The sequence below is a fragment of the Bos grunniens genome, chromosome 3 (genome assembly GCF_055505025.1).
Source record: "Bos grunniens cultivar Pamir isolate PY7600 chromosome 3, Bosgru_T2T1.0, whole genome shotgun sequence".
Classification (NCBI taxonomy): Eukaryota; Metazoa; Chordata; class Mammalia; order Artiodactyla; family Bovidae; genus Bos; species Bos grunniens.
The window spans coordinates 118547387-118807936 of record NC_141167.1 but is presented as its reverse complement, the minus strand read 5'-3'; the positions used below and the strand labels follow the sequence as shown (position 1 = coordinate 118807936).

General features: G+C 42.5%; 2 protein-coding genes, 4 long non-coding RNA genes and 1 pseudogene across 9 annotated transcripts; 4 read left to right on the top strand and 3 right to left on the bottom strand.

Annotated features, from left to right (window-relative positions):
• Nucleotides 1–3693: 3693 nt before the first annotated feature.
• MGST3 (microsomal glutathione S-transferase 3) lies at nt 3694–26850 on the bottom strand. Of its 3 annotated transcripts, none has more exons than XM_086393846.1 (6): nt 26808–26850; nt 9231–9354; nt 8032–8105; nt 7163–7220; nt 4714–4786; nt 3694–3932 (listed from the first exon to the last, which is right to left on the bottom strand). In XM_086393846.1, the coding sequence occupies exons 2-6, from the start codon at nt 9345–9347 to the stop codon at nt 3796–3798; spliced, it is 459 nt and encodes a 152-aa protein (XP_086249972.1). In that variant the 5' UTR covers nt 9348–9354; nt 26808–26850; the 3' UTR covers nt 3694–3795. The 3 variants fall into 3 exon arrangements, with proteins under 3 accessions (XP_086249972.1, XP_086249973.1, XP_086249974.1); XM_086393847.1 differs by lacking the exon at nt 26808–26850 and adding an exon at nt 22633–22736; XM_086393848.1 differs by lacking the exon at nt 26808–26850 and adding an exon at nt 12695–13452.
• A 7630-nt stretch (nt 26851–34480) lies between these two features.
• LOC147377081 (uncharacterized) lies at nt 34481–35642 on the top strand. Its single transcript, XR_015161317.1, has 2 exons — nt 34481–34876; nt 35434–35642. It is a non-coding gene; the product is annotated as an uncharacterized LOC147377081 (long non-coding RNA).
• Nucleotides 35643–76631: 40989 nt separating this feature from the next.
• On the top strand, nt 76632–192963 carry LOC147377078 (uncharacterized). Of its 2 annotated transcripts, XR_015161316.1 has the most exons (4): nt 76632–76934; nt 128169–128229; nt 181632–181696; nt 192120–192963. It is a non-coding gene; the product is annotated as an uncharacterized LOC147377078 (long non-coding RNA). The 2 variants fall into 2 exon arrangements; XR_015161315.1 differs by lacking the exon at nt 181632–181696.
• On the bottom strand, nt 134023–157259 carry LRRC52 (leucine rich repeat containing 52). The gene is made up of 2 exons (XM_086393845.1): nt 155399–157259; nt 134023–134525 (listed from the first exon to the last, which is right to left on the bottom strand). Exons 1-2 carry the CDS (start codon nt 156018–156020, stop codon nt 134185–134187), a joined length of 963 nt encoding a protein of 320 aa, XP_086249971.1. The 5' UTR covers nt 156021–157259; the 3' UTR covers nt 134023–134184.
• On the bottom strand, nt 173572–174095 carry LOC147377079 (protein BEX2-like; annotated as a pseudogene).
• Nucleotides 192964–216194: 23231 nt separating the features above from the next.
• Nucleotides 216195–243615, top strand: LOC147377077 (uncharacterized). Its single transcript, XR_015161314.1, has 3 exons — nt 216195–216314; nt 227248–227294; nt 243267–243615. It is a non-coding gene; the product is annotated as an uncharacterized LOC147377077 (long non-coding RNA).
• Nucleotides 243616–245076: 1461 nt separating this feature from the next.
• Nucleotides 245077–260294, top strand: LOC147377076 (uncharacterized). Its single transcript, XR_015161313.1, has 4 exons — nt 245077–246737; nt 252109–252228; nt 252642–252731; nt 260060–260294. It is a non-coding gene; the product is annotated as an uncharacterized LOC147377076 (long non-coding RNA).
• Nucleotides 260295–260550: the final 256 nt, after the last annotated feature.

Sequence of the window (260550 nt, the reverse complement as noted above, 5' to 3'; positions counted from 1 at the left end):
GGACTGGTTTCCTTTAGGATGGACTGGTTGGATCTCCTTACAGTCCAAGGGACTCTCAAGAGTCTTCTTCAACACCACAGTTCAAAAGCATCAATTCTTTGGCACTCAGCTTTCTTTATAGTCCAACTCTCACATCCATACATGACTACTGGAAAAACCATAGCCTTGTCTAGACAGTCCTTTGTTGACAAAGTAATGTCTCTACTTTTTAATATGCTGTTTAGGTTGGTCATAACTTTCCTTCCAAGGAATAAGTGTCTTTTAATTTCATGGCTGCAATCACCATCTGCAGTGATTTTGGAGCCCAGAAAAATAAAGTCAGCCACTGTTTGCACTGTCTCCCCTTCTATTTGCCATGAAGTAATGGGACTGGATGCCATGATCTTAGTTTTCTGAATGCTGAGCTTTAAGCCAAATTTTTACTCTCCTCTTTCATCAAGAGGCTGTTTATTTCTTCTTCACTTTCTGCCATAAGAGTGGTGTCATCTGCATATCTGAGGTTATTGATATTTCTCCCAGCAGTCTTGATCCAGCTTGTGCTTCCTCCAGCCCAGCATTTCTCATGATGTACTCTGCATAGAAGTTAAATAAGCAGGGTGACAATATACAGCCTTGACATACTCCTTTTCCTATTTGGAACCAGTCTGTTGTTCCATGTCCAGTTCTAACTGTTGCTTCCTGACCTGCATACAGATTTCTCAAGAGGCAGGTAAGGTGGTCTGATATTCCCATCTCTTTCAGAATTTTCTACAGTTTATTGTGATCCACACAGTCAAAGGCTTTGGCATAGTCAATGAAGCAGAAATAGATGTCTTTCTGGAACTCTCTTGCTTTTTCCATGATCCAGCAGATATTGGCAATTTGACCTCTGGTTCCTCTGCCTTTTCTAAAACCAGCTTGACCATCTGGAAGTTCATGGTTCACATATTGCTGAAGCCTGGCTTGGAGAATTTTGAGCATTACTTTACTAGCATGTGAGATGAGTGCAATTGTGCGGTAGTTTGAGCATTCTTTGGCATTGCTTTTCTTTGGGATTGGAATAAAAAATGCTGACACATTGAGTGCAGCACTTTCACAGCATCATCATTTAGGATTTGAAATAGCTCAACTGGAATTCCATCACCTCCACTAGCTTTGTTCGTAGTGATGCTTCCTAAGGCCCTTGACTTCACATTCCAGGATATCTGGCTCTGGGTGAGTATGATTAATCACAGCATTGTGATTATCTGAGTTGTGAAGATCTTTTTTTGTATAGTTCTTCTGTGTATTCTTGCCACCTCTTCTTAATATCTTCTGCTTCTCTTAGGTCCAAACCACTTCTGTCCTTTATTGAGCCCATCTTTGCATGAAGTGTTCCCTTGGTATCTCTAATTTTCTTGAAGAGATCTTTAGTCTTTCCTATTCTATTTTTTCCCTCTATTTCTTTGCATTGATCACTGAGGAAGGCTTTCTTATCTCTCCTTGCTGTTCTTTGGAACTCTCATTCAAACGGGTATATCTTTCCTTTTCTCCTTTGTTTTTCACTTCCCTTTTCATAGCTATTTGTAAGGCCTCCTCAGACAGCCATTTTGCTTTTTTGTATTTCTTTTTCTTGGGGATGGTCTTGATCCATCTCCTGTACAATGTCACAGATCTCTGTCCACATTTCACTAGGCACTCTGTCTATCAGATCTAGTCCCTTAAATCTATTTCTCATAAGGGATTTTATTTAGGTCATACCTGAATGGTCTAGTGGTTTTCCCCACTTTATTCAATTTAAGTCTGAATTTGGCAATAAGGAGTTCATGATCTGAGCCACAGTCAGCTCTTGGTCTTGTTTTTGCTGACTGTATAGAGCTTCTCCATCCTTGGTTGCAAAGGATATAATCAATCTGATTTTGGTGTTGACCATCTGGTGATGTCCATGCGTAGAGTCTTCTCTTGTGTTGTTGAAGAGTGTGTTTGCTATGACCAGTGTGTTCTCTTGGCAAAACTCTATTAGCCTTTGCCCTGCTTCATTCTGTACTCCAAGGCCAAATTTGCATGTTACTTCAGGTGTTTCTTGACTTCCTACTTTTGCATTCCAGTCCCCTATAATGAAAAGGACATCTTTTGGGGGTGTTCTAGAAAGTCTTGTAGGTCTTCATAGAACCAATCAAATTCAGCTTCTTCAGCATTACTGGTTGGGGCATGCTGCTTCTGCTGCTGCTAAGTCACTTCAGTTTTGTCCGACTCTGTGCAACCCCACAGATGGCAGCCCACCAGGCTCCCCGTCCCTGAGATTCTCAAGGCAAGAACACTGGAGTGGGTTGCCATCTCCTTCTCCAGTACATGAAAGTGAAAAGTGAAAGTGAAGTTGCTCAGTCGGGTCCAACTCTTAGCGACCCCATGGGTTGGGGCATAGACTTGGATTATTCTGATACTGAATGGTTTGCCTTGGAAACAAACAGAGATCATTCTGTCATTTTTGAGACTGCATCCAAGTACTGCATTTCGGACTCTTGTTGACTATGATGGCTATTCCATTTCTTCTAAGGGATTCCTGCCCGCAGTAGTAGATATCATGGTCATCTGAGTTAGATTCACCCATTCCAGTCCATGTTAGTTCGCTGATTCCTAGAATGTCGACATTCACTCTTGCCGCTTCTGTTTGACCACTTCCAGTTTGCCTTGATTCATGGACCTAACATTCCAGGTTTCTATGCAATATTGCTATTTACATCATCGGACCCTGCTTCTAACGCCAGTCCCATTCACAACTGAGTGTTGTTTTTGCTTTGGCTCCATCCCTTCATTCTTTCTGGAGTTATTGCTCCACTGATCTCCAGTAGCACGTTGGGCACGTCCAAGGTCAGGGGCAGCAGCCAAGAAGAGCTACCCCACCTCCAGGGTCAGGGGAGGCAGCCATGAAGAGATACCCCCCCCCCCCGTCTAAGGTAAGGAGCAGTGGCTGCGCTTTGCTGGAGCAGCCGTGAAGAGATACCCCATGTCCAAGGCAAGAGAAACCCAAGGCAGCAAAGCTGCTTAAGTCTACTGTATTTTTGTTGCTAAGGATGTCCTCCATTTGTACCTATGCAAGCAGATATTAGCATACACATGCAGAAAATTAGATTCATCTTTATTAACTTTCATAATCTTCAATTTAGTCTGTCACTTGGTGGTTCAGACTGTAAAGTGTCTGTCTACAACGTGAGAGACCCGGGTTCAATCCCTTGGTTGGGAAGATCTCCTGGAGAAGGAAATGGCACCCCACTCCAGTACTCTTGCCTGAAAAATCCCATGGATGGAGGAACCTGGTAGGCTACAGTCCATGGGGTCGCTAAGAGTAAGACATAACTGAGAAACTTCACTTTCAGTTTTTAACTATTAGAATCAGTCTTCAGTAGAGATTAAAAAAAAAAAATCCTATTGTCATTCTATATATTAGCAAGTGATAAGAGAATCTCATATCCCAACTAGCACAAAAAGACTTTCCGTCAAGCCTCAGGTGTTTACTGCCATGGCATGATTGTGGGGGGCCTTCTCAGGTGGCTCAGTGGGCATGATTACAAATATTTTCACAATTAGACATTTTCTCAGCTCACACCTTAAGTAAAGATCCTCTGGCAGGGTAGAAGGGGTGCTTAATACCTGTGGCCCCTCACTCATGTAGTAGGAACAGGATACTTATATTTTAGATAAAGACTCAAAAAGAATTAAATGATAGAGTCAGGGTTAGGTATGAGGCTCACGCCAGCTAAGATTTTATTCAAGAAAAAAAATGTAACTGAAAATAAAAGTCACTCGAATGAGAGTTTCAAAAAACCCTATAATTCTTCAATGGCAGCTCTTGCACCCGCTGTTCAAGCCGGTTCTAACCCAACCAAGATGCTGGAAGGCAGAGCACACAGTGGTGCCCATCAGGCCAATGAGGGCGATGAAGCTCAGGGCTCCCCGCTGCCGCTTTCTGGGTTCTAAAAGAAAGAGGAAGGAACAGAAGTTACTGGGGACGCTCCACAATTACAATGCTGTCAACATCCACCAGCCATTCTATCAAGGCACTTGGGGTTGTACGTTAGACCATTTGGTCTTAAGAGGTCAGCCAACTCTTTAGCCTATGCTGGCAATTGTCAGATACTGCATGGGAAGTTGTGTGTCACAATAGTATTGGACTTTAAAGCAAATTATAGGATAATAATTAGAGCACCTTTGCTTTAGGATCTTTGGGAACTTCTTTCCTCTTCCAAAAGGTAAGCACAGCCAGAAGAGTCTCTTCCCCACTTGTCTCTCAGAAACACCATTTATAGTACAGCTGAGGAGCAGATCTGAAGTCTGACTGCCTGGGTTTGAATCCTGGCTTTCTAGTTTACACTTAGTAGCTCTGAGACCTGGAGTCTTAATCTTTCTAAGCCTCAGTTTCCTCATCTATATATTAATACTATCTATGTCATGGAACTGTTATAGGGTTAAACAACATATGCTGAGGTCTTAGAACAGCAATAGACACATTGAAAATGTTCAATAAACATGAGCTTTGTTATTAAATTCTATTCAAAGGTTAACAAAAGGAAAGACGATAACCAATCTTTTACCTTGGTTATCAAGTTACTTTGATAGCTACAACTGGGTTATCAAGTTACAGAAAGACAAAGTAAATTAAGTTACTTTGCTTTTTGAAAAGCCTTGCTAAACAGGAAAGTACAGTAGCAGAAGATTTTAAATTTGTTTCCTTGGCAGACAGCAGCGTGTCCTTACCTCCTGTGTAATAGCCGTAAGCATAAAGGACTCGTCCAACGATCCAGGCCAAGCCCAAGCCAGAAACTATACGCTAAAATAGAAGGGCTCTGTCAGTGTTTTCATTCAAGAAACAGGCAGATGTTTATTAACATCTAGGATTGATGACATACTTTAATAACAAGTTAACAATTTCATAGATATGGTAAAATACTCCCTACCAAATGAGGGTAGAATGAAATTGTTTTCAGTCAGGAAAATCAAAGCACTGTGATCCTTCTATGAACTGCTCGCAGACCTGAGAGGTGATTGCTGGCCTGCCTTCTCCTCGGGAGGTGGGATGGCAGGAACCGCCGGGCTTGCCTTGGAGGGGTCAGGGTGCTAGAGCACAGTGATTCTGCTCTGGGAGAGGCAGGCCTAGGGGTTGCAGAGCAACAGGAGAGGAAACCAATGGAAAGGCAGGACTGGGGGAGGAGCGCTGTGAGCAGTGGCCTGGGCATTCCGTGCTGAGGGCTGCTTCATCAGTGAGGGCCTCCAGAGGGCTCCGAGGGGCTACGCTGCGCCCTATGCCCAAGTGTGGGGCTCTCCCAGAAAAAGCCAGAGGGGGTGCTATGTTGTGAACCCCAGGATATGCAGTCTTGGGAGGGGACAGTCTCCCCGTTTCCAACACCCTTCAGAAGACAGAGGAAAAACTCATGTGAGATGGAAAAATCCTTCCATTTGGCCGCCCTCCTGGGGTGACAACCCCTCTGGTCCAAAGGAGGCCAGGGAGAAAGAGAGAGAAGAGGTGTGAGGACGTGAGTCACGGAGTGCCACTGTCCTCGAGCATCTTTCCAACTCAGCACTGTCATCAGTGGGGTGAGGTTCCTACTTCAGGGTTTTTGTTTGTTTGTTTCCATGATTTTAGGGAGTGTTAAATATCGGTAGGGTATGAAACAACCATAAATAAACACCCAGGCACATATGTCTCTATCTAGGAGGTCTGTAGTCTCATTAGGTTGCTCTGTAAACCCAGGAGCTACGTTAGGTGCTTGTCCTCAGAGCAGTCTTAGGGTATTTTTAAAGAACTAAGCTCAAGGAACGGGATCCCCAGGTGCGGGACAGAAGCAGGGTTTGGGTGCAGAGCAGAGGCTTATGGAAGTCTCAGAGCCCTAAATGTGAGGTACCAGTCCTCTGGTCACAACCCAATGGAGGGGAAATCTGTCCCCTTGAAAGGAAAGTTTCTGTCCAAAGCAAGACCCAAACGGCAACTAACCAGAGAACCTTGCTTTATGTAGGTAAGGTGCAGTGCAGACCAAATCCAGGGCTCACAGGGCCACAGCAGCCTACAAGGTGCCGAGGTGCCCCCTCGGCCCTGCCGTCACCCCCTGCCCACCACTGAAGCCATGCTGCTCACTGCACACCAGGCAGACCAGACAGGCTCCTGCTCCAGGGCCTCCCCTGCCCACCTCCCGCCCTGGGGGTGTCTGGAGGCATGTGCTCCCTACCAACTGCCCAAGTGTCTCCTTCGCAGCAGGGAACGCCTCCTGACTGCGCCCCTCAGCACTGGTCCCCCAGCATTCCCTTTCCATCGTGCCCACTTGTGTTTCCTCTGTGGGGTGCACCACTTTCTAACATACTACATGATGCATGAAGCTGAAACGCCAATACTTTGGCCACCTGATGCGAAGAACTGACTCATTGGAAAAGACCTGATGCTGGCAAAGATTGAAGGCGGGAGGAGAAGGGGATGACAGAGGATGAGATGGTTGGATGGCATCACCGACTCAATGGACATGGGTTTGGGTGGACTCTGGGAGTTGGTGATGGACAGGGAGGCCTGGCGTGCTGCGGTTCATGGAGTCGCAAAGAGTCGGACATGACTGAGCGACTGAATTGAATTGACATAATGTATTGGGTTGGCCAAAAAGTCTGTTAGGGATTTTCTATAAGACGTGGAAAAACACAAATGAACTCTTTGGCCAACCCAATACTTGCATTACTTTTTCATCTGTAACCCCAACTAAGAGTCAGTGCATGAGACCTGGAGTCTGTGCCTGTTTTGGTCACTGCAGTAACCTCAGGTGTCCAGGAAATTTCTGTTGCCTGAATAAATACAGCAAAGGAAAACTCGATAAACATGAGCCTTCTAGGAGCAGACAGTCCTGGGTTCAAATTATGACTTTTTTACTCTAGTTATTTGATCTTGAGAAAGTTATACAATATTCAAGACGTTTTTTATCTGTTAAAAAAAAAAAAAAAAAAAACCAGGAAAAATTCTACCTGCTTTAAGAAACTGTAAGAAGTAACAGAATTTAATTCTTTAAAATATACGGTGCCTAGACATCAAAGATGTTCATTGAATGTTCATTTCCTCTTCCCTCCCCAAAGACTCAGTGAATTAAATCTATTAAATCTAATCAGATGCCTCCCTTCTCCACCCCCCCACCCCCCAAAAAAACCACTTGTGCTGTGCGTGCTCAGTACTTACTGGGTGGTAAACACCTCCGACAGCTAGAAAAAATAAGAAGGGAGGGTACACTTCCAACCTGGAATAGAAAGAAAACAACTTTTTTTTAAGAAAAGCACCCTACTTAAGTATGTCCCTGTAAAACTAAGAACTTTACATTCTTACTTGCCAAGTTAGAAATTTGAGAGTAAAAATAATCATTGAGTAGAGGTGGAAGGCCGGACCACTAAGATCATCCACCTTCTTTTGCTTTGCTTGGGATTAGAGGTAACTCAGAAGACAGTGAGTCCAAGACCTCAAAGCTAACAAAGTGAAGAGGTGAATTAGAGTCAACCTGCTTACAGAGCTCAAAGCCTCTCACCCCTAGGCTGGGACATTCAGCATCACTTTAGAATGGACTTGTTGCAAATACTGCAGAAGAGTACCATAGCATTAAAGACATGTTGGGGGAGGGATGGAGTGGGAGGTTAGGGTTAGCAGATGTCAGCTATTATATGCAGAATGGATAAACAACAAGGTCCTATTATATAGCACAGGGAATTGTATTCAATAGCCTGTAAAAAAACTGTCATGAAAAAGAACATAAAAAAAGAATGTAGGTATAACTGAATCACTTTGCTGAAAGTAACACAGCAGAAATTAACACAAGGTAAATCAACTTCAATTTAAAAAAAGAAATGGAAAGAAAAGGTTATCCAGTCTCTCACCATCCTAACAACTCTTAATTTTGGTTAATATTATTTTAATCTGTTCATAAACACATTTTACAATACTTTTAATGAGTATCCATGATCATCATCCCAATTACTCAGCAAACCAAGGGTTGAGGTGTAGGACAGAAAGCTCCCACTCTGCAGATGTCTCAGGGGCCCAGCAGGGCCAGCACTCACGTGTTCTGGTGAGCTCGCTGAATGCAGTTGAAGATGTGCCCGTTTTCAGGGTCAGTGCTGTACATGGTAGGATACTGTTAAAACAAAGTGCGTGTGATCATATGGTTAAGTGTAGCATTCAATGTTGAGAGTTAAAATCAGCCCTAAAGACAATGTATCCCAAAGCATCTTCTGTCATAACTTTGGTAGATGATCATTCAATTTCTGCTTAAATACATGCAGTGAGAGAGGTCTCATTCTCAGAGGCAGATTCAATCTGGGTCTATTAATATCCAGAACAAGGACGTATGTCTGTGCCATTCAAGGGGTGGAGGCAGCGTGAGCCAAATTCAGCGCTCTTGTTGACATTATGCCGTCACTGGTGGCTTTGATATGCACTACGAGCAGTAATTGGGAAACAGCTCCGTCCCCAAGAGTCAATCAGATACCACAGCCTTTAAGGTTCCCTTACTGGGGGAATGGAAACTGTGTGTGAGAATGTTAATGGATGTGTGCATTGAAAAAAAGAAACTAGACATGAGCACTTTAAAAGGAGTTCTGCTTAGGGAGCCTAATTATAATTATTCAACAGAGTAGACATTTAAAATTGCTCGCCAGGGATAGCTTCAGTAATTATCCCTTCTAGATTAGCTGGAACTAAAGGAAGCACTCAGCAGACCTGCCCCCTACGTCTAATGTCCAAGCACGGGATAACTGTGGCACCACGTGCTTCTTTTCTACTAGGGAGACAGGAAAATCACCAGAAGACATCATTTTAAATGGGCACCCCAGAAAACAACTGCTATTTAACCCCCCCTTTTAAAATTTTATTTATCTTTGGCCACACCTCAAAGGTTGTGGGATCTTAGTTACCTAACCAGGGATTGAACCTGGGCCCTCAGCAGTGAAAGCATGGAGTCCTGACCACTGCTCCACCAGGGTGTTCCCTGTTTAACCTCCTTTAGAAAATAACTCTCTTCCCAGCAAAGAGCTCCAGACAAAAGCACACCTGGTTTTTCTACAGAAGAGACAAAAGAGAAACAAGACTGAAGAGACCCTCTAGCAGGGGCCTGTACTTCTTTCTCTCCTCCCCCCAGACAGGGGCAGAGTTTCTAACAGGAACGTCACTAGCATCACTAGCATCTCACCTCTGCCTCTGTGGCTGAAAACGGGTTCCTGCCCCTGACACGCCTATAAGGGCACCATGTGTTCCCACTCACCTCCACTTTGTACTTCTTGCGGGCCTTAGAAACATTGATGGCTAGATGAGTTACCATCAAGAAGCTGGCAGCACCAGTTAGAATCACGAAACCATATTCCTTAGAGAGGACGGCCATCCTGACTCTGTGGGAGAAAGAACACATTAGGGTGCAGCCCGGCACTATGGGCGCTGTGCCACAGGAGGTCTCAGGAGTGCGATGCTCTGTAACCAGCAAGTGTATCCCTACAGATCAAAAAGAGGTGTGAGTGATCTGATGGTTCTAAGAGGTAGTCAGAGATGTTAACCACCCAACAGAATCTTTAAAAAAATGACTGAAGTCTGCAATATACGCACAGAAAAGTTCACGATCACATTCTCTTCTGTGCTGGAGTTCCTTTGATCAACACTGCATTTATGAGATTTATCTAAACCACTGCAGTGGTCATTGCCATAGGATGGTCTGGCCACTAAAAAACACAATTCAAATAAATATTTCATAAGGCAAAATGCTACAAGATTACCAGAAGGAGATGGACAGACAAAAAGGGAAAAACAGAAAGAGAGAGAGAAGAGGGTATAAACCAGTAAGTGCACAATGACTCCAGGCTTTCGTTTGTCTGGTGGCATGGGGGACACTGAGGGCAGGGACCTCTAGGCCTCGCTTGGACCCTGAGGCACGTGCTAGTGTGGCAGCAGGAACATCACACTGGAAGGGAAGGGATGGTTTTTAGTGCTTCGAAAGCAGAATGGGGCTCTGAGCAGCTCTTGGAGAACCCAAGCTGCTACTGCTGCTAAGTCGCTTCAGTCATGTCCGACTCTGCGACCCCATAGACGGCAGCCCACCAGGCTCCCCTATCCCTGGGATTCTCCAAGCAAGAACCCTGGAGTGGGTTGCTATTTCCTTCTCCATGAGAACCCAAGGTGTTCATCAAATCAATACTTCAAAACTAACCCCATGATGTGTCCTGGTGCCTGCAATGCCACTTACTTTGAAATGCATCAAAAATGATGATATAAGCTAATATAGCAAAATATTAATTCTAGAACCTGTGTTAAATATATATATGATAAATGTACAATTCTTTCAACTTTTCTGCATGTTTCAAAAATTTCTTAATAAAATGTTTGGAGAAAAAAAAAAGCTCATCTCAGCATTTTTCAGTGTTCGGCAGTTTCAGCTCTTTGAGTTCCTGTCCTGCCCCAGGAGGGAAAGAAGGAACGCCAAGGAGAAGAAAACTTGGTGGTTGCGAAGAAGCCCTAATAATCTCAAAGTAGTTAGTGCTGCCTCCAACCTCTCTGAGCTTTATCACCAGATGTCCAAAGAGCACAGCAACATAAAGAGAAATAGCTACAAGGCTTCCCGAGCTCTCAGCTGCTGGCCCGCCACGTGCACGGATGCTGCAGGCCGACAGCTCATGTGTGTTCTGCCTTCAGCTTAGAGCTTCCATCCCTGCTAACGGTCTGGCTACCATCTCTTCCGTAAGCCTGGGAGGGCTACCCTGCTCCAAAATGTTTCCAGTCATCCTCACTAACAACCCTACCAGATAGTATTCTCCCCATCTTCCAAAGAATGCCCAGAGGTTAAGTAATGTTCCAAAGGTCTAAAAGAGAAAGTAGCAGAGTTGGGATTTAAGTTTAGATTCTGATTAGGTTCCGATGTCCCCTTTCAATTCCACTTGACGATTCAGAGCTGACTTGACACTGGAGTCACAGCATCTTTCTCAGTGTGGAATCTGGGGCCTGTAAACAGCTCAGCTCTTTAAAAGTTTAAGTTTCCCTTACATCTGCAAAATAACATTTGAAAACAAAATCCTAAAATCTGCTCACCCCTCACCATGTTTCACAATAATTTCCATCAGTTTCCCTTGCTATAGTCTTTCTTCACCTGGAGCTGCTCACTGAGGGGTACCCACCACACTCTTCTTTGGGACCGAGGACACATTCTGGAAAGGGCCATTCCCATGACTCAGCACCAAAGTCACCACCAGGTCAGCCTCTCCTGGGCCATCACGTGTGGCTCCAGAGAGCAAGGAGTCTCTGGTTCCCCTCCAAGCTCCCCTGCCCTCATTCTCTTCTACAGTTAGTCATTTTCAGAGTTTAGAAAATCGGCTTGGGGAGAAAGCTTTAGTAGTAGATAGCAAAACAAAAATACAGAGTGAATACCAAACACCTCTTTGAAAATTAAATAAACACGACTACCTAATTACCCTGGAGTTCAACACATCTAGGCCAAACAGGCTATTGAAAATGAAGCTGTCTCTGACTTTGCCAAAAGCTGCCTGTTTAAGAATTAAACGGTCAGGCTCAGCTGGTAAAGAATCCACCTGCAATGCGGGAGACCTAAGTTTGATCCCTGGGTTGGAAAGATCTCCTGGAGAAGGGAAAGGCTACCCATTCCAGTAATCTGGTCTATAGAATTGCATGGACTGTATAGTCCATGGGGTCGCAAAGAGCGACTTAATGACTTTTACTTCACTATCTGGTTTAGATCCAAGTTTCCAAGCTGAAAGTCCATTCAGACCTCAGCTTTGGACAGCAGGCTGGGCTCCCTCACAGCCTGGGGTCACCTGGTGACTTTTCAGCATGCTTGTAATCTTCCCCCAAATCCCGTAAGTTCCATTTTACAGAAAAGGAAATAGAGGCACAGGTAGCGAGGTGAAGGCAGAGCTAAGACCAGAACAGTCTATGGAACTTTCCCCCAAATACTCCAACTAGCCCTAGCAAAACATTAGAATTCGTGGCCAAGTCACTGGCCTCTGTTTTTCTGGCCTGTAAGGGTTTGGGTAGAAGAAGGTAGGTGGCAGGACAGAGAAGTGCCTTTTGAGGATATGTTTCTACTGCAGGCAATGAACTTGGAAAGGCAACTGCTCAAAAATCTGCAATTTGGGGCTTCCCTGGTGGTCCACTGGCTAAGACTCCATGCTCCTAGTGCAAGGGACCCAGGTTCGATCCCTGGTCAGGGAACTAGATTTCACATACTGCAACTAAGAGTTCTAATGCTGCAACTAAAGATCCTGTATGCCGCAACTAAGACTCAGTGCAGTCAAATAAATAACTAATACATGAATATTTAAGAAAATCTGCAATTAGAAATTAATGTTTACTATGTGTTCCTCTTCCACAATATAAATGCAGTTTCGGAGGACATGCTCAGGCAGTCACACCCTAATGAAAATGTGTCTCTTCATACGCTGCTGTGGTGATAGGTACTGGGGGAAAAGGAATCGGGGTGGGGACAAGCAGAAGCAGGAGCAAGACCTTTGCAGGGCAGAGAAGTTACATGAAGGGGGACTTAGAGTCCGATGCTAAAGTAGGTGGTTTGCAAAAGATGGTGTAATGGGTCAGGAAACTGTAAATGTGCCAGGGGCAGGAAGAGAGAGGAGGCCTTCCCCGAGGCTCTCCCTGCAGGGGCCATGGACACGCCTGCACAAGTGCAGGAGCCAAGCCTGTTCAGCCCGCCCAGACGCCGCCATGCACTTTTACCCAGTGAGGAGTCCTGCTTCACAGGCACTGCAGCCAGCACTTCCCAGCTGGTGTGATCAGGGCTAGAATAGAGAGAGCGGCCAATTGTATCAGCTACTAAGCTCCCATGAGGGAGGGACCATGTTTGTCCAGCATCCTCCATGCCAAGCACAGAGTGTGTGCTTATAGAAAGCTGTAGAATAAACGAAACAAGCTGTAAGTCCAGGTGGCTTTCAAAATCATCCCTCCTCTTGGCACAGTGCCTGGCATAAAGTATGTGCCTAACCCATGTCAGTTTCCTTTTTATCCCCCTTAAGATATCTACTGAAACAATGGAAGCAATTGGGTGTATGAATTCCTGGAGAAAGAAATCAGAGCACAGAGAAAAGCTCTGTCACTATAGCTGATGAAGACACAAATCCCATGCGGATTGACAATGCTTACAGCTTGTCCTTTAAGAAAAGAATCCGTTTAATTCACTTAGGGGTCAAAAAAAAAATATCTTCATTTGACAAATCCCTATTTTCTGAGGAATCCAGGACAGAGAGCTGGACACTCCCAACCTGTCGTGGGTTTGGGTGTGTGCACTGGGAAAGGGGAGGCACTTCAGCTCACAGCAGCCACACCCAAGGCGGGGCCACCCACAGCTAGTAGATAGGTCCCACCGCACAGGCTTGCGAAGCTGATATGTGGAACATAAACCTCTCTTTGACAGGAGCACTCATTCGGACTGCACACCATGGTTCGTTGATTACATACCTGCTCTGTGTCTCCAGCAACCCGTATATCCACCCAGCAAGATAAGGTTCTTGGGGTGGGAACTCTGCCCTAGACTTTGCCTTCTACATGGTGACAGACACATATCGGTCCTTTTGGAACTGAACTTTCACGACCAGTGTAGATTACTCTGTAACTATCTTGGTTGTATAACAGCACTTGTTAATTTTCATGCAGTTTTCAAGGTTAGTCACACACCAGCTGTAAAGATTAAAATTTATGATCTGTACAAATAAAAATTTATTTAGTTACTTCGCAGTGTTACATGCTTCTGGGGGACATGTAAAACAGAACCATCTGGAGAACAGCCTGAAAGCAAGGTAGTATACTTTATACTGTTCGTATTTTAAAAATGCTCAATAATTCTACTGGGAATCTATCCTAGGGTAGTAATCAGGAAGGCAAACAGATATGGTTCAAAGACTTCAGCACTGCTTATAACAGCAAAAACAGAAATGGTACAGATGTCCAAACAAAGAGGACTACCTAAATAAATAACATGGCCATAAAATAGAATAGAATAGAATCATCAAAAATAGTGAAATATTTCAGATGGTGAAACAGATTTAAAATATAGTGTTAGGTTAAAAAAAGACAACGAAGTGTATATCTTAGTTTTCTCAATAATAGAAAAAATTAAAGAAGAAAATATCAAAATCATAAGCATAGTTATTTTTAGATGGCTGAATTAGATTTTCCTTTGTACCTTCTAGAATGTCTAGCGGACAAGGGAATGGCACCCCACTCCAGTACTCTTGCCTGGAAAATCCCATGGATGGAGGAGCCTGGTAGGCTGCAGTCCATGGGGTTGCTAAGAATCAAACACGACTGAGTGACTTCACTTTCACTTTTCACTTTCATGCATTGGAGAAGGAAATGGCAACACACTCCAGTGTTCTTGCCTGGAGAATCCCAGGGATGGGGGAGCCTGGTGGGCTGCCGTCTATGCGGTTGCACAGAATCGGACACGACTGAAGCGACTTAGCAGCAGCAGCAGAATGTCTAAAGTGAGCAAATATATGCCAAAAAGTTATATGAAAAATGGCCTAACAAAGACCTAAGCAGACATTTCTCCAAAGAAGACATACAGATGGCTAAGAAACACATAGAAAAATGCTCAATATCACTTATCAGAGACATGCAAATCAAAACTAAAATGAGGTTTCACTTCATACCGATCAAAATGGCCATGATCAAAAAATCTACAAACAATAAATGCCAGACAGAATGAGGATAAAAAAGGGAACCCTGTTGTACGGTTCATGGGACTGTAAACTGATAAAGTCACTCACTATGGAGAACAGTATGGAGATTTCTTTAAAAACTAGGAAACTACCATATGACCCAGCAATCCCATTATTGGGCACATAGCCTGAGAAAACCACAATTGTAACAGACACATGTACCCCAGCGTTCACTGCAGCACTGTTTACAATAGCCAGGACACGGAAGCAGCCTAGATGTCCATCGGCAGAGGAATGGATAAGAAAGCTGTGGTACATATACACAATGGAGTATTACTCAGCCATAAGAATGAACAAATCTGAGTCAGTTCTAGTGAGGTAAATGAACCTAGAGCCTGTTATACAGAGTGAGGTAAGTCAGAAAGAGAAAAATATCATGTATTAGTGAATATATATGGAATCTAGAAAAATGGTACTGATGAATCTATATGTAGGGCAGCAACAGAGATGCAGACGTAGAGAATACGCTTGTGGAGTCAGTGCGGGAAGGAGAGGGTGGAATGAACTGAGGAAGTAGCACTAAAACATATACATTGCCATATGTAAAAGGGATAGGCAGCGGGACTCTGCTGGCTGGCGCAGGGAGCTCGACCGGTGCCCTGTGACAACCTAGAGGGGTGGGGTGGGGAGGTTCACGATGGGGGGGACATATGTATACCTATAGCTGATTCATGTTGATGTATAGCAGAAACCAACACAACATTGTAAAGAAATTATCTTCCAGTTAAAAATAAGTAAATTAAAAAAAGAAACCAGCAAAAAAAAACGGCCTGACAATAATTAGTAATTGAGGAGACAGAGGAACAGGCAGTATGTTATAATGGAGCCAAAGAGTCAGACCTGACTTTTAGCTTGAACCCTGTTACTTACCCACTGAGTGCAGTACACAGCCTTGCAGGTAAGGGTGCAGTTCTGAAATCAAATTGGCTGGGTTTGGAACCTGGATCTCATACCCCTAGCTGTGGGTCCTCAAGAAAATTACTCAGTGTTTTTCAGCAGCCTCGACCTCCTCGCCTGTTAACTGGAGATGATCATGGCACCTACCCCACATCATATAATAGTTGTAAAGCTAAATAGGGACACTGTCTCTAAACACCCATCAAGCTACCTGCCACACAGTAAGTACTCAGTGAATGTTATTTATCAGGTCACATTGTGTGTGCTAATGTTAACTGTCTTTACCCTGATTCAGTGATAAAAGGCGATGTTTGAATATATGATGATAGGATACATTTAAGAATTTATAATTTTAAACTACCATTTTAAGAGAGCAAACATAGCTTATAGCTACACACATGCCCCTTTTCCCCAAACTCTTACTAGCCAGCATGTTATAACAGGTCATCTGACAAGCAGGAGTATCCAGAAAGAAGCAGGCTTCTAGTACAGACCATGGAAATCAGCAAACTCTAGTCCTGCAAGCCCTCCCTGTAGCCAGACGCCCTCATACTGCACGGGGCTGAGTGCGTGTTCATTTACTTGTCGGGTATATTGCGTGCCTACTACGGCTGCTCCGTGGGCTGGTGTAAGAGAGAAGATGATAAGCTGGATTTGGCCCGTGCCCTCAGGAAGCTCATGTTCTATTGCAGGAAGTAGGCAAATAAGAAAACAAATAGTCAATTCCAGATTTTTCCTTCATAGCAATGGTCAGAAGCCAAGTACAAAAACTGCCCACCAGGGACGTCCCTGGTGGTCCATTGGTTAAGAATCTACCTCTCAATCAATGGGATGTGGGTTTGATCCCTGGCTGGGGAACTAAGATCCCACATGCCGAGGGGCACCTAAGCCCGCACTACAACAAAAGATGCTATAACTAGGACCTGATGCAGCCAAAACAAATATTTTTAAAAACTCCTCTCAAAAATGAAACTAAACGGGTTGGGGAAAGGCAGAAATACGACAGAAGTGTTTCTATTCTCTCCTCACTTAGTAACTATAGAGGTATTTGTTTCTAGTTAACTACTTCCTGGCACACTTAAGTCAAAACAGTTGAGAGAACATTAAACTGAAGGTTTAAAAAGAATTAGTTTTTCTTTTTATTTACAAAATTCTTGTCTCTTATTTAATCGCAGAAATCCTTTTGGGAATGTTTTTATTCCTAGCAGACTTGAATACCGTTTATGATTTGTCTTCTGCCATGGGAAAATCTAAGGAAGCACAGACAGTGAGAATTCTGGAGATAAACTCATGTTCAGACCCCACCTCTGGGAGCTTGTAAATGTCATTTAATTTCTCTGCCAAATTGGAGAATACTATTTACTTCACAGGATGGTTTGAGGAGTTAAATGAGATAAGCTAGACTAAGCATCTGGTACAAACACTTATTAAATGCTGATCCAAACACAAAGACATATTATACATCCTGGCAAGTACACGTATCTGTCCATCTATGTGAATACCTCCTAAATAAGGAGGATATTGACTTTTCTACAAATCAGTTATGTGCTCTGACTTAGGAATTAATTCTGATAGTTTGGGATAGATTCAAATTCGGCAAAAGGGCGGGTCTATTAGATTCCGGATGTGGACAGCATACTGACAGAAGAACTTAATTTCCTAGTGTGGACAGCATGAGAACATTTAATTCATTTATTCAACCACGATATACAAAGTGTCTACTCTATGCCAGGCACTGCTTAGGTGTGCGAATATAGCAGTGGACAAGATGCAGTCCCTGATCTCAACGCACGGACATTCTAATGTCAGAAGACTGACAAGAAATATGCCAAGTCAATCTGAGCGAGCAATGACTTTGTGTGTGTGTGTGTGCGTGGGGCTGCATCAGGTCAGAGTTGCATCATGCAGGATCCTTCATTGTGGTGCACAGATTCTCTAGTTGCGGCATGCAGGCTTAGCTGCTCCATAGCATGTGGGATCTTAGTTCCCCAACCAGGAATTGAACCTGCATCACCTGCACTGCAAAGCAGATTCTTAACCACTGGACCGCCAGGGAAGTCCTCAGGAATGACGATTATGGAGAACATACAAGGCAGTGGTGAAAGGGGATGGGTAGGGGAGGGGGCTACTACAGCAGGATCGTCTGGGAAAGGTCGCTTTTCTGCAGCCAACATCTGCACTGACAGATGGATGTAGAAGAAACAGCCATGCAACACTGAGGAAAAGAACATTCCAGTCAGAGGCAAAAGCAAGTGCGAAGAAAGGCTCTGGGTGAGGAAAGGCCTGGACTCCAGTGAATGGTGAGAGTGCTGCTTCTCCTGCTTCTCCCTCAAGGGACTAAAATGAGATGAGCAGAAGAAAGGGTATGGAATTGTTAAGTGTTAGCAGAGGAAGCATCACTTTCCAAAGGGAAAGGTGTTTGATTAAGCAAACATGACCATCTTTAACCACGTGAGCCTTGGGGCGGATTCAACTCCAACACATGGAAAGAGTTTTCCAGGTATGAAAATGGAGCAGGAGTAGTACAGACCCTAAAGGTAAGGAAGAAAGAATTCTGAAAAGAAGTGGACCCCTCTGTGAAGAATCATGAACAGAATATGCTCTTGGCTTTGGTGAGGGGGACCCTGTGCAGCCAGGCTTTAGGGGAATAGTAGAAAGTGGAGTCCATGTGTCGAAGGTCAAGAGACAAGTGGGCTGTAAGGGAATACATCTCGGGCAGCGCTCCCTCCTGAATTCACTCCCACTGTCCAATCCCACCAATACGGCCTGTGCGAGTCCTACCCCTTCCCAGGCAGCTGTTCTTCCCCACGGACCCTCACCAGCCTCAGGCTCTACCTTTGGATGTTTGCATATTTTGAGAATACCTTAGAAACCAAATTAATCCTGTAATATACATATTGAAACAGCAGAATTTCTGCTTGTAACTTTTTTATTTATCAAAATGTTTATTACTGGCCAAACACAACTTTCTGAGCACATATCAGGTTGGAGGGAAAAAAACTAGGAAGCGTAGCTAAGCAGGTGGGGCATGGGACCAGACCAGTGGGTTTCTAGGGGGAGATCAGAAAGCACTGGTGCCCTGGTGACTGGTGGGGCCTTGAAGTCTGCGGTGGAAGGAGCAGTACTTGGAGCAACAGGTCTTTGGTACAGCCAGTGAATAGGCAGTGGATTTTTAAAAAGCCACAAGGCACCACTGTCAAGTCTCACTTTAGGAGTGATCAAGCTTGGACTTAAAATGAGGCTGTGTTGTCTCACCCCTAGAAGATATGCTCTTCTGCAGTGCCTGAGTTCATGGGGTTCATTATGCTATCTGGCTAAGGCACTCTCCTCCAGGAATGACTGACTGATTCTCCTAGAAACACCACCACTGAAGTCCTTTACTTCACTTACTATTTCCTCCGATTCCCGCTTCTGCCACCACTCCCCTTATCTCACTGGGGCAGGGGTTCCTTCAGTTACAAAAGGATTAATCAGAGAACTTCCTGAACTACACCCAGCAGAGTACTCCTGGGGTAAAGCTCTCCTTCACTATTCACTGCACTCCCTCTGAGCTGCCAATAGACATTCCCCAGGCACAATCAGCAGTGCACAAAGGGAGCAAAAGGCAAGCTGGAGCACTGGGCAACGGTCTCAAATAATTTATGACTTTTGAGCCATGAAGTTAAAACAACTTATCTTTTACTAAATGTAAATCAAGCAAATATTTCAAGGGAGAGAGGATTTCGACTTTCAACTCTCTCTCTGCCCTCAAACAAATAAATAAAAGCCAGAGTGGGCAATGGTAACCCCTACTTCCATTTGCAAGATTGCTCTTCTCCATCGGTACAGCAATTTCTCCACAGCTTTATTATTATTATTATTATTGTTAATGCATCAGGACTGGGACAAGGCTAGAGCACTGACAGCTGACTTGGCGCCATTCCCCAGTATTTCATTAAAATCCTTATTTGGCTGCCTGTGCTATTAATCCAATCTTCCTTACTTTACATTTTACATGGTATTTTTTCATGAGAATACTACAAAGATGGTAACTTAAAGGGCTTCATCTGACCATATCAAATGGACTTCTATGAGTACCCAGCACTGGGAGGTGGTTCCAAAAACTCGGAAGTTGTGGCAGAGGTCTACTCAGCCTATACCCTTTCAATGAAGTAGTTGTCCAGCCTCGTTTCTGCCTCCAAATATATCTACAAAGGAAAAGGCCTCAAAATTACTTCCAGGCAAGACAGCTGTGCCCATATAAAGCTACATGGAGAAAGTTAAGAGCCTGGAGAGAAGTAGCACAAAAGTAATTCCCTATTTCCATGATGGGAGAGGAAAAAAAGAGAGTTTCTTTGGGCTCATCCTACATTTTCGAAATGCCAGTCTGGTAACTTCTATGCTAAACAGATGGTAAAATCTGTTTGAGAGTCAACATTTCAAATGGCAGCTACATTTTAAAAGGAAGACATGGACAGTTAAGAGAAGGAAAGCAAAACTATTCTCCACAATTGCTTTGCATATTCAGTAGACATTTCTCCAAGGGCTAAAAATGAAAAGTCAGTTGAATAGGCGGGCCATCACATCTCCAGCCTCAATTATTAATTCAAGTGAGGCAAACAGCAGAGGCAGATCACAAAGTGGTTCTCTCCCAGTTTCTCACATTCTTTAATTCCTCATCAACACTGCTAGCAGAACACTCAGAAGGTGGACGTCAGCTGTCAGGGGAATGGAAGAGCTGTCTTTTTAAGACATACATGTCCTACAATCCAAATCTATTCCATTGAAGATTAAGTAGCCAGAGCTTGGAATATAAAATATTCAAGTTCCACATGTCACTAAAAACCAAAATACTTATTTATCTTTTTTAGCTGTGCTGGTCTTCATTGCTCTGCAGGCTTTCCCTAGTTGTGGCAGGCAGGGGGCTACGCTATAGTTGCAGTGTACGGACTTCTCGTTGCAGTGACTTCTCTTGTTGAGGAGCATCAACAGTTACGACATGTGGGCTCAGTAGCTGCAGCTCCTGGGCTCTAGAGCTCAGGCTCAGTAGTTGTGGGGCAGTGGGTTTAGTTGCTCTGCAGTCATGTGGGATCCTCCTGGATCAGGGATCGAACCCATGTTTCCTGCATTGGCAGGCAGATTCTTTACCGCTGGGCCATAAGGAAGCCTCACATATGTCATTTTAATTCCAATGTTTTGGTGAACTGTCAGTGCTGAGGACAAATGGCTATACCACTATATTCGCTGGGAGCAGGAGAGGGGCTGGTGAAGGACCAGCTTGATGCTGACGCCTGAGTGAATGCTTCCTGGTTATGTTGGATGAGCCTGCACTGACAGTCATACTCTGTTAAGGTCAAAGCAAATTACTTGCTCTCTTCTTCTCTGGACTCTGACTTCAGTGTGAAAACACACTGAACACACACGCCGAGTGGAATTGCTCTTGGGAAGAACCGCTAAGTCAGCTCTTCAGGAATCGAAAATACTAGATTGTAAGACTGAACAAATCCTGGGTTCCCTTGTTTGTGCAATGATGAGTTCTCCCAAACAGAGTCTTGACCCAAGAATTCTTGACCCTATAGGTGAGAGTTCCTTGATGCGCTGACCTAGAGGCCTTGAGCCACCATGGACCATCTGGAGCCCAGCCTCCAGGGAGGCGTGATCCCAGGGAGAGGCTGCAGAACACGTCCCATGGTCTAAGGGCACCAACCTCAGAGGACAGGGGGAGAACGGAGAACGCAGAAGAGAATAAAACTCTTGTAACAACGCATTCCCCTGATGCTGGGAGAGGCAAAGAGAGAAGAGGGCGGCAGAGGATGAGATGGTTAGATAGAATCACTGACTCAATGGACATGAACTTGAGAAAACTTCAGGAGATAGTGGAGGACAGGGAGACCTGGTGTGCTGCAGTCCATGGGGTTACAAAGACTGAACAACAACAATTCATTCAAGGGGGCTGATTTGATACAATCTGTTCAGAACAAACCATTTCATCAGATGGAATGCTCACTTTAACGAAGGCCACACCTACCACCTTCCTCAGTATGGCCTCAAGATGAGGCCTTCCCCGTGTTATCCCCTACTGAATGCTGGGTGCCACGTGCAGTGCAGGGTCACAGTGGTCATCGAGACAGAGAAAGGAGGTCCTGACATGCCAGAAAATGGAGTCAAAAGGAGGAAGACAACTTGGGAGGACCATAGAACAGGAGGGGAAGAGACTGAACTAAGGTCTCTGAAGGATGTGATGTGAGATGTGAGAACATAGTAGAGAAAACAGCAAGTACACAGGCACAAAGGAAAGGGCTTCACTTGTATAAGGGAGAAAAAGGAGACCAGTGTTGGCTGGAGGGTAGTGATATAGACTAGATGAAGAGTGGTAGGAAAAATCAACGATTATTAATAACAGTATTAGTAGTACATATATTATTTACTATGTGTCAAACACGGTTCTAAGTGGTTCATCAGTATTAACTCATCTAAATCCTCACAGCATCCCTATGATATATTATTATTCCATTTTGCAGATGAGGAAACTGAACATGAGAAGGTTAAGTCATTTGCCCAGGACACGCAGCTATCACGGAGAAAGCCTGGATTCACACACAGCCAGGCGGTCTGGCTTGAGAGTCGTGCTCTAAACCCTTGACTATATATCCTTTCTCAACAAGGTTGGGGAGCAAGTTTGATCACACTTAACCTCTTCAGAACTTTGCTACTTCCCCAGACCCTCTCCTGAGGATAAACTATATTAACGAGAATAGAAAGCTAATAATTAACTCCAAGCCTGTGACTGATTAAAGCCCAAGAGCTTTCTAATTGGAAGAAGAAAAAAACTTGGAAAAGGTCCAAGTTTGGGGTTTTTTTTTTCCTTTCTTTTTAATGAGTGTTAGCACTGCGGTTGGAGAAGGCAATGGCACCCCACTCTAGTACTCTTGCCTGGAAAATCCCATGGACCGAGGAGCTTGGTAGGCTCCAGTCCATGGGGTCGCTAAGAGTCAGACACGACTGAGTGACTTCATTTTGACTTTTCACTTTCATGCATTGGAGAAGGAAATGGCAACCCACTCCAGTGTTCTTGCTTGGAGAATCCCAGGGACTCGGGAGCCTGGTGGGCTGCCGTCTATGGGGTCGCACAGAGTCGGACACGACTGAAGCAACTTAGCAGCAGCAGCAACTATGTATGACAAGAGGAGATATTACAGAAAACAAAAAACAAAAAAAAACAAACCTCTAATCTTTCAGGTGTACAGGTTTGTAAGGAGCAAAGCAGCACAGAAATTAGCACTTCTTTTTTATATCATGATTCCCATACAACCTGTCCCTTAATTAGCATTATATAGGAATGGAGGGGCAGAATGAAACTAAACTCTGACTTCCTGAAGAGGAAAAAAAAAACCTCTAATGAGTCACACTGACACCACTTGGACTTTCCATCACAAGAAATGTGGGTGGACTGTAGTTAATTCTTAGTAGCTGCTGAGTTCCCGTGAGTCTCCATTCAGAGTGATTCTGAATGGAGGAACCGCACAGGCAGCAGCGCTTGTCTGAAACAAGAGTCTAACTCTTCAGGCCTGTCTGTACTTAGAAGGAAGCTGTGTCACAATCCTTCACATTTCTTAGGCTGGAGAAGTAAAAAAAGCATATAGATAAAAATAAATTTCTTTGGCTGTTAAATAAAACAGATTGAATTAAGGCACCAAAATATTAGAATACAAGTTCCAGTTAATGAGTAGGTGGACTCAAGAAAGAACTCAGAGGGTAACAGAGGATTGATGATTCTAAATGCTGAAATCCTTAAAGGTATTTGCAAATATATTTGGAAGGTAGTATAACTTCCCCATGGAAAATAGGTAGACAACATAAGAGACAGGGCAATACAAAAATTCTATTTTACATAGTAGTAACCTACCTGGTAACTTCTGAATTCTTCTTTTTCAAAAGGATGGTATGCTCATAGGTAGTATTATAAGTATACTCATAAGTAGTATTAATGAAACCAGTTGCAAAAAACCATAGCAGTATATTCTTTTAAACAAATATTGCTTTAAAAAAAGGTAAATGGTTCATGATCAATTGTGCTTGGCCAGGCTGTTCTGAATACAGATTCAGAATATTTAAATAGAAATAAAGGTTCCAAAAAGGACAAGGAGTACGTCAAGGCTGTATATTGTCACTCTGCTTATTTAACTTCTATGCAGAGTACACCATGAGAAACGCTGGGCTGGAAGAAGCACAAGCTGGAATCAAGATTGCCGGAAGAAATATCAATAACCTCAGATATGCAGATGACACCATGCTTATGGCAGAAAGTGAAGAGGAACTAAAAAGCCTCTTGATGAAAGTGGAGAGTGAAAAAGTTGGCTTAAAGCTCAACATTCAGAAAACGAAGATCATGGCATCTGGTCCCATCACTTCATGGGAAATAGACGGGGAAACAGTGTCAGACTTTTTTGGGGGGGGGGCTCCAAAATCACTGCAGATGGTGACTGCAGCCATGAAATTAAAAGACGCTTACTCCTTGGAAGGAAAGTTATGACCAACCTAGATAGCATATTCAAAAGCAGAGATATTCCTTTGCCAACAAAGGTCCATCTAGTCAAGGCTATGGTTTTTCCTGTGGTCATGTATGGATGTGAGAGTTGGACTGTGAAGAAGGCTGAGTGCTGAAGAATTGATGCTTTGAACTGTGGTGTAGGAGAAGACTCTTGAGAGTCCCTTGGACTGCAAGGAGATCCAACCACTCCATTCTAAAGGAGATCAGCCCTGGGTGTTCTTTGGAAGGAATGATGCTAAAGCTGAAACTCCAGTACTTTGGCCACCTCATGTGAAGAGTTGATTCATTGGAAAAGACTCTGATGCTGGGAGGGATTGGGGGCAGGAGGAGAAGGGGACGACAGAGGATGAGATGGCTGGATGGCATCACCGACTCGATGGACATGAGTTTAAGTGAACTGTGGGAGTTGGTGATGGACAGGGAGGCCTGGGGTGCTGTGATTCATGAGGTCGCAAAGAGTCGGACAGGACTGAGTGACTGAACTGAACTGAACTGATAGGGAATATAGATTCCCTGGTGGCTCAGATGGTAAAGTGTCTGCCTGCAAAAGGGGAGACCCGGGTTCGATCCCTGGGTTGGGAAGATCTCCTGGAGAAGGAAATGGCAACCCACTCCAGTATTCCTGCCTGGAGAATCCCAGGGACGGAGGAGCCTGGTAGGCTACAGTCCATGGGGTCGCAAAGAGTCAGACACAACTGAGCGACTTCACTTCACTTCATAGGGAATATATTTAGATATTGCTATCTGTGCAGCTAGCACTAAATGACTTTTTCACAGATTGATTTGTCATTCACTTCATTCCAGATTTCCCCAGGTAGGTTCAGCTCCTTTACTATTCTCCAGCTTAAGAGGTTCTCCTTCACGGACTGCATCTCTGCAGAACCCTAAACTGGCAGGATTAAGTCTAAATAAGGGGTAAGACTGCCCTTCTCCAGTTTTGTTCCTTATGTATGGAAAGTGAAGTGAAGTGAAGTGAAGTTGCTCAGTCGTGTTGGACTCTTTGCGACCCTATGGACTGTAGCCTACCAGGCTCCTCCCTCCATGGGATTCTCCAGGCAAGAGTACTGGAGTGGGTGGGTTGCCATTTCCTTCTCCAGGGGATCTTCCCGACCCAGGGATCGAACCCAGGTCTCCCTCATTTCAGGCAAATGCTTTAACCTCTGAGCCACCAGGGAAGCCCCAAAGGGTGTGTTGCCTCCCCGTCGGGGAATCGAATCCTGGTCTCCCGCGTGACAGGCGGGGATATTCACCACTATACTAACGAGGACGGCGGCTATGTAAGCCCCCGAAATGCGGTTTCTATGATTAGACACAGTACCTCTACCAGTATCTGTTTTATATATAGTAACATCATTTGGGAGTGGGGTGGGGAATGGCTTGACAAAGTTTTCTATTTCTGTAACACTGTGTCAGGAGGGAAGCTTAACAGAATGTCTTCTCTGGCAGAAAGCATTTGTTTGGATTTTAGATATAAACGTATTAAATTCAGTTAAATTTAACTCCTGTGAGAATAAACAATTCCCTGACTCGGGTACTATATGCTCATTACTGAATTGGTTGACTTAAATTAAGCACAGACTGTAATTTTGACCAGTAACCTTGGGTGCTTCCCAGAAACTGTAGACTCCCAATGATCTACAGATTTCCCATGGGGTGCCCTTGCTTCAGCTCCCACGGACAGAGAAATCTAACATCTGCGGCAATTCCACACGACCACGCCCAGGTCTACAGCACCTGCAAAGAGCCACACATCTGCAGGGCAGTTGGGAGTCCTTCCCTGCAGAACCCCTTTTCTCTGTTAGGGGATTAAAGCCACAAGCCCGAGGCTCTTCTCCTACCCACCCTCTTTGTCTCTGCTTTTCTTTCATCTCCTTTCCCACACTCTGGTCCCCGAAGCGGTAAACTTCGTGAGGAAAGTGTTAGCAGAAGCCAGAACATCGGGGAATAAGCTACCAATCAGCCCCCAGCCCCTTCCACCGCCCTGCAGCTGCCCCACCGCTGGGGCCCTAGGGCTCCCTGCATCCACATCAGATGAAGGGCTCCTCTGAAATTCAAGACAGAATCTAAACGAAGATTCCGCCTCCACTCTTGCTTTAAGGCGGCGGTAGGAAGTGACCCACTCGTAGGTTCCAATACAGACATACGGAAAAACGTTTCTATGAGGCCGGAGGAAAATAAACACAATTCCCTTGGAGGCCCTCCCGGAAACTTCCTAGCAACACATGCACATCCGCAGCTGGCGCAGCGCTCTCAGGCCACTTTAAAAACCTGTGTCACCCATCAGGCCTGCACTGCCAGCTGCTCCCGCAGTGCCCTGCGCGCCCATCCTGTGCACCAGAGATGCAGTTGGCAAGGTCGGGTGGGCTCCGGAAGGCAGAAAGAAAGCGCCCGGGGTCCACACAGCTCAGGGAACGGGGGAGAGAAAAGGAAGTAACCGAGGAAGCGTTGACCTTGAGAATCTCCCTGAGTTTTAGATAGCGAGGCTAGTCTGACTTAGACGCTCCAAACTCACTACATCATAGGGAGGATGGAGGGCAAAGGGGATGCAAAGGTAGAAAAAAGAAGGGAGCCAGCGAGCGAGCTTCTATTCAGCCAGGGATGGCAGAGATATGGGCAGTGCCCAGAGCAGAAGCTTAAGTGCCCCCGAGGCCCACCCTCTTCGCTGCCCACAAGGGCCGGGACTCACCTGGATCACCTTCGCTCGCCCGGTGCAGAACGCAGTGCGCAGCGGAAGTGTAGGTGCGGCGTCCTTGGCCTCTATCAGAGTGGGGCGTGGCCCGGGGCAGTCCCGCCCCAACCCCGGGCAGCACGAGGCCACACCCTCAAGGCAGGGCTCTGGGTGCCCGAGAGGGACTTCAGAGTACCACCCCGGGGCCCCAGGTTTTGAGCCAGAGTCTAAATTTTCTTCCTCCTTACTGTTGTCTTCCTCTGTCCATGGAATTTTCCAGGCAAGAATACTGGAATGGACTGCCATTTCATTCTCCAGGGAGATTTAACCCTCCCACCCCCAAATACATTTATCTGTTTCTGCAAATGCCATCGTGGCCGCCTCCCTAAACTCTCCCAGCCAGTTCATATTTCTCGGGTTGCATTTGCTGCATGAAGTGAAGTGAAGTCGCTCAGTTGTGTTCGACTCTTTGCGACTCCATGGAGTGTAGCCTACCGGGCTCCTCTGTCCATGGGATATTCCAGGCAAGAATATTGGAGTGGGTTGCCACTTTCTTTTCCAGGGGAACTTCCCGACCCAGGCTGCACGGTAGGACCTTGATAATTTATCCCCAGCAGAGCCACCGTAGTCCGCTTCTAGGCGCTCTGCGGTGAGGGCGGAACCACAGGTTTGCACGGCGCCTGCGCGAAGTGGGAGGGCACCCAAGCAGAGGTTGCCCGGGAGGGGTACGTGTGTTCTGGCCGCGTTTAGTTTGGTGTAGACGCTCACGGTCCCAGATTGCTGCATTCACCAGATGAAGGGTTTAGGGATGTTCGAGCCTGTGTGTTTCTCTAATATTGTTAGGTTTTCCAAAATCCGGCACCTAGCACTTCGAGCGTGATGGCCGCACCCATTCGCCCCCATCTTCACACACGCTGCCCGCTCGCCCGCTCCAGCTCTCCGGAAACGAGACCGCACTGCCTCAGGGACCCATAGATCCTTGATAGCGAATTTCTGCCCCAGTTAGGCCCTCTAGTCTAGGCATGGTGCGGTGAGATTTTAAGTGAGGGTTGCAGGCTGGGTCAAGCTGGAAAGAATGGAACTTACTTATAAGTGTTGTAAGCTCAGCTCCGGAACAGTCCACTGCAGAAAGCACCAGAGTTTCCAGTTTTCACGTATCTTTTTTTATTATTATTATTATTCTTATCTAGTTTTCACGTATCTTAAGTGGGCCCGTCACCCCTTTACTCTGGACACTCCACATCCTACTAGGGATCACCGCATGTGGGCCAACCCTAGTGTCTCTTATGTAGGGGTACTTCCTCTCTCAATGAGAGCCTGTGCTTCTAGGTCGAGGTGTAGAAAGGTTGGAATCTTGATCTTGGAAAGGCTCTGCTGCTGCTGCTAGGTCACTTCAGTCGTGTCCGACTCTGTGCGACCCCATAGACGGCAGCCCACCAGGCTCCCGAGTCCCTGGGATTCTCCAGGCAAGAACACTGGAGTGGGTTGCCATTTCCTTCTCCAATGCGTGAAAGTGAAAATGAAAGTGAAGTGGCTCAGCGACCCCATGGACTGCAGCCTACCAGGCTCCTCCATCTATGGGATTTTCTGGGCAAGAGTACTGGAGTGGTGTGCCATTGCCTTCTCCGTGGAAAGGCTCTAGGGTGGGTGTTTTAGTAATTTGTCGTATTCACGTACCTGGAAGTATTTTGAGACCCCATGGACTCATGTCCATCGAGTCAGTGATGCCATCCAACCATTCATGAGGGTGGGCCCTGCACAAATGGGATAAATGTCCCTGTAAAAGAGACCCCAGAGCGCTCCCTTGGCCCTTCTGTTGTGTGAGGACACAGCCAAGACAGCCGTCTATGAACCAGGAAGAAGGTTCTCATCAGACACTAAATCTTCTAGCACCTTGATCTTCACCTTCCCAGGCTCCAGAATTTAGAGAAATAAATGTTCACTGTTTAAGTCACGCATACTATGGTATTTTGGTTATTGCAGCAGACCAGCAGTAAGACACTTAGTGACTGTTCTATATGAGAAGGCAGCCTGAGGTGGTAGAAGGAATGACTGAAGAGTCGAGAGTAATTCTGGCCATTCCTTTCCCAGTTATCCCTGTTGGACACAAATACGTACTTAATCATACAGATTGTTGTTGTTCAATTGCTAAGTTGTGTCTGACTCTTAGAGACCCCATGGACTGCAGGACCCCCCAGGCTCCTTTGTCCTCCAGTATCTCCCAGAGTTTGCTCAAATTTATGTCCATTGAATCAGTGATGGTATCTATATATCTCATCCTCTGTTCCCTTCTTATCCTTTTGCCTTCAATCTTTCCCATCATTGGGGTCTTTTTTCCAATGAATTGGCTCTTTGCGTCAGGTGGCCAAAGTATTGTAACTTTAGCAGCAGTCCTTCCAATGAATATTCAGGGTTGATTTCCTTTAGGATTAACTGGTTTGATCTCCTTGCAGTCCAAGGGACTCTCCAGCACCATAATTCAAAGGCATCAATTCTTCCATCCTCAACCTTCTTTATGGTCCAACTCTCACATCCATACATAACTACTGGAAAAACCATAGCTTTGACTAAATGGACCTTTGTTGGCAAAGTAATGTCTCTGTATTTTAATATGCTGTCTTGGTTTGTCATAACTTTTTTTCCAAGGAGCAAGTATCTTTTAATTTCATTGCTGCAGTCACCATCTGCAGTGATTTTGGAGCCCCCCAAAATAAAGTCTATCACTGTTTCCATTGTTTCCCCATCTTTTTGCCATTAAGTGATGGGACCGGATGCCATGATTTTGGTTTTTTTGAATGTTGAGTTCTAAGCCAGCTTTTTCACTCTCCTCTTTGACTTTGATTGAGAGGCTCTTTAGTTCCTCTTTGCTTTCTGTCATAAGGGTGGTGTCATCTGCATATCTGGGGTTATTGAAATTTCTCCCTGCAGTCTTGATTCCAGCTTGTGCTTCATCCAGTATGGCATTTTGGATGATGTATTCTGCATATAAGTTAAATAAGCAAGATGACAATATACAGCCTTGAAATACTCCTTTCTCAATTTGGAACCAGTCCATTGTTTCATGTCCAGTTGCTGTTTCAGCAACAGTTCTAACTGATGCTTATTGACCTGCATACAGATTTCTCATGAGGAAGGTAAGGTGGTCTGCTATTCCCATATCTTTAAGAATTTCCCACAGTTTGTTGTGATTCACACAGTCAAAGGCTTTAGCATAGTCAATGAAGCAGAACTAGATGTTTTTCTGGAATTCGCTTGATTTTTTATATGATCCAGTGGATGTTGGCAATTTGATCTCTGGTTCCTCTGCCTTTTCTAAATCCAGCTTGATCATCTGGAAGTTAGTTCACGTACCGTTGAAGCCTGGCTTGGAGAATTTTGAGCATTACTTTGCTAGTGTGTGAGATGAGTACAATCGTGTGGTAGTTTGAACATTCTTTGGCATTGCATTTCTTTGGGATTGGAATGAAAATTGACCTTTTCCAGTCCTGTGGCCACTGCTGAGTTTTCCCAATTTGCTGGCATATTGAGTGCAGCACTTTAACAGCATTATCTTTGAGGACTTGAAATAGCTCAGCTGGAATTCCATCACCTCCACTAGCGTTGTTCATAGTGATGCTTCCTAAGTCCCATTTGACTTTGAATTCCAGGATGTCTGGCTCTAGGTGAGCAATCACACCATGATGGTTATCTGGGTCATTAAGATCTTTATTGTATAGTTCTTCTGTGTATTCTTGACACCTCTTATTAATATATTCTGCTTCTGTTAGGTCCATAGTGTTTCTGTCCTTTATTTTGCCCATTTTTGCCTGAAATATTCCCTTGGTATCTCTAATTTTCTTGGAGAGATCTGTATTAACAGTATATATAAGCAATATTTGTTTTATAAAAGTAGTATTTGTTTATTGCAGACATTTTGGAAAATGTGGCAGGAAACCATAAGAAGCAAAAATGGAATCATACTCTATATACTTTTTGTTGTCTCTGCTTTTTCTGCTTCATAAATTGTAAACCATTTCCTCTTTTTTTTCTTGAATAGTTCATTCTTCAACATTCATTTGGTACTGACTGCACGTTATTTCACAGCATGGACATACCAATCCCCTCGTGTTGGAACTAGCTTGTTTTCAATTCTTTACTATTACAGCCAGTGTACAACCTTGTAGATAAATCTGTGTGCATGCTTTTGATTATTCCTTTTGGCTAAATTCCTTTAAAGAGGAAGGGTCAGAAAATACATGCGTTTAAGGTCTTTTGCTATCTATTGACAAGATGTACTCCAGGAAAAGGTTTATAATCTCCAACACTGGGTATTCGATATCATTTTCCTCCATCTCCAAGTGAGGATAAGCTCTTTCTCACAAGGTTACTGTGAAGTTCAGTGAAGTGAGGGCAGAAGTCCTACACTCCTTTTGACACAGGATAGTGTAATTTTCAAGTTCCTTTACAGCAGCATGAATTATGGAACACTTTGGTTCAGAGGTTACTTTATCCCCATTTCATTCACTGTTGGTTCTTTTCTCCATTTACAGTGTCTTCTTCCAAGCTTCTCCATAAGGTTGCCTTTGACCTCTCAAGCTCTCTGTCATTGGATTCTCAAACACTGCTCCCTCCAGATGCTTTTCTTCCTGCTTTCCTTTACTGGTTCCTCTTCATCAACTTGTATCTTAAAACTTATCCAGGATTCTCTAAAGCACTGTCCTTTATTTCATTCTCATTCTTCTCTTTGACGAATCTCGTCTTTGACTCTGCCTTATTGATTACATCCACTCCTGTGGTTATTTGGGTGGTTTAGAGTCCAAATCCTCTTCTCTTTGGGGAAAAGCTCTCATTTTCTGTATGTTCTTTGGAGATAGTGCTTATTAAAACATTGGAGTTGAAGGGCAATTCTTCCTCTGCCTCATTTCAGAGGAGCTAAGCTCAACATTCAGAAAACAAAGATCATGGCATGTGGTCCCATCACTTCATGGGAAATAGATGGGAAACAGTGGAAACAGTGTCAGGCTTTATTTTTTGGGGCTCCAAAATCACTGCAGATGGTGACTTTAGCCATGAAATTAAAAGACGCTTACTCCTTGGAAGAAAAGTTATGACCAACCTAGATAGCATATTGAAAAGCAGAGACATTACTTTGCCAACAAAGGTCTGTCTGGTCAAGGCTATGGTTTTTCCAATGGTCATGTATGGACGTGAGAGTTGGACTGTGAAGAAAGCTGAGCACCGAAGAATTGATGCTTTTGAACTGTGGTGTTGGAGAAGACTCCTGAGAGTCCCTTGGACTGCAAGGGGATTCAACCAGTCCATTCTGAAGGAGATCAGCCCTGGGATTTCTTTGGAAGGAATGATGCTAAAGCTGGAACTCCAGTACTTTGGCCACCTCATGTGAAGAGTTGACTCATTGGAAAAGACTCTGATGCTGGGAGGGACTAGGGGCAGGAGGAGAAAGGGACGACAGAGGATGAGATGGCTGGATGGCATCACTGACTCGATGGATGTGAGTCTGAGTGAACTCCGGGAGTTGGTGATGGACAGGGATGCCTGGCGTGCTGTGATTCATGGGGTCGCAAAGAGTTGGACACGACTGAGCGACTGAACTGAACTGAACTGAAGGGGTTGGGCACATGTCTTCATCTCTGCCAGTCAAATATTACTCTAAGACTCTGACACTCAAGAGAATGAGCAGCAACAAGGGGACACTTGGAATTCTCATTCATTCATGTGTCTGTAGCAGTGGATGGACCAGAACTCTTGGAGAGGTTTTTCTGACCACTCCATTGAAAACTGCAACTTCTCTCTCCTCATGGCACTCTTTATCCCCCTTCCTTGTTTTATTTTCTACCATCTGACATATTTTTGGATTTAATCAATTGCTTTATTTATGACCCAAGTCCCTCATTTGAATGAAAATTGCATGAAGGTGAGGATGCTTCTGGAATTTTCGCAGCTGTGTCCCCAGGGCTCTGAGGTGCCTGATACGGGGTACGCACTCAATAACCATCTGTTTCATGAATATATAGATGGCTAGTTCTTGTTGCCTCATTGTCTGGAACTCCCTGGGTTCATGACCTTTTCATGGAGCCTGTGCCTCCAGCCTACCACTGATTCTGTGAGTCCCCATAGCCTTTCAGGAAATATCCTGGTCAGTGAGTTAACAAGAGTCAGCTTCTGTTTCAGGCAGAACAGTTTACTGTATCACAGGCTTCTAAGCTACAGGGTAACCAAAACCATGCTCATTACCTTCCCAGCAAACTTGTATGTATATTAGCAAAGGACATCATCTGAACAATTATCTTGGCTGGATAACTGTCTTCCACTCCTTGTCCTTGGAAATCAGATACTCCTGCAATGGAATTCCAGAATAGTGTTTTATTTAGCAGTGTGATTCTGGGGGGGGGGGGTGGGGGGGGGGAATTGTATAAGTTCTCTGAAGCTTTTTTTTTTTTTTTTTTTTTAATGCAAAGTTAGCATACTAATAACTATTTTGCTTGGCTCCTGTAAAGATAGCATGAAGCCTGAGCCTACTAAGGGCACTTAATTAATGCTATTACTAACTGATTTTTGTTGATGACACCTCAAAGCAGTCACCTTTCTAATCCCTCTGCCCTAGTTTAGGCTTCAAGTCTCCTCTAATCTAGACAATGACTGTAACCTTTTAACTGGATTCTTTTTAAACATTCATCACCCAGAAACCATTATAGTTACCTTTTCAAAGCAGACCTCTCCTTTGGTGACTGATGTATAGCTTTAGAATGAAGTCCAGACTTTCCTACACAATATTCCAAGATTCTTTAATAGTCTAGCCTTAAACTGCTTTTCCAGAATCTTCTCATTTAACATTAGTTTCGTAAGCATTTGTTGAGTATCTACTAGATGCCAGGAAGTAATAGCCAGTAAAAACAAGATAAGTCACAGATTGTGACTGAGATTTTAATCTGAAGCTTTAGGAGGCAGGAACAACTTCTGTTGTCTCTTTTGTGCTTCTGTCATCCACCATGAAAAGAACATTTTTCAGGAAGCATTGCTTCTTCACTCAGAGTCCCAGAATGGGATACATGGCTTGCAGACCCAAACCTGATTTGCAATATGGAGCCAAACTTGGCTGAAAACAAACAAGGTCAGCCAAGCCTAGCACAAGCACAACCAGCTTGCCAACTTCTGCGTGAGACATAAATATTTACTGTATCTCGCTGCAAGTCTGAGTTTGTAAGTTACTTTAGCAAAACTGGAATAATACAGAGATAGAACCAAGAGAGCTTGCTTGTAGGCTGGATGTGTGGATAAGGAAAAGGAAGAAATCAAGGCTTTTGTCTTGCAGCAGAATGGAGAAAGAAATCAATTATCGAGGAATTATCAAGTTGGTAGGGGAAAGAATTTGGGTAAGGGAGTCAAGCTCAGCTTTTGACATCTCTAATAGTCTGGGTAAGCTAATTGCTGTTGAACAAGTTACCTCCAAATAGCAATGGCAGAACACAATAGATTTTTCTTTTCTTGTTGATAAAACAGTTCAATGTGGGTATTCAGTGGGTAATGTTTTGTGTACTGACTCATGAATCTAAGCTCTATCTTGTGACCCTGTCCTGCTCTAGAGCTACATCTGGCTGCACGGGAAGCTAGGAAATGCTTGGCTGGGAGCTCAAGGGACTTCCCTGGTGGTCCAGTGGCTAAGACGCCACGCTCCCAGTGCAGGGGGCCCAGGTTTGTTTCCTCATCAGGGAAGTAGATCCACATGCCACAACTAAAAATCCCACCTGCCACAGCAAAGATGGGAGATCCTACATGCTGCAACTAAGGCCTGGTGCAGCCAATAAATAAACACGTATTAAAAAGGACTTGGTGACCAACCAGCTGATCCCTTCCACTGCATCTTACTTTAAGATACCTCTTAGATATCCAGGAGAAGATAGTTACCATAAGAGTCTGGCTCCCAGTCTGAGCTTGAGGCACACTTTAGAAGTGAAAGACACGTGGATGGTATTTAAAGTCACACATGGATGGAATAGAATGGGGTCAGGATAGAGATCCCTACTGTTGGGCTCCTCAGCATTTGAAGGTTGGTCAAGCAGGAAGAACTGGCATAGGAAAACAAGGAGGTAAGAGTTCATTACCAATGAGGTCAGAGGGAAACCAGGAGAGAATGACATTACCAAGATGAGAGAGAGGAGGAAGGAGTGGTCAGCTGGCAAATATCGCCAAGAGGTCAAGTAAAGTTTGGAAAGAGAAGTGACATGAATAAGGACAGCTTCAGAGGAGAGATGGGGAAGGAAGGAAGTTTGACTGAAGGTAGATTGAAAAGAGAATTGCAGATGAGGAAGCAGAGATAACAGTGTATAGACAACTCTTTGATAATGTTTGGCTGTGAGGGGAAGTAGGAAAATAAAGGGGCACAGGCTCTTCGTTATAAAAAGAAAAATATGTATGTAAATGTATATAATTTATTATAAAAATGAGGAGAAAATCTGATGCTGTAAGAAATGGTATGACTAAAGAAGGCAATCTTTGGCCAGCCAGGGGTAGATGGAAGAAGTGGAGAGACTGTTTAATATACATATATATAAACAAGAAGGGAGATAAAAAATGAAAATGATATCTTTTACTAGGGAAATAGTACTAGGAAAGCACATCTATCTCCATGCTCCTTTCCTTCCAGGTGGAGAGAGCTCGACTACTGCAACTCCTGGCTCCCCTCTTTGCCCCTGCGCGTGCTCTCCCCAGGGAGGTAGAATGACTTAACCTGGTTGGTGACTCTGGGAAGAATAAACTGAACACAGCTGGCTCAACTTCTCTCTTCTTTCTCTTGGGAAAGAGGAAAAATATGTATTTATCAGTCAGGCAAATAAATGTGAGTGACCTCCCATATTTTTATGTGTTTATATATGTAAATATATATTTATATGATCTCTTTGGACTGCTGCAACAAAATACCACAGACTGGTGCCTTACATAAACAACAGAAATTTAGTTCTCACCATTCTGGAGGCTAGATGTCCAAACTCAAGGTGCCAGCATGGTCGGGGAGGGCTCTCTTCTGGGTCTCAGATTTCTCACTTTATTCTTTCTGCCCTCATGACCTAATCACTTCCCAAAGGCCCCATCACCTAATACCATCAACTTGGAGTGAAAATTTCAACCCATGAATTTGAAGTTCAGTTCAGTTGCTCAGTTGTGTCCAACTCTTTGTGACCCCATGAACTGCAGCACGCCAGGCCTCCCTGTCCATCACCAACTCCCAGAGTTCACCCAAACCCATGTCCATCCAGTAGGTGATGCCATCTCATCTTCTGTCGTCCCCTTCTCTTCCTGCCCTCAATCTTTCCCAGCATCAGGGTCTTTTCAAATGAGTCAGCTCTTCGCATCAAGTGGCCAAAGTATTGGAGTTTCAGCTTCAGCATCAGTCCTTCCAATGAAAACCCAGGACTGATCTCCTTTAGGATGGACTGGTTGGATCTCCTTGCAGTCCAAGGGACTTTCAAGAGTCTTCTCCAACACCACAGTTCAAAAGCATCAATTCTTCAGTGCTTAGCTTTCTTTATAGTCCAACTCTCACACCCATACATGACCAGCGGAAAAACCGTAGCCTTGACTATATGGACCTTTGTTGGCAAAGCAATGTTTCTGCTTTTTAACATGGTGCCTAGGCTGGTCATAACTTTCCTTCCAAAGAGTAAGTGTCTTTTAATTTCATGGCTGCAATCACCATCTGCAGTGATTTTGGAGCCCAGAAAAATAAAGTCAGCCACTGTTTCCACTGTTTCCCCATCTGTTTGCCATGAAGTGATGGGACCAGATGCCATGATCTTAGTTTTCTGAATGTTGAGCTTTAAGCCAACATTTTCACTCTCCTCTTTCACTTTCATGAAAAGGCTCTTTAGTTCTTCTTCACTTTCTGCCATAAGTAGAAAGTGTCATAAGTAGTGTCATCTGCCTATCTGAGGTAATTGATATTTCTCCCGGCAATCTTGATTCCAGCTTGTGCTTCCTCCAGCCCAGCATTTCTCATGATGTACTCTGCATATAAGTTAAATAAGCAGGGTGAATTTGAGGAGGGTACCCAAATATTCAGATCATAGTATATGTGTGTATGTATATAAATATATATATACAAATATTTATAACTTTGTCTGCTGAAAGGGTAATGACATCTAAGTAGCAAGGAACACAACTAGGACCCAGATCTTGATTACTTTGATTTCTAAATACCATTCCTGGGCTTTTCTGGTGGTACAGTGGATAAGAATTCACTTGCGAATGCAGGGGACATGGGTTCGATCCCTGATACAGGAAGATTCTGTGCACCATGGAGCAGCTAAGCCCATGCGCCGCAGCTGCTGAACCCCTGATCTAGAGCTGGAGAGCCAGACCTTCTGAGCCCACGCGCTGCATTTAAAGAAGCCCCTGAGCCCTAGAGCCTGCGTTCCACAGCCGCTGAGCCCCTGCACCTAGAGTCTGTGCTCTGCAACTAGAGAAAGCCTCTGCCTAGCAACCAAGACCTGGTGCAGCCAAAAAGAAATTAAATACATAAATGCCATTCCCCACAGGGAGAACCCAGGGATTCTTGGGAAAATGGCTGAAAACCAGGGCCGCCTAGAAAATTTTTGTTGTGCTAAAAAGTAAAGATGTGGTAAGAAATTTTGATTTTTAACATAAATAAAGACAGTAATAAGCTACAGTTCATTAAATAAGACTGTGAGCGATACTGATAATATATAGATAATATGTAATATATACTTATATATGTACATAGGAGGCATATGGGAGTTCTCTGTAATATTCTTAAAACTTTTCTGTAAGTTTGGAATTGTTATAAATTTAAAGTTGGAAAAAATGCAACTACCATTATCCTTACCCTGTTAAAAATATTTTTTAAATATAAAATTTATATATGTACATTCAAATAAGTATAACTCCCATCTTATCCCCGCTAACACTTTTCAACATCTATCACACTCTGTAATTCATATATTCATCATGTCATTTGTTATTGTTTGTCTTCCCTCCCCTACTGTTTCTTTAAGAACGCAAGCTCCACTGCTCACTGACACACACTGGAGGGCCTGGAACATAGTCTGGCGTGCAGTAGGTGCTCAATACATACCTGTTGAATGAATGAAGAGGTTAGGACTCTCTGGGTCTGGTAGGTCATTATGGCTGACTCTCTGTGGGCCTTTCTCCTGGCTTCTCCAGCAGCATCTCTGCTGGCTCTTCTCATGATACAGGTTATGTACATCATTCTCTCAGCCTCTGGTTTTCCTGTGGTGTCTTTGGTCAGCCTTTCAGTAGGCTTCCCACCATCCTTCGAGGAGACCCTTGCTAGTCAGAATTCAGATGGGCTGCAGCTCCCTGTGGTGGCCTCCATGTGGTCCTCAGCAGCGCTCGTTCACCATTTACCCTCATCAGGGAGGCAAGCTGGCTTCCAGTGCAATCTGCTCTTTCATCTATTCAACTTATCGCTCTCCACACCAATAAACACACAGCCCTCCCTCCAGGGAACCTCTAATAAGCTCTTAAAGCAGTGTCCTTAAAGGTGCTCCCACCATGCTTGAGGTACACGGGAAGCACCACTCGCTTATACATACTCCTTGGGGTAGGCTGGAACTTCAGTACAGAAGCCTTTCCCTAAGTCCTTTCTGATCTTCAACCCCTCAAACCCTTTTGTACCTTTGATAGGCATTACTCATTTAATTGGGTTTTGGAAGCCTGCTCACACCTTTCTGCACGATATTCTGTCTCTCTTTTTACTTTGGTATCTCATACATGGTGTCTCAATCAAAACTTCCAGTTTAGCATCTTATTGCACATGTAAATCTATGACCCATCATGGCTTCAAGTTGTGTTGCTACCAAATAAATAACTCATTAGTCAAAAAGCAATTTCAAAATTATTCAGGTTCTTTTTTGCATTTTTCCTGAATACCACAAAGTGGACTTAAGTTTACAGTGTGACTCTGAAAAGCTTCATTTCCAACTGTGTTTATATTCCTTATATGTCACAGATGTTCGCATTCATTCCTCTCTTCCAGATTTCTCCCAAATTCTTCCCCTGACCTTCTTCCCTTCCCCAGGGATCACTAGCTCCTCCTTTTCCATTTCTGCCATATTTTGCATCCCTAAAAATCCCAAAGAATAACCTAGCCAAGCTCATCCTTGGCTAGAACAGGTGTGATCAGGAATGTTTGGTTGTACATAAATGGTAGCTGGCAAAGATTGTCCAGCTCCTTTTAATTTATTTTTATGTATTTTTTGGCCATGCCATGTGGTCTGTGGGATCTTAGTCCCCCGACCATGGATTAAACTCATGCCCTTGACAGTGAAAGCACAGCGTCCTGACTACCGGGCCACCAGGGAATTCCCTGTACTTCATTTCTTAATCTCTCTTGTAGGCAGGTGTGGCCGTGTGAGTAATGCAGTGTAAACAAAAGTCGAGGTCTGCTGTTTCCAGACCTGACCCAGAAGACTACTTGCACTTTCCTTTCTCGCTTCTCCTGAGATAGAATGGCAATGACCAGAGTAGCCTTGGATGGTAGAGCTGCTATCAGCCTCGGGCCCTGCGTGATTCTATGAAGAGAGCTGCTTGCCAACCTGGAATAGCTTTCCCAGGATGTTACATGAGTGAGAAATAATGGTTTATTTTGATTAAGCCATTTCACTTTGGTATTCTATTTTATTGCAGCAGTTCAGACTACTCTAAAAATGTAGAAATTAGAATTAGGAGGAGGTGCTGCTGTAATAAAAGTCAAAAATATGTAGCACTGACTTAGCAGTTTGGGAGCATGCAGTGAGGGAATGGAGAGCTTTAGATCATTGTTATCTGAGGGAAATGCAGTTGGTACAACACTTTCTGATATAACCAGGAAGGCAGTTACAGGTTTCTCCTGAGCCTGTAGTTATGGAAGAAGCAGTTGGACAGAGCCAGAATTTTAGGGTGAGTTGGCTGCCACTTGCTCCTTTTAGCAAAGTGTAGATCTACAAACTTTGGAGCCAGATGTGTTTGAGAATTCAGAATTTTTTGAAGTTTAGAAGTTAGTAGTACATGTATTGTGTAGTATAAAACACCCTAGCAGAGTTGGGGGCAGCACCCCATAATCAAATACATTTCTAGTTCTGCAGTTAGATGTATGATCATTCATGTTAAGCAGGATAAATAAAAACTGTATATAATCTACATCAATTTAGGTCAAGTTTCACCATTATAAAGTTATAGAAATGAGCCATAGAAAACCTTGGTTTTCAGAGTTTTTTTGGTTTCAGAATTGTGAATGAGACATTATGGACTAAATGATAAGAAAGATGGGACTTTGGGATAAGACGGTAGAGCAGGACTTGAGCTCACCTCTGCTCATAAGCTCATCAAAATTACAATTAACTGCTGGATAACCATTGATAAAAAGACTGGAACTTACCAGAAAAGGTATTCTACCCCCAAAGATATATAATGGAGACCACATGAGATGGTAAATAGGGGTGCACTTGTGATATAACCGAATGCCGTACCACCCAGGTGGGCAACCCACAAACTAGAGAATAGTTAAAGTACAGAAGTTCTCCATGGGAGTGAGAGTTCTAAGGACCATGTTAGGCTCTGCAGCCTGGAGGTCCAGCATCAGAAGGAGCCACCAGCACATTTGGTTTTGAAGGTCAGTGGGGCTTGAGCACAGGAGCTCCATAGGACTGGGGGAATAGAGATTCCACTCCTGGAGGGTGCGTATATGGTCTTGTGTGCATCAGGACCTAAGGCAAAAGCAGTGACTTCATAGGAACCTGGATCAGACCTCCTTCTGTTCTTGGAGGGTCTCCTGAGGAGGCAGAGGGTGACTATCATGTACCCTTGGGACATGGGCACTGATGATGGAGATGTTACGAAGTGTTCATCTGCCTAAGCTATCATGGAAGCAGACATCTTGTGGGACATTAGCACCAAGACCTGGCCCCAGCCATCAGCAGACAGTCTACCTAAAGAATTCTGGAGCCCACAGCCACCTATAGACTTGCTCCTTGACACAGCCCTGCCCACCAGAGGGCCAAGACCCAGCTTCACCCACCAATGGGCAGGCACCAACCTATCACACCAGAAAGCCTGCAGAAGCCTCTGGACCAGGGCCAGATACCAGAAGCAAGAGAACTAGGACCTTACAGCCTGAGTAATGAGTCCACAAACACAGGTCTGAACTTACCCAGATCAGCTGGTCCTTGGCCCTTGGGTGATGAGAGGGGAGTGTATTGCTGAGATAGATAGAACATCCCCATACAGAGGGCCACTTCTTCAAGGTTGGGTAATGTAACTAACCTACCACATACATGAAAATATAACTAGAAATTTAAAGAAAATGAGATGGCAAAAGAATATGTTCCAAATGAAGGAACAAGATAAAACCCGGGAATAACAAGAAATCTACCTAAGAAAAAGTTCAGAATAATGATCATAAAGATGAGCCACAATTTTAGGAGAAGAATAGATGCACAGAGCAAAAATTTACAAGAAGTTTTTTAGCAAAGAATTAGAAAATGTAAAGAACAATCAAATAGAGTTGAACAATATAACTGAAATGATAAACACTAGAAGGAATCAATAGCAGAATAAATGAAGCAGCAAAATGGATCAGTGAGCTGGAAGAGTGGTGGAAATCATTGCCATGGAATAGAATAAAGAAAAAAGGAATAAATAGATATAAAGGCAGTTTAAGAGACCTCTGGAACAACATCAAATGGCCCCAAATTCACATTATACACATCTCAGAAAGAGAAGAAAGAAGGGGCCTAGGAAAGTGTTTGATGAGATAATAGCTGGAAACTTCCCCAACATGGGAAAGGAAACAGTCACCCAAGTCTCACACAGGATTAACACAGTGTCCCATACAGAATTAAGCCAAAGAGAAACACACCAAGACACATAGTAATCAAGTTTATAAAAATTAAAGATAGAGAAAACACTAAAAAATAAAAAGAGAAATGCAACGAATAACATACAAGAAAATCCCTATAAAGCTATCAGCTGAGTTTTTCAGTAGAAATTCTGCAGATCAGAAGGCACTGGCATGATATATTTAACGTGATTAAAGGGAAAAACCTTCAATGAAGAAAACTCTAAGAGTAAGGTCTTTCAGATTTGATGGGGAAATAGAAAGTTTTACAGACAAGTAAAAGCAAAAGAATTCAGCATCATCAAATTAACTTTATGACAAATGCTAATGGAAATTTCTAAGCAGAAAAAAAGGCCACAGCTGGAAACAAAAAAAAATTACAAAATGGAAAAGCTCACCAGTAAAGGCAAACCTACATACAGTAAAGGTAGGAAATAAACACTCACAACCTAGTAGAGAGGTTCAGAGGCAAAAGTAGTAGAAACCACCTGTATCCACAGTAAGCAGTAAAGGGACACAAAACAATTAGATGTAAAATATGATATCAGGACCAGTAATCATGTGGGGTTGTTGTTTAGTCACTAAGCCATGTCTGCTGCTGCTGCTGCTGCTGCTGCTGCTAAGTCGCTTCAGTCATGTCCAACTCTGTGTGACCCCATAGACAGCAGCCTACCAGGCTCCCCGTCCCTGGGATTCTCCAGGCAAGAACACTAGAGCAGGTTGCCATTTCCTTCTCCAATGCATGAAAGTGAAAAGTGAAAGTGAAGTCACTCAGTCGTGTCCAACTCTTAGAAACCCCATGGACTGCAGCCTACCCAGGCTCCTTCGTCCACGGGATTTTCCATGCAAGAGTACTTGCATGGAAAAGGAGTGGGTTGCCATTGCCTTCTCCAAGTCATGTCTGACTCTTTGCAAACTCATGGACTACAGCACACCAGGCTTTCCTGTCCTTCACTATCTCCCAGAATTTGCTCAAACTCATGTCGGTTGAGTTGGTGATGCCATCCAAACAACTCATCCTCTGTGGCCCCCTTCTCCTCCTGCCCTCAATCTTTCCCAGCATCAGGGTCTTTTCCAATGAATTGGTTCTTTGCATTAGGTAGGAGGGTACAAATGCAGGATATTTAAAATGCATTTGAAATTTGAAGATCAGCAACTTAAAACAATCATGCATGTGTGTGTGTTTGTGTGTGTACAAATAGATTGCTATAACCAAACCTCATGGTTTTGCAAACCAAAAATTTATAGTAGATACACATATACTCTCTTGAGAGTCTCTTGGACAGTGAAAAGATCAAGTCCTAAAGGAAATCTCTTGAGAGTCTCTTGGACAGTAAAAAGATCAAATCCTAAAGGAAATCAGCCCTGGATATTCGTTGGAAGGACTGATACTGAAGGTGAAGCTCCAGTACATTGCCCACCTGATATGAACAGCTGACTCACTGGAAAAGATCCTGGTGCTAGGAAACATTGAAGGCGGGAGGAGAAGGGGATGACAGAGGATAAGATGTTTGGATGACATCGCTAACTCAATGGACATGAATTTGAGCAAACTCTGGGAGACAGATAAGGACAGGGAAGCCTGGCATGCTGCAGTCCATGGGGTCACAAAGAGTCGGACATGACTGAGTGACTAAACAACAACAACAATAACAACAACAACACACACAAAAGGATTTCAAACACTAAAGATTATCATCAAATCAGAAGAGAAGAGAACAAAAGAGGAAAGCGGGGGCGGGGGGAAAGACCTAAAGAATCCTAAGCAATTAACAAAATGATAATAGAAACATACATATCAATAATTACCTCAAATGTAAATGGATTCAATGGTCCAGTGAAAATACACAGACAGGATGAATGAATACAAAAGCAAGACCTGTATATTTGCTATCTATGAGACCTGCTTTAGATCTAGAGACACACACAGAAAGTAAGGGGACGGGATATGGTACTCCACATAATGGAAAACAAAAGAAAGCAGGAGTAGCAATTCTTATACCAGAAAAAAACAGACTTTAGGGTAAAGACGGCTAAAAGAGATAAGAAAGACACTACAAAATGATCACGAGATTAATCCAAAAAGATGCAAATTGTAACACTGTAACTCATTGTAACTGACTGTAACTCACTGTAACTCATTGTAACACTGTAACTCCTTCACTGAGGCCACCATCACTCTGATACCAAACCAGACAAGGATATCACAAAAAAGAAAATTACAGGCCAATGTCATTGATGAACACAGATACAAAAATCCTCAACAAAATGCTAGGAAACTGAATCCAAAATGCATTAAAAGAATCATATACCATGATCAAGGGTGATATATCCCAGGGATCCAAGGATTTTTCAATATCCACAAATCAATCAGTGTGATTCCCTACATTAACAAATTAAAGAATAAAAACCATATGGTCATCTCAATTGATGCAGAAAAGTCTTTTGATAAAATTCCACATCCATTTATGATAAAAACTCTACAGAAAGTAGGCACAGAGGGAACATACCTCAACATAATAAAAGCCATATAAACCAAACCCAAAGCTAACATCATACTCAACAATGAAAATGTTAAAGCATTTTCTCTGAGATCAGGAACAAGACAAGGGTATTTACTCTCACCACTATTATTCAACATAGTTTTGGAAGTCCTAGCCACAGCAATCAGAGAAGAAAAAGAGATAAGAGGAATTCAGATTGGAAAAGAATAAGTAGATCTCTCGCCATTTTCAGACAACATGATACTATACCTATAAAATCCTAAAGATGCTATAAGAAAACTACTAGAGCTCACCAATGAAATCGGTAAAGTTTCAGGATACAAAATTAATGCACAGAAATTAGTGACATTTCTATACAGTAACAATGAAAGATGAGAAAGAGAAATTAAAGAAACAATCCCATTCACCACCACATCAAAAAGAATAAAATACCTAGGAACAAAACTACCTAAGGAGGCAAGAGACCTACCGTTACTCTGAAAACTATAAGAAACTGATGAAAGAAACTGAAGACGACACAAACAGATGAAAAGATATAACATGTTCCTGGATGAGAAGAATCAATATCTTAAAAATGGCTATTTATCCCAAGGTTCAGTCACTCAGTCATGTCTGTTTTTTTGTGACTCCATGGACTGCAGCGCTCCAGGCTTCCCTGTCCTTCACTATCTCCCAGAGATCACTCAAACGCATGCCCATTGAGTTGATGATGCCATCCAACTAGCTCATCCTCTGTCATTCCCTTCTCCTCCTGCCTTCAATCTTTCCCAGCATCAGGGTTTTGTCCAATGAGTTGGCTCTTTGCACCAGGTGGCCAAAGTATTAGAGCTTCAGCTTCAGCATCAGTCCTTCCAATGAATATTCAAGGTTGATTTTCTTTAGGATTCACTGGTTTGATCTCCTTGCAGACTGAGGGACTCTCAAGAATCTTCTTCAGCACCACAGTTTGAAAGCATCAATTCTTCAGTGCTCAGCTTTCTTTATGGTCCAACTCTCACATTCATACACGACTACTGGAAAAACCATAGCTTTGACTGCTGCTGCTGCTAATTCGCTTCAGTCGTGTCTGACTCTGTGCAACCCCATAGATGGCAGCCCACTGGGCTTCCCTGTCCCTGGGATTCTCCAGGCAAGAACACTGGAGTGGGTTGCCATTTCCTTCTCCAATGCATGAAAGTGAAAAGTGAAAGTGAAGTCACTCAGTCGTGTCCGGTCGTGTCCGACCCTTAGCGACCCCATGGACTGCAGCCTACCAGGTTCTTCTGTCCATGGGAGTTTCCAGGCAAGAGTACTGGAGTGGGGTGCCATTTCCTTCTCTGTAGCTTTGACTGGACAGACCTTTGTCGGCAAAGCTATAGTCATCAAAACAATATGATACTAACATCAAAACAGTTATATAGATCAATGGAACAGGACAGGAAGCACAGAAATAAACCCATGCATTGTGGTCAATTAATCTACGACAAACGAGGCAAAAATATAAATGGAGCAAAGAACATCTCGTCAGTAACTTCTGGGAAAACTGAACAGCTACATATAAAAGAATAAAATTAGAACATTCTCTTACACCATATACAAAAGTAAAACACAAGATGAATTAAAGACCTAAACGTAAGACTGGATACTATAAAACTTTTAGAAGAAAACAGACAGAATGCTCTGACATAAATTAAATTAATACATTTTTTATCTTATCTGCTAGAGTAATGGGAATAAAAGCAAAAATAAACAAATGAAATATAAACTTAAAATTGCATAGCAATTTTGCATAGCAAAGGGAATCATAAATAAAATGAAAAGGCAATCTACAGAATGGAAGGAAATATTTTCAAAGGATGTGACAGACAAGGAATTGATTTCCAAAATATATAAACAACTCTACAGTTCAATATCAAAGCAATAAACAATTCAAGAAATTGTTGAAGATCTCAAGGAATGGGCAGAAGATCTAAATAAACATTTCTCTAAAGAAGACATATAGATGGCCAAGAGATACATGAAAAAAATGCTCAATATCAATAATTATTAGAGAAATGCAAATCAGTACCACAATGAATGATCAATTCACACCAGTCATAATGGCCATTATCAAAAAGTCTACAAATAATAAATGCTGGAGAGGGTATGGAGAAAAGAGAAGCTCCTATGCTGTTGATAGAAATGTGATTTGGTGCAGCCACTATGGAGAACAGTTTCTTAAAAGACTAAAAATATTACCAAACAATCTAATAATATCACTTTTTGGCATACATCCAGAGAAAAATCCATTTAGAAAAGATTATGCACCCTAGTGTTCATAGCAGTACTATTTACAATAGCCAAGACATGGAAGCAACCTGAATGTCCGCCAATAGATGAATGGATAAAGTAGATACAGTCGCACACACAGACAAACACACACACATATATATATATACATATATATGTATACATATGTATAATAGGTTATTGCTCAGTCATCAAAAAGAATGAAATAATGGCATTTGTAGCAATATGGATGGACCTAGAGATTATCATTTTAAGTGATGTAAGTCAGACAAAGGCAAATATATAATATTGCTTATTGCTGGAATCTAAAAAAGGGCACAAATGAACTTATTTACAAAACAGAAATAGATCCATAGATACAGAAAACAAACTTATGGTTACAAAAAGGGAAAGTGGGGCAGGGATAAATTAGGAGTTTGGGATTAACAGATATATACTACTGCATATAGATAACCATCAAAGACCTACTATATAGCACAGGAAATTATACTCAATATTTTGTAATAGCTGATAAGGGAAAAGAATCTGAAAATAAAATATGTATCTATCTGAATCACTGTGCTGTACACCTGAAACTAACATGACATTGTAAATCAAGTATACTCAAAGTAAAAAAAAAACTTTTATAAAACTATTTTATTTTGTAAAAATAAAAACATATATATGTATATAAATATAAATAAATATATATATATATATATATATATTTATTTTTTTTTTGGACTGCACTGCATGGCATGCAGAATCTTAGTTCCCTGACAAGGGACTGAACTTGCACCTCCTGCAGTGGAAGTGCAGAGTCTTAATCACTGGACCACCAGGGAAGTCCCTATATTTTTAAAAATAAAATTACAAGAGAGAGATGAGTCCAAGCAAGAACTGACCTGTTTTCAAGTAGAAAATGACTAGATAGAGTAGATAGAGCCCAGAAGTGGGGGCATTTCTTAAATGTATCTCAGACTGCAAGAGATCAAACTGTTCTTGCTCAGAGACCCCCTGTTGGGCTTTCTCTGTCAAAAAGAAGCTAGCTCTAAGGTCATTATCCGAATAAGGCTATTGCTTTCCTGCTATGCCTTTGTTTCAGAGGGACTTAAAAAAAATCTTTTCATAGCTGCATGTCTATATTCATCTCTCAATATAAATATTTTTGTTTGTACAAGAAGGTTTCTACTAAATTTATGTTATTTGTTTTGCTTTTTTTTTTTTAACATAATACAAAAACGTCAGAAATCTTTTCATATCAGCACTGAGAACACATTTTCTTTAAATTGTGGCATTTTTAATGCAGCAGTTGAATGCACTTATACTTTGTTTAACCAGCCCATTATGGTAGACAATTTCATTGGTTCCATTATTTTTCCTCTATTTTGTGAAAAAGGCTGCAGTGAATATCCTTGAAAAGTTGAAAAGATACTCTGGCATATTTTGCCAGTATATCCTTAGGTTAAGCACCTAGCGGTGGGATTGTAGGGTTAATGAGTCTGTACATTTTAAATATTGAAATCAACTGTCAAAAGTTTTCTCCAGGAGGTGTCGACAAATTTACCCTTCAACAACATTTCAGGACAATGTATGAGAATGACTGTATTTCATGTTCAACAACTCCAGAGGGAGTTATGGGTGTTCACAACCTCCATGGATCCATGAAGCCTTCCTGCCAGTCTCATGGGAGAAATACTGTATTCCATCATCTTGGTTCTCATTTCTTTGCCTTTGTGTAAGGCTGAAGATCCCATCTATACTTTTATTTATTTTTTAACTTCTTGTAAAATCCTTTGTTTATTTATCTGTTTAGCTTTTGTTATTTGAATTTATTTTCTCTACTTGTATAACTTTTTACACAAATTAAGGATATCTGTTGTTTATTTTCCTGTACTTCAAATATCTTTCCCCAATTTGTTAATGAGTTTTAGGATTTATTTATTAATGTATTTATTTATTTATGTATTTATTTATTTATCAAGGAGAAATTTATAAATTTGGTATGGTTAAATTTATCAAACTTTTGCCTTATGTCTCAGTGCCTTGATATCTTTCTTGGAAAGGTCTTTTCCCACTCCAGAACCTATTGTAAATTCATTCATGCTTTATGTAGGAATTGTACAGATTTATTTTATGTAAAATCTTTGATACATCTGTAATCAATTTTGTTATAAACAGTGACATATGAATCCACCTTATTTTTCCTAATATTCTTCAATTCCCCCAATACTATTTTATTTACCCCATTGACTAGATTGCATATAAATTCACTGATCAGAAATGATATCTTTATTATGAACAAAAACACTATGCATATTTAGGTCTCTTTCTGGATTCTCTCTTCTGTTCCACTGATATCTTTTTTTTTTAGTTTAATTTAAAATTTTAACTTTACAATATTGTATTGGTTTTGCCATATATCAACATGAATCTGCCACAAGTATATACGTGTTCCCTATCCTGAACCCTCCTCCCTCCTCCCTCCCTGTACCATCCCTCTGGGTCGTCCCAGTGCACTAGCCCCAAGCATCCAGTATCGTGCATTGAACCTGGACTGGCGACTCATTTCATATATGATATTATACATGTTTCAATGCCATTCTCCCAAATCATCCCACCCTCTCCCTCTCCCACAGAGTCCAAAAGACTGTTCTATACATCTGTGTCTCTTTTGCTGTCTCGTATACAGGGTTATTGTTACCATCTTTCTAAATTCCATATGTATACATTAGTATACTGTATTGGTGTTTTTCTTTCTGGCTTACTTCACTCTGTATAATAGGCTCCAGTTTCATCCACCTCATTAGAACTGATTCATATGTATTCTTTATAATGGCTGAGTAATACTCCATTGTGTATGTGTACCATAGCTTTCTTATCCATTCATCTGCTGATGGACATCTAGGTTGCTTCCATGTCCTGGATGTTATAAACAGTGCTGCAGTGAACACTGGGGTACATTTGTCTCTTTCATTTCTGGTTTCCTCTGTGTGTATGCCCAGCAGTGGGATTGCTGGGTCATAAGGCAGTTTATTTCCAGTTTTTTAAGGAATCTCCACACTGTTCTCCATAGTGGCTGTACTAGTTTGCATTCCCACCAACAGTGTAAAAGGGTTCCCTTTTCTCTATACCCTCTACAGCATTTATAGCTTGTAGACTTTTGGGTCGCAGCCATTCTGACTGGCATGAAATGGTACCTCATAGTGGTTTTGATTTGCATTTCTCTGATAATGAGTGATGCTGAGCATCTTTTCATGTGTTTGTTAGCTATCTGTATGTCTTCTTTGGAGAAATGTCTATTTAGTTGTTTGACCCATTTTTTGATTGGTTTGTTTATTTTTCTGGAATTGAGCTGTAGGAGTTGCTTGTATATTTTTGAGATTAGTTGTTTGTCAGTTGCTTCATTTGTTATTATTTTCTCTCATTCTGAGGGCTGTCTTTTCACCTTGCTTATAGTTTCCTTTGTTGTGCAGAAGCTTTTAAGTTTAATTAGGTTCCATTTGTTTATTTTCGCTTTTATTTCCAGTATTCTTGGAGGTGCGTCATAGAGGATCCTGCTGTGATGTATGTTGGAGAGTGTTTTGCCTATGTTCTTCTCTAGGAGTTTTATAGTTTCTGGTCTTACGTTTAGAACTTTAATCCATTTTGAGTTTATTTTTGTGTATGGTGTTAGAAAGTGTTCTAGTTTCATTCTTTTACAAGTGGTTGACCAGTTTTCCCAGCACCACTTGTTAAAGAGATTGTCTTTAATCCATTGTATACTCTTGCCTCCTTTGTCAAAGATAAGGTGTCCATATGTGCGTGGATTTATCTCTGGGCTTTCTACTTTGTTCCATTGATCTATATTTCTGTCTTTGTGCCAGTACCATACTGTCTTGATGACTGTGGCTTTGTAGTAGAGCCTGAAGTCAGGCAGGTTGATTCCTCCAGTTCCATTCTTTTTCTCAAGATTGCTTTGGCTATTCGAGGTTTTTTGTATTTCCATACAAATTGTGAAATTATTTGTTCTAGCTCTGTGAAGAATACCGTTGGTAGCTTGATAGGGATTGCATTGAATCTATAAATTGCTTTGGGTAGTATACTCATTTTCACTATATTGATTCTTCCAATCCATGAACATGGTATATTTCTCCATCTGTTAGTGTCCTCTTTGATTTCTTTCACCAGTGTTTTATAGTTTTCTGTATATAGGTCTTTAGTTTCTTTAGGTAGATATATTCCTAAGTATTTTATACTTTTCATTGCAATGGTGAATGGAATTGTTTTCTTAATTTCTCTTTCTATTTTCTCATTATTAGTGTATAAGAATGCAAGGGATTTCTGTGTGTTGATTTTATATCCTGCAACTTTACTATATTCATTGATTAGTTCTAGTAATTTTCTGGTGGAGTCTTTAGGGTTTTCTATGTAGAGGATCATGTCATCTACAAACAGTGAGAGTTTTACTTCTTCTTTTCCAATTTGGATTCCTTTTATTTCTTTTTCTGCTCTGATTGCTATGGCCAAAGCTTCCAAAACTATGTTGAATAGTAGTGGTGAAAGTGGGCACCCTTGTCTTGTTCCTGACTTTAGGGGAAACGCTTTCAATTTTTCACCATTGAGGATAATGTTTGTTGTGGGTTTGTCGTATATAGCTTTTAATATGTTGAGGTATGTTCCTTCTATTCCTGCTTTCTGGAGAGTTTTTATCATAAATGGATGTTGAATTTTGTCAAAGGCTTTCTCTGCATATATTGAGATAATCACATGGTTTTTATTTTTCAATTTGTTAATGTGGTGTATTACATTGATTGATTTGCGGATATTGAAGAATCCTTGCATCCCTGGGATAAAGCCCACTTGGTCATGGTGTATGATCTTTTTAATGTGTTGTTGGATTCTGATTGCTAGAATTTTGTTAAGGATTTTTGCATCTATGTTCATCCCACTGATATCTTTTAAACAATTTTAAGCATGGGATCACTACTTAGACTTAAAAAAATTTACCTTTTTGATTGGTGCAATTAATATGATTAATAGAGTTGGGGATGAAGACTTGGCTGCTGAATGGTTGTAGCAATACTAAAGAACTAACCAGCATGGCCAGGATGGCTTAGGCTGAGGATTTTACCTTTGTGGTTGCTGTGTTGGGAGGGACTGGGGCCAAAGGCTCAGCCAGCATGGTTGGGGCTGCCAAGGCCAGGGCCAAGAAGACAGCCCGAATGGTCACAAGATTGCTTACACACTTGGGAACTGACTGAAGAGCAAATGTGTTGGGAATAATGCAATCCAAGTTTCTCATAATCTGAGAAAGACATTACAATTATGGAAAAGCAGAGGTTGGAAAAACTCTGTGGTGTTAGTTTGGAATTGGAAATATTGGTGTGAACTCATTGTTTTGAATATGAACAAGTAGAATGATATAAAAATAGATTTATATGTTATAGATGTATATTCATATATTTCTGGCTCTATTTCCTATAAGGAACTAAAAGCAATAATATTCCAGTAACAATGACTATAATTAGTGCCCAGATCTTGGTTTCTAAATACTTTTTTTTCCACTAAAAGTAATGATCCTTGGATAAATGGTTGATTCTGGATGTGGGGGGAAAAGTATAAGATGAGCCTTGAAGATCATTTTTGTGCCTGACAGTTAAAGTTGCTCAAAGAATAATAAGTGAAATGCCATAGAGACATAAGAATCAGCTTAAAAACATGTTCCTTTGGTTAAATCTGGGACAAATCAAGCATCAAAACATAATAATAATAACAAATGCAGTCCTCCCAATAAAATAGAAATCCATGAGTCCTCACTGTTATAAATAAATGCATAAATAAAGAAAAATAATTGGGGGAGAAAGGAAAACTGTGCTTTAGAGTAAGATGCCAACTTATAAATGTAGAGGGAATGATGACTTGTTAATAGAAACATTTTGCAATCACTGTAGTAATATTGTCACCCTGTTTACTTAACTTCTATGCAGAGTATATTATGCGAAAGGCTGAGTGCTAAAGAATTGATGCTTTTGAATTATGGTGCTGGAGGAGACTCTTGAGAGTCCCTTGGACAGCAAGGAGATCAAACCAATCAGTTGTAAAGGAAATCTACCCTGATATTCATTGAAAGGACTATTGCTAAAGCTGAAGCTCCGATACTATGGACACCTGGTGTGAAGAGTCAACTCACTGGAAAAACCCTGATGCTGGGAAAGATTGGAGGCAAAAGGAGAAGAGTGTGGTAGAGGATAAGATGGTTAGACAGCATCACCTACTAAACAATTTTGAGTGAACTCCGGGAGATAGTGAAGGATAGGGAAGCCTGGTGTGCTGTGGTTCATGGGGTCTCAAAGAGCAGATACGACTTAGCAACTGAACAATAACAACAAGAAAGTAACTGGCTTGCTCTCTTTAGAAATGTCAAGGTCATGAACGTTGGGAAGGTTTGAAGAACTTGAGATCAAAGAGACATGACAATTAAATATTGTATATGATCTTGGATGAGATCCTGAACCTATAATAGGTATTATTGGGATAACTGACAACATTTGAATGTGATCTGTGGATTAGATTCAAATGAGCCCTTTAAAAGGTGAAACACCATCGAGACATTTTCCTGTTAGCCTGGAAGAAGATAAACAGCCATGTGGTGAACTGTTAACGGAGGGGCCAAATGGCTAAAACCCAAGGAAGACTTGGAGTCGAGGGTGACCCCCAGCTGACAGTCAACAACAACCTCAGCCTTACAACAGAAAGGAACTGAATTCTGCCAAAACCGAGATAAACTTGGAAGAGGATCCAAAGCTCCAGATGGGACCATAGCAGGACACCTTGGTTCAGCCTCATGAGACCCAGAACAGAGAACCAAGCTATGTTGTGCCAGACTTCTAACCTACAGGAACTATGAGACTGTAAATGCAAGTTGTTTTAAACTGCTAAATTTGCGGTAATTTGTTATACAGCAATGGAAAACAAATACAGACACTCAGGATGCAATTGAACTGCTGGGAAAGTTTCTTGATGAATGGGAAAACTGTCAACCCTCTGAAACCTGGGAAAAATGCTACTAGATTGCTTGTGTGGTTTGAAGTTTCTGCTGAAGCTAAATTGGAAAGGAACACTTTGCATACAGATAATGTACAACATAGAAAGTTAGCAACTAGTATGTTAGAGCTGTTATCCTGGGGAGGAGGTTTGATTTTTATTAAAAAATAGTAGTTGCCATATAAAACTCCTAGAAAAGAACATAGGCAAAACATTCTCGACATAAATTGTACCAGTGGTTCAGGTCAGTCTCTGAAGGCAATTGAAATAAAAGCAAATAATTTAAATGGGATATAATCAAACTTATAAGCTTTTGTACAACAAGGGAAACCATAAACAAAATGAAAAGACAACTCACAGATTGGGAGAAAATTTTTGCAAATGATGTGACTGACAAGTGCTTAATTTCCAAAATATGGTAACAGCTTATAAAACTGAAAAACGATGACAACAACAACAATAACAACAAACCCAGTTGAAAAAATCAGCAGACCTAAATAGACATTTCTCCAAAGAAAACATACAGATGACCAACAGGCACATGAAAAGATGCTCAACGTTGCTAATTATAAGAGAAATGTAAATCAAACTGCAGTGAGGTACCACCTCACACCGGTCAGAATGGCCATCATGAAAAAGTCTACAAATAAAAATGGTCAGTATTATAAGTTGACCTGTGTGCCCACCCCACACCATCCTCATTTCTATGCTGAAGTTCTAATCTGTAATGTGACTATATTTGGAGATAAGGTATTAAGAGCAATAACTAAGGTTCAAGGAAGTGCTGAGGGTGGAGGTGTGATCCTTAGAAAAAGAGGAAGAGACACCACAGATCTCCCTTTCCCCATGCACTTGTGGTGAAGAGGCCATGTGGAAGCCTGGTGAGAAGGTGACTGTCTATAGAACCAGGAAGAGAGCCCCCACCAGAAACTAACCCTGACAATACCTTGGTCTCAGACTTCTCGCCTCCAGTATTGTGAGAAAATAAATTTCTGTTCTTTAAGTCACTCAGTCCATGATGTTTTCTTAAAAGCAGCCCTCGCCAACTAATACAGTAGCTGGCTCATTAGTCAGTCTTATCTAAATAAAGTGGAATCAAGGTATGAGGATCCAGTTTTCAGCAGCTATATTGATAGTGGCCCAGGTTCTGAATGGAGAAGGAACTGGTTTGATTTTATTACTCACTGAAAAATGAGTCACTACCAATAGCTCAGTTTTCTGAAAAGCTGAATGCCTTTAAGTACTGAAATTTTAATCATTTCTATTTTTTCCTGTGATGGCGATTGCCACATTTCTCAACAATAAACTTATACCATTTTAAAAACTGATCTTTACACCTTGCCATTCTATGATGAGCAAAGTTTTATTTCACCTCCATTAATTACAATTTCTCCACCCTTTGAAAGGGTCCTACCACTAGTCTCAGTTGCTCAAAACATATATTTAAACCTCTGCTTCATTTTCCATAAACAAGAGATAGTATTTAATTTTACACTTTGGATCTTGGTAATTCCACTACTTTTTGCCTCTCTTCACCTCATTTTCACTCCCTTTCTTTTGATAGCTATTGATCTATTTTGACAATATTCAGATTAATAGCATTTGTACTTTGTTCTGAAACTATGGTTAATTTCCCCATAATTTGTCTATTCTATAATTTGAAAGCCAATAGTCAGTGTTAATATTATTATGATGGTATAAATATCATCATAGAATAATAGAATGCTGTATTTATGATAGAATCAAATATTGTGTTGGGCGTCTCTCTTTATTTTGTGTCATGTTCCCTGTACCTCTCAGTGGATAATGATGCTAAAGAGAAATGTGATAAATATAAGTTAATGTTCCTTTGTAACTCTGGATCATAACTGTGAACTCCAAAAAATTTGCTTGCCATATGCTAGTGGTGTCCTTAGGGTTTAATGAGGTATACAAGATGGTTTTCTCCTAATATTATCATTTATTGAATAACCACTAAATGTCATGCATTCTGATGTACAATATTTTTGTTTATCCTATAACAACCCTGTATTACTCATATTTTTGCAGATGAGAAAGAACAAGATATTACCTGGAAAGACTGGATTTGAATAAAAGACTGATACCACATTGGGTTAATTTCCCACATTGAGCATGAATTCTGCATCTTGAGATTTGCCTCTATTTCAGGGAAACTGGGGTTGGTGGTCACCCTATAAATCGACTATTTCCTAGAAATTTAAAAAATTATTAGAAACAACACAATAAGAATAATTATCATTTCCATGGCTTGGAATTCATTGTTGTTCTGCTAGCCAGTTATTTCATTTGCTAGTATGTCATTTAAATTGGGAGCTCTTACCAAAGCCTGGACTGAGGTGAAAACAGTGTACATCTGCAGTGCTGAATGCCGCTTATACTTCAATATATTAAAGGATATTTTTCTCAGTTGGTTTTTATTGGATGGTAATTTTTCTATATGTTGCATGCATCAGGTGCCTTCCTTTGCTGCTTCCCCCTCATATTCTGCCTCTACCGTAGAGCACCCTCAGAACTCAGACCTTGAACCTCTTTTCTCTGTACACTTGTATGGTGATTCATTTACTCCCATGACATTAAATGTTATCCATTTGAGCTCATTACTCCTAAATACATATTGTCAATGCAGATTTTCCCTGGAACTCTCAATGTAGATACTCAATTACCTATTGGATATCTCCTTTTAGATGTGAAATAGCTCAAATTTAAAATGTCTAAAGTGAATTCCTCCAGTTTTCTGGAAAACTTACTTCTCCCACAACCTTCTATATTTATTCCAAAAATGACAACTCTATCTTTCTAGTTGCTCAGGCCAACTTTAGAGCCACCCTTGACTCTTATTTCAATCTCTGACCCTAAATGAAATCAGGCGAATCCTCCAAGACACATCCAGAATCGAACCACCTCTCAGCACCTTCACTCTAACATCATGTCCAAGCCATGTCTTTCTCGGATTATCTCTGTAGCCTCTTAATGGTATCCTCAGTTCTGTTTTTGCCCATCTATAATCTATGCTCAATGGAAATCCAGAGCTATTCTTTTACAAAACCTGTTGTGTCACTCCACTGCTGAAACTCCACAATTTTTTTTTCCATCCCACCCAGAGGATGACTTCACATTATGTGTCACATCATCACCCATCACTGTCCTGCCTTCATCTCTAGTCTCTCTGACCTCCTTGCTTCTTGAAAACTCCAGATATGCTCTTTGTGATTCCTCTTTCCTGCAAAGCTTATCCCCAATTATCTGAAAGTAGGATCCCCCATATAACATGCAGGGCCAATATAATGAAAATCTGGGATTTCTTGTTAAAAACTGTTTTGTTGTTCAGTCGCTCAGTTATGTCTGACTGTTTGCGACCCCATGAACTGCAGCATGCCAGGCTTGCCTGTCCATCATCATCTCCCAGCGTTTGCTCAAACTCATGTCCATTGAGTCAGTGATGTCACTCAATCATCTCACCCTCTGTCATCCCCTTCTCCTCCTGCCTTCAATCTTTCCCAGCATCAAGGTCTTTTCCAATGAGTTGGCTCTTTGCATCAGGTGCCCAAAGTATTGAAGTTTCAGCTTCAACATCAGGCCCTCCAGTAAACATTTAGTGTTGATTTCCTTCAGGATTGACTAATTTGATCTTTTTGTTGTCCAAGGGAATCTAAAGTCTTCTCCAGCACCACAGTTTGAAAGCATCAGTTCTTTGATGCTCAGCCTTCTTTATGGCCCAACTCTCACATCCATACATGACTACTGGGAAAACCATAGCTTTGACTAGATGGACCTTTGTTGGCAAAGTAATGTATCTGCTTTTTAATATGCTGTCTAGATTGGTCATAAACTTTTCTTTCAAGGAGCAAGCATCTTTTAATTTCATGTGTGCAGTCATCATCTGCAATGATTTTGGAGCCCAAGAAAATAAAGTCTGTTACTGTTTCCATTGTTTCCCCATCTGTTTGCCATGAAGTGAAAGGTCTGTCTAGTCAAGGCTATGGTTTTTCCAGTGGTCATGTATGGACGTCAGAGTTGGACTGTGAAGAAAGCTGAATGCTAAAGAATTGATGCTTTTGAACTGTGGTGTTGAAGAAGACTCTTGAAAGTCCCTTGGACTGCAAGGAGATCCAACCAGTCCATCCTAAAGGAGATCAGTCTTAGGTATTCATTGGAAGGACTGATGCTAAAGCTGAAACTCCAATACTTTGGCCACCTCATGCAAAGAGTTGACTCATTGGAAAAGACCCTGATGCTGGGAGGGATTGGGCGCAGGGGGAGAAGGGGACAACAGAGGATGAGATGGCTGGATGGCATCACCGACTCGATGGACATGAGTTTGAGTGAACTCCGGGAGTTGGTGATGGACAGGGAGGCCTGGCATGCTGTGATTCATGGGGTCACAAAGAGTTGGACACGACTGAGCAACTGAACTGAGCTGAACTGAACTGATGGGACCAGATGCCATGATCTTAGTGTTTTGAATGTTGAGTTTTAAGCAGTGTTTTCACTTTCTTTTTATTAAGGGTTTCAAAACCCTTAATAGGTAGCTAGTGTGTCAAAACAAGTATGGGCCCTTCTGAGCATGTGACCCTGTGTGAAAGTCTGAAAATCTGCCCAATCCCACAGTCATCTTCTCATTGAATTCTTCTCTGACCACTGTATTTAAAATGTCAGTACATGACCCCCACCTGAACTCCTTATTTTTTTTTTTAAGGTTATCATCATTTTTATTTTTATTTATTTATTTTTTTATTTCTTTAATTTCAGGTATACACGTGCTCCCCATCCTGAACCCTCCTCCCTCCCCCCTCCCCATACCATCCCCCTGGGCCGTCCCAGCGCACCAGCCCCAAGCATCCAGCATCGTGCACTGAACCTGGACTGGCATCTCGTTTCATACATGACATTTCAAATGTTTCAATGCCATTCTCCCAAATCTTCCCACCCTCTCCCTCTCCCACAGAGTCCATAAGACTGTTCTATACATCAGTGTCTCCTTTGCTGTCTCGTATACAGGGTTATCGTTACCATCTTTCTAAATTCCATATATATGCGTCAGTATAGTGTATTTATGTTTTTCCTTCTGGCTTACTTCACTCTGTATAATAGGCTCCAGTTTCATCCACCTCATCAGAACTGATTCAAATGTATTCTTTTTAATGGCTGAGTAATACTCCATTGTGTATATGTACCACAGCTTTCTTATCCATTCATCTGCTGATGGACATCTAGGTTGCTTCCATGTCCTGGCTATTATAAACAGTGCTGCGATGAACATTGGGGTACACGTGTCTCTTTCCCTTCTGGTTTCCTCAGTGTGTATGCCCAGCAGTGGGATTGCTGGATCATAAGGCAGTTCTATTTCCAGTTTTTTAAGGAATCTCCACACTGTTCTCCATAGTGGCTGTACTAGTTTGCATTCCCACCAACAGTGTAAGAGGGTTCCCTTTTCTCCTTGACTTCAGGCTCTACTACAAAGCCACAGTTATCAAGACAGTATGGTACTGGCACAAAGACAGAAATATAGATCAATGGAACAAAATAGAAAGCCCAGAGATAAATCCACGCACATATGGACACCTTATCTTTGACAAAGGAGGCAAGAATATACAGTGGATTAAAGACAATCTCTTCAACAAGTGGTGCTGGGAAATCTGGTCAACCACTTGTAAAAGAATGAAACTAGAACACTTTCTAACACCATATACAAAAATAAACTCAAAATGGATTAAAGATCTCAACGTAAGACCAGAAACTATAAAACTCCTAGAGGAGAACATAGGCAAAACACTCTCTGACATACATCACAGCAGGATCCTCTATGACCCACCTCCCAGAATATTGGAAATAAAAGCAAAAATAAACAAATGGGACCTAATTAAACTTAAAAGCTTCTGCACATCAAAGGAAACTATTAGCAAGGTGAAAAGACAGCCTTCAGAATGAACTCCTTATTTGTCCTCTACAATTTCCTTTTTCTCTTTAGCACTTCTCACTCTTTGATACTTTATAATTTACTTACTTTTATTTTACATTTTCTGACCTCTCCTTGCTTTAGAATATATGAGTGGGGGTTTTGTTTTGGTCAGTCCTGTATACTTAGCACTTAGAACAGTGCCTGACACATAACAGGCACTCAAATACTTGTTGAAAGAAAGGATGAATAAATACATTGATTTTGTAGCCTCATGGTGGAAATAGTTAAGCTTTTAAATCCATCCTTTAGAGGGAACATTCTGTGAACTTGCAATTGTATAAAAATTGCACAAGTTGCTTTCATTGACTTCATTTTAACCCCAGAGCATGCTTGGAGTTAGAACAGAACCCACAGAATAATTGGGCCATCTTGCATTCCCAGAATTTAGCCTCTCCATGTGTGTTTTTCCTCATGCAATCCTGCCTCCCCTTAAAAGGTTCTAAAAAAATTTTTTTTTCATTCTTTGCTCTTTTCCTTTTTAAAAGAAACTTTATAGATAATAATATGGTTTAGAATTCAAGACACGCAAAAATGGAGAGTTTTGTCTTTTCTTGTCCCATCACCTAGTTCCTTTCCTCAGAAAAAATAGACACTATCTTTCAATTCTTTGTGAACTTTCCCAGAGATATTCTATGCAGAGAACGTACTATTAACAGTAAATGAGTGTGATGTACACATATGCTCCTTTTTTTCCCTCCAAAAATAACTTGATAATAGCTTATGAGAATGAGGCTATGCTATCTCAGTTTTGACTGAGGTTTTAGGACTCTGGGTTTCAAATACTCCCATGTTTTTCAAGGAGAGGCCAGGGGACCTTTGTAGTACTTGGAGAAGTACTGAAAACTGGTGTTGCAAGCCCTGAACCTTCACCACTTAGGGTGTGACTCTTTCCTAGCAAAGGCCGAGGTGGAGTCTGAAGTTGATTCAGAGAGCTGTTGCCTCGAGTTTTGCAAGAGTCACACTGTATTCCCACAGGAAAGCATGCTTCCCCTTCACCTGCAGCCTAGGACTAAAATTGATTCTCAACTGTGGGGATTTTTCTCCACAGGGAATATCGGCAATGTCTGGAGACATTTTGGATGGTCATGACAGGAGGGATGCTGCTGGTATTTGGAGGCCAGAGATTCTGTTGAACATGCTGCAATGCAGAGGATAGTCCCCCACAACACGCAAAAAATGTGTAGCCTCAAATGTCAGTAGTGTCGAGATTGAGGAACACCAGCCTAAGGATAGGGTCTTCTTCAGAACCACTCAAGAACTAGTTAAATGTCTCTTACAATTATGGACACAGGGAACCGATGTCTGGCCCACGTTGAGAGGCTAAGACTGGCTGACTATGCTAATGGTGGAGAGGTGAGCTTGCTGAATGGGGGGCAGCCTGCACTCCCAGAGGATTTGATAAGAGGACGCTTGAGTGATTCTTGTACACTGGAATCATAATTGTGAGAGCGAGAGCAGGAAGCACTACAAGGAGAGAAGAGGTGAGCTCACAGAATGAAGCTGGAGGGATACTGCCAGAAGCTCTGGAATGAAGAAGCACTCATAAGCAATAAACTATGCCAGGGACCTGCAGGGTAGATACCTCCAGTCAGTGGAAGGTATGGTGAGTGAGTTATCACTGAAAAACTTCCCAGAATGCTTCAGGAGAAAATGCATTTGTATCAAACAACTGGAAAACCCAGCGACCTTATGACAGTGGAAACAGTATTAGCTAAGATCTTGGCTGACACTCCAATGGCACAGAAAATAATATCCAGAGCTCACAAGATCCTACTTGATTTGGCCTCTTCTGACTCTCTCACTTCATCTTTTATAATTTTTCTCAAGCCACAGTGGATATCAGACAATTTCTCAAACACACTGATATTGCTCTGACCTCAGAGCCTTTGCTTTCCTCACTACATGGCATGTACTTTCCCAATATCCTTGCCTCACTGTTTTCTTTCTTCACTCGAGTCTCTGCCCAAATTTTACCATCTCAGAAAGGTCTTTCCTGACCAACCCATCTAAAATAGACAAGTTGCTTGCTATATGTCTCTTCAATGAACTTAATACCTATAACTTTTTATTATAACTAGCTATGCTTACTCCTTGGAAGAAAAGTTATGACCAACCTAGATAGCATATTGAAAAGCAAAACATTACTTTGCCAACAAAGGTCCATCTAGTCAAGGCTATGGTTTTTCCAGTGGTCATGTATGGATGTGAGAGATGGACTGTGAAGAAGGCTGAGTGCCGAAGAATTGATGCTTTTGAACTGTGGTGTTGGAGAAGACTCTTGAGAGTCCTCTGGACTGCAAGGAGATCCAACCAGTCCATTCTAAAGGAGATCAGCCCTGGGATTTCTTTGGAAGGAATGATGTTAAAGCTGAAACTCCAATACTTTGGCCACCTCATGTGAAGAGTTGACTCATTGGAAAAGACTCTGATGCTAGGAGGGATTGAGGGCAGGAGGAGAAGGGGACGACAGAAGATGAGATGGCTGGATGGCATCACTGACTCGATGGATGTGAGTCTGAGTGAACTCTGGGAGTTGGTGATGGACAGGGAGGCCTGGTGTGCTGTGATTCATGGGGTCGCAAAGAGCCAGACACGAATGAGCGACTGAATGGAACTGAATGTTTCTCTTCACGGAACTTAATACCTATAATTTTTTATTAGTAATCACATGATTGTTTCTCTCCTCCATTATAATACAATATTCTTGCAGGGAAACTCTTCATATTTATGTTCCCAGGCTCTGGGGTCATTTCAGCATTTGGTAGATGTCCAATAAACATTTGTGTAAGTGAATAAATGTTTGTAGGTAAGTGAATGGATGAATGAGCAATGTGGTTCTGATTTGCTGGGCTGTTAGATTTGGCTTCAGGTTTGTGAGTGACTGAAGGCTTAGCTCTGCCTGAAAGCAGAGTGCCTTCCCCAACTCTGAGCCTGCCATATTTTCTGACACATTCTCACCTATCAAATGGACCTTGAAGCAAAAGACACCCATGCAGATGGTAGTGGGACCAGTTGACCCCCCTCACACAGCCTTTCAGATAAAAAGCTCACTAGAACATTTGCTGAAGTCATCTCTCTCTGTAAATGAAGTGAGTAATGACTCCAGTGTCCTTTTAGTTTTTAAAGTCAAGTATGTCTGTGCTTTATTTGTATTGTCATTTAAGAAAGAGATATATGAATATTTAAAAATTAAAAATAGGAATTTATGGTTGAAATGTTGAGAAATTGAAATAAGGGGCAAAATGGAATAAGATCATCCTTAATTCTATTACTAGGCATTATTAATTTTAACATTTTGTGTACATTCTTATCATCTTTTGCCTATATATATATATAAATATTTTAATATGTGTGCCTTTCCCAGCTTAGTTGTGTCTGACTCTTTGTGACACTATAGACTGTAGCCCACAGGTTTCCACTGTCCGTGGGATTTTCCAAGCAAGAATACAGGAGTGGGTTGCCATTTTCTACTCCAGGGGATATTCTAGGTTCAGGGTTGGACCCGCATCTCCTTATTGGCAGGTGGATTCTTTTCAACTGAGCCACTTGGGAAGCCCACTTCAATATGGCTTCATGTTAAAAAATAAATCAAAATGTCATATACTAAAAAATAATTCTACATATTTTATGGCTGTTTCCATATAAAGTTTCCTATAATTCCCTCCCAAACTCCCCAAATCTATATACATGCATTTTATTTATCATTTATATATCTTAATCATCATTTCTGCATCTATGTAACTATGAGTTAATTTATCTATTATTATATATCTCTATATCATACTTCTGTGTACCTCTCTTCCTGTCTATATGTAATTCTTGTATGTAATCTAGGTATCTATGTATCCATTCACCTAGCAATCTATTGTCTATGATCTATCTATGTACAGCTCTCTCTCTCTCCCTGTGCAATCATCTAGGTATCTATTTAGGTATCTTGGGATCAATGTATCTATCTTTCTTTCTATTTATGCATCTGTCATATGTCTATGTTGTATTTATCTACCAATGATTTATTTCTCAATCTACCATCTTTGTTTTAATCTATATATCTACCTATGTATCTATTCATCTACTTATATATGAGTGTATACACTTAGGCATGCATGCATCCATGTATCTATCATTTATGTATCTTTAACTTTAATTTACACAAAATATGTCTGGTTTTTAAAAATTTGGCACTTTGTTTCTTTCACGTAATATCTCAGAGACCTTCAGTTGAGTTTAGTTCGGTTGCTCAGTCGTGTCAGACTCTTTGTGACTCTTTGTGAATGTTGAGTTTTAAGTCAACTTTTTCACTCTCCTCTTTCACTTTCCTCATAAAGAGGCTCTTTAGTTCTTCTTTGCTTTCTGCCATAAGGGTGGTGTCAACTGCATGTCTGAGGTTATTGATACTTCTCCCTGCAATCTTGATTCCAGCTTGTGCTTGATCCAGCCCAGCGTTTCTCAGGATGTACTCTGCATAGAAGTTAAATAAGCAGGGTGACAATATACAGCCTTGATGTACTCCTTTCCTGATTTGAAACCAGTCTATTGTTCCATGTCCAGTTCTAACTGTTGCTTCCTGACCTGCATACAAATTTCTCAAGAGGCAGGTCAGGTGGTCTGGTATTCCCATCTCTTTCAGAATTCTCCACAGTTTGTTGTGCTCCACAAGTCAAAGGCTTTGGCATAGTCAATAAAGCAGAAGTAGATGTTTTTCTGGAACTCTCTTGCTTTTTCCATGATCCAGTGGATGTTGGCAATTTGGTCTCTGGTTCCTCTGCCTTTTCTAAATCCAGATTGAACATCTGGAAGTTCGCGGTTCAGGTATTGCTAAAGCCTGGCTTGGAGAATTTTGAGCATTACTTTACTAGTGTGTGAGATGAGTGCAATTGTGTGATAGTTTGAGCATTCTTTGGCATTGCCTTTCTTTGAGATTGGAATGAAAACTGACCTTTTCAAGTCCTGTGGCCACTGCTGAATTTTCCCAATTTGCTGGCATATTGAGTGCAGCACTTTAACCCAGCATCATCTTTTAGGGTTTGAAATAGCTCAAGTGGAATTCCATCACTTCCACTAGCTTTGTTTGTAGTGATGCTTTCTAAGGCCAACTTGACTTCACATTCCAGGATGTCTGGCTCTAGGTGAGTGATCACACCATTGTGATTATCTGGGTCCTGAAGATCTTTTTTGTATAGTTCTTCTATGTATTCTTGTCACCTCTTCTTAGTATCTTCTGCTTCTGAACAGCATTAATAAGATGGCAATAAGAACATAGAGACGTTATACAGGAATATTTCAAGAGCTATCTCATGCTGCTAAACTGAAAAAAAAAAATAAACGAGGATAGTTTAAGAGACTTCTGGGACAACAACAAGCACACTAATATTCATATTACAGGGGTCCTGGAAAGATAAGAGAGATAAAGACTTGAGAAAATATTTGAAGAGAAAAATAGCTGAAAACCTCCCTAACTTGGTAAATTAAATAGTAACACAAGTCCAGGAAGTTCAGAGTTCCATACAGGATTAACCCAAAGAGAAATACACGAAGATAATTGTAATCAATATGACAAAAATTAAAGATAAAGAGAGAACAGTAAAATCAGCAAGGGAAAAGCAACAAATAACATACAATGGAATTCCCACAAGGCTATCAGCTGATTTTTCAGCAGAAACTCTGTAAGCCATAAGGGAGTAGCATGATATATATAAAGTGATAAAAAAGGAAAAAGCTACAACCAAGAATATTTTACCTAGTAAGACTCTCATACAGTTTTGATGAAAGAATCAAAAGCTTTATGGACAAGCAAAATCTAAAAGAATTCAGCATTACCAAACCAGCTTTACAAGAAATACTAATAGGAACTTCTCTAGGCTGAAAATAAAAGGCCACAAATAGAAAAAAAAAAAATTAAGAAATGGAAAAGCTCACCAGTAAAGACAAACAAATAGTAAATGTAGGAAAACACACACACACAAACCAATAAGGAGGTTCAAATAAAAAAGTAGCAAAATCATCTGTATACAAAATAAGCAGTTAAGGGATACAAAAAATAGTTATATGTGAAATATATCAAAACCAGTAACTATGAGGAGAGGAGAGTACAAATGCAGGGTATTTAAAATGCATTTGAAATTCAGAGACCAGCAATTTAAAATAATCTTGTATATACTGGGTTGGCCATAAAGTTCATTCAGGTTTTGTGTAAACTGTTAAGGAAAAACCCAAATGAACTTTTTGGCTAACCCAGTATATAGATTGCTATGCTAAAACTTCAAAGTAACTGCAAACCAAAATCTACAATAGATATACACACAAAAAAGAAAGAAAGGAATCCAAACATAACACATCAGAAGAGAACAAAAGAAGGGGAGAAAATGGTCTACAAAAACAAATCCAAAAATAATTAACAAAATGGCAATAAGAACATAGAAGTTGATAATTACCTTACATGTAAACAAACAAATACTCCAACCAAAAGACAGACTAACTGAATGGATTAAAAAAAGAGGCCGATATATTTGCTGCCTATAAGAGACTCATTTCGGATCTATAGACACACACAGACTGAAAGTGAGGGGACAGAAAAAGCTATTCCATGCACATGGGGAAAAAAGCTGAAGTAGCAATACTTATATCAGACAAGATGTGCTTTAACAACTTACTGACTAGAGATATATTAATACATCTTTTGTTACCCAAATGCTATCAACTGGAGACATTTAAATATTTGCTTACATAACAAATCACTGGCCAGAGGCATTAGTTTCTGCAAAAATCCCCTGCTCAATAACATGTTAAAATAAAGACTGTTACAAGATACAAAAAAGATCCTACCTTTTTGATCAAGGGATCAATCCAAGATGATATAAAAATTGTAAATATAAATGCACCTAACATAGGAGCAGCTGAATATATAAGGCAAATATTAATAGACATAGAAGGAGAAATTTACAGTAACACAATACTAGTGGGGCACTTTAAGACCCCACTCACATCAATGGATGTGATCAATGGATCATTCAGACAGAAAATCAATAAGGAAGCACAGACCTTAAATGATACATCAGACCAGATAGACTTAATTGATATTTATAGAGCATTCTCGGAGAAGGCGATGGCACCCCACTCCAGTACTCTTGCCTGGAAAATCCCATGGACGGAGGAGCCTGGTAGGCTGCAGTCCATGAGGTTGCGAAGAGTCGGACTCAACTGAGCGACTTCCCTTTCACTTTTCACTTTCATGCATTGGAGAAGGAAATGGCAACCCACTCCAGTGTTCTTGCCTGGAGAATCCTAGGGACGGGGGAGCCTGGTAGGCTGCCGTCTATGGGGTCACACAGTCAGACACGACTGAAGTGACTTAGCAGCATAGAGCATTCCAGCTGAAAGCAGCAGAATACATATTCTTTTCAAGTGCACATAAAATATTTTGTAGGATAGATCACATGCTAGGCTACAAATCAAGCTTTGGTAAGTTTAAGAAAATTGCAATCATAGCAAACATCTTTTGTGATCACAATGCCATAAGATTGGAAATAAACTACAATAAAAAGCTGCAAAAAACACAAACATATGGAGGCTGGACAATATGCTATTAAACAACCAATAGATCACTGAAGAAATCAAAGAATAAATATATAGTAGTAAAATGGACAATCTAGAAGAAATGGACAAATTCCCAGAAAGGTAAAATTTCCCGAGACTGAACTAGGAATAAATAGAAAGCATAAAGAGAATGATCATAAGTATTGAAATTGAATCCATAATTTGAAAACTCCCAACAGACAAGAGTCTAGGACCAGATGACTTCACAGGCAAATTCCACCAAACATTTAAAGAAGAGTTAATACCTCTCCTTCTGAAACTATTCCAAAAATTGCAGAGGAAAGGACACTTCTAAACTCATTCTATGAAGCTACAATTACCGTGACACCAAAACCAGACTAAAGATACCAAAATACAGGTCACTATCACTAACAAAATTACAGGTCAATATTACTAATAAATGTAGATACAAAGATCCTAAAAGAAATATTAGTGAACCAAATCCAACAATACATTAAAAGGATTATACATTGTGATCAAGTGGGACTTAATCCCACAGATCCAAGGATTTTTCAGTATATGCAAATCAATCCATGTGATATACCACATTAACAAACTGAAGAATAAAAGAATGCAGAAAAAGCTTTTGATAAAATCCAATATCCATTTATGATAAAAATTCTCCAGAAAGTGGGCATAGAGGAAACACCTCAATATAATAAAGGCCACATATGTCAAACCCACATCTAACCTCATACTCCATGGTGAAAAGCTGAAAGCATTTCCTCTAAGATCAGCAACAAGACAAGGATGCCCATTCTCACCACTTCTCTTCAACAGTTTTAGAAGTCCTAGCTATAGAAATCAGAGAAAAAGGAAAAATAAAAGGAATCCAAATTGGAAAAGTGACAGCAAAACTGTCACTATTTGCAGATGACATGATACTATACATAAAACATCTTAAAAGACGCTACCAGAAAACTACTAGACCTTATCAATGAATTCAGTAAAGTTGCAGAACACTAATAACAGAAATGCTATTTACATACACTAACAATGCTTTATTTACGTACACTAACAATGAGAGATCAGAGGGAGAAATTAAAGAAACAATTCCCTTTATCATCACATCAAAACAAAAAACACCTAAGAATAAACCACCCTAATGAGACAAAAGACATACTGCAAAAGCTACAAGGTGCTGATGAATGAAGTCAAAGCTCACACAGGTGGAAAGATACACCATGTTCTTGTATTGGAAGAATCAATATTGTGAAAATGACCATAATACCCAAAGCAATCTACAGATTCAATGCAATCTCCATCAAAGGACCAATGGCATTTTTGGCAGAACTGCAACAAATAATTTAAAAACTTGTGTGAAAACACAATGTGATGTGATGACCCTAAATAGCCAAAGTATCTTGAGAAAGAAGAACAGAGCCAAAGGAATCAGGTTCCCTGACTTCAGACTGTACTACAGATCTACAGTCATCAAAACTGCATGGTACTTGCACAAAAACAAAGATGTAGATCAGTGGAACTGGATAGAAATCCAAGAAATAAACTCATGTACTTATGGGTAATTAATCTATAACAAGGGAAGCAAGACTATACAGTGGAGAAAAGAGTCTCTTCAATAGGTGGAGTTGGGAAAATTAGACAATTACATAGAAAAGAATAAAATTAGAACATTGGATAGCACTGTATACAAAAAACTCCAGGTGAATTACAGATCAAAATGTAAGACTCTTCAACTCCTAGAGAAAATAATAGCCAGAACACCTTTTGACTTAAATAATTGCAATGTTTTTTGGAACCATTTCCTAGAGTAATATGAATAAAAGCAAAAATAAACAAATGGCATCTAATTAAACTTAAAAGCCTTTGCCTATCAAAGGAACCCACAAGCAAAATGAAAAGACAACCTGCATAATGGGAGAAAATATTTGCAGAAGATGTGACCAAAAAGGGATTAATTTCCAAAACATATAAACAGCCCCACAGCTCAATATCAAAAAAAACAAACAACCCAATCAAAAAATAGGCAGAAGATCTAGATAGACATTTCCCTAAAGAAGATGTCCATTTGGCCAACAGCAGCATGAAAAGATGCTCAACATTGCTAATTATTAGAAAAATTCAAATCAAAACTACAATGAGGTATTACCTCACACTGGTTAGAATAGCCATTATCAAGAAGCATACAAATTATAAATGCTGGAGAGGGTATGGAGAAATGGGAACCCTCCTATACTGTTAGTGGGAACGTAAATTTGTGCAACCACTATGCAGAACAGTATGGAGGTTCCTTCACAAACTGAAAACAGAGTTACCATATGATCCAGCAATCCCACTCTTAGGCATATATCTGGAGAAAAGTATAATTCAAAGAGATAAATGCATCTCAATGTTCATTGCAGCTCTATTTACAATAGACAAGACACAGAAGTAACCTAAATGTCCATTGAGAGATGAATAAATAAAGAAGATGTGACCACATACATATGTGTGTGTATATATATGTATAGATGTGACATATATGCATACATACATATATAATGAAATACTACTCAGTCATAAAAAAGAATGGAATAATGTCATTTGCAGCAACATGGATGGACCTAGAGATTATTATTCTAAGTGAAGTGACTCAGGTAGAAAGACAAATACCATATGGTATTACTTATGTGTGGAATCTAAAATATGTTACACACGAGTTTATGTGAAAAATAGAAACGGACTCACAGACATACGTAACAGACTTATGGTTACCACAGGGGAAAAGGGCTTGAGGAGGGATAAAGAGGAAGTTTGTGATTAGCAGATACAAAGTTCTATAGATAAACAACAAGATTCTACTATATAACAAGGAACTATATTCAATACCTTACACAAAACCATCATGGAAAAGAAAGTGTGTGTGTGTGTGTATCTGAAATACATATATCTGAATCACTTTTTGGTATACTTGAAACACATTTTTAAAAGAATTTTATGGATTTACAGCGGTGCTGGGTCTCTGTTGCTGCACGTCTTTTCTCTAGTGGTGGGGAGCAGGGGCTCCTCTCCAGCTGCAGCGTGTGGGCTTCTCCTTGTGGCGGCTTCTCTTGTCGCAGAGCACGGGCTCCAGGGCGCACTGGCTTTGGCAGTTGCAGCTCTCGGGCTTCAGAGTGCAGGCTCAATAGCTGTGGCTCATGGGTTCAGTTTCTCCGTGGCACGTGGGATCTTCCTGGATCAGGGATTGAACCTGTGTCTCCTGCATTGGTAGGCAGATTCTTTATCACTGAGCCACCAGGAAAGCCCAATATTGTATTTTAAATCAATTATACTTCAAAAAAATCTAAAGGAAGCTAGAGTTATCTCATTCTTTTCTTTGATGAGGGTATTGTAATCATCTAAGGATATCCCAATAATAGATTTAGAATTTCATTTGCTCTTATTTTACTGTTGCATATAAAATATATAATATGTACACATGCATGTACACACACTCATATACACACTATTTAGATATGACTCAGGTCAAGAAATAGAGCACTGCTACCACCTAAAGATGCCCAGTGGACTCCTACTCAATTACAGCATTATTTCTATCTATTAGAACTAGAACTCAAACTATCTTGACTTTTGTGATAATTTGTTTGCATTTAAAAAATTTTTACCTTCAGGGATGCATTTCTTAATAGTACAGTTTATTTTTCTGTTTATAAACTGTATTTAGATGGAACCACATTTTATGAATTTTGCTTCTTGCTTCTTTTTTCCTGCATTATATTTATGAGAGTCATCCATATTGTGGCATGTGTCATAAGTCATTCAGTCGTGTTCAACTCTTTGCAACGCCACGGACTGTGGCCTACCAGGCTCCTCTGTCTGTGAATTCTCCAGGAAAGAATACTGGAGTGGATTGCCATGATCTCCTCCAGGCGATCTTCCCAACCCAGGGATGAACCCACATCTCCTGCACTGGCAGGCAGGTTCTTTACCACTAGCGCCACTTAGGAAGCCCTGGTGGCCTGTAGCTGAGTTGATTTATTTTATTACTGAATGATAGTTGTTGTTGTTCAGTTGCTAAGTCATGTGTGACTCTCTGTGACTCCATGAGCTGAAGCATGCCAGGCTTCCCTTGCCTTCACTATCTCCCTGAGTTTGCTCAAACTCATGTCCATTGAGTCAGTGATGCCATCCAACCATCTCAACCTTTGCTGTCCTCTTATCCTCTTTCCCTCAATCTTTCCTAGTATCAGGGTCTTTTCCAGAGTTGGTTCTTTGTATCAGGTGGCCAAAGTATTGGAGCTTCAGCATTAGTCCTTCCAGTGAATATTCAGGGTTGATTTCCTTTAGGATTGACTGGTTTGATCTCCTTGTTATCCAAGGGACTCTCAAGAGTCTTCTTCAGCACCACAGTTTGGAAGCATCAATTCTTCAACACTCAGCCTTCCTTATGGTTCAGCTCTCACATGACTATTGGCAAAACCATTGCTTTGACTATATGGATCTTCGTTGGCAAAGTGACGTCTCTGCTTTTCAATACGCTGTCTAGGTCTGTCATAGTTTTTCTTCCAAGGAGCAAGCATCTTTTAATTTCATGGCTGCAGTCACCGTCTGCAGTTATCTTGGAGCCCAAGAAAATAAAATCTGTCACTGTTTCCACTTTTTCCCCATCTATTTGCCATGATGTGATAGGGCAAGATTCCATGATCTTCATTTTTTGAATGCTGAGTTATTCCATTGTATAACTAAATCTCACTAAAAAAGTCAGTTCTAATATTTATGGATATATGGATTGTTTCCAGTTTGTGCTTATTGTAGAAAATGTTTTTATGAACATATAGATGTATTTTGATTCTCATATGCATCAATTTTTAAAGATTATATTTCTAGGACTGGAATTTCTAGGTCACAGTATCTCAGTTTCACCAGGAAATGCCAAACTGTCTCTATGTAGCACCCATCCCTCCCCACATCCCTGAACAGAAGAAACCATTTCTTGGAAAACTTGCCAACACCTGGTGCTGCCAGACTATTAAATTATAATTTTTTTTTTTACAAATTTCCTGCTGATAATTTATTTGTAGCTCTTTCTCTTTCTCTCCCTCCTTAAAAATTTTTTGCTATTACAAATATTCTAAGGAATCTAATCTCATAGACTATCTTCATAAGATGTTGTAACTATATCTGTAGTATATTTCCTCATTAGTGGAAATGCTAAGTCAAAGTACTGTGAATATTGATAGTTACTCCTCCCTGAGTCCATCGGTTTGTAGACGCACAGCAGTAATCTGAGCCTATATATCTACATTTCAACAACAGTGACTATCATTGAACTTTAAATGTTTGTCAACCCCATAGGTATTTAATTTTTACTTGTATTTATTTAGTAATTAGTAAGTTTTATTATTTATTCATTTGTATTTAATGGATGAAGCTGTTTTATTTGAAAATTGCCAGTTCTCATCTTTTGCCTATTGTCATATTTAATTTGTCAATTTTTTCTTATTAGCTTTACACGCTTTTTATAAATTAAGGAAATTAGACCTTTTTTGCCATGTATGTTGCTGCAATTGGGCTTCCCAGGTGGCGCTGGTGGAAAAGAACCCACCTTCCAATGCAGGAGAATTAATAGACTCACGTTTGATGCCTGGGTTGGGAAGATCCCCTGGAGGAGGGCATGGCAACACACTCCAGTATTCTTTCCTGGAGAATCCTATGGACAGAGGAGCTTGAGGGGCACGGTTCCCCTGGGGGGCAAAGAGTCGGACATGACTGAAGCAACTTAGTATGTATGCATGTTGTAAATATATTAGTTTATATTAAAATAAAATATATTATTTTAATTTGACACTGATCTTTGGACTTTGTTTACACTAGTTTAATTCCATACAGAAAAATTTATTGGTATTGAAATATACCAATTTAAAAATTTTATGAACTCTAGGTTTTAATTCCTTTTTATTTTTTTTTAATTTATTATTATTATTATTATTTACTTTACAATATTGTATTGGTTTTGCCATACATCAACATGCATCTGCCACGGTGTACATGTGTTCCCCATCCTGAACCCCCCTCCCACCTCCCTCACATACAGATGGTTAATTCCTTTTTAGAAAGGCCTTTCCCATGGTCACTCATGCTTTCTCTTTGAAGTTTTATTGCTTACTTTATGTTCAACTCCTGATGCATAAATTGTTGATAATTAGGTTTGAAACCTTTGAGGCACCAAAATATAGGGACGTGGCTTCCCCCTACTAAAGATTTTTTTGTGGGTCTATGATTTTGTGACTTGTTTGAAATGCCAGTGTTACCAAAATATAAAGTGCCATATGTGTTTGGGTCTATTTTTGGATTCTCCATTTTGTTTCACTGGTACCGGTTTTTTCTCCAGCATAAAAAACATTTTTAAATTTTGGTCCATGCCTAGGTTTCAGTAAGCATAACATTTAGAAAGCAAAACATTTTCTTTTTCTTTAACCAAAAAATCAAAGCCATACATAGATATACAAGCACAAAGAATATGGACGCTTGGAGCACACTTGAGCAGGGTTCTGTGGGTGAAGGAAGAAGGATTAATATGTGGCTATCTCGCACAGAGGTTAATGGGCTTAGGTGCCAAGGGTACAAAGGTTTAATGTTTGTGTGGATTTTTGATTGCAGAGAAATGCTCTGTACACACATAAAATTGCAAGCTAGGCAAACAATAGATATTAGGGCCAATATCTGGGGGCAAAGTCTGATTTCATAGCAAATTATAAGGTACCTAGTGACTTGTTGAGTGACTATTCTTTTTCTTTTAATTAAAGTATAGTTGATTTACAATATTGTGTGAATTTCAGGTACACAGCGTGGTGATTTGGTGCCTTTACTGATTGTATTATAGGTTATTAAAAGATAACGAGCATAATTTCCTGTGCTGTACAGTACGTCTTTGCTGTCTATCTATTTTTGTATATAGCAGTTCGTATCTGTTAACCCTGTGCCCCTAATCCCTGCCCACGCTGTGGTAACCATAAGGTCATTTTCTGTATCAGTGGGCTCTGCTTCTGTTTGGTATATGCACTAAATTGTATTATTTTTTTGATTCCACATATAAGTGATATCTAGTTACCCTTTATTTACATACAGTGCAAGCTGCAGGCATCTAGTTTGCAGTGGTTGTAGGGAGGAGGTGGACATGGCCTCCTTCAGATAGAAATGGGAACTGGTGTAAGTAAAACTGGCTATCTTACACCCTCAAGAAATGGCTCCATTTTCTGGAAATACAAAGGCCCCTAAATAACACAATATATTTCATTTTTACTGTTTTGAATGGATAACTCTCTCAAATGCATAACAACTTGCCTCTCTTATTTTTAAAAATTTCACTAATACAGATTATGCACAGTTGCTAAATAAATCAGGTATTATAAAAAAGCAACATTTTCTGGCCCACCCAATCTTGCTATCCTGGAACAACTACTTTTGAACTCTTTTTACATTTGAATTTTTTCTGGGAGTTGCCTCCTTACCTCTATATATTATATATATCAATATATCCATTGTAAACATTGCTTCTTGACTGTATGCTGTTAGAGTTGATTTTCATTGCCCTGTCCTCACTCTGCACATTATATACCTTCCTCTCTGCTTCCACGGTCACCTGCATACTGTTAAATGACCCACTAAGGTCTATTGCTAGATGTAGTATCTTGTGACCTCTCCCACCTCTGACCTTTGCACTTTCACTTTGCCCTCCCCACTGCTTCCATCTTCTACTTCTTTATATCTTTCAGCTGTGCTTTTACTTTGACCTAGTCAAGATGGATAGGGCTTCCCAGGTGGCGCTCGTGGTAATGAACCCATCTGCTAATGCAGGAGACATAAGAGATGCGGGTTTGATCCCTAGGTCAGGAAGATCCCCTGGAGGAGGGGATGGCAACCCACTGCAGTATTCTTGCCTGGAGAATCCCATGGACAGAGGAGCCTGGCAGGCTATAGGACATAGGGTGGCAAAGAGTTGGACACGACTGAAGTGACTTAGCATGCATGCAATCAAGATGGATGACATTCACCTACTGTTCTATGGTTAACTCTCCAGTGACTTGTTAATTGTTTGAGACTAAAGGCTGAAAACCAAATAATCAGTGTTAACATTAGGATGGCTCTGTAGATATTGCTCATCACGTAACAAAGTGTTTGTGTTGTTTTTCCTTTCCCTTATTTTGTGTATTAGTAAATGGCGAACATTGTCAATTACAATGGGATTGACCCCTTCTTAAACACAGCGTAATGAACATGACATGTTTCCTTAGTGTGAAAGAGACTGTAAGTAAGCTATATGTAACTATATACCAAAACTCATTCTTTACTTCTTTTGTTACCCCACATCTTAGTTCAGGCTGCTAAAGCAAAATACCATAGATTGGATGGAGTAAACAATAGACATTTATTTCTCACAGTTCTGGAGGCTAGAAGTCAGAGGTCAAGGTGTCAGCAGATGTAGTTTTTGGTGAAGGTTCTTTTCCTGGCTGCCATCTCATTGTCTTCTCAAGGCAGAGGGATGAGGGGAGTTGGGAGGGAGAGGGAGGAAAGAGAGAGCACACACTCTGTTCTCTTTCTCTTCATATAAAGACTTTAAGTCCCTACAGATCCTAATCCCCATCATGGGTGCTCTACCCTTATGACCTGAAGTACACCTGATTCCAATAGCTCTTCTTCCAAATCCAGTTGCATTGGGGACTATATATTTTGTAGGGACACAAACATTCAGTCTGTAACTCTCCATTAGCCTACATTTCCCATCTTTCCTTGTAGGTGGTGTGTCTTTGTGACTGAGTTACATCGTTGCTGAAAGAGTCCATGCAAGCTTCCCTGCATGTCTTTGGTGTGTGTGCTGGACTGGTCCATATGGTCGGTCAAGGTGACCAGCTCTTTTCATCCCCATTACTGTGATGATCCCTCACACAGGCTCAGAGAACTCTTCCACCCACTCCAATGTGTTAGGATGATATTAGGGCTGAAAACACTTACCCAGATACTCTATTGTCTCACACTCCAAATCTACTGGGATCACACGTGGGAATTCTAGGATGTTATGGTTGCTTGTCAAGCCTTCTGCCAGCCTGAGCATCATGGGCACCAACACTGAAGCTTCAGGATATGCCAGGTAGTAATTCTCCCCCAGGTGCAGGAAGTCTCCCCACCGCGACCCTGCACTGAACATGCAGTTCTCAGCAAGTAGCTCTGTGTCTGCCTCCCACACCCTTGGCTGGGACTTCTTGGACCTTTGCTGTCATGGCATTTCACGAATCCTAGCTTTCCATGACATTCCTCCCAGGGCTTAGCAGTGCTGGTCCTAGAGCATTCCTGGAAATTCAGCTTTGGTCAGCTTGCAGGCCCTCCTGCCTCCTCGATGCTCTGTTGGGTGCTCCACAGCTCTGAGGCCTCCTCTGGCTCCTGCTTCTCTCTCTGCCCTTGCTTCATCAGTGAGCGTCCTTCCACAGCAGCCACTTGCTCAGGCTTTGGACCACAGCTATTCTTCTAACCTCTGTCCCCAAGGCTCTGCACTCGGCCTGAAGATCCATTTTGGACATGTGCAGTTCCTTGCAGTGCTCAGAGCCTGGGTAGTGATCACATCATGCCCCTGAGTGTCAGGTGTGGCAGGGAGCAGAACCCCAGGTGAGCCTGGTGATACTGCACTGGCCATCAATCTCAAGGGAACACCTGTGGAAGGGAGGGAGGTGGATTGTGAGAAAGCAGCCTAACGGGCAGATAACTGATTGAACCTATGGAGTTGCTGCTTCTCAGAGAGTGAATGTGGTGTGAGATACTAAGTTGAAAGAAGAAGGGGCACTGAGAGGCGGGCACAAGGGAGCTCCCAGGGCACATCTCCTTTCTAGGGACCAGCTTGTCCATGATAAGGCATGGTGATTCATTCCCAGGGGCACGGAAGGATCAGAAGAAGGTGGTGCCGTCATAGGGCCAGAGGTGGGCCAACATCACCTCCAAGGGGCTTGCAGGTACGAGACGCTAGCGGCTCTTTCCTAATCTGTGACTCTCCAACTCTCTCTCCAAACTTTTTCATGCCTCAGGAGCCCAGGATTGCAAAATCAGTTTCCAGGAATCTCCTTCCCAGCCCAACTTCAAAATGTGGGAGTGGTTGCTATGCAGCGGGGTGGGGAGAGGGGGAACCTAGTAACATTTACTGCCTCATTTATTGTTAAGAGATTTTTTGATGTTGGCCATTCTAACTGCTGTGAGGTGATACCTCATTGTAGTTTTGATGTGCATTTCTCTAATGAGTGATGCTGAGCATGTTTTCAGGTATTTATTTCATGTATTCATTTCTTTGGAGAAATATCTGTTTAGATCTTCTGCCCATTTTTGGAATGAGTTGTTTATTTTTCAGATATTGAGCTGTATGAGCTGCTTGTATATTTTGGAGATTAATTAACCCTTTGTCAGTTGCTTCATTTGCAATTATTTTCTCTCACTCTGAGAGTTGTCTTTTCATCTTGTTTATAGTTTCCTTTGCTGTGCAAAAGCTTTTAAGTTTTATTAGGTCCCATTTTTATTTATTTTTTATTTCCATTAATCTAGGAGATAGGTCAAAGAGGATCTTGCTGTGATTTATATCAAAGACTTGTATTGCCTATGTTTTCCTCTAAGAGCTTTATGGTTTTTGGCCTTATGTTTAAGTCTTTAATCCATTTTGAGTTTATTTTTGTGTATCGTGTTAGGAAGTGTTCTAATTTCATTCTTTTACATGTAGCTGTTCAGTTTTCCTAGCACCATTTATTGAAGAGGCTGTTTTTTGCCATTGTATATTCTTGCCTTCTTTGGCAAAGAAAAGGTGCCTATACGTGCAGGACATGGAGAAAAGGGAGCGCTCCTGCACCGTTGGTGGGAATGCAAGCTGATATAGCTTATGGAAAATGGTATAGAGATTCCTTAAAAATTGGGACTAAATCTACCGTATGACCCAGCAATCCCACTACTGGGCATACACCCTGATAAAATCACAATTCTAAAAGACACGTGTACCCCACTGTTCATTGCAATGGGGTATTTACTATTTACAATAATTCACTATTTACACTATTTATGATATATTACACTATTTACAATATATTACACTATTTACAATACATTCACTATTTACAGGACATGGTGGCAACTTAGATGTCCATCAACAGATGAATGGATAAGGAATTTGTGGTATATTTATACAATGGAATATTAGTCATAAAAAGGAATGAATTTGAGTCAGTTGTAGTGAGGTGGATGAATCTAGAGCCTTTTATATAGAGTGAAGTAAATCAGAAAGAGAAAAATAAACATCATATGTTAATGAACATATATGGAATCTAGAAAAATGTTATTGATGAACCTAGTAGAGAATGGACGTGTGGGCACAGCAGGGGAAGGTGAGGGTGGGGCGAACTGAGTAAGTAGCATTGACATACACACACTTCATGTGTAAAAAAGTTGGTGGGAAGTTGCTAAACAACACAGGGAGCCCAGCATAGTGCTTTGGGATGGCCTAGAGGGGTGGGACGGAGAAGGTGATGGCACCCCACTCCAGTATTCTTGCCTGGAAAATCCCATGGGTGGAGGAGCCTGGTAGGCTGCAGTCCATGGGGTCGCGAAGAGTCGGACACAACTGAGTGACTTCACTTTCACTTTTCACTTCCACGCATTGGAGAAGGAAATGGCAACCCACTCCAGTGTTCTTGCCTGGAGAATCCCAGGGATGGGGGAGTCTGGTGGGCTGACGTCTATGGGGTCACACAGAGTCGGACACAACTGAAGCGACTTAGCAGCAGCAGCAGGAGAGGGGTCGGATGGGGGAGGTGAGGGGGGTTCAAGAGGGAGAGCACATGTATATATAATTATAACTGGCTCACGTCCTTGTATGGCAGAAACCAACACAACATTGTAAACCAATTTTCCACCACTTAAAAAAAAAAAAAAAAAAAAAAAAACATTTTCTGGGAAGGAAAGTCGTTGGCTGGAGGACAGGAAAAGGAGAGGCTTTACACTCGTGAACTTGAGTTCTACACTTCTATTACTTATCCATAAATAGAAATTTACTTAAAAATATAGCAACAAATTACCAAAAGCATTTTTTCAAATGTCAGTTGGATGGCCTCAAAAGGAGAGGTGGTATTGCATAAGGGAAGAGAGAAAATGAAAGACACAAGAGTCAGAGTTGGGTGCTTTGCATGAATATCAGAAGAAACCGGTTTCTGCAGGCACACACGTGTCCTGGGGTGAAAACCAACCTAATGAGGAAGAAACTCATGCATTTTTCACATGGAAGCTGCGGGTCCACGGGACTCCTCCTCTGAAAGCAGACTTTCAGACTGGAAACGCTTCTCACCCAGTGGCAGCTCCTATAGGAGGCTTCATCACTGAAAACTTTCATACCAATGTAGATGATTATTGGCTATGTTTTAAGATAAATAGTCTGCAGCCATGCAGGTCCACACTGCTCTAACGGCAATCCGGGGGCTTCCCTGATGGTCCAGTGGTTAGAAATCTGCCTGCCGATGCAGGGGACATGGGTTTGATCCCCAGTTGGGGAAGATTTCATGTGCCATGTGGTAACCAAGTCCCTGCCACACAACTACTGAGCCTATGCACCGCAGCTACTGAGGCCCTAGAGCCCATGCCCGCAACGAGAGGAGCCGCTGTGAGGAGGGGCCCGCACACCATGATAGAGAGCAGCCCTGCTCCCTGCAACTGGAGAAAACCTTGTGTGGAGCAATGAAGACCCCTCACAGTCTAAAATCCATTAACAAATACGTATATCTTAAAAAATATAGGCAACAACCCAGGCTCTCTTATCTGCTCTTCTGGTCCTGATCTCAAGTGAGCAATCACATGAGTAATCAATACTACTGAAGGCCAAACCACTGAAAACAGCAGGGGCTGTCTTTTCCAGTCTTTTCTGACCACTTTCTCCCAGTGGGAAACACATTTTTACATTGAAGCCTAGTACAGTGTTCATGCAAATTCATACACACACATGAAACAAATCTTTGTAAAAAAATATTTCAATTACATGGGATGGATTCAATTTTCTATTTTACTCTTTCCTGTTTGGTATTTTTGGTTTTTTTTTGATTAAGCAGTAATAAATCACCCAGTTTAACTTGTAGATACACATTAGTGAATTCAGTTTTTTTCAGGTGGAACTAGCACATGGGGACAATAGCACTCAAAGCATGAAAACCTCCTGAATTGCAATGATTTTGTGAATATCCTCCACAGTGAATATTATTACAACTGTATTTTAACGACATGCAATTTCTTCAGAGTGTGTCATCCAGTGAAATCAGTCCTTAAAAAGTCAGATAAAGGTGCATCCCTTTTGAAATTACAAAGTACTAATAAGTGGAATGATTTGGGGATGGTATTTGGCCATGGAAATATGATAATACTTTTTTTTTATTATAAGCTACAGTTTTAAACTAGTAGTGGAAACAATGAGTGGTTTGAAAATGAATATGCTTTAGAAATACATAAAGTAACTTCACAAAATAAATGTTAACAATTAATAAGAATTTTTGTAGCACCCATTACCAGATAATGATGTGAAGAGGATTGTGATAAAAATAAGTCATTGGTTCACTTCATAAAAATGCAATACCACAAATAATGCAGGATACACTTCAGCTGTTATTTTCGAAATGGAAAATGATTTAATCTTTAGTTGGTCACATTTTTTTTTTTTCTGGTATACACCTTTTTGCTCCAAACCATGTCTATTTATCTTTGCATCCTCACCTTGGAATGCACCTTGATTGCTAAACAAAAAAGCACTAAATTAATATCCATTATATCTAGGTGAAGTGTCTCAGATATTCAAAATATTTTCTAAGATTTAGCTTTAAACCATTCAATTCCTTTTTCTTTTCCCAACATTTTTATTTTAGGATTAGTTCAACCCTTATATACCTCTAAGTTAGCACTTAAAAATTTGGTACTCACAACCCACTCCAGTGTTCTTGCCTGGAGAATCCCAGGGACGGAGGAGCCTGGTGGGCTGCCATCTATGGGGTCGCACAGAGTTGGACATGACTGAAGCGACTTAGCAGCAGCAGCAGCAGCAGCATCTATTATAATGCTTCTTAATCCTATAATTTTGTAGGATAGGTTCTACTTTTAGCTGAAATAACTGAAAGAAAATGAGCAATTATGGATGAAGTCCATAATTTAAACTGATAGAGTAAAAATAAATAATAGATAAGCCAATCAAACAATCAATAATCAATCTCATGTATTTATTTGGGTGTCTCTCATACATCTACTCTAACTTAGTGCACTGATTCTTTCATTCAACACATAACTAAGTGCCTATGCTCTAGCGTATATTTTGTCATACAAATTTAGGGGTGTGGAGTGGAGTGTGTTTATATGTGTTTGTGAAATGGTCTGTCCCCATCCACACAGATGTGGGGAAGACACCCAAGGTAGATCCTGTGGGATGCGATGTTGGGAAAAAGGGAAGACTGTCCAGGTTGCCTCCTCTCAGAGGACATTGGTACTGAAGGCCTTGGAGAGAAGGCCATGCCCTGTAGGTCAGATTAATAGCATGCACGCCCCATGGTTGATTGATTACTACCCCTCTTCTAAAATAATCAACTTTATTGATGTATAACTTACATACATTAAAATGCCCCCATTCAAAGCATGTATCTCCATGAGTTTTGACAAATTCATGCTCTTGTGTAGCCATCACCCAGTGATGGTATAGAACTTTTCTATCATTCAAAAAATTTCTTTGTGCTCCTTTGCAGAGATGGGCCCACCCCCACCACACTGCTGGCCCTGGGCAACCAGTGATCTGCTTCTGCTTTCCTTTTGTTATCTCTGGGAAATGTGAGACTTAATCCCCAACATATCAACAGAGAGCTGTTGGGTCAGGGTGGAAAAGGAGAGCTGTGTGTTGATGCGGCTGGTGTGTGGGAGGCAGTACTGACTTGTGAGAGATGACCAGGAAGAGTGGATCCGGAGGGGTTGCAGTGGACGGGTCTAGCTGGGCCTTCTTAGGTGGAGACATGCCTTCCTTTGGAAGCTTTGGAGAATTGGTTCAAATTGCTAAAATCTTTGGTCTTTTCAGGTTATGGACATTTGGGTGAAGGTAGGAGGACTGACCCTGATGGAGTGGATAGATATTTTGGAGGTACTCCTTTGGGAAAGCCTAGTTTGGGATAGGTAAAGGATTAGTGTTAGAAATTTGACTAGAAATTCTGAATCCTGCTGAGGCCCCGGTGGGCCTCAGGCCTGAGCTTTTTAAAGTTCTTCTTTAAGACTTAAGTTCTTCTTTAAGAATTAAGTTCTTCTTTAAGACTGTATTGGAACTTACACCATGTTAATGAACCAAATCTAGGTCAGGGTCAACAGTTGGAGTTCAAGAAAGGGTATAGAGCTGCAATGAGCAAACAATCATGCAAGAAGGACTGGGAAGGTACAGACTGCCAGAGTATTTAAGACAGTGGCTGGTAAAGGCTGGACAGGAACATGGAAGCCAATGGAACATGGAAGAATGGGCACAGTAGTGTTTAATCAAGTCACCTTAACAGGAAATGGGGGGAGTTAGGAGTCATGCTAATCAGTCAAAACAAATTTGTAGTAGTGTGGGGGGAGGAAACAATACTCCCTTCTTACAACAAATGTGTGGTCAATATAGCAGATGCTGTAGGTGGCCACTCATATCCTTCTCAGCATTTATTTTCATGAACTAAGATTTGCAATTGCCAGCAGTAATTACTCTCTGCCTGAGTGCAGTCCCTGGTTGGTGAAGCGTAGTCTACATGGACATGATGTACACTTGATGTTAGCCACAAGGTGGAGAAGCAGTGAGTATGCTACAGATACTGGAGAATTACCTGATGTTTCCTTCTGACACTACTCCCCTCGCAGCCTTGTATCTTCCAGTGGATAGGTAACTATATTTCCTACCCAACATGTTCTTCTTACAGTGTGAATTTGACATTCCTCCCATTGAGGAGTGAGGTCTAAGTCCTCTTCCCTTGAAATTGGACAGGCTTTTGGGATTATTTCAACCAATAGAGCATGGCAGAAGTGATGCTGTATAACATCTGAGGCTAGGTCAACAGGCAGAGAAGTTTATACCTTGCTTACTGGACTACTGTCCTTTGCCCTCTTCCAGCTACGAGGTAAGCAGTCTGACTGCTTCAGGGACACCATGTTCTGAGGATGCCCAAACTAGCCCATGGCAAATGATCAGTGGAGAGCCATGAGACTATGGAGAGACCGAGATGCTGGCCCATCCCCTAGCTGACTTGGTTCCCCTTGCTGTTCCATCTCTAGCCACCATTTGACAATAACTACAGTAGAGATCCTGAGCTAGAATAGCCCAACCATGTCTTTCTTAAGTTCCTAACCAATGGAAACTGTGAGAGATGGTTATTGCTGTTCAGAGCCCGTAAGTCCGGGGTAATTTGTTCTATAGCAACAGATAACCAGGGGCTTCCCTGGTGGCTCAGACGGCAAAGAATTTGCCTGCAATGCAGGAGACCTAGGTTTGATCCCTGGGTCAAGAAGATCTCCTGGACAAGGGAATGGCTACCCACTCCAGTATTTCTTGCCTGTAGAAATCCATGGACAGAGGAGCCTGGAGGGCTACAGTCCATGGGGTTGCCAAGAATTGGACACGATGGAGAGACTAACATTTTCACATTCTAACAGATAACCAGCACATTCCAGCCCCCTTAACCAATGGCCATCAGGACTTGGTGTCTGAATTTTCCATCCCCTTCCCCACTGAGTGGGGTAACATTGAAGAATGTGTTTTTCTCTGTAGTTACCACAGTGATAACTTTTTAGTTGCTGTCCCTTTTCTGCTTCATTTTCCCCTTCTCTTCTGGTGTTTCCCAGAATTGTCTCCCCAAGAAGCTGTGCTGCACCATGCTTATTCGCTCTTTGTAATGTCCAACTCTTTGTAATCCCATGGACTGTAGCCCGCCAGGTCCCTCTGTCCATGGGATTCTCCAGGCAAGGATACTGGAGTGGGTTACCATGCCCTCCTGCAGGGGGTCTTCCCAACCCAGGGATCGAACCCAGGTCTCCTGTGTTGCAGGTAGATTCCTTACCATCTGAGCCACCAGGAAAGCCCTCCTCCCCAACACCAGAAACTAGCGAAGTCTCTCAGTCATGTCCGACCCTTTGTGACCCAATGGACTGTAGCCTGTCAGGTTCCTCCATCCACAGGATTTTCCAGGCAAGAATACTGGAGTGGGTTGCCATTTTCTTCCCCAGAAACTACTTGTAGTTAAATCCCTAGTCAGGGTCTGGTTTTAAGGGAACACAAAGTATGATAATTTCCAATGTTAAGCATTTCTCATTTGATTCTGAGTACTTAGTTAGTGACTTCTCCACCCATCCCCTGAAATGTGTTTAAAACATATACCATCATTCAGGCCCTTTTCTCCCCAGCTCTCCTCTCACACCATCTGGAAGACCTTCCCACTACTTCCCTGAGAAAACGAAGACTGCCTGCAAAGAGTTCCTCTTTTATCCTCTTTTTTTCCCTCTCAACTTTTATCCTCTTTTTTTCCTGCTCAAATTTTCTCCTTCACAAGAGGAAATAGGGGGAAAAAGGGACTTCTCTGGCGGTCCAGTGGTTAAGACTGCCCTCCCAATATAGGGGGCATGGGATCAATCCCTGGTCTGGAAACTAAGATCCCATATGCTGCAGTGCATGGCCAATTTTTTTCTCCTTCAAGCATCCCAACACTAGGTTCTCTCCTTCTGTTAGTGGCAGAAGGGATATCCCTCTGCCTGTCTAGGTCTGATTGCTCCATGTTCACTCTGGGTTCCCTCCTCTCTTGTCTCCTCAGAGATATAAGCCTCTGACCATAACTACGAACGCTCTTGGATCTTACCTTCTTTACTGGCCCATCTCCCACAGCTCTCCTTCACTTTGACCTTCCCTTTCCTCTAGCTACTGCCCTCTCCTTCCTTTCTCAGTATAGTTTCTAAAAAAAATTGTATCCAAGTTTGTTGAGTCTCTACTTCCTCCTCTCTAATTCACCTCATGCTTTCCTGAAGGTGAATGTTCCAGAGACAGTATTCAAGTCCTACCAAAGCTAGTCTGTTCGGATCCCTCAGCTTAGTCCATGAAACCTCGGTGTTTGGGGACTTCCCTGGTGGTCTAGTGGTAAAGAATCTGCCTGCCGATGCAGGGGACACTGGGCCGATTTCTGGTCCAGGAAGACACGCCACAGGACAGCTGAGCTTGCAGGCCACAACTACTGAGCCTGTGTACCCAGAGCCCAGGCTTTACAACGAGAGAGGCTGCCGCAACGAGAAGCCTGCGCATCGCAGCTAGAGAGTAGCCCCTACTTGCCACAACTGGAGAAAGCCTGCGGACAGCAACAGACCCAGAACAGCCAAAAAAACAGACCCTGGTGTTTGACTTCCTGCCTGTTCCTATGCCACAGGTCACACGGACTCTTCACTTCTGTCATTGAGGATTACTTCTATTCCTTCCACATCTTTGTATATTTGTACAAGCTGTTTTCTCTGCTTGAATTGTCTTATCCCCACCCAACCTTCTCTAACAATTCCCATTCTAACAACTGCTACTGAGTCTTTAAAGTTGTCTAAATTACCATCTTTTCAGGAAAGATTTCTTCTCTAGCCCTAGATGATTTTTCTCTATGTTCCCATGGCCCTGCTGCTGCTAAGTCACTTTAGTCGTGTCCGACTCTGTGCGACCCCATAGACGGCAGCCCACCAGGCTCCCCCGTCCCTGGGATTCTCCAGGCAAGAACACTGGAGTGGGTTACCATTTCCTTCTCCAATGCAGGAAAGTGAAAAGTGAAAGTGAAGTCGCTCAGTCGTGTCCGACTCTTAGCGACCCCATGGACTGCAGCCTACCAGGCTCCTCTGTCCATGGGATTTTTCAGGCAAGAGTACTGGAGTGGGGTGCCATCGCCTTCTCCGTCCCATGGCCCTAGGACGTGATAAATGTTCAGTAAGTACCTTAAGTATTAGGCAGCAGTAAGTAGGGTCTACCCACTCCAGTGTTCTTGCCTGGAGACTCCCAGGGACGGGGAAGCCTGGTGGGCTGCCGTCTCTGGGGTCGCACAGAGTCGGACGTGACTGAAGCAACTTAGCAGCAGCAGCAGCAGCAAGTAGGGTCTTAAGTACCAACACTTATACAGGTTTGATTCTGAGTGTCCTGACCCCATAAGCAAACCAGGAAAGATCCAGTCTTAATAACTGGCCATTCCAGGCTGCCAAGTAGATGAAGGTAAGCATCTGGTAGGAGGCATCAGGAAAGGGCCTGTCTTGATAATGACAAGGGACATTGGATAAAGGACAAGGACAATGATAATAAGGGACATGTCTTGATAATGCTCCTGATGTTAGTTTGCTGGGACCCATGCCAAAGCACACAGGCTGGGTGACTAAATGTGAATTTATTTTTTCACAGTTCTGGAGACTAGAAGTCTCAGGTCAAGATACCAACAGGGCTCGTTTCTTCTAAGAGCTCTCCTTTGGTTTACAGATGGCCATCCTCTTTCAACGTCTTCATGTGACTTGCTTCTGTGTGTATTTGTGTTCTAATCTCTGCTTCTTTTAAAGACATTGAAAAAGTGAAAACGTTAGTTACTCAGTCATGTCTGATTGTTTGCAACCCCATGGACTCTAGCCTGTCAGCCTCCTCTGTCCATGGAATTCTCCAGGCAAGAATACTGGAGTGGGTAGCCATTCCCTTCTTCACGGAATCTTCCTGATGCAGGGATCGAAGCCAGGTCTCCTGCACTGCTGGCAGATTCTTTGCCATCTGAGCCACTAGAGAAACCCCATATAAAGACACTGGTGACACTGAACTGGAGTCCACTCATATGACTTCTTTTTAGTCTAACTACCTTTTTAAAGGTCCTATCTCCAAATACGGTCACATCCTAAGGTAGTGGGGTTTAGGATTTTTTTCTTTTTGCTGTTCTGGGTCTTTGTTGCTGCTCAGGGTTTTCTCTAGTTGCGGCAAGCAGGGTGCGTGTGGTTCCTATGGCTTCTCATTGCAGAGCACAAGCCAGGCCTCCTGCACCGCAGGCAGATTCTTTATCATGGAGCCACCAAGGAAGCCTGGTTTAGGACTTTAACATGTGAATTTTGAGAGGACACAGTTCAGGCCATAACACTCCCCCAATCTAGAGAACCCATGCTTCTTAATGTTAAATTCGGAAAACACCAGGACAGATATCAGATTCTTTTCCATTATAGGTTATTACAAAATATTGAATTTGGTTCCCTGTGCTATACAATAGGTCCTACACCGTTGGTGGAAATGTAAATTAGTGCAGCCATTATGGAGAATTGTATGGGGGTTCCTTAAAAAAGTGAACATAGAGTTGCCATATGATCTAGCAATGCCACTCCTGGGCATATATCCAAAGAAAAATCTATTTCAAAAAAAAAGCATGAATCCTAATGTTCATAAAAGCACTATTTATAATAGTCAAGCCATGGAAGCAACCTAAATGTCCATCTACAGATGAGTGGACAAAGACGATATGATCCATCTATCTGTGTATATGCAGTGCAATATTACTCAGCCATAGAGAATGAAATAATGCCATTTGCAGCAACATAAATGGACATAGCTACAGGAAGTAAGGCAAAGACAAATATCAGATATCACTTATATGTGAAATCCAAGAAAAAGATACAAATAAATGTATTTATAAAACAGAAAGAGATTCACAGACATAGAAAACAAACTTATGGTTATCAAAGGGGAAAGGAGAGGGGAGGGATAAATTAGGAGGTTGGTATATAATACACATTATTATATATAAAATAAATAATCAACAAGGACCTATTTTATAGCACAGGGAACCAAATTCAATATTTTGTAATAACCTATAATGGAAAAGAATCTGGAAAAGAATATATGGGAGTCACTGTGCTTGTACACTTGAAACTAACCTAACATTGTAAATCAATTTCAATTAGAAAAAAAAAGAAAATATGACTTAGAGATATGCTGGAGGAGCCCACCTTCCAGAAGTGGAGAGTTGCTGAGTACAGGACCTGCCACCAGAGTCAACTGAGAGAGGAACGAACACATGTTCAGTGTAACAGTGAGAACTGAGGAGAACTTTTCAAAGAAAAGAGGGACTAGGGAAAGAGAAGGGACCACAGATTGTGGAAAATGGAAGAGAAAGGTGATGCAGAGAGCATTTCAGAATATTAAGATGTTAAGAGAGTCAGGGCAGCAGAAAGAGCCCTCAGTGCAAATGCAGTCACTGGGGAGGAGCACTCTGGTTACCACCCTGTGCCACCTTGTGCCTACCTTACCAGTTTCCATCAAGCACTCCACCTTCCCTTGCACCTTTCCACTTCCTGTTATCTCTACCTACGTTTGAAAGTCAAAATCACGTGAATCATGTTCACGGCAATGTGTAGTTTCAGTGATGAGTCTCAGGGCACTGATTTCTTTGGCCTCTTTTTGGCAGCAATGGATCTAATTGTGGAATTCTGAGAGGTATAGGGGAAAGGGGCAGGGAATAGAGAAGGCCCTCGTGTATTTCCTTCTCTGCTGCTGCTGTCACTAATACGGTCACAGTGAAGCTGCTGTTGGGAAATTCCATCCTCAATGCATGAGGGTTCATATTCACCCTTGAACTGCAGGAGAAATGAAAATGGATTGGGATGCTTTTACTACTGCTACTGCTGCTAAGTCACTTCAGTCGTGTCCGACTCTGTGCGATCCCATAGACGGGAGCCCACCAGGCTCCCCAGTCCCTGGGATTCTCCAGGTAAGGACACTGGAGTGGGTTGCAATTGCCTTCTCCAATGCACGAAAGTGAAAAGTGAAAGTGAAGTCGCTCAGTCGTGTCCTACCCTTAGCGACCCCATGGACTACAGCCCACCAGGCTCCTCCGTCCATGGGATTTTCCAGGCAAGAGTACTGGAGTGGGGTGCCATTGCCTTCTCCATGCTTTTACTAAATTTTAAGCAAAAACTTGTTTGGTTAATTAGTATCTGAGACATCATGTACGACCTCTGTTAGAGACACATGGTGGCAAACTGCTGTGGTTTGGAGATTATGGCTTTATAGTAACAGTAGTTAATACCTACTTAGCACTTCCAAAGACCAGGTCCTATTCCAAACAATTTATATAATTAACCCACTAATCTTCACAACAACCCTATGAGGCTGGAACCATTCTACCTCCCTTTTACAGGTAAGGAGACTGAGGCTGAGCGACTTGTTTAGGGTCACCCAGATAGTAGATGCCAGAGCTAGGATGTGAACCCAGATGCTTGTGCTCACGACCCCCAGCTTGCACCATCTCCCTCATACCTACATTCCACTTAGCATGCTGAGTTCAGATCTGCTTGTGAACTCTGGTTCTTCCTCTGTGTACTCTACTACTTATAGAAGAGTCTGTCCTCTGGAGCTATTTCTCCCGAGCTCTTGAGAGAAGTCTTTCACTTCAGCTTTTTTTCCCTCATCTTTTCGTCTCCTCCTAACACTTATTTTCCAAACACTCAGATTATGCTGATTCAGGAATAAATGGGTATGTCTCAAATATTTGACATTTAAAAAATAATGGAACAACAGCAGTTGGGGGAGGTGATTCCTACTCAATTCTTTCCTTCCTATGGCTTAGCATGCAGAAGTCCAATTAGGTGGATACAAAGTGAAATCAAAGAACAATACACACCATCTGCCCATATGGGGGTGGGGGAGTGATACTGAGAACCTCAAGCCAACAGATCTAAGATATAGATGTTAACAGTCTTGCTTGTACTCTCAGAGGACTTGAAAGCCTATGATACAACTTTTCTAAATACTAGTGGATAGAATGGCTTAAAGCATCATTAAGCTGGATCAGCTGTCTGGAAAGTGAAAGAGTCAGGAAACAGTAGAAAGTAAACAACTGCCACTGAAGTTGTTGGAAAATTACACCCTTCACTCTGCTATAGAATTTCAGAGCTCTGTGAGGAACAAGGCACTCGACTCCAAATAAGTATAGATCCCAGCTCTCAAAACGCAAAGATGAAACAGGAGAAACTCTTGAGGGGCAAATGGAGAACTGACTAGCAGAGCTTCTCAAGAGAGTGAAAAGTAATTACAGTGAAGCTAGTTTCATAATACAGAGCGAAAAGACTGTCAACACACGAGGTAAGAAGCACTGATATATATCCATTATGGAAAAGAGAGACCGTTCCTTGCATTAATAATGTTTCTGGAAAAGGAACTCTTTATGTAGTAAGTTAAGAATTAACAACATCCTCTCCAGAAACCAGAAAAAAGTTTGAAAAAGAAATAAAAAATAGTGTAACAATGAGAGCTACATGAAGTCACTACTGTGAGCTACTGTGAGAACGAGGGTGACTGCATCAGGCACAATGTAGGAAGGGGAGGGAAGGGCATAAGACAATGATTTGAAAAGTACAAAGAGGTCATGCATATAGGGCTTTAAAAACATTATTATTATTCCTCTTGGAGCAGGTACACTTTCAGGAAAAGGACAAGGTCAGCACAATTTCAAGAGAAGCACAAGTCCATGCTTTACGTGCATTTGATGAAAAAATAAAAGTGAATCTAAAATAATTCTGATAAAGGACTGACCATATTCTGAGACTTCCTGAGGACTACACCCTACCCACTGTGAGTGCTGATAGATGAGAATTCTCCAGACATTTAGATTTTCAGTATCCTTACTCCACTGGGGCAAGCTTATGGGTCTATGTCTTTAATCAACCCCAGGGTGGACAAACATACATCCTGGATTTTCAGGGGCAGGACGAATTTAAATCAGCCTTAATTTCCTCTACAAATACAGTGGCTTTTGTTCATATATCCTGAAGTTGGGTTGGAAAATACAGTCATTCTACTGCAGAGCAGAAACTTCTTTTTCTTCTATTGTTTTCCATTGGCTCAGCTGTTTCCTTTCTTCTTCCAGACTTTTCAAATATTTCCCTCTTCTTTTTTCCTTGTTATCTTCCATCATCTTTGTCTTTCTTTTCTCCCAAAAGCCCTGGTCCCTGCTAGGAGGCCTCACTGGTCTGTAGAATTGGGCTGGCAGAATACCAGTCATCTCACTGCATTCGCTTTCTTCCTGACGGTATTCTGTTTGAAAAACAAATCAAAACATTCTCTTCTTCAACTTAGAATCTTACTAATACTTCCCTTGCATGTTCAGCTCTTCCATGAACTTTCAATTACAGATGTCAACTAAAAAATATAGTCACAAACGGGAAGTAGAGGTTTGGTGGGAATGTTTAGGACTCCGAGCCTGGGAAACAGCACCTCAGTACCTCTGAGAAAATTGCTCCAAGGAGGCAGGAGTCAGGCTGTATACAAGTTTGCAACAAAGGGAACAGACAGTCTGAACGACAAAGATTAGGTTTCAAGTTAAGGAATTTAGCATTCTTTGTATGCGAGCATGCAAGCCTCTGGGCTCACTGAATTCATTCTTTTCTTTTGCACCTCAGCTATCTGAGGCCAAAGCTGTTCTTGCATTCCCCCAGCTCCTCAGCATCCACAGTGGTGGAGGGGCAGCATCTGCTCGATCACAGTTTTGGGAGCTCTCATTCACGTTTGGAGGCCAGAAATCGCTGATGGCTCTGACATTTCTTATTTATTAATATGGCGGGAGATATTTTCATTTCACACAGATTTTCATATGACCTGCTGCTTACTGTTCCCTCCCAAGGGCAACAATAACAGTTTTGTTTTTCTATATAAGGGAGCAAACCCTGAGGTTGGTGATACAGTCACTTCCCCCGGGGTTAATCAGATGCTGGCAGAGGGAACTGCCAGGACCTAACAGGACCTCAGCCAGGAGTGGGCTCCAAGGAGGTCTCTCCCATATCCCAGTAGGAGTCCAGGGGACTCTCGCTCCCTGGGGCGACCCTGCTTTTCTAGCGCCACAGGAACCCCCACTGAGGATCCCGTCCTCTGCCCTAAATGGAACACCGGGTATCAGTGACTAACAGCCATTTTACAAAGCCCCCGAAAAGCAGCTCCTATTTCCGTACAGCTACTGTTTTCCCAACCCCGCCCTCCCTGGGAATTGACCGTTCAGCTTCGGGCTTTATCGGCAGCACTTGATTCGTGGATCACAGAGGGCCCGTTAGAGAGGGCCGATCCCATTGGGCAGTCTCTCGGCGGCGTTATAGTCGCTGGAAACTGGGTGGAAATGAAAGCCCCCGGCCGGGACCGGTGGATCAGAGGCAGCACCTCAGAGGCGGCCTGTTGCCTTAGCAACCGTGGAAGGTCAGGCCCCGGTCTGCAGTTTGGACGAGCGTGGAGCCCGGTGGACCCCGGTCATGCCAAGGACACTAACCTTAGTTTCTTCAAGCAAGCTTTTCCAGATTGACAGGAGAGATGGAATCGCCTCCATCGCTCCATTTCTCTCATTTTTATTCTTTCAGTTTAGTCGCTCAGTTATGTCTGACTCTGCAACCGCAAAGACGCCAGGCTTCCCTGTCCATCAGCAACTCCTGGAGCTTGGTCAAATTCATGTCCATCCAGTCAGTGATATCATCCAACCATCTCATCCTCTGTCGTCCCCTTCTCCTCCTGCCTTCAATCTTTCCCAGCATCAGGGTCTTTCCTAATGAGTCAGTACTTCACATCAGGTGGAGTTTCAGCTTCAGCATCAGTTCTTCCAATGAATATTCAGGACTGATTTCCTTTAGGATTGACTGGTTTGATCTCCTTGCAGCCCAAGGGACTCTGAAGTGTCTTCTCCAACACCAGAGTTCAAAAGCATCAATTCTTCAGTCCTCAGCCTTCTTTATGGTACAGCTCTCACATCAATACATGACTATTGGAAAAAACGTAGCTTTGACTCTACAGACCTTTGTCGGTAAAGTAATATCTCTGCTTTTTAATATACTGTCTAGGTTTGTCATAGTTTTTCTTCCACAGAACAAGCATCTTTTAATTTCATGGCTGCAGTCACCATCCACAGTGATTTTGGAGCCCAAGAAAATAAAGTCTTTCACTGTTTCCATTGTTTCCCCATCCATTTGGCATGAAGTGATGGGACCGGATGCTATGATCTTCGTTTTTTGAATGTTGAGTTTAAGCCAGCTTTTTCACTCTCCCCTTTCACTGTCATCAAGAGGCTCTTTAGTTCCTCTTCACTTTCTGCCATAAGGGTGGTGTCATCTGCATATCTGAGGTTATTGATATTTCTCCTGGCAATCTTGATTCCAGCTTGTGCTTCATCCAGCCCAGCATTTCACATCATGTACTCTGCATATAAGTTAAATAAGCAAGGTGACAACATACAGCCTTGATGTACTCCTTTCCCAATTTGGAGCCAGTCCGCTGTTCCATGTCCAGTTCTTTCATTCTTTATTTCCAAAGTATTTTTATTTGTCAACCTCAGAGTAAAAACCCACTTACTTTCAGATGGGCATAAGAAATATTTTTATTTTATGGGTCAATGTAATTTTTAAAATAAGTAAACTGTGAAAACTTTGGCAGTCAGATCTCCCTACATTTTCTATGAGAAAAACACTCCCCTGCTTGTCATTTATCTGCTTGCTCGACATTTGTATTTCTTCTTATGTAGAGAAGAGACTACGTGACAAATCCTTGCCATATTCTGAAATCTCTACCACATTCATACACGTCAACAGGTACAAAGAAGAGTAAAGGAACATTCTGAAGTCACTCAGAGTGGGATAGGAGTTGGCCACTGTTCGGGACGTTTTTCCCACCATCTCATTCCTGATTGCCTTGGTTTAAAGGTAACAGAGGTGAAGGAAATGGCAAATCACTCCAGTATTCTTGCCTGGGAAATCCGTGGACAGAGGAGCCTGGCAGGCTACAGTCCATGGGGTCACAAAGAGTCAGATACGACCTAGCGACTAAACAACAGCAAAGATAGCAGATTGCTTTTTTCTTCTCAGAGGTGGAGGGAACTAATGGAGATGAGGAGGGTTAAGCAGACAAAAATGGAAATGGGATCATTCTTGGACAACCTCAGTGTAGACAAATTTCCTTCTCCCAAATAGTTTTAATTATATATATATTTTATATTTTCCTTAAAATTTTGTTTTGAATTTTTATTTATTGAATTTTGTTTTCCCTGGGTCTTTCTTGCTTGTGTGGGTTTTCCATACTTGCGGTGAGCAGGCATTACTCTACTTTGCTGTGCTTGAGCTGCTCATTGCTGTGGCTTCTGCTGTTGCAGAGCACGGCTCAAGTCATGCAGGCTTCAGTAGCGCAGCATGCAGGCTCAGTAGCTGTGGCACACGGGATCAGTTGCTCTGATACATGTGGAGTCCTCCCCGACCAGGGATTGAACCCATGACCCCTGCACTGGCAGGCAGATTCTTATCCACTGTGCCACCAGGAAAATCTTTTCCTTTTTTTTAAACTAAGAATTTATTTTTAATGAGCAGTTTCAGGTTTACAGCAAAGTTGAGGAGCAGAGATTTCCCATATACCTCCTCACCCCTCACATGCATAGCTTCCTCCATTATCAGCATCTTTATTACACTTATTATCTACATTGAGGAACCTGCACTGGCACATCATCATCACCCTAAGTCCATGGTTTACCTTAGGGTTCACTCTTTGTGTTGTCCATTCTATGAGTCTGGACAAATTGTACGTGTATTTCAGCAAATATTATAACCCCAAAGCATTTGGATCTAAGTTTATGAAGTAGCAGGTTAGTAGCTGGCTGATCCTAGTTTGAATTTTAAAAGCAAGAAGAAGGATAGAAGAAATATGACTATTAAACATTGTACTGTTTTTCTTATATAGCTTTGAAGGCAGTTCCAAGAGGAATTCCACAGACATTTTGAGCTATGTGGTCATATCACCTGTAGACATATAGCTTCCTATGGTGACTCCTTTGAAAGACAAACTTTGTTTAGATGTATAAATTCTAATAATCAAAATTAGTTTATCTTTCCCTTTTTTTCTCCCTCTCTTCCATCTTTGTCTCATTTTCACAAAGGATTTGGGGGCATGACTTAATTGATTTCAATTAAAGCTACTTTGAAATGTGAAAAATATAAATATGAAGTTTATTACAGTTATTTTAGACATTACCAAATTATTATCAAAATTCTTAGTCATCAATGATTATATCGAGTGGTACTCAAATTAAACAGGCTATATTGTGCTACTGAAAGATTTTGTAGATCAAAATTGAAAATGTTAACATATTTTTCTGTTGATTTTGAATTATTATTTGAGAAGCTTTAAAAGAATTTTTGTTACTACCACTTTGGAGTTAGTAGACATTCCTAATTCCCTCTTTAAAATTTTGTAGCCTCTTTGTTGTTAATGAAATGTATATATTGAACCATATGGGACCACCAGGATTTTGTTTTATATTTGGTCAAAATAGTCAAGTATTGATAATTTAATGTGATTCAACCTAATATCTGAATAAGAAAAATTTCACTTAAAATATTTTGAAGTTATACTGTTTTGATATAAATGACCACTTTCTAATGTATTGATTTTTATAAGATTTTATATATTGGGTTTACTTACAGCAGGTCCCATTTAAACCAGACTTTTCTCCTTTGCACATGTGCGGTATGATATCCTGACTAGAAATTCAGGAATTTAAGGGCAACTAGAAACCTTTCAGCACATGTCTTTCGCAGCATTAACCACAATCCTCCCTGACAAGTTGGAGGTTACTGACTGTGAAATGTAGCCAGTTGCTGAGAACTCAGGGTGTATTCTTTTCTTGACCCCTAAAAACTGGCCTGTTTCCAATTAATGGTTTTTTGTTTTTCTGAGGCATGTTATGATCCAGTTTCCTGGTTAATTTCCAGATCTTCTGCCATTCCTCTTGTACAATTCATTTTCTTTGTGGTGGGTCTTACTGAAAGACACTGTGTACAGAAAAGGGGCTTCTGGAAATTATCATGTTTCAGCTACAAAATTGTTTAAACATCTGTCTATCATTTACAACCAACATCTCTGGTCTCATCCATGGAAAATATCACACATAGCAGAGAAAATTGAGAAGAGCTGGCAGAAGATAGCTGTTGAGTTTGCATCCTGCAAAGGGTTCCTAGGAGACCTCAGACCAAGGTTGTTTTTTACTTCAGTTTAACTTTTTGGGTGTGTTCCTTTCTGCAGAGAGCTGAAAGTCAGAGTCTGGTTTTGAAGGTGAACCTGAGGAGTCAATCAGTGCATCCTCCTCCTGACTGGAAACTCAGCATCATTGTGGACAGAGAGCCTGTCTCCAAGGCAAAGGGAGGTAGAGGCTCTTTAACATTCTTGGGCAGGCAGGAAGCATTTCTGCTGACTCTCATCCTTGCTGGCGTGTTCTGGTCTCAGGTCACTGTTGTCCTGAGGGTCCTGCAGAGGGAGTAATGCCACGTGGTTTGCACTAATGATTTGTCACCCTGGGGAGCCACTGACTAAACTTGTTCTTTAGGTCTCTAGTTAGGAACTTTGAATATATGCTATCTTTAGGAGTTCATGGGCTTGTATATTTCTTTAAGGGCATTTTTCCAGGGTTGTTTTTTTATGAGATAAGAAAAACCTGTCAAGAAAGCTGGTTAGCTTGAAATTGAGCTTTGGAGGTTGAACTGCTTTAATCTTAGGGTACAATGAGCTTTCCACCAGTTTAAAGGCACTGAACTAATTAGGGATGAGAAGATGATACAGCATTAGGAACACACCTCTGAGTAGAACAGCAATGGTTCTATTTTCTTTAATGTAAGAATGTGAAGTTCTTTGTTAAGTTTGATAGGCTACATGCTTCTTTATATAAATTACACTATTATTAATGTGATCTGTAGGATACAAACTTTGGGATGATTAGTGAACTCTTCAGTCACTTGTAAGATGCAATCTGAGAAAATCAGACTTCATTAGTTTCCTCACAATGTGAAACTCCTGCCTTATAATTACAACTGTCTTAACTGAACCTCAGGTGACAGTTTTCTGTCTATCAATTAAGGAAGAAATAGATTTCATTTCACATGATCATGTACTAATTAATGTAGGGAATGCCTTAATGAAAGCATGTTTGCATGACTTTACCACAGTACTCTCCAGTGGAAATATAGTGCTGTCCTCATATGTAACTAATTTTTTCTAGTAGTTCCATTAAAAAGTAAAAAGAAATGGGTGAAATTAATTTTAACAATATACTTTATTTAATCTAATATATTCAAAATAGTATCATGTCACTATGTAATCAATATAAAATCATTAGTGAAGTATTTTTATGTTTTAATTTATGTATGATGTCTTAGAAATCTGATATTTTACACATACAGTGTATGTCAACTTGGACAAGCCACATTTCAAGTGCTCAGCATCCACTTGTAGTCAGTGGCTGTTGAACTGGGAGCATGGCTTTAAACTGTTACTGTATCTGTAGTTAAGCAGAGGATTTCAGAGGGGAGAGAGAAATGGGGCATGTAAGAGGAGAAAAAAGCCCTTGCTGGATATGGAGCATCACTGGCACCAGATTTCCAAGAGTATGCATTCTTCTGTTCAACATTTCAACTTTAAACCCAAAGCAACAACTTCCTTTATCTGACACCCCAGTAGGACATTGTGATCAAAACAAGAAAATTGTCTTATAGACTCAATGTCTGCCCTACAAATTTGGGGCTTTACAGGTAGAGCTAGTGGTAAAGAACCTGCCTTCAAATGCAGGAGACATTAGAGACCTGTGTTCAGTCCCTGGGTCAGGAAATCCCCTGAAGGAGGACGTGGCAACCCACTCCGGTGTTATTGCCTAGAGAATGCCATGGACACAGGAGCCTGGTAGGCTACAGTCCATAGGGTCACAAAGAGTCAGACATGACTGAGGCGACTTAGAATGCATGCACACAAATTTGAGAAGTGAGAACAGGTGCTTTGGACAATAGCATGACAATGGACTTTGGGAACAGCACAGATGGACTTGAGTTCAAACCAGCCCTGCTGTTGCTGAGCTGTGAGCTTATGCAATGACACCACCCTTATAGAAGAAAGTTAGGAAGAATTGAAGAGCCTCTTGAAGAAAGTGAAAAAAAAAAAGATTGAAAAAGCTGGCTTAAAACTCAACATTCAAAAAATGAAGATCATGGTTTTGGGACCCATTACCTCATGGCAAATAGATGGGTTAACAATGGAAACAGTGACAGACTTTATTTTCTTGGGCTCCATAATCACTGGGATGGTGACTGCAGCCATGAAATTAAAAGATGCTTGCTCTTTGGAAGAAAAGCTATGACAAATCTAACCAGCATATTAAAAAGCAGAGACATTACTTTGCCAACAAAAGTCCATCTAGTCAAAGCTATGGTTTTTCCAGTAGTCATACATGGATGTGAGAGTTGGACCATAAAGAGAGCTGAGCGCCGAGGAATTGATGCTTTGGAACTGTGGTGTTGGAGAAGATTCTTGGGAGTCTGTTGGACTGCAAGAAGATCAAATCAATCAATCCTAAAGAAAATCAGTCCTGAATATTCATTGGAAGGCCTGATGCTGAAGCTGAAGCTCCAATACATTGGTCACCTGTTGTTAAGAACTGACTCACTGAAAGAGACCCTGATGCTGGGAAAGATTGAGGGCAGGAGGAGAAGGAGATGACAGAGGATGAGCTGGTTGGATGATATAACTGACTCAATGGACATTTGAACAAGTTTGAACAAGCTCTGGGAGCTGGTGATGGACAGGAAAGCCTGGCGTGTTACAGTCCATGGGGTTACAAAGAGTCAGACTCAGCTGAGTGACTGAACTGAATGACTGATTGAGCTTATGCAAATCTGTCACCTCTTTGACTCCTTCCACTCTAGTCAAGGGCACGGAAGTATCCAGTCTGGTGGAGTTTTCAGTTCAGTTCAGTTCAGTCGCTCAGTCGTGTCTGACTCTTTGTGACCCCATGAATCGCAGCACGCCAGGCCTCCTTGTCCATCACCAACTCCCGGAGTTCATTCAAACTCACGTCCATCGAGTCCATGATGCCATCCAGCCGTCTCATCCTCTGTCGTCCCCTTCTCCTCCTGCCCCCAATCCCTCCCAGCATCAGAGTCTTTTCCAATGAGTCAACTCTTTGCATGAGGTGGCCAAAGTACTGGAGTTTCAGTTTTAGCATCATTCCTTCCAAAGAACACCTAGGACTGATCTCCTTTAGAATGGACTAGTTGAATCTCCTTGCAGTCCAAGGGACTCTCAAGAGTCTTCTCCAACACCACAGTTCAAAAGCATCAATTCTTCGGCGCTCAGCCTTCTTCACAGTCCAACTCACATCCATACATGACTATTGGAAAAACCATAGCCTTGACTAGATGGACCTTTGTTGGCAAAGTAATGTCTCTGCTTTTCAATATGCTATCTAGGTTGGTCATAACTTTCCTTCCAAGGAGTAAGTGTCTTTTAATTTCATGGCTGCAGTCATCATCTGCAGTGGTTTTGGGGCCCAAAAAAATAAAGTCTGACACTGTTTCCACTGTTTCCCCTTCTATTTCCTATGAAGTGATGGGACCAGATGCCATGATCTTCGTTTTCTGAATATTGAACTTTAAGCCAACTTTTTCACTCTCCTCTTTCACTTTCATCAAGAGGCTTTTGAGTTCCTCTTCACTTTCTGCCATAAGGGTGGTGTCATCTGCATATCTGAGGTTATTGATATTTCTCCTGGCAATCTTGATTCCAGCTTCTTCTAGCCCAGCGTTTCTCACGATATACTCTGCATATAGGTTAAATAAGCAGGGTGACAATATACAGCCTTGACATACTCCTTTTCCTATTTGGAACCAGTCTGTTGTTCCATGTCCAGTTCTAACTGTTGCTTCCTGACCTGCATACAGGTTTCTCAAGAGGCAGGTCAGGTGGTGTGATATTCCCATCTCTTTCAGAATTTCCACAGTTTATTGTGATCCACACAAAGGCTTTGGCATAGTCAATAAAGCAGAAATAGATGATTTTCTGGAACTCTCTTGCTTTTTCGATGATCCAGTGGATGTTGGCAATTTGATCTCTGGTTCCTCTGCCTTTTCTAAAACCAGCTTGACCATCTGGAAGTTCATGGTTCACATATTGCTGAAGCCTGGCTTGGAGAATTTTGAGCATTACTTTACTAGCGTGTGAGATGAGTGCATTGTGCGGTAGTTTGAGCATTTTTTGGCATTGCCTTTCTTTGGGATTGGAATGAAAACTGACCTTTTCCAGTCCTGTGGCCACTGCTGAGTTTTCCCAATTTGCTGACATATTGAGTGCAGCACTTTCACAGCATCATCTTTCAGGATTTGAAACAGCTCAACTGGAATTCCATCACCTCCACTAGCTTTGTTCATAGTGATGCTTTCTAAGGCCCACTTAACTTCACATTCCAGGATGTCTGGCTCTAGGTGAGTGATCACACCATCATGATTATCTTGGTCATGAAGATCTTTTTTGTACAGTTCTGTTTATTCTTGCCACCTCTTCTTAGTATCTTCTGCTTCTGTTAGGTCCATACCATTTCTGTCCTTTATCGAGCCTATCTTCGCATGAAATGTTCCCTTGGTAGAGGGGTTTTAGTAGGGGTTAAATTACATTCCTCATGTGAAGTTACCTAGGCCAGTTGTTTTGTGGTGTATGGGAGTCACTCAGTCTACCAAGACTGCTATTTTCTGTGTTTTTCATCTATTTTTCATCATCGGGGCACTTTGCCCAAACTTTCTTGCCCTTTACTCTCTTTTAGGTTCCAAATTATTTCCTCCTCCAATTCCCAGAACCTCAATTTCTGCCACAGCCCCTGCTCATCGGCCTGCTGTAATTGTGATTATGTTATAACAGGCTTATTGTCAAAGCACCAGTAATAATGGTAATAAAAATTCAGCCATTGCCCATTCCAAATCTATGTGAAATATTCCATTGTGCTAAGTCTATGTGCTAAGTCGCTTCAGTCATGTCCCACTCTTGGCGACCCCATGGACTGTAGCCCACCAGGCTCCTCTGCCCATGGGGATTCTCCAGGCAAGAATACTGGAGTGGGTTGCCATTTCCTTCTCCAGGGGATCTTCCTGACCCAGGGATTGAACCCAGGTCTCCGGCATCGGCAGGTGGATTCTTTACTGTCTGAGCCAGCAGGGAAGCCGAAATCTTCCGTTAGATCACTCCAAATTTGGTGAGAAGACCAGATATACTTTTATTTTTGACCGACGGGTGGCAGTATTGTCTAAGTCACTGATCTCTGGGCAGGCTGGTCCCTCAGAGTTTCCTTTCTTTGTGCCTTTCATTATCTGAGGTTCATTCTCTCAACCTGCAAGAGAGCTTTTTATTGAAAAGTTCAGGAATGGAGGATAGTATCAACCCCTAAAGTGCTAAAGGCAGCCCAGAATCCAGAGCTGCTGTCCATTCAGACACTTGCGGAGACGGCTCAGGCTCGGAGTCAAGGTTCCCAGGAGGTGGGTTTGGGCAGGGGCCTTGTGGATTAATGGCAGGATAAGATGCTTTACAGCATCCTTGATCACCAAGAATCTAGGTATAGGGAAGAAGGGGTAGTGAGGCTGACCCCAAGAAATTGAAATGAAAATAGACACAGCCTCCATGAAAAGAGACGTTTGATAGGTATCAAGCACTGATCTTATAAGCTCACTGGGAATTAATTTTCTTATCCTCATCCCGGATTAGTAGGACCTATTGTCTTTGAATTAGAGGGATGTGCTTAAAAATTATTATTATCTTTTTCTTGTTATGTGGCAGCCTGTATGGGAGGGGAGTTTGAGGGAGAATGCATACATATATATGTATGGCTGAGTCCCTTCACTTTTCACTTGAAACTATCAAAACATTGTTGATCGGCTAGACCCCAATACAAAATAGTGAAAGTCACTCAGTTGTGTCTGACTCTCTGTGACCCCATGGACTATACAGTGCATGAGTTCTCCAGGCAAGAATACTGGAGTGGGTAGCCATTCCCTTCTCCAGGGGATCTTCCCAACTCACAGACTGAACCCAGGTCTCCTGCATTGCAAGCGGATTCTTTATCAGATGAGCCACAAGGGAAGCCCAGGAATACTGGAGTGGGTAGCCAAACCCACGAATACTGGAGTGGGTAGCCTATCCCTTCTCTAGTGGATCTTCCAGATGCAGGAATTAAACCGGGGTCTCCTGAATTGCAGGCAGATTCTTTACCAAGTGAGCTATCAGGGAAGCCCAATTTAAAATAAAAAGCTCAAAAAATTATTAATTTTTAAAAATATCTTGCTACCTGGAATTTATCCTCCACCCTGGTCTTCAACACCCCATACAATGACAATTTGGCAATTTGAATTATGATCTTTAGACATCACATTACCCAACCATTTGGATTAAGTCCTCATATTTGAAGACGAATTTCTTTCAGGCTTTCCTTTAAATTTTCTTTTTTTTTTATCAGGTGACTGATTTGATATGAATCAAGAGGTTTACCAGAGAACATTTAGGAAAGCATGAAGGAGAAAATAAAAACCACCCATTAGCTTGAAAAGATACATATCTTGAAAAATAAGATAGAAAAACTATTGTTTATTGTTCCAGAGGTATGGACTAAATCAGAAAACCTTTTGAATTGTTTTATTATGAATTTTATGATGAATCATGCTGACAAAACAGGGCATGAGCCTTCTAGGATTATCTTATTTTGTTTGACCATTTAGTTATTCATTTAAATGTGAAAACATTGGCAGAAAACCTGCTATGAACTATATATTATGCTAGATTGGGGGTTGAGGGAGAGAGTTGGGCCATAAGACATTGTCCTTGCTTGTGAGTGCCTTACAATTTACTAGAGAAAAGAGATAAAGCAGATCAATAATTCCAGTGTGGTAACTGTCACAGTAGGGCAATACACCTTTTTATAGAAGCAGAAGGAAAGGCATTTGACTGCCCATTGGCAGCCAGGAAAGGCTTCATGGGAAGGTGACACAAGCTGAGTCATTAAAGTCAAGCAAGAATTATCCATATTGGGCATAAGAAGATGGACATTCCAGGAAAAGGAATGAAATATACAAAGGTACTTCTATCCAGTTGCTTGCTGTTTGTGAGGAATGGTAGGTACCTGATATGAAGCTGGAGTGGGCCATGTGAGTATATTGGGGAATACAAGAACTAGTGGGAATTGGGCAGAGAAGCTGGAACAAGATAATAAGGGGCTTTTTATACCAGTTGAATTGTTGGGAACTTTATCTTATAGGATTTGATGGCAGATGGATGTGGGGAGTAGGATAGTGAGAGAATTATACAGTGCGTCCCTTGATTCTACTTTGGATGATTGGATGAATGTTTGTAACACAGAGGAGGAGCAGGGTTGAAGGAGCTGACAAAGATGACCAGCTTACTTTCAGATTTCGGGGGATCCTGCCCGGTGACAGCTCACTGCATGAATTTGGCCATCAGGAGAGAGATCTCAAGTTCTAGGTACAAACTGGTTACTAATAATAACCATTTACTGAAGATTTATTGTTGTTGTTCAGTCGCTAAATCGTGTCCAGCTCTTTGCGACCCCATGGACTGCAGCACGCTGGGCTTCCCTGTCCTTCACCATCGCCCAGAGTTTGCTCAAACTCATGTCCATTGAGTCAGTGATGCTGTCCAACCATCTCATCCTTGACCACCTGCTTCTCCTTTTGTCTTCAATCTTTCCCAGCATCAAGGTCTTTTCCAATGAGTTGGCTCTTCTCCTCAGGTAGTCAAAGTATTGGAGCTTCAGTTTTAGCATCGGTCCTTCTAATGAATATTCAGAGTTGATTTCCTTTAGGACTGACTGGTTTGATATCTTTGTTATCCAAGGGACCTTCAAGAGTCTTCTCCAGCACTACAATTCGAAAACATCGATTGATGCTTGATGCTTCAAGTTCTCAGTCTTCTTTATGGTCCAACTCTCGCATCCGTACATGACTACTGAAAAAACCATTGTTGTTGGTTATTTGCTCAGTCATGTCAGAAAGACCCCATGGACTGCTGCACATCAGGCTTCCCTATCCTTCACCATCACTCAGAGTTTGCTCAAACTCATGTCCATTGAGTTGGTAATGCCATCCAACCATCTAATCCTTGGCCACCTGCTTCTCCTTTTGTCTTCAATCTTTCCTACCATCAAGGTCTTTTCCAATGAATCGGCTCTTCATGTCAGGTGGCCAAAGTATTGAAACTTCAGCTTCAGCATCAATATTCAAATGAATATTCAGGACTGATTTCCTTCAGGATTGACTGATTTGATCTCCTTGCAGTCCAAGGGACTCCCAAGAGTCTTCTCCAACACCAGAGTTCAAAAGCATCAATTCTTCAGTGCTCAGCCTCCTTTATGGTCCAACTTTCATATCTATATATGTCTACTGGAGAAACCATAGCTTTGGCTATATGGGCCTTTGTTGGCAAAGTAATGTCTCTGCTTTCTAATATGCTATCTAGGTTTGCCATAGTTTTTCTTCCAAGGGGCAAGCATCTTTTAATTTCATGGCTGCAGTCACCATCCCAGTGATTATGGAGTCCAAGAAAATAAAGTCTGTGTCACTATTTTCATTGTTTCCTCATCTATATGCCATGAAGTGATAGGATCAGATGCCATGATCTTAGTGTTTTGAATGTTGAGTTTTAAGCCAGCTTTTTCAGACTCCCCTTTCACCTTCATCAAGAGGCTCTCTCTTTAGTTCCTCTTTGCTTTCTGCCAGAAGAGTGATGTTATCTTAGGTTACTGATATTTGTCCCGGCAATCTTGATTTCAGCTTGTGCTTTATTCAGCCCAGCATTTCACATGAGGTGCTCTGCATAGAAGTTAAATAAACATGGTAACAGTGTACAGCCTTGATGTACTCCTTTTCCAGTTTTGAACAAGTCCATTGTTGCATGTCAGGTTTGAACTGTTTCTTCTTGACCTGCATACAGATTTCTCAGGAAGCCAGTCAGATGGTATTCCTATTTCTCTAAGAATTTTTCAGTTTGTTGTGATCCAAACTGTCAAAGGCTTTAATGTAGCCAATGAAGCAGAAGTAGATGTTTTTCTGGAATTCTCTTGTTTTTTTTTCTATGATCCAATGGATGTTGGCAATTTGATCTCTGGTTCCTCTGCCTTTTCTAAATCCAGCTTGAATGTCTGAAAGTTCTCAGTTCAGGTACTGTTGAAGCCTAGCTTGGAGGATTTTCAGCATTATTTTACTAGCATGTTAAATGAGTGCAATTATGCAGTATTTTGAACATTCTTTGGCATTTCCTTTCTTTGGGATTGGAATGAAAACTGACCTTTTCCATTCCTGTGGCCACTGCCGAGTTTTCCAAGTTTACTGGCACATTGAGTGCAGCACTTTAACAGCATTATTTTTGTGGATCTGAAATAGCTCAGCGGGAATTCCATCACCTCCACTAGCTTTGTTTGTAGTGATGCTTCCTAAGGCCCAGTTGACTTCTCACTCTGGGATGTCTGGCTCTACACCATCGTGGTTATCTGGGTCATTAACATCTTTTTTGTACAGTTCTTCTGTGTATTCTTGCCACCTCTTCTTAATATCTTCTGCTTCTGTTAGGTCCATACTGTTTCTGTCCTTTATTGTGCCCATCTTTGCATGATATGTTCCCTTGGTATCTCCAGTTTTCTTGAAGAGATCTCTGGTCTTTCCCATTCCATTGTTTTCCTCTATTTCTTTGCATTGTTCACTTAGAAAGGCTTCTTATATCTCCTTGCTGTTCTTTGGAACTCTGCATTCAAATGGGTATATCTTTTCTTTTCATCTTTGCGTTGCACTTCTAGTCTTTTCTGAGCTTCCTTAGACAACAATTTTGCCTTTTTTCAAAACCATAGCTTTGACTATATGGACCTTTGCTGGCAAAGTATGTCTCTGTTTTTTTAAAAAATTAATTTATTTTTTAATTGAAGGATGATTGCCTTACAGAATTTTGTTGTTTTCTGTCAAACCTCAGCATGAATCAGACATACGTTTTTAATACATTGTCTAGGTTTGTTACAGCTTTTGTTCCAAAGAGCAAGCATCTTTTAATTTCATCACTGCAATCACCATCTGCAGTGATTTTGGAGCCCAAGAAAATAAAATTTGCCACTGTTTCTACATTTTTCCAGTCTATTTGCCATGAAGTCATGGATGATGGAACTGGATGCCATGATCCTAGTTTTTTAAATGTTGAGTTTCAAGACAGCTTTTTAATGTGCCACATTTTGTATTAATCCTCAGGTAAATCCTGTGAAAGCACACCTCTGTAGCTACATTTTACAGGTGAGAAACCACATTTTAGGTGATATGACATGTCCCTTACCATGTGTCCAGAATATGGTGGAGCTGGAATTTGAGCCTAGGCTGATTCCACAGCCTGCGTTCTCAACCACTGCCTTCTACAGAGCCATTTACATGGAGGTGTGGTTAAGTAATGGGCAAAGATGAACTATTCAGGGATAGGATGTAGAAAGAGAAAAGGACCAGGGAACATAGCCATATGGGACAAGTAGTAGAAGAGGAGCTGGTGGAGCCTAGGACAGAGTTGCCACAGGGAAGGAGGAAACAGCAAAGGATGTTATACAGAAACCCAATAGGAGAATTTTGAGGACGGAGGGATCAACAGTGAAAAAAGTAAGGCATGGACCGTGTCTTCCTGGCACCAGCCCCACACTTCCAGCTGATGATTAAATACCATCACTTAAATAACACTTGGGTGTTCCACAGGCTTTGCCACCTTCTGAATTCTGTTTCTATTGATAATATGACGGTCTTCTCAGACATCCAGAATGCATACTTTGCGATGATCTTTAATGTCCCCTTTTCACGTGGCCGCCGATGGCCACATCCTGTTGGACTTAACATTTCTCTTGCCTATCCCTTCCTCTTCATGCCTTCATTGAGATCCCCGTTCTTTGCTTCTTGCCCCCTTCATTTTATTTCCCTCCTGCTTTGTCTTGCCACTGGTTGCATTCTCCTCTTATCAGCCTTGCCCGTGACTCCTTCTGAAGTTTCACCATGCCACTCCCCAGCTCAGGAAACTTCAGGGACCCTTTAATATTTATAATATATAATAAATTCCAAATTGTTATTGAAGACTGTCTATGAACTAGCTGTAGCTTATTTCTTCTAATCTCCCCCTCGGCCCCGCCCCTGCATTAAATGCCTTGGGGCCTCTCTTCCAGCCAGATTGAAAAATGTCTTGATTCCAGTCTTTGCTTCCTCAGATCCATTGCTCAGGCCAATCCTTCCACCTGGATGCATTTTCCTTGCATCTTTCAGTTCCAAATCTTACCCATCCTTCAAAGGTCATCTGAAATATTATTTTCTCAGTGAAGCTTTTCCGGACCCTTTCTACTGGAAATAATTTCAGTCTTCTCTGAACTCACATGAATATGACACTTTATCTGTACACTTCTTAGGGCAATTAATGTTGTGTGTTGTGTGTGTGTGCCCAGTTGTGTCCGACTTTTTGCGACCCCATGGACTATAGCCTGCCTGGCTCCTCTGTCCATGGAATTCTCCAGGCAAGACTACTAGAGTGGGTAGCCATTTCCTACTCCAGGGGATCTCCCTGACCTAGGGATCAAACCTGTGTCTCCTGCATTGCCAGGCAGGGTCTTTACCACTAGTCCCCCCTGGGAAGCCTCTACCTTAGGTTTTAGAAGTATATAAGTGTTTAAACAGCTGTTGAAGGCAGAGTCTACTTCTTGACTATTTTTCTATTCTTCATTTTGCTAATCACACGAGCATTTTGTATGTAGGTGTTTTCTTTTGCTGAATATATATTTACTGAGTGAATGGACGGAGAGCAGACATTGCTGTCAGGTTCTGTGCAATCTCTGGGTATTTCCTTGTTAATCATCTCTTTAAACTGAGCCTCCTTAGTGCCCTGCCCTCTCAGTTGTATGGTGTAGACTCTAGCTTAGGTTTGAGAAGAGTTAATTTTGAGTGTGTCAATGAATGCAGTAGAAAACTTAGGTAACTATTTGATTTTTGAGATATACTCTAAAGAACTAAAATTTCCTATTTGGGGGAAAAAGTCTCCAGTTCTCTAGGGCATATCAAAATCCAGTCTGATTATCCTAAGGTATTTCTTGTGGTCTTCCTCAGCAGTCATGTTTAGAGTGTGCCTTTGAAGATGGGTAGATATTAAGAGAAAATGAAAAGATGCTTATCTTGAGGATGGTATCCTGTATCCCTTGGAAATATCTTCATGGTTGGTGACCACATAATATTTCTGGATTATCCCTTGACTCATAGATAGAACCAGATTAGAGAATTAGGAGCCATAGCCAGGATATTGGACCAGGTTTGGTGGTGCCTGTCTGTCCTGCTTGTGAAATTCAATCTGGAGTATGGAGTTTCCACGGCTGAGCCTTCTATCCTGCTTGGGTCTCTTTGGCTTTCTCTGGCTTTTGAGGGTATTTTCCTCATTAGCCGTATGTAGATGAGCTGCTTGTTAAGCTAAATGCAGTGGAACTCAAAGAAGGAATCAATGGAAAATGTCTTCTGGTGTTATGTTTATTTGGGTTTCAATGTCAAGTTTAAGCCTATAATTTGAGCATACAATCAGTTGGAACTCGTAGTTTCTTACCAGCTTGGGCAGAGCTAAATTCCTCCCTGAAAATGGAATCCAGGTTTTGTTACCTTATCTTTAACTGCTGTTGTTGATGGCAGTAAGGATAGTCTAAGGGAAAGCTCTCACATAAAGGATTATGCAGAATTTGTGAGCTCTCCTTGACAACCCACCTGTGTATCCTACAGAGGACAGCGTATTTTCATTAGAGAAGATCAAGAGAAATTAACTTTGTTGGTGATTATCTGCTTGGCATGGAATCTGGCAAAGAGGGCAATTTAATAGTCAAAAAAAAATCTCTTTCCAGGTGTTTTTCCCTGTCCTTTCTTATCCATCTTACTCCCTTTATCCAGTGATGGGCAGTGAAGCAAGGTAAATGTCACATCTTCATTAAAAGGTGAGGCTTCTCTAACGTGGGGGAGGTCAGGGTGGGAAAAGACATCCAACACCTACTCATCTTCTTGAACAATTGCTACAGGAACTGTCTGGTTCTTCCTCCACCTGCCTAGTTCATAGGTACCCCCATCCCACATGTGAAGCTCAAAGATAAAGAAGATCTGGGTGCCAGCTCTGTTAGCTTGCACATCACTTTGTGTTTTTATCCTCCCCCTTCTCATGTCCCCTTTCACTCAATCTGGCTTATTCAAACTGACACCTTCTCACATGGAACCTAAAGGAATTACTTTGGAATCATTTTCACTGGAAATTAGTGGATCCACATGTGCTCATAATTTTTTCATTTCCTATTTCAGAGGGAATAGATTTCTTATCTTTATGTAAGTACTCCGATGGCTTTTACTTAATTCTTTATTTCTTTGGTCTTGGGTTTCTAAACTCTTTTCCTTTATTAAAAACTTTTTTTTAATTAATTTTTTATTGGAATATAGTTGATTTACAATGTTCTGGTAGTTTCTGCTGTACAGCAAAGTGAATCAGTTATACACAGATACATGTCCACTCTTTTTTAGATTCTGTTCCTATATAGGCCAGCACAGAGTATGACTAGAGTTCCCTGTGCTATACAGTGGGTTCTAATTAATTTCTATTTACTAGCGTGTATATATCAGTCCCCGTCCCCCAGTTTACACCCCCATGTTCAGTTCTAATTTAACAGCCTGTATTTGATGTCTTTGTCTGCTGTTCATTAAAAACTTGGAGTGGGGGGATTTTTGACTTCTGCAATTAATTAAAAATTATGGGAATCTCTTTCAAAAAGAGGATCAGATCAAATCTTTTGTGCGATAGGGCTTGCTGAGGTTCAGAAATTTCATATGGAGTCTGGGGCTGAGAATAAAGAATTCAGATTTCAAACTGATAGTCTAAAGATTCTGGATTCCATTTTATGGAGTACACCAAAGCAGGCTGGAAGAATCACGTGACTCACAACACAGGCAAAGATAACTAAAATTTTAAGATTCTAGCTGAGATTGTGAAGAGTGACCAACTTGGAAAACAGGCCACTTTATATCTCTTAAGTATGTATTTAAACCTTCTATAAGGGTTGAGAATGATACATATATAATATCCAAACCCATGTAAGAAATAGTAAAGCCAGTAAGACTGGGAATCATGTTCATAGAGCACTTTCTGGTTTACTTGTTATTCCTTATGATAAAATATGTTTTCTCATTGAATCAGCACCACATCCTTGTGAAGAAGCCATCACCATTGTCTTACTTTATAGATGTAGTGGTGGAGGTCAGAAAGTTAGGTTAATTGCTCCAAAGTTACACACAGTGATTGAGACTATCCATGTTATCTGGTTTGGGATATCAGTTTCCTTCTGTACATTTATTTAAGACTACATTTTGGCAGGCAAATGGAATAGGGACCCAAAAAGTAAACATATCACATTTAGAACCTTTCCTTTCCCCTGCCTTCTGAAAGTAAGACATCTCAGGTGGGCAGGTACTTTTGCTCTGTGGAATCACATAAGAGGGGAGCAGAATTGGTAAGGGCAGGGAAGCGCTGGAGGGGAAGGGGTATTGTAAGGGACGGAAGTATCAAGGGGGATGAGAGCAAATGCAAGCTGAAATTTGAGAGGTAGTTTTTGGGCATTTGGGGAGTATGGACCATGAACTTGGTAGAACATCAGTTCTCTTTGAGAGAGTAGGAAGGGAATGAGGAGAGTCTTGAGAAGTTCTATTATTACTATGAACAGACTGCTTCCTTGGTGCCTTTAAAAGACATTTCAGCATAGATGGCAATTGCTTTTCAGATTTCTTTGAAGGGTGGCTTGTTCTTCTGGATTTAATGTCTCACTACAGATCAGCATTACGGGTGTTAGGTGAGCTAGAAAGTCAAGATGTTAGTCTAGGTTTTCACTCTCATGTTCAGTTAGGTAAGGAAAGAGAGGTCATCGGTGTGTTATGTCCAAGCTTGATGGTGCCAAAAGGAACTCAGTGATGCCAAAGAGAAAGCAGCAAAGGAAAGGTTTCTCCCTCAGCTTTCTTGGTAGAGGTCACAGCTAGACCTGAGCCAAAGAGTCTCAGATTAGAATTCTGAGTATCTGTACTTCTGAAGTCTCTCATTTCTCCTTAAAGCCAGGAAATTCTTCTTGGTGCTAATCTTATCTGTCTACAGTTGCACAAGGACCAATGATATTCTTTTATTTACAGGAAGAGAAATAGCACAGCTCTAAAGGGAGACTTTTTGGCAATTTCCCCTCATTTCATAGCTTGTGGCGAGCATGGTCTTGTGACTCGATTCCCCTGGTGCAATCGTCTGGGCAGCCATGTCCGTCATGGGTCAGGAACCAGGCACGGAGACTTGCTTCCTTAGCTGAAGGACCGACCTTGTCCCAGGAGAGAATCCAGTGAGCCTCAGCCCAGTCAGGGCTGGGAATAGGAGAATCTGAGGCCAAAGACAGAATCTGGCATACCTGGCATTGTCTGGCTGTTTCAGGTCTGATTTTGCTGAGAATCGGTATTTGACCTGCTGGTTTCGAGGCTGTCAGTTCAGGGTGGGAAGCTGCTTACTCCCTAGTGCACAGTGGGCTTCCCTGGAGCTGTGACAGTGCAGCAGTGTGTCTGATGGTCTGACTAGGAGTAGAAGCAAATACTTTCCTTTCCTGTCCCTTGGGGTACTTCCTTCTACAACATGGAACAACTATGCTTGCAAAATGATGTGCATTGTTCATTCCAAAATATTAGTCTGCTCTTGATTAATACTGTAATTTGGGAGATATTGTTTCATAGCCCCCTACCCCCACCCTTTGGTTGCAACTTTATTTCATTTACGATGACTATTTTAAAAGAAACTGCCCTCATTTGATGAATCAATTTTACCTGTAAGTTCATAAAAATTACCCACCATACTTCATGGTCTCACCTTGTGGGGTTCATTTTTGTATCAGATAAGACTCTCTGGGTTGCAAACAACAGTTAAAAAGCCAAGTCAATCTAATTAAAGTTGGAATTTAATGCCTTATGTGACAAGAAAGACCATAGATTTGTTAGCAAGGCTTGGTTGTGTCTCCCAGGCCCACCTCTTTCCACCTGTCAGCTCCATCCTCCTCCTGGTTGGCTGCAATTTTGTCTGTGCTGGTAAGACAGCTGCCAGTATAGACCTAAAGAGACACGAGTAACTGGAGTGGCTTAAGTAATTTGGAATCAGTCTGAGAAGTCTTATATCTGAGCCTTGGTTTCTTCGTCTGTAAAATGGGACTAATAATACTTCATCTACAGAGAATTAAGTAAATGAGCTTATGAAGGCGTGTGCCTCTATGTCTAAGAACATGGAGTTTAGAGTCACATCTGGCCTCTTCACTTATTAAGTTATTAATACTTGGATGCTATGAGAAGACTTATAGTACCTGAACTATAGGGTTGTTAAAATTTAAAATGATAGACAGTATATAAAATCTCTAAGAGGGTGCCTGGCACATGGAGCCACTCAATACATGGTAGCTATTATTTGAGCAGAATTTTGAAGTGACCATCAGTGGCTTGAAATGAAAAAACAAACCCAGGCATGGGAAATAGCCGGGAAAGGGCACAGATAGTGATTTATACAGGAGGCATTTGGGGTGGGGACCCTAGGGTAAGGTTGGATAGTGTCCCTGTATAGAGTGTGGCTCTTGCACTTTGTATTAGAATCATGATAGAAAGACAGATACGAAGGGATGGTCTTGGCTTCCCAGGTGGTGCTAGTGGTTAAGAGCCTGCCTGCCAATGCAGGAGACGTAAGAGACGCAGGTTCGATCCCTGGGTTGGGAAGATCCCCTGGAGGAGGGCATGGCAACCCATTCCAGTATCCTTGCCTGGAGAACCCCCCTGGACAGAGGAGCCTGGTGGGCTACAGTCCATGGGGTCACACACAGTCGGACATGACTAAAGTGCCTTAGCATGCAGCATGCAAGGGATGGTCTAGGGAAGAGCCTGTCAGTCAGCCAGGAGGGCAGCACTCTGGCCATTTCTATTAGGGATGCTGTGGAGCTAGAGTGCTCTTCTGTAGAGTTACCACTGCCTGGCTTGGTGCCAGTGTTTGTTTCACTGACTGGAATTGCCTTCAGTTAGACAGTTTCCTTAAACCCTCAATGGTGGCAAATCTTCCTTCTATAAGGGAGTAGATTTTAAATTTAGAGCCAAATCTAATGACTAGGGTTAAGGATCAAGCTGAGTAATTCTGATTCAGATTAAAAAATATCAAGTTAAACTAGTGTGATTCCCCCTGCTACCCCCTGGTTTTTAAAAACAACAGGATGAGTAAGTGTAGCATTCTAAAAAATCAATTTCATAATTTCATATTTTACATATAGAATATAATAACTCAAATTACGGAGTACTTGCCACATATTACGCATGATACTGGGGCTTCCCAGGTGGATCAATGGGTAAAGAATCCGCCTGCAATGCAGGAGACCCAGGTTCAATCCCTGGGTCGGGAAGATCCCCTGGAGGAGGGCATGGCAACCCACTCCAGTATTCTTGCCTGGAGAATCCCATGGACAGAGGAGCCTGGCAGGCTACAGTCCACAGGGTTGCAAAGAGTTGGACCCGATTGAAGTGAGTGAGCATGCACGCAGGCCTGATATTAAGTGTTGGAGTTTTAAAGATTAATAGTATTTCTTCTTTGAGAACCCAAAGAAGAAAGAGAACAGAAGATTAGTCATCATAATGGGGTGAGATCATGCTTGTGGAGTTTGTTTGGATTCTGTGAGCAGGCCTAGGGCAGGGGTGTGGGATTTGGGGAGGTTTCAATGGCACCCCACTCCAGTACTCTTGCCTGGAGAATCCCATGGACAGAGGAGCCTGGTAGGCTGCAGTCCATGGGGTCGCTAAGAGTCGGACATGACTGAGCGACTTCACTTTCACTTTAATGTAGAGGTGATGTTTGAGAAGGATGTTGAAGGAAAAGTATGAATATACAAGAATAGAGTATGGGTGTGTGTGTCCGTGTGTGTGTGTGTGTGCGCGTGTGTATGTATCTCAGAGAGAAGTTTTATATGTGAAGGTTTTGGTGACCATGCATGTCAGGAGAATGTCCTGAGGAACTAGTAACCTGAAACAGATGAAACAATTAAGAGTAATTTCTACCCCCCCGCCCCACCTTAGTAGTGGCCAGGAAAGGCATTCAATTTTTGATATCTAACTAAGGTTAGCGTTTGAAGAATCCTTCTAGGATGTCCTATCTTAAAAGTCAGCAGGTAAAAGGCAGCCAAGAGAAGTATGTGAGTTTTGCAATTATCCCTCCCAACAGTCTTGTGAGGATTTTACAGATGAGGAACCTGAAGCTCAGTAGGTTTAAGTAATTTGCCTAAAATCTGGAAGGCTAGGAAGAAGTGGAACTGGGATTTGAAATGGAATATACCTCCGAAGTCCATGCTCTACTCTGAATATACTTTCATCTCAATCTGATGACTCAGGACTTCGTCTCACCTCAGGACCACCATTCTGAAACAAGAGATTGTTCTGTGTGCTTTGGTAGCTGGAGCTGTAGCAGCGGGTGCAGGGGGCTGAGTGTGTGGACCAATCAGAGGCGAGGCCCAGACCAGTGGCTCTCAGATTTCAGAGTGTGTAAGGTTCCTCTGGGAGACCCGTGAGGGTTCTGATTCCCAGATACCACTTGTGAGGATCTGTCTGCTTGTGAAGCACGTTGGGTGATTCTGACACAGATGGTATGCGATCCACACTTTGACGAACATCACCCCAAGTGAATTTCCCGTGTGAATGTCTTTGCTCTTCTTCCTTCCCTCCCTTCTTTCTTTCCTCCCTCTTTCTCCTCTGCCTTTTTCTCCTCCACTTCCTTTCTTTTTCCTATCCTCTTTGTCTTCAGTTTCCTTCTGCTTCTCTCCTCTCTCCCTTTCTCCCTCTCTCCTTCTTTCTTTTTTTTCTTTTCAGGTTTCTGTTGATTGGGTTCAGATGATTTGACGAGATTATATATAAGTACTATTCCTCGACTCTCCAACAAGACTGTGCATTCCTTGCAGGCAGGGATTGGGGACTTTGTGTCCCTTTCACTGACGCTTACATAGGTATCTTCCCCTAATTAAAACATACTGGGTACCTATTACCTTTTGATTACAATCAGGCATTTTGAAAACTTTAATTCAGTCAAGGCAGGCATGCTCAGCCATTTGCTTTAACTTTTCATGTTGTCTGTGTGTTCTTTTTCCTCCTAGTCTATGTATGCCTCTCTGCTCTTCTGCCTTTCACCTGATCCTGCAGGGTCCTAGATGGGTAGAACATAGACTAATGCTTAGCGATTCCTTTCCAATTTCGGTTCTCGGCATTTCTCCCAGCCTCTGGTGAAACATCACCCCTTAGAAATCTCCAGACCTGTGCTTCCCTAGTCATGCTCACCTATTCAGATGCTTTTCTCATCTTGGGCTCCTAAAGGAAGGAAATCCCATTTTTCAAAAATTTATTTTTTAATTGAAGGATAATTGCTTTACAGAATTTTGTTGTTTTCTGTCAAACATTAACATGAATCAGCCGTAGGTATACATATGTCCCTTCCCTCTTGAACCTCCTGTTTTTGTTTGCTTTTCGTTCAATTCTCCTCATTGTAGCTGGCTTAGTGTCTGGGTTTCCCTCTTTTCGTTCATTGGATGCAAGGGCTGTGTGAGTGACCTGGACTCCTTGTGGTTAAGTTGTTTTCTCTTCTCAGCTTAGTGGGTTCCTTGCATAATATGACACAAGGTGGGATTCCTTTCTGTCTCCCTCCCTTGGCGCAGGCACCGGGATTCTGAAGTTAAGTTGCATGGGTTCAAATCCTGCTTGCTGACTGAGCTTGGGAAAATGTTTTAACCTCTAATCCCCCATTTCCTCATCTGTAAAATGAGAACCATAAGGCAGTTTTGAGGTTTATATAAAATGATGCATGAATGAGAGTGCTGATTTATGATAAATGCTGTTGCAGTTATTGTTATTGGTAATTATTTTTACTTTTTTTCACTTCCCCAATTCAAATTCTGTCCATCTCCCAAGGCCAGCTGGAGCTCTTCTTCATCCACAAAGCTTTTTTTTTTTTTGTCTGCTCAAACCAGCAGGGAACTCTGTCCTAAATTCTCATGATCACTCATGTCTGAGGTGAATGCTTGATTGCCTTTAATATTTAATATTGTGTTAGTATTGCACTAGGTCCTAATTGGCTTTATTCTTGGTCCCTGGTGTCAAGAAAAGTCCTTGAATACTGATAATAAAGACTGTCTTTTTCTTTTAGCCTCTCTCCACCAGTTACATTAGTAGCATTAGCCCTTTTTTCAAGTGTCATGGTTAAGGATGTATAGATCAATACACTCAACATGAGCTCATTTGGGATAAACAGAGATGAACTGGCAGCATCTGTACCACAAGTGACAACATCCTGGGGCCCATTATTTAGCTGGCTCAATCCAGTTGCTGCTCTTACTAGATGTGAAGAAGGTGCTTATTCAGAGAGAAGTGTATTTTAAGGTTTGAAAGAGTAACTAATGGAAAACCTTGTTTTGACACCCATCTCCTTCTGAACCTGGTGACTCTCAGCCCTGGATGAACAGCAGAATCGCTGGAGAGCTTTAAAAATACTGATGTTCAGGTCATATTCTTGGCCAGTTAAATACAAATCTCTTTGAGAGGCACACAGGTACAGTATTTTTAAAAAGCTTACCAGGTGGGGTTCTTTCTTTTGAGATTTTATGAGTTTATTCTGTTACCAATTCATATTACTTTGATGAAACAAAATATATTTTAATTGGCAGTTATAATACATTTAGGAACTTTCTTCTCCACTAATACATTTGAAAAGCTTACCAGGTGTTTTATGGTTTTATTATGCAGCCCAGGTTGAGAAGGTTACATGGCTCTAAAACCAGGTCCACAACCCCATGTGTGTGTGCTAACTTGCTTTAGTCGTGTTCGACTTTTTGGGACTCTGTGGACTGTACCCTGCCAGACTCCTCCATCCATGGGATTCTCCAGACAGGAATACTGGCGTGGGTTGTCATGCTGTCCTCCAGGGATCTTCTGGATCCAGGGATCGAACCCACCTCTCTTAAGTCTCCTGCACCAGCAAGTAGATACTTTACCACTAGCCCCACCTGGAAGCCCTCCACAGCCCCTTATTTGGTAAATGGGCTTTCATTTAAATTTCATGCATTCATCCTGTCTTTCTGGAGTGGGCTGCAATTGGCTTGGGGGAATCAGCTTTTAAGAGAGCATGTGTCTTAAGGGTCCAAACCATGCCCTGAAAGAGACAGTTTATTATCTTGAGGCTGCCCACAGACAGTATGCCTAGAAATAGAATTTTCCTTGCCCTACGTCACTGATGCCATAGTGGAGAACTGACAGGGCTCCCTGAGGACCTAAAGTATTTATAACTCTTACAGTATTTCTGCAAGGTGAGCTTTGCTGCCAGAGGCCTGAATTGGGGCAGTTAAGAGTTACTGAGGTAGAGGAGTTGGGCACAGCTGCTCTGGGCTTCTGGGGAAACAACTCTTAGCACTTAGGCAGAGGGGCTCAGGTGTATTTCCTAGAGAAGAGAAAGGAGCAAGGCCAGGGAGCAGACTCCCCAAGGGTTCCTCCTTCGCCTTGTCAGAGATATTTTGCAGAGGAAGCAATTAAGACTTTAAAAAACCCCAGATTTGTTCAAGTATAATTTACATAACATAAACGTCATCTGTTCAATGAGTTTTAGTAAGTTTACAGGGCTATGCAACATTACCACAATTCAGCTTTAGAATATTTTTATTACCCCTAAAAGATCTTTTGTGCCTGTTTACAGTCAGTTTCTACACCCATCCCAGAGGCAGGGAACCACAAATCTGCATCCATCTCTGTAGTTTTGCCTTTTCCAGACATTTCATGTAAATGGAGTCTACAACGTGTAGTTCTTTTGTGTCTTGCTTTTTTCACTTAGCAAATATCTCTGAGCTTCATCCACGTTGCAGCATGTATCATTGGTTCCTTTTTAATTGCTAAATAGTATTGCATTGAATGGATGTGCCACATTTTCTTTACCCATTCATCTACTGATGGCCACTGGGCTTGTTTCCACTTCCTGTGATGGCTCATGCTGCTGTGATCATTAGTCCATTTTTGTGGACATGCTGTCGCTGCTCTTGGGTAAACAGCTTGGAGTGGACTTCATAGATTACATGGCAAATTTATGTTTAGCTTTTTAAGAAACTGCAAACTGTGTTCCAAAGTGGTTGTACCATTTTATATTTCCACCCAAAATTCATGAAGGTTACAGTTTCTCCTCATCTTTACTAACGCTTGTTGGTATCAGTGTTTTTGATTTTAGTGTGCTGTGGTATCTCATTATGGTTTAGTTTGCATTTACCTAATGATTAAAGATGTTGAGCATCTTTTCAAGTACTTATTTGTCATTCATATATCTTCTTTGGCTACATGTCTCTTCAAATATTTTGCCCATTTTTAAGTTGGTTTGTTTGACTTAGTATTTAGTTGTAAGAGTTCTTTATATATTCTAGATACAAGTTCCTGATTGGAAATATGATTTATAAACATTTTCTCCAATTCTGTAGCTTGTCTTCTTACTTTCTTGATGGTGTGAAGCTCAGAAGTGTTTAATTTTGCTAAAATCCACTTTATCATTTTTTTTGTATTGTGCTTTTGGTGTCTTATCTAAGAAATTTTTGCATACTCAAGATCATGAAGTATTTCTCCTAGATTTTAGGAGATTTTAGGTTTTCTTCTAAAACTTTTATAGTTTTAGCTCTTTTTTGATTAATTTTGATTTAATTTGAGTTAAATCATTTGGCATTTGATTAATTTTGAATTAATTTCTAGGTATGGTGTGAGTAGGAATCTAAGCTAATCTTTTAGCATGAAAGTGTCCAATTACTCCATTACCATTTTAAAGAAGTTATTTTTTCCCCATTGAATTGCCTTGGTGCCTCTGTTGAAAATCAATTGACCATAAATATAAGGAGTTATTTCTGGACTTTCAGTTTCATTCCATTTATTTATGTTTATCTTTATGGTCAGTACCACACTGCCTTGATTATGGTAGCTTAAGGATAAAATTTGCGATTAGAAAGTGTAAGCCACCCAACTGTGTTCTTCTTTTTTCCAAGTTGTTTTGGCTATGCTGGGCTCTTTGTATTTCTGTGTAAATATTAGGGATCAATTTCTGCAAAAAGCCTGTTGGGATTTCTGTGTGTGTGTGTGTGTGTTTTGGAACTTATTGATCAATTTGGAAGACAGTTGCCAATTGAACAATATTAAGTTTTCTAATCCATGAATACAGAATGTCTCACTGATTTAGATCTTCTTTAACTTCTCTCAGTAATAATTTACAGCTTTTAGTGTGCAAGTCTTACAATCAATACTTTTTGACAGCAGTCCTGCTAGGCAAATTTGTTTGTGTTTTTTCCTCCCCAGAGATCTTGTAGAGAACAATGGAGAGAGGTGCATAGCTTAGCAGCCAAGAGCAGGAGGGTGATCAGTGGGAAAGAGACTAGCCTGGGAATCAGGAGGACCAACCCTCCTTTTAACCTCTCGGCTTATTGCTCTCTAAGATGAGTATAATATAATTTATTTTGCTTCAAGGTTGTGAGGATTAGAGACAATGTGTGGAAAGGACTTGGAAAAACGCTGGAGTTAGTGGGTGTTCACTATTTGGTGGTTGACATCATTGGTGCCTGTGATAATGGTGATGGATATACAGCACTGTGTAACCCCTGTGCTTTTAAAGGGTTCTCATCCTGGCCACTGAGTCTGTTTGCAGTTCAAGGCAGAGGCCAGTGAATCACAGTGAAGAAGGGAACATTCCACCTCATTTGACCCTCAAACAACTTAAAAATTTTATTTAAAAAATTCTAAGGTTTTATACAATTTAAAAGGTTATTTTCCATTTACAATTTTTTTTTTTTTAAACTGGCTGTTTCGCCCATTTTGTACAATAGATCCTTGAGCCTATCTTACACCCAATAGTTTGTGCCTCCCATCCTCCCATCCCTATACTGGCCCCCTCCACCCTCCACTGGCAACCACAGTTTGTTCTCTGTATCTGTGAGTCTGCTTCTTTTTTGTTATATTCAATAGTTTGTGGTATTCTTTTAGATTCCACATGTAAGTGATATCAATTGGTGTTTGTCTTTCTCTGTTCAGACAACTTACTGAGTTAGTATTTTCATCCACACTTTGCACCTAGGAGACCGATGTTCAGGGAGATAAAGTCAAGTTCCCAAGGTTACAAGTGAGGAAGAGGTAGAGCAGGATGTAAACCCTGAAACTTAAACCCAGGCTTGTCTAACTTCAAACCCTCTGCCTTCCCTCTACACGTACCACCCCGTCTGCCCCCACCAAGTCTCATCAGGGGATCTACAAGGCAATGATAAATCCTGGGTGAGGCACATACCTCTTCAATGGAAAAATGGATACTGATAAGTGATTACTATATCTTGCTTGTCTTACTTAATATGTTAAAGATTTAATTCTGCCTCGAGATTCAGCAAGGATTAGATGAGAAAACCAAGATGAATTCATAAGGGGTGATCACAGGGAGATATTAAGAAACTCACCTGTTTTACATGGCTGTAGAGATGGAGATAAAAGGCAACTTTTATTTCCAATTTTCAGTGCAACCTGACTTGAGCACTAAATTCCACCTTACAGCTTTGATTTTCTCAACTACGATTGAGAAAGGTGAGAACTGGTGAGAGAAAGGTGGAGGTTGTGGCAATGTGATATTTCATATTTCAGATCCAGAGCTGCAAATGTCCTCTTGCTGCTTGCTCTGGGCTTATTCAACAGCAGTACAACTACCCATGTATATGAATGTAGTCTAAAGTTGACTCTGATCTGATGGTTCACCGGTTTTTTCTTGTCTCCCATGTAGGAGATCTACATTTGATTTCTAGCAAAGCCTTTAATAGGGGAGTGCATAGGTTTTGGAATCAGTTAAATGAATTTTTGTTGCATTTATACCATTTGCTAGTTTTGTGGTCCTGAGAAATATAATTGACTTATCTGAGTCTCAGTTTGCTCGCATAAAATGATGCAAATAATTGTCTCAAGGAGTAAAATGAGAGAATGTCTCTAAATGGTTTATTAGTGCCAGGCGTATAATTTGTTTTAGACAAAGTACCTTTGCTTCCTTCTACGGTAGGAAATAACCAGATTTAGTTTTGAAGAAATCTCACTGTGGGCAGGTATATATTAGTCAGATTTTGCTGGAGTAACAAATAGCATGCAAAGCTCCATGGTTAAAAATCACATACATTATTTCTTGCTCATGTCCCCTGAGGGCTGAATTAACTGTTGCTTTGCTGGGCTACACTGGTTTACATTGGAGGTTCTGCTCATTGTATCTTTTCATTTCCGGATCCTGTTGAGGAAGCATGCTCTTCTCATGGCAGGCGGCAGGAATTTAAAAAAGCTGGAGCCAAGTGATACAAGTGTATTTAAAGTTTCTGCTTAGACATTTATATCACATCTGCTCACATCCATTGTCATATGGCCAAACCCCAAATCAAGAAGTATACTTTACCTAAAGGGAAACATGGTATGGGCTTTGTAAAAGAATAAAAAGCTACCTTAGCAAGTAAGAATTTTGATGGAAGCAATTCTTGGTAATCCAAGGAATAATGACTATGTAAATGGAATATTGGAGCTTCTTTGTTTTTATCTTTCCCTTTGGCTGTGGCAATTTGCCTGCTTTTACAGTTTTTCTTTTTAAAAGCAGAGCTGATAAAAGATAATTTGTCAGAAAATATTTTCCAAATTTTCTTCCCACCTCATTCTTTTCAGCCACTATACTTGTTCAAATGTTGGCTTTCTTAGACTCCATTGTCTTCTTCTCTGCTCTTTTCTCTGGGTGATCTTATACAGCACCAAGGCTTTAGTTGATTACTCTCTGAGGAATCTTTTTTCAACATTTCCAGCTCAGATGCCTTGGGGCCTCAGACCCATATTGCCAGCTGCCCACATGACATCCCTATTATAATGACATATAAATCTCAATGTAACAGAGCCCAACCCTTGTGAGTCTATGTTATCCTCTAGGAGCAGCCCATCTAGCCGTGTGTATACATGGAACCCTAGAATGCATCCTTGCTACTTGCTTTTCCCTCCCTTGCTTATCCAATCCATTTGCAAGTTCCCTTGCCTTCACCTCTTAAGGGCCTCTCTGATTAGCCGCTTCCCTCCATCCCCCCCTTACCCCATCCCTGTCCCCACCAAACCATGATCTTCTGTCACATGGACTCTTGCAATAAACCCAACTGTCTTCCTGTACTGCTTCTTTCCCCTTCTATTAATAATTTGTTTTCAGCACTACAACTACAGCCAGAGTCATTAAAAAAAAAATTGAACTTGGCCATTTCTTTCACTTAAAACTCTTTAAGGACTTGCTATAGCTTTAAGGATAAAGCTATTCCCTTTCACGGCCCTTGGGGGCCTGCGTGATCTGGCTTTTTCTGTCTCTCCCATTCTATTTAGCCTTACTCGTCTCTTTGTCTATATTGAACACTGTAGTGTTCTCCACTTCCACAACCTTGAATGTGTCATGCCCTCCATACCTTGAGGACTTTGCACATGCTTCTCTCTGTGTGCAATGTTCTGGCCGTGACCCCTGTCCTTGAAATCCCAGCTGAGATGTCCTGTCATTGCTGAAGCACTCCGCGGCCTCTCCAGGCCGAGAGTTGTTTTCTCTTTTATGATATAAAAATACTTGCTCATATTTTAATGTGCGTAGAATGCATCTTATGATGTTATTGTTTGCTTATGTGACTCTCTGTCTGGGATTCAAGGTCTGAGGGCATAGTTTTGTTTTATTCTCCAAACAATGGTTTAAAAAGTTCTTCTGAGCTTAAATAAAACTGTTCCAAAGAGAAACCAAAATTTTCTGCTTCTGGAATTCTTCTGGCCTAAACCCCATTCATTTTTTCCTCTGGCACAATGTAGGCCTTAGAAAAATGGGAACGTCAGGGACAGAATGAACCACCGTGGCACCCATGTATGGGAACTTTCAGATGGAACTTGATGCCATCAAATGGGGTTAATGTTACTTGATGCCAATAGTACTTCTGAGAGGTAAGGGAGGAACCACCTGGAATACGACCTTAAATTAGTCCTTTCATCTCTTTAGGCTTCAATTTCTTCATTAATAAAAATAAAGGATGCGGACAAGAGCTCTGATATCTCTTCTACTGCTGTTTTTGTGTTTGTGATTTGGGATTTTAGGTCTCTTATGTAAAGAATCTCTGAGTTTTAGAGCCACAAATGGAGTTTAATGCCCATTTTAACTTGAGAGAAAATGAGAATGACAGGGATTATAATGGGTTCAAGGTTCATGTAGCTCATGAAGAAATATCCCTCTATGCAGGGATCATTATGGTGAATTTCTTTTTACTTGTTTGCTGGGTGCGGATGAGGGACTGCCAAGATCTGCCTGAATAGATTTTTACTGGAAACTGGTAATCCCCAAGGGGCTTCTTAGGAGGAGACTTGCAGGGTTCCAGTGCTTCAGTGTAAAGTCGTTGCACTGTGAGCTTCAGTGAGACCATGTCTCAGGGGCTCTATGGCGCTCCTGCCACGTGCATGTGCCCTGAGTCAGGAAGATCCCCTGCAGGAGGGCACGGCAGCCCACTCCAGTGTTCTCACCTGGAGAATCCCATGGACGGAGGAACCTGGTGGGCTACAGTCCATAGCATTGCAAAGAGTCAGACAGGACTGAAGTGACTGAGAATGCACACGTGCATACCATGTGTTAAGTTCACTGAAGATAAAGGACTGTAAGCCATGGACTACTTCTGAGGGAGACCAGATCAAAGGATTAAACTGGTTTTTATCCACTTTTCTCTTTGGGAATGAGCTCAGTGTCACTTAAATGAGTCCATGGATACCAAAAAGACCCCAAGTCATGTATCAGACTGTATTGTTCTTAGACATTAATCTCTTGTCCTGAATAATTGGCCTGGTTAAGAAACCAATCAGCCCGCACCCTTTCCTAATCCAACTGCACTTAGCGTTGCCTTCCCATAGATTGTCCCATATTCTCAGTGGTTCCTTCCTTACCCCTCAGAAGTATCAGAACTATTATTGCCAGAGCTGATGGCCTGTATACCATATCTGCCATCTGGCTGCTTGCAAGGAATGGATAATCCTTTTAAAGTCTTAGTAGTAATAGATGATCCATTTGGCCCTATTTTCTAACATTAGCTTTTAGATGGCCTGTATCCAATCCACAGGTTTTGTAATTTGAATCCTAGAGATGAAGAGTGGTTAGCAACAGGGAGGAGATGACAGTAAAATCATGAAAAATCAAACTGGAAAAATTAATTTTGTTAATTTTCCTGACATAGGAGTCTTCTTTGTACAGAGAAGGAGGCTAAGTTGGTAGAGAAAACACAACGCATGGCATTAGGAAGACAGACTGGCTGAAATCCCAGTGCTGCCAGGTGTTAAGCAGGTCAAATAGTACCAGAGGACCATGTTAACATTTTACATCTGATTTAATTAATTAAATTTTTGCCATTAACTCTTTTTTTTAATTGCAGTATAGTTGATTTACAGTGTCATGTTAGTTTCAGGTGTATAGCACAGTGATTTAGTTATGTGTGTATATATAAATAATATGTATATGTATTCTTTTTCAGATTCTTTTCCCTTATAGGTTATTACAAAGTACTGAGTATAGTTCCTTGTGCTATACTGTAGGTCTTTGTTGGATATCTGTTTTATATGCATGCATGCTCAGTCACTTTGGTCATGTCCAACTCTTTGCACCCTTATGGACTGTAGCCCCACCAGGCTCCTCTGTCCATGGGGTTCTCCATGCAAAAATATAGGAGAGAATTGCTGTGCCCTTCCAGGGGATCTTCTCAACCCAGGGATCAAACCTGTGTCTCCTTCACTACAGGCAGATTCTTTACCACTGAGCCACTGGGGAAGCCCCATATAGAGTGGTGAGTGAGTGAGCGAGTGAAGTCACTCAGTTGTGTTTGACTCTTTGCGACCCCATGGACTGTAGCCTACCAGGCTCCTCCCTCCATGTGTTAATCCTAGACTCCTAATTTATCCCTGGCCCCCACACCTTTCCCCTTTGGTAACCATCAGTTTATTTTCTAAGTCTGTGAGTGTATTTCTCTTTTGTATAAAAGTTCATTTGTATCTTTTTTTTTTCAGATTCTTCATATAAGTGATATCATATGATATGTCTTTATCTGGCTTACTTCACTTAGTGTGATAACCTCTAGGTATATCCATGTTGATACAAATGGCATTATTTCATTCTTTTTCTTTTTTTTTTTTTACTGAGACAACATATTAAAAAGCAAAGACATCACTTTACTGACAAAGATCTGTATAGTCAAAGCTATACAGTAGTCATGCATGGATGTGAGAGTTGGACCATAAAGAAGGTTGAGCACCAAAGAACTGATGTTTTCAAATTGTGGTCCTGGGAGAAGACTCTTGAGAGTCCCTTGGACTGCAAGGAGATCAAACCAGTCAATCTTAAGGAAATCAACCCTGAATATTCATTGGAAACACTGATGCTGAAGCTGAAGCTCCAATCCTTTGGCCACCTGATGTGAAGAGCTGACTCATTGGAAAAGACACTGATGCTGGGAAAGACTGAGGCAAAAGGACAAGGGGGAGGCAGATGATAAGAAGGTTAGATAGCATCACCGACTCAATGGACATGAGTCTGAGCAAACTCTGGGAGACAATGGAGGTCAGAGGAGAGAGTTGAGTCCTGGTGACCTACCATCCATGGGGTTGCAAAGAGTTGGAGACGACTGAATGACTGAGCAACAACATCAAGTATTCCATTGTATATATGTACTACATCTTCTTTATCCGTTTCTTTCAGTGGACATTTGGGTTGCTTCCATGTTTTGGCTGCTGTAAAACATGGCTGTGAACATGGGGGTGCGTGTATCTTTCTGAACTACAGTTTTCTCCAGGCACATGCTCAGGAGTCGCATTGCTGGATCACACGGTAGCTCCATTTTTAATTTTTGAGGAGCCTCCACACTTCTCTCCATAGCGGCTGCACCAATTTCCATTCCCACCGACAGCATAGGAGGGTTCCTTTTCCTCCACCCCCTCTTCAGCATTTGTAATTTGTAGACTTTTTGTTGACCTTTTGGGCCAAGTGCTAACCTCTTTCAATGTTAGTTTTCTTATTCATCCAACGGGGGACTAATTTCCTTCAAAGTTGTGGCAAGGCTTTGTGAGTTGGTTATTAGATGCTGCTCTGTGTCCAGACGTCTCCTGCTCAGGTGGGCCCTGTGTTTGAGGAAGTGTGAGGTGCTGGGTGGAGCCGTGTACACTGTTCCCAGAACATGCCCTCAGCCCTGTTGTGGTCTTGACATCTCAGAGACAGCCGCTCTTGTAGATGAAGCAGAGGGTTCTTCCCACAGCCAGGGTTTGGTCTGCTCATTCTCAAAGACCTGGCAGGAAGAGGAACTCCAACAGGAGTGGGTGGGCACTGGGAGGGTGATGAGACACTGATCCACAGTTTTACCCCTTTGTAAATCTCAGGCACACAGGTTAAATTACTCATATCTCTCAATAAATTGAACCTCACCATCATTTTCCTGTTCTCAGCCCTTCTCCTTTTTTTTTTTTTTATTAAACATACTTTTTACCCTCAGTCTCAGGCTTCCCAGCAGTGCTAGTGGTAAAGAACCTTCTTGCCAATGCAGGAGACATAAGAGACTCAGGTTCAATCCCTGGGTTGGGAAGATTCCTTGGAGGAGAGTATGGCAACCCACTCCAGTATTCTTGCCTGGAAAATTCCATGGACAGAGGAGACTGGCAGGCTACAGTTGCAAAGAGTTGGACATGAATGAAGTTAGCATGCACACACCCTCATTCCCACTCACCTTTCATTTACTTATTCAAGAAAAGTTTAGAAGTGCCTCTTTTACGATAGGGTTTGTTCTAGGTCTTAAGAGATATCAGGAAAAGAAAGAAAAACAGGCAAGAGTTCCTGCCCTCACAGAACTCATGTTCTAGTGGTAAATAGAGGGGTGGAGTGACAGCATTTACTACCTTTAAGGTGACTATAAAGTTTACTTATCATTACATTTCAATAGAGTTGGGCAAGGGGGACCGTGTGTGTGTCTGTTGAGGATTCTGAAGGCTTGCAATTCTAGGCAAAAGAACAGCCATTGCAAAGGCTCTGCTGCAGCCTCAGTGCCTGGCATGTATTTATAGCAGGCAGCCAGTGAGGCTGGGGCAGAGTGAGTAGTGGGACAGTGGTAGAAGATGATGTCAGTGAGGAGAACAGAGAGATGGAGACAGGGAGCCAGATCATGTGGGGCTTTGTAGGACAGTGTAAGGACTTTAGAGAAGGCAATGGCACCCCACTCCAGTACTCTTGCCTGGAAAATCCCATGGATGGAGAAGCCTGGTAGGCTGCAGTCCATGGGGTTGCTAAGAGTCGGACACGACTGAGTGACTTCACTTTCACTTTTCACTTTCATGCATTGGAGAAGGAAATGGTAACCCACACCAGTGTTCTTTTTTTTTTTTTTTTCACATTTTTAAAAAAATTTTATTTTATTTTTAAAGTTTACATAATTGTATTAGTTTTGCCAAATATCAAAATGAATCTGCCACAGGTATACATGTGTTCCCCATCCTGAACCCTCCTCCCTCCTCCCTCCCCATACCATCCCTCTGGGTCATCCCAGTGCACTAGCCCCAAGCATCCAGTATCGTGCATCAAACCTGGACTGGCATCTCGTTTCATACATGATATTTTACATGTTTCATTGCCATTCTCCCAAATCTTCCCACCCTCTCCCTCTCCCATAGAGTCCATAAACCTGTTCTATATATCAGTGTCTCTTTTGCTGTCTCGTACACAGGGTTATTGTTACCATCTTTCTAAATTCCATATATATGCGTTATTATACTGTATTGGTGTTTTTCCTTCTGGCTTACTTCACTCTGTATAATAGGCTCCAGTTTCACCCACCTCATTAGAACTGATTCAAATGTTTTCTTTTTAATGGCTGAGTAATACTCCATTGTGTACACTCCAGTGTTCTTGCCTGGAGAATCCCAGGGACGGGGGAGCCTGGTGGGCTGCTGTCTGTGGGGTCGCAGAGTCGGACACGACTGAAGCGACTTAGCAACAGCAGTAAGGACTTTAGATTTTACTAGGGGGTTTCAGAATTTTGGGGAATCAGAAAAATTTCTCATTGTGTTTCTCCCTTTGTTCACTCAGCATTGTGTTTTTGAGATCTACTCATGTTGCCATATGTACACCTAGTTAGTTGCTTACAACCGTTCTATAGCGCTCTGTACATTTTACCTAGTCACTCTTCCAACTCTAAGATGTCTTCATGCGTGTTCTATTGTAGGCTGAGTAATCATTTCTGCAGAAGATCTACCCAGGACTGAGTGGACCTGTTGGGTGGTAGGGTAAGCACACACTCAATTTGACTTAAGTGGTGCCGGATTGCTCTCCTGGCTGACTGTACCCATCTCTACTTCCTTCAGCAGTACACATCCCTGCCAACATGTGACAAGATCCAGCTTTCAATTTTTTTTTTTTTTTTTACCAATCTAACAAGTATAAAGTAACATCTATTGTTTTAATTTGCATTTCTTTGAATACTAATGAATGTGAGCACTTCTTTGTATGCTAGTTAGCTTTCTTTTCCTCCTTTCATAAGTTGCCATTCATATTCTCAGCCAGTATTTTTATTGGGGTTCTTTCTATTTTCCTTGTTGAGTTGCAGGAGGTCCTTGAATATTCTGGATATTATCTTTAGTTGTTTTCTGATGTTTATATTTGAGATGGCCTTTGAGGTAATCTAGTCTAACCACCTCATTTTACATTTGGGGAAAATGAGACCCAAGCGAAGAAGCAGCTTTTTTTTTTTTTTGGTAAGCAACTTCTTAAGATCACACATGCAATGGAAAAGCTGAGCCTGGAAATTAGTACTTCTCCCAACATATCACTACAAGGATCCCTTTTAGTGAGGCGGGAATGGCAGTAGGTGGTGGGCAGGAGGAGCTGTTGAGTATTGCCTCCCGCTGCCAGCATCTGCATTTCTTTGTAGCCCAAAGAACCACTTACCCTGACATGATGACTGAGACCAGTTCGAGATCCAAGAGGCCCTTGCAGTCTATGAGGTCCTGGGTCTAGTGACCATTTCCTCCTTCCCATTCAAATAGTCACTACTTCGGGACTTTATTTCCTTGTGCTTGACTGATGTTTCTCAAATTTTAGGATGTATAGGATTCACGGAGAGAATATATTATCATGTAGATTACTGCCTCACCCCTCCTGAGGATTTAGAAGCACTGAAGGATCCTTAGTCCCTGTTACAGGAGGTCCGTGGGCCTGATTTTGCGAAACAGTGCGCGAATTTCATTAGCTACCTGATTGATCCTGACTGACCTTCTGTTTCCATACTAGCACGCTTAGTTACTCAGTGGTGACCAACTCTTTGTGACCCCATGGACTGTAGTCCGCTAGGCTCCTTTGTCCATGAGATTTCCCAGGCAAGAATACTGGAGTGGGTTGCCATTTCCTTCTCCAGGGGATCTTCCCAACCCGGGATTGAACCCAGGTCTCCTGCATTGTGGGCAGATTCTTTACCATCTAAGCCAGCAGGGAAGCCCATCCTAGAGTTATTTCAATGTCGTCCAGGCTGCCAAAAAGAATTAAAATCATTCCCTGAACACATCTCTCTTTGTCATACCTCCATGCTTTCACCCATACCATTATCTGAAATGCCCCTTCCTCCATGAAATCCCATGACTTTTAAAGATCTAGGCTAAACAGGGCCTCCTGTAGAAAGCCCTCTCTGATTTTTCTGGGACTCAGTCTCAGGGGCACATTGTGAATGGAGAAATCTGGCATGGAGTAGGGACATTCCCTTTGCAGGCACATTGCCCTTTTAAATCACATGGATACCACATGGATAGAAAAGGGGGCTAAGAGCCTCTTGAGATAGCAACACTTAGATGAGCTAGTATCTAAAGAAAAAACAACCATTTTAATCAAATATAGAAGCACATAGTTTATTTACAGTTGTAGCTCTACAAAATTTATGAAAAACAGCCATCTTCCATGATTTCTCCCATGCTCTCCCCCTCCCCAGACAGTTGAAACTCTTTTGACTGATTTTTTTGATATCTCTAAAGATTATGCTTAGATGGCTTCTATTTCATTTTTCAGTTTTAAGCACTATTGACTTTCCACTGAAGAGCCTAAGGACTTCACCTTCGATCTCCCTCCCTCCACCCCACCATGCCTTCACACATGCCCTGTCCCATGCCCATGTCTTATTGCTTGGCCAGTTTTTACATCCAGGTCACCACCATGGTTCTTTCTGTCTCACTGACTGGTGCTACCAGCCCCCTGGCTGTCTAGATCAGAAGTTTGGGCACCCTCCTTAACTCCTTCCACCCTCTCGGAATGCCCACCCATTCTTTCCCTATATTCCCTGTCCAGTCATTCACAGAATTCTGTCAACTCTGTCTCTTATATAACTGAAATTCATCTACTTCTCTCTGTTTCCACTGTCGAAGCCCTTGCTTCCTCACCCTTGGGTCTCCCCTGGAGTTCTGCAGTATGCCAGACTGTGTGTTCTTGTGCCTCCCTCTGGGCTCTTTCACCTTATAGCCAGAGTGAGCTTTCTAAAACACAGATTAGACTATGTGATTCTCATGCCAAAAACTCTTGAGTGGACCTTGGGGTCTCCAGGGAACAGTTCAAATTCCTTATTGTGGTGAGCTAGACATAAACCTCTGGAGAAGGCAATGGCACCCCACTCCAGTGCTCTTGCCTGGAAAATCCCATGGATGGAAGAGCCTGGTGGGCTGCAGTCCATGGGGTCACGAAGAGTCAGGTACGACTGAGTGACTTCACTTTCACTTTTCACTTTCATGCATTGGAGGAGGAAATGGCAACCCACTCCAGTGTTCTTGCCTGGAGAATCCCAGGGATGGGGGAACCTGGTGGGCTGCCATCTATGGGGTCGCACAGAGTCAGACACGACTGAAGCGACTTAGCTGCAGCAGCAGCAGACACAAACCTTTGTCTACCATCAGATTTTGCGTTCCTGGCACACAGACTATATTTGCTTGTCATGAGGTTGGGGCCATAAGAAATGTGAGTTGAAAATGATCTGTCATTTCCAGGTGTGGGCAGTTAAGAGCTACGTGCCTGTTTCATTTCTTCTCTTGAAGAGATGCTGTGGTGTGTACTCCAGGCTGTGTTCTAGATGCTGGAGCTGAAGGGTGGAGGAGGGCTGCCCTTCCCATAGCAGACCTTACAGGAGTGAGAAGGGTCTTTGTTGTGCTAAGCTAAGGAAACTTTGGGTTTTATCTGATACTGCAGCAGAACCTACCATAACCCTGGGTAACAAAAGGTGGCATAAGGACTCCAGAGCCTGGCCTTGCATCTCTCTCTCCTGTCTCCCTCCCCTCTTCTACTCTATATTCTAGCTACAATGATGTGCCAGGTTCTTTCCCATTTCTAGGTGTTTGCACACACAGTTCTTGTTACTTAGAATGTCCCCCTCGCCCACTTTGCATTCAGCCAAGTCTCAGCTTAGATGTCTCTTCCTCAGGGAAGACTTTCAAGACTCCCTGGTGAGAGGTGCCCTTCCTCTGGGTCCCTTGGCCAGATTAAGAGTTAGTCACTAAGTCATGCCTGACTCTTTGTGACCCAATGAACTGCAGCCCACCAGGCTCCTCCATCCTCAGTCCATGAGATTTTCCAGGCAAGGATACTGGAGTGGGTTGCCATTTCCTTCTCCAGGGGATCTTCCCAACCCAGGGATCGAACCCGGGTTTCCTGCACTGCAGGCAGACTCTTAACTGACTGAGCTACCCCGTGCTTACACTTCACTTACCACTCTGGCTGGAAATCACTTGCTTACTTGTGTTTCTGCCAAACTAGACTATAAGCTCCCTGAGAGTCTTGATTCTGTCTGTTCCCTGTGGAGTCCTCAGGGCCAGTCAGAGTAGATGCTGGGCCCATTTGTGTGTATGTGTGTGTGTCTGTGTAAAGATCCAGGGTCTCTTAGGGGAAGAACTACTGTGCAAATCTGCAATTCAGATTTCTTTTGCCAAGACTTTCCTGGTAGTTTAAATTCTTGAGAGCTAGTGTTGATCAGTGGTTTGGAGAAAGCAGTCTACAGTCACACAGAGCTGGTTTGACTTCTGGTTTTACTTCATAATTTTGAGATAGTTAAGCCCCAATTTCCTTATCTAATGGGGATACAAATAATGATAATATCCACATCACAATGGTTATGTTGACAGTTAAATGAGTTGATATATTTAGTGTTTAATTAGAAACATGCAGATGAATTCTTGACATGTAGAAATGCCCAATAAATGTTAGATAAATTTTTGTTTTTAAGAATATCCTCAATGTAAATGTGGTGTCCTTGATTGGATCCTGGAACATTAAAAGGACACTGGGGAATACAAATAAGCTCTGAAGTTTAGTTAATAGCAGTATTACAATGTTGGTTTCTTGGAAGAGGAGAGTGGAAAAAGTTGGCTTAAAACTCAACATTCAGAAAACTAAGATCATGGCATCTGGTCCCAACACTTCATGGCAAATAGGTGGGAAAACAATGGAAACAGTGAGAGACTTTATTTTCTTGGGCTCCAAAATCACTGCAGATGGTGACTGCAGCCATGAAATTAAAAGACACTTGCTCCTTGGAAGAAAAGCTGTGACCAATCTAGACAGCATATTAAAATGTAGAGACATTACTTTGCTGACAAAGGTCCGTCTAGTCAAAGCTATGGTTTTTCCAGTAGTCATGTATGGATGTGAGAGTTGGACTATATAGAAGGCTGAGAGCCAAAGAATTGATGCTTTTGAGCTATGGTGTTGGAGAAGGCTCTTGAAGATTCCCTTGAATGGCAAGGAGATCCAACCAGTCCATCCTGAAGGAGATCAGTCCTGAATATTCATTGGAAGGACTGATGCTGAAGCTGAAGCTCCAATACTTTGGCCAGTTGATGCGAAGGGACAACTCATTGGAAAAGACTCTGATCCTGGGAAAGATTGAGGGAAGGAGGAAAAGGAAGTGACAGAGGATGAGATGGTTGGATGGCATCATTGATGCAATGGATGTGAGTTTGAGCAAACTCAGGGAGTTAGTGAAGGACAGGGAAGCCTTGCACGCTTCAGTTCATGGGGTTGCAAAGAGTCGGACACAGCTTAGAAACTGAACAACGACAACAACAGTTTGGGGGGCATGGCACCAAGAAAAGTCAAGGGAATCACGTGAATTTGCAGAGTAAGTGTAGAGGTAAAGGCGAGTCTTGTTGGGGGCTTAGGGACAGGTAGCTCCATGGGTGGGGCTTTGATCTGAGTCTTAATTCGGTCTGGGAAGGGAGAAAGGGAAATCATGAGTGTTTGGGTTGAGCCACCCCTGACTTCTGCGCTTTTCTAAGCAGCGCCTAGAGCAGGGCCAGGTGGGTGCACACTTGGCTGTTTTGTCGCTTCATCAGGGTCAGGTGGCCACAGTGCACAGAGCACGGGCTTTGGGCCAGGCGGTCTGGGCTCAGCAGCTGTGCTGTTTCTTGTCATCTTGTGAGCTGGTTACTTAGCCTCTCTGAGCATCACGAAAATGAGGTACCAATGGCCAACCGACTGAGTTGCTATGAGGATTACTCCCATTAGATGTGTCATGATGCTCGGCACACGGTAAGGCCTCAGGAGCAGTGGCTGCCTCTGTGCCTCTTTCCTTCACTGTGACAATGCTGCTAAACATTTCTTGGAAAGGCAGCTTCTCTTAAAGGAAAAAATGTGGCTTTGGGAGTCTGTGCTGCTGACCATTTGGGTAAACTGGTGTCACTGTAAAGTGTAGGACTGTAGTGATATTACAAGGTGAAGTGTGAGCGTAGCCCATAGACATATCCCATTCCTGTTAGTTCTTGTCATTTTGTCTTGCGTTTCTCTCCATTTGATTCACTTTAATGTTGACGACTCCTCTGAACCAGCTTGTCGCTCTTCCAGGACAAATCTTTTAAATCTTCTATTTCCCAGATGCCTCCCCCCAGCACTTAATTTAGGGGCAGAGTAGGTGCTCATCAAACACATATGACCCCCTTTCAGGGTGGGCTTCCTCAACCTTTAGATCCTACAGCAGCTGCACTAGCCTTGGTTGTACCCCATTCTTCTGAGCTTGAGAAATCGTGCTTGGGTTGGTTGAGCAGAAGAAGACCAACCTCTGAAATGACCACCAAACATTTTATTTATTTTACCTTAATAGTACTTTACCATAATAGTAGGCTTTCATTTCTAAGACAGCTCTGAGGAATGAGAAGCGGAAGGCAAGATGGAAGGCGGGAGCCTGGGAAAGTTGCATCAGACAGCAGCTTCAGCCTCTGCAACTAAATCAGCTGAGGGAACCCATCATGGCCCGAGTCCACCCTGCTATGAAAAATCCGCCTGCTGACTTCTACCCTCTGCTCGTCCTCGTTCTCCGCCTCCTCCTCCTCCACCTCGTCCTCGCTCGACTTGCGGCAGGCGTTCTGGTAGAGCACGGCACACACGCCGGTCAGCCAGGCGGCCACGGTGCCCGCGCAGAAGATGCAGAAGCTGATGAGCAGCAGGAAGATGTAGTCCTGGAGATCTAGGTTTGTGATGCACATATACCGGAGCGGGTTCCCCACCTTCGTGATGGGCCATCCTGCCAGCTCTGTGGGCTCCACGCAAGTGGCATTTTGTTCATCTAAGAGGAAACACACAGCAGGCAGAGTGCTGAAACAGAACTCCTAGGCTTGTGAGGCCAACGGGGACCTGGAGTGATGGCATGGACACTGGCTACTCAAAGCGTGGTCTGAGGGCCAGCAGTACCGGCATGACAGGGACCCCATGAGAAATGTGGAATCTCAGGCAGCATGCCCAGGCCTCCTTGACTCAGAATCTGCATCTTAACAAGATCTCCAGGTGATCTCTGGGCATAGTAAGGTTTGAGACTGCACATGGACTGCTTTTTGCCCCAGGCTTAGCTGCATTCAGGCAACTCACTCCAGTACTCTTGCCTGGAAAATTCCATGGACGGAGGAGCCTGGTAGGCTACAGTCCATGGGATCGCAAAGAGTTGGACATGACTGAGCAACTTCACTTCTAGCTGTGTTCACATCACGTGCTAAAAATGACGTTTGCTTTTTAAGGCTCTTCAAAGAATGGGAGAGCACAGAAGGAGCTGGGAGTTTGGAAACTTAAGCAAGATGGTCATGGAGTATTGACACTCCACAGAGCTCCATCAATGTTTGGCATCTCTTGCTCCCTTCCTCATCTTACCCCCACCTTCCCCTCCACCTGTCCCTTTCCCTTCTCCTGTGCCTGAGCCCAGCCAGGGATCACTAAGGCCACTCAAGGTCATCACACCCCACTTAGGAGGGACAGGATTCTCTGGAAATGCCTACTGTGTGTTCTCTACACCCTCAACCTGGAGAAATCAGGGACGAGCTCAGGGCAAAGGGACAGCCAATACAGGAAGCAGTTCTGCTTCTGTGATGCTGTTGGCATCACTCATGATTTACATGAGTCTCACTCCTTTATAGCGGCTGACTCAGCTGCCTGGATCCTTCTCTGAGCACCTCCCCACACCAAGCACTGTGGACTTCAGTATATAATAGAAGGAAAAGTGGGTCATGGAGCCAGACAGACTAGAATTCAAACCTGCTGTCACTAATTTTGGAAACTTCAGCAGGATGTCTGATACTGTCTTGGAATCCCATTGCCTCATCCTATAAAGAATAACTGTATCCATGAAATTAAAAGACGCTTGCTCCTTGGAAGAAAAGTTATGACCAACCTAGACAGCACATTGAAAAGCAGAAACATTACTTTGCATACAAAGGTCCTTCTAGTCAAAGCTATGGTTTTTCCAGTAGTCGTGTATGGATGTGAGAGTTGGACTCTAAAGAAAGCTGAGCGCTGAAGAACTGATGCTTTTGAGTTATGGTGTTGGAGAAGACTCTTGAAGATTCCCTTGGATGGCAGGGAGATCCAACCAGTCAAACCTAAAGGAGATCAGTCCTGAATATTCATTGGAAGGACTGATGCTAAAGCTGAAATTCCAATCCTTTGACCACCTGATGTGAAGAGCTGACTCATTAGAAAAGACCCTAATGCTGGGAAAGATTGAAGGCTGGAGGAGACAGAGAATGAGATGGTTGGATGGGATCACTGACACAATGGACATGAGTTTGAGTAAGCTCCAGGAGTTGGTAATGAACAGGGAAGCCTGGAGTGCTGCAGTCCATGGGGTCGCAAAGAGTTGGACACGACTGAGCAACTGAACTGAACTGATAAAGAAGAACATCTATTCTCAGGGTAATAAAGAGGATTTAACCGGCACAGGTGAGCAGGTGAGCTACTGTACACAGCAGTGCACACAGTACACTGTACACAAGAGCTGCACAGACTGCTCAGAGCTCTGTTGTCAGTCCTGCATTTCTCTAGCTCCATATATTTTGCCATGCTGATGCTGAGGTGCCTGTGTGCAGTGTCCAGGTGAAAATATCCAGCAAGCATTAGATAAATGAGTTTCCACTCAGGGCTGAGATTAGGGCTTAAGACAATTATGATCAGAGTCATAGTAGCAGCTGATATTTACCAAGTTCTGTCTACATGCTAAGTGATATGTAAATGCTATCTCATTTAATTCTTACAAGAATGTTGACACATTTTCATCCTTGTTTTTCACATCAGGAAACTGAGACTCAGAAAAGTTTCCTAACCTGAAGGTTCTGGATAAACTGCAGGATCTCAGCAGGGGACAGGAGACAGAAAACCTGGACTGAGCCATCTGAGCTTGTTTTTCAGAAGTAGGAGTCAGAGAGAGACTAATGCGGGGAGAAGCTTCCCCTACAACAGGGTAGGAACTCCAGGCTATGTAGTGGTAGTAGTGAAAGTTGCTCAGTTGTATCCGACTTTTTGGGACCCCATGGACTATATAGTCCATGGAATTCTCCAGGCCAGAATACTGGAGTGGGTAGCCTTTCTCTTCTCCAGGGGATCTTCCCAACTCAGGGATCAAACCCAGGTCTCCTGCATTGCAGGCAGATTCTTTACCAGCCGAGCCACAAGGGAAGCCCAGGCTATGTAAAGGCACTGATTTCTTTGGTGACCAAGGAAATGAGGGAAATCAGTTTGGACTAGAGCTAGAAGCAGGAGAAATAGGGAAAGGAATACAGAGGTGAGCTTACTGGGAGGCAGCTGGTTCTGGGTGACTGGAATGAGCTGTCCAGGCTGACCATTAAGTCCTCTCCAAACTGGACACCATTGCCTGCACCCTGGTTCCTGGTCTTGTTGGTTACTTTCAGGAAGATGGCCTGATGTTTGTAATGCTACTGAGGACTCGCTCTTGGTTGAGGTTTTAGTCACAGGAGGAGGAAGCCAGCATGGGGCTGCCACATTGACTGTTTGCAAAGATTACAGAGGAAAGGAGAGGAAGAAGCCCCTCTCTAGAATGAGTGTGAGACAGAGGCCCTGTGGGTGACCCAGGCCAACTGGAGAGGAAAGGGCCCTTGGGCTTCCATCTCAGGGTGCTGTAAAGGGTCAGGAACGCAGTTATGTCTCAAGACCTCTCTCTAGTCAGCCTGGTTCAAGGACCTCTGGTGCTTTTCCAGGAGACCCAAGCAGAGGCTGGTGAGGTGAGGGAAGACTCCGGCAATTTTCAGGAATTCTAGCAAGACAGGGCTTAGATCACCTGCCTAAGCTGCCAGAGACACCATGTGGGAATATACAAAGAAAGATGTATATGAGAAAGGAGAACATGGGACTCTGAGGGTCTGGAGTGTGCCCAGTGGTGGGTGCAGAGGGGTTTATCTCATTCTATTTTTAAAAAGATTAGGCTTTCAAATCAGGGCTTGGGCGGCAGATATGAGACTAAACATTAAATGTGTTATTTCCCCATTTTGGAGCATTACCTTGAAAGGAGCAATTAGGCAGCGATTTTAATGCATTGTTAGGCTGCTTTTAAGTGAGGGATGTGGGTGGCTCTGTGGAGAGGGTTTTTCTACTGCTGCATTCTCTCTCCCCTCTTCATTACCTGTCACCGCCAAGGTGTGAGCGCGCCTCACCTCCCAGCACGTCTGTCTCCACCATAGCCAGTTCCCCAGCTCTGGACCGCTGCACACACTCCTGCCAGATTTCCCCTTCTGCAAGCTTGGCTCTTGCCAGTCACACTCTGGTTCAAAACCCCTGTCTGACCTCCCCCAGGGCTCAGGATAACATCCAGACCGCCTGGTGTTCAGAGCCCTCAGCGTTGCCCCGTTCTACCATTCCCACCTTACTTCTCAGTTCTCCCCATAACTCACCCTTTATTCTAGTCAAATTAAACTCTCTTTGCTCCTTGGTTACCTCTCCCCCTTACCTACAGCTAGCTTTGTTACACTGCTCTTTTCGCATCAAATATCTCTTCCTCCAATTTTTGCATCATCAAGTCCTTCCTGTCCTTCAAGGTCTAATGTAAATGCATCTACTTCCAGGAACCCTTCCCCAGCCACTTCATCCTCCCAGTTCAGAAGATATATTGTGATTGTTCCCACTGTGGGCTCATCTGTTGCATTTCTTAGCATCATTCTTACTGCACCTATCACGTTCTGTCTTACTTGGTGGTTATTTGCTAGAAAAGCAAAGCATCAAAAAAAAATTTTTTGAAAAAGCATATTTTTAAACAGATTTTTTTGATGTGACCACTTTTAAAGTCTTTATTGAACTTGTCACAGTATTGCTTCTGCTTTATGCTTTGGATTTTTGGCCACAGGAATGTGGGATCTTAGCTCCCTGACCAGGGACCAAAACTATAACCCCTGCAAGTGAAGTCTTAACCACTGGACCACTATGAAGGTCCTGCAAAAAGCATCTTTTCTCTCCTACAAGACAGACTTTTAGCTCCTGAAGGCATAATCCATGTCTGATCATTATCATTCTTGTTAATAAGAGCTATTATTCCTTGAATTACTTGATTTTTAATATTTGGGGATTTTCTAGCACTGCTTTCATTATTCAATTCTAGTTCAGTTCTACTGTAGTCAGAGGCATATTTCTCTGATTTCAGTCCTTTGAAGTTTATTAAGAATTTTCTTTATAATAGAGTCAGTTTTAGTAATTTTTGCATGTGCACTGAAAAAATGTATTGTCTTTGTTGAATACATTGTTCTATGTATGCCAATGAGTGTGCTTTTATACAGATTGTCTACGTCTTTATTGACTTTTCATCTTTTTTGGCTTTTTGTTAACTTTATTGTCTCAGCTACTATTAGCCTACTTGTTGTCTGCTAGTTACTGGGATGGAGAAGGCAACGGCACCCCACTCCAGTACTCTTGCCTGGGAAATCCCATGGACGGAGGAGCCTGGTAGGCTGCAGTCTATGGTGTCGCTAGGAGTCCGACACGACTAAGCGACTTCACTTTCACTTTCATGCATTGGAGAAGGAAATGGCAGCCCACTCCAGTGTTCTTGCCTGGAGAATCCCAGGGACGGGGGAGCCTAGTGGGCTGCCCTCTATGGGGTCACACAGAGTTGGACACGATTGAAGCAACTTAGCAGCAGCAGCAGCAGTTACTGGGAAGTATGTTAAAATCACCAGTTATGGTTGTACACTTGTCTACTTCTGCAAATAGTTCTGTTAAGTTTTGCTTACATATTTTGAAGCAATGTTCTTAAATACATATATAACTGTTAGTTCTTTCTGGTAGATTTACCCTTTTCTTTTGGTTAGTGTTTGTATTGCATATCTTTTCCCATCGTTTTACTTTTAATCTTTCTGTGTTCCTATATTTAAGGTATGTTTAGTAAGCCGGATGCAGCTGGGCTTTGTTTTTCATTCAGTCTAGTAAACTGTATTTTAATCAGCCCATTAACATTTAATGTTAGACTGATATATTTGGATTAACTATTGTTTTCCATTTCTCCCACTTTTTAAATGATCCTAGCTCTCTATTATTTCATCTCTCTCTTCTTAAAAAATTTTTTCACTTTGTATTGGGGGATAGCCAATTAACAACATTGTGACAATTTCAGGTGAACAGCAAAGGGACTCAGCCAGACATACACATGTATCCATTCTCCCCCAAACTCCCCTCTCATTCAGGCTGTTAGGTAACATCAGGGTAAGTTCCATATGCTACACAATAGGTCCTTATTGGTTCATCTCTTCTTTAGCTTGTTAGTCATGCATTCTTCTAGTCTAGTATGATGACTCTAGGGTTTATGGACCTATCTGCTCATCTTGGAGTGTCTTATATGTTCTAGGCATCATATAAGGTGCTTCACGAAATTAAACTCTACTCTTGAGCACCCTGCTGGGTGTGTGTGTTAGTTGCTCAGTCGTGTCTGACTTTTTGCGACTTTATGGATTGTACCCTCCCAGGCTCCTCTGTCCATGAAATTCTGCAGGCAAGAATACTGGACTGCGTTGCCATTCCCTTCTCCAGGGGATCTTCCCAATCCAGGGATCAAGCTTGGGTCTCCCACATTGCAGGCAGATTCTTTACCTTTTGAGACACCAGGAAAGTGCTCCACTAAGTAGTTTTAATTATTCCCAAGCTACAGGATGAATAAGTTGTACATCAATTACTCCTTCTCTGGCTTTCTTGATCTCCTTGCCTCTGAGAAAAGGCTGCCAAGGCACTGTTGTATATGTTGTGCACTGCACAATCCCAGGGCTTTCATTCATATTACAAACAGGCAGTTAAGCCCCATATTATCCCTTCCTCAGCTCCACTTCATAGGTGCAGAGCATTTGCCCCAGGTACAGTGCCTAGGTACAATTACAGGTATCATTAATGTTTAAATTCTCCCTGCAGATAGTTCCTAAGGAAACATAAACCACACACTTCTTTAGTTCCTCATGTGGCATATTGCTCACAAGTGGAAAACCTGTCTGCCAAAATCAACGCATGAAGGGAAAAGTTTCAGGGACCCAGAACCACACCTGGTAGCATAGCAACTGAGGAAGCCTTCCTTCAGAAAACCAGCTTGAACCTGGTGGCTTTATGAGGAACTGCTCTTTTTCTTAATCCACAAAAGTGACCACAGTTCTGCAGTCTGCATGGCTCTCCAGATGAGCAGGCTGCTTTGAGTTCCCTGGACAGTCTTGCTCAGGAACTGCCTGGGCTAAGGGGAGGAGGCCAGCCTCCAGCTGACGGCCATGTAATGGGAGAGGATACAATTTGCAGACTTCAGTTACACTGCAACTGCCCCTTGGAGAACAAATGCCAGTTTCTATCAGTCTAAGCACTTTGTGGTAAAAATTTCCACCTGGAACCTAGAGAAAGGCCCAGTTCCCCCATTTCTCCTTATTAGGCCCTAGCTTGCCTCAATATCATTGGATGTTCAGTACTTTGTCTTTTTTTTTTTTGTCCAGCTAAATTATGTATTTATTGAGGAAGTGGATATCTGTCTGCTTCTGTCTGCTAGATTATGAACTCCATGAAGACATGGATTTGTGTTCACTATTGTGTCCCCAACATCTAGAGTACTGCTTAACACACATCAGAGCTCAAAGTATGTTTGTTGAGTGGATTAAATATTTTTTGTTATTAATGTCCCTTGGGGGCAGTGTTATTGACATAGGGCTTAATGGGAGGAAAGAGACCTTGGGGTGATAGAAGGCCATAGATGGGCAGCTAACCTCGTACCATCTCGGACTATTCTACATTAGGCTAATACCAATCCCTGCTTACCTTGTGAGAGTTTAGGGAGAATTCAGTGAGCTAAGGGATGTGAAGGCTTGGAGGAGGCAGGAACAGATGGTCTCCAGGACAAAATGAAGGGTAAGCCTTGAACTGTCTTCTGAGAGTGGAGAAGGAGATGAGGGTAAGTGCAGATGGAGATGGGGGGTGAGGATACAAGGGCTGCAGGCATGATATCAAAAGGTAGCTATTGTTTCGATCACTGCTTGAGAATTGTTTGAGAGCAGAGATCCTATTTGTTCACCTGTATATCCCTAGTGCAATGGCACCCTACTCCAGCACTCTTGCCTGGAAAATCCCATGGATGGAGGAGCCTGGTAGGCTGCAGTCCATGGGGTCTCGAAGAGTCAGACATGACCGAGCGACTTCACTTTCACTTTTCACTTTTATGCACTGGAGAAGGAAATGGCAATCCACTCCAGTGTTCTTGCCTGGAGAATCCCAGGGACGGGGCAGCCTGGTAGGCTGCCGTTTATGGGGTCGCACAGAGTTGGACACGACTGAAGGGACTTAGCAGCAGCAGCACACAATAGAGCCTTGATAAATATCTGTTGAATACATATAGGAGAAAATGTGTGGATTATTGGCCTAATCTCATACAGTTCAGTTCAGTTGCTCAGTTGTGTCTGACTCTTTGTGATCCCATGGACTGCAGCATGCCAGGCTGCCCTGTTCGTCACCAACTCCTGGAGCTTGCTCAAACTCATGTCCATCAACTCAAGATGCCATCCACCCATCTCATCCTCTGTCGTCCCCTTCTTTTCCTGCCTTCAACTTTTCCCAATATCAGGGTCTTTTCCAATGAATCAGTTTTTCATATCAGGCAGCCAAAGTACTAGAGCTTCAACTTTAGCATCAGTCCTTCCAGTGAATATTCAGGACTGATTTCCCTTAGGATTGACTGGTTTGATCTCCTTGCAGTCCAAGGGACTCTCAAGAGTCTTCTTCAACATCACAGTTCAAAAACATCAATTATTCAGGACTCAGCTTTCCTTATGGTCTAACTCTCATGTCCATACATCCATCCATATGGGAAAAACCATCTTTTTGACTATACAGATCTTTGCCTGTAAAGTAATGCCTCTGCTTTTTAATACACTGTTGCAAAGAGTCGGACATGACTGAGCGACTGAACTGAACTGAACTAGGTTTGTCATAGCTTTTCTTCCAAGGAACAAGCGTCTTTTAATTTCATAGCTGCAATCACCATCCCAGTGATTTTGGAGCCCAAGAAAATAAAGTCTGTCACTGTTTCCATTGTTTACCCATTTATACACCATGAAGTGATGGGACCAGATGCCATGATCTTCGTTTTTCAAAGCTGAGTTTTAAGCTGGCTTTTTCACTCTCCTCTTTCACTTTCATCAGGGGGCTCTCTAGTTCCTCTTCACTTTCTGCCATAAGGGTGGTGTCATCTAAATATCTGAGGTTATTGATATTTCTCCCTGCAATCTTGATTTCAGCTTGTACTTCAACCAGTCCAGCATTTTGCATGATGTACTCTGCATGTAAGTTAAATAAGCAAGGTGACAATATACAGCCTTGATGTACTCCTCTCCCAGTTTGGAACCAGTCCATTGTTCCATGTCCAGTTCTAACTGTTGCTTCTTGACCTCCATACAGATTTCTTAGGAGGCAGGTAAGATGGTCTGGTATTCCCATCTCTTGAAGAATTTTCCACAGTTTGTTGTGATCCACACAATTCAAAGGCTTTAGCATAGTCAATGAAGCACAGGTGGATGCTTTTCTGGAACTCTCTTGCTTTTTCTATGATCCAGCAGATGTTGGCAATTTGATCTCTGATTCCTCTGCCTTTTCTAAATCCAGCTTGAACATCTGGAAGTTCTCAGTTCACATACTGTTGAAGCCTGGCTTGGAGAATTTTGAGCATTACATTGCTAGCATCTGAAATGAGTGCAATTGTGCAGTAGTTTGAGCATTCTTTGGCATTGCCTTCTTTGGGATTGGAATAAAAAGTGACCTTTTCTAGTCCTGTGGCCACTGCTGAGTTTTCCAAATTTGCTGGCATATTGAGTGGAACACTTTAACAGCATCATCTTTAAGGATTTGAAATAGCTCAGCTGGATTCTCATACAGCAGTTCTTTAAAACTCATGTTTTTGGCTTTGCTGTGCAGGACTTGTTTCTGATGGAATTTGAAGGGAACACTATTATATTCTGCTGTACTATGAATGGGGCTTCCCTGGTGGCTCATCAGTAAAGAATCTGCGTGCAATGCAGGAGACCTGGGTTTGATCCCTGAGTCTGGAAGATCCCCAGGAAGAGGGTGTGGCAACCCATTCTAGTACTCTTGCTTGGAGAATCCATGGACAGAGGAGCCTGGCAGGTGGCAGTCCACAGAGCTGCATGGAGTTGGACATGACTGAAGTGATTAAGCAGCAGCAGCATACTATGAATGGCTCAGAGAAGACTCCCTAGAGGGGAACCTGGATTGCACCATATGCAGCCCAGCACAACCAAACCCAACTGGCCAACAAGGCCCCTTCTTAGACCCTCATGCATGGTCCTGTGAGTATTTCTAGTCCTGACATTGGCTCCTACTTTTGCCTCCCTAGAGCTCCTTTCTCTCATCACCCAAATGTCTTCCCTTGATGGAAGCCAGGCTTTAGCAAACTATAATCTGTGGGCCAAATCCATCCTGTGGCATGTTTTTGTATTGATAAATAAAGTTTTATTGGAACACAGCCATGACCATTCATTAATGTAGTTTCTATGGCTGCTTTTATGCTACAGAGACAGAGTAGTCACAACAAAGACCCACAAAGCTTAAAATATTTACTCGTCCTTTTTTTTTAATTTTTTTAATTGAAGGGTAATTGCTTTACAGAATTTTGTTGTTTTCTGTCAATCAACAGGAATCAGCCATAGGTAGAAAGTGTGTGCTGACTCCTGGTCTAAAGCATCCTTGGCTTTGGATGATTTGGGCTTGGGCAATACAGTTCTTATAACAATTTTTCCCCTTGCATGAAGAGTTCATATTTTGGTAAGGTTTAAGCCTGATTCATAGACCATTGGAACACTACAGGAACAAACCTTGAAGTCTATCAAGTTCAGCCTGATTATTCCTGTGCTTTAAAGTTGCTTAGACTACAGAACTGGTCTTTTGTATGAGCAGTTGTAGATGAGCACAGTTTACAGGTAGAAAGACCCCTTTTCTTCATGACATTTCTCAGATGCTTCTCAGTGCCCAGAATTCTGTCAGCAGGAGCTTCACTTCACTGATAAAATAAGGCTTAAAGTGTAAAGTCCTCTGGAAAAGAAGCCAAAGACTTAAGCCCTCCCATGCGGAACGCCTGCTACTGACTTTCTGTAGCAGGTTATGATGGGGGGAGAGGAGCCAACTGCATATCAGATCTGGGGATGGTACCAGGCAGTTCTGGGAAGCTAATTTGTAAACCAAACAAAGTTGGCTCTCAGTTTGGCCTAGAGCTGGACCTTGTGAATAACTACCCATCTTCTTGGAAAAACTCAGATAGTGGACAGTTATTGTCCTCATGGGTAAGAGGCAATTTAGAAAAGCTCAGTGGTGGAAGGGCAACACCATTCACCAGTTGCCCAGGCAGAGACTTGGGAGTCCTTGCTGCATCTCTCACATCCCATAATTCAAGCCATGAGCCAGCCCTGTTAGTCCGACCTTCACAGTATACCCCGATTCTAACCTTCTCTGGACCATTACCTGGGGCCAAGCCACTGTTCCCTGCTGCCTGAAAACTGAGGCAGCCTCTTAACTCGGGTCCCCGCTTTCCCAGCTCTCCATCTAGCACTGGGAGGCAGCTGTACATCATAGATCGTGTCTCTTCTCCACTTAAAACCCTTTCATAACTTCCTGTCACATTTGGAATAAAATCGAAAGCTTCTCCATGACCTCCAGGTCCTATATGATCTGGCCTTTGATTTTTAACCTCATCTCTTACCTTGGCTCCACTCCTCTTCAGCCATACTCACCTTCTACTACATCGAACTTATTCCACCCTAGGGTCTTTGCACTTGCTCTTGCCTTTGTTTAGAAAGCCCACACTCTGTGTCATGTTTCCTTTGCCGATCCCCTCACTTTATTCAGTTTTCTGCACTCCTTAATTTATCCTTTGATATGTTCAGTTCAGTTCGGTCGCTCAGTCGTGTCCAACTCTCTGCGATCCCATGAATTGCAGCACGCCAGGCCTCCCTGTCCATCACCAACTCCCAGAGTTCACTCAGACTCACGTGCATTGAGTCAGTGATGCCATCCAGCCATCTCATCCTCTGTCGTCCCCTTCTCCTCCTGCCCCCAATCCCTCCCAGCATCAGAGTCTTTTCCAATGAGTCAACTCTTTGCATGAGGTGGCCAAAGTAGGAGTTTCAGCTTCAGCATCATTCCCTCCAAAGAAATCCCAGGGCTGATCTCCTTCAGAATGGACTGGTTGGATCTCCTTGCAGTCCCTGTGATCCTCTCATGCTAAGCATCATTTGTTTGGTTTTCATGATCACCAGTGAGCTGATGATTTACAAACATATATTTTATCTTCTATTCTGAATTTCAGGTCAAACCATCCAAAAGCCTCCTGTCTCACAAAGAGCTCCCGCTCAACACATTTAAGACAGGACTTGGCTTCTCCCCAAGCCCCTTTACTACTTTCTTCTCTCAGTGGAGCCCCCACAGCTGTCCAAGCCAAAGCCTTGGGAATTATACTTGATTTTTCCTTTCCTTTATTTTCCACATCTCATTGACTTTTTTATTCACTCAAATATTTTTTGAGAACTTTCTCTGTGTCTGAAGATTCAGACCTGCTCTTGGATCTTGTAGACCTTCCTGTCTATCAGAGAATACAAATGTTAAAGAACACAGACCTGTTAATTACTTAGAATTGTGCCTGGAGTCACAAAGGGAGTGCAGGGGACTCTGAGAAGGTCTAGTTCAGTCCCAGGTCCTGTTGTGTCTGCCTTCTGAACAGTTTCTTCTGGCCTATCTGTACCTCTTCAATTCATGCCTCTGCTGTAGACTGCCAGCCTCTCTTGTCTGAATGCCCACAGAAGCCTCCTAGCTCTGTATTCATCTTTCCTGCCTTCCAAAACTTCTCAGGATACATTGCATGTTCCCTAGAAAATCATTCAAAGGCCCTAGATGGCCAACCGCCCGTTTCTCTTTTCTAGCCGCATCCACATTTTGTTGGATTTCTTTCAGGTTGGGGAATTCTTCATTTCTAGAGGTGAAGAAACTGAGGTTGGCTGCTTTGGCAGCCTTGCACTGCCTCCTTCCAGGGGCCTGAATGGTATTGGGTGACCAGAGGGGCCATGCATAGCGGTCTGGCATTTCTGAGTTTGAGGGGGCTTTAGATCACCTACTCTCAGGGATTCCAACTGGGCTGAGTTAGAGAGTGTATGAGAATCACACAAGGCCCTTCCCAAACTGAACAAGCTTGCCCCCTCCATCCCTTCTCAAGTTTTCTGGATCATTTGGGGATCACTGCCCCAGTTGCAGCCCTCTCAGCGGCTTCATTGCCCTCGGGAGGCTGCTTCTCCGGCTCTCAGCAGAAGGGAGCCACAGGGCCAGGGTGAGGTGGGAGAGACATGCTGGCAGAGCAGTTGACAGCCTTGGCAATGTCTGCTGCCCAGCTGTTCCCGCTTTTGGCGTCTGGTCTTTATTGCAATCTCCCTGATGGAGGAGATGGGTTAGCATTAATAGTGGAAGGGTGTGAAGACCTGAATTCATTCTGGAAATCTAAGTTTTGGCACAGTTGTAGATGACTTTGTACTTGGTGGGTTGAAATGGGGCCATTATCCTATTACAGCAGCCTGGAATACAGGATAAAATAGCCTCAGAATGAAACTAAGATGTTCTCTGTTCAAAATGCCCTCTAAATGGCTTAGACCTGAAGCAGTGCATGACCCAGCCCATCTGCTTCCTGCAGATGTCCCCAGGTGGCTTTATCCCCCTGCCTTGGTGGCACTCCTGCCTAGAGTCCTTTTTTTGACTTGTGGACCCCACCATTGGACTAAGCAGGATGGTCCAAGGACTGTAATTTAAGGGCTGACACAGACAGACCTTCTGTCCTGAAACTACCCCCATGTCTATGCTAGTAGCCTGTCCCTTTCTGTGTTCTCTCTGGTTCTGTTTGTTCCCTGTCACATTGCAAATGCCCCTTGAGGGAGACATATCAAAACATTATTAGCCACCAGCATCACATCCAGTGTGTTAGTCGCCCAGTCATGTCTGACTCTTTATGACCCCATTGACTGTAGTCCTCCAGGCTCCTCACCCATGGGATTTTCCAGGCAAGAATACTGCAGTGGGTTGCCATTTCCTTCTCCACGGGATCTTCCCAATCCAGGGATTGAACCTGGGTCTTCTGCATTGCAGGCAGACTCTTTATTATCTGAGCCATCAGGGAAGCCCCCAACATCTCAGTGTAAATCAATTTATTCACTAGTTGAAGCAGCCACTGTAGAGCTAGAATCCAGGTCATTGTCATTGGGCTTCTCATAGACCCTGCCCCAAGCTAACTGGGTCATCATCTCTGGACAGGGAGCCTGGGCTTCTTGTGCTCATTGGAGTTTGAGAACTGCTGGTTGAGCAGGCCAGGCCTGGGAGGAAAATTCAAGGCACTGAGTCCCTGGAGGGTGGAGGCATTGTTCTAGCCAGCAGAGGGTGTTTAAGACAGGAGGTGAGAGAATGCAGAAGTTACAGGTTGCATTTCCTAATTGTGTGACCACAGTACTCATCTAGGAACATCTGTACCTCAACACTAACCCATTGTGTACTTGCCCATTTGGGACGCTGTCTGCTGACCACTGCTCTCCTCTTCCTCCATCTAAGTGCATCTTTTATTTCTATTTAGGTCCAACTAGAAGGAGTCTTATAGAATGTCTACTCCTGTTTCCTTATTTCAGAGACAAGTGAGACTCAGAGAGAAAATGACTTGCCACCCAAATCATACATTGACATGATTGAGATCAGAACTCCTGGCTTTCAACTGCATTTTCCCTCTCTTGTATCCCTAGATTTGTCTTATTAAAGACAGGATTTATGACTTCTTTCCCTGTGATAAAGCACCCCAACATAAAAAAAAAAAAAAAAGAATGTTAAGCATATAATAAACATACAATATCTGTTTCAGAGTTGAATGGACAGTGATGTACCTGATAGTAAGGAAATATCATGGCATGGGGGAAACACTTAACTTGGATGTTAGAAGATCTCCATCCTGGACTGGACTCTATAACCACTTACCTGCTGCTGCTGCTAAGTCGCTTCAGTCGCGTCCAACTCTGTGCGACCCAAGAGACGGCAGCCCACCAGGCTCCCCTGTCCCTGGGATTCTCCAGGCAAGAACACTGGAGTGGGTTGCCATTGCCTTCTCCAATGCATGAAAGTGAAAAGTGAAAGTGAAGCCGCTCAGTCGTGTCGGACTCTTAGCAACCCCATGGATTGCAGCCTACCAGGCTCCTCCGTCCATGGTATTTTCCAGGAAGAGTACTGGAGTGGGGTGCCATTGCCTTCTCCAGCCACTTACCTGAGAGGGGGCTAAATTATAAAGTTCCAGCTTAAGTATCTTATATTAAAGGCTTCCCTGACCAGTCATAAATATGGCTATTTAAATGAATTGAAATGACATAAAATTAAAAATTTGGTCCTCAGTTCCACTAACCCTATTTCAAGAGTTTAATCGCCACATGTGGCTAGTGGATACTGTGTTGGACAGCACAGATTTAGACCATTTCTGCTGCTGCAAAAGGTTTTGTTGGACAGCGCTAGACCAGTGTGGAGGCAGGGTGCAGGGATGTAGGAAGCCAGACTTGTTCTGTCCAGGAGCTTAGAGCTGCATGAGTTTTTGAGAGCATCTTCAGAGGCATTCAACTCTGTCCTGCTGGGGAGCGCTATCCTGGGAAGAGCTCAATTTCCACGCTCACCTTCAAATAGCATTAATGACTGGAAAATTACAGTTCTGGCCAGGAATTAGTCTTCCTATTTTCTGGCTTGAGCCAAAAAGAAAATGCAATCTGTGAATCTGTTTTAACTCTGTATTGACCAGAGCATCCGAGGAACAAGCACACTTCAACTCACTTCTATTTCTGCTATGATTTTTGTCTTTGGAAACTGAATACATGAACTCTTTGAGAACTGGACAGTTTCCAGTGCATCTGGTGAGTCTATCATTGAGGGTTTCCTTTAATGAAGACTTTTGGTAATAGCACCAAATCTCTGGTCAGTAAGGGAAAGTTTTGATGCTATTAGCTGTAGCCTTGTGATGAAGCAAGGTGAATAAAACATTCAACCTCCTCTACAGTTCCTCTGAGGGGGCAAGCAGCAGTACGACATAGGGGGAGAACACGTTATTACCCTCATGTCTTTTAAGACCACTCCATGTCTTTTTTGGATCTTGGCTTCCTTCAGGGTTCCCCACTGTTTCAGAGTTAATCTTAGTTAATTGTATTTCCTATGAAATCACTCTTTCCTCTGATATGAAAGTTGATAAAAGATTGTTCAGTCATCCAGTTGTGTCTGACTCTTTGTGACCACATGAACTGCAACACGCCAGGCCTCCCTGTCCTTTACCATCTCCTGGAGTTTGCCCAAGTTCATGTTCATTGCATCTGTGATGCCATCCAGCCATGTCATCCTCTGATGCCCTCTTTTCCTTCTGCCCTTGATCTTTCCCAGCATCAAGGACTTTTCCAATGAGTTGTCTATTCACATGTGAGTGAGTGAGTGAGTGAAGTCGCTCAGTCGTGTCCGACTCTTTGCGACCCCATGGACTGTAGCCCCCCAGGCTCCTCCATCCGTGGGATTCTCCAGGTAAGAATGCTGGAGTGGGTGAGTTGACCAAAATACTGGAGTTTCATCTTTAGCATCAGTCCTTCCAGTGAATGTTCAGGGTTGATCTCCCTTAAGATTGACTTGTTTGATCTCCTTGATGTCCAAGGGACTTTCAGGAGTCTTCTCCAGCACCACAGTTCAAAGGCATCAAGGGGTACTTATATTATTTGCCCAGGAGTTTATGTATCTTTCACAACCCTCTTCAAGATTGGGGCACTTTGGGGGATCCATAAGGATACATCTCTAATGGCTAATGGTAGCCTGATGGTAGGCTGTGGATAGGGAGAGCCTGGGACAAAACTTCTATTCAGTACTCTTCAGATGACAAAATTACACCATGAAGGTGACTTCTTTCTCCCAGGGCCATGTCTACCCGTTGGAGGTTGGAACTGACCTCGACTCCATCCCTCGAAAGATGCCTGCATGTCCATATGTGTTCCTGGAAGTTGGCTTGTCTTTAAGGTAGAACTTCAGTTCTAGACTCAGATGACTCAGGAAGAATCCCCTTACTGATGTTGGTCCAGCCCTGAGTCTCATGATCCAGTTGAGACCATGCCTTTATTTGAGATTTTTTTCCCCCCCAGGGTCTGAATTCCTATATTCATAATTCATCCAATATCCAACTCCCTCCAGGATTCCCTCCCTTCTATTTTCTCAGGGATGAGTGTCCTGAGACCTGCTGCCCACCTTCTCATAGCCTATTTATATGCCCACATGCCTCTGTACAGGCGTGTCTCCTGGACAAGGCACACTGTCCTCCAATACCACCGAGCCTTGCTGAAGTCCACTGCTTGCCCCATTGGCCACCTGACTGATAACTGGTGCTCTCTCCATTCCTTGCGCCTTTCCTACATCTGCCTACCATTCATTTATTGAATGTTTACTGCCTACCATTCATTTACTGAATGTTTATGCTGTGCCAGTCTTAATGCTAAATGGAAGTTCATAAATGTTCTAATTTCATCCTTGCACCATCCCTGGGCAGTTGGGTCTATTATTAGACCTGTCTGAAAGATGAGGAAATTGAAGTGCAGAGAGGTTAAATGAATTATCTGATCTCCTACAGATACTAAGTGGCAGGGCTAGGAATATGATTCAGGTCTGTTTTGCTCTAGAACCTGAGCTCTTAACACTGGGCTTTCCTGCCTGCATGGTGGCCATCCTTCACCACCCACAGCTGAGACTTTCCCAAGTGCTTGTTCTATCCCAAAAGGCACATGCTGCCTTCTTTGTCCTGCTCTGTCCGGTGAGTTTAGTTCTGGTGTCCCATTGCACCTTGGGACACATATGTGCAGGTGACTCATAGTCACATGAGTCTCTGTACATACTCCCAGGCTTCTTGGCTAGTTGTCTCCATGAGCACTTGTTTGGGACATAATAAATATTTAAATGAATGAAAGGATGAGCTGAGTGGTGGCATGGAAGATCCCTACTTCACTGCCATGCTCTTCAAACGGTCTACATACTATAATTCTGCTGTCATACTGACCTCAATGCAGCACTGCAGGCAAAATCTCCAGGAGTACGGTTTGGTATTCTCCCTGGGTCTAAAATGAAACCCATCTTTAAGTTTGATTCTCCTTTATAAACAACCAGGTTATTCAGCTCATTTCATAAAAATTTTCCTATGTCCTGAAACTTGGGCACATGGGAAAGAGATGTGATACCATTTAAGAACATGTCAAAGATTACCGTTTTGATAGAAAATGTGGTGTAATAGGTGGGCTGAAGGTTGAGAGTTCAACTAGAGTGTTTGTAAATAGCAAAGATACTTTCACCTAACAGAGGAATGAGTCATCGTATGAGAGTTACGTAAAATAAATGTCTCTGTTATGTTGAGGTCTGGCTAAAGGACAAGTGGAGCATTCCGTGAATTCTACTGCGTGTGTTTTCAACTTTGTGTCTGTGTGTGTTTGTTCATGTCTTGGTGTGTATCTGTGCATTTTTACACATGTATGTGTGTCATGCATATGTAATACGTGGTCGAGAGTGTGAGTATGTATATATATGTATGTATGTTTGTGTAGATATAGTTTTGTGTTTGTATATGTGCATGTGTGTATGTGTTCGCACATGTGTGTGTGTGTGTGTGTGTGTATGTGTGTATGCATGGGAAGGGAGAACCAGACTGAATAAGGTGCAAAGGAGAGCAAACACTGAAGTTGGGTTTATTCTTTTAGAGTTTGGGTAGATTGGGGTGAAACCTTGGATTGGAAGGGAAGTGCAGGCATATTATAATGAGTCTATGATGGCTCGGGCCATCCAATGAAAGTGATCTTGTGTGAGTTCCAAATGTAGACAAGACATAAAGGTGAAATATAGGTGCTGTGGCCCTATGCTTATGACGTGACTTATATTTATTACTAAAGTGACTTATTGGATCATAGTTATATAATTTGAGGACTTAAGAGATAGCAGTCATATAGAAAAAGACTTGAATTTGAAATCAGGAAGTTCAAACCACTTTCCTGCCATTTAGTTGCTGTGTGACTTTGGGTGAACCAATCCATCTTATTAACCATAGGATAGGGTCAAAAATACCTATTCTAGCCTCTTTCCATAGTCTTAGGGCACAAAATCTAAGAGCTGGTATGAAACTCAAAGTAAAGAAAATGAAACTGCACATGTGAAAAACTTCAGTAGCTGCAAAACCTGACACAAAGCTAAATTGTTCTATGCCTGGCTTGGGGTTCACTGATACCTTTAAGAGATAATAATAGTGAATTGGGGCAATGGGACTATATTTCTGCATGAAGTGATCTAACCAAACAGCAGAGGGAGATGAGCAGATTTGTAGTTTGCGTGCGTGCGTGTGTGTGTGTGTGTGTGTGTGTGTGTGTGTGTATGTGTTGGGTGGGGGACTTCCACTGGACAATGGATGAAAAGATTTGTCTACCTCAAAAGACAGACTCTTCATTCATGAGAAGCTTATGAGCTTGACAAAATAGACACCAGCTTCTGATGTTTTTGAAAACATGTAGTGAAACAGATTCAGTTTATAATCCTGTCCAACCCTGGATGGAATTCAGTCAAAGAGTCCAAAGTAGTTAGTCTGAAAATTCTGAGAAGATACAACTTTAAAAGCTAAAATTCGGATTAAGGGAGATTACCTGGGAGGTGAAGTGAAAGGCTCTGGGACTGGGGAAGGAGCCAAGCTCCTTCACACTTTTCAGCAGGGGGTCCTCCTGGCAAATTGGCAATTTCTGCTCAAGAAAAATGTGTATGAATGGTGGGGAGGGAGCAAGAGAAGATGATGCTGGTCCACAGGCTAGTTACACAAACATTGACAGGGAGAATCCCATCTGGGAACCACATTTAATGTATGAGAATGATTAATATTAACCTTCTTTTAGAGAGCTTTCTAGAAACCACCACAGCACCAGTCTTGAGAAAAGCAGAAGACACCATCTCTGGAGAGGCAAGGCAAGCGACCCAAGAAACTGCTCCTGTATTCTTTTATGATTAGTACTGTTAAGAAAATGGTCTGACAAAGTTTCTTCCTTTCGATTGATTCTAACTTGAGTTGGCTTAGATGGTAAAGGGTCTGCCTGCAATGCAGGAAACCTGGGGTCAGGAGGATCCTCTGGAGAAGGAAATGGAACCCACTCCAGCATTCTTGCCTGGAGAATCCCATGGACGGAGGAGCCTGGCAGGCTATACCCCATGGGGTTGCAGAGTTGGACATGACTGAGTGACACACACAATTCGAGTTGAAGTACCTGGCAGCAGGGCCAGGTGCCTCAGGCACAAAATTTAAGGAGATACTTTCTCTTGGTGCCACCTTCAATTTTGTATCCTGGGAGCCCCAATTTTGCATCACTTGCCCCATCATAGTACAGCCCCTGCCTGGAAGACATTTAACGACAGACCCACTTAGAAAGCTAGGAGGCTTTTTTTACTTGCTGTCATCACCCAGTTCCTTCTCTCCCAGTGCCCCTTAAAAGCCTGGCATTTTGGTCAGGAATCTTTCTAGAATATTGCCACTTGGACTTAAGGGTGGAAACTTCAGCAGGACATTTGTGAAGCTGGTATATGAAATTATTTTCAAAAACACACACCCAGGGAAGGCAGAGAAGACATGGTTCTGACCGAGTTTAATTACATCAGTGGCTCCAAGCTTTCTGTGAGGGGCTCGTTATTTCACACTTATCCAAAGCTCTGCCTTCCCTGGGTCAACGTGATATTGGTGGTGTGGGGGAATTGAAGGATGAGAATGGGACAGTAAAGTCACTGAAAAGAAGAAGGGATGAGGCACCAGAGTGCCCCAGGGACCATGGCAGAGCCGTGGGGACAGTGGACAGAGTGGCAGCAACTGGCTTGGAACTCTACCAGGTAAGACTTGAGCGTCTGCCTGTGAGTTCGGAATCTCTCTGCTTGACACACTGGGCATTGGTGGCCCATTCTGCACTCATTCGTGCTGTTCTCACCTTCCGTGCATGTTAGCATCTGAACACAAAGGAGATATCTAAGCCTTCTCTTCTCCTCCCCCTCTCACTCATGTCTCAGTGGCTCAACTGTGCCTCCTCCATCTCTATTGATCTTTCCTTTCTATGCATCATACCATTGGATTTTCTCCTGGTTAGGAATGACTGAATTTACTTTTAGATCCTAGAAAAGTCAGTCACCAAATTAAACAGATTAAAATAATTTACCAAGGGAATTCAGTGTCCTTGTATTACTTTGTCATTTTGCAGTTATAGTACATTATCATTTCCACTCATATCATTTCACATTGAAAGGACACTCTCTATGTTTGGTAATATTATTGTCCCCACTTTATAGATCAAGAAACTGAGGCTCAGAGAAATCGAGACTTCCCCAACAGCAGCTGAGTAGTAAGGGCTGAGTATGGGAGCAGAACTCAGCTCTTTGGATAACTATTCTAGAACATTTTCTATTGATCCTTATTGCCTCTCCAGTCAACCCAAGGATGGATCCTGCAGAGCAATAAGAATCCTTTCAATCAGTTTTACCCAGATTTCTCTCCCACACTAACCACCTTTGACTTCACCTTTTCCGGAACCAGTTCCTCCTATGCCATCATATCCTCATCCCCACACGCAATCAAGCCCTCACCTGGATAGTTCAGATGGGACACTATTAAGTAGATGGTGAAGTCCAGGAAAAAGCAGTTGCATTTCCAGGGGTTTCCACTCAGATACAGGGTCTGGAGTGTTATGAGGTTTTGGAAGGCAGCTTCATCCAAGGTCTGCAAGCCAGTATTTCTGAGGTCCAGGTATCTCAAAGAGCTGGTGTTGGCAAAGGTGTACTTGTTAAGTGATAACAGATGAGGGTTGTTGGAGATATTCAGCTGCAGCAGGTTGCTGAGCATGGAGAAACTATACGGGGAGATGAAGGTTAGATTGTTGAAGCTGAGGTCAAGGTAGATGAGTCTGAAGACCCCGACAAAGGTATAATCCATCACCTCCTGAATCCTGTTCTTCTGGCAGTCCAAGTAAACAAGGTCACTGAGGAGTCCTAGATTCATCGCTGGCAAGAAACGGATCTTGTTATCATTCAGGTACAGCCTCCGGGTGTTCAGGGGTATATCAGAGGGGTATTCAGTTAACTGGATCCCTGTGCAGATCACTTCTTGGTCTTGACATTGACAATTATTTGGACACTTTGACCCCGATACCAGTACCATTCCGAAGGAAAAGAGTAACCACCCCGGCCTAGGGCCTGAAGCGAGGGACATAGTAAGTCGCGGCGACTACCCTCCTTCCACTTTCCAGCGGGCGCTATCCCTCTGATCAGAAGGCTGCGAGGGGCGGGGTGGGGCGGGGGAAGGGCGCTGGAAAGAACTGTAACACTCTAGCTTTGTGCAAAGCAATTTTCCATTACAGAAGAACTGAACAGAAGTTGAAGCGCCAAGCCGGGTGCCCCACCACCCGGCTTGGTGGCTCTGCTGGTTGCTCACTCCCAGACTGCTGCTGGAAGCCTGCCTGCTTGCCTGCGTTTGCAAGTGAAGGGGAGCCAGGGGAGAGCCACATGACAATGAGGTTGCCAGTTGACACCTTTGTGATGTCAGCAGCTTCCGGAGACTGCCCGGGGTAGGGAGGGAGAGTCCTGACTCTCCTTCTGGGTTGTGTGGGGGTGTTTTGTGTAACTTGGTAAGCTGGCTGTCCTTGGGGGAGTGGGGGCCTGAAGCATAGGAGTAGGGGGGAAGCTCCTTATCAGCTCCCCATGGAGGTGCAGTGGATTAGACTAGATTGAACCCCCTAATCTGCAGGCCATAGCGGGATCACAGAAATCTCCAATGCAACTCCCTTTTTTACTGATGTGAAAAGTGACCTGTTTGAGGTCAGTTCTCACCATGGGTCTCTTCCGTGGGTATTGAGTTTGGCTAGGTGCCATTTTGGGGGGTGTTGTCAGAAAATGGGAAAGGGGCAGAAAGCAGGTGGGCTTCTCTGAAATGAGGCAAGGGAAGTTCCCTGATAAGGTTGTATTCCCAGTTTACTTACATACAACTCTGTCTGCATTTGGAATATATATGTGTACTAGAATTAAAAGCCTTTTGAGCAAGTATAAATAATCCCCCTGAAACAAAACCCAAATGTATAAAAAAAATCTGAATGCAATGATACGAACTTTTCTTACCATTTATATTTATATTCTAAAATAGGGTGTCACTAATGCTCTAGTATGAGTTTATATCCATTAGTTACTTGAGGGGTGATGGTAGGGGCTCTTTAAAAGGGAGGGATGGAGAGCCTGAAGTTTAAGAGTTAAGATGTATCATCCACTCTACAGAAGAAGGCATACTGGGCAGAAACAAAGAAAGCATCTCAGGAATTAAAATTTTTATTTTGGAGAAGAAGGAATCTCATTCTTTAAAACATTCATATATAACATAGCTTGAATATTAATAAAGCAATGAAATCTATATTTAGCTTAGAACAGTGCCTGGCACCTGGTATGTAATAAATATTTATTGAATGAATGATGCGTGAATGGCTCTGATGGTCTGCTTCCTTTTCTTGTTTCTCTGCCAAGAGAGAAATTAATAAACTCAAGTGGATCTGTGGCTGGTTAGCTAATGCTTGATTGTGTTTACTTACTCAGCATTTCCGGGGTGACTGGCCATGAATTAAGATGATGACTTTGGTGTGTTTACTGAATTGAAAGTGACCTTATTTAAGCAGAAATTTCAAACACTTAAAATAATGACCCAGATGATAATTGTACTAATTGAGGCAGGAGTTTATTGATAGAAGCATCACCCTCTCCTTATAATTAAAAAAATAAATTCCTGGCTAGATTTTACATGATTGCCCAGGAGAGGAATTTGGTACATGAAGTCTACGGAGAAGAACTAATTTCCAAAGTGGTTGTTTCTTTTGGGGGCTGGGGCAAAGGTGTAGCTTGATGGTGGTGTGTGGTGGGGATGCTTTCTTCAGTTGGGGCTGTGTGTGTTGTGTTTCCTTTTAATGGGAGATGATCGCTGAGTGGCCTACCAAGGCTCATTGAGTGGAGTGTTTTTATTGATGTTCCACCTATTCTTTCTTTCTTTTAAAAAATCTTCTCAGTGCTTTTATTTTTTATTTAAAACTTTTTATTGGAGTAAAGTTGATTTACAATTTTGTGTTAGTTTCTGCTATGCTGCACAGTGAATTAGTTATAGTGTATCCACCGTTTTTAGATTCTTTCCCCCTATATGTCGTGACAGTGTACTGAGTAGAGTTCCCTGTGCCATATAGTAGGTCCTTATTAGTTATCTGTTTTACATATAGTAGTGTGTATATGTCAATCTCAGTTTCCCAAGCTGCCATCAGATCCAGCGATTCCACTCCTGGGTATATATCCAGAGAAAACCATAATTCGAAAGCCATGCCGCCCAGTGTTCACGGCAGCACTGTTTACCATAGCCAGTTCACGGAAGCAACTTAGTGTCCATCGACAAGGGAACAGATAAAGAAGAAGTGGCACACATGTATAGCAGAATGTTACTCAGTCATAAAAAAGAACGAAATGCCACTTGCAGCAACATGAATGGATCCAAAGACTGACATACTGAGGGACGTCCACCTCTTCTTCAGTGACTTTCTCTTTCTGAGACTCCTTTTCCTCAGGGAACCAGTGTCTCCAGGTTGCCCTACTGAATTTCAACCCCTCATGTAGATGAACTTTCTCTAGACAGTAGCCTCTGGCCCAGGCTGACCCGTTTGGCCATATGATTCAAGTGCTGTCTCTTAGAAAAGCCTTAGACAAATAAAACAGTTTATTGATCAACACCAACAGCTGTGTCTCTCTTTGGAATATTACCATTTTAACAAAGTTTTATGAGTGGTTAACCTCAAAGAATAGTCTTTTGGCTTGAGCTAGTTGTGTGTTTTTTGGTCCTGAAGTCTAACTATCCACAGGCTAGTTTCAGCATTGCCAGGTTCGATCAGATCCCTAAAATGTTTTCTTTGTTTTGAGACTGAGTAAATAAGCGTTAAATAGAGGATGCCCGAATGAGACAAAGGAGTTGAGAGTGTAGTCTTTCCAAGACTACCTGATCTCAGAAACTTAAAAATTCTTTTTTCAAGGAACATCTTGTTAAACTACTTTTTCAGGGATCCTGCGAGAGATTCTGGACAAGGCTGTTTGCCCTAGGTAGAACTGTTTAAAGTCTCTGAGGCTTTATTTTTCTCATCTATATATTCAGAAAGGTGGACAAGGTAATTTCCATATTCCCTTAGGACTTCCGAACTCCTTCATAATGGAAAGGTTCCAGGCACCACTCAGTGAACCAGTAGGGAAGAATTTCGGGGCTAAGATAAAAGACTTCCTATTCCTTCTAATCACACCATGTAGTCCGACCTGTCAAGAGGCTGCAAAGACAGAATTTGCTCTTCCCAGTGAGCTACTCGAGCAGCTTCAGCTGCAGCTAAGTTGTCCTTTGTATGAATAGCTATTTTATGAGACCTTCTCTGCCCCCTAGGTGGCCGGCGTGGCCATCCTTCTGGTAGCACAGGTGGAATATCAGGTGGCCACACTGAGAAGCCCTGGTATCAGTGCAGTCTCTCTCACTGCAGCTGGTCTTGGTCAGGCTCCTATTTTTAGCTGTATCTGTTACAGACACTGACTTCTCAGCTTAACGACTGTGTTCAGGTACCCATGCGTCTCCAAACAGCTCTCTCAAGATTCAAAAGGCCCCTGGAATTATAAAAGGAAAGAACAGGGTGACATAGAGAAACGTGGACTCAACCGAGGCACTTGGATTTCTCTCACTGTGAAGCAGTATGACTTTGTGACTTCCAGGACCTTGATCTCCTTTCTGTGAAATAAGATAGGATGGTTTCTTAAGGGCCCTTCCAAATGTGAAATTCTATAAAGACCAAGCCTGTGCAGGGAGAGGACAGATGCTTAAAAGTTCTAAGACCCACACACTAGGGACAGAGGTTCAAGCAACCACCCAGTGCTCAGCACGGTGTGAGAAAGTCTGTCCAGGAAATACTCCATCTGGAGGCATGGGTACAAGTGCAGAACTTTGACATAAATTAATTTACTCAGGAGAAAAATAGCAGAAAATAATACATATGTCATTAAGGTAAAAATGCTCATGTGTTCAATTTTGTACTTGCATGGGATTAGGATCTAGGGGCACACAAGTTAGTATTTTGCCCTGCTTCCTGGGCAGGAAATTTAGTGAGCTGAGGTCTAAAGGATGTCAAAATTCCAACGACATTTCTGTAGGACCTGCTATGGTATTCAATTCACTCCAGACTTAGGACATCATCTGAGCCCTTCTCAGCAAGGTCATCTCAGTGGGTATGAGGCTTGGGGCAAGTCCTATGGAAAGCAGATAAAAATTAATGAGTCAGACTGGAAGAAAAAAAAAAAAACTCCTAAGATAAGCTGGGAAGCCTGGGTCAAATATGTACATTTATCTATCTATCTACCTACCTACCTATCTACAATGAGCCTTGGGTCTGTTTTTAGTATCAGCTGGTATGAACTATTTTTGTCTTTTCCCTTCAGGCTGCCTGAGTTCCCACTCAGGAGATTGGACCCTTACAGAGTCCAGGCCAGAGAAAATCACTCCAGTTGCTGTGTTCCCCAGGGATGCCTTTGTTTTTAGGCTTTCTCCACATTACACGCTTCTGCAGCATTCATTATCTAGAGGAATCCAAGGGGAAGCCTCAGAATTGCATACTGTTTTGGAGGGATAGGATCACATTTTCAGCTTGTAACAAATCTATACACTGTTGCCCAAGGCTAGTCTTCTGTGAGAGTCATTACGCCTGAAACTCACATTGTGATTTGCCTGAGCCCATTGATATGGGAGGAAAATATGGGATCTTTTTGTAGATTTCAGCATGGGAGAGACAACTGTATGCAGTACAGTGTGAGTTCTGAGATGAGAAGACTTCATTGAATGACTTTATACAAATACCTTAGTTTCTAGGGATATTAGTTTCCTTTTTGATAAAATAGGGATGACAAATATTGCTTTTCTGGGGTTCTTAGAAAGATTGCATGTGATTTAATATAACACAGTATCTACCATTCACTATCCCCTTGTGTCAGAAGATATTAAGAATAGGTGGCAAGAATACATAGAAGAACTATATAAAAAAGATCTTCACGACCCAGATAATCACGATGGTGTGATCACTCACCTAGAGCCAGACATCCTGGAATGTGAAGTCAAATGGGCCTTAGAAAGCATCACTACGAACAAAGCTAGTGGAGGTGATGGAATTCCAGTTGAGCTATTTCAAGTCCTGAAAGATGATGCTGTGAAAGTGCTGCACTCAATATGCCAGCACATTTGGAAAACTCAGCAGTGGCCACAGGACTGGAAAAGGTCCATTTTCATTCCAATCCCAAAGAAAGGCAATGCCAAAGAATGCTCAAACTACTGCACAATTGCACTCATCTCACATGCTAGTAAAGTAATGCTCAAAATTCTCCAAGCCAGGCTTCAGCAATACGTGAACTGTGAACTTCCTGATGTTCAAGCTGGATTTAGAAAAGGCAGAGCAACCAGAGATCAAATTGCCAACATCCGCTGGATCATGGAAAAAGCAAGAGAGTTCCAGAAAAACATCTATTTCTGCTTTATTGACTATGCTAAAGCCTTTGACTGTGTGGATCACAATAAACTGTGGAAAATTCTGAAAGAGATGGGAATATCAGACCACCTGACCTGCCTCTTGAGAAACCTGTATGCAGGTCAGGAAGCAACAGTTAGAACTGGACATGGAACAACAGACTGGTTCCAAATAGGAAAAGGAGTATGTCAAGGCTGTATATTGTCACTCTGCTTATTTAACTTATATGCAGAGTACATCATGAGAAATGCTGGGCTGGAAGAAGCACAAGCTGGAATCAAGATTGCTGGGAGAAATATCAATAACCTCAGATATGCAGATGACACCACCCTTATGGCAGAAAGTGAAGAGGAACTAAAGAACCTCTTGATGAAAGTGGAAGAGGAGAATGAAAAAGTTGGCTTAAAGCTCAACATTCAGACAACAAAGATCATGGTATCTGGTCCCATCACTTCATGGAAAATAGATGAGGAAACAGTGGAAACAGTGTCAGACTTTGTTTTTTGGGGCTCCAAAATCACTGCAGATGGTGATTGCAGCCATGAAATTAAAAGATGCTTACTCCTTGAAAGGAAAGTTATGACCAACCTAGATAGCATATTGAAAAGCAGAGACATTACTTTGCCAACAAAGGTCCGTCTAGCCAAGGCTATGGTTTTTTCAGTAGTCATGTATGGATGTGAGAGTTGGACTGTGAAGAAAGCTGAGCACCAAAGAATTGATGCTTTTGAACTGTGGTGTTGGAGAAGACTCTTGAGAGTCTCTTGGACTGCAAGGAGATCCAACCAGTCCATTCTAAAGGAGATCAGTCCTGGGTGTTCTTTGGAAGGAATGATGCTAAAGCTGAAACTCCAATACTTTGGCCACCTCATGTGAAGAGTTGACTCAATGGAAAAGATTCTGATGCTGGGGGGGATTGGGGGCAGGAGGAGAAGGAGACGACAGAAGGTGAGATGGCTGGATGGCATCACTGACTCGATGGACGAGAGTTTGAGTGAACTCCGGGAGTTGGTGATGGACAGGGAGGCCTTGTGTGTTGCAAATCATGGGGTTGCAAAGAGTTGGCCATGACTGAGCAACTGAACTGAACTGAACTGATCCCCTTGTATCAAGCACGTGATCCTCCCAGCAACCCAGTGAATCACATAGCATGACCTGTATCTTACAGATGAAGACAAAGAAGCTCTCTCTTTCTCTGCTCAGTCGTGCCCGAGTCTTTGCGACCCCATGGACAGTAGCCTGCACCAAACTCCTCCTTCCATGGGGTTTTCTAGGTAAGAGTACTGGAGTGGGTTGCCATTTCCTTCTCCAGAAAGAAGCTCTAGGAGGTGCCATTTGTCTAAGGTCACAGAGGTGGTGAGTGATGGAGGTGGAATTTGTTTCAGAAAGTTTTACTTCTGAGTGCAAGCCCTTAATTACTAAACTTACAGTTACATCATGAACAAATGCCTCAAAATATTCATGATTGTTTTTACTGACACCATAGAATCAATCGTCACCTCCTAGCACCAAATGGTATCTTGACTTCAGACAATATCAAAACCACTATTGCCATAGGATTTATATATGCTTTGGGGTTTCTTGTCTTTCAGAAGGCTATGACTTTTCACTTTAAATTCTTATAAGAAAGATTGAGATTGTTCGTATACATTTTTTTTCTCAGGCAAATAAGCTAAAAGGGGAAAAAAACTTGCCTAGGCTTACTCAAAAAATGAGTGACAAAGCCTGAAGCAGCTGACTCATTAAATCCTGAGGTGAATTGAATTCCCCATATAGCTATTCTCATAAGAAGGAATTCCTTTGAATATAATGTGGAACATGCTACAAACCACTGGGCAATGAATACTTATCAAAGCCCCTGATAGTACAAAACCATTCTAGTTGAAATCTATCTCTTCATAATCAAGTGTGGCTAACCCTACCTCCTTGCCTGCTCTTTTAGGATTTTATACTGAAATTCTAATGGACTTTCCTGGTGGCTCAGAAGTAAAGAATCCACCTGCCAATGTAGGAGACTTGGGTTTGATCCCTGGGTTGGGAAGATCCCGTGGAGAAGGAAATAGCAACTCACTTCAGTATTCTTGCCTGGGAAATCTCATGGACAGAAGAACCTGGCAGGCTACATTCCATGGGGTTGCAGAAGAGTCAGACACAGCTTAGTGACTCGACAACAAAAACAACACTGAAATTCGAATACAGTGAAAGCCTTTGGTGGCTTCTTAATCTACACTTCCCATAGGCTCATGGGAAGTCAGGAGGACTGAAGGAAACGGAGTCCTATTTCTTTTTCAGCATTCCTTGTGGACAGATTTTCAAGAAAATATGTAATATGGGAGGTAAACACTTTGAGCACAACTGCTACTGACTTTTCTACCTGACGTTGTGTAGGGTGGTCAAACTGGTATTTGGCCTGGAAATTGAAAAGCATGGCACTCAACCTGAGTGAGGCTGGCGAGAATGTCTCTAAGTCTCAAAGCTTTCCTAGTGTTTTTCAAAGGCTATAAGTTCTTGTCAGAGCTAAGTGGAATGTCATGAGTATCTCATCGTGCTGTTTCTGCAAGGGCAGATGATAAAGGGGAGGGGGAGAAGCAGGGAGCTCATAGGAAGAAAGCCGAGGGTAAATGTGAGCCTTGCAAGGAGCATTAATACTTCCTTTTGGAGCTCACAGACCCACTCCCATGGGCAGGGTCCTCCTAGCACTTCACTTCCTGGACAGACTGAAAAAATGACCTTTAAGGCCTGGCCATAGTCCCGGTGATACCAATTCATAGGAAGTAAATAGCTGGGCAGCAGGTTAACTTTGTGATAAATGCTTTTGCCTCCATTGCCAGGCCTGAGCTCTTTTCCATGAGAGCTTTTGTTGATGCCAAAAGCTTGGCCTCTGTGCACTGGTGTCAAAGTGAACCTCAGAGAGAGAGTGTTGGGTGAAGTAGCAAAGAAGAGCTTTATTGCTTTGCCAGTCAAAGGGGCACACGGTGGGCTCCTGCCCTAAAAGCTGTGTGTCCCAACCCGGGAGGATGTGGTGAGGAGTTTTATAGTCATAGGTCAAGGGCAGGTTTTCTGATAAGATTAGGATGTGTGCAGGGCCTGTCCTCCTTTTAATCTGGCCTCAGGAGGTCTTCTCTGGCATGAAGAATGCTGACGTCTTTCATTTATTGGGGGGTTTTAGTTCTATAAAGAGCTCAGAAGACACTGTTATGGGTGTCCCTTGAGGGGGAACCAGGACCCTGCCCCAAGGCTGTACTGTTTCTTCGCTACGTCTCTCTTGTCTTTGCAGCCCCTCCCTTTCCTTATTGGCAACTGTTTGAATCTGCCCTTTGGAGTCAGGGAAGGTCATGGAGCCTGAAGTCCGTCCCCTACGAACAGGGAATGGGGGACACAGAAAGGCTTCTATGAGCAGGAGCCCCACAGGATCCTGCTCAGCTTCACCAAAAGAGCAGATGCAGGCAAGGCATTGCCCTCCCTTTTGTGGTGGGGATTAATCTAAGTTTCAGGAGCAGAGTCTCTAGTCTGTCATTGGGCTTAAATAGCCTCTGCTTCATGACCTTGCTATCTTCCTTCCTGGAGAGCTTGCTTCACATGTTTCTTCCCACCTGTAGAGGATGAAAGGTCAGGAAAATGCCTGTGAGAAGATCCTAGTCCATACATCCTGCTGTGTCATCAGGCCACTAGCCTTCACCTCTGTTTTCCCAGCTTATAGCTGCCACACTCCTGTGCAGAAACAGTCCACGCTGGGTTCCTTCTGAGATAGATTCTTTTGCTGTTGCCCTAGTAACAGAATTATTAAACCATGTTCTAGCCTCGAGAGTATTTATGCTGGTGAGGTAATGTCTGTCGCATCCAGGCTTTCTTTTCATTTCCACTCCCACCCCCTCACTTCAGGCCCCATGTACCTCACACATAATGTACTCTTCTCCTCCCTGGCCTCAGTGCCCTGCCCACCCTTTGCACTGGGGCTGCTTCTGGCTCAGCAACACCCTTTCTCAGGCTCAGAGACTCAGCATTGGTCAATGTCTCCATCAGCTGGCATTTAAAGATTCCCATGCCTCCATTCCTAAAACCCACAGCACTACCTGGGCCTCAGCAGAGCACACTGTGGCTGTAGGGCAGTGTCAAGAAATAGATCCAAGAGGAACTAAACAAGGAGAATCCATGGGGCTTATCTAGGGACTGGCTGGGTGGGAGGCAATACAGTTCAGTTCAGTCCCTCAGTCCTGTCTGACTCTTTGCAACCCCATGGACGCAGCATGCCAGGCCTCCCTGTCCATCACCAGCTCCCGGAGTTTACCCAAATTCATGTCCACTGAGTCGATGATGCCATCCAGCCATCTCAACATCAGAATCTTTTCAAATGAGTCAGCTCTTCGCATCAGGTGGCCAAAATAGAGTTTCAGCTTCAACATCAGTCCTTCCAATGAACACTCAGGACTGAGCTCCTTTAGGATGGACTGGTCGGATCTCCTTGCAGTCCAAGGGACTAGCAAGAATCTTCTCCAACACCCCAGTTCAAAAGCATCAATTCTTTGGTGCTCAGCTTTCTTTCTAGTCCAACTCTCACATCCATACATGACCACTGGAAAAACCATAGCCTTGACTAGACGGACCTTTGTTGGCAAAGTAATGTCTCTGCTTTTCAATATGCTATCTAGGTTGGTCATAACTTTCCTTCCAAGGAGTAAGCGTCTTTTAATTTCATGGCTGCAATCACAATCTTCAGTAATTTTTGAGCCCAGAAAAATAAAATCAGCCACTGATTCCCCATCTATTTTACATGAAGTGATGGGACCAGATACCATGATCTTAGTTTTCTGAATATTGAACTTTAAGCCAACTTTTTCACTCTCCTCTTTTACTTTCATCAAGAGGCTCTTTAATTGCTCTTTGCTTTCTGCTATAAGGGTGGTGTCATCTGCATATCTGAGGTTATTGATACTTCTCCCAGCAATCTTGATTTCAGCTTATGCTTCATACAGCCCAGCAATTCTCATGATGTACTCTGCATATAAGTTAAATAAGCAGGGTGACAATATACAGCCTTGACATACTCCTTTTCCTATTTGGAACCAGTCTGTTGTTCCATGTCCAGTTCTAACTGTTGCTTCCTGACCTGCATACAGGTTTCTCAAGAGGCAGGTCAGGTGGTCTGATATTCCCATGTCTTTCAGGATTTTCCACAGTTTATTGTGATCTATACAGTCAAAGGCTTTGGCATAGTCAGTAAAGCAGAAATAGATGTTTTTCTGGAACTCTCTTGCTTTTTCCATGATCCAGCGGATGTTGGCAATTTGATCTCTGGTTCCTCTGCCTTTTCTAAATCTAGCTTGAACATCTGGAAGTTCACAGTTCACATATTGATGAAGCCTGGCTTGGAGAATTTTGAGCATTACTTTACTAGCATGTGAGATGAGTGCAATTGTGCAGTAGTTTGAGCATTCTTTGGCATTGCCTTTCTTTGGGATTGGAATGAAAATGGACCTTTTCCAGTCCTGTGGCCACTGCTGAGTTTTCCAAATGTGCTGGCATATTGAGTGCAGCACTTTCACAGCATCATCTTTCAGGATTTGAAATAGCTCAACTGGAATTCCATCACCTCCACTAGCTTTGTTCATAGTGATGCTTCCTAAGGCCCTCTTGACTTCACATTCCAGGATGTCTGGCTCTAGGTGAGTGATCACACCATCGTGATTATCTGGGTCGTGAAGATTTTTTGTATAGTTCTTCTGTGTATTCTTGCCACCTTTTCTTAATATCTTGTGCTTCTGTTAGGTCCATACAATTTCTGTCCTTTATCGAGCCTATCTTTGCATGAAATGTTCCCTTGGCATCTCTAATTTTCTTGAAGAGATCTCGAGTCTTTCCCATTCTACTGTTTTCTTCTATTTCTTTGCACTGATCACTGAGGAAGGCTTTCTTATCTCTCCTTGCTATTCTTTGGAACTCTGCATTCAAATGGGTATATCCTTCCTTTTCTCCTTTGCTTTTTGCTTCTATTATTTTTACAGCTATTTGTAAGGCCTCCTCAGACAGGCATTTTGCTTTTTTTACATTTCCTTTTCTTGGGGATGGTCTTGATTTCTGTCTCCTGTACAATGTCATGAACCTCTGTCCATAGTTCATCAGGCACTCTATCAGATCTAGTCCCTTAAATCTATTTCTCACTTCCATTGTGTAGTCATAAAGGATTTGATTTAGGTCATACCTGAATGGTCTAGTTGTTTTCCCTAATTTCTTCAGTTTAAGTCTGAATTTGGCAATAAGGAGTTCGTGATTTGAGCCACAGTCAGCTTCCAATCTTGTTTTTGCTGACTGTATAGAGCTTCTCCAACTTCGACCGCAAAGAATATAAACAATCTGATTTCAATGTTGGCCATCTGGTAATGTTCATGTGTAGAGTCTTCTCTTGTGTTGTTGGAAGAAGGTGTTTTCTATGACCAGTGCATTCTCTTGGCAAAACTCTATTAGCCTTTGCCCTGCTTCATTCTGTATTCAGGGCCAAATTTGCCTGTTACTCCAGGTGTTTCTTGACTTCCTACTTTTGCATTCCAGTCCCCTATAATGAAAAAGACATCTTTTTTGGGTGTTAGTTCTAAAAGGTCTTGTAGGTCTTCATAGAACCGTTCAACTTCAGCTTCTTCAGCGTTACTGGTTGGAGCATAGACTTGGATTACCGTGATATTGAATGGTTTTCCTTGGAAATGAACAGAGGTCATTCTGTCGTTTTTGAGATTGCATCCAAGTACTGCATTTCAGACTCTTTTGTTGACTGTGATGACTACTCCATTTCTTCTAAGGGATTCCTGCCTGCAGTAGTAGATACAATGGTCATCTGAGTTAAATTCACCCATTCCAGTCCATTTTAGTTCACTGATTCCTAGAATGTCGACGTTCACTCTTGCCATCTCCTGTTTGAACACTTCCAATTTGCCTTGATTAATGGACCTAACGTTCCAGGTTCCTATGCAATATTGCTCTTTACAGTGTTGGATCTTGCTTCAATCACCAGTCACGTCCACAACTGGGTGTTGTTTTTGCTTTGACTCATTCCCTTCCTTCTTTCTGGAGTTATTTCTCCACTGATCTCCAATGGCAAACCTGGGGAGTTAGTCTTTTAGTGTCCTATCTTTTTGCCTTTTCATATTGTTCATGGGGTTCTCAAGGCAAGAATATTGAGGTGGTTTGCCATTCCCTTCTCCAGTGGACCACATTCTGTCAGACCTCTCCACCATGACCCGTCCGTCTTGGGTGGCCCAACAGGGTATGGCTTAGTTTCATTGAGTTAGACAAGGCTGTGGTCTGTTTGATCAGATTAGTTAGTTTTCTGTGATTGTGGTTTCAGTCTGTCTGCCCTCTGATGCCCTCTCTCAGTGCCTACTGTCTTGCTGGGGTTTCTCTTACCTTGGACGTTGGGTATCTCCTCACGGCTGCTACTGACCTTGGACATGGGGTAGCTCCTCTCGGCCGCTTGCCACTCCAGCACCACGCAGCCACTGCTCACCGCTCCAGAGATTAAGGGAGGGGAATTTTAGTAGTCTTTTCAGATAGTTGTGGACATTCATTTTGCATACAACAGAAGGAATGGAATGCCCACAACCAGCACAAAGCAGACAGATTCAGGTCCTCGAGCTGCCTCGGAGAAGTATGGGTGAATCTTTACTAAGCAAGGTCGTTTTAAGGCTTGCACAGGTCCCCGGGAGCACATGGCCTGAACAGTAAGATGTTTGCCTGAGATGTTTTTCCCAGAACCTGGAATCTGCTGTATCTGGTTCCAGCAATACAGTGCAATGTTTAAGCATATGGGTTTTGAAATTAGTCTAATGGAGCTAGCTGAATGACCATGGACAAGTTTGTTAACCTGTCTCAATTTCCCCAAATGCAAAATGGACATAATGATAGTACCTTCCTCAAAAGGGATTCTCTGCTTAGTTAAAGATTTTTCTATGGCACTTAGCATCACAGAAATATGAACATATTCACTGAACATAGAAATTCATTGAACATGCTAGCTGTGTTGATGAAGATGGTGGAGAAAGGGGAAAGTTATGAGAAATGGAATTCAGAATGGCTCCTGATTTTGGTGAATCCAGGTGCAGAAGGAACTGGTTTGTGAAAACAACCAATGATTTCATTTTTGGGCTTGTTGAATTTGAAGTGGCCTAACTCATTTCACTTTCACTTTTCACTTTCATGCATTGGAGAAGGAAATGGCAAGCCACTCCAGTGTTCTTGCCTGGAGAATCCCAGGGATGGTGGAGCCCGGTGGGCTGCCGTCTATGGGGTCGCACAGAGTCGGACATGACTGAAGCGACTTAGCAGCAGCAGCAGCAGCAACTCACTTTTACTGATTCTCACTGAGTGCCAGGAACTATATGAAGCACAGGAAATGCATTATTTCATGTAATTCTCACAAGTCCTTGAGATAAGTACTGTTAACACATGGCAAGATTAAGTAACCTACTTGCAGTTATTAGGCAGTAGAGCTGGGATTTGAACCTAGCTCATTATGTTTCCAGAGGCTGCTACATAGTTTACCACTATACCCACTGACTCCTAAACCTCTTTGCTGCAGCTAAGAAGTCAATCCATTTCAATTTATCTGCATATCTGTTTGCCTGTCTATCTGTCTGTCTGTCTATCACCTATCTCATCTATACAAGCTTTTAGTGTGAAGTTGGTCTTTGGGGAACATAATGGTTTGTGTGGCTTCTTGCTTAGACAGTGCTCTTCCCCCTCATCTGGGGTCCTTGTGTGCAAATTTGGCCCCTAGCCTGGGAGCTTCTTTTGTGACTTGTGTTCTCCTGACATTGTGCTCAGACTTAGTGGCTCAGTGTGCAGCTTTCACTTTGGTCTTTTGCCTTGTTTCTGCCACCCCTGCCTTCCACTCCCAAGCTGGGATCCTTCATCTTGAAGTGCATTGGCATCTCTGAGCCTCAGCTTCCCTCCTCTGAATGCTTAAGCCATTACGGAATTGCAGTAGGCATCAAAAGAGATAGACAGCTGTCCCTCTTAGCATTCCCAGTGCCTGGGCCAGGGCTGGGCAGGTGCCACGTGTGCTCTGATTCCTGAATGAATTGACAACAATCCAGTTGCACATCCTGCTATACATGATGCAATGCTCAGTTGCGTCCTCCTTTTTGCAATCCCATGAACTAGAGCCCACCAGGTTTCTCTGTCCATGGACTTTTCCAGGCAAGAATACTGGAATGGGTTGTCATTTCCTCCTCCAGGGGATCTTTCCCCTATCTCCCATGTCTCCTGGATTGGCAGGCAGGCTCTTTACCACAGAGCCACCTGGGGTGCAGGGTCCACTCCTTTTGCTAGACTCCACTGAGATTTCTTCCTCTTCTACCTGTCTGCTGTCCTGGATGATTACCACAATTTATTTTGCTTTGGGATGACTCCTTTAAACTTTTGGATTCAGCCAAATCACAGTGGTGGATGGGATTATAACACGTGTTGGGTGTATGCCCCTGTATGTGGTGGGGGAGAAGGGGTGAGTGGGAGCAGGTGTGGAGAGACCGGCAGGTAGAGGTTGGATCATATTTCCTTCACAGATTTTCTTTCTAGTGGGGAAAGAGGCTCTAAGATCCCAAAGGACATGAATTTACCTGTAGCAAATGCAATCCAGGTGCTATGGTTAAAGCCTAAAGACCAATGTGATGATGATAGGAGGCAGGGTCTTTGGAAGGCGATTAGGTAATGTGGGTGGAGCGCTCATGAATGGAATTAATACCTTATAAAAGAGGGCCCTTCCACCATGTATGCATGTAAGAAGCTTGAAGCCTGGAAGAGGGCCCTTGTTCAAATATTCTAGCATATTGATCTTGGCCTTCCAGCCTTTAGAACGTGAGCAATAAATCCCTATTGTAAGACACTCGGTCTGTAGCAATTTTTTTTATAGCGACGTGAACAGATTAAGACACCAGGGTACAATGAATTGGTTTTTAAGGAGAGTTCTCTGTTCTTTTAATAATAATGTTTCAATGTGGCAACTTTTAAATATTTTCCCCTCTATTGTTTCCAGGTACTTTCACTTTTAGTAACCTGCATATGAATTTCAATGCTATTTAATTAAATCCTAAACCTATAGAAATGGATATTTAATACTCAGAGTAAACCCTTGGTTTGTTCCCTCTGAAGATAAACAGATGAGATATCTTCCTGACCTAGGAGTTCTGAGATAATTAAGATTAGTTGCCATAGAGAGAGAGAGAGAGAGACAAAAACACATTAAAATGTATCATACTTTTTGTGTTTAGGAAATTCATTTAATTAAATATTCAGGACCATCAAATCTACTCAGACCCAGATACCTATTAATCTGTTGGCCACAAAACCTCCAGGGTGATCTTTCTTTGTCAGGACACTGTTCTAATTGCTCTGCTCCTCTGCTCAGAAACTTTTAATGGCTCACCATTGTCCTGTGGAGAGATGACGGTCAATCTTCCTAACACGTGTGAGTCCAGACCTTTTAGGATCTGAGCCAACCTCCTTCCCAAACTCATTTGTTACCGATAGACCCTTAGGTGCTTGCTGGCAATTGCTGACACAGTGTTCCCTGGTCTCTTTACATTATTAACTCTTTGGATTCTTTTTCTTGTATGCTCTTGGCTTTGCAAGTTCCTGTTCACTCTTCAAAACCCAGTTCAAATTTCCTCCTTCTACCTTACATGCTAGATGTCTTTGGATTCCTCCAGATGGAATTACCCTAGAGTTCCTTGAATTTTGCACTTTATGATAATTCTCATCATAATGCACCATAATTATGCATTTCTCCACTAGACTGTGAGCTCCTTGGGACCCAGGGACCTATTCATTATGTAAATGTTTGTATATTCTTGTAATGCCCAACACTTGTTGAAGGAACTTAAGTTCATTACACTGCACTGCCAGTTAATAGCATTATGGTGTCATAAAGATTTTTTAAAATCTTTTTTAAATATAAATTTATTTTAATTGGAGGCTAATTACTTTACAATATTGTATTGGTTTTGCCATACATCAACATGAATCCTCCACGGATGTACACGTGTTCCCACTCCTGAACCCCCCTCCCGCCTCCCTCCCCATACCATCCCTCTGGGTCATCCCAGTGCACCAGCCCCAAGCATCCTGTATCATGCATCGAACCTGGATTGGCGATTCATTTCACATGATAATATACATGTTTCAATGCCATTCTCTCAAATCATCCCACCCTCGCCCTCTCCCACAGAATCCAAAAGACTGTAGTATACATGTGTGTCTCTTTTGCTGTCTTGCATACAGGGTTATCGTTACTATCTTTCTAAATTCCATATATATGCGTTAGTATACTATATTGGTGTTTTTCTTTCTGGCTTACTTCACTTTGTATAGTAGGCTCCAGTTTCATCCACCTCATTAGAACTGATTCAAATGCATTCTTTTTAATGGCTGAGTAATACTCCATTGCGTATATGTACCACAGCTTTCTTATCCATTCATCTGCTGATGGACATCTAGGTTGCTTCCATGTCCTGGCTATTATAAACAGTGCTGTGATGGGGTACATGTGTCTCTTTCAATTCTGGTTTCCTTGGTGTGTATGCCCAGCAGTGGGATTGCTTGGTCGTATGGCAGTTCTATTTCCAGTTTTTTAAGGAATCTCCACACTCTTTTCCATAGTGGCTGTACTAGTTTGCATTCCCACCAACAGTGTAAGAGGGTTCCCTTTTCTCCACACCCTCTCCAGCATTTATTGCTTGTAGACTTTTGGATAGCAGCCCCATTTTGACTGGCATGAAATGGTACCTCATTGTGGTTTTGATTTGCATTTCTCTGATAATGAGTGATGTGGAGCATCTTTTCATGTGTTTGTTAGCCATCTGTATGTATTCTTTGGAGAAATGTCTGTTTAGTTCTTTGGCCCACTTTTTGATTGGGTCATTTATTTTTCTGAAATTGAGCTGCACGAGTTGCTTATATATTTTTGAGATTAATTCTTTGTCAGTTGCTTCATTTGCTATTATTTTCTCCCATTCTGAAGGCTGTCTTTTCACCTTGCTTATAGTTTCCTTTGTTGTGCAGAAGCTTTTAATTTTAATTAGGTCCCATTTGTTTATTTTTGCTTTTATTTCCAACATTCTGGGAGGTGGGTCATAGAGGATCCTGCTGTGAGCATCTTGTCATGAAACAGGTAAAATTATCCTGTTAACAAAATCTTACAGACTGGGTCAAAACATTCAACTAGAAGCTGGTAATCTGAGACCCACCAGAAATGAGTGGCATCAAAAGGTTTATGACAAAGGTACATCATGAACATGTAAGTTTAGGAAGCAAGTGTGTCTCCCTATCAACATCAGGATTTAAGGTATAAGGCAAAACTCATCATTATGTTCATGGTGAGGGGTGTCAGTGCTAACTGCCCACAAACTGTGACTCAACTGCTTTTCCCTCAGCTTTTGCATGAGTTGTCTCATCTCTTCCCCAATCCTTTCTATATTCTCTTCTCTCATCCTCACCTGTGGCTTTCCAAGTCTCTGAGTCATGTCCCATCTATAATGTAGGCTGCCTAACATGGAACCGTCTGCAATTTCCTCTAGGTACACAATATTCTCCAGCTCCCAAAGAGAGGGCCAAAGGCTCTCCTTTATTAGCATCTTGCTCTTTTCATCCTTTTTTTCATTTTCTTCGTTGGCATTTTACATGGTGAGATTTTTCAGCACTTGTTCCTCTTTGGGCATCATTGCTCCTGAGCCTATCCTTGCTGTCTCCTCCTCCTCCTGATTCCTGCTGCAAAGTGAGTTGCTGCAACACTTGACACGTAGACCGACAGACCTGCTCTGCTTGCCCGATGCCAGCCCGCCGAGCTCAGGGCAGCGGGGAACTGGTCCATAAAGATTTTTGAAGTGACTGTGACCCTGGTCTTTTCTGCATTGCTGTATATGATAGTTTCACAACGTCCTGTGGAAGGAAATCATCTTTGCATACGGGCAGCAGTAGCAGGAAGCTAAAACTACAGTTCACTGATACTCCTTTGGTTAATGGGTAGAAAGGTCAAACTTAGAGGTCACCAAAGAATCACTTGCTCTATGATGCTAACTAATAGTGTCTTATAAACTCTTAGTAATGGGAGGTCATATAACGTGGTGGTTAAAACATGAAATTTGGAGTCAAGCAGATACAACTTATCTGTGTGATTGGCAGCTCACTGAACTGCTTGCCAGTTTTGTTATCTGTACAATGGGCATAATTATACTTTATCCATTCCTACAGCCCTTTTGAGGTATTCAGCCATGTAATTAATAGGGCACCTGACATATAGGACAGCATTCAGAAAAGGTAGTAGCTGTTATTTTTGTTTGACTTTAGAACTATTATTAGTTATTGATAAATTGTACTATAGCAATACAGAATAATACAATAATGTAAGTTCCCCCAAAGAAATAGCAATTGCAGTAATAATTACTAGTTTGCTGGTACATTAGAATTTAGTTTGTTATTAGTAGCTGTTTAACACTTAGAGGTTAGACCCAGTCTCAAAAGAATTCCAAAAGAACTGCTCGGCTAAGGCCATCCCACAGAAAGAAGATGCTCAGATAATCTGTGGTTCTGAGTACCACAAGATTAGCAGACAAGGCTAGGGGACCCAATAAGCAGGCCAAGTGTGTGTTAGGAGGCTGGGTGGCTACAGACTTTCAGCACAGCCTCACAGAGCAGACAAAATGCAGGTGATCTCTTTGCACACGACCCTGGATTGTTTGAGATCACCACCCCCCACACTGGATGGGAAACTCCTGACAGTTAAGTTTCTTGGGAGCATTACATGAAGGCTACACCTGAAGCTGCTTCTTGACTCTTTCCCTAGCAGACCTGTAACCCCCAAAGCTTATCGCTTATTTTGACCATGAGAGCATGTGTGAGTATGTAATCTCTGATGGATAAATCCATTACAAATGGAATCCCATGTCTTTGGTGTTTTCTTAAACATTCTTCTTTGATTAGGCATTACCAGGAGAAAGAGTAGTTTTGTTTAACACCCTCTGCTTTTGCAATACTTTAATTTCTTTCTCTCTTTAGAGGTAAGAGGTTTCTGCAGTCAACTTAAAGTATACCTGATTTTGGAGACTGAAAGGGATATTACTTGTGTATTGTGGTCTGTGAGGAGGCTGAGGTCAGAGGAAATTACTATCATGTCCCTAGAAGTCCTAAGTGTGTTCAGGAGCTGGTCCCCAGCCCTGGTAAAATCCATGAGAGGCCAGTGCTCCTTCAGAGCCTCCCGGAGCTGCTCTGGCTGAGACCATGCTCTCCTCCCTCCCCATCTTTTAATTCCCCTAAAAGCCAAGTGTGGAGTTGAGGGGTGGTCTAATTGGGATCCGCCCTGATGGCAATCCTGTTGGAAAGAGCCTAGAACTGGGAATTTGGGACCTGAATTTAGTCCTGGTGCTTCATTAACTCACCATGCAATCTTTGGCAAGTGCCACACTCTAGGCTTTGGTTTGATCATCTGAGAAATACAGGAGCTATGGCCTTGGCTCTCAGGTTCTGTGGACCTAGGCCGGGGACAAGCATCAGGGCAGGAAACAGCCCCTTCCCTTCCCACTGAAAGACACATCCCAGCTGTCCTTTACAAATAGTGTTGTCCAAGCTGACAACGTGTGTTTCTGAGATTGGTGCAATCTAGAGTTGGCAGTCTGGAGGTGTGGAACAGCCAGGAGTCACTGGGAGAGCAGGGGATAGGTAACTTGGACACAGCAAAGCTCTGAGATTCCCTGGGAGGAGAGTGGAACCTGTCAGAATAGTGTATGTATGTGAAATCAAATTCTGGTCTCTGGTCTTGTGGCAGGGAACCTCCCCCTGCAAAACAAAACTAAACTAAAACAAAACTTGGAGGATGTGGTGGTCCATTTGGAGAAATCAAGGTGAACTGGAGGTGTTTGAGGACCCTGGTAGGACAACAAGGGAGGCTGTGGTGTCCTATCAAAAAATGTGTCCAATTAGAGCAATAAGTGGCCAGACACAAGGGGATTTTCCTTTTTTCCACTGAGAAGGTAGTTCATGTACATGGAAATAATTCAGACAGTCCAATAGTTATCACTGAAAAATGCATTTCCTTTCTACTCTTGACCTTCAGTCTTCATTCACAGAGACGACCATCTTTTACGATTTGTGTGTCCTTCTAGACGTACTCTGGGTGTTATCCTCACTTGGCTTTATCTAACACACATGTTAGAGATTGTCCTGTCACAGCATGTGCGTGCTTAGTCGCTCAGTCATGTCTGCCTCTTGCAACCCTTTGGACTGTAGCCTGGCACACATACATTCATTAATTATTTAGACATAACTTTGAGTGTCTTCTGAGGTGCAGACTGTTCTAGGCCCTGAATATATAGTAGTAGAAAAGCATGACAAGATCTCCACCCTCCTTGACATTCTATTGACAATATCAGGAGATGCACAAGTAAACAGTAATTACGTAATATGAGGTCAGGTAAGGAGAAGCGCTGTGAAGGAAAATAAAAGCAGTATAAGGATAGACGTGCTAGGGTCTCTTAGATAAGAAGGCCAGTCTGGGGAGATGACATAAAAGAGAGGCATAACCATGCCAAGTTTGCCAGGTGGGCAGAAATATATGAAGGAAGAGGATGAACATGTGTCTAGCATGTTAGGGGGACAGGAGGAGGCTGCTGTGGCTGGGAAAGAATGAGATGGGGGTGTGAGGGCCAAAGAGGTCACTGAGGCAGTCAGGGGACGCAGCCCACGAGGTCCTAAGGGATATATAAATCCACGGGTGGTTTGGTTGGGGGTGCGGATAATAGCTGGCCTGTTTTAAAAAGATCCTCTGCCTGCTGTGTGGTGAACAGACTGTCAAGGGGCAGGAGTGGAAGTGATGAGGACCAGGTGGCTGTTGCTATAATCAGGAAGCAGGTGACAGTGGCTTGGGCCAGGGTGGTAACAGTAGATTTATATGTTGAGAGTAGAGCCTGCAGAATACGGGGTGCGAGAGAAAGCAATCAAAGTGACCTGAGTGACTGGGTGAATGTTCTCCACTTACTAAAATGGGGGAAATGGGGGTGAAGGGGCCAGTAAGGTGGGGACTGCCATTTTCTGGCTTAGGAGGGCTATACTTGGGGTGGCTGTTTCCTGTCCCAGTAGGATGTATGAGTCTGGGGGCACAGCTTAGGTTAGGGCTGGAGATAGAAATTTGGGTGTCATTAGATATTTTAAACTTTGGGCCCAGATAGCCATCAGGGATTGAATTCAGAGAATGTAAAGAGAAAGCTGAAACTGATTCTTGGGTTGCTCTAATATTGAGAGGTTGGGAAGAGGGGAGACCAGCTACACCAGCTACAGAGACTGAAATGGGATGACCAGGGAGGAAGGAGAAAAAACGTGAGTGTGGCATTTTGGAAGCCCAGCATAGAAAGTGCTAGATAACTCCGCCAATTCTTTTTCATATTTGCATTGCATTCTACTGTATGGCTACAACATCACTTAACTAGTCCTCTGTCCATTGGCGTCTGGATTGTTACTATGCTTTTGCTGGCGTGTGGTGGACTTTTCGGCAGTTTTTGGTGAGACACTCACAGGGAACTGTTTCAAGCCCTCTGTTTTCCCTGCAGCACAATGAGTGGTCTTGGCTTGCTGACACACCTCTCACACATATATAAATGAATATTAAGGGAGCCAGAGGTGAAGAACAGGAAAGCCTTCTTGAAACTACTATTTCCAACTACTCTTTCTATGGGCAAGAAGATAAATTTGTCCAAAGTCATCTGGCACCTTGGTCATGGTCATTCTTAGAAGGCAATTATCCCTTGACTCTCAGCCCGCTCTCAACAGAATTCCAAATTGCCTGCCAAGGCATTTCCAATGCTCAGCTCCCCCAGATTTGCTGAGCTGCAGGATATAGATATACCTTGATTGAAGGGAGTTGAGGTGTAGATGAATGAGCAAAGATTTGGGGCCAGACCTGGAGTGAATCCCATCTTCAGCTCTCACTAGATGTGCGGCAACAGACTTGACTCTGAACCTTGTTTTTTGTGGAGTGGTAATGGTACAATTTACCCCAGATACGCGGTGCTAGTGCTGGAAACCCCTGCCCCAGCCCTGCATACAGCAGACTGTAATTGTGAACTCCTTTGCCCCTCAACTCCAAGTTCTTTATCTTCCTCCCAATGCAGTTGTTTCAAGAGAGAAATTGGAACTTCATATAAACCTTGAAGGAAACAAAGACCTCAGACAGTGAGCCAAGTGCTATGTGTATACGTGTGTAATTTAAAGCTTGGTCTTGTCCTGACACAAATGTCTCCAGGCAAACTATGGATATATTAGACTATCACCTTCAAACGATGTGTGGCGATAAGAACAAGAGATTAAGGAAAACAAAAATCCCTTGATAATCCTCATTTTAAAATAAAAAGACCTATTTTCCTGAATATAACACCTTTTCTTCCCCGATTATTGGTTTTTTTTTTTTTGCCAAATTATGGAAAATATGGAAAAGATAAAGAAGAAAACAAAAATAATTTATAATTCCATAACTACTGTCAACATTTTAGTGCATTTCAAGTCTTTTCTCTGTGTAGATGTGCTATTCACATCTCCCTTCATGAGAGACCTGGCATCCAGCTATTAACTCCTTTGGAACTGGCCTCAGCATTTGTGTCAACATTCTTGTGTTCTTTTTTTAAAAAAAATTAGTTAAATTTTTTACTGTGCTGGATCTCCACTGCTCCAGAGCCTTTGTCTAGTTGTGGAGAGCTGGGGCTCCCCTCTGGTTGTAGTGTGCAGGCTTCTCATTGTGGAGCCTTCTTTTTCATGGAGCACAGGCTCTAGGGTACACGGATTTCAGTAGTTGCAGCATGTGGGCTCACTAGTTGTGGTTTTGGGCTTAGTTTGGGCTCTTCCTGGACCAGGGATCGAACTCATGTCCCCTGCTTTGGCAGGCAGATTCTTAAGCACTGGGCCACCAGGAAGTCCCTCCTGGACTTTGAGGTGGCTCCAGCTGAGACTGAGCAAGGCTATGCCACAATAGCCTGACCATTTCCCCTCAGATTGTTGCTTGTTTTTTTATTTGATTTTTTGACAAGTAAAAGTTTTACATTTTTATGTAGACTGATCTATTAAATTTTCTCCTTTTGCCATCTCTTCCAGTGTTTTTATGCCTGAAAACTCTTTATTCATCCAGAGACTAGGCAAATCGTCAACTACATTTTCTCTTTTTGTTAATAGTTTTACTTTTTTATGTTTAATTCTTTAATCCATCTGAGATTTATTTTGCTTTATGGTGTCAGGTGAAGGGCCTAGATGATGTTAGTCCCAAATAGTTTTCCTAGAACCATTTACTACTTGATCAAAGGCAAACAACTTAACCTCTTTTTTTTCTTTTTTTTTAAACCTCTTTTTTCTTCTTAACCTCTTTTAACTTCCATTTCCTTATTAGGAGATGATAAGATACATCCTAACTTGAAGAGTAAGGTTGGAGAAAAAACTAAGGTCATGGATATGAAAGCATTTTATCAATACTATAGAAATGCTATTTTTTTCTAGTTGTTATAAGAAAATAATGTGTGAATGGGTGCTTGCTTGTTTGGTGTAGGCTTCTCCCAATGCCCTTCGAAAACAAGCCCCCACAGGGCTAGCTCCCTACATCCCAGCAAACCCAGGACTACTTAAACCCACAGAAAGGTTTCATGATGCCACAGATGAGTTAAAATGTAGGCTGTTTCTAGTAAGGCCACCTCAAGGGCACATATGTTTAGGGATGAGGTGGGAAGGGCTGGGACTGGAGTGGTAATCAATCAGGGAAAGTGGCCAATGGCTTGGATGAATAGGCAGTTTCTGTTGAGGGGAAGCACTTGGTTATTCTTGAAGTCTTAAGGACCACAGAGAGGGTGGGATTTTAGGAATTCCTTAAATGATGAGACACATGGCTTGGCGCAGTGAAAAGGAGGGTTTTCCAGGCATGCTATGCTGCCTTGGAGCTGGCTCAGGGGCTGGTAGAAGTTAAGCTCAGAAGGATGAGTTGGACAGTGTTATCTTGGCCTGGCCACAATTTCAATTCTCCATGAGACAAGAAGAGAGATGTCTTATTTCTCATCAGAGAGAGATGCAAAAAAAGTTTTCTGGCAGATAGAACCAATTCTTAACCACTGAGGAGAGAATAGCTATAGATCTAGTATTATAAAGAAGGCTCTCTGAATGTAACCGTTTCATTTCCAAAGCCAAAGCAATTCTTGTTTTCTTCTTTCCTCTCTTTTAAAATCTACCAGTGTAATTACAATGTGTTTAACAGGGAAGTGCTGCAGAAGGTCTGAAATTTGATGAAATGCCTAAAAGGATACTATCCATAAGAAATGGTGGGAGATAGACAAGTATGGAAAAAGAAAAATAAGACAAAAATATGTTCTTTGAAATTAGGAATTCTATCTCCTTCATTTTTTAGTGGTTTAGGGAGTTCAGTTCAGAAAGAAGAACTTAGTGGGTGTGCAATCTCTACTGGTTGGTTGAATGAGGTAGAGCACAGACTAGAAAGATAGCTTTTGGCTAACCAAGAGTTAACATGGTGCTCTTGAAGAGCCATTGGTGGTGGTTGAGTTATGTAATAATGTGCACCCTGCTAAGTACACATTTCCTGTTCAGGACATGGACTTGATGGGGCCTCTTAAAAGTAGGTGACTTGGACAGTTCTTTTAGTGGGGGAAAATGAAAATAATATGATCTGGCTTTGGAACCTAATTTCGCATTGTTCCTCATCACAAGGCCTTTATGCTAGCCAAAAAAGTCTATTTATTATTGTCTAAATCGAAATAGTGCAGATTCCACCTCTGTGCCTGCATTTATGCTGTTCCTTCAAGACCCAGTTATAGCTTCTTTTGTAAAGCTGCGTTGAAAACACTTCCAACTTTCCTCTCTTTCCAGTTGTTTTTGTTTAGTTGCTAAGTTGTATCTGACTCTTGTGACCCCATGGGCTGTAGCCTGCCAGGCTCCTTTGTCCATGGGATTTCCTCGGCAAGAACACTGGAGTGGGTTGCCATTTCCTTCTCCACGCAATCTTCCCAACCCAGAGATCGAACCTGTGTCTCCAGCTTGGCAGGTGAATTCTTTACCACTGAGCCACCAGGGAAGCCCTGCTTATTCCAGTAACCTCCTTCTGTCTGAATGTCTCCCTTAGCTATTGTATCTATGTGCCTTATTTGGCACTCATTTACCCTCATGTTAATTAGTGTTTTATATATATCCAAGTAGATAATATATTTCTGGTTGTCTGAGACCTAGTTTTGTATTTCCTTATTACCTTCCCCCAGTCGCCCACCACAGTGCCCAGTACCAATGTGATGATTTCAGAAGATCCCATGAAGCTCATTTCCAGGTAAATCATCACAATCTTATTCTCACTGTGATGCAAATAAGGCAGAAAGAAAGGCAGTGCTGGGTTTAGGCTTACACATTGAGAATACTTTCAATGGGGAACAAAACAGTTGCTGTGAGGGTTGATAAACAACTGGTCCGTGTTCCTACTCTAGAATTCTACTGCCAAAACTAGCTCCATGAATGCAAAGTGTGGGAGACAATAAGGACATTGAAGACTATAAGACAGTGTAGTAAATATTATGATAGTGGCAAGTATAGGGGACATGGGAGTCCAGACAAAGAGCATTAAAATGAGGCTGGGTTAGATTATCAAGGAAGACTTCCTGGAGGAGACAATCCTTGACCTGAATTTAGACACCAAAGAGAAGGAGGAAGAGATTTTTGTTGCCCATCACAGTCTGAGTCAGGAAAGGGTGTTTGGGGAAATTTAAAAGACAACTTTTCTAATATGAAGTTACTTTATAAAGAAGCATTGGGAAATCAAGGGATTTAATTACAACTGCCTCACGAGCAGGATTTGAAAAGGAGTGGGAGGCTCATGGAAACCTTAATTGCTGAGAAAAGTTAAGAGGAGAAATATGACAGAAGTAATGGGTCTGTGTGTACGTCATGTCTGATTTGTCACTTTCTAGACAGGCACTCTGCCTCCTGCCTTCTTCTCAGAGGAAAAAAAAGATCCTTCAGCTAGTAAGGTAAAGATACCATTTAGGATGCAGAAATAGACCTGGAAATCTTCCTTATTCCTTTTAGGGAAGAAAAGGTCCATCTCAGATTACCTGCTTGTTAAGAAAAATAATAAAAAATAATAACAAATGTTCAGCGATAATAATGTGTGAGGTGCCTGAAAGAGGCCTGAGTCAGGCTGAATAATTTCTTCCTTCCTCTAGAAAATAAAAAACAGCTTGCTTGGTTTCTCTTCCAATTTATTCTTGTGGCTTTTCATTCCTTTGGAAGCTAGGAGGATGCTTATTTTATGGGCTTTTGTAGACCAGCCCTCCTATATTCAGAGAGGGTGTTCTTGTGTGAATTAAGCTGGATATTTAAGATGAATGCAATATGCCAGAAAACATGATAAATGAAACAGCATTAGCAGCTTCTAGTCTGTAAAGTGGCTGCATGTTGAAGGCATCTGAGAAAATTGTAACTCACAGCATGATCAGAGCATAACCAACAGAGGCCAAGGCAGAGAAATGGTGAATTGAGAAGAATGGAACTGGACCCAGCCTCCTGGCTTGTCTAACACAGGGACTGCTAGAGAGAGGGCAAGATTTAAAGGTGAAGTTTTTATAACTGTCAGAGCGTAAAAGTGCTAGAAGGAACAAACCTGCGTGTAGTATGTACAAAAGAGAATCAATGTGGCTGAGAAAACAGGAGTCTATATACACAGGTAGAGGGTAGATTAGACCATTTTCAAGGTTCTGTCTTCCCTGGTGGCTCAGAGGGTAAAGAATCTGCCTGCAGTGCAAGAGACCTAGGTTCGATCCCTGGGTCAGGAAGATCCCCTCAAGAAGGAAATGGCAACCCATTCCAGTATTCTTGTCTGGAGAATTTCATGGACAGAGGAGCCTGGTGGGCTACAGTCCATGGGGTCACAAGGAGTGGGACACAACTGAGTGATTAACACTTTCACTTTCAAGGTTCTGCCCTACTCAGACTTTGATCTCATGACTCTGAATCAGGACTCAATGAAATTTCTTCACAGGCTCTAATATCTCATAGACCAAGGGAGTCCTTGGAGATATATATGTATATATATATGATATATATGTTGATATATATGTGTGTATATATATATCAATCATATATATCATATATATATACTAAATATATATATATATATCTATATATACGTATATAGATATAAATATATATATATACATATATGTTGGGGTAGTCCAAACTCGAGTTGGAAAAGAATTTCCAGACATAGCATTTCAGAAGGGAGTGAGTTTATTAAGAACAAAGAATACTATTATCTCTGTTATAGGACGCTGCAAGCAGTGGGTCGACTTTCTCACAGAACAGGAAGAGTTGATGCTTTTCGTGGGTTAGTAGCCAATTTTTATAACCCTGAAACAAAGAAAATTCCTGCTGGAAGGGTAGCATTAGGTGATTGGTTGGGGCTCCAGTACTCTTGCCTGGAAAATCCCATGGACGGAGGAACCTGGTAGGCTATAGTCCATGGGGTCACAAAGAGTTGGACACGACTGATTGACTTCACTTTCTAGGGTGCTATAGGGTGACGACTGGAGTGGGCATTTTTGCCTAATTTGGGGTCAGAAAGTCTGCTGATGATGATCAGGGGGCTTTTGACAACAGTTACAAAGGGGCTCAGTCACCTTTGAAGGTGACCTTGGTTCTGGACTCTGCTTCTGTGGCCTTGGTACCAGGTCTCACACCTGTGGCTTTGGGGCAAGACTCCACATATATATATATATGTATTTATATATGTGCTGTGCATACTAAATCACTTCAGTTGTGTCCAACTCTGTGCGACCCTTTGGACTATAGCCTGCCAGGCTCCTCTGTCCATGGGATTCTCCAGGCAAGAGTACTGGAGTGGGTTTCTGTACCCTCCAGGGGATCATCCCAATCCAGGGATCGAACCTGCATCTTCTGCAGCTCCTACATTGCAGGCAGATTCCTTACTGCTGAGCCATTGGGGAAGCCCCATATATATACATTTTCGCCCATGAACTTAAACAATTTTCATCTGTGCAGTAGTTTACAGTCTGTAGGAGCCCAATTTCATACTCTATTTCATTGGTTACCTGCTGCCACAGTGATACTGTGTAACAAACAACTGTGACCTCTCAGTGGCGTGCAACAATAAGCATTTACGGCTCACGTGTCTGGAGGTTTGCTAGGCGGCTCTGCTGATCTTGTCCGGCTATATTGGTCATATAGCCAGAGATCAGCTGGCTGTCAGTTGACCTAGAATGGCCTCCGCTGTGAAGACTTGGATAACTCAGATCTGACCCACTTCTCCTGTCTTCCTTCAAGCTAACCCGGGTGTGTTCTCGTGGTGATGGAAGAGCTGATGCAAGAAGCACAGGAGTAGGCAGAAGCGTTCTAGGGTTCCGATACTGGCGAAAGGAAGTCACGTGGCTGAACTCAGTGTCAAGTATGGGGAAATGCACTTCACTCCTTTTGTTGGAGGAGTTGTATTAATAGAATCATCTGGTGAAAGGTATAGATACAGGGAAGGGAAAAGCACGGGTGAGATTACAGCAATCTACCACACAGATATTGCTTTACTTAATCCTTACAGTGTAATCCTTTACCCTTGAAGATTGGTACTATTATCCCCCCTTTATAGATTAAAAAAAAAAAAAGGACATCAAAGAGGTAAAACGCTTCCTGAGGCCACATGACTGATCAGTAGCATCTCAGAAGCTGGAATATTGGTCTTCCTATTACAAATACAAGGCACTTTCCATTGTACTATACCATGCTTGATTAAGAGCACAGCCCAGGAGTTTTGCCAGGAGCTCGCAAGAGGTAGATGTTGGTAAAGTAACATATGTGGCTCTCAATGTTGTATGAGTTAGAGAATACATAAAATTTTACCTATTTATTCTTATGGCCTTTTTTCTGAAATTGCCAGCAGTTGTACAAAATATATTTTCCCATAAAACATATTCCAAGGAATTCACTGGTTATCTAAAAATTAGTTTACTTTTGACTAGGTAGATATTTAGTGTATTTGTCAGGGTAGGCTAAATGCTGTACCTCAGTTCAGTTCAGTCGCTCAGTCGTGTCCGACTCTTTGTGACCCCATGAACTGCAGGAAGCCAGGCCTCCCTTGTCCGTCATCAACTCATGGAGTTCACCCAAACCCATGTCCATTGAGTTGGTGATGCCATCCAACCATCTCATCCTCTGTGGTCCCCTTCTCCTCCTGCCTTCAATCTTTTCCAGCATCAGGATCTTTTCCAATGAGTCAGCTCTTCGCATCACGTGGCTAGAGTATTGGAGTTTCAGCTTCAGCATCAGTCCTTCCAATGAACACCCAGGACTGATCTCCTTTAGGATGGACTGGTTGGATCTCCTTGCAGCCCAAGGGACTCTCAAGAGTGTTCTCCAACACCACAGTTCAAAAGCATCAATTCTTCGGTGCTCAGCTTTCTTTATAGTCCAACTCTCACATCCATACATGACCACTGGAAAAATCATAGCCTTGACTAAATGGACCTTTGTTGACAAAGTAATGTCTCTACTTTTTAATATGCTGTCTAGGTTGGCCATAACTTTTCTTCCAAGGAGTAAGCGTCTTTTAATTTCATGGCTGCAATCACCATCTGCAGTGATTTTGGAGCCCAGAAAAATAAAGTCAGCCACTGTTTCCACTGTTTCCCCATCTATTTGCCATGAAGTGATGGGACCAGATGCCATGATATTTGTTTTCTGAATGTTGAGCTTTAAGCCAACTTTTTCACTCTCTTCTTTCACTTTCATCAAGAGGCTCTTTATTTCTTCTTCACTTTCTGCCATAAGGTTGGTGTCATCTGTACATTTGAGGTTACTGATATTTCTCCTGGCAATCTTGATTCCAGATTGTACTTCATCAAGCCCAGCATTTCTCATGATGTATTCTGGATATAAGTTAAATAAGCAGGGTACAATATACAGCCTTGGCATACTCCTTTTCCTATTTGGAACCAGTCTGTTGTTCCATGTCCAGTTCTAACTGTTGCTTCCTGACCTTCATACAGGTTTCTCAAGAGGTAGGTTAGGTGGTCTGATATTCCCATCTCTTTCAGAATTTTCCACAGTTTATTGTGACCCACACAGTCAAAGGCTTTGGCATAGTCAATGAAGCAGAAATAGATGTTTTTCTGGAACTCTCTTGCTTTTTCCATGATCCAACAGATGTTGGCAATTTGATCTCTGGTTCCTCTGCCTTTTATAAAACCAGCTTGAACATTTGGAAGTTCACAGTTCATGTATTGCTGAAGCCTGGCTTGGAGAATTTTGAGCATCACTTTACTAGTGTGTGAGATGAGTGCAATTGTGTGGTACTTTGAGCATTCTTTGGCATTGCCTTTCTTTGGGATTGAAATGAAAACTGACCTTTTCCAATCCTGTGGCCACTGCTGAGTTTTCCAAATTTGCTGGCATATTGAGTGCAGCACTTTCACAGCATCATCTTTCAGGATTTGAAATAGCTCAACTGGAATTCCATCACCTCCACTAGCTTTATTCGTAGTGATGCTTTTTAAGGCCTACTTGACCTCACATCCCAGAATGTCTGGCTCTAGGTGAGTGATCACACCATCATGATTATCTTGGTTGTGAAGATTTTTTGTACAGTTCTTCTGTGTATTCTTGCCACCTCTTCTTAATATCTTCTGCTTCTGTTAGGTCCATACCATTTCTGTCCTTAACTGAGCCTATCTTTGCATGAAATGTTCCCTTGGCATCTCTAATTTTCTTGAAGAGATCTCAAGTCTTTCCCATTCTGTTGTTTTCCTCTATTTCTTTGCGTTGATCCCTGAGGAAGGCTTTCTTATCTCTCCTTTCTATTGTTTAGAACTCTACATTCAAATGGGATATCTTTCCTTTTCTCCTTTGCTTTTACTTCTCTTCATTTCACAGCTGTTTGTAAGGCCTCCTCAGACAGCCGTTTTGCTTTTTTTACATTTCTTTTTCTTGGGGATGGTGTTGATTCCTGTCTCCTGTACAATGTCACGAACCTCTGTCCATAGTTCATCAGGCACTCTGTCTATCAGATCTAGTCCATTAAGTCTATTTCTCACTTCCACTGTATAATCATAAGGGATTTTATTTAGGTCATACCTGAATGGTCTAGTAGTTTTCCCTACTTTCTTCAATTTAAGTCTGAATTTGGCAATAAGGAGTTCATGATCTGAGCCACAGTCAGCTCCTGGTCTTGTTTTTGTTGACTGTATAGAGCTTCTCCATCTTTGGCTGCAATGAATATAATCAATCTGAATGCTGTGCCTACATACTCTTAAATCTTAGTGATGGAGAATAATAAAAGTTTATTTCTTACTCATATTGGCCAGAACTCAGGCACGTGGCCAAACCTAACAGCAAGCAAGGCTGGGAAATGTAGTTTAGCTCTGTGGAGAAAAGGAGAGATTGATAAACACTTAGTCAAATCCAAAGGAATGGACCACAGATAGCATAGATAAGTTTGCAAGGAGACTAGGAGGTATGTTTTGGGTGATAGAAGATACAGGGCAAAAGAAGATGGAAGAGAAAAGCCTGTAATGCTATGCAAGGAAACTGTAGACCTATAAGAAATGTTAAAGGAACTTCTTTTGGTATCAGTTAAAATGGTACCAGATAGAGTCTTGGGTCTATTAAAAGAAATGAAGAAAATGGCTGAAAATGGAATAAATGAAGATAAATTTAAATGCATTGTTTCTTAAAATATTTTTCTGCCTTGCTTTCTCTTCTCCTTCAGTTCAGTTCAGTCAATTTAGCCACTCATTTGTGTCTGACTCTTTGCAACTCCAGGGACTACAACATGTCAGGCTTCCCTGTCCACCACCAACTCCGGAGCTTGCTCAAACTCATATCCATCGAGTCGGTGATGCCATCCAACCATCTCATCTTCTGTCGTCCCCTTCTCCTCCCACCTTCAATCTTTTCCAGCATCAGGGTCTTTTCAGATGAGTCAGCTCTTCACATCAGGTGGCCAAAGTATTGGAGTTTCAGCTTCAGCATCAGTCCTTCCAATGAAAATTCAGGACTGATTTCCTTTAGGATGGATTGGTTGGATCTCCTTGTAGTCCAAGGGACTCTCAAGAGTCCAACACCACAGTTCAAAGGCATCAATTCTTTGGTGCTCAGCTTTCTTTACAGTCCAACTCTCACATCTATACATGACTACTGGCAAAACCAGAGCTTTGACTAGATGGACCTTTGTTTGCAAAGTAATGTCTCTGCTTTTTAATATGCTGTCTAGGTTGGTCATAGCTTTTCTTCCAAGGGGTAAGCGTCTTTTAATTTCATGGCTGCAGTCACCATCTGCAGTGATTTTGGAGCCCCCCTAAATAAAGTCTTTCACTGTTTCCCATCTATTTGCCATGAAGTGATGTGACTGGATGCCATGATTTTAGTTTTCTGAATGTTGAGTTTGAAGCCAACTTTTTCACTCTCCTCTTCCACTTTCATCAAGAGGCTCGTTAGTTCTTTGCTTTCTGCCATAAGGGTTTTTTCTGCATATCTGAGGTTATTGATATTTTTCCCAGCAATCTTGATTCCAGCTTGTGCTTCATCCAGCCTGGCATTTTGCATAATGTACTCTTCATTTAAGTTAAATAAACAGGGTGACAATATATAGCCTTGACGTGCTCCTCTCCCAGTTTGGAACCAGTCCATTGTTCCATGTCCAGTTCTAACTGTTGCTTCTTGACCTGCATACAGATTTCTCAGGAGGCAGATAAGGTGGTCTGGTATTCCCATCTCTTGAAGAATTTTCCACATTTGTTGTGGATCCACATAGTCAAAGACTTTGACATAGTCAATAAAGCAGATGGAGATGTTTTTCTGGAGTTCTCTTGCTTTTTCGATGATCCAATGGGTGTTGGCAATTTGGTCTCTGGTTCCTCTGCCTTTTCTAAATCCAGCTTGAACATCTGGAAGTTCACAGTTCACGTCCTGCTGAAGCCTTCTTCTCCTTCTGGGATTTGAATTACATGCAATTACTGATACTGTCTCACAGTTCTTAGGTGCTGTATTCTGTCTTTTTGTTTTTAACCCATTTTTTTTCTCTTGGATTTCAGCTTTTGTTTTTTCTAGTGACCTATCTTCAAATTCACTTCTTCTTTCCTTGATTATGTAAAGTCTGTTTATGAGCCTGTTGAGGCATTTATCTGTGCTATTGTGTTTTCCATTTCTATCATTTCCATTTGATTCTTCCTTACAGTTTTTCTCTTTTTATAGAAATTACTCATCTCATCAAAAATACTTCCCAGCTTTTCCACTAGAGCCTTTCAATAGTTTAATATGTTTAATAATAAACATAGTTGTTTTAAATTCCCCGTTTGATAATTCTGACATTTGTGTCATAGCTGAGTGTAGCTGTGACAGTAACAATCTGATGTGGTTGATTGCTTTGCCTCTTGACAATGTTTTTCGTTTTCTTGTGTCTTTGAATGCCTTGTAATTTTTTGATGAAATCCAGACACCTTGTGTAGGATGGTAGAGACTGAGTTAAACAGTTGTTACATTTAGAAATGGGCATGCCTTTTCTTAGGCTTCCCAGGTACTGCAGTGGTAAAGAATCCACCTACCAATGCAGGAGACACAAGAGATGTGGGTTTGATCCCTGGGTCAGGAGGATATTCTGGAGTTCAGTTCAGTTCAGTTAGGTCGCTCAGTTGTGTCCAACTCTTTGCGACCCCATGAATCACAGCACGCCAGGCCTCCCTGTCTATCACCAACTCCCAGAGTTCACTCAAACTCATGTCCGTCGAGTCAGTGATGCCATCCAGACATCTCATCCCCTGTCGTCCCCTTCTCCTCCTGCCCCCAGTCCCTCCCAGCATCAGAGTCTTTTCCAATGAGTCAACTCTTTGCATGAGGTGGCCAAAGTACTGGAGTTTCAGCTTTAGCATCATTCCTTCCAAAGAAATCCCAGGGCTGATCTCCTTTAGAATGGACTGGTTGGATCTCCTTGCAGTCCAAGGGACTCTCAAGAGTCTTCTCCAACACCATGGCAACCTGCTCCAATAATTCTTGCCTGGAAAATTCCACGAACAGAGGAGCCTGGGAGCTACAATCCGTGGGGTTGCAAAGAGTCAGGCACAACTGAGCACACATACGTGCCTTTTCTTATTCTAAGCATTTAATGTGGGGAACTGAGTCAGCCTACTTAAAAGGTGAACCAGTCTGGATGTTGTGCTGGTCACCTTCAGTACCAGAGTTTTCCCATGCCTCTAGTGTAGCTTGTATTTAGGGTGGGGATCTGGTGTGCTGGAAAGCTTGTTGCCCGTGTCTGCTCTGCCCTCAGCTTCAGGTGTTCCCTCTGCACTGTGCTTCAGTGGGGCCTCTCCCTGTGCTTTCGCACTTCTCTCAGTGGTAGACTACGATCTCTGGTTGCCTGGTGGTTTGGAACAGCAGAAAGCACGCTGTGTATCCTGATTAAGTCTCAGCTGTAAGCAGACAGCATGTCTCTGGGTCTTGAGGGCGGTGCTTTCTCAGTGGTCATCCTTTACCCTCAGCTGCAGGTCTGGGCCCAGCACGTGTTCTTGCTCCCTGCTGTGGCTAGAAAATTGGTTCTGTCCTCGCCACACCCCTTCTCCCAGCTGCAGTGGCTTTTTCACCACGCACTAAGAGTGACAGGACGTGTTGCCCTTTTGCCAGTATTTTAAGGCTTTGTGTTCTGTAGGAGAAATAGGTTAAGGATCCAGGTGGAGCTTCACGTTTTTCCCATGGTGACCACGACCCTTTCTCCCAAGCCTGCAGCACGTGTGTGTGTTAGTTGCTCAGTCGTGTCCGACTCTGCGATCCTATGGACTGTAGCCTGCCAGATTCCTCTGTCCATGGAATTTTCCAGATAGGAATACTGGAGTGAGTTGCCATTCCCTTCTCCAGGGGATCGTTCTGACCTAGGACTCGAACTTGGGTCTCCTACAGTACAGGCAGATGCTTTATCATCTGAGCCACTATGACAGCCTGCAGCACATGGGATGCTATTTCAGGATTCTTGTCTTGCTTTAATCTTTCTTGGGTGTACCTGGCAAGGTCTTTGGAGAAAAGCCTGTGAGAGTGTGTTTAATTCTCCTTTGTCTGTGTCTCCAGCGGTTCTACACTTCTTGCCAGCCTAAACTCAGCCTTTAGCAATGTGTTGAAAGTTTTAGTTGAATTATTCTTATCTGGGTCTAGTGACATTTGGTCCAGATTACAGAGTGCTCATGTTTGTCTCTCTGGGGAGGTGCCTGTAGTTTACGTAAATTTTGTGTTAGTTGGTTTCTCTTCAGTTTCAGCTCTCTGCTGGGTTCAAGAGAACTTGTGGATTTGTAGATTGTCCAACTTTTTTTTTTTGGTGTGAGGGTATGAGCAATATTTTTTCCAGTTTTCTATCTCCTAACTGGGAAGCTAACATGTACTTCTTAAAAATATGATTTATCAATTCTTCCATTTTATGAAAGTGTAGAACAGTATTTTTCTTAGTGTCATTCTCAGACCATTTGTATCAGAATGGTAAGCTTATTAAAAATGCTGATTCTAAAGCCAAACTCCAGGCTTATAAATCTGAAGATGTAAGGGGTTATCAAGCTCTCCAGGTAATGTTTATGCATCTTAAGTTTGAGAATTGTTGGATTTAATGTCAGCAGTAAACATTCATTAGCACTTTTGATGTACCAGGCATTTTTTCAAAGACTGTCCCATTTAAATCTCATAGCAAGTATATAACATGGGAACTTTGATCATTCTCTTTCCAGACAGTCCTGCTGCTGCTGCTGCGTCGCTTCAGTCGTGTCCAACTCTGTGCGACCCCACAGACGGCAGCCCACCAGGCTCCCCCGTCCCTGGGATTCTCCAGGCAAGAACACTGGAGTAGGCTACTATCTCCTTCTCTAATTCATCAAAGTGAAAAGTGAAAGTGAAGTCGCCCAGTCGTGTCCAACTCCAGCGACCCCATGGACCGCAGCCTACCAGGCTCCTCCGTCCATGGGATTTTCTAGGCAAGAGTACTGGAGTGGGGTGCCATTGCCTTCTCCCCAGACCGTGCTACTGGATCTCAAAGAGATAAATTAACTTGTACCGTGTAGCACAGCTGGGATGTGGCAGGGGCCAGATTCAAACTCAGGTGGACTGAGTCCAAAGTCCGAGATCTTTCAAAAATTGATATAATTCACATCTCCATCTTATATTTACAACCAGTGGTTTTAGTATATTCACAAGATTGTGTAACCATCACTGCTCTCTAATTCTTTTATTTTCATCACTCCCCAAAGAAACCCCATACCTACTAACAGTCACGCCCCACTTCCCCCCTCCCTTTAGTCTCTGGCAACTGCTAATTTACTTCCTGTCTCTATGGATTTGTCTATTTGGGACATTTCACGTAAATTCAATCATACACTATCTGGCCTTTTGTGTCTGTCTTTTTTTCACATGGTAATACCAGAGATATTAACCGCCAAGTTAGAAACCTAGAAATGGGCTTGTTATCTGCTTAGAAAGGACTAACACCTGCCAGCTTGCTTGTGCAGGAAACAGGATAATCGTGGAAACAAAGCAGGCATTCTATTCAATTTAATAAAGATTTATTTTGAAGACCGATGGTGAGCTGGGCCACACTGTGTGCCCCTTGAGGGGCGGATTCGCGCGTGGAGCGGAGTTTCTGAGCTGCGGTTTGGAATGGGGAGCGGAGGTCCACTGCCCAGCCGTTCAGCTCAGGGGGCGTATCTACATGCCATTCCCGCCTCAGGTTGGCCACATTCCCCGCCAGACTCCACGCTTCCCGCGGGAGGAAGCGGGAGGCCGAGAAGCGGCACAGGCTGGCGAGAGAAGGGAAGGCAGGGGGCAATAGCAATAGTTCTTACGGAGCTATGTACCAGCAGCCGGTCTCGGAGCGCCTCGGAGCGCAGAGGCTCTGCCCGACCAAAGCCCGGAGGGCCAGCTGCCAGAGGGGGCGCTGCTGAGCACGGACGGCCACAGCGCAGGCTCGGGGAGGGTATTCTAACACATATATACGGAATCTAGAAAAATGGTACTGAAGAATTTACTTACAGAGCAACAGTGGAGAAACAGACATAGATAACAGACTTACGGACATTGGGAGAGGGGAGGAGAGGGTGAGACGTACGGAAAGAGTAACCTGGAAACTTATATTACCATATGGAAAATAGATAGCCAAGGGGAATTTGCTGTACGTCTCAGGGAACTCAAACGGCTCTCTGTATCAACGTAGGGGGGTGGGATGGGGAGGGCGATGAGAGGCAGGTTCAAAAGGGAAGGGATATATGTATACCTATGGCTGATTCATGTTGAGGTTTGACAGAAAACAGCAAAATTCTGTAAAGCAATTAGCCTTCAATGAAAAATAAATTTTAAAAAATGGGAAACAAACAAACAAACAAAAACAGCAGAAGAAGAAGAAAAAGAAGGGCTCCCACTCAATCTCAAATTCCCCGAACCTCAAGAGGGAGTGGAGGAGCCAAAGAAGTACTTCTCTTAGGGGAACTTGGGCAGGCGTCCTTACACTGAGGCTTGTGTCCCTAGAAATGTTGGACTATAGATCGTGGGTCATGGCCGAACGTCAGGTATATGAGTGAAGCCATGGTTTCTTTCCCTTCAGAAATGATGATTCGGTCGTGAGGCAACCCTTTACAAGGCAATGCAAACCTTCCTGGATTTGCTTTGTTTACTAAAAGGTGAAGTAAAGTGAGTTTAAAAAGAAAAACCAACTTATCGAGTATTTTCTATGAGCAAACCATAGGGCTGGATACTCCTACTATTGGTACATATCAGAATTACCCTTAGAGTGAGATACAAATAGATTTCTGGGTTTCACTCCCCAGAAAATCTGATTCTGGGGTCTGAACCAGGCCCCATGTCCTATGTTTCTAATAGGCACTCTCAGCTGAGGATGATATAACTGGTTAGGGACAGGCTGGCAAGCACAGCTGGAGGATACTTCTCAAGTTTTAATGTGCATATGAATCACTTGAGGATGGGGTCAGAGAGTCTGCATTTCTAATCCCCTCTCAGGTGGTGCTAACATGCTCTTCTGGGGAGCACGTTTTGTGTGGCAAGGTTGTAGGGGATATAAGATCAAGGATAAAAAGCCCTGGTTTCCCCATAAGGAGCTTATGGTAGCCCGCAGAGAAACCTGTGTACAGCTGAATCTAAGTCAAGGAGAAGTAGGCTGTCCGGATAAAGACCCAAATATGCAGTGGATGAAGAACCCTCCCTCCTGTCCTTCAGTGCACATTCATAAGGAGACATCAGATAAAACGGTGTGTGCAAGATAGGAAAGTACATTACATATCTGACACATATTTCCATCCCAAATGCTTAATATCTTCAGGAAAAAATATTGACGCTAAAAAGGTAAGCCCTAATTTTCCAGAAAATTCACTGATGTGGAAAACCTCATTTCCTGATAATGCTGGGTAAATCTGTGTTTTGTAGGGGGCTCCATATGTTGTCAGTGCTCATGAATTGTTCAGTTTTATTATCCTCATTAACAGGGATAATGCTTGCTTTTTAACAACCATGATCACCATCTGGAGTCTGGAAAATCATAGTCTGAGGCTCAGGTAGAAAGAGGAAACTGTCCTTACTGAGTCCCAGCCCAATTATTTCCCCACTGCCCCAGCCCTGTTTGTGCACATTTGCTTGGCTGCCAGGAACATTAAAACCATACAGACAGATGTGGTGTTAGTTCTGGTTCGAGAGAAAACAGAAGCCAAGCAAAACAGAGCAAAACTCAGAGAGGGCAGGGAACATTGGCTCTGACTTCAGTGTTTAATCTCATTCTAATCTGAACGAATGTTCACGAAGCAGCTTTCCACGTGTGTTCCCCTCACGGCCTTGGTGACCCCTAACTTTGCTGTTGGCATTTTGACAAGTGGACTGATGTGTTAGTCACTGCTCTTCCAGCTCTTGGGGTGAATTGGGTTTGAGTCTCTAAGTGTCTTCTCTTTGTTGCTTCACAGAGAAGGATTGCCTTGTTAGGAGGAGGTGGATAGACTGCCAGAGCGCCTGGTAACCATAGCAACCACATACGCCTGCCCCGGTGGGCTCTTTAAGATGCCTCTCCAGACCTTTTCCAGACCTATCTTTTCAAGCTCTCTTAGCCTGTAACAAAGCAGCATTCTGAGGCCAGCTCAGCCCTAACAGGAAGGAGCGGCTCCGGAGTACTGACCTGCCTGCTTTTTCCTGGTACCTATATAATCAGCATCTCATGGGATAAGCAGTTCTTTCCACCTGGAAGAACTGGGAAAGTGATGGGGACAACATAAGCAAAAGCTCACTAAAGAAGTAAAAGACCTGCTTTAATCACTGAAATCAGAAGATGAAATGCTCATATTCAAGAATCACTCAACCCATTGTAGGCAGTTATGCTTAAAAGTTTGCTCAGGGATGGCAGGCAGTTTAGCCAGAGAGCATTTTCTGGAGAAGGCAAGTTTCCAGCAGGATTCTGAGGGTGGAAAGGGGCAAAGCTTGATGGTGGTGAAAAAGGGGGATATTAATAGTTCTTTAGAAAGGTTATGCGTTTTTCCAGGGGCATGGGTGGGGGTATTGTGAGGCAGAGTGCATGGAATAGGGCATCGGCGGCCACATGGCTGAGGTTTGCAGCCCTAATCCATCATCAGCAACTTGGCTGATTCCAGTGTAGGCAGACAACAAAACAGAAACCAGACTTCCCCAGGTTCCCTTGACTTTCCAACCTTTCTTCCATGTACAGTTTCCATGTACTTTCCATGGCAGCCTCTTCCTTGCATGTAACTTCGAAAACACCAGAGCCTTTCCATCAATTGGTGCCAAATTGAAAAGAGGTTGAGACCAGATATTGACTTTGCATTAATGGTTAAGGCGCTATTGGGGATCAGCCAGATGAATTGTGGTTTCTTGACCATTTTTCTGCTGACATGTAAACATAGTGAATATTTACACTAAAGAAGTAGGAGGATGTGAGTTCTAGCTAACTTTCACTTCACCTCCCCCTGCCATTTCCTACAAATGCGGGTTTATTTTTGGTGATGGAGCAAACTGTTATGCCCTAAGTATAAGGAATATCTTACTGCAGAGGGCACACATAGTGATGTTCCAGCCCCAGGTACTATAAGGTGGAAGATAGAAATATGCAGTCTAGTTTGCACTATTTGTTCTCTGGGGGATGCACGTATCACATTAGACCTACCTCATGTTGCATTTGATCCTAATTGGGTGAGATAATGGTCCTGTCCTCTCTAGGTGGAAGGGGACTGTGATACTTTCTTATGGATCCTATAACTGTCCTGTTACTTATTGGGTGACTTTAAACATGTCAGCTGGCATCTCTAGGCATTTCCTCAGCTCTAAAATGAGAGGAGTGGGGGTGGAGGGAATTAAACTAGATGATAATTAACCTCTTGTCTAGTCCTAATCTTTTGTGACTTTCTTGGATGCTGGGCAAGTTCTAATCATAGAAAAGCTTGTGAGCCCTTCCAGTCACAGATATTAGCTCCATCCTCTGTGGCTCTGGGTGAAAAGTGATATAAAATTCTTGGGAGGGACCATGAGACATGTCTAGCTGCATCCCCAGGATGTGCAAGGCCCCAGAGTACCCAAGACCTAGCCTGAGAGGCAGCAAAAGAGTTCCCTGAGAACAAGGAAAATTTATATCAGATAAAGTATTGCTATATAAAGGAACTCTAAAATAACTGTCTTAAAGCTGTGGTTCTCCAGTGTTCCTCGACCAGTAACATCAGCATCATTTGGGTGTCTTTTAGAAATGCAAATTCTTAGGACTCACCTCTACCCGAAGAATTGGAAACTGGGGCCAACAATCTAAGGTCTAACAAGGTCTTGGGGGTGATTCTGATGCATGCTGAGTTTTCATAACCCCTGACCCATAACACACAAAGATGATTCTATCATGGAAAAAGGAGTCTGGAGGAATTCCACCCTGGGCTGATAGAATGTCACCAGAAACACAAACTGATCATTCACCTGCTTTACCAGACTTGGCTCAGAATCACTTTGGCTTTTCTCAAAAAATAAATACTACTCTTAAAAAACCCCAATGGCCATTATGGACATTTAATATAATTCGGTTCATCTATTGAAAAGAATTCCCACTGTGAATTCTAAAAATATTTTGAGCAATGACACCATTGTTGGACTAAAGGCTTGCTAAGTTAAGATGCCACTCAGAACGATATAGTCTTTAGTGTGTGTTTATTTAAAAATTAACCTCATTAATTCACAGTCATATGTCTTAGTAATACAATAACATGATAAGGCTGTATATTACGGTCCTTCAGTTTACCCTCATAACAGATTGCTGATGGCCGAGTAAGCTTTCAATAAACAATGATTGAATTAAACTGATGACTTCATAAGAGACTGAGCCAATCCACAATTTGGGAAAGATGAAATCAAGAATCAGACTCTTATCTGGATAACTAGAGCAGTGTAGACAGCAATTCAAGATATTTAGAATCTCAAGCATTTGGTTCTCAGTGGTAGATTTTTTAAAAATAATATCTTGAGTCCTGTTGATTTGAGCAGTGCACTGGGAGTTTGTTTTTTTTTGTTTTTTGTTTTTTTTTTACTTTTAATTGGAGGAAAATCGATTTACAATGTTGTGTTGGTTTCTGTTGTACACCAACGTGAATCAACCATGTGCTGTGCTGTGCTTAGTCGCTCAGTCATGTCCGACTCTTTGCAATCCCATGGACCATAGCCCGCCAGGCTCCTCTGTCCATAGGGATTCTCCAGGCAAGAATACTGGAGTGGGTTGCTATGTCCTCCTCCAGGAGATCATCACAACCCAGGGATTGAACCCAGGTCTCCTGCATTGCAGGTGGATTCTTTACTGTCACTTCATCTCCCTTTAGAGCCTCCCTCCCCTCTCCCCATCCCACCTCCCTAGGTCATCACAGAGTGCCAGGCTGGGTTCCCTGTTACATAGCAACTTCTCACCAGCTATTTATGTTACACATGATAGTGTATATATGTCACTGCTATTTACTGCATTTGTCTCCTTCTCTCACTGTATCTACAAGTCCATTCTCTACATCTGCATCTCCATTCCTTCCCGGCCAATAGATTCATCAATACCATTTTCTAGATTCCATATATATTCATTAATATTCAATATTTGTTCTTCTCTTTCTGATTTGTTTCACTCTGTATAACAAGCTCTAGGTTCATCTTCCTCGCTAGAACTGACTTGAATTTGCTTGTTTTTGTGGCTGAGCAGTATTCCATTGTGTATATATACTGCATCTTCTGTATCTGTTCATTTATCAGTGGACATGTAGGTTGCATCCATGTCCTAGCTATTGTAAATAATACTGTGATGAACACTGGGACACGTGTCTTTTAGAATTGTGGCTTCCTCAGGGTATATGCCCAGTAGTGGGATTGTTGGGTCATATGGTAGATTTATTCCTAGTTTTCAAAAGCTGCTTATATATTTTGGAGATAATTCTTTGTCAGTCATTTCATTTGCAATTATTTTCTCCCATTCTGAGGGTTGTCTTTTAATCTTGTTTATTGTTTCCTTTGCTGTGGCAAAAGCTTTTAATTAGGTCCCACTTGTTTATTTTTGTTTTTATTTCCATCACTAAGCAATGGCATCCCACTCCAATACTCTTGCCTGGAAAATCCCATGGATGGAGGAGCCTGGTAGGCTGCAGTCCATGGGGTCGCGAAGAGTCGGACACAACTGAGCGACTTACTTCATTTTCACTTTTCACTTTCATGCATTGGAGAAGGAAATGGCAACCCACTCCAGTGTTCTTGCCTGGAGAATCCCAGGGACAGCAGAGCCTGGTGGGCTGCCGTCTATGGGGTTGCACAGAGTCGGACACGACCGAAAGGACTTAGCAGCAGCAGCAGCAGCAGCAGCAGGTGGGTCAAAGATCACTGTGATTTATATCAAAGACTTGTATTGCCTATGTTTTCCTCTAATAGCTTTATAGTTTCTAGCCTTACATTTAAGTCTTTAATCCATTTTGAGTTTTTTTTTTTTATGTATGGTATTAGCAAGTGCTCCAGTTTCATTCTTTTACAAGCAGCTGTCTGGTTTTCCCAGCACCACTGATTGAAGAGATTGTCTTTTCTCCATTGTATATTCTTGACTCCTTTGTCAAAAATAAGGTACCCATGTGCTTAGTTGCTCAGCCATGTCTGACTCTTTGCGATCCCATGGACTGTAGCCCACCAGGCTCCTCTGTCCATGGGGATTCTCCAGGCAAGAATACTGGAGTGGGTTGCCATACCCTCCTCCAGGGAATCTTCTCAACCCAGAGACTGAACATAGGTCTTCTGCATTGCAGGTGGATTATTTACCCTCTGAGCTACCAGAGAAGCCCAAGGTACCCACAGGTGAGTTTTATCTTTGGACTTTCTATCTTGTTCCATTTGTCTATATTTCTGTTTTTGAGCCAGTACCATACTGTCTTGATGATTGTAGCTTTGTAGTATAGTCTTAAGTCAGGAAGGTAGATTCCTCCAGCTCCTTTTTTGTTTCTCAAGATTGCTTTGGCTGTTTGGGGTCTTTTGTGTTTAAATACAAATTGTAAAACTTTTTGTTCTAGTGAACTTTTTGTTCTGTGAAAAATGCCATTGGTAGTTTGATAGAGATTGCATTGAATCTGTAGATTGCTTTGGGTAGTATAGTCATTTTCACAACATTGGTTCTTCCAATCCAAGAGCATGGTATATCTCTTCATCTGTTTGTGTCATCTTTGATTTCTTCCATCAGTGTGAGGCCCCAATTTTAATCCTAGCCCTACCTCTAGAAGAACAAGTCAAGTAACTCATTTTGTATCTTGTTTTCCTTGCCTTATGGGCAAGGAGGCTTTATAAATACAAAAATTGGACAAGGGGAGCTCAATCATGAATTTCTGTTTCTGCTCCTAAATATGTATGCAGGACTTTCCCTTAGGAGAGAATGGATATGTCAAGTACCTATCCTCAACCTCATAGTTCATCAGATTAAACTGCTTTCCATCAGTTGGTGTGACTCTGTGGGTGGGAGAATTGTGGGGTGAGTCTGAGGACAGAGAAGGACACAGTTTTCATTTCTAACCTAACTGAAAAGTCTTGGTGGTTTAGAAAATTGAAATGCCTTTCTTTCATTTTCACATATAGTTGTGGTTTCCACAAGAAAATATCAGTGTTTCTGACCAATTCTTAATTCACAAAAACTGGAAAAAAGCATGCCTGTTTGCTTAGCCCCTCCACCTGTGGAGCAGACTAGAGAAAGCTTGTTTGTGCAGATAGCAAAGTCACTTCTAGATCAGACCTCGTGACTGCTGACAAGCAGATCAAACTGATAACATTTAGTGAGTTCCTCCAGACAATTACAAGACTGGCGTAGCTGACACCGCAGATGGTCTACCCAGCATTCATTCCCTCTTTTTCCTAAGGAATAGAGATGTGTCACCGAGGGCAGCCATGTGCCCAGTTAAATGCATTTTTAAGCTTTCCTTGCACCTATGTATATAGCCTTGTGACCATGCTCTAATCATTGAAATCCAAATGTAACCTTTGCATGTATCTCCAAGAGGGCTATTTAAAGGTAGCTGATTCAGCTGGGCCATGTGCCCTTTTTTCATTTCTTGCCTTTACCCTCCTGCTGCCTGGAATTTGCATGTGGAATCTGATGCTTCAGTGGTCATTCTGGACCATAAGTGTGGAAGCCACCCACTGAGGATGATGGAGCAGGAAGCTGGAAGGAATCTTAGTTCTTGTTGATTTCAAATCAATCCTAGCCTGCCCCCTCACAGGCCTCTTATGTGGGAGAATAACGTTTTTTGTGTTTAAGTCCCAGTTATTTGTAGCTTTCCATTACATGCTGCATATCTAATCCCAGTTGATAAGGTGGTCCCTTTTGTCAAGAAACTTCATGTCTCCTGATGCAGTGTAGTCTGGCTTGGAAAGGTACATACATGTCCCTACCACAGAGTTTATCACTCTCGGGGCACAGTCACAGAAGATTGGAGCTGATGCCTGGAACTATAAAAGGGCTCAGTGGGTATTTTGATGATTAGAACAAGACATCGTTAGCACTCATGAGATGTTAATGATGACCTGATTAAATTTCTCCTATCCCATCTGGCCCTCTACATTTTGGGTCCCAGTTTAGTTTCTGGTACATGTGAAATGGAGAATTCAGAACAATCCCAGGGGTTATTCTGGGACCTGGAAGGAAACCTTGGACCACAGAATCAACAGCTCTGCCTTAAGCATTGAGATAAGACTACATGGGTGATAATCTCTCAGAAGTGATTCTGTACTTGTCTGGATTTCAACTGCAGAATGTAGCCCTAGGAACTCGGTTCAGACTTGGCTCTTAGGGTCTGAGTGTTCCTTTGCACATACACAGGAAGTTTTAATTAGCTGCACCACGCTCAATTGAAGTTGACCATGGGTCCCAGCTAATAATTCGAACTAAGCACATGGTGGTTTTTTCCCTTCAATTTATATGCACTAAAATTCACATTTTTGGAATATAAGGTTCTATAGATTGTAACATATGTGTAGAGTCTTGTAACAAGTGCCAAAAATAGGATACAAAACAATTCCAACATCTCAGTGAATTCCAGAGTTACATATAATTTTTGTAAAACAGCTTTTAAATATCTTTTATTGAATATATCACTTACCATACATTGAAAGTGTGCAATGTAATGTTTTCTCACAGATTTGTGCAACTATCACTAGTCAATTTTAGAACATTTTCATAACCACAAAGAGACCTCCCCTTGCCCTTTAGCTGTCATCCACCTATCCTTCTTTTCTATCAGTTGCTTCAGTTGTGTCCAACTCTGGGCGGCCCTATAGACTGTAGCCTGCTAGTCTCCTCTGTCCATGGGATTATCCAAGGCAAGAATACTGGAATGGGTTGCTATGCCCTGCTCGAGAGGATCTTCCCCATCCAGGGAATGAATCTGTGGTGTCTCCTGCATCTTCTGCCTCGCAGGTGAATTCCTTATCACTGAGCCACTGGGGAAGCCCTTTCCCAGCCCTAAGCAGCAATTAATCTGCATTCTGTCCTTATGGGTTTGCCTGTTCTGGAAATTTCATATAAATGGAATTATATGACATGTGGTCTTTTGTGACTGGCTTTTGTCTCTTAGCATACTGTTTTTAAGGCTTGCCCACACTGTGGTATACATCACTACTTCAGTCCTCTTTATGGCCAAATAGTATTCCATTATATGGAATACCAAATTTTGTATGTCCATTCACTAGTTAAAGCACATTTGTATTATTCCCACCTTTTGGGTATTGTGAATACTGCTGCTCTTGTGTGAGCTTTTATTTGAAAACTGCTTTTATTCTCCCTGCTTCTGAGTAAGTACAGCAGGAATTGTTGTGTCATTCAGTACTTTTATATTTACTATTTTGAGGAATCACAATATTGTTCTCCATTGTTGCTGAGCCATTTTTCATTCTCATCGGTAATATATGAGAGTACTCATTTGTCAACATCCTCAACAACACTTCTTAATTTCTATTTTGCTTATAGCCTTCCTAGTGGAAGCAAAGTTACATGATAGGTTTTTTTTTTTTTTCCCTTGGCTGTAGTTACTACAACCATGAAATTAAAAGAAGATGCTTGCTCCTTGGAAGGAAAGCTATGACAAACCTAGACAGTGTATTAAAAAGCAGAGATATCAGTTTGCTGACAAAGGCCCATATTGTCAAAGCTATGGTTTTTCCAGTAGTCATGTATGAATGTGAGAGCTGGACCATAAAGAATACTGAAGTACTGATGCTTTCAAATCGTGGTGCTGGAGAAAAGTCTTGAGAGTCCCTTAGACTGCGTGGAGATCAAGCCAGTCAATCCTAAAGGAAATCAGCCCTGAATATCCATTGGAAGGTCTGTTGCTGAAGCTGAAACTCCAATACTTTAACTACCTGATGCGAAGAGCCAATTCATTGGAAAAGACCTTGATGCTGGGGAAGATAGAAGTCAAAAGGAGAAGCGGGTGGTAAAGGAGGAGATTGTTAGATAGCATCACTGACTCAGTGGACGTGAATTTGAGCAAACTCCAGGAGGCAGTGGAAGACAGAGGAGCCTAGCATTCTATAGTCTATGAGGTCGCAAAGAGTCGGACACGACAGCGACTGAACAACAAGTATTCTCATAGTCTAAGTGAAAATGTGGAGACTTTTATTCTATTTTTTGCCTTCAGTTGATTGAAACTTAGTGAAACATAGACTTTTAAAATAAGGATTATAAAGGGCAGTAGGCAGAGAAAACAAATCAAAAAGTACTGTTTAATAACAAAATGGAGCTTCCCTGGTGGCTCAGTTGTAAAGAATTTGCCTGCCATTGAAGGAAATGCAAGTTTGATCCTTGGATTGGAAAGATCCCCTGGAGAGGGAAATGGCAACCCACTCCAGTATTCTTGCCTGGGAAATCCCATGGACAGAAGAGCCCGGTGGGCTTTGGTCCATGGGGTCACAAAAAATTGAACATGACTTGGTGACTAAACAACAACAATAAACAGTATGAGGAAGAGCAAAATGTTATGATGAAAATTATGGGTCCAGTGAACACTCGTCAATATGTATTACTTGTTCCTACTGTGTGCCAGGCTCTGTGCTAGGCAGTGGGGACTTAAAACTATTTAAAGAGAAATCGAGCCTGTTTACTATATGGAGGGGGTGCACAGAGGAGGGGTCCTTCACACAGTCAAGGAATCAGGAATGCTTCCTGGAGTTATACAAATGAAAAATGAAGAAATTCTCATCAGGTAATATGGTATGTTAGATGTATTTGGAGAAAAATACCATGCTAGAATATTTAGGAATTATCTTCTGGATGGCCTAGTTTTCTGAGGCCTTTAGGCTATAGTCTTGATTAGAGTCTGATTTCTTTTATTTCCCAATTTGCAGTTGGTGGGTGTAATTCTTCATTGAGGAAAATAAATCATAGCTAAGACTTTTGTAAATATTGCTAGCTTTTGATTATTTGCACTAATTAAAGGGGAACATATAATTCAGGATGGCAACAATCTAAGCAGAGTTTATATTGACTTTGTAATGTTTTTTCTCTTGATTTCCAGATGTTTCTGTGTCTGATGTTCTCAGAAAGTTCACATTCAACTAAGTCAGGAAGCCCTAGGAAATGCAGTCTATAAACTTTCAGGATGATGCATTGTCCTAAGCAGGACACTTTTCTCTTGAAAGTGCTCTGGTTCACACCTTTCCTGTGGTGAGACAGAATTATTTGGGTTTTAGGTTTTCTGATTTTTGATAAACAGGATGAATAATTCTGAACCTTGGATTTATTTTAGAGGTGGCAAAGATACTCAGAGATCACCTATGCTGCCCATTCACTCTTGGTACCATAACGATTTTTGCTGAATTCGTGGAAGGAAAATAAACTCTTCTGATAAGATCAATTCTTTTGATGAAACTCTGTGACTTTTAAAATTAGCACAAATAATTATTAGTTCATGCTGCAGATAGCCCAGATATCATCATAAAATCTAAACAAACATAGACCAGACTTTAGACGACTTATTTCTTTTTTTGTATCTATTTTTTTCAGATTAGTTTCTCTTATAGGTTATTATAAAATATTAAGTGTAGTTCCCTGTGCTATACAGCAGGTCCTTGTTGGTTATCTATTTTATATATGCTGTTATTTTTTAGTTACTAAGTCATGTCTGACTCTTTGCAACCTCATGGACTGTAGCCTGCCAGGCTCCTCTGTCCATGGGATTTCCCAGGCAAGAATACTGGAGTGGGTTGCCATTTCCTCCTCCAGGGGATCTTCCTGGCTTAGGGAGATCAAACCAATATTCCTGCATTGGCAGGCAAATTCTTTACCACTGAGCCACCAAGGAAGCCCATTTTATATAGAGTAGTGTGCATATATTATTCCTTCTCCCTAGATGAGGGGCCACAATGGAGACAAGACTCTAATCTCAAATAAATAATGTTATCAGTTGGTCAGAGTAAGAAACAGATTCACATAAGTACAATAAAACAGAAAACTCATTTGGGCTACTCATGGGAGAATTAGCAACAAGTCTTTATCAAATTTTTTAGAGGTTTGGGAAAACAAAGATTTTTGAGTATCTGGTTTGAATGAATGATAAAAAGTAATGTATAATTTCTCTCTCTTCAATAAAATTGGTGATAGCAAAGGAACATTTCATGCATGAATGGGCACAGTAAAGGACAGAAACGGTAAAGAAATGGTAATAGAAGCAAAAGAGATCAAGAAAAGATGGCAAGAATACACAGAAGAACTGTAAAATAAAGATCTTAATGACCCAGATAACCATGATAGTGTGGCCACTCACCCAGAGCCAGACATTTTGGAGTGTGAAGTCAAGTGGGCCTTAGGAAGCACTGCTGCCAATAAAGCTAATGGAGATGATGGAATTCCAGCAAAGCTATTTAAAATCCTGAAAGATTATGCTATTCAAATGCTGCACTTAATATGTCAGTAAATTTGGAAAACCCAGCAGTGGCCACAGGACTGGGAAAGGTCAATATTCATCCCAATTCCCAATTTAGTACTAAAGAATGTTCAAACTACTGGACAATTGTACTCATCTCCCATGCTAGTAAAATTATGCTCAAAATCCTTCAAATGAGACTTCAGCAGTATGTGAACTGAGAACTTCCTGATTGTCAGTCTGGGTTTAGAAAAGGCAGGAAACCAAAGATCAAATTGCGAGCATTTGCTGGATCATAGAGAAAGCAAGGGAATTCCAGAAAAACATACATTTCTGTTTCACTGACTACACTAAAGCCTTTGACTGTGTGGATCATAACAAACTGTAGAAAACACTTAAGGAGATGGGAATACCAGACCGCCTTACCTTTTTCCTGAGAAACCTGTATGTGGGTCAAGAAGCAACAGTTAGGACCTTATATGGAACAACTGACTGGTTCAAAATTGAGAAAGGAGTATAACAAGGCTATTTATTGTCATCCTATTTAACTTATATGCAGGGCATATCATGTGAAATGCTGGGCTGGATGAGTTACAAGTTGGAATCAAGATTTCTGGGAGAAATATCAACAACCTCAGGTATGCAGATGATATCACTCTAATGGCAGAAAGCAGAGGAACCAAAGAGCCTGTTGATGAGGGTGAAAGAGGAGAATGAAAAAGCTGACTTAAAACTCAATATTAAAAGAACTAAGATTATGGCATCCAGTCCCATTACTTCAAGGTAATAGAAGGGGAAAAGGTGGAATCTGTGACAGATTTCCTCTTCTTGGGCTCTAAAATCAATGCAGATAGTGACTGCAGCCATGAAATTAGAAAATGATTGCTTCTTGGCAGGAAAGCTATGACAAACCTAGAGTACTGACAAAGGTCTGGCTATGGTCTTTTCAGTAGTCATGTATGGATGTGAGAGCTGGACCAGAAAGAAGGCAGAGCACTGAAGAATTGATGCTTTTGAACTGAGGTGCTGGAGAGGACTCTTGAGGGTCCCTCGGACAGCAAGGAGATCAAATCGGCCAATCCTAAAGGAAATCAACCCTGAATACTCATTGGAAGGACTGATGCTGAAGATACAATACTTTGGCCACCTGATGTGAGGAGCCAGAGCCGACTCATTGGAAAATACCCTAATGCTGGCAAAGATTGAATGCCAAAGGAGAAGAGAGTGATAGAGGATGAGATGGTTAGATGGCATCACCAATTCAATAGACATGAACTTGGAAAGCTCTGGGAGATGGTGAGGGGCAGGGAGGCTAGTGTGTCACAGTCTATGGGGTTGCAAAGAGTCGGACATGACTTGGCGACTGAATACACACAAACAATTTGTAATTAGCGTATCAGTTATATATTTGTTGTCTATTGCTACATGGCAAATTATTCTCAAACATAATGGCTTAAAATAACAATAAATATTTATTATTTTACACAGTTTTTGCAAATGGATTAGCTGAGTGGTTCTGACTCAGAAACTCTCGTGAATTGTAGTCAAGATGTCAGCTGAGTCTGCAGTCATCTGAAGGCTTGACTGGGGCTCAAAAATCTGCTTTCAAGATGGCACAGTTACATGCCTAGAAAGTTGGTGCCTCAATCCCTCTTCCTATGGGATTCTCCATAGATCTGCTTGAATGTCCTCCCAGCATGGCAGCTAGCTTCTCTCAGAACAAGGATTGAAGAGGGTATGGCAGAAGCAGCAGTGTCTTTTATGACCTTGTGTAGTCACACATCAATTATGCTTTATTTTATTGGCCACACTGACCAACCCTGATGCCACATAGGAAAGTGCTACCCAAGGGTGTGAATACCAGGATGTGGGGATCACTGTGAGTTATCTTAGAGGCTGGATACTACAAGGTAATAATACATATATTTCAAATAAATCATTTAAAAAAAAAGAATTGGATTGAATAACTTTCTATTCTAGAATCAACATCTGACTACTACTGTTATTTAAAAAAATTCCAAATGAGTGAAGCCAGTTATAAATTTGAACTCTTTTAGGGAGAAAAGTTTATGATTAGCATCTTATGGCCCAGGGTTATGGAAGACCATCTAATAATCAGCTTAATTCCATGCTTTGCCATTGTGAGCATAGAGCCCTGGGTCTTGGTACTCTGTCCAGATCCTCTGCAGTACAGGCCTTCAGCAAATACCCATGCCAGCTCTTATCTCCGTGAGGCTACTCAGCTCACTTGTCTTGAGCCATGGTTTCCAGGCATTTCCTCTGACAATGTTCCCTAAGGCCATACCTTATGGGCAATCCTCAGACCGCTGGCTGTTAACCCACCCTCCCTTTTTATTCAAGAAACATATTGGAATATCAGTGAGTGAAAGAAGGGTCACTGTATAGAGAAACTCTGTTTTATTCATATTTATATAAATAGGTAAAGCACACATATCAATAGGCAGGACACTTGCAAACTATAGGACATTACCTATTACTAGTAATAAATATCTTGCAAGATGCTAGCATCTTCACCTGGAGATGGAGGGCCTCGGTGAGGAGACTTAGTGAATCCAAGTTTGAAACCTGAGCTGGTCAATTAGTTTTTCCTTGTTTCATGCTAGGCTTGCAAATGTATGCCACTAATGGGATTCCCCAGGTGGCGCAGTGGTAAAGAATCTGCCTGCCAGTGCAGGAGACACAAGAGATGTGAGTTTAATCCCTGGGTCAGGAAGACCCCCTGGAGTAGGAAATGAGGCACCTGGTGGGCTGCAGTCCGTGGGGGTTGCAAAAGTTGGACACTGAGTGACTGAGCACATGCACTATTATAAGATAAACCTGGGAAGACCATCTGTGTGATTGGCTCCTGTCCTTTTAGACAGATTTGGCTGCCCCCAGCAAATAGAATGGAGAAGGCGATGGCACCCCACTCCAGTACTCTTGCCTGGAAAATCCCATGGACGGAAGAGCCTGGTAGGCTGCAGTCCTTGGGGACGTGAAGAGTCGGACACGGCTCAGCGACTTCACTTTCACTTTTTACTTTCCTGCATTGGAGAAGGAAATGGCAACCCACTCCAGTGTTCTTGCCTGGAGAACCCCAGGGACGGGAGAGCCTGGTGGGCTGCCATCTATGGGGTTGCACAGAGTCGGACACAACTGAAGCGATTTAGCAGCAGCAGCAGCAGCAGCCTCAAATAGAATGTGTAAAATCTTTAAAGTCCAGCTATAGAGACTGGCTTTCCACCTTCACAATTCTTTTCAGACTGTCTCCTGTTTTCCGGTTTCAGCTCTCTATTTTTCTTCTCATATCCCTTGTTTTCCATCCAACCCTTTTTCTTTATATCTTGGCTCTGCTGTGCACCAGGCCTCTGCTCCAGCGGTTAATGTAGACATGTTTGTTGCATTCACTCTCTGGATCTGAGCAATCTTGGCTGAGCTGTGCTGAAACACTCCTGTCCTCTCACTACCCCTTGGAATGAGGCTCTCCCTACCGTCCAGTGGCCATGGTAGGGATCACACACCCATTGTTCCACACTGGAGAAGATCATCACTCCCCCCAGAGGAAAACAAGTCAATGACCATTAGGTGGAACCATTCTTGTAATTTCAATTCTTAATGATAAGAGTTAACATTTGTCCCTTAGGGCTTGAGAGTATTTATGTGGTAAGTTTTCTTTTCTCCCATTTAACAAATGAGAAAACAAAGACTGAGGGAAGGAAGGCCACACTGTCACTGAGCTATGGGGACAGGACTGGAGCGTCAGTCTTTGGACCCTTGGTCTGAATGGTTTTCGTTCTGCTACAAATGGTACTGAAAAATGTCAGAATGGAGAGTGTACAGACTAAGATTAGTTAGTAGATTATCTGATGTGAGTAAGCATAAATCTTTAAAGAAAAACTAGACTTTATTTTTTTTAAAAAGACAAAGTGCAGTAACTCTCACCATAATTATCTAATACGTCTTCAAGTGTTAGAAAATTAAATGCAACTTAGCAAGTTGGATAGTGGCAAAAGAATCAGAATTACAGGGTATTTAGAAAGAAGTGCAGTTGTAGTACTGTCTCTTAATGTGTATTTCAAAGTATAGATAGTGATGATGTAAACTGCTAAGAGTGTTTTCATTCTTGAGGTATTTATTGCAAACCTACCGTGGGCAAGACATTTGCCTTGACATGTGAGACCCTGTAGCATCCACAGTTTGTAGAACAGTGCAGCCTGAAGTATCCTTTGAGCACTCCTCCAAGAAAGGCTCTGGGAAACATTTTGTATTTAATGTGGAGATGTTACGGAGAACATTATGGGCCACATCATGCTGTTGTTCAGTCACTCAGTCATGTCTGACTCTTTCCGATCCCATGGACTGCAGCACGCCAGGCTTCCCTGTCCGTCACCATCTCCTGGAGTTTGCTCGAACTCATGTCCATTGAGTTGGTGATGCTATCTAACCATCTCATCCTCTGTCATCCCCTTCCCCTCCTGCCTTCTGTCTTCCCCAGAATCAGGGTATTTTTCAATGAATTGGCTCTTCACATCAGGTGGCCAAAGTATTGGAGCTTCAGCTTCAGCATAGTCCTTCCAGTGAATATTCAAGGTTGGTTTCTTTTAGGAATGACTGGTTTGATTTCCTTGCAGTTGAAGGGACTCTCAAGAGTCTGCTCCAGCACCACCAGTTTGAAAGCATTAATTCCTCCGCACTCAGCTTTCTTTATGGTCCAGCTCTCACATCCCTACATGACCACTGGAAAAACCACAGCTTTGAGTATAGAGACCTTTGATGGCAAACTGATGTCTCTGCTTTTTAATATGCTGTCTAGGTTTGTAATAGCTTTTCTTCCAAGGAGCAGGTTTCTCTTAATTTCATGGCTGCAGTCACTGTCTGCCGTGATTTTGGAGCCCCCAGAATAAAGTCTTTCACTGTTTCTATTGTTTTCCCATCTCCTTGCCTTGAAGTGATGGGATTGGATGCCATGCTCTTATGTTTCTGAATGTTGAGTTTTAAGCCAGATTGGATGCCATGCTCTTACGTTTCTGAATGTTGAGTTTTAAGCCAGCTTTTTCACTCTGCTCTTTCACTTTCATCAAGAGGCTCTTTAGCTCCTCTTCTCTTTCTGCCATAAGGGTGGTGTCATTTGCATATCTGAATTTATTAATATTTCTCCCCACCATCTTGATTCCAGCCTATGAGTCATCCAGCCTGGCATTTCGTATGATGTACTCTGCATAGAAGTGAAAGTAACAGGGTGACAATATACAACCTTAACACACTCCTTTCCCAATTTTAAATCAGTCTGTTGTTCCATGTTCGGTCCTAACTGTTGCTTCTTGACCTGCATACAGGTTTCTCAAGAGGCAGGTAAGACAGTCCGGTATTCCCATCTCTTGAATAATTTTCCATAGTTTTTTGTGATCCACACAGTCAAAGGCTTTAGCATAGTCAATGAAGCAGAAGAGGTTGTTTTTCTGCAATTTTCTTGCTTTTTCTATGATCCAACAGATGTTGGCAATTTGATCTCTGGTTCCTCTGCCTTTCCTAAATCCAACTTGTACATCTGGAAGTTTTCAGTTCATGTACTGTTGAAGCCTATCTTGGAGGATTTTGAGCATGGTCTTGCTAGCATGTGAAATTAATGTAATTGTGTAGTAGTTTGAAAATTCTTTGGCATTGCCCTTCTTTATGATTGGAATGAAAACTGACTTTTCCAGTCCTGTGGCCCATGCTGAGTTTTCCATATTTGTTGGCATATTGAGTGCAGCACTTTAACAGCACCATCTTTTAGGATTTGAAATTGCTCAGCTTGAATTCCATCACCTCCTCTAGCTTTGTTCGTAGTGATGCTTCCTAAGGCCCACTTGACTTTGCATGCTAAGATGTCTGGCTCTAGGTGAGTGATCACACCATAACAGTTATCTGGGTCACTAATGTATTTTTTATATGGTTCTTGTGTGTATCCTTGCCCCCTCTTCTTAATATCTTCTGCTTCTGTTAGGTCCATACTGTTTCTCTCCTTTATTGTGCCCATCTTTGCATGAAATGTTCCCTTTGTATCTCTAATTTTCTTGAAGAAATTTCTAGTCTTTCCCATTCTATTGTTTTCCTCTATTTCTTTGCACTGATTGCTGAGGAAGGCTTTCTTATCTCTCCTTGCTGTTCTTTGGAACTCTGCATTCAGATGGGTATATCTGTCCTTTTCTCCTTTGCCTTTTTCTTCTTTTCTTTTCTCAGCTATCTGTAAGGCCTTCTCTGACAACCATTTTGCCTTTTTGCATTTCTTTTTCTTGGGGATTGTTTTGATCACTATTTCCTGTACAATGTCACAGACCTCTGTCCAAAGTTCTCCAGGCACTCTGTCTATCAGATGTAACTCCTTGAATCTATTTGTCACGTCCACTGTATATTCATAAGGGATTTGATTTAGGTCATACATGAATGGTCCGGTGGTTTTTCCTACCACATTCAATTTGAGTCTGGATTTTGCAATAACAAGAGAATGATTTCAGCTCATTTCCAAGGCAAACCATTCAATATCGTAGTAATCCAAGCCTATGCCTCAACCACTATGCCAAGGGAGCTGAAACTGAATGGTTCTATGAAGACCTACAAGACCTTCTAGAACTAATACCCCAAAAAGATGTTCTTTTCATCATAGGGGACTGGAATACAAAAGTAAGAAATGAAGAGATACCTGGAGTATCAGGCAAGTTTGGCCTTGGGGTTCAAAATGAAGCAGGGAAAAGGCTAACAGAGATTTGCCAAGAGAACACACTGGTTATAGCAAACAACCTCTTCCAACAACACAAAGGATGACTCTACACATGGACATCACCAGACAGTCAATACCAGAAGCAGATTGATTTGCAGCCAAAGTTGGAGAAGCTCTATACAGGCGGCAAAAGTAAGACCTGGAGGTGACTGTGGCTCAGATCATGAAGTCCTTATTGCAAAACTCAGACACCGTTAGATCCCTTTTTAATGATAGAAATAGCTTTTAGATCTCAGTGTGTTGAAAAATGTCTCAGAAACTATACATCTCAGAGCCTGTTTTGTTTTCTTCTTTGTCATTCTTCTTATGGTTTACATTTCTTTTTTAGAGTTATTTTTAATTGGAGGATAATGGCTTTTCAGCATTGTGTTGGTTTATGCCTTACATCAACATGAATCAGCCAAAGTTGTTTACATTTCTGTGTATGGTCTTTACCCTAAAAATGAAAGAGTTCTTTTATCTTGCAGAGTAATATTAAAGTATAAGTAAAATTCTGTCTCTTGCAGAATTGCTTGGTTTTTATTTCATCTTTGTTTTGATTTTCCTCACTTACATGAGTGTATTCTGTGTTGTACTTATTCCTGAAGTGACCTTAAAGTGAACAGAATGCACCTATAAATTAACTTGGGGAGATATAACTTTACCAACACCTACAAAGGAAGTTTTAACAAATGGATGCAATTTAGTTTTTATTTAATGATACTCATTTGCTTGGAAAAAATGTGTTATTAATAAAAGAGCAAGTATAAATAGAGAAAAAGAAGAGGATCTAGGCCTGGTTGGTCATTTCCCACATTTCCCACATTTCCTACATTTCCAGTCAATGGCCCAGAAAAGCTCCAGAGAAAAAAACTGTGATTCTGCTCCTGGAAGCCTGTCAGTGCTGAGGAATTGCCGTGGCTTCCCGAAAGCATGGCTGGTTGATTGATCTCATGAGATTGCTCAGTATAACTAATGCTTTTATTGAGCATTTTTTTCAGATTGGAGGGGTATGTGGGGAAGAAGAGAAAGTTCTATCAAGAGTTTTCTCTAGAGCCTGAATAGCTAGACCCATGATTCTCAATGGGTGGTCCGATACCATCACTCTCATCTGGGAATGTGCTAGAAATGTAAGTCCTCTGGCCCCACACAGAACTACTTAATCAGAAACCCTGGGAGTGTGGCCCAGCAGTTTGTGTTTCCACAGGATCTCTAGATGCTTCTTCATGTTCAGGTATGAAGAGGGTTGTAGAGGTAAAGAGTAGGGACTCTGGAGTCAGACTTCCTTTGCTAGAACCCTGACACTATCACTTACTATAGCTGTAAGCTGTAGCTCTGGGCCAATTGCTTGATCTCTCTATGCTTTAGTTTCCCCATCTGTAAAATGGACACAATTACAGTACTACCTTTTTTAAGTTGTTATAAGGTTTAAATTAGTATTGATACTTAGAATAGTACCTGGCACATAATAAAAGCTCAATAAATGTTAGCAGATTGTCAGGAGACATATTGTCATGGAAAATAGGGGGATTTCTCTCTCCTGCCTCTTTTTCCATAAAAACCTCATGTATCTTTCTAGTGCAGGCATCCCTGAAGAGCAGCTTCAGGCCAGAGTTGCTGGGATAGGGTAGAACAGAAGATATATTCAAGACCCCATCTACACGTATCATACTTGTTACCCTAGTGATAACCCTGAGTTATGGATGACTTAGCTGTCCTCCTTAGCATTGGTAAGATCCATCCCTGACCCAGGCAGCAGGAATTTAATTCCTCAGTTAGTTTTTGGGAGACACCACAAGTGTCTAGGGGAACACAGAAATACTGTGAAGCTCACACAACAATCTCAGAATAATCTAAAATTAACTTTAAATGTTTAAAAACAAATTTTAGCTTTGCAGGATTCTCTAAAATTATGCATGTGGGGGAAGAGTCCAGATAGAACCAAATGGCTATTTAATGCTGTTAGTTGCTCAGTTGTGTCTGACTCTTTACAGCCCATGGACTTGACTGAGCTCGCCAGGCTCCTCAGTCCATGGAATTCTCCAGACAAGAATACTGGAGCTGGGTTACCATTCCCTTCTCCAGGGGATCTTCCTGACCCAGGGCTTGAACCTGGTCTCCTGCATTACAGGCAGATTCTTTGCCATCTGAGCCACCAGGGAAGCCCTTAACCCCTTCCAAAATTTGGGGGTGACTGTTACAACATTGAAATGGATTCTTTCCCCCAAAGTTACTGCAGACACACTCATCAACATGGCCTCAGGACTCAGTTTCCAGTTGAGGTGGGCAACTGAGATTCCCCTTCTTCCAAAGTCAGAAACTTGCCCAAGATGAAATGCATCTTGACTGAATTAAACTGTTGTCAATAAGATGAAAAACACCAGATTAACTGGGTTTTTTTTCTTCTGGCAGGCCCAACAGCCAAGCTGGCTCATCAGTATGGCTGACCCACTCCATCATGCAAAAGCAGTTGCTGACATGACCAGAAAAAAAGTGATTTGTTTGGGGAAAATGGTTGGAATTGGAACAAGCTGGGATTAAGCTCAGGAGCACCGAGGTTCCTGCTCTGTCTTAGCAGCCTCAGGGATCAGGCAGCTTTCTTTCTTGTTCCTTGTTGGGAGGATAGAAGGAGAGGACACAGAGAAGGTCAAGGTCTTTGGAGCCAATTTGTATTTTTGGATGAATGTGGAGAGTAGTCCGAAGTGTGCAAACCAGTATTGTGGAGACCAACCGGAAATTCTAACACCACTCTCTTTTTCTCATGTGCCAAGCCTGAGAAATTTGAGAGGCCAAAGAGAATGAATTTTAAAGCTCTGTCCTTTGTGCAATAGCCCAAGTGGAAGCATGTACCTTGGGGGAGACAGCTGAGCATCCTCCACGTGTTCCTTCTGCGAGGATAAGTGCTTTTCTTAACTGAGTGCATTTTTCTCCCAGCCCATCCCTCCCACCTCGCCATCTCTTCTCATTGAACTTCCCAGTAAATTAGCCTGTTGCTTTGACAACAGTTGGGACGTGAAGGTGGGGGAGGGCAAATTGAAGGACTGGAAAATACCGCATCACTCTAGGGCAGGCCTGCTGCTGAGACCCAGACAGGATGACAGCCAGGAGACGCCTGAGGATTGCAGTCAGCAACCGAGGGTGACTTGCCCTGAGCTGGAGGGGCTTTTCTTATTCCTTCCCCTGCCCCTTGCAAGCTGCTAGGACTCTGCAAATAATGGATGGATCTCGGGGGATTGAGCTGGTGTCTTGCCAAGAGAAAAGCATATTGATGGCAACAGGTTGAAACCTCGAGTCATGGCAAAATTTATGATAGGGGCTTATCAGCCTGAAGGAAAGAGAGTGGGGGAGGCCCAGGCGGTGTCTCTCCCCTCTGGAATGTTCTGCTTGATCCTTTTGCCACATGAAAAATGAAGTGTGGTGGACTAGAGGGGAGAGACCTTGTTATGCTTGGATGATCACACAGACTTAGATGCGGAGCCTGGTTTCAGAGTCTAAGAAATACCCAGGCAATACCAGTTCAAGGGTGTAGAGATAAATAATGGGCAACTCCCATAAAAGGGTCAAACATCTGACTTCAGATAACATGTTTCCTTTCTGAGTTGAATTGCCTAGAGTTGAATGAGGGTAAGATTTGCATTCACTTATCTCTCCTTAACTCAGCTCATAACTTTCCCTGTTTTCTCCCCAGGGTGTATTAAAAACAGAGCTGCTTCCCATGAATGTGATGGTTCCCATTCAGAACTCTTACAACCTGGTCTTTGCTCTCTCATCTTGACGAGAAAAATATCTTCCACGGTTTCAAGGTCAGTTGCGAGCTATCTGGGTTTGGAAATGGAATGAAACCCTTGGAAAGCTTATCCCTCTCTTCACTCATATTTTGCTTATGTTTTGTAAGATTCAGTCATTCTCCAGCCTGTGGTCAGAGGTCAGGCAGTTGTAAATCTGCACAGGGAATTTCATTCAGGCAGTTACTTTCTATTTCTCACTCCTTCTTTTTCTTTGCTACAGAAAGGATTAAAAAAAGTTGTTGGCTTTTGCTTTGTGTTTTGGTTTTGTGGCTCTTCAGAGCTAGGCCTCTGACCTGAAAGAGTACCTGGAAGTGAATGTGTAACTAGCAGTGACCTGTATGCCTGGCCCCCTGCTTTTTTCATTTTCAGATTCAGCAGCAGGAGTCTCTTAACTCCTCAGGGGCAGAGGAGTTACCTTAAGCTTTGAGGCTGATTTTATTCCAGTCCTGAGGTGGAATCCAATGTCCCTTGTCTGATCACATTCTGACCTACGCTCTCGGTACCAAACGGGTCCTAATAATCTGCTTTAGTCCTCTTCCTGTTTGTTCTCTCTGCAGCCCTGGTTCTACTGGTCATTGCCTGTCCCTCCTTTGGTTTCCAGGCAACCACTTGTTTCCTGGTCCTCTTCCCACTTCTCCTCGAGTCTTCACAGCCTCCTTGGCAGTTACCCTGCTTTCCCCTGAAATGTTGACTTTTCCTAGGATTCTATCACGTGTTTTGTGCTCTTTTATGGATAATCTTATTTACACCTGTGACCTTAAGCACCAAGTCTAGGCCATGAGCTCCCAACCACTGCTACTAAGCTCAAGGCAATTTTCCAGGACTCTCTGGCCATATCTCCTTGTATGCTCCCTGGGAGCTGAAACTTAACACAGTCCAAAAAGAACTCCTTACCTTCCCCCTCAAAGTAGATCGTGTAGTCTTGCTTTTGATTGGTGGATTACCATCCATCTTATTCCTTCATTAGACCATCTCAGAGTCATCCTTGTCTATTTCTTTTCCCACATGCACCATATCCAATCAATCACAGGTTCTTATATCTTTACTGCAAAATTTTTTCTTGAATCCTGCTTTTCATTTCCATTTTCCACATTCACTGCTGCTACTTTGGTCTAAATTCTCACCTGTAAAGTACTATAATTCTCAAACAAGCATAACCTCAACAAATGTTAGTTGAAAAAAATGAGTAAGTGAATAACCTGTCTAAATCCAGACAGACAATTGTTAGGATAAATGAGATACTTTATGGAAAGCATACTTAGCACAATGACCAGCACCTAGTAGGCACTTAGTAGATATGAGTAATTATATGTAGGAAACACTTGAAAGCATGGACTATGAACCCAGGCTGCTTGAGTTCAAATCCCAGTTCCATTTCTTTTGTATATGACCTATGTCTCCATTTTCTCATTTGTAAAATGTGGATGATTGTAATAAGGGTGTTTTGAGGATTGAATGATTTAATTTTCGTAAAGCTTTTAGTGAGCGTGTGTGCGCGCGCGCACACACACACACACACACACACAGAGCTTTTAGAACAGTGTCCAGCCTATGATAAAGCCCAATATGTTAGTTGTTACTATTTTTATTAATTTCCTGCCTTTTGTCTTTCACAGGTCAACATGTTGGGCTTTATTAAAGGAAACATGCATTATATGTTGCCTCATGTATGGTACCCTAAAATTACATAGAAGAAAAATCATCACCTCATTTTCTCCTAGTTAAAAATCATATCTATCTGCTATGAAATTCATAAATGTTGACTCGCAGTCTTTTGTAGCATTTTATTATGTCTCTTTAGGGAAACCCACAGTCCTGGTTGGCCTGGGACTGAGGGGCTCTCAGGATGGGGGACTTTTTAGTAGGGTGAACTAGGGTAGTTGGCCATGATGGTCTTTGTTTCTAATTGAATTCCTTTTCTGCAGATCAGCTTCCAAACATGATTCCCCAGGTATATATCAGAAGTGAAAACAAAATGCATAAATCAAGGCAACAGATCTGAATGTAAGGTTGGGAATATGACCGGGAAGCCCTCACATGCCATCTTCTCTTCTTATTCATCCAAATATGCACAGCCTGGGCATTTCCAGGACATGAAGGTCCCTTCTTATTGGAGAGAAGGATGTATTCTGATTTCTGGCTTTGTTCTTAAACATTGCAGCTGTCTTCAGCTTAGGCCCTGTAAAGAGGATCAAACCAAAATCCTGTTCTCATCCCCCAAGCCTTCTCCTCTCCAGAATGACTTAGAGGCCAGGAGGCCCTGGTGGAAGCTGACCAGATCTGAGCACAGCCATTGCACTAACTCCCGGTTTGCAGAGAAGTAAAAGGGGCTGTTACTCTCCACCAAGTTTTTTTTTTCTGGCCAAAAGTATCACCTTTGTTTGATGTGTTGCTATTTTGCTCTTATTCATTCACTCCTTTACTCTGTCAAACACATATGTGTTAAATACCAACTATAAAAAAGTACTAATACATATACCTATAGCCACTCTTTTCTTAGATTATTTTCACATATAGGCCATTAGGGAGTATTGAGTAGAGTTCCCTGTTCTATACAGTAGATCCTTATTAATTATCTATTTTATATATCAGTTCAGCTCAGTCACTTAGTCGTGTCTGACTCTTTGTGACCCCATGAATTGCAGCACACCAGGCCTCCCTGTCCATCACCAACTCCCAGAGTTCACTCAAACTCACGTCCATCGAGTCAGTGATGCCATCCAGCCATCTCATCCTCTGTCGTCCCCTTCTCCTCCTGCCCCCAATCCCTCCCAGCATCAGTCTTTTCCAGTGAGGTGACCAAAGTACTGGAATTTCAGCTTTAGCATCAGTCCTTCCAAAGAACCCCCAAGAACAGATCTCCTTTAGAATGGACTGGTTGGATCTCCTTGCAGTCCAAGGGACTCTCAGGAGTCTTCTCCAACACCACAGTTCAAAAGCATCAATTCTTTGGTGCTCAGCTTTCTTCACAGTCCAACTCTCACATCCATACATGACCACTGGAAAAACCATAGCCTTGACTAGACGAACCTTTGTTGGCAAAGTAATGTCTCTGCTTTTGAATATTTTATATATAGTAGTGTGTATATGTCAATTCCAATATGTATGCATATAGCACATTTACCTTGGTGTACACCTGAAGCCAACACAACATTGTAAATCAATCACACTCCAGTAAAACGTAAAGAAAAGATGTTTTGGGAAGACTATGGAAGAGGCAGTTTTAATGTGGATGTTGAATGCAGAGATATAGAGGAAAATAATATAATGGGAAAGACTAGAGATCTCTTCAAGAAAATTAGAGATACCAAGGGAGTATATCATGCAAAGATAGACACAAGAAAGAACAGAAATGGTATGGACCTAACAGAAGCAGAAGATATTAAGAATAGGTGGCAAGAATACATAGAAGACCTATACAGATAAGATATTAATGACCTGGATAACCATGATGATATGATCACTCACCTAGAGGCAGACATACTGGAGTGTAAAGTCAAATGGGCCTTAGGAATCATCACTATGAACAAAGATAGTGGAGGTGATGGAATTCCAGCTGAGCTATTTCGAATCCTAAAAGACGATGCTGTTAAAGTGCTGCACTCAATATGCCAGCAAATTGGGAAAACTCAGCAGTGGCCACAGGACTGGAAAAGGTCAGTTTTCATTCCAATCACAAAGAAAGGCAATCCCAAAGAAATTTCAAACTACCACACAATTGCATTCATTTCACATGCTGGCAAGGTCATGCTCAAAATCCTCCAAGCTAGGCTTCAATAGTACATGAATCAAGAACTTCCAGATGTACAAGCTGATTTATAAAAGGCAAAGGAACCAGAGATCAAATTGCCAAAAACATCCGTTGGATCTTAGACAAAGCAAGAAAATTGCAGAAAAACAACTACTTCTGCTTCATTGGCTATACCAAAGCCTTTGACTGTGTGGATCACAACAAACTGGAAAATTCTTCAAGAGATGGGAATACCAGACCATCTTACCTGCCTCCTGAGAAATCCGTATGCAGGTCAAGAATCAACAAAACTGGACAGGGAACAACAGACTGGTTCAACATTGGGAAAGGAGTGTGTCTAAGTTGTATATTATCACCATGTTTATTTAACTTCTCTGCAGAGTACATCATGTGAAATGCCAGGCTGGATGAAGCACAACCTGGAATCAAGATTGCTGGGAGAAACAGCAATAACCTCAGGTATGCAGATAACACCACCCTTATGGCAGAAAAAGAAGAGGAACTGAAGAGCCTCTTGATGGAAGTGAAAGAGGAGAGTGAAAAGGCTGGCTTGAAGCTCAACATTCAAAAAACTAAGATCATGCCATCCAATCCCATCACTTCATGGCATATAAATGGGGAAATAATGGAAACAGTGAAAGATTTTATTTTCTAGGGCTCCAAAATCACTGCTGAGGGTGACCACAGCCATAAAAATCAAAAGACGCTTGCCCCTTGAAAGAAAATCTATGACAAACCTAGACAGTGTATTAAAAAGTGGAGACATCACTTTGCCAACAAAGGTCTGTGTAGTCAAAGTGAAAGTGAAAGTCCCTCAGTCATGTCTGACTCTTTGTGACCCCATGGACTATTCAGTCCATGGAATTTTCTAGGCCAGAATACTGGAGTGGGTAGCCTTTCCCTTCTCCAGGGGATCTTCCCAACCCAACTCAGGTCTCCCACATTTCAGGCAGATTCTTTACCAGCTGAGGCACAAGGGAAGCCCTACCTGTGGTCAAAGCTATGGCTTTACCAGTAGTCTTATATGCATGTGAGTTGGACCATAAAAAAGGCTGAGTGCTGAAGAATTGATGCTTTTTAACTGTGGTGTTGGAGAAGACTCTTGTGAGTCCCTTGGACTGCAAGGAGATCAAACCAGTCAATTCTAAAGAAAATCAACTCAGTGCTCATTGGAAGGACTGATATCGAAGCTCCAATACTTTGGCCACCTAACGTGAAGAACCAACTCAGTGGAAAAGACCCTGATGCTGGGAAGGATAGAAGGCAGAAGGAGAAGGGGATAACTGAGGAAGAGTTGGTTGCATGGCATCACCGACTCAATGGAGATGAGTTTGACCTAGCTCCAGGAGATAGTGAAGGACAAGGATGCCTGGCATGCTGCAGTCCATGGAAACACAAAGAGTTGAACTCAACAGAGCAACTGAACAACAAAAAAATTTTAAGATATACTAATGATGGGTGCCAACAGTAAGATGTGTGATGAAGTTACAGCCTTCACCCATGTGAATTTCTTCTCATTCATCCTCACCAAGGCCTCATTGCAAATGGGAACCATTTGCAGGAATCACAAGATGTGGGTTGTATGTGTTAGAGATTATGGGATCCATGCAGGCTGCAGTATTGGGAAAATGTGTTCCTGGCTCTTGAACCCATCATATTTACTTTGTGGCCTCTACCCTGATGAAAATAGCAAGGAGTTAAAGACTAAGAAGTAGACCTTAGGAAGTCAGAAACCTATTTTAAACGGCTCAAGTTCCCCTTTAAGAGGGGAAGATAACAACTGTGAGTTCCAGCTGTGTCCCCATTAAATTGTGAATGGCTTTTCCCTGCTCCACTCCTTAGGCCCTTCCTCCTATGTCTTTAAACTCCAGTCTGTCTCTTCCTCCATTGGCACCAGATGTATCTTCATAAAAAATAAATTCATATTATCTCCCACCCAAGTCGGTTGGTTCTGGAGGTCTGTAAGAGCAGCTCCAAATCCTTGGCTTGCTCTTCTAGGTCTTGCAGTCTGGCCCCCAGCTACTCTCCAGCCCCTTCTCCTCACACTTCCTGGGTGACCTCTGCTTCAGTCATCCGGCATTCACCACCATTTCTCCAGACCACCATGCCTTTTGGATTAGTCTTCATGAGCTGCTGTAATAAAATACCATAGGCTTGGAAGTCCAAGATCAAGGTGCAAGTATTCATTTCTTGGTGAGAGCTCTCTTCCTGGATTGCAGGTGTCTGCCTCCTCCTTGTATCTCTGATATCTCTTCCTCTTCTTAGAAGGGCACTAATTCCATGGTGGGGGAGGGGGGCTCCGCCCTCATGATCACAACTAAGCCTGTAAGAGACTGCCTCCTCTTGGAAACCTTCTTTGGCTCCCCTCTGGGTGCTTTTGTCTAGGCCTAAAGAAGTTGGCACTTTGTATGAGAACGCAGTCACATGTCATCTCTCCCGGAGTCTTGAGGGACAGGACTTCAGGTGTCTTCTCTGAAGTCACTGTGTCTGGTACAGGTGCAGTGTAGTCTATTGAGTGACTGAATAACAGCAGCAACGAAGTCACAGCTACTGCAAGCACAAATCAACATTTACCCTTGATTGGAGCATTTATTCTGTGCTGAGATGCTCTCCTAAATGCTCCACAGGCCTCATCAATCTTCATTCTCATCTCAGTCCTTTCAGGAAAGTGAATTTACTATCCCCGTTTTACAAGGAATATAAGTGTTAATTTGGTCAAGAACTGGAGTTCTTTACTCTGTCTAGGCAGCAAGAGCTTATGAGGCTCAGACATATCATCAACTGGATGTTTTTATTTAAAGCTTTAAAATACTTACGTATAACCTTTATCAATCTATTCTAACGTGTTGGAAACTCTCATGCATTAAGAACGAATATGCTGACCACAAGTTCAGTGTAACCCCTAAGGCAACCTCCAAAAAAAAAACTATTACATAACATTTTCTTAACCCGATGTCCTTTCTTGTTTGTATCAAAGTTGTAAAACTTTCACCAGATTCTCAGCTAGGTTGTTTAACAGAGCCACTCGGCCTTACCCAGTAAGTATGTGACTCAGGCTGAAGTGCCATTCAAAGCTCTGTCTCCTACTTGTTTCCCAGGCAATTTCCATGCTCGCGTTAGCAGGCACTGCTTTGTGGCGCATGCGTGCTTTGGTGTACCATTTGAAACGCGAAAATCTCTTTAGTGAAAAATTAAGCCAGCCCAGAAAATCAGGCTCTGAGGAAACTTCTATTGGAGGGACAGATTAGATGATGGTTGCATCTTTCTAGATAACTATAATGATAATAAAAAGAACTATAGTTTCTCAAGTAAAAAGTTGCTCAGTCATGTCCGACTCTTTGCGACCCTAATAAAAAGAACGATAGTTTCTCAAGTAAAGTAAAGTAAAGTTGCTCAGTCGTGTCCGACTCTTTGCGACCCTATGGACTGTAGCCTATCAGGCTCCTCTGTCGATGGGATTTTCCAGGCAAGAGTACTGGAGTGGGTTGTCATTTCCTTCTCCAGGGGATCTTCCCAACCCAGGGATCGAACCTGGGTCTCCAGCATTGCAGACAGACGCTTTATTGTCTGAGCCACCAGGGAAGCCCCAATAGTTTCTCAAGACCCTCCTATATTTCAGCATAGTCTATAAGGTTGGTGGACCTTCCACATCTTACAGAGGAAGAAACTGAGAATCAGAAAGTTGTGTAACTTGCTTAATGAGAGGGCAGAGGACTCAGGAGCTGAACCAAGGTTAGTCTGAGATCCCAGGTGAGCTACAAAGCGGGGCAGTACGCCGTCTGCAGGCGTCCGACGTTTTAATCTGGTTTGTAAAATCATCAGCTCACGCTCCCCTAATGTGACCTAGTGCTCATTCCTGGCCTCCGTATTTCTAGCGGGGGTTTCACACCCTGTGTTACCAGGGTCGACCTGTCCCAGAAGTCTTCTCACTCTTCTGTAGGGTTGAAGATTCCTTTGGACCTTTTCCCTGAGCAGAAGAAGGGTGCAGCCAGGGTAATGCCGTAGTGGGTGACAGCTGGCATAGTACTGAATAGCTTGATAGCAGGAACACTGACTGCCTTGCTTAGTGGGACATATTTAAACCTGTCCCTGACCTTTCCCCAGGCTCTCTGCCTCCATCTTATCTTGTTTCTACTTCCGGTGTGAAGGGTCTAGACCAATTTAATGATGAATAATGATAAAAGGCAAGAAATGTTCTTATTAGGTCGACTTTTTATCTTGAAAATGGGAATTATGTGGGCAGGTAAAAACTCCAGGTGAATCCCATGTAAAGACCCAGGTGGCCTTTCTTGCTCTTTCACACACAGAGAATCTTGGTGGAGATTGCAGCTTTACAAAGCTGGAGCGATTTGAAAATACATAATTCTCTAGGCTGTAAAATTTACTCCACTAGACTCAATCTAATCCCTTGAGCCAAAGATCAAACTCTTTGCCAGATGTGGTTTTCCATTGTCATTTCAGCCTTCAGGTGGGAAAGCAATTGTTTATAGGTTTTAATATTGAGAAGCCATGTCTCTATAAACCAAAAGGAGGTGCAGGTCAGAGCAATTAACTGGGCAGTTCAGTCTGCAAACTTGGAACTTCACTGCCCGGAGTAGTCTAGACAAAGCTACGTTGATCCTGGTTTTAATTTTGTAGTTTATCAGTGTCCAGAAATTTGCTTTATTTCAGAGATTTATTTAACTACTTGCTTTTTGAAACTGGCCTTGAATTAGTGCTTCCTTCACTTCTTTTTCTCTCTCTTTGGTATGTTCGCCACAGCTGGAACCAGGGGCTGGAGAGTGTTGAAATGAGATGCCAGAGCCATCCATTGCAGGCTTCCAGGATGGCTCTGGCCGTGGGAGTCCAGTGACCCTGGGAGGCTGAGATGGACTCAGTTCTTCCGACTTCATGTGGCTGGAGGAGCCCCAACTCTGGAATTTTATCGTGATCTTTCATGCTAGGGGTTCAGCCAGCCCATGGGAAACTGGACTTGGGCGGGGCCACCTGGCAACAAATCCAAACTGAAATAGGAGTCTGCTCTTTAAGGCCGACTGTGAAAATGTACGTGGGCCCACAGCCCAGCCCAGATGCCTAAAGGACATTGGGAAGGGAGGAAGCGGGATCAAAAAAACTTTTAGCCGCACACTGAAAACACCGCTTATTCAACTGGCATTTCTTTATGCACTAAGCCTGGAATATGGGAAGGGCCACTGAATGTCTTTTCAGGCCCATGAACAATGACAGGGGCACAGTATTCCAGGAGCCTGTTGTAAAAGATGTTGCAGATTTTTTTTTCTTGGCAGTCCTAACTACTTTTATTTTTTTCAAACTTTTTCTCATATTGGAGTATAGCCAATTAACAATGCTGTCATAGTTTCAGGCGGACAGCAAAGGGACTCAGCCATATACATATACACGTATCCATTCTCCCCCAAAGTGCCCTCCCATCCAGGCTGCCACATAACACTGAGCAGAGTTCCCTGAGTTATATTCATTTTTCAAAAAAGGAATGGTGACCCTTTGATGAGGCAAAGTAGCTAGCATTGAGTACTCTTGTGGGATATATTGTAAGAGACATGGGTTCAATCTCTGGGTGAGGAAGATCCCCTGGAAGAGGCATGGTAACCCACTCCAGTATTCTTGCTTGGAGAATCCCATGGACAGAGAAGCCTGGTGGGCTACAGTCCATAGGGTTGCAAAGAGTCCGATACGATGGTAACAACTTACCACATGCACACATGGGATATATTGGTCATTGATTATTTACCTTTTCTAATAGCTCAGGCACTCCTGGAAGTGAGGCCCCTTAAGCCCAAGTGAAGGCTGAAACTAGAAAGGAATCATTGGGATCATCCATTGCAGCGGTCCTTAACATGATCCCACATTGGAATCACGTGAGGATATTGTAAACCTACTGGAGTCTGGGTCCCATTTCAGACCAATGAAATCAGAATGTCTAGGGGAACCCTTCTGACATAGGTATGTTTTAACACCTCCCTAAGCATTCTGCTGTGCAGCTGAGGTTGAGAAACGCCAAGCTAGTTGAATTTTACATATGAACTCGAGGCTCAGGGAGATGGAATATCTTGCCCAAATCATGTAGCTAGTTATTGTCAAAACCAGATTTTTATCTAACACTCTTATGTCACATTAAGTTGCTTCTCTTTATTGTGGTTTCATGATAAATTAAAAGCACACTTCAAAATGTAAGTTTCTAAAGTAACTTTAAGAAATGGATTTCCCTTTAAGGCAAACAACCATTGACTCACCAGTGCACTCATGCTTTGCTATGTGATGATCCCTTGACAGATGTGACTGTTCATTGTATTTGGGGCCAGTGAGTCAAATATTGGCTCCTTGACTGCTTCTCCATTGCAGGCTCAGCACTCTGGCACTCTGTTTCTTCTCTGGAACTCTTGCAACTCCTTTGATTCCCTTTGTTAATAGAAAACACTCTCCATGAACCTCTAGCTGGTGATATGGATATACCAAGGAAACATTTTTCCACAGAACTCACTTCATTTGGGGACCATGTGTCCAGAAGAGCTAATATTTCTGGCTAAGGCACCATTAGCACATGTGCCATTGCTATTCTATGAGACATCTGGTTACCAACTAAATAACTGAATTGGATGTCAGCAGCCAGCCCTGGAAACGTACTAATTTTTGTCCAGCCCACCATATTTGCCCATTGAAATGAAAATTCATAACCAGGCTTACCAATGATACCATTTAATTTCATTTTATAGCTAAGACTTCAAGGTGTTCTGGTCTCTACACAAAACATTTGAATTTCTTCTTGTGTCAAAAAATGGAAAAACTGATGATGTAAATTTCAAGGCATTTAGAGAAATTGCCTTATCTAGACTAACAGTCTTCAATCCTGGCTACATCAGACTCCTGTGGGGCTTTAAAAATATAACATTGTTTGGGCCCCACCCCTGATATAGTTAGTCTGAGGTGGGACCAAAGCATGAACATTTTCAAATGCTCCTTAGCTGAGTCTCTTGTACATGTTGGGTTGAGAACCACTGTACCTGGTTATTAAAGAGGGCTCTGAGCTCTGAATTTTCATTCTGGCCTTAGTACTATAGGAATCACATCTCATTTTATTTTTTCAACAAATTTACGTTCAAGAGGGAAAGTAATTTTGCACTACTTTCCATAAGTATCTTTTTCTCCAAAAATCCTTATACTTTTTTTTCACCTTTGCAGCCTCCTTATGGCTAAAGCAGAGATTGATCACCCCTGGGAAGGAGAAGGTAGGTGCTGCCAAGAATGGTGGTTTGCAAACCGAGATGTCCTTTAGAACCTCCTGGGAAGCTTTAAAAAATTGCCAGTGCCTGGCCACTCCAGACTAATTAAATCAGAGTTTGGGGGAATGGGCCCAGGGAATACTATAAACGTACCCCAGGCATAGTAGTTTTTTGTTACACAAAGTTGAGACCTATGGCTCTAGTAAGAAATGGATGACATGTCAACATAAAATGAGGTTCTTGTTTCTTAAGATCTTGCATATTTTATTTTAAATTTAATTTAATTTTATTTATTTATTTTTTAATTTTTAATTTAATTTTATTTTTAAACTTTACATAATTGTATTAGTTTTGCCAAACATCAAAATGAATCCATCACAGGTATACATGTGCTCCCCCTCCTGAACCCTCCTCCCTCCTCCCTCCCCATACCATCCCTCTGGGTCGTCCCAGTGCACCAGCCCCAAGCATCCAGTATCGTGCATCGAACTTGGACTGGCGACTCGTTTCATACATGATATTATACATGTTTCAATGCTATTCTCCCAAATCTCCCCACCCTCTCCCTCTCCCACAGAGTCCATAAGACTGATCTATACATCAGTGTCTCTTTTGCTGTCTCGTACACAGGGTTATTGTTACCATCTTTCTAAATTCCATATATGCATTAGTATACTGTATTGGTGTTTTTCTTTCTGGCTTACTTCACTCTGTATAATAGGTTCCAGTTTCATCCATCTCATTAGAACTGATTCAAATGTATTCTTTTTAATGGCTGAGTAATACTCCATTGTGTATATGTACCACTGCTTTCTTATCCATTCATCTGCTGATGGGCATCTAGGTTGCTTCCATGTCCTGGCTATTATAAACAGTGCTGCGATGAACATTGGGGTACACGTGTCTCTTTCCCTTCTGGTTGCCTCAGTGTGTATGCCCAGCAGTGGGATTGCTGGATCATAAGGCAGTTCTATTTCCAGTTTTTTAAGGAATCTCCACACTGTTCTCCATAGTGGCTGTACTAGTTTGCATTCCCACCAACAATGTAAGAGGGTTCCCTTTTCTCCACACCCTCTCCAGCATTTATTGCTTGTAGACTTATGGATTGCAGCCATTCTGACTGGCATGAAATGGTACCTCATAGTGGTTTTGATTTGCATTTCTCTGATAATGAGTGATGTTGAGCATCTTTTCATGTGTTTGTTAGCCATCTGCATGTCTTCTTTGGAGAAATGTCTATTTAGTTCTTTGGCCCACTTTTTGATTGGGTCATTTATTTTTCTGGAGTTGAGCTGTAGGAGTTGCTTGTATATTTTTGAGATTAGTTGTTTGTCCGTTGCTTCATTTGCTATTATTTTCTCCCATTCTGAAGGCTGCCTTTTCACCTTGCTAATAGTTTGCTTTGTTGTGCAGAAGCTTTGAAGTTTAATTAGGTCCCATTTGTTTATTTTTGCTTTTATTTCCAATATTCTGGGAGGTGGGTCATAGAGGATCCTGCTGTGATGTATGTCGGAGAGTGTTTTGCCTATGTTCTCCTCTAGGAGTTTTATAGTTTCTGGTCTTACGTTTAGATCTTTAATCCATTTTGAGTTTATTTTTGTGTATGGTGTTAGGAAGTGTTCTAGTTTCATTCTTTTACAAGTGGTTGACCAGTTTTCCCAGCACCACTTGTTAAAGAGATTGTCTTTAATCCATGGATCTTGCATATTTTAATGTAAGCTTTTGAAATTCAAGGGAAAGTGTCTACTTATCTATAATTGGAAGTAATGGAGGTTAGTTTTATTATTGACAATATGATTTATGATTTAACAAATAAATATTTATTGAGCAGTTACTCTGTGTAAGGAAATTGTGATTATAACCCACCACCCATAACAGTGGAAACAGTGGCTGACTTTATTTTTCTGGGCTCCAGAATCACTGCAGATGGTGACTGCAGCCATGAAATTAAAAGACGCTTACTCCTTGGAAGGAAAGTTATGACCAACCTAGATAGCATATTCAAAAACAGAGACCTTTGCCAACAAGGGTCCGTCTAGTCAAGGCTCTGGTTTTTCCTGTGGTCATGTATGGATGTGAGAGTTGGACTGTGAAGAAGGCTGAGTGCTGAAGAATTGATGCTTTGAACTGTGGTGTTGGAGAAGACTCTTGAGAGTCCCTTGGACTGCAAGGAGATCCAACCAGTCCATCCTAAAGGAGATCAGTTCTGGGTGTTCATTGAAAGGACTGATGTTGAAGCTGAAACTCCAATACTTTGGCCACCTGATGTGAAGAGCTGACTTTTTTGGAAAGACCCTAATGCTGGGAAAGATTGAGGGCAGGAGGAGAAGGGGACGACAGAGGATGAGATGGCTGGACAGCATCACTGACTCAATGGACATGGGTTTGGGTGGACTCTGGGAGCTGGTGATGGACAGGGAGGCCTGATGGGCTGCAGTTCATGGGGTTGAAAAGAGTCGGACACGACTGAGCAACTGAACTGAACTGAACCCTCCAGGAACTTTTTGTTACTTTGAATCAGAAAGGAGTTGAGGGTGGACTGTGTGTCTGGGTCCCAGAAGGAGAGAGATGACACATTCAACTGGATAACTGAGTAGGATTTAATAAAGGGAATGTTTATCATGTTATGGGCAGGGTTTGTGCATGTGTGCCTTTTAAGTCGCTTCAGTTATGTCCGACTCTCTGCAACCCTATGGGCTGTAGCCCACCAGGCTCCTCTGTCCATGGGATTCTCCAGGCAGGAATACTGAAGTGGGTTGCCATACCCTCCTTGAGAGGATCTTCCCGACCCAGGGATCAAACCTGCGTCTCTTATGTGTCTCCTGCATTAGAGGGCAGGTTCTTTACACTCGTGCCACCTGGGAAGCCCATGGGCACGGTTTAGGGAAAGCAGCCAGGAAAGGCATAGACTCCTCGGGCTGGCTGCTAGCAGTGGAAGCCGTCATCCTCCCAGGGCTGCAGGGGCTGGTCAGACTAGCTGTACCTAGAGGGCTGCCTGGCAAAGGAGTAAACTTTTCAAGAAGGAAACTGCAAGTCTCGTAGAGACCCTTTCCATATGAGATAATTCTAGCTGAATTCCTGTCTCATGGGGCCAAGAGTTCTAAGTAATACAGAAACTGTTACTGGGAGTAAGGAGACACACGACATTTTGAGACTGGATCCATGGAGTGGAGAGTGATGAGGTGCCCCTACTTCTGCCTGGGAAAGCTGACAGCGTAACAGCGACTGCCTCACTCTCTTGGGACTCAGCCTACAAGGCTCACCAGGGCTGGAGCTTCTAGAAACAACATAGAAGATGTCAAAACATCATCCATTCGTCCATATATACATTTATTCATTTTGTTAAATCAACAAATACTAAGTGGCTATCAAGTGCCAGGTACTGTTCCAGGGTATTAGAGACTGACTGCTTGCAACGGGGTCTAGATCAGCCACGAAGAAGCAGCAAAGGATCCATGTTTGAGTCAGCTGGCCCCAAACACAGTAGCCATTCACACCTGCCGCGGGTCAAAGAGAGGAGCATCAGTGCATCTGTGATTAGATAAGCGCTTTGAGTCCATTTCATAAAGATATTTTGTAAACTTACATTTTGAATACTGCTTTTCATTTATGGTAAAGCCACAATAAAGAGAAGCAGCTTCGTGTGGGAAAACAACACTGAATAAGAATTTGGCTTTGACATGAACTAGGCACAGAGCTTCCCAGGTGGTACTAGTGGTAAAGAACCCGTCTACCAATGTAGGAGACATAAGAGATGTGGGTTCGATCCCTGGGTCGGGAAGATCCCCTGGAAGAGGGCATGGCAACCCACACTAGTATTTTTGCCTGGAGGATCCTATGGACAGAGGAGCCTGGTGGGCAATGGTTGAAAAGAGTTAGATACAACTGAAGTGACTTAGCATGCACAGCCGCAGAGCCCCTAATGTTATTTTAGAAATTTCTGTTATTTTAAATTAATTTTTATTGGAGTATAATTGCTTTATAATGTTGCATTAGTTTCTGCAGTACTAAATCAGCAGATTTAGTGACTCAGCACACATCCCCTCTTCCTTGGATTTCCTTCCCATTTAGGTCACCATAGAGCCCTGAGTAGAGTTCCCTGTGCTTTACAGTAGGTTCTCATTAATTATCTACTTTATACATATATGTATCAATCCCAATGTATACGTGTTAATCCCAATCTTTCAATTCATCTCACTCCCTCCTCCTCCCTTGGTATCCATCTGTTTGTTCTCCACATCTGTGCCTCGGTAGAAATTTCAGTTTTTATTGCCCTAGGTGTAGAGATGTGACTTGGGCACTGTTGGAAGAAAGATGCCACTGAAGAAATTCAGGAGAAGCAAAGAGGCCTTTCCTAGCAGCCAGGGATGGTCTCCAGAATAAGGAGATCTTCATTCATTCACATATCCTTTTATTGTATGCCCATCTTGTGCAGACACAGGTGGCAGGGGTCCCCAAATAATGACTGAATCCTTGCCTTCACAGAGACCGGGGTGTCATGGAGATTCAAGTGAGCTCAGACAGGTAACTAAACAGTGATACCATCTACCTGGAGGTTGTGGAGTTATTCTTTTGGAATCCCTTGAATGTGGTTCAGTTATTTTAAAGAAAAGGTATTGACCACCTGCCAAGTTCTAGCCCGAGTGTTTGTGACTGTGTGCTCTTTGTGCATTTGTGCACATCCGTGCATGCCTGCACACACATTCTTCATATAGAAAGAATTATCTCCCGAGATTAAAGGGGGAGGAAGGAGGAGAGCTGATAGCTTTCCCTAATGTTTCCTAGTGAAACATAAGCAAAAATCAAAGACAGCTCACAGTCTGTAAGGGAAGGAAAATTCATCAGGTCTAAACTATCTACTCTCTTCTGGCTTAAAGCTAAGTGATGCCAACAAGATGTAAGGTTTCAGGACGAGTCCTAGAGTCCACTGAGATGAATTAAACTTCATGACTTCTTGGAACATGGGCCTGTTTTCATGCGAGTCCCCCTGCATCGTTTGAGGGAACCTGGCAACAAATGGGTTTAGCATCTGGGGTTTCTTGTTAGATTGACCTCGCTTTACTAACATCCAGGACTTTTGCTGAAATCTTTGAAGGCCAAAAGCTAATGGAAAGCCCAGGAGGAGGCAAGTGTTTTCCACATTCGGAAGCCTAAGAGGTTAATATGCTCCTCTCTTTCTCTGTCATAACTTACATGCTTTTAGTCCTGACTTTTGCTAAGTGACCTTTAGCTGAGATGTCAGGGTCTGTCGTTCTTATATTTGGCAGCCATGGAAATTCATTCTGAACAGAGCAACAGTTACAGGTGCAAGGGGCAGGTTAGTTGGCTAAAGCTAGTTTTTATAAGGTGAGAACAGTATCATGGGGAGTAGATGCCCCAGCAGTAACTGTCTTCTTATTCAATCTCATTGGGAACCAGAGACTGACTGAGCTGGGTCCCAGAGGGAGAAACAGGGGAGAGGGACTGAGGTGGTTTCTGACTTTTGTTTAGGGTCATTGCAGAGTTGCTTTTTGAGGAGATATTTGAAAGACATTGGGAAGGAGTAGGGACAGACCCCTTTACAACCTGGGGGTTTGCTATTAGGTCATTTCCTATATACACATGGGTATCTCATAACTGTGGGTGGATACCCCCTAAATATCGCAAGCTTTCTTTCTGAGTGTACCCAGGGTGACTCTGGGGTGTTACAGTGGCCCCACAGGCAATGGGAGATGAACAGTGACCACCCCTTTCAAGGTCCTCCTAGCATCTCTGACCCTCCTGGTGTCAAGCTTATGACTTTGTTCTGCTTCTGATATATATCCTGAACTTCAGGTGACCTATATTTAGATTATGTAAAAAAGTTAAAAGCAAAGGCCTTTTTGCACTGAGGTCAGAGTTTGTTCCTGCTTGATAACACTGCTTTGATCTCTGGGACCCTGCCTGTCAAGATCTATGGTGTCTGTCAACTAACTTTGTCCTGCACTTGACCTTTTGCTTGCCCGGACCTGTGGTTACCGCCAAGATTCTGATTCCTCAAGCATGTCACCTCTGGCCAAAAAAAAAAAAAAAAAAATCCCTAAATTCTGAGATTCGCTGTCCCAGATTTTTCTCTGGCCACTTACAAAGGTGTTTAAAAAGAAGGCCTTAAAAACACACACACACAACCAGAAGGCAAAGAAGTGCATTTGAGAGGAAATTTCAAACAAATTATAGGATCATTGATGCAGGACTCAGTAATAGCAGTTTGTTTGGCCAGAGTCTTACAGAAGGCACTGGAATCACAACCAAATTCTAGTTGAGGAGGGTGAAACAGAGAGATTATTTGCTGCAGCTCCCTGTTTTGGGGCAGATAACCCTCCAGTGATCAAAGCCAGATGCTTGTCTCCTGTCCTCTTGAGAATTTCTGAGTGTGCTTTCCTTTCCTTTGATTTGCTCATTTTTATATTTTATCACACTGGCAGCAAAAAAAGTCCTTCCTCATGTCCAGCTGGAATCTTTGCTACTTAATTTAAAAGCCTATTTTCCATTCCCTGTCCATTTCAGTTATTTTTAATGGATCCTTTCCAGATGTGCACACGGTTTTCACAATGTGGTAAAAACCAACTTGGACACAAGACTCTCCTAAGGGTCTGACTCTCCCCGGGGTGTTGGAGCCACTGAACTAGAAATCAGGGAAACCCTAGTCCCCTGCCTGCCAAGAACCCATGGTTTGACCTTGGACGAGTCATTTTCCCTGACTAGACAAACTGTTCCTCATTTCTAAAGTGAGGGGATCAGACCACACAATCTCTAAAATTTCTTCCAGCTCTGGACAATTGTGTTCAATAATTTTGCTGAAAAACACCATGTCTCAAGCAATGGATCTGTGCTTAGCGTGTAATAGATACACAATAAATATTTGTCAAACAGTATTAAATCATAGGGATTTCCACTGAAGGTTTCTCTTAGCAGTCAGTAAACCTTTTAATCACCTGGATGTCCTGTCTCTCTGTGGAAGGGTCTGTCTCTCTTGTAAAAGTAAGAACTGGAGCAGATGTCTTCATAAAGTATTTCAAGGGCCTGGCATAGGAACAGTCAGGATTCTCAGGCTCCATAGACAACCAGGCCCAACCTGTTTCTAGTCACTTCTTTGCTGTCACAGCCAATCTATTAAGATGCCTCTGTGATTCCAGAAAGAAAGCAAGTGCCCATGAGGAAGAGGTGATACATGTATCCAATTATAAATATATCCCATTAAAAATAGATATCAACAAGGAGCCTCAGCCAGAGTTGTGCTCAGTAAACTGAGCTGGGATGGAGGGTGGAAAGTAGTGTATTATCCAGAAAGCAACCATTCTTTCTTAGATGATTCCTTAGTAATATCTTTGGGGTTGCATAAGGCTCTTAATTCAGGAAAGGTGATGGCACCCCACTCCAGTACTCTTGCCTAGAAAATCCCATGGACAGAGGAGCCTGGTGGCTGCAGTCCATGGGGTCGCTAAGAGTTGGACACGACTGATCGACTTCACTTTCACTTTTCACTTTCATGCATTGGAGAAGGAAATGTCAACCCACTCCAGTGTTCTTGCCTGGAGAATCTCAGGGATGGGGGAGCCTGGTGGGCTGCTATCTCTGGGGTCGCACAGAGTCAGACACGACTGAAGCAACTTAGCAGCAGCAGCAGGAGCAAAACTCTTAATTAGCTACTACATAATGTACAGTGGTCAGGGAAGTATTCAGGTTGAAAAGTTCAGTAAAAATAGAATTAAGACTTAATAAATATTTTTCTTCTCTAAGTCATAGGACTTATACAGAAACCCCAGTGAAGGGTTAGGAGTGACTGTTTCTGGGAGGACCAGGCTGCCTTTTGAAAGAGAGAATGGGGTGCAATCCCTAACATTGTTGGTCTTTAAAAGCTCTAAGGGAGCCCTTTGTGTGTGGGACAGAGGGAACTCTGGACCTGACATCAGAAACATTGGACCTCGGCTTCTCACCTGGGCCCAGCATGTCCCAACTGGGTGACCTTGGGGAAACCAATGAACTTCTGAGGCTCAGGTTTGCATTAACATTTAAGTGAGGCAGGGCTTTCCAGGTGGCTCAGTAGTAAAGAATCCACTTGCCAATGCAGAAGACATGGGTTTGATCCCTGATCTGGGAAGATCCCACATGCTGTGGAGCAACTAAATCCATATACTGCCACTGTTGAGCCCACGTGCCATAACTACTGAACTCTGCACGCCGTCCAGCCCACACTCTGCAAGAGAAGTCACTGCAATGAGAAGTTTGCCTACTATAACTAGAGTAGCCCCTGTCGCCACCACTAGAGAAAAGCAACAAAGACCTAGCATGGTCAACAATAAACAAATAAAATTATTAAAGAAATAATTAAGTGAGGTAATAGATGAGAAAGCGTCTTATACGTGGGAAAAACTCCAAGGTCTGTTTCTTGTAATGGCATCTGTGGTCAGAGCTGACAGCAACAAAGCAGTAGGGACTCAGGGCAGCTACAGCTGAGAACCTCCTGTGCTGTGCTTAGTCGCTCAGTCACGTCTGACTCTTTGTGACTCAGTAGACTGTAGCCCACCAGACTTCTTGTCCATGGGGGTTTTCCAGGCAATAATACTGGAGTGGGTTGCCATGCCCTCCTCCAGGGAATCTTCCCAATCCAGGGATCGAACCCAGGTCTCCTGCATTGCAGGTGGATTCTTTACCATCTGAGCCACCAGAAAAGCCCAACAATACTGAAGTGGGTAGCCTATCCCTTCTCCAGGGCATTTCCCCAACCCAGGAATCAAACCGGGATCTCCTGCATTGCAGGTGGATTCTTTATCAACTGAGCTACTAAGTCATCTCATTTGGACCCTGTGATGAGTGTCTTTCCTCTCTGTATTAGTTTGTTGGGGCTGCCGTGACAAAACATCACAGATTGAGTAGCCCAAACAGCAGAAACCTATTTTCTCATGGTTCTGGAGGCTCAAAGCCCAAGATTACAGTGCTGGCAGGGTAGGTCTGAGGCCTCTCCACTTGACTTGCACATGGCTCCCCTCTTGCTGCTGCTTCTCCTGGCCATCTCCCTATGCACATGTACCCTGGTGTGTCCTAATCTCTTCCTCTTAGAAGGACATCTCTTCCTCTTAGATTGGATTAACTAAGTCATTTCCTTAAAGACCCCATCTCCACAGTCACTCTCTGGGGTATTGGGGTTAGGACTTCAACCTAGACAGAGTTCAGTCCACAACTCCCAGAAACTCACTGAGCCTGCAGGAGGAGTACACATCACAGGGCCATGCGGGGCTTTGCAGTCTAGCTCTGCAATGAGGTTTTATGCTTAAGATCAATCTTCCCTCCTCTTCTCCCTCCCTCCCTTCTTCTTGGAAGGAAAACTCAAGCTAGCACCTCTGTTCTGAAAAGTGAATACTTCTCCTTTGCAGAGATTCTTCATCTGTGGTTGCTCAGGTTCATAAGCAAGGACACCAAAGTCCCTGGTTCTTGGGTGAGTCCCTGGGGATTTGGTTGGGGATAGGGGAAGTCTTAAAACTACCCCATGAAGTAGCCTCTTTAGCACAAAAGGCCATGCTGTCAGCTGGCCTGTGTGAGTCCATGAGACAATGCTAGAGCCACAGCCCTGGGAGTGCAGGGGGCTCCCCTCCTCTGTGCATTCTCTCTCCTTCCCTTGGTGCTCCTTCTACATTATGAGTCATTCCATACTCAGTACACCCGGCCAGTTGTTTGGAGCGCAAAAAACAACCACAGCCAGAGGCATCTTGGTCCAAAACTCTCCTCTCCTCTCTCTCTCTTTCTCGTACTCTTTCTCCATTTTATTGCTTATTCCCCAAGTAATCTCCCCCAACACTCCATATTCTCAATCTTATCCCTTTCAAGGCTTAGTTTGGAAATCTGGTCTGAAGACAATGAGTCTTTATCAGTGAATGTCTGACCCATCAAAAAATGAGTATTTACCAAATTAACAGTTATATCAAAGTGCTTAAGCCCAATCACATTCCTGTTTTCTTGTAATTCTTGCCTAGATTATTAACTTCTCATGAATGGGGACCATATTGTACTGTCCATGACCCTTAGTACAATTCTTTACACATAGGAATACTCCAAACACTTTGGAAGAAAGCAATAAACCTTTTAAGCATAATATTATCCTCTAAGAGGTTTAGGCCTACAGCATCTTTAAAGAAAATTGTTAAGCTCCTCAGTGGGCTTTCTAAACCATGAGTGGGGTGTTAGCTACTTCAGTGATGCAATTTAAATGACTGAACTTAGCCAAAGGTGTTGTTTATTTAAAAAAACAGACAACCAAACAGTAATTATAACTTCTTTTGATACAAACATATAAAACAGACCATCATAAAGAGTAGTTTTCATAGATGTGAATGCCTAGGTAAAAATGAAATAGCTTATTGACAAGATATAATTTTGCTGTGTTTTTGCATAAAAAAAATTTCCCCCCTCTTGTGGCTTCAAAGTTAGAAATTCTTTCTTATGTGCTTGCTCTGATTTTAAAGTCTGTGAAGTTTTGTTGAAGTTAATACCTCCAAGCCTTCCTAAACAAATGGTGCAGTGGTCTCTGATCCTTGTCCTAATCTTACTTGTTCTTTTTCCTCCCTCTCTTTGCCATCAGAGGAAGAAGAGAGTAATGACAAGAACAGATGGATAACAGTCTCCCATATCTGACCTTTTCTATGCTTCTCCCTACTAGTAGAAATAAGAAAAATTGGGCATAAGTCCTAAATATGTACTCATTCATTCATCCATTCATTCAACAAATACTAAACACCTACTATGTGCCAGACATTTTCCCAGGTGCAGGAACTACAGAGATGTTGTTGTTCAGTTGCTCAGTTGTGTCTGACTCTTGTGACCCAATGGACTGCAGCACACGAGGCTTCCTTGTCCTTCACCATCTCTCGGAGCTTGCTCAGACTCATGTCCATTGAGTCAGTGATGCCATCCAACCATCTTGTCCTCTGTCACCCCCTTCTCCTCCTGCCTTCTGTCTTTCCCAGAATCAGAGTCTTTTCCAATGATTTGGGTCTTCATATCAGGTGGCCCAAGTATTGGAGCTTCAGTCTTTAAAATGAATATTCAGGGTTGATTTCCTTTAGGATTGACTGGTTTGATCTCCTTGCAGTCCAAGGGACTCTCAAGAGTCTTCTCCAACACCACAGTTAGAAAGCATCAATTCTTCAGTGCTCAGCCATTTTTATGGTCCAACTTTCATATCCACACATGATTACTGGAAAAACCATAGCTTTGACTATACGGACCTTTGTCAGCAGAGTAATGTCTCTGCCTTTTAATAGCTGTCTAAGTTTGTCATAGCTTTTCTTCCAAGGAGCAAGCGTCTTTTAATTTCATGGCTGTAGTCACCCTCAGCAGTGATTTTGGAGCCCCCCAAAATAAAGTCTCTCACTGTTTCCACTGTTTCCCCATCTATCTGCCATGAAGTGATGGGACTGGATGCCATGATCTTAGTCTTTTGAATGTTGAGTTTTAAACCAGCTTTTTGGCTCTCCTCTTTCACCTTCATCAAGAGGCTCTTTAGCTCCTCTTCTTGTTCTGCCATAAGGGTGGTGTCATCTGCATTTCTGAGGTTATTGATATTTCTCCCCGCCATCTTGATTCCAGCTTGTGATTCATCCAGCCCAAATTTCGCATGAGGTACTCTGCATAGAAGTTAAATAAACAGGGTAGCAATATACAGCCTTGATGCATTCCGTTCCCAGTTTTGAGCCAGTCTGTTTTCCATGTCTGGTTCTAACTGTTGCTTCTTGACCTGCATACAGGTTTCTCAGAAGACGGGTAAGGTGGTCTGGTATTCCTATCTCTTTAAGAAGTTTCCACAGTTTTTTGTGATCCACACAGTCAAAGGCTTTAGTGTAGTCAGTGAAGCAGAACTAGATGTTTTTCTGGAATTCTCTTGCTTTTTCTGTGCTTCAACAGATGTTGGCAGTTTGATCTCTGGTTCTTCTGACTTTTCTAAATCCAGTTTGTACATCTGGAAATTCTTGGCTCATGTATTGTTGAATTCTAGCTTGGAGGATTTTGAGTATGACCTTGCTAGCATGTGAAATGAGTGCAATTCTGTGGTAGTTTGAACATTGTTTGGCATTGCCATTCTTTGTGATTGGAATGAAAACTGACCTTTTCTGGTCCTGTGGCCACTGCTGAGTTTTCCAAAGTTGCTGGCATATTGAGTGCAGCACTTTAACAGCATCATCTTTGAGGATTTGAAATAGCTCAGCCGGAATTCCATCACCTCCACTAGCTTTGTTTGTAGTGACACTTCCTAAGGCCCACTTGACTTTGCATTCCAAGATGTCTGGCTCTAGGTGTGTGATCACACCATGGTGGTTATCCAGGTCATTAATATCTTTTTTATATAGATCCTCTGTGTATTCTAGAGAAGGAAATGGCAATCCACTCCACTCTTCTTGCCTGAAGAATCCCATGGACAGAGGAGCATGGAAGGCTACAGTCCATAGGGTCACAAAGAGTCAGACACAACTGAGTGACTCACAACAACAACAGCAACAACAAAATCTGTGTATTCTTGCCACCTCTTCTTAATATCTTCTGCTTCTGTTAGGTCCATACCATTTCTGTCCTTTATTGTGCCCATCTTTGTATGAAATATTCCCTTGGTATCTTTAGTTTTCTCGAAGAGATCGCTTGTCTTTCCCATTCTATTGTTTTCCTCTATTTCTTTGCATTGATTGCTGAAGAAGGCTTTCTTATCTCCCCTTGCTATTCTTTGGAACTCTGCATTCAGATGGGTATATCTTTCCTTTTCTCCTTTGCCTCTTCCTTCTCTTCTTTTCTGATTTATTTGTAAGGCCTCCTTAGACAACCATTTTGCCTTTCTTTTTCTTGGGGATGGTTTTGATCACTGCCTCCTGTACACTGTTATGAACCTCTGTCCATAGTTGTTCAGGCACTCTGTCTATCAGATCTAATCCCTGAATCTATTTCTCACTTCTACTGTATAATTGCAAGGGATTTGATTTAGGTCATACCTGAGTTGCCTAGTGGTTTTGCCTACTTTCCTCAGTATAAGTCTGAATTTTGCAATAAGAAGTTCATGATGTGAGCCACAGTCAACTCTCAGTCTTGTTTTTGCTGACTATATAGAGCTTCTCCATCTTTGGCTGCAAAAAATATAATCAATCTGATTTCAGTATTGACCATTTGGTGATGGCCATGTGTAGAGTCATCTCTTGTGTTGTTGGAAGACGGTGTTTGCTATGACCCTCTTGGCAAAACTCTGTTAGCATCTGCCCTGCTTCATTCTGTACTCCAAGCCCAAACTTGCCTCTTATTTCGGGTATCTCTTGATTTCCTACTTTTGCATTCCAGTCCCCTATGATGAAAAGGACATCTTTTTTGGTGTTAGTTCTAGAAGGTCTTGTAGGTCTTCATAGAACCATTCAACTTCAGCTTCTTCAGCATGACTGATTTGCCTTGGAAACAAACCAAGATCATTCTGTCATTTTTGAGATTGCTCCCAAGTACTGTATTTTGGACTCTTTTGTTGACTATGAGGGCTACTCCATTTCTGCTGAGGGATTATTGCCCACATTAGTAGATATAATGGTCATCTGAATTACAAAGATGAGAAAGTCACAATCCCATTCTACAAGAAGCTCACAATCTATTAGGGACTAGAAATACAACCACATTGTTCCTGTATACTGAGATATTAGAAATAAGTATAAAGGACTGTGAGAGAACTGAGGAGAGGTCTATTTCTTATCATGAAGAGAAGGAAGTTTAGAGACATGGGCACTAGTCCTTTAAGGGTTAAGGGAGGAGTGGCGAACATCATCTTGAACTATGGGATCCAAAATGGTAGCCACCAGCCTCATGTGGCTATTTACATTAATTAAAATAAAATGAAAAACTTAGTTTATTAGTTGTGCCACATTTCAAGTCCTCAGAAACCAGCTATGGCTAGAGGCTACCACCCTGAACAGTGCAGATACAGGATATTTCCATCACTGCAGAAAGAGGGGGAAAAGTGCATGTCAAAATGACACAGGAGCCAACCTGAAAGAGCTCCAATGGCTAGATCTAGAAAAACTTAAGCAAAAAAAAAAAAAAAAAAGATAAAATAAAACAGTAGTAACTTTGTGGAGAAATCTTGCAGACACCAAGTGAGGAGAGTTAACATCATTAGTGATGGGTATCGCATGCCTTTGGTATGATAATGAGAAGCCACCACTCCTCTGTAGTATTATTTCCAATTCCCCAAATCCCAGTCCAGGCATGAAAACCCATCAGACAGACCCACAATAGAGGATATTCTATGAAGTATCTGACCAGTACTCCTTGAAAGTGTCAAGGTCACAAAGAATAATGAAAGACTGAGAAACTGTCAGAGACGGGTGGGACTAAGGGGGCATGATGACTAAATACAGTGTGATATCCTGGGTTGGATCCTGGGCTAGAAAGGAATCATAAATGGAAAAGCTGGTAAAATCCCAATAAAATTGAAGTGTGATAATAGTGTTGTATCAATACTAATTTCTTGGTTTTGATAAATGCACTAGGTTATATAAGATGTTAATATTGGGAGAGGCCAAGTGAAGGGTATACAGGAACTCTCTGTTCTACTATTGTGATAATAGTCTAAATAATAATAATAAGTCTAATAATAATAAGAAAGTCTAAAATTATTCAGATTAAAAATGTATGGAAAAATAAAGATAGCTTGGTGAAAGTGTGTGGTGTTAAGTGAGTGAAGTCGCTCAATCGTGTCTGACTCTTTGCGACCCCATGGAGTGTAGCCTACCAAGCTCCTCTGTCCATGGGATTTTCCAGGCAATAGTACTAGAGTGGATTGCCATTTCCTTCTCCAGAAGATCTTCCCGACCGAGGGATCGAACCCAGGTCTCCTGCATTGTAGACAGACGCTTTACCATCTGAGCCACCAGGGAAGTTACGTCCCCCAAATTAAGGCCCAGTATTATGTGTTACCTTGACATCAGGTGAAACTGGTTGAGTCTTAAATGGCCTAACTGCAAGTTCCCCTCCCCACTCTGCTCCCACAGATAAGGTCTCATAACCAAACCACCCTCCTTATCCAATAAACAAGGTACACTTCCTGCTTCCTCCTGAGTTCCCAAGTGCAACTCCCGTGTGGTCCTTTGTGGTATGTGGTGTCCTTCCTTCCAGAACTGTGCGTGTATGTGATTAATAAGCTGTCTGCCCAGTATCAGTTGTCATATGTTCAGTCATCCCTGTAACCCAGGGTGGACTCCCCGCCTTACCAACGGGGCAAATAAGAGGAGATTATAACAAGATGTCTAACCTCTCACCCTGTATCCAGGTGTGCTGCAGGGTTCTGTCTCCTCAGAGCTGCCCTCTGGATTGGGGTTTATCTCCTCCTCTTGCTCAGGATTTGGGGACCTGGGTGGGGAAAGGACAATGGGATGATAATCAGAGATGAGGAGGAAGGATACAGTGATGAGGAGACAAAACAAGAGAAGCCAGGGAAAGTCAAAGAAAGAGACAACATACTTCTAAGATTCCACCCAAGGCTGGGGTATGCCCCAGGAACTTTAGGACAAAAGTGACCACCTGGACTTGCAACGGGCATTGAGTTGAGTGTCACAAGCTTGGAACCTGCTTCCCATCCCACCATCCAGCTGTATGGCCTTGGACAAGTTCTCCAACTTCTCTGATTCTAGATATTCTTAACCATAAATGAGACTAGTAGTACTTGAGTGTCTAATACCTGGTGGCTTAGTGGTAAGGAATCCCTCTGCCAATGCAGGAGACTTGGGTTTGATCCCTATGTTAAGAAGGTCCCCTGGAAAAGGAAACGGCAACCCACTCCAGTATTCTTGCCTGGGAAATCCCATGGACAGAGGAGCCTGGCGTACTGCAGTCCATGGGGTTGAAAGAGTTGGATACGACTTAGTGACTAAACAAACTGTATGAGAGTCAAATGTAATATTCTATGTAAGAGTGTATAAAAAGTGTGAAATCATATACATTTTATAGGAATAAGGATGGTAAGATATGGCTTCTGCTCTCAAGAAAGTTGTGACCCAGCAGGAAGTTGCAGTACATGCAGTGGCAACAGCGGTTCCCATGCTCATAGTTTCCATGGAGGAGATGTAAACAAAATGCTAGAGCGGGGACAATTCGACTGGAGAGTTGGAGAGATTCCATGGAAGAGGTATGATTTGCCCTTGGCCTTGAAACACAAGTCGTCAGAAAATATTACATGCAGTGATGGCGATGGGTTTGGAACACTAGTATTTAGTGTCTACACTTGATAGTTCTATGACTGTGGGCACGTTTAAAGCGTTCTCAGCCTTAGTTGCCTTGTCTTCAAAACGGGGATAATATCTACAGCTGTGATAGAATCAAATGGAGAATATAAGGGAAAGTGCTCCACAGAGTGCCCGTCATGTAGTGGCTACTCAATCAGTGTTGGCGGAGTCTGAAGCACTAATTGTCTTAAGGCTGGGACCTGGTTTTGCTGGGCAGCAGTTGGATCAAGGAGTGCATAGGAACTTGACCAGCCCTTGGTGATTTACAAGGCACCAATGGCCTCAGTTTGAAAATGCTTCCCTGAGGCTGCTTTTTGTGTGTGAGCCTTGCAGCCTTCAGTCATATTGTAGACAGAGTGGGACATGGGGCAGGGCCTAGGCAGCTGGGTACGCAGTGACTGTAGCAGGAGGCTGCTGGGTAGCCCCTCCTCCTGGGTCATCTACTCCGGGGGCTGGGTAATGAGAGTGGCACTGTTTCTGTGGCCTGGCAGGCATTGACAAGGATACCCCAGCTGGCTTGGGTGGCTTGCTACCTCAACATCTCCACCTGGACATGTAACAAACCTCTAAACTCGGTACATTCAAACCTGAGCTCTTGAACTCCACACCCACCAGCTCCACCTTCAGGCTATGGCATCTCCATTCTTCCAGTTGCTCAAGCCCAAATCTTGCAAGTTGCCTTGACTCCTCTCTTCTTCTCTCAGCTCCTATTCTGCCATCCAACTTCTCAGAAGATCCTATTGCCTCTACCTTTAGAATGCAGCCAGTATCAACCACTTGTTACCACCTCCACTACTGACCCTGGTTGGGGAATTCCGCTTTTCACCTGAATTACTGCCATAGCCTCTCTGGTCTCTCAGCTTCTGCTCCTGCCACTCCCTCCCACCCCATACAGTCTGTCCCCAGTAGGGCATAATGCTAAAAGTTAGATCATTTCAGTCTTCACTTACAATTCTTCAAATGCCCCCATTTCTCTCAGAGTAAAGTTCAGGGTCCCTCAAATGTCCTACAAGACTGTTTGTGAGCCCAGGACCGGGCTTCTGTTTCCTCTCTGACTTCGTCTCCTCTTACCCTTCTTGCCCTCTGCTCCAGCCACTTGGGCCTCCCCCTGTTCCCTAGAGCCTTTCCTCTGGCTGGAAAGCGTTTCCTCCAGATAGCACTATGTTAACTCCCTCATTCCTTCAAATCTTTGCTCAAATGTCAACTTCTCAACAAAGCTTGTGACAATCCTATATTTAAAATAGGAACCACACACCTCCCTGTCTTCGCCCACCGTGCTCTGTCCCCGATACCCTGCAATACTCTTTTCACACTCATCACCCACCCTATCTCTTCATGTATTTCTTATTTTAAAAAATATTATCTTTATTTATTCTTTTGGCTGTGCCATATAGCCTGCGAGATCTTAGCTCCTGGACCAGGGATTGGACCTGTGTCCCCTGCGGTGAAAGCACAGTGTCTTAACCACTGGACCACCAGGGAAGCCCCTACCCCTTGATTATGTCCACTCTTGCTTTTCTGTCTTCCTTGACCAGAAATATAAGCCAGAAGAAAGCAAGTGCCTCTCTCAGTTGTGTTCACGAGGAATCCAGGTGCCCAGAGCACTTCTTGGTTGCAGATAAGTATTCGTTTGCTCTTCTCACCCTCTGCCCCTCTCTGTGGCTGGATGGCACAGCAGAGAAGATCTGCTGATGGAGGAGCCCATCGGTGGTCTGGGTTGCAGCCCCCTGCTTCCTTTGAGGTAGGTTCCAGGAGTGAACTGACTTCCCCAAATTCTCAAGCTGAAGTTGAAGGCTCAGCTCAGTATGGACCTCAGGTGAGCTGATGCCAAATGAACCTTTCTCTTTTCTGAGGCCCCCAGGTTGAAAGAGGGCTGGTGGGAAAGGTGGTTGGAGCAGCGGAAGGGCTCCTGGGTGGGTTGGTGGTTTAGGGACCCCTGCTTGCCCTGAGTTCATCACATCTGTAGGATGTGCCCAGGGTAGCTCTCTCTTTTCAAAGCCCAGCCCCCATCCATGCCCACTAGTTGCATGAGTCTCTGGGGGGCATCCCTGATGATTCAGTGGCTGAGCAGTGTGGGGGAGGATTTAAAACATCAGAGCTGAGCTTGTCTGAGGGTGGGTCTGGGCTCTGAATGGAGCAAAGAGGAAAGGCGGGAGAGCTCTGGGGCCCCTCAACCCCACTTCTAAGCCATGGATTTTCCATCTGTTCAAAGGGAACAGGAAAGCCTGCCTGTCTCCCTTTCAGCATCTGAGGATCAAGTGAAATAATGTATATGAAAATGTTCCAAAAAGAATAAAGAGCTTTGCCAGGATACAAAATTGTTTTATTCCAAATGATAAGTCAAGAGTGAGATTTCTAATAAGTCATTTGTGTGGGCTGTTATTTTAAGTTCTGTTTATTTATTTATTTTTTTAAATAAAAAACACTCCACATCGCCCTGTCAATGAAGGGTGGAAGTGTGCTGCACAGCTTCAGGCCATCACTAGTCTCTCTGCAACTCGGCCCTTCTCTTCTGAAGCAGCTTGCTCGCAGGTGGGACATGCTGTTTGGCAGAGCACCCTCCAGCTGGCATGACCCCTTGCATGGCTGTGATGGGGATCCACACCCCTTGGTCATGAGGTTGAAATCACTTGCCTCCAGAGCTTCACTGGCCCCACTAGGAGACAGAGGGACGTTGGGTCAATAACTTGATTTGTTCAGGATCTGAGTGGGCAGCAGTAGAAAAGAGGAAGGAAACTCATATTGGTAAGACTTCTCTTTAGGTCTTCCTTACTTTGGACCATCATTACTTTAGGCCCCATGACTTACTTGTATCTCTCTAAGGTATGTTATTCTTATTTTAGAAAGGGGAAAACTAAGGTTCAGAGAAGTTAATAACCTGTTCCAGGCCACACAGCTTACTAGTAACTGGTGGAACCAGCACTGGAACTCAGATCTACCCAGTTTAAAAAGCCATACCCTTTCCATGACATGACAGAGCAGTGGATGGGGCTCTAGCTTTAGCTCCTTGCCTTAGATGTATGCTCTTAGGCAAGTCATTTAAACCTCTCCTGTCTGTTTTCTCAGCCACAGAAGGCAATGATGACTCTATCCCTCATTGGAAGTTGTGAGATTCAAGTGAAATAATATATGTGGAGTGATCTGAGTATTGCCGGTTGTTCCATGCAAGCGAGGAATTACTGTTACAGTTTAGAAGGTATTGTCTTCCTCCTGTGACTCCCTTGGTCAAGAACTTTCAGTGAGTTACTCGTCCCTGGCCCAAATGAAGACTCTGGCCTCCCAAGATCCATCTTTTGTGTTATCTGTTATTACTGCCCTCTCCAGCTAGCCTTGTTTTTGATCTTGTAAATGGCACATTCATTATCTGAAATGTCCTCCCTGCCACCTCTCTGCCAATCTGGCTCTTTCCCCACCTTTAAAATGTGTTTGCCTCCTCCAGGAAACTCTCCTTTGCAGCCTCACCTGGCCATGCCATGTGGATTCCAACATGCTGCTGGCTGCTGGGTGTAAGTGCTCTTCAGTCATTTCATAAGCTCAAGCACTTCTCTTCAAGGAAGTTTTGGAGTCTTGCAGGCAGAGATAATGGTTCTGTGTTCTTTGTCCTCACAGTGCCTTATGCAGGACTCAGGACCCACGAGTGCTACACTCAGAAAATGTTGACTGATGGACTGATCCAGGGCACTGGACCCATGCCTCTATTTTCTCTTGTTGTGACAGGTCATGGGAAGGTCTGGCAGCTCTTCCAGTCATCCTCCTGCAGCTCCCAGCTGTTTTCCGGGAGCGCTCACACCATGCTTGCCTGGAGCTGTCACCACCCCACTTCTGTCTGGCCAGACCACTCTGTTCTTGCAGGGCCAACCCCCAGCAGAACTCCTTACCCAGGACTCTGTCCAAGTCATCTGCCCTACTCTGCACTCCTTTCCAGGCCATATCTGAGCGCTGGGTTATGTTTTGGCTTATCTTCCAAAAACCTTGAGTAGAGCAGCCGTGATCATCCATGGGCATGTAGTAGCTGCTTATTATACTTTACCAGGACTGAATATTGATCTCAAAGAAGAAGAGTTAGTTGAAATCTTCACACCTAGATTCCAGAGTTTCCCAGGTGCCTTTTATTATTCAGAATGAAGGCACAAGTATCCCAAAAGAGGGGCGGCAACAGAGAAAGTATGGCTCTGGTGTCAAACACGCCACTGGGTATGCTCTTAGAGCCTTGATTTCTTAATCAAGAAATATTGTGTATATTGTGGATGACAATAACCCAGACATTCCTAGGTTGTAGTAAGCATGGCTTTAAATTCCATCTTGAGTTCTCTCTTCAATGCCATTGTTCGGGGCTCTGCTTCAATGACCCCTTCTTAGAGAGAGTTTCCCTATACCCCAAAGAAAGCTCTGGTCTTGTCATAAACCATGGCACCCTGTTAATTACCTTCCTAGACCGTCTTCCATCTACAGCGATTTTATTTGTGTACATGCACAGATAGTGTCTGCTTCCCTGGTAGAACGTAAGCCCTATGAGGGCAGTGTCAGTCTCATTCACCATTGTGTCCCTAACTCATAGGTAAACGCCTGGCACCCAGTAGATGTTTAGTCAATTCTGGTTTCTTTTCTTTCCCTTTCTCAGTAAATAGCATGTTGTCGGTCTCCGAGTCAGGAAGATAAAGGCTCTTTTTAACCTCTAAGAAAGCTCCTGCGATGACAGGAAGGTCCAAACAGGCACATATCAAGAAGAGGCTCCTACACTATAAAACCCTTCCTGCAGAAAGAGGACGATCAGTGGATGCTGGGGAGGGGCAGGTGCTGGTGACCTGTTCATCTGAAGCAGCAGAACAAATGCCCCACTTGCATCTAACGAATTGGTTTGGGGTTATCCTCTGCCTCAGCAGCTGGTCACTTGGGATCTCCGGGTCATAGGCCAAGTCTGGACTGTACCCACCTGGCAATAGGAGAGTGGCATTTCTAGGGACAGGAGCCTGGTCTTGCCCTCCCCCCACCCCGCCCCATGCCCGCCTCTGTCTTCCCACTGCCTAGTGAGCACCAGACTTCACCCTTCCTGGGTCTGTCTTAGTCACGGTCAGCACAGTGGGCCCAGAGGAAACCATGAAAGCTGTGACCGTTCTTGCCCAGTGTAGGCACAAGAAGTATGGATATGGGTGTGAGAATGAGTGTGGGAGAGAGTGTTCATTAAAAATTTTTTTTGAGACAAAGAAAGTGGGAGAAGACAGAACAGAAAGGTGAGGGAAAGGCAAAACCACAGGGAGGACAAAGGGGGAAGGCAAGGAAGGAAGAGAGAAATGTGGGCACAGAGGACTTTTTGGTTTTATTAGATCTGAGGAGGGTTTGAACTGGTAGAGAGGGAGAGTTTGAAAAGACAGAAACACAGGCAAAAAAAGAGACTACTAACTAGAGCAGAGTCCAGGCTGATCCCAACCCCAATTTGTCCAGGATGAAGGGGTGTCCTGGGCTGTGGGAAGAAGCAAACAGGGACTTCTTCCAGGATGTCCAGCAGGGCTGGCCAGGCAGTGGCCAAGAGTGGCTTTGTTGCAGACTAAGAACAGGTTACTAAGAGCCCAACAGGATGTGAACCCAGACCACACCCCGTGTCAGCTCCACCCCAACAAACGCGCATTCTCCACACTGGAGGTGTGCGGTTGGAAGTGACCTGACCATGCTCATTTTCCTCATATGAGTTGGTTGGTGGGTTGGATGATGTGTGAGGGGCTCTGGAGCCCACTGAGCACTGTGAGACAATGGTATAGTTGCTTCTGCTGGGTTGAGTGGCCTGGCTGAGGTCTGCTGGCAAGAGAAAGCATCAGGGACTCCAGGGGAAAATCTTCAGGCAGAGCTGCTCTGGCTGTCAGTGGAAGCCTCTTCCTATCCTGCTGTGGAGGACAGGGCTTGGGGACAGCGATCCACACGTGAGTGTAAATGGACCAGCGAGTGGGCGCGTACAGGCTTGTCTTCCTCAGGAAACCCTGCCGCCTCCGTGCGGTCTGGGCTAGCCCAGCGCTGGCACAGCAGCGTCCATCTGTGCTGCGTGATTTCATCACAGCACCATGTGGCAGGGGCTTGAAGTGACAGCAGCAGGAAATGAGGTGGGGAGGGGGCTGGGGAACTGATCAGGTTTCTCAATTACTCCTTTACACTAACCAGTTCGGGCTTAGTGAGCACCTGGGCTCTTTAGTTTGGGTGGGGGAGGGGGTCCCAAGAGAGATGCTATTGGCCTTCCTTCAATTTGGGTAGGTGGGGACCTCAGCGATGTATGTGCAGATAGGAACCAGATGTAACTTTATTTTCCAAGCTGGTGGTACAGGTCATGCCAAATGCATGAGGTTTTAAAAGGAAGCAAAGAGAAAACAAATAAGACGCATGGGTCTGTGGTAGTGTTCATGTGTGTCGTATGTTGGAGGAGGTGACTGAAATCCCCAATCAATAAGGTAACTGAGTTATTTCCGTCAAGTGTTTAAGGCTATTACTTTGAGTGGACACAGGGCCATTGGTTGTGTTTGCTGTAATCAGCTGTGGACTCATTGGGCATATTGATCATCCAGCACTATCTGGTGTTCTTAAAACATCGGCGAAACTCTCCCCCTCCACCTCTCCTCCACCCTTCTCTCCCTCCCAAGGCTTCTTAAAAGCAAAAGCACGCTTCTCTCTGCTGGCTGGGCTGCAAGTTTTCCACTCCACATCATCATCATTTGTTCTAAAAGCAAAATGCAATTTTCTGAGAGTCTTTACACTTCTGTGCACACACACATACACATGCACACACAGCCTCTGTAGTCAACAATGTGCTTTTTAGTCTAGAAAAGTAGCAGAGACAACAGGTCCACTATAGTCCTGCAATATCCCAGGGCAGGGGAACCATTCCCAGTGCAGCCACAGACATTGTCCCCATTGAGGCGCCTCTCCAGCTCTGGGCGGCTCACAATCCCAACCTTTGTGACCACCAGAGAATCGTGGCCTGTACCCGTCCCCTTGGACTCCACCCTGCTGGCCTCCAAAGGTCACTGACAGTGATGTCACGGAAAAGCATGTGGCCAAGAGAGTCTGTCTTCGGAAGGAGTGCTGGAAACTGTTGGGCGATCCCTATCTGCCCAACCCCCAGCCCCGGGCCCTGGAGAACTTCTGCAGCTTGGAGGCAGTGCCCCAGGGACACACTCCCGGAGTGGCTGGAGTGGGATAGTCCACTGAGGGGCCTGCTGCTCTGCCATCTTCTCCACTCCCCGCGTATGCCCGCCCAGGTCTGTGGAATGGAGGACCGAGCAAGCTGGACCCCAGTGCCCTCTCCTGGGACCTCCAGCCTCTTAGCTGCGTTGTTAGCTCTCTTCTTGAACAGCTGGCTTGGGCACCACTGCTTTGTGTTTGTTGCCTTTTTTATTCTCTTTCCCTTGTATCACCAGCAGGACAGACATACACAGATTCACCTGCACACACACACACACACACACACTCTGATCACCCTGTAAGCCCACTCTGTGTCAGCCTCTTCTAACCCAGTCCAGAGAGTGCACTTCTGGGGGCGCTCCACACAGCTTCAGGTTAACTGGAGTTGTGCACATCTCCCTGAAAGTCTGGGAACACAGGACTTGCGAGTGCTCTGGGGGAATTTTAGAGAGGACCCCCAAAGAAAACAGCAAAACGTATATTGAAATTGCATTTACTGGGCTCTGTGTGTCCTAAGTATCTCACATACATCATTTTCTATGACCTTCTTAGCCATGCCAGGAAGGAGGTACGTCTGTTGTATTTTAGTGCTGAAGAGGCTGGGACACTGGGGTGACCTCCTATGATCGCCTGTGTCCCAATTTGTGACATTTTCCCTAACCTCCATCACCCTGTCTTCCCAGAACACTTTGCACATCTAACTTTTGCATTCTAAGCATGACCAGAGCTGCATTTTAGAACAGTCACTAAATTGGTGGCATAGAGATGGGTTGGATGAGAGACGAAAGCCTCAGAGAACATTAGGAGTCGCTTTAACCATTCTAGAGAGAAACTAAGGTGGTGATGCAAAGAAGGATTCTGGCTGGTCTTGGGGACAGGGTCTGGGGGTCAAGACCGCCAGATGTGCAGCTGAGTTTGATGCCAGGGTCTAATTAGGGGAGGTCAGCCGCAAGGTCGGAGAAGGCAATGGCAACCCATTCCAGTACTCTTGCTTGGAAAATCCCATGGACGGAGGAGCCTGTTAGGCTGCAGTCCACAGAGTCGCTAAGAGTAGACTTCACTTTGACTTTTCACTTTCATGCACTGGAGAAGGAAATGGCAACCCACTCCAGTGTTCTTGCCTGGAGAATCCCAGGGGCGGGGGAGCCTGGTGGGCTGCCATCTACGGGGTCGCACAGAGTTGGACATGACTGAAGCGACTTAGCAGCAGCAGCAGCAGCAAGGTATGATTAAGGAAAGTTTTGCCTCCCGGCAGGGGATTTCCCTAAAAGACCTTTAGAAGACCCTTTCAACCCTTTAACCGATTCGGTTATGCTGCAGGCATTCTTCGGGTTGCTCAGAAGGCAGAAGCTCTAAAATTAGAAAGCCTTATTATTACTGATTAAATTTCTTTCCACCTACAGAATTTTCTGAAAGTAATAAGAAGAGGAAGCCTGAGTCTGTGCTGAAGGGTTCAGGGAGCAGAGATGTATTGAGAGGTGATGAGAGAAGAGGGATGGCGGGGAGAAGGTGAGGCCAGGCAGGTAAGGAGAAGGTGAAGCTAAAAGACATCCCTGAGTGAACACACTGATGGCTGAAGGGAGCTTCCATTGTGTATCAGTGTTCAGGGGAGGTGCACACGGGGAAATAAAACATTAGGGTTTCTACTGAGGCCACCGCCTTGCTGCAGGAGGACAGAGGCCAAGGGAGTCAGGGCTCTGAGCTCGTCTCTGCTTCAGGGTGAGGCATGAGTGTCCCCCTGCCCTGACAGGCATGCAGTTTCGACCCCCTTTATTCTTCTGCCTCCTGATGCATGTCATGCTCATAAAAATTCTGAGGAGGGCACCCATGGTGATCAGGCATCTATAAAGTCATATGCAGAGATGAGTTCGAAGGAAAGAAATGGAAAATACTATATTTGTACATTTAATTATTTATTTTTGTCATTTTTTCCCAGCTGGAGCAAATGAAACACAGCGAATGAGATCAACATGCCAGTTCACGGCCCATGGGGGGATCACTCAAGCCCAGTTCTGTTCCTGCTGAGGTAGATTCTAAGTACAGAACAGTAAGCATGTTGATGGGAGTTGGAAAACAGAAAAAAAGTATAGTGTGGTTTCTATAATGTCCTTGAATATCTGAATCACTTAATAAATGAATCTTTTTGTTTATATTAAAAAATAAAAAGATGGTTCCCTCAACTGAATCAGCATCAGGTCCTGCAAACATAGATCTCTGCCTTAGAATAATTTAGAATGCTGTTAATGCCTCAAGGAAATGGCACCCCACTCCAGTACTTTTGCCTGGAAAATTCCATGGACGGAGGAGCCTGGTGGGCTACAGTCCATGGGGTCGCAAAGAGTCGGACACAACTGAGCGACTTCAATGTCAATGTCAATGTCAATGACGTGAACAGTCCGAGTCCATGTATTTCCTGTATTTTCTCCTGTATAACTTGGTTCATTGCCCTGAGTGCTCTCCTCCGTCATCCCTCAAGAAGTATTCTTATCAGCTTGGAAGACATCAGGACTTCAAAGTCAGCCTAGAAAGCTGGCTCTTCTCATAGCTGGCTTGGGCTACTGACCTCTTAAATGGAATTATCCTAAATTGCCCTTGACTCATAGGTAAAAAGTGATGGGATACCAGCATTTTCACACGATTTGACATAACAAGTCCTCTGAGTTTCTTCTCCACAATGGAGATGATGAAGGAATTGTTGTTTAGTGAGTGTAGGGTTTCAATTTTACAAAATGAGAAGAGTTCCAGAGATTAGTTGCCTGACAATGTGAATGTACTGGTTTTTTTTTTTTTTTAATTTTATTTAACTTTGCAATATTGTATTGGTTTTGCCATATATCAAAATGAATCTGCCACAGGTATACATGTGTTCCCCATCCTGAACCCTCCTCCCTCCCCATACCATCCCTCTGGGTCGTCCCAGTGCACCAGCCCCAAGCATCCAGTATTGTGCATCGAACCTGGACTGGTGACTCGTTTCATATATGATATTACACATGTTTCAATGCCATTCTCCCAAATCATCCCACCCTCTCCCTCTCCCACAGAGTCCAAAAGACTGTTCTATACATCAGTGTCTCTTTTGCTGTCTCGTATACAGGGTTATTGTTACCATCTTTCTAAATTCCTGTTAGACAAACTTCAACAGAGTAAGTTTTAAAGATCTTATTGGCTTTATTCAGTGATTCATGAATCAGGCAGCATCCAGTTTAGCAGACAGAAAGGAGTTCTGAGCTGCTGTACAAGGTGAAAGACTTTATAGGTGGAAGGGGACAGGAGTGAGAAAGTTATATTAGGCAGAAAGCAGACTGATTATGGTGAGGTTACTTTCCCTACAGGGGGTGGCAGGATTTCATAAGGCAGATTACCTACTTAATGCTAATCAGGTTGGATGGGTTAAGATTCCATTTCTGGGAGAGTGGGAACTGTAACCGAATAAAGTCTGGGTTTGGTGGACACGAGGCTTAGCATTAGCAACTTCATTTAAGGCCTGTTGTCTTGTTTTTAACACTGCACAACACGGCCAGGCTGTACACTTGAAGTGGTGTATTTTGTTAATGTGTATTTTACTGCCAAAAAAAAAAAAAAATCCAGAAACATCCCACTAGCTATCTATTTTACATACGATGACCTGTGCTCTGTAACAACCTAGAGGGATGGGTGGGGTGGGGGTGGGGAGTGGGAGGGAGGTTCAAGAGGGAGGGGACATATGTATACTTATGGCTGATTTATGTTGTATGGCGGAAACCAACTCAACATTGTAAAGCAATTATCTTCCAATTAAAAATAAATTAAAAAAAAACAGATAATAAAGTCTGCCTCACCTGATGGTGGTGAAGATGGACCAAGATGATGTGTATAAAGTGCTTTCCTGGCACAGAGTATACACTCAGCTCGATAAATGTTAGCTTTTATTAGTACTAACAGTTTGTCATTCCCAAGATTGGCATTCTCTTTTCCTAGGCTAAAATCAAGTTGTCCCTGTGGTAGTTTGGGAGGGAAAAAGCTATAGGGAATCATTACCTAAGAGAATCACCAAAATATTCATTATCAACATAAGGGTTTCCCTTAAGCTAGAATCCGCATCTCTTTATAATAGTAGCAGCTAACACTCATTTTAAGCTGAATGAGCCCATTTTAGCCACACAAAACTGTAGGGAATGGATATAATTATTTTCATCACTTGTGTGAAGTCACACAGCTAGTAAGCGACAGTCCAGATAAGGGTGTCTCTAATTTTTTTTTCTTATTTAAAAATTTTTTTTGGAGTATAGTTCATTTGGCATTTTTTTTTTCTTATTTAAAAATTTTTTTGGAGTATAGTTCATTTGGCAGGCTTCCCAGATAGTTTAGATGGTAAAGAATTTGCCTGCAGTGCGAGAGACCCAGGTTTGATCCTTGGTTCGGGAAGATCCCCTGAAGAAGAAAATGCCAACCCACTCCAGTATTCTTGCCTAGAGAATTCCGTGGACAGAGGAGCCTGGTGGCTTAGAGCTCATGAGGTCGAAAAGAGTCAGACATGACTGAGCAACTAACACATACACACACATAGTTGATTTATAATGTTGTTAATTCCTGTTACACAGTAAAGTGATTCAGTTATATATATATATTTAATATTTTTCCCATTATGGTTTATCATAGGATATGTTTTTAATTGGAGGATAATCGCTTCCCAACATTGTGACCACTAAATCACATGGGCTACACCCAGCCTGCCATTGCTTTAGAGTCTTCAGCTTAGAGCCACTTTTCACGATTGGTTCCTCTTTATCTGTGGCTGGCTAAAATCATTAGGCCTTATTCTCCCGCAATGCCAAATTTGCAAGACGTTTGTATTTCAGATGTAAGAAGGGCACAGCTGGAGGGGTGCTCATACTGGGAGGAGCCTAAAGGTGCTCCCTAGGTGGCTCATTACTCATAAGACTGCTCTATTCAATATGCCTTCCCCCAGAAGTCCTATTTGTTTAGTTTTGCACATTCTTCACCCACTAATATACATGCAGAGAAATAAACACTCGAGCAATATAGAACACCTGAAAACGAAGAGTGAACGTGTTCCTCCCCCTCCCTCACTTATGCCTACACTTAATTATTTGTGTCTAGTTCTTCTCGTGACTATTTCCAAATTTTAATGCTTTTTATGTCTTTTTCTTGTTTTCTTTTTCAACTTGAAATGATATTTACTGATTTTTCACTATGATAGAGGAAAAACACAACTCATTTGTAGTAACTGTATCTCTCTTCCAAATTTTGCTTTTTTGTTGTTCTTATGTAATTTGAAATAATTTAAGTTTATGTTTTTAAAAGATTATGATTCAGTATATCTCAATTTCAGACCAACTTCAGTGCCCGCCACATTCTAACTTCTGTGTTTTATCACTTTTACATTGCTGACATGAAATATTTACATTGTTCTGTAACTACCATTAGGGCCTCTGTGTTATGTTTATATGTTGATTTCATAAATTAAAATCAACTAATATTTCCATGGTAATTTGCATGGGTGCTCAGTTGTGTCTGACTCTTTGTGACTCCATGGACTGTGTAGCCCACCAGGCTCCACATTCCATGGAATTTTTCAGGCAGGAATACTGGATCGAGTTGCCATTTCCTTCTCCAGGGTATCTTCCCAACCCACAGACAGAACCTCATCTCTTACATCTCCTGCATTGGCAGGCAGATTCTTTACCACTAAGCCACCTGGGAAGCTCATTCCATGATGAGTATGTAATTATTATTTTCTTCAGAATCAGTTATTTGTGATTGGATCCATAGAAAAGATACAGTTCTATCTATTGTTGAAGTAATTGAACAAAGAGGCATTTGACTGAGGTGACCTTAATGCTTTGGCAGCCTACTAAACAAACCAAGATTAAGCTAGAGTCAACCCCTGTAAGTGTGCTTATATCTGAGAAAGTGAAAGTCAAGGACAATAATCACAGTTAACTAGGCTTTCCCAAATAAGTCAACCATTCAAGCCTTAGCCAGTTAAATCATTTCCTTGCTTCTGTGTCTGCCCTATAAAAGCCTTTCCCATAGTTCCTGTCGGCCCTGCACCCCTGACCATTCTCAGTTTATCTCTGCCTGATTCAAATTTATATTTGCTCAAATAAACTCTTCAAAAATTTACCGTGCCTCAGTTCATCTTTTTAACACTGTGTTATTGAAACTCCTCCATTCAAAAGTGACTGATCCCAGAATCAGTCAGATGCGTTCTGTTTCCATACATTCTTTTTTAAAAAGTTAATTTTTTATTTAAGGACCCACCTGTGATGCATGAGATCGGGGTTCGATCCCTGGGTCGGGAAGATCCCTAGAGAAGGGAGTGGCTACCCACTCCAGTATTCTTTCCTGGAGAATCTCGTAGACAGAGGAGCCTGGTGTGCTACAGTCCATGGAATCACAGAGAGTCGGGCACTAACTGAGCAATTAAGCACACATACATATGTGGGTGTGCTAGGCCTTAGTTGCAGCATGTGGGATCTTTTTTAGTGGTGGTATGTGAGCACTCCGTTGCAGCTTGTGAGGTCTAGTTCCCCAATCAGGGATCAAACCCAGCCTCCCTGCACTGGGAGCCCAGAGTCCCCGTCACTGGGCCACCAGAGAAGTTCCTGTTTTCATACGTTCTATCCGTGCTCAGAATCATAACATCTTCATTTTTGTATATTTGGATTGTGACTTTCTTAGACAGCTCTTTTTGCTAATTTTATTTTTTCTGGCATTTCTAATTACATTTCTTATTGTTCAGTGATATTCTCTTACCTTCTCAATAAGATCATCCAGCTTCTAATGCCAATGACTTGTTACAGGACATTTCTTTGATTCTTTAAGGTATTTCCAAAGCTCTGTCCTTCTTTTCTAATGTGCTTCATTACTTTCTAGATCCTCTGAAGAACTGTCAGTCTAGGGTTTCATTTCATTTCCCATTTTATGTCCACTCTTTCTGGGTCCCACGTTCACCACTCTTAGATGTCCGTTCTGCTTGGCTGAAGTATGCTTTCAAATGATTGTTACAGAAAGCTGCACCGGATGCCAGCTTTCTGAGTTTCTGTTTGTCCCACCACCGCCACCCCAGTCCCTAATTTGTTTGGCTAGAGTTCTAGGTTTAAGATGATTTTTCTCTCTGCTTTAACCTCTAGTACACAATTTTAGTGATGACAAGCTGTTACGTGTTGTTCTATAGATAACCGATTTTATTTTTTCCTAACCTATTAGGATCTTTTTTGTCCTTGGAATTTCTAAATTTTGACTGGGACATATCTGGGCGGTGGATCTAGTTTGTGGTTTTTGAAAGCTTCAGGCATTTGTCCTCTTTTCTTTCTTTTACTATTTTTTCCGTTCTATTTTCTCTGTATTCATTTTCTGGAGTGCTCACCAAATGGATGGTTTTCTTACTGGATTGAGTGACAAAGTCCCTTGATTTTTCTCTGATATCTTCCATCTCTGTCTTTTTAAATCTATGGCCTACAGGATTTCTTTGAATTTGTCTTCCACCTACTCTATTGACCTTTTCTCTTTAGCAATTGTCTTTAATTTCCAATAACTATCTCTTGCTCTGTGAAGGTTTTATTTTTATAGGAACCGTTTTTGCTTTATGAATAATATCTTCCTGAGTCTCTCTAAACACACTAGCTAGAATTGTTTTACAAGTTTCTATTTTATTTCCTCTGGGGTTTTTAATTTATCAAGATTCTTTTGTGATACTGGTTTTTTCAAATATCTAGTGATCCTTGGAAGTCTACTCATATTTTTTGAATGAAAGAATACATTTAATTTCTGAAGCCAGTATGAATTTCCTTGGTGAATGTAGGATCCTGTTTTCTTATCAGGGCTCTTTCTTAAACAGAGAACAATTAAGGCCAGAGACCAAGTGCTGCCCTCATGTTAGTTGTCACCTTAGGGATTAGTGAAGTCGCTCAGTCGTGTCCGACTCTTTGCGACCCCATGGACTGTAGCCTACCAGGCTCCTCCGTCCATGGGATTCTCCAGGCAAGAGTGCTGGAGTGGATTGCCGTTTCCTTCTCCAGGGGATCTTCCTGACTCAGGAATCGAACCCAGGTCTCCTGCATTGCAAGCAGACGCTTTACCGTCTGAGCCACCAGGGAAGGGATTATATATCATCATATACATAATGAGATAAGTCAATATAACTTTTTTATAATATTTGATGAGAATAACAGGGTGAAGGAGCTAGCTGGCAGATCTAATTTAGGTTGGAAAAGTTTTAGGGAAGGCTTTTTTGAGGAGGTAACATCCATACTGGGCTCTGAAATGTGAATTGGAGTTTTAGCCAGGCAGAGTGGATATAAGAGCCTTCCAAGCAGAGGAAACAGCATGTTTAAAGGCCCTGGGAACAGGAACAGATATGGCATATTTTAAGCATTGAAAGGAGAGCTGTATATCTATGACACACACAGCGATCAATGGCAGGAATCCATTATTTAAGGGTAAAGAAGTAGCCAGAGGCTTGGTCATGGGACCTTGAAGATCAAGTTATAGTGGGAGGTTATTTTTCAGTGCAATGATAAATCACTGAATGAGTTTAGGCATGGTAGTAATATGATCAGGCTCGTGTTAAAAACATCCTGGCTGTTGTGTGGCTAATGGAATAGAGGGGCTAACAGTGGAAACAGGGGAAGAATAAGGACATTTTTGTAGTGGTCCAGGCAGAAGGAGATGGAGACCACCATGGGTACTTTAGAGATGAGGAGGAAAAACTGACAGGGTTAGATGGTGAAAGAGCAATAAGGAGCAAGGAGGGAAGCAGTCGTGGATGACTGGTGGACTTCTGGCATTAGCAAAGTGGTACATAGAGATGCTGTGTGGGAAGGAAGACCCTGGGAGAGAGGCACATTTGGAGAGAAGATCATGAGGTTAGTTGGGTTATGTCAGGTGTGAGATGGTTGTGAGATATCCAAGTGTAGATGTCCAGTAGGCTTCTGAATACTTGAATCTGGAGAAAACGGTACCATGGAGGCCCAAAGAGCATGCTTCAAGAAGGGAAGAGAAAGGTCCGCACATAGAGTGCTTTCGTGCTCACCAAGAAACAGCTGAGACATGCTAGTTCAAGCTTGAAACAGAGATTTTTGATGACCTTAGAAAGAGTGATCTTGTTAGAGGGGTGGCCAGACTCATGTGGATTGAGAAGCAAGTGAAGGAGAGCAGACAGACAAGGGTGGGAGTGAAGGAGGGATGCTTAGACAACCCCTTGGAGGAGACTGGCTGTGATGGGTAAGAGAGGACAACAGCTAAAGGGATGCAGTGTAATACGTGTTTCCGCATCAGTAGACTGTGAACTCTAGAAGGGCAGGGGCAGTTTCTTCTTATACTTCTTTCTCTCCTCTCTCCCAATAGTGGAACATGGTAGTTATCAAACCAAGTCTATCAAATCTACTAGAATATACAAAGACTTTATAAGAAGAACCACTCTGAAACAACCTGTGTCCATCAACAGATGAATGAAGAAGATGTGGTACATACATACAACGGAATACTACTCAGCCATAAAAAAGAAACAACATTTTGCCATTTGCAGCAACACGGATGGACTCGGAGGGCACTATGTTGATGAAATGTCAGACAGAGAAAGGTAAATACTTTATGATATTGCTTATATGGGCAACCTAAAAAATACAATGAACTAGTGAATATAACAGAAGCAGACTCACAGATAAAGAGAACAAATGAGTGGTTACCAGTGGGCAGGGGAGGAGGAATACATGGGTAGGGGAGTGAGAGGCACAAGTTGGGTATAAGATAGGCTTAAGGATGTATTGTACAACACGGGGAATATAGCCACTATTTTATAGTAATTGTAAATGGAAAGTAACTTTTTAAAATTGAAT

Excerpts from the sequence above, each read along its gene's own strand:
- MGST3 (XM_086393846.1), bottom strand. The coding sequence starts at position 9,347 with ATGGCCGTCCTCTCTAAGGAATATGGTTTCGTGATTCTAACTGGTGCT. Across the intron at positions 7,221-8,031 it reads CAGCGAGCTCACCAGAACAC|GTTGGAAGTGTACCCTCCCT; the intron begins GTGAGTGCTGGC and ends TTTCTATTCCAG. Across the intron at positions 4,787-7,162 it reads TCGGAGGTGTTTACCACCCA|CGTATAGTTTCTGGCTTGGG; the intron begins GTAAGTACTGAG and ends CTTCTATTTTAG.
- LRRC52 (XM_086393845.1), bottom strand. The coding sequence starts at position 156,020 with ATGTCCCTCGCTTCAGGCCCTAGGCCGGGGTGGTTACTCTTTTCCTTC. Across the intron at positions 134,526-155,398 it reads GTCCCATCTGAACTATCCAG|ATGAACAAAATGCCACTTGC; the intron begins GTGAGGGCTTGA and ends GTTTCCTCTTAG.